The following is a 250,473-nucleotide window of genomic DNA, read 5'->3' as shown; positions in this document are numbered from 1 at the left end:
ATGAAAGAGTTTCGTCTCATGTTAAGTTCGCTTTGTTAAAAATATGTATAGCGTTTTTTCTCATTATTCCGGATGTAACGAAGTCGATATAGGGAACAGTCGAATGGGCCCAACCAATTCTAATCCTCCAGAAGTGACACTGAAGTGAATAACGAACTTCGGATTCAAAGAAATATTCTTGAGCAGCCTATCGTTTGTTTGCGAGAGTTTGTGTGCATGATAAAAGAAAGACCGCCTTTTAGGGATCATGCATCACATGTACAATTGATTCAGGGATATCAATGTGAGGGAATCACAAGCATGTTGTGACGAGATGAACAAGGTGGTTTCAGTTCACAGGGAATCAAATCGAACGTCACAGGAACGTTTTCTTGAAAAAAGAGTTTGTTGGCACAAAAAAGAAACGTTTCAGAGATGGATAAATAATTTGATCACGTGGACCAAAGATTCGGTTTTCATTGGAGAAATGTTCAAGGACGACAAAATTTGCAACGCCAATATCATCGACATTCATGTTTGTTCAGAAACTGCTAATGACAGGAATGGGACGTGTGTGTCATCAGTACAACACTGCAATCAACCAGACATAGCTGGCATGACCTGATTTACTCTCGAAACACATGTGGCAGTACCAATAGTTATTGCAGTACTGAATGCAACTTTAGGATGATGCCTCCAGCCTCACCATGTGAACATATTTCTGTTAGTCATTACCATGACATCAGACAAATACCAAAGTTGATATGATTGCCCAGTATAATTAGTGCTATTAATACGATGACTATGTGTTGGTTAATACGTGTTATTTATGCCAGACACACAGTCTATTGTCCTTAATCAAGTTGTAATTCCCTTCTTATATTACTAATCCGACATATTCAGTTCTCATACATGTTTGTCTGACTTGGTCGAGCTTGAGATCCAATTGTACTGTGTAATAATGTCTTTCAAATACACTCAGTGCTGTATTCACATTTTAATAATAACTGATCATGACTATCTATTATCTCTGTTAAGTGTTACTTTAATCTTGAAATATATATGGATTATTGGTTATCCAATATTGATGTTTCGTTAGCATTAGTAGAAATCAGTACATCTACGTGTTGATTTGAAACATTTAAACTAACTTTGTATCAAACTCTACATATGATGTCACCACACTACGTTTTATATTTACATGGATTATTATTATCATTATTATTATTATTATTATTATTATTATTACTATTATTTACAGATTAAAATAAATTAATGCAGCAAAAGGGTTTGGGTTATATCTTGGTACAGTCAGGCTGGTTAGGCTCATCATCAGCTCAGGGCCTTGCCCCCTCTACATGCAGCCAAGACAGCGAATGGGACTTCTCCCAGAAAGCGCTGCTTAGTCGAACCCACCCAGAACTTCTCGGAGAATGGGAAGACTCCCTAACACTGCAGCCTTCTGCATTACCCAGATTGTCAGAAGGGCTGTAATCCTGGCTGCAAATCTAAGTACCCTCCCAATGTCAGTCAACAGATTGGAAGGTACCAAACCTAAGGCACCGATCTCGAGAACAAATGGGAGTCGGACAACTTGGTACTTGGGATGCAAGAGTGACATTTCTGAACTTTGTCAATCACATTAGTGTAAAAAGGGACAGAAAATTCAATAATATAAATTATTTCATTGGATTTATCAAAAAGGACAAGATCAGGTTTGTTGACTTGGATACGTCTGAGGCAGTATACGGGCCTATTCCCCCCAAATTTGTATTGACTATTTTCCATGACGCCCTCTACATATTCTGTGTCGCACCATTGACGAACCTCAAAACCACAAGCATGATTATGACGGTAATATCGAGCCACGCCATCATGTAAATGTAAGCAATTGAGAGGGTGATTGGATTTATTGTCAGACATGATTCTTCGTGTAAGGTTGTCCTTACGCCCTGAATTTCTTGTTTTGTCCAATCAACAACACCATTATTAGTATTCGTATTATGAGTCGTCCGACTCCCCATTGTTTTCGGTGCCCTAGGTTTGGTACCTCCCAATCTGTTGACTGACATTTGGAGAGGTACCCGGGTTTGCTACCAGGATTACAGCCCTTTTGACAATCTGGGCAACGCAGAAGGCTGCAGTGTTGGGGAGTCTTCACCTGGTTGCAACTTATAACCGCTGAACAGGACTAGACAGGGTAGACAAGGCACTCTATATCAGCGTGAGCGTCTCGTTACCATGCAGTTCTACTGCGTCCAATGTGGGAAACGCCTGGCTACTCTCTAAGCAGCTGCAGCTGTGTCATTGTCCTGAATGGTGTTCCAACATGTTTAAAACTGTGCTTAACGATCGACTCAATTCACCGGGTGGCCACACTGGTTTTACACATGTTGTGCGCTGTGTATATCAGTAGAGTGTCATATGTAACACGCTGTGTATATCAGTAGAGTGTCAAATGTAACACGCTGTGTATATCAGTAGAGCGTCAAACGTAACACGCTGTGTATATCAGTAGAGTGTCAAATGTAACACGCTGTGTATAGCAGTAGAGAGTCAAATGTAACACGCTGTGTATATCAGTAGAGTGTCAAATGTAACACGCTTTGTATATCAGTAGAGTGTCAAATGTAACACGCTTTGTATATCAGTAGAGTGTCATATGTAACACGCTGTGTATATCAGTAGAGTGTCAAATGTAACACGCTGTGTATATCAGTAGAGTGTCAAACGTAACACGCTGTGTATATCAGTAGAGTGTCAAACGTAACACGCTGTGTATATCAGTAGAGTGTCAAATGTAACACGCTGTGTATAGCAGTAGAGTGTCAAATGTAACACGCTGTGTATAGCTGTAGAGTGTCAAACGTAACACGCTGTGTATAGCAGTAGAGTGTCAAATGTAACACGCTGTGTATAGCAGTAGAGTGTCAAATGTAACACGCTGTGTATATCAGTAGAGTGTCAAATGTAACACGCTGTGTATAGCAGTAGAGTGTCAAATGTAACACGCTGTGTATAGCAGTAGAGTGTCAAATGCAACAGAATCAGAAACCAGCCCAAACAAATTAATGACACCAGGTGTTCTCGAAACGAATTTGCGTTCACCAAAGTTATTACCATTTTAATTTTCGTCAACGTTCACCAGATGCTCCAATGTGAGTTTCACTATTCGAGATTCAAAATGGAGCCTCCGTCGCCATGTTAAAATTCTCTTCAGTGAGTCGTCAGTAGTCAGTCTTTCCCTGGATCTTTCCGATTGATTCAGGGTTGTAGCTGTGATGGCTGCCTGATGTTGAGTTAATAATGCTGCATCTTTCCAGTAAAGTATACAATATATAAATACACTCTTAAAGTTATCTTTATGGACCTCTCTGATAAAGTCAATCTCCTTATAATCAGATGTTAATGCACACTACCGCGACACATTGGTCTGAGGAAATCCCATTTCAGGTCACATCAGAAAGACCTTTCGTCCGACCAATTAGAGCGTCGCTTAAAGTGCTTAAAGTGAGCGTTGCAAAAGTGACAGTCGGAATGTGTTTCCCTATCGTGCATCCTCGAAAAGGTTAACACGAGGCAATCCGAACGGCAGTTACACGACTGATTGCTTCAAATTCATTGACTATCTCTCGCTTGAGTGGAATGGCAGGACTATCCCTATGAGGGGATATGTAGTATCTGTGTTTCCCTTGTGTGATGACCATGTGTTAATCACAAGGAGTATATATCAGTGCTGGAAGAGTGTTGACCTAAGGAAATGTTGTTTGCATTTGAAGGCAATGTTGTAACTGTGTATTCAAACAAGACAAGGACCTGGCGTTGTTACGAAACAAACGTTTTCTATTTGAATTATACAAGAATGTTTCCGTAGCAATATGGATTCGTGTTAAATGGTCCACATTATGATTAACACTACTTTACATATTTAGCATATCGTTTGTATGTAATATTAACTTTTGTAATATACACTGTTTAATATTCTGACGTGCAATATGTCTTGTATATGTTCCTACTGACATTCTCTCACTCTCACTCTCACTCACCCTCACACCTACACTCTCACTCTCACTGTCACACACTCACACCCATACTCTCACTCACACTCTCACTCACCCTCACACCCACACTCTCACTGTCACTGTCACACACTCACACCCATACTCTCACTCTCACCCACACTCACCCTCACACCCACACTCTCACACACTCACACCCACACTCTCACTGTCACTCACCCTCACACCTACACTCTCACTCTCACTGTCACACACTCACACCCATACTCTCACTCTCACCCACACTCACACCCACACTCTCACACCCACACTCTCACACCCACACTCTCACTCACCCTCACACCTACACTCTCACTCACACTCTCACTCTCCCCCACACTCACACCCACACTCTCACACCCACACTCTCACTCACCCTCACACCTACACTCTCACTCTCACTGTCACACACTCACACCCATACTCTCACTCACACTCTCACTGTCACACACTCACACCCACACTCTCACTCTCACTCTCACTGTCACACACTCACACCCATACTCTCACTCTCACTGTCACACCCACACTCTCACTCTCACTGTCACACCCTCACACCCACACTCTCATTCTCACTGTCACACCCTCACACCCACACTCTCACTCTCACTGTCACACACTCACACCCATACTCTCACTCACCCTCACACCCACACTCTCACTCACCCACCCTCACGCTGTCACTCACAATGTCACTCACACTCTCACTCTCCCTCACACTCTCCCTCTCACTCTCACTCACACTCTGACTCTGACTCTGACTCTCGCTCACTCTATCACTTTCTCTAATTAACGTAATTCGCCAAAGCTGTTGTCGGATTCCTGTGTCAATAAACATTGTTTACCACGATCGCACATGCTGCAGTTTTGTTCATACATGTATCACAGCCAACATTTGGAGATAGAAGACATCTGTTTGATTGTTTTCCATCATGTTGTTACCACAACAGTCGTTTCGTTACACTATGTCATGTTAGTATTGCCATGGTAAACTGTGTAAACGATGTTTGGCTCGACACAAACTACAGCTGTGATATTTTGCTGCAGAAAATATCCACGGTGAATGGCATGTATACCATCTGATGACTGTTGGCATCACTAATTGGAGCTCACCTGTACAAATACATGTACTTGCACACACATGTGGGTGATATTACCTTTGTGGTTGATTAATCCTCTTGGCTAATTGGAGCTTGTAAACAAATTGAATTCCAGATCGAAGGGTTTTGTGTAAATGTTATAGGATGATATATAGGAATGTATATTTGTAAAAAAAATCATTTCCACTGTTCAAACTACTACTCGTCCCATCGTGTCGGTAATTGTTTCGTGTCTTGTTAATATTCCCAAGACAATATTTTCCTTTCCATCATAATTGATCACAAGCTTTACATACAATTATCAACTGGTTTATATTACTCACCAATAAAAGAAACGCGAATACAATACACGTTGGTTGATATATGAAGAATTACACATTTTCAAGAGATATTAGATTAGTTCGATGCACAAACGAAGATGCTGTTATGTTGCGTGAACCGGCCTCGTGAACGCATCATATATGACGTCATAGATCCATGACTCGAGATGCACTATTTGTCTCGTGTAAGATTAGCGTGTAAACTTTGGAAATCACGTGCAGCATATTGTGATAAGAATAAGGACACTGGTAACATTTGGCTGAATGTTAGTTGTGTCATTAAGTGGTTCACATAGGAACATAGGTACTCGTCTTCTTAACGTACATACTTCTCTAGGTTTCTGTGGTTTGTGTTTCTTTTGACGGTGAGTATATTTCCAATAATTTGATGCGTCATGTCAAATTCCCAACACTCCTCTAATGTTTATTCGCAAATAGCTAGTCTTATTCCAGTTAAGGTCCAACACAAAAGTATTGCTTATTAGCGCATATTTGGATGTCAGAAGCAAAACCGCATTCATATTCTCCCAGGCCTGGCAAAGATGCCTTTCTGCTCCAATGCGCATGTAACTAGAGTATCGGTACCAAGCAATGTCAGTATAAGGTGAAGTGAAATGGGGTTTAATGTCGCGTTCAATATTTTTCTACTTTTCCAGCAACGTGCATGCACGTGTATGTTTGAGAATGTGATGGCTTGTCCGGATTGATGCCGGTTTTACAGTGCCAGTCCACCGAGACAGGAGCCTATCACTCCTTGCTTTAGCCCCTTTAATAAGCCGAGCGCCAGGCGCTCCACTAGACCACGAATGTGGTCTGATAAGTGTAACGTTCCTAATTTTTTTCATCATAACCATAAACGGCCAACGGAGATGGTGGATCCATGCAACAAACAATTCCTTTGTTATGACCTTACTTGAATCTTCCCAGCTTCCCAGGCGTTCCTGTATCATCTCGAGGTCAGTGCGAGCTGTGCGTTGAGTTGTTGATACAGTGATATGTCAAATAGCCAGTAATGGTAGTGACTGTATTAATCAGGCAGTTTTAACAGGCGTCTCGTTTTTCTTAATGTTCTGCTCAAAGTGGATCTGTTAAAATGCCAGGTTCTATAGCCGGGAGCGTCTCGTGTTAAGTGTCAGTTCGTTTAATAAACTACTGTCGTTATTGCATTGAATGTATTTATGTGTGTGACAATGAACGTAAGGCACCGTTCAATGTTGGTCAATAGTATTTATGTTAATAAAATGTGTAAACAGTACTGCATCATGTGATTGTGTTTTTCTTTCACAAAAATACTAAAAAATACATAATCTTATCTCACAACGATGGCGGCACAAAGAACGACGTGTGTGTCTCAAAACAACGTGTACTACAACCACTACGTCTTCTACTGTTGTACGACTTCTTCTGCTCCAGTTGCTGCTACTATTACTATTTTTGTTTCTACTATGATTACAACAAGAGGTTACTCCTACAACTGCATGTACTACTACTCATATAACTGTAACTTCTACTATTAAAATACTGATGCTACTATTAATAACGCTTGTGCCACACGTCTGCTACTACTACTCTCCAGCCATCACCGCTACTACTACTGGTACTACTTTTGTTGCTACTACAGCGATAGACACTAACAGTTTTAGTCAACTAGTCCTTGTAATGATAACATACAGAAAAACCCTTGAAAAGGACAAATTTCTGATAGTCCTTTGGATACCTTAACTATTGGGAAGTTTAGTAAGGACTACAGGACTAGTGCTACTACTTCTGTCGTTGCTACTACTACAACAACTACCACTACTAATATTACAACTACTACCATTAACGCCACCATTACTGCTGCTACTACTTCTGTTGTTGCTACTACTACAACAACTACCACTACTAATATTACAACTACTACCATTAGAGCCACCATTACTGCTGCTACTACTTCTGTTGTTGCTACTACTACAACAACTACCACTACTAATATTACAACTACTACCATTAGAGCCACCATTACTGCTGCTACTACTTCTGTTGTTGCTACTACTACAACAACTACCAATACTAATATTACAACTACTACCATTAGAGCCACCATTACTGCTGCTACTACTTCTGTTGTTGCTACTACTACAACAACTACCACTACTAATATTACAACTACTACCATTAGAGCCACCATTACTGCTGCTACTACTTCTGTTGTTGCTACTACTACAACAACTACCGATACTAATATTACAACTACTACCATTAGAGCCACCATTACTGCTGCTACTACTTCTGTTGTTGCTACTACTACAACAACTACCACTACTAATATTACAACTACTACCATTAACGCCACCATTACTGCTGCTACTACTTCTGTTGTTGCTACTACTACAACAACTACCAATACTAATATTACAACTACTACCATTAGAGCCACCATTACTACTGCTACTACTTCTGTTGTTGCTACTACTACAACAACTACCACTACTGATATTACAACTACTACCATTAGAGCCACCATTACTACTGCTACTACTTCTGTTGTTGCTACTACTACAACAACTACCACTACTGATATTACAACTACTACCATTAGAGCCACCATTACTACTGCTACTACTTCTGTTGTTGCTACTACTACAACAACTACCACTACTAATATTACAACTACTACCATTAACGCCACCATTACTACTGCTACTACTTCTGTTGTTGCTACTACTACAACAACTACCACTACTGATATTACAACTACTACCATTAGAGCCACCATTACTACTGCTACTACTTCTGTTGTTGCTACTACTACAACAACTACCACTACTAATATTACAACTACTACCATTAACGCCACCATTACTACTGCTACTGCTTCTGTTGTTGCTACTACTACAACAACTACCACTACTGATATTACAACTACTACCATTAGAGCCACCATTACTACTGCTACTACTTCTGTTGTTGCTACTACTACAACAACTACCACTACTAATATTACAACTACTACCATTAACGCCACCATTACTACTGCTACTACTTCTGTTGTTGCTACTACTACAACAACTACCACTACTGATATTACAACTACTACCATTAGAGCCACCATTACTACTGCTACTACTTCTGTTGTTGCTACTACTACAACAACTACAACAACTGATATTACAACTACTACCATTAGTGAGTGAGTGAGTGAGTGAGTATGGTGTTACGCCGCTTTTAGCAATATTCCAGCAATATCACGGCGGGGGACACCAGAAATGGGCTTCACACATTGTACCCATGTCGGGAATCGAACCCGGATCTTCGGCGTGACGAGCGAACGCTTTAACCACTAGGCTACCCGACCGCCCCACTACTACCATTAGAGCCACCATTAATTCTGCAACTACTTCTGTTGTTGCTACTACTACAACAACTACCAATACTAATATCACAACTACTACCACCAGAGCCACCATTACTGCTGCTACTACTTCTGTTGTTGCTACTACTACAACAACTACCACTACTAATATTACAACTACTACCATTAGAGCCACCATTACTGCTGCTACTACTTCTGTTGTTGCTACTACTACAACAACTACCACTACTGATATTACAACTACTACCATTAGTGAGTGAGTGGGTGAGTGGGTGAGTATGGTGTTACGCCGCTTTTAGCAATATTCCAGCAATATCACGGCGGGGGACACCAGAAATGGGCTTCACACATTGTACCCATGTCGGGAATCGAACCCGGATCTTCGGCGTGACGAGCGAACGCTTTAACCACTAGGCTACCCGACCGCCCCACTACTACCATTAGAGCCACCATTACTGCTGCTACTACTTCTGTTGTTGCTACTACTACAACAACTACCACTACTAATATCACAACTACTACCACCAGAGCAACTATTGGTGCTGCTACTACTGCCGCCGTGGCTATACTGAAGAACTACAAAGCGGAGTCAAAACACCACGTTTACAGCCTTGCCAACACTGAGTAAGTTTGTTTTTATGTCAGTTTTAGAAATGTTCTAGTAATATGACGACGGAGAAGACCAGAAAAAGGCTTCACACACTATACGCATTTGGGAATCGATCCCGGCCAAAATAGCGAACGCTTTTCATACCAGGCTACCCCACAGCCCCACAACCACTTTAAGAATCCAAACGACTTTTACATGAAGGCTCTACATTCTTTCTTGCAAAAACATAAATTTATCATATAGTAGTAACATGTTTTTGAATTCATCCTTTAAACAGCTGCTGATTTTAGGAACTTGTCTCAACTTTATCCCATACCTAACAGTGTTCCCGCATCACACCGGGGATCTAGTTTCGACCCCCTCGCAGGTACTACGTTTAGCACAGCTCGTAAACATATTTATACCTCCCCGTGAAAGGGCTGCTATTACGTCAAAGAGACGGCACTCACATATAAATAAACAGCAACAATAACTATCATAAGAGATTACTTGTGGAGAGAACATGAACTCTCACTTGCAGACCGAGAACGAGCGAAGACGCGAGATTGGAACTGTACAATATGTGTCAGTACATTACGTCTGTTCATCAAGTATGGGTGAGGTGAGGTGAGGTGAAATTGGGTTTAACGTCGCGTCCAAGATTATTGCACTTATATGGCGACGTGCATGCACGTGTGTATGTGTGGCTGATTGTACTAGTCCGGATTGATGCCGATTTATAGTGCAAGCCCACTGAGATACAATGACGCAGTTTAACATGAATACCCCACTCAGACACAGTATACTGACTCCGAGCCGACCAGTCCTTGATTTAACCCCCTAATGCCGAGCGCCAGACAGGGTAACAACAAGTACCATCTTTTAACGTCTTTTGGTATGACGCGGCCCGGGATCGAACCCCGGACCTTCCGCTCTCCGGGCGGACGCTCTACCATAAGACCACGGAGGCGGTCTCATCAAGTATGGGATGTCTACATACACGACATATGTTTTTCAATGATAATGCATCCTTGGTTATGGCCTTGCAGGAACAGGAGGGGCTTATTCTCAAGACAAGGGACATCTCATAAATGTTACTTTCTCACAAAAAAAAAACCCACGAGCCTTGGCAGGCAATATGTGACAAACGTTCAAAGTGAGTGAGCGTCGTGTCAGTCTGATGTGGGAGGAAAGCCCGAAATGATGCAGGTCTTACACATTTACCACCTTGGTGAAACCCACGAATACGGGTATGATGCTAACAAACCTAGAAACATAGGTTTTGGCAAGGTATTCTCAATCCATCATAGACCTCGATTTCTTCACTATCATGTATTAAACTGATATTGTCCCTGAACAAGAACAAAACACAAACATAATGGTCTAACACTGAATTTCAATATTGACGTCATGGTGAAAATTGACCAAATTGGCTATTTATTGTATTGAAACAGTTCTGTGAGTGAGTGAGTGAGTTTTAACAGTATTCCAGTTGAATCATGGCGTGACAGCTTGATGTGGGAGGAAAGCCACAGTGACGCTGATCTTACATATTTACCGCTTTGGTGAAACCCATGAGTACGGGTATGGTGCTGACAAACCTTAAAAAATAATCAGGGCGAATCTGGGATTCGAACCTGCGATCATTGGTTTCTGGCATGATTCTGCTTTGCGAATCGTGGCACCTGAGACGATATTTTTAGACGGTGCGACTGGGTCCTGAGTTGTTGGTGATTCAATCACTCTGGCTGCTTCTACTTAACATAACATCCCTGGCTCCTCATGGTTCTAGTGATTTGGCAGATCATAGAGCTTCCTCAGAACATCAGTGAGGAATCCGCAGCAGCTCTTACCCTGGTTATGAGATGAACGGAATAAACTGCAAACGTGTCATGGATGCCCCCTGTCGTGTTGAGAGATTCGATAAAGACAGGAACGGCTGCATTGGAACCAGCATACCCTTTTCAGAGAACTGCATTGTTAAAGGAATATTCCACCCCAAAACGAACTTTTCATCGTCTATTCTTAAGTAATAACACATCATATGTTTTACAATATTTAAAAAAATATTAATTCTAATTTAAGAGAAAGAAATCACTAAATATGCCAGTCTGACATTATCGGTTATCCCATGGAAGCGGACATGTTTTCGGAATATCACTTTTAGAATCCATTCCTTACTTTGAGACAAAAGATCATTGGGGTGTATGTAAACATTGAACATACGTAGGTCCCGATTGAAAAAAATGATCCGATAGAATGGAGATGAAATGTCTGCCTGGCACTATCCCCACTTTTTTGGATTTTTGTAAAATTAACTGCTTTTGAAGATATAGAGGACGCATTTAGTTGTGCTGCGTCTACAAATCCAAACTTTCGCTGATTCACAATTCGACTTGATTTTAGGAAAATGACCAAAACTCAGTCCCCAAGTATTAACAGGCACCAGGCAGCGGACAGTAAGTGGACAGATTAGGACATCCTACAGTGACGATGCCGCAACAGGAATGGTAACACTATGGCGACCAAAGCATCCATAACAGGCAATATGGTTGGTTGATTTGTTGTTTAACGCCGCACTCACCAACATTCCAGCTATATGACGGCGGCCTGTAAATAATCGAGTCTGGACCAGACAATCCAGTGATTGATATCATGAGCATCGATCCACGTAATTGGGATCGATTATGCAACAACCAAGTCAGCAAGCCTGACCACCTTATCCCGTTAGTCGCCTCTTACGACAAGTACAGTCGCCTTTTACGGCAAGCATGGGTTGCTGAAGACCAATTCTACCCCGGATCTCATTGCATAATGAGCGGATTTACAACCAAGCACATGTTATCATTTATAGCCTTGAAAAAGGTGAAATTACATACATATAAGTACATACATATAAGTATATATCTACTCGTATCAAGTAAAATTGGTTCGTGTGAGCTGCTTTTCAGCCAAGTAGCATTGTAAGGGAGTTAAGTCGTTGATGATTGACGAGAGAGACACACCAAACGGAAATTAATATAACAAACACAATCGTGTTCCGTTCTTTATTGTTAATTGAACCAAAAGAGAGAGAAAAATAATAATATTTCATGTTACGTTATCCGTAACTTTTTGCTGAGAAACTATGGTTTTCACGAGATAGGTACGACACATCAATTGATAATAGCAGCAGTTATATTCAAGTATTTATTGTTGATGCATTGAAATACAAAGAAACTGTTTAAGTGAAGCTTTAAAAACTTTCGAAAGATTTTATGTGGAGGACATTTCCAAATGTGACGCATCAGTGACCAAACTGATGGAATAATCTGCTGTGACTTGTCCCATATATTCACGTGTTTGTTCAGGTGACTACTTGACTTGCATTTGCATGTGTTTGTGACGGGTGTCACTGGTGGGCAGGATACGCCAAAATTTTCACGAAAACTTGGGATCATCACTATTTTATAGTAATTCACCAACACGTGCTCATGATGCAGTCGTACTCGTACAATGATGTCTGCTTTCACCAGAGATTTCTTATGATTGTGGAAAGGGTTTCGTCGCTTTTATTCAAAGGTGCTGACTATTCGTCATTATGTCAGCAAAACACGAGACACTCAGTTAAAACTGTAAACGTTGATTTAAAGTATTGTTATGTACGGGTCGGTGTGTTGGTAGCACTGGTGTACGACATACAGACACGCGAAGTTAATGACTGTGATTGATCGGGCACTGAAGCCTTCAAGGTTTTTTTTCTACTTGCTTGTAGTTTGGTAAACACTGGCACCCAAATACTCACAGGTCGTAAAGGGAAGGTTCTGTGCTTAAATCTATAACAAGAGAACGTCCAGATCGTGCTATGTTCAGTATTTACAGTTGAAGAACTCAGGTGTCTTTAAGATGTGTTCCCAGAACTTTTTGCACACTGATCATTGGCAAGGTGTTTTCAAACCGTCTTGCACGTTTTTCTTCACTATCAAAATTTCCATTTAAACTGATATTGTCCAGATTACACTCAGCGAAATGGAAAAAAACCCTTTTGTCCATAATCATTCTATGATAGTTATTTCAGTTCTTGAAAACCTTGAAAAACAGTGAATTTCAATAAAACGTCATGATGAAAATTGACCAAATCGGCTACTCAGTATATTGAAAAAGCTCTGAGTGAGTTATATCACGGCGTGACAGCTTATTGTGTGAGGAAAGCCCGAAGTGATGCAGGTCTCAGACGTTTACCACTTCATTGAAACCAACGAGCACGGGAATAGTGCTGACAAACCTAGAAACATAATCGGGGCGAACCGGGATTCGAACCCACAATCATATGATTCTGGCGTGCCAAAAGGAAGCAAATCTGCACAGCGAATCGCGGCGCCTTAGACGTCTGGGCCACCCGTGCCCCCGACACTGATGACGATATGTGACTGCAATTCTAATCTATTCAGAACTCAATCTCATGTATTCGAATATTAAGTACCTTAAATCAATCTACGATCAAGCAATCGCATGGATGAGAAAAAGGCAATGAGAAGCAGCTCAGTGCCAGAACCTGCAATTTCATCAATATCTGAGATTACCAAAAGAACCATTTGTGTAGAAATAGACTTAATAGGATGGTTCTGACTCATAAAGCTCCCTAACTGTAACGAAGGAGCGTTAAAAGCTGCATTCGACGGCATACATGACTTTCTGTGGCACATTACCACGAGTTAGAAACTACAAAATTGTGCAAGGTAAGTGTAATAACAATAATACACAGCACACACGAACTTTTATTTTATCCGCCCAATAGAACTTAACGTAGTACATACAAGTATATCAGTTAAAGACGTTATGTATAAGTTAGACCACGAGGACCCATTGTCTAATCATTGAAATGGTTAATTACCATGAGGTTTATTCAACTATTTCGACGATTAGACAATAGGGTCCGAGTGGTCTAACATACTCAAACCATGTCCAACATTTATAGCATCTGAAATGCTTAAAAACATTGTTTTGTTAAAAGTATTTTGAAAGATTTTCAGGAACTTTATGCTCAACGCTGTGAGAGACGGCCCTGCGTGGAGCACGTGAAATCTGTCCCCGGAGCCTTTCGCACGTGCACCTCGCTCTTATCCGATTTGCGTTATGAAATACATGTCCCGGAGCAAGTATACCATTCATTTTTGAACAACTCGAGAACATTTATCAATCACCTAAATAGTACTTGCCCTTGTTGATGGGCCTGTTATGAGCTAGCATAGCCCTGATCAAGATAATAGTAATTTCATTTCGTTGAACGAAAAGCTACCAAATCACAAGAACTGTACCAATACCAGAATGCATAGAGTAACATACTGTATAACAAAATGCATAAAACATATTTCGCAGTTCATAAACGGATAAGCAATAAGTTCTGATGTAACTAAATATTTAGTTGTTAATTTCACACATTTTTTCCAATGTCACCGTGGCAGAAGACTACATTCGTTAACCTTCCGGGCGGACTTCGCGGGTTCGAATCCCGCTGGCGACAAACGTTGACTGTCATCAATACCCTTGTGTGTACATAACAGGCTTCTCTACTCCAGTATAACTATATCTACTCTACTGTATAAACATTGCCTACTACTTGGATAATTACTTGCCAACCACACTCTGTAAATCACTTGCTTGATAACGGTGTTAGAACCTACACCGATACGTCGTCCTTCATTGTAATAAAGAAGTTGTTCATCCATAAATTCTTATCCTTACTGTGTACTCCAACTTCTATGAGCCTATCAAAGAAGTTTTTCATGTAATCGTTCTACCATCAAGATAAATGATAGGGGAAAAAAGAAGTTCCGTCACTGCCAAGTGGTGTTTAACTAACAATTCAGTTAACGGACAAAGGAATCATGGTTTAACTGTGATATAAATGGTGACGTCACATGCTTTAATGTTTCATGTCAAGTAGCCGATGTTACCTTCATGACGTGACTTTCAATATGAAATTCTCAGTCCACGTCTTCACCACAGAGTATACACGTGGAGATAATCAAGATTGTGTCACTTTTGGAACCGTACATTTAGAAATCCGGGAGGGGTGTGGGTTGTGCAGGGATTTTTGCTTGAGTACAAAATATTTGTTCTCAATTAGTGCTTCAAAACATACACTTATGTTTCTGAAAAGAGACGCCAAACAATTATTTTTCCCACAGCACGTTACTTTTCAGGGCATTTTCAGAAACAGGTCTTATAACCATCCTCGTCACCCGACCCCTCCACAGAATATCATCTGGTCGGCCCTATAGTGTGTGCATACTTCTAATTTTCATTCCATGACAGATTAACTATAGCAATATGAAAGCATCGGGTGTTCTTCAACTTCTTTTGAGTAGTATATTTAACTCATGTGAAACTCCCTCTTGAACACAATTCTATGCGAGAGAACGTGACTTGGCATTATATGACATCAGTGACCTATACCGTTGTCATCTAATGGTAACATGAGCATGCTCTGGCATTATTGTCACGAAACACTGTCATTCAAATGCTTTTTCAATTAAGTCCGACACTGTATTATGCCAGGAAGGCTGAAACCAAAGTCGTCGAATGCAGACTTGCGTTACGCCTGCCCTGCTTTCCCAGTTTCAACAGTCTAGAAATGACAAAGAATAATATACTGAACAACAAAAGTTCCTGTGACATTGAATAAGATTTAATGGAAAGTTATTTTTTTTACCAAATCTGAAACAATTTCGGTTTGCAACAGATAAAAGACTCCTGTAAGCGTTCAAATGGTTTAATTTGCCATACTGACTTCAGAAAATGCGTGATTTCATAAAAAACAAACAAGAACATGCCAAAATTTACAAATAAATAGCGTGTGTGTCCACCTATGGTTGCGATGCAAGCAACACATCTAAGTCTCATGGAATGGACCAGGTCCTATGGGATATCTGTCCATATCTGCCGGAGCATGTTTCGAAGTTCCTGGAGTGTCTGTGGAACACGTGGTTGACGTCGAAGGCGCCGATCCATCTCATCCCACATGTGCTCGATTGGTGAGAGATTAGAGGAGCAAGCCGGCCAGGGGATGGCATTCACGTTGTTTTGTTGAAGAGAATCCTGAACAAGTCGAGCAATATGAGGCCGTGCGTTGTCGTGTTGAAAGGTAATGCCTGGGCCATGACGACGCAAAAAACGGTAGAACAGGGCTGATGATCTCGTCGCGGTAGCGCTGTCCATTGAGATTTCACTCTACCACTATCAAACGGGTCCTCTGTCTTGCTGTAATCCCACCCCATACAATAACGCTACCGCCCCAAACCGATCTTCTTCCATGGCACAATGATTGACGTAACGTTCACCTCGACGTCGGTACACTCGAATCCGTCAATCGCTGTGGCTGAGGTGAAAACAAGACTCGTCAGTGAATAGAACTTGTCCCCACTGCATGGCCGTCCAGCGTAGACGCTGTCTGCACCACTGTAGACGTGCTTGGCGGTGGTTTCCTTTCAAAATGGGACGTCTGGCGGGTCTTCTGGCGACAATCCCTGCACATCTGAGGCGACAACGTACGGTTTGTGAAGATATTCATCGAAGACCAGGGATGCTTCTTGCAGTCACTGTTGATGGCTGGAATCGATTTCGTAGGTGTGTTGTTCGAATCCAGTTGTCTCGTCGATTATTGGTTACGCGTGGCCTGCCACACCGAGGATGGTCTCTGACTGCATTCGTCTTTTGCCAACGTTGCCATAAACACCAAATGGTGTTTCTGTGGACGTTAAATTGTCTTGCAACATCACGTTCACTTGATCCTGCTTCAAGCACACCAATGGCTCGCAGACTCTCATTTTCGGACAGGCCTGGCATTTCGTAATGTTGAATAATTGCGTAATTTTGTTGTTTTTCTGAGTGGTTGTTGTCAGCACGATGCTAAACAATGCAAATGGAATTCCGTGTTGCACAAGTTTTTATACCCATTCTTGGGTATTGAAACACATGTGGCTTGCATAAAAGTCAACTTTTGCATGGAATGCAAGCTTTTCTGTAGCAGTTGCGTTTTTGTGACTTGATTCCATACATGTAGTACAATATTGAAAACCAAACTTAACTTGTTTGAAAAATACACTAAAATATTGGTGTCACGGAACTTTTGTTGTTGAGTATATATGTACAGTGTTACAAAAAGTAACGAAAGAAAGATCGATGTTAATAAAACACCGCGTTTTGGTAACAGAAGGCTTGACGCGTGTAACAGAAGAATCAATTTCTACACAACAGGGAACCGAGCAAGGGGGTGAAGTGGTGCACGTGGTTTTAATGATCTACGTGTATTCGTGGTGTACGTGGATTCTATACTCCACGAATACACGTAGAGCATGGAATACACGAGAAACATGAACACAGTTGCACCACGAATACACATAGAGCATGGAACACACGTGCAACACAAATCTCATAAGGCATGGAATAAACGTGCAACACGAATCTCATAAGGCATGGAATAAACGTGCAACACGAACACACGTGCACCATGAATACACATAGAGCATGGGATACACGAGCAACACGAACACACGTGCAACACGAATCTCATAAAGCATGGAATACACGTGCAACACGAATACACATAGAGCATGGAATACACGTGCAACACGAATACACATAGAGCATGGAATACACGTGCAACACGAACATACGTGCACTACGAATACACATAAAGCATGGAACACACGTGCAACACGAACATACGTGCACTACAAATACACATAGAGCATGGAATACATGTGCACCTTGAATACACATAGCGCATGGATTCCACGCTTAGAATATCAAGAATTTACCAATTTGATTAAAGACAAGGATATCATAGGATTTCAAGAAACCAAAACTGATTCTCTAGATGATCTTCAATTACCAGGCTATAAACTGTACTTTCAGCAATTAGACGTTCAGGTGGCTTGGGGGGAGCAATAAGATGTGATTTGGAAAATTACATATCAGTTATAACAGAAGACGAATGTGAATACGTACTGTGGATAAAAATATCAAAGACACTGTAACACCAAACAAGATCTGTTTTTAGGAACAGTATATATACCTCCGGAAAATTCAAATTACTTTACAAGTGAGACATTCAATGAATTTGAAAAGAATTTACTTTATTTTCTCTCTTTGAGTGAGTATGTTATCTTGATGGGTGACTTCAATGCAAGAACTAAACAGCTATGTGATTATACCATATTCAATAAGCGAGTACTCAAAGAATTTGATATTGATATAAATGATATGGGTAATGAACTTGAGCCTGATAAAGTATTAGATAAACCACAGTTCAGGGCTAATCAAGATAATGCAAGGGTTAATAATTCAGGAAATAAAATAATAGAGATATGTAAAAATCTTAACTTATTCATCTGTAATGGTAGACTGGGACAGGATAAAAATGTAGGTAAAACAACATAATAATGATGTTAGTGTAGTTGACTATGTTATAGCCTCCCCCTTGTGCTTACCTCTGTTTACTGACTTAGCCATTTTAGACTTCTCACCCCTGTATTCAGATGTGCACTGCCCAGTGTCCTTTTCTTTAGCCACCACTGTACTCCAAGAACAAACTGTAGGTATCCAGTTCGAAGTAAATACAGTACACAATACTCATCCCAGACCAAAACGTTATAATATAGATAGAACTAACAGGTTTCTACAACATTTAAATGCTGAAAAGGTAAACATTCTCACTCGGAAAGCACATGTGGCTAGACAAGGCCAAGCTGACCCACATCTGATCAATGACATAACTGAAGAGGCCGGGCACGTGCTGATAGACGCTGCACGCGCTGCCTTCGGGACCCGGTGTCGGGCAGGGTGTCGGTAAGAAATATAATATGAACAAACCATGGTTTGGAAAGGAATGCTAGAAAAAGTTATTACAAAACAAAACGCCGCTTGAAAAGATTTAATTCTATTTATGACAAACGCCTGTTAAAATATGAATCTAAGGCTTATAAGAAATGTATCGATAAGCATATAAAACAATATAAAGATAACTTAGGTAAAATGTTAAGAGAAAAACACAAACACTCTCCAAAAGAGTTTTGGAAAATGTTAAAAGGAGATAAAAAAGATGACAATATTTGTCCTGAAATTGAAGAATTTTACCATTTTTTTAAGTCACTCAATGAGACAACTTCTGAAGACCCGGAAATGAAGGAATGTACTATGGATACACAATATGACTGTGAAACTTTAAATGGAGATATCACACCTGATGAAGTTATGATAACAGTAAGAGAGCTAAAGAGAAATAAAGCATCCGGTATTGATTTTATAGAAAATGATTATTTTATTGATAGTATTGATTTATTAACCGCTTTGTTAGTTGAACTATTTAACCTGATATTTGAAAAGGGTATACTTCCAGAATCTTGGTTAGTGGGTATGATTAAACCGATTTACAAGAAAAAAGGTGACTCACTTGATCCTAACTCGTATAGGCCAATCACTATCCTTAGTTGCTTTGGAAAACTATTCACCAGAATTTTAAACAACCGTTTAACTAAATTCTTAGATAAAAATAATATTCTAACACCTGCCCAAGCAGGATTCAGGAAATCTTTCTCCACTGCTGACAATATATTTGTAATTTATATGCTTATGCAAATTTTAAGAAATAATAAAGAAAAATTATACTGCGCTTTCATAGACTTTATTAAAGCTTTTGACACTGTTTGGCGAGGGGGGTTGTGGAGGAAAATGCAGACTATTGGCATCAAAGGTAGATTTCTTACTTTAGTTCAAAATATGTATAAAAATATTAAATCGTTGATACAGTGTGATGATAAAATGTCAGGTTACTTTCCTCGTAATATAGGTGTCAGACAGGGAAATAACCTATCCCCTCTATTATTCTCAATTTTCATAAATGATTCTGATAAAACTCTAGATATTGTCGACACTTATACGTATTTAGGAATTGTACTTCACAGGAATAGAAAACTAGTATCAAGTCTTAAGTCCCTCAGTGATAATGCATTGAAAGCAATGTTTTGCCTGATAAAAAAATCAAGAAATTTAAATTTACCTTTGGACTGTGTATTATCAGCTTTTGATACGATGGTATTACCAATATTAACTTATGGTTCAGAAATCAGGGGCTTTGAAAATTTGGAAATTATAGAAAGAATACACCTCAAATTCCTCAGACTTATCACAGGATTAAGAAATTCAACTCCTCGTTATATGATATACGGCGAATTAGGTAGGCTACCATTAAGAATAATAATTTGTAAGCGAATGATATCTTTCTGGAACAAATTAACATATCAAACTGGTGTGTATAAACTTTCACAGCTGTTATATCAATATCTGTCAATTAACGGGAACAAGACTATTGCATCAACAAATCCCTGGATGTGTTATGGATATATTAGAAAGTATTGGATTATCTTATGTATTTAACAATCAGTCAATCTGCACAACAAAGTGGCTAGTGTCAGAAGTAGAGCAAATACTTAAAGATCACTTTTTTTCAGAAATGGAGAAGTGACGTTAATTCTAGTTCTAAAGGCTTATACTATAAACATTTAAAGGACATTCCGGTTCTCAATAAATATCTTCTATTGCCAAAACAAATAGCAATTCCAATACTACGATTTCGAACCTGTAATCATAATTTACCTAATAAGACTGGCCGATGGAAAAATATTCCAAAGGAAAATAGAACTTGTAAATTATGTAATTCACCATCTATTGCTGATGAATTTCACTACTTATTCAGATGTAATTATTTTAAAAGAGAGAGGCGAACATTTCTCTCACCATATTATACTGAATGGCCAAATATTATAAAATTTGTAAAACTCTTATCAACAACAAACACACAGGATCTAAAACAATTATCGAGATTTATTGTAAAAATGTCCTTTAGTATTAAAAATGCTAGGTAATCACATGTTGTTATTAATTGCCATCTTGTCTGCTTTTTGTACATATGCATAATTATTTATTGTAATATGCTCTTGTACCACCTTTTGTGGTTTCTGAGAATAAACTGATTCTGATTCTTGTATGTTGTTGTTATCGACTGAACGTATCATGCAGATCGTGAGTTCTTTTAGCAGTAGATATTATGTTCTGTAAGATTTAATTATACTGACATAAGCAACACAACTTGGATAAACTGTCCATACCACACGCTCCATAACACAGGTAACGTTAAGCCTCTGTATGCAACTACCATGGGACCCGTGAAGATTCGAATAACGGGCTCGGGTTATCAGGCACGCTGACTTGGTCGTTGCATGTCATCGATCCCACTTGCGTAGATCGATGCTCATGATATCAATCACTGGATTGTCTGGTCCAGACTCGATTATTAAGAGACCACCGTCATATATGTGGAATATTGGAGTGCGGCGTTAAACAAACAAACAAACAAACACTACCATTGAGAAAAGTGCACAGCTGAAAGGCTTTCATCGTGCAAAGATCATGCTCTATGCGGATCCAAACTGATGACACATAAGATATGTATGAAGTGACGAGGTGATAAATTAAATGTCAATTCTTCTGGCGATTGATTTTCTACACATAATTCCACGCCGCACCATTCCGTCCGTAATGAAGCATTGTGAAGATTGTTAAGAATGCTATCAGTTCCTCAGTCGTGTGACAAGGTGTACAGATAGCGTAGATGCGTCATGGTGTAAGTGTTCCATGTTCGCATACAGACTGTTACAGATTATGCTATTGATTTGACCTGGTGTCATCATTATTTGACAGTGATTCACAAACGCATGCTTATGATACAGTCGGGATCGTACAATGAACACTTATGATTATGGAAATGGTTTTGTAGCTTATATTGTTCGTTGTTTAAAGCCGGACTCTATACAGTTCTACACCAGCTGTATGGCGGCGGCCAAACAAACAAACAAGCCATTGATTGGCATTGTGAGCAACGCCCAAAGGGGTACGAGTAACCACCTCACAAAGCCTTGTCACTCGATCTATTTAGTTGCCTATTGCCACAAGCATAGGTTTCTGGGGAGCTATTCTAACTCAGAACCCTCACGAGACGTGGTCGATTTAACCTTTCGTAACCTTTTGAATACAACTACATAATTATGAATTTCGGGTCTTCAGACAGGTTTGCTTTATTAAAATAATTCAACACTAAAACGATGTACGTATAACCTTTCAGCGTAATTGTTCCCGACAACTACGTATGAAGAGTGCTAATGGCTAGCTATCTCCATTTCTCGGTAGCTGTGTTAGACGAGTCAACAGCAACTCCGCGTTCTAATAATATTCACCAACTATCGCCTTTCCCGAACTACATAATACGGCATGTTTAACTGAAATGTGTAACCATAGCTTGTATCTCGGACAGCCCATGCAATGTTCATATTTGGGCTCCCAACGAGCTCCCAACAGCGCCATCATAGGACTCGCCGCTGTTTGGTCAGCGGTGTTTGTGAGCTCTTGACTATTATTGACGTTAAGCCATGGGCATTAATCTGATTACAATGTGGCCGCATCACATTGTCGTTCAATCTATCAACGTTATCTATGTACAGTAGGGTCACGATTCGGCAGTTATTTGTATCCTGTCGCCGAGATTGCAGCAATAATTGGACAGGATTTGCACAGGGTTTGTATAAGTAACGGGGTGAAGGTCACCTTCTCTAGACTGGTCCTGAGGTCGACCATGTGGAAGTTCGGGAAGGAAATGCAATTTCGCAAGCCTGTGATGCTTTTGAATGATAACGTATCAGGTAATTAATAAACAGATTATTCGTGGTCAGTGCATGTCAGTATGCGTGTGTGCGCTTGTATTAATAAACTTCCAAAGCTATGGTCTCTAATCAAAATTATACCTAATTAATCCTAAGTTAACATGTATAATCAGTATTTCTATTTATGAATTTAACCTTTCTCTCGCTTCTAAGCGTGTTACTCTAACATGATCAACAATCGACAGTTTACTTCAACCAGGGAGCGTAAATCTTTGTGTAGTCTCCCTGCTTCAACGAAGTGGGCGTAACTAGCTGATGTAATTAGAGTAGCTATATTCGAGTTTTGAGATTTCGCACACGAACAGTTCAGAACATTTTCGAATACTTCCCCTGTCAGATTAGTTGACTGTTGAGTGGAAGTTCACGATACAGTGTCCATTTGGAGGAAAGCGATAAGAAGGTATATGTTATGCGTTAACCTCATGTCTGAACGTAAACATGATAAACTGATACCAAACACGCTCACTGCAACTTGCACTATCAGTTCTTACAGATATGGACGTATCCGGGAAATGATTTCACAGGCAATTGCCGAAACAAGCACTTCTCGCTTGTCAAAACGTACAGTTCAGTGCTGACGTACAGATCTGAACTGTTTGCCCAAAGAACATGCTGAGGATGTTTTACCTCATTAGTGAGCCATTATTTTCCAATAACTTCAGGTGTGCTGATCGTAACACCATGTAAACGGTTGAAGTATATTCAAAGGTAATTTGTGGGATTTGTTATCTGCAGGTTCAGGTATATAGAGGTTATCACTCGAGTATGTGTTGGAATGGTAAATATCCTGTCATGTGGATAAATATTACGATATGAATAAATACTGTTTATTTCAAGTATTAATACAGGATATTTACTATGCAAAAACACAGAACTGTGATAACCTCTTGATCTTATGATGTCATTTTTCAATTCTGTGGTCGAAAAACCTATTCACATCTCTCACTAACGACACCTAAACATTGCAAGTTTTCCTTTAAAGTGTGCATTAATATATATTACGGACAGTGGCAATATGTGATATTGTCCCAACTGAAACAAGGGCTGTGGGGTAGCCTTGTGGTTAAAGTGTTGGCTCGCCACGCCGAAGACCCGGGTTCGATTCCCCACATGGGTACAATGTATGAAGCCCATTTCTGGTGTCCCCCGCCGTGATATTGCTGGAATATTCCTAAAAGCGGCGTAAAACCATACCTACTCACTCAATCACTCACAAAAGCATATGACTGAACGCTCTTGAGCAGGGGCTCTCTGGATAAGATGTGATACATAAATCATTAATTTCTTCATGTTGTCTATAACATAAAATTCAGGTACATCCTTAAATTCAGCTTCATGAGTCCAGGGTGACTCACGTCGTGTCATGTGGGAAGAAGATCCACAGTGACTACCTCAGTATAATCAACGAATATATGCATAATGCTAACAACCAAGGGTCATAATCGGGAAGAATCCATGATAATCGGATCCTGGTAGGACTAAGGAATGAAACTGCAAATTGCGTCGCCTTAAGCAAGTGAAACACCCGTGCCCCAGTTTAGCTTAAGGAAGGCTGTAAAGTGCATAAAAACCTTCGATTCATGAACATGATATTTCCCTCGCAAGATTTCAGGCATCATCAATGTCACTGAGCCTGACCACTCGATCCCGTTAGTCGCCTCTTACGACAAGCATAGTCGCCTTTTACAGCAAGCATGGGTTATTAAAGACCTATTCTAACCCGGATCTTCACGGGTCGTTTTTGTAGTATTGCCAGTAGTGCCAATTACAATTTTAACTGAACACTGAGTCAAAGATGTCCGAGCCTCGTTCTGTACGTTCCTTATGAACAATTCTGGTTTTTTCCAAACAGCATATTATCACCCGTGAAGAATCGGGATGGAAGTGTTTACATATCAACGAACCTCAGCAGAGTCGTACACTGGTATCAACGACTGTGTCGCCTGGCACATGCAATTTACTTACAGGCCGCGGTTAGATAACTTGAATATTACCGATGCAGCGTACAGAATAACACTAAACAAATGAAACCGTGTTATTTCGATAGTTCGAAGATTCTACATTTGAATCAAGACATGCAGACCCTGTGCGCCGGGAAATCCCCATTAGTCTCAGGTTACTGGAATGTAACTGTCTACATCCTGAAGATGGTGTATTACCCCAGAGCATGTGTGTCATATTATTAAAATAAGATCGGATGTTGGTTCACTGGCTTGACGGCCATATGCGTGACGTAATAACGATTCGAGATACTGTGGAGGATTAGTTAAGTTTATGTTTAATACTAGTAGTTGGGCGTCAATTATTTTCCCGCACATGTTATAAAATAAATGTCTTTGGCCTTGTGGAAGGTACGTCAGTGCAACGGATTACACATCTTTGCTATGGGTTTTTAGGATCAGTTTTATTTGTTTAAGAACAGGTGCGTTTCCTTTCTTACTAACGAGCAGGCGGTAATAAAACCAGCAGTGTGTGTGCGATTGTGTGATTAAGTGAATTAAGTGAGTGGATGGATAGAGGGTGGAGTGAGTGATTGGTTGTGTGGGTGACTAAAAGACTAATCGAGTGACTAAAAGCTCAAAGTGGTGTTGATGTATTTCACTTCAAGGAAAGCCGTGAGTACAAGACTGGTGTTAACAGATCAAGGATCATAATCAGGTAGACACTAGGATTCGAACCCATGGTCAATGAGTCCTAACGCGGCTATTTAAAGGGGACGACGAGTTGTGGCGACTTAGATCATTGAGCGTCGCGTGCCGCCTGCAAGGATGGGGGAGGACAGTATACCAGCTATATCACCGTGTGTCAGCTTCACGTGGAGGTGAAAGGCCAAAGTGATGCAGGTCTTATAGACGTTTACCACTTCGAGGAAACCCACGTGTACGGGTATAGTGCTGAGAAACCTAGAAACGTAATAAGTTAGTGAGTTAGTGAGTTAAAATTTAACGTCGCATCGGCATTATTTCAGCCATATAGCGACTAAACTAATAAGAGCAAACCTCGGATTCGAACCCTCGATCATAGGTTTCTTGCAAGCCTAAAAGACATGGGACGTAACACCGCCAAGTAAATTGCAACTGAACAACAGCGTGCTTATAACAACCCTTTTGATTCAATGGCATTAATCTTAGGCCACAACAATGTAGTTGCGGCCATTGTCACATAATGTAAAGCCTGACGAAGACGAAGATATAAGAAATTAGTTGTCGCATAACCGATGACAATGTAAGAATTGTTATTATCATCCAAAACTGGCTCCCAAAGGAGATATCGCTTGGATGAGATCAAGCGATATCTACACTGTAGATGTTTTGTGTTGATTATCTTTGACGAACATTATGATTTGCAATCAACGTTCCAAGCCAGATGGGGTCATTTACAGATTCGTCAGAAGTAACAGGGCTTGACTCAGCCGACGGGTTCTGTTCGCAGCTCAGTGGATGTTGGAAAATCTTGATTCTCGCTACATGTATAGATAACCCCTCACTGTAAGGGCGTTGCTGCAACCGTCAATTTCCTACATGCACTGACTAGCTGTGTGGAATGAGGACGACATCAACACCAAATGTATCCTCTTCTGAATGGTTTTACATGTCTTGTTTTTACAGATGAGGTGACGGAATGTAGTGGAAGATAGCAGGTACTGCAACGTCACGGCATGCAAGCCATGTCAGGGAGACTTGAGTCAAGGTGACTAATCTGCAGGGAGACGCTATATTGAGCATAGGGGCGGCCCGGGCTATATGTACATGTCAGTATATCGGGGGCATGTGTATACCCCTGTGTGCGGTATGCCGGCAGGCTGTATGTTAAGCATCAGGGGCGGGGCAACATGTACAATACATCGGGGGCACTATGTGTGTGGTATGCCGGGAGGCTTTATGTTAAGCATCAGGGGCGGGGCAACATGTACAATACATCGGGGGCACTATGTGTGTGGTATGCCGGGAGGTTGTATGTAAAGCATCAGGGGCAGGGCAACATGTACAATACATCGGGGGCACTATGTGTGTGGTATGCCGGGAGGCTTTATGTTAAGCATCAGGGGCGGGGCAACATGTACAATATATCGGGGGCACTATGTGTGTGGTATGCCGGGAGGCTGTATGTAAAGCATCAGGGGCGGGGCAACATGTACAATATATCGGGGGCACTATGTGTGTGGTATGCCGGGAGGTTGTATATAAAGCATCAGGGGCAGGGCAACATGTACAATACATCGGGGGCACTATGTGTGTGGTATGCCGGGAGGTTGTATATAAAGCATCAGGGGCGGGGCAACATGTACAATACATCGGGGGCACTATGTGTGTGGTATGCCGGGAGGCTGTATGTAAAGCATCAGGGGCAGGGCAATATGAACAATATATCGGGGGCACTATGTGTGTGGTATGCCGGGAGGCTGTATGTAAAGCATCAGGGGCAGGGCAATATGAACAATATATCGGGGGCACTATGTGTGTGGTATGCCGGGAGGCTGTATATAAAGCATCAGGGGCAGGGCAATATGTACAATATATCGGGGGCACTATGTGTGTGGTATGCCGGGAGGCTGTATGTAAAGCATCAGGACCGGGGCAACATGTACAATACATCGGGGGCACTATGTGTGTGGTATGCCGGGAGGCTGTATGTAAAGCATCAGGGGCGGGGCAACATGTACAATACATCGGGGGCACTATGTGTGTGGTATGCCGGGAGGCTGTATATATAGCATCAGGGGCAGGGCAACATGTACAATACATCGGGGGCACTATGTGTGTGGTATGCCGGGAGGCTGTATGTAAAGCATCAGGGGCAGGGCAATATGAACAATATATCGGGGGCACTATGTGTGTGGTATGCCGGGAGGCTGTATATAAAGCATCAGGGGCAGGGCAATATGTACAATATATCGGGGGCACTATGTGTGTGGTATGCCGGGAGGCTGTATATAAAGCATCAGGACCGGGGCAATATGTACAATACATCGGGGGCACTATGTGTGTGGTATGCCGGGAGGCTGTATGTAAAGCATCAGGGGCGGGGCAACATGTACAATACATCGGGGGCACTATGTGTGTGGTATGCCGGGAGGCTGTATGTAAAGCATCAGGGGCGGGGCAACATGTACAATACATCGGGGGCACTATGTGTCTGGTATGCCGGGAGGCTGTATGTAAAGCATCAGGGGCGGGGCAACATGTACAATACATCGGGGGCACTATGTGTGTGGTATGCCGGGAGGCTGTATGTAAAGCATCAGGGGCGGGGTAATATGTACAATATATCTGGGGCACTATGTGTTTGGTATGCCGGGAGGTTGTATGTAAAGAATCAGGGGTAGAGCAATATGTACAATATATCGGGGGCACTATGTGTGTGGTATGCCGGGAGGTTGTATGTAAAGCATCAGGGGCGGGGCAATATGTACAATATATCGGGGGCACTATGTGTGTGGTATGCCGGGAGGCTGTATGTAAAGCATCAGGGGCAGGGCAATATGTACAATATATCGGGGGCACTATGTGTGCAGTGTGCCGGGAGGCTGTATGTAAAGCATCAGGGGCAGGGCAACATGTACAATATATCGGGGGCACTATGTGTGTGGTATGCCGGGAGGCTGTATATAAAGCATCAGGGGCGGGGCAATATGTACAATATATCGGGGGCACTATGTGTGCAGTGTGCCGGGAGGCTGTATGTAAAGCATCAGGGGCAGGGCAACATGTACAATATATCGGGGGCACTATGTGTGTGGTATGCCGGGAGGCTGTATGTAAAGCATCAGGGGCAGGGCAATATGTACAATACATCGGGGGCACTATGTGTGTGGTATGCCGGGAGGCTGTATGTAAAGCATCAGGGGCAGGGCAACATGTACAATATATCGGGGGCACTATGTGTGTGGTATGCCGGGAGGTTGTATATAAAGCATCAGGGGCAGGGCAACATGTACAATACATCGGGGGCACTATGTGTTTGGTATGCCGGGAGGCTGTATGTAAAGCATCAGGGGCGGGGCAATATGTACAATATATCGGGGTCACTATGTGTGCAGTGTGCCGGGATGTTGTATATAAAGCATCAGTACAATATCAGTACATCAGGGTAATATGGACAATATATAAAGTATGTTGTAGAGACTATTGATAGTATCTTTAGGGAAGCATTTGTATGTCAGGGGCACCTATGTATACCAATTTCAGGGCACTGTGTCACTTCTCTTCCAGGGCACCATATATAGGTGACAGGGGTAGGTAGGGGGCAGCTTGCACAGTAAGCTGGAGGCTGTAGAAATGATTCTCTTTTTCGGTGTGGTATGCTGGACATCTGGCGTTTATTTCGTATCAAATTATATTATCAATACTTTCATGTGTTCTTCATTTACTGGAACACGACAGTAACAACCCTTCTTATCTAAATAGTAAAAGCATTAAGAGGTCAAGTTGATTCTATAAGAACCGAAACGATATGCATCTTTAACCAAAACTCGATTCCAGAATGGTCTCCAGAGCAGATGAAACAGCTTCCACCGGCCTCCACTCAACACCAACACTCGGTATCCAGTTCCAGATAAGATAAACCTCCACAGCAATGCGGTCCATTATATCAGGGCGCATTACGCGGCTGTTGTCTGTACTAGAAGTGGGGAGACCAGGATGGGGAACATTCTCTGAACCGGATGGGCGTAATGGAGGCGCCCTGGCTTCATTGGTTTAGATAATGGTAATATAGACATTTTATCAGTTCTTCACGACTCCACTGGAACCTGATGTCATAACACACCATACTTTGATTATTTGCAGGTGCTTCACAGTGGACCACGTGTCGGAGTGGATGTTTTGGAATGGTGTTTAACATCCTTTTTCCTTTTAAACCACACAATAAAAAACAAATTAAACGTCAATGTTTTAATAAAGTGCTGCATTACGAACAGGGTAGGTGGTATCTTAAAGGGTCATTTTAAAAACTGAAGACAGGGTTGACTTAATATTTCGATTTCTTTTTACACTGTTTACATGAGTGAGTGAGTGAGTGAGCAAGCGAGTTTTACACCGTTTTACACCGTTTTACCTATATTCCAGCAATATCACAGCGGGGAAATGGGCTTAACATATTGTACTCATGCTTGGACTCGAACCCGGGCCTGGGCACGACGAGCGAACGCTTTAACCACTTGGCTACCCGATCGCCCTTTTGTTTATAAGTAATCTTAGCTACATAAGCCCTACCCTGTTGTTGATGACTTGGAACGTCGCATTGAAAGAATAATGTTGTTGAACGCCTGTCCCCAGGGTTAATGGCATCAGGTTCTTGTAGGTTTTATCGACTGCAGTTTGCAAGGGACGCTTTATTTGTATCGGTAGGCAACTGGTGCAGGTATTTGTTAACAAGCTATTGGTCATCCTTCGTTGAGCGGGACTGCCATTGCGGTAATGTTACATAGGTATGTAGTGTGGCTGGCGTCAGTGTGTTCTCTGCCTTAACGAGACATTGTGTATTATGCAGGGCAGGGGACTTGTGAAAAGTGGTAAAGGCTTAAAACTTTGAAATAAACTTATCGAGAGGATATTGGACTGTACTCCTCTATGCACCTAACAATTATTTTTAACGAAACAAGTTTTCAGAACACCTTTCACGTTCAGGGAAGAATTTGTGTGTGTGTGTGTGTGTGTGTGTGTGTGTGTGTGTGTGTGTGTGTGTAAACACCGAGGCTAAATCATTGTTTCTCACATCTTTCATTTCATCCGAGATATCCTTATTGTGAACATATTGTGTGTCATCCGATAAAAATATCTCTGTACATATGACAGGACTTTCTACAAAATAAGACTATTTGACAAAACGATATATTCGGGTTAAGATCCTTAAATATATCCTAATTTTGATACACAATAAAGAAGACTATCGCTGTTGATTGGTAGACCTTTGTCAACAAGGGACATATTTCACGTGGCCACGTGTATATAAAAGACTCAGTATATTCGTGTGATAAAAGCGTTTCAAAACAATCACTCGACGTTGTTTATTATAGTTCCTTGTTAAATCAGCCCCATTTCAAGAACCCCCCCTATTTGTATAAGGTAAAATAACATCTTCACAAGGTCATGTTAGTGTGTTGCAAATTTGTTCATACGTGAACACAAACGTGAACACAAACGTGAACACTAACGTGAACACAAACGTGAACACAAACATTACCCAGGATTTGCCAGGGTAAGCCGTGAAGAAGAGGACCAAGAGCTTTATCTGGGTGGAGTATGAAAATGATACCTATATTATTTGATTTCTTGGTACAGGGTATATTTATTTCGTTAACAATTCTTTTCTTTTTCGCTTGGTACACAAATAACGAGAATTTACATTGTAAGCTTGTGATACATGAAATCTTTCTCTATACATGGCAGATTGATTACAAACCATCGATTTGCTCACACACCCCGACACATATGTCAAACAGGTGCATCACAGTATGTCATCGACCAATAAATTGAACTCATATAGCTGGAATATTGCGGCACACGTTTCATGCATACTCGTTGTCCTGTTACAGAAAGACTCCGTGGTCCATTTACAGATCATCTATCATTTAATTTTGTTTTAGGGGAAGTTTAACTTGATTTCCATACGCTGCCTCATGAGAATCCCTAACACAATCCCCACCCGAAAAGGTTATGTTGAAATAATTATTCGCATGTTTTGTCAAGTCGATATCGCACACTATCGCCAAACAGATTTTGTCGATTCATGGATTATATTTTACGGACGCTTCTGAATTAATCAATAAATCCCCTAACAGATTCCTATGTCTGACGTTGTACATTATACAAGAGGCGTTTTCGGATGTTGATAATGACGTTTAATGTATTAATATTTGTTTTATAAGGCGGTTTGTAAATAATAATCTGGACCAGTCTATGCATCATGAGCATCGATCTGCGCAATTGGGATACGATGACATGCGTTAAGTCAGCGAGCCTGACCACCGGATCGCGTGAGTCGTCTCTTAAGACAAGCATAGTCGCCTCTTAATAAAAGCCTTGGTTGCTGGAAACCCGGATCTTTCATGTATAAATGACTCACATGTTTCTATTGTGCTGTGTATATCATCAAACCTTTCCTTAAGTAACCCCGTTGGGAGAAGGGTTAGAATATTAAGTGAGTGTGTTGGGTTTAACGCCGCTTTTAACAGTATTCCAGTTATATCACGGTGTCAGCTTAATGTAGGAGGAAAGCCAGAAGTGATGCAGGTCTCAGACGTTAACCACTTCGGTGAAATCCACGAGCACGGGTATGGTGCTGACAAACCTAGAAACATAATGGAGGCGAATCGGGATTCGAACCCACAATCATAGGTTTCTGGCGTGCCCAATGGACGCAACTCTTCACAGCGAATCGCGGCGCCTTAGACGACTTGGCCACATGTGCCCCCCTAGAATATTAAGCATTGGTTCTCAGTAATCTGTAGAAGACGACTGAAGTGGATCGGGTGGTCGCGCTTGGTCACTTGGTTGATTGAGTATCATCGTTTCTAGACGGCGTGGTGCGGCGTTCGTACAATCAACCACTGGTTTGGCTCGGCCAGATTCGACTGTTTACATCACGTCGCTATTGACCTCGAATGTCGTCAAGTGCGGCCTAAAATAACACACAAACAAACCATGAAATGTATTCTCAAAGTAGCAGAGTAAACTGTACATCAACATGTCATCGAGAGCAGTTGCCATCCACCCAACTGTCTCCAACAGAACCTAAACACAAGAACCAAACTAGCTATAACCAAATACAGACCACAGCTACAAGTACAGGAGGTGAACAACTCATAAATAGTGTAATGTGAGTAATGTTTTCAAGTTTTCAATGCCTCAAAAAGAATTCTAACGATCGTTTGTATGCAAGTTAAACTCCGTTATAAGTAAACATTTAATAACATACATCACAGCTCCAAAGCATCAACCGGGGTGATGCCGGTGCGACCGCCGCAAAGTCTCGTTTTATACACAAAACTTGGGAAAAGTCAGCGTGAACTCCGCGTTTTGGGAATGTTGGCGCTCAGTGCTCAATGGAAGAATTCCTATCCTTTAATGAGTACAGCTGTGAGTGTTGGCAGCGTCTCACGTCCATTGAGCAGCCCCCCTCTGCTGTTGTTATCGACTGCACGGATTATGCAAAGGGATTCAGGGTTCACTTGTCAGGTTGTCCGGTTGCTGTTTAGCAGTGTCACCATTTTAGTTTCATCCTCCCGAGGCAAGGGAGTTAACTGACTGTAAAAGTCCAGTTTCCACTCTTGTCGAACTAGGCTGTTATTATCGAGTTATAATTTAACGAGGATTAACGAGTCTATACATAGTCCAACTGAAGTCCATTGAAGCAAATGCAAGTGATATGAGAGGTGGAATCTGATTGGTCAATAGGAGTCCCGACAGGAGTTTGCTTTGATAAAACCAGAAAGAACTTTCATTATAAGGGGACAAATACCATTTCCTGATAGAACAGAAAGTGGTAAACATTCACACTTCCGTGAATGTGTGTAGTAAAATTGACTTTTGGGGATTTATTCATTGGTTTAAAGATGATTTTGTGTTTCTGTTTTTGCAGTTCAGACATTACGTTTGAGTAATGCTGGTTGTTTGTTTGTTGTTTTACGCAGCACTCAGCAATATCCGAGCTATATGACGGCGGTCTGTAAATAATCGAGTCTGGACCAAACAATCCAGTGATTGATATCATGAGCATCGATCCACGCAATTGAGATAGTTTCGCGATAGTGCCATGAAAGTAAAATGGCGCGATAATACCGCGAAAGTGGCGCGTAAATGGCGCGATAGTGGCGCAAAAGTGGCGCGATATTGCCGCATTAGTGCCGTGAAAGTGTGTAATAGTGCCGCAAAAGTTGCGCCATGTCGATACGCTGCATTTCAGAAATAGCGCCGTGTGTTACTTCCCCATGTGTAAGATACATGTATGTTCAGTCTAACCTGTGCAAAACAGTTTGTTTGTGCTCCTCATGTTATGTTCAGAAAGGTGTAGCCGGTTACATCCAGTGACAGTGCAAGGCTGTGCATGGACGTTATAACACTAAATAAGACCCGTGAAGATCCGGGTTAGAATACATTGTAGGTCTTCAGCCACCCATGTTTGTCGTAATAGGCGACTGCTTGTCGTAAGAGGCGACTTACGGGATTGGGTGTACAGGCTCGCTGACTTGGTTGATGGATGTCATCGTATCCCAATTGCGTGGATCGATGCTTATGATGTCAATCACTGGATTGTCTGGTCCAGACTCGATTATTTACATACCGCCGTCATATAGCGGGAATATTGCTGAGTGCGGCGTTAAACAACAAACCAAGAAAGAAACAAAATAAACAGTACCTCTCACTAAGAATCTAACCTGCAGAAACGGATGAGCACATTAAACATCGTTTTGTATCCTTTATCGGTACTCAAGGATTATCGTGGAAAATAGCCTTTAATCGAGAACGCAGTTGCCTTGCATGACAGTTTCGTGTTTTGTCTATGGAATGGCTCCAGTGATCTCAGAATGAGTCCCCTAATTACTGATGCAATCGTGTCCCTTCTGATATTTAAGAACCAGTACGACCGCCTCCGTGGTCTAGTGGTAGAGCGTTCGCCCGGAGAGCGGAAGGTCCGGGGTTCGATCCCCAATACCATACCAAAAGACGTTAAAAGATGGTACTTGTTGTTACCCTGTCTGGCGCTCGGGATTAAGGGATTAAAGCCAGGACTGGTCGGCTCGGAGTCAGTATACTGTGTCTGAGTGGGGTATTCATGTTAAACTACGGCATGGTATCTCAGTCGGCATCGGTCCGGTCTAGTACAAGCAGCCACACACACACACACACGTGCATGCACGTCGCTTTAAATGCAATAATCTTGGACCCGACGTTAAACCCAATTTCACCTCACCTAATAACAAGTACAGAGTCAGCTATACATATCGCGTGAGCACAGTTTCTATCAAACTTCCAACCCCTGGTAAGACTGTCTCGACGTAGATTATACTGCATTAGAGGGCGTGTTCAAAGTATTACTCACAGAGTAGGTTCATGTTCACGTTGAGCAAAATGTTTTGTGCGATATTTGTTTTTTCGCGTCGCAGTTCGACCACTCATATCCAAAAGACACAAACAAACAGAACCCTGAAAGATCCAATAGATGTGGAAGTTATAAACAGGCAGTTACAAATATCTTATAAACTGTTAAGCCTTTAGAACGATGATCAATGATCAAATGCATAGTTTAGTCTCTAGTCATTACAAACACCTGATCGGGTTAGAATAGGTCTTCAGCAACCTATGATTGCCATAAGAGGCGACTAACTCTGGTGGTAAGGCTTGCTGACCTGTTTGGTCAAGACTCGATTATTTACAGACCGCCGTCATATAGCTGGAATATTGCGGCGTTAAACAACAAGGAAACAAAAAAAACTTCTGATCAAGAGCACGTACTCTTCTCTGACTGACGTGACCGCAGCGATCCTGCTCCGATCAAGTATTCAATTGTCCACACTGAATCCAAATAATTAAATTTCAAACCAAATGCATTATATTCAGTTGTACACCTTTGTTGTCTCAACCAATGCAAGGTATTCAACTCAACTATTTATCAGATCTTCCCTTCCTTGGAGATCTGAATACCAATATCATTAAAATCAGATCTTAGTTCTCGCTCTCACTAAACAAAGATCTGAGGACATCCCAGTAGGGGTGACCGAAGGACACTGTCCAAACACGTTTGGCTACAACAGTAGTACAACTCTATCACGGCATGTCAGATTGATGAGGTTGGAAAATTAGAAGTGATGCAAGTTTACCACCTTGGTGACACCCACGTGTACGGTATGGTGCTGACAAGCCAAGAAACATATTCAGATCGCGGCGGGAATCGACCCCACGATCAGAAGTTTATGTCACACTCAAGGGCCATAACTCTGCATAGGGTACTGCGGCGACCCATTCATCAACACTCGACCCTTTCCGTAACATGCAAGAAGACTCGTCCCCCCTTTCGAATAAATTGAGAACATATGTCAAATATCGACCGGCGGGGAAGTCAATTTCGCATGTGCTACAACGTGCAACTTTCATATGACAACAACGAGTGCGTTCGTATTCCTTTAAAAACATATAGAAAACAATCGGTATCTTTATAAACTCAGTCAGTTGCGACTGAACATTTCAGAAGGTGATCAAAAGCAAACTATTAACTCATTCTTTTACAAATTCCAAAAAGTAATTTCTAATATTTGTTAATCGTGAGTGACACACCAGAGAATAAACACATATTAAATCGGATATCAGGTTATAAATATGTTTGCAAATAACTCATCAGAGGCGACGCGCATTGGTCGATGGACCAATGCTAGTCATAACATTTTACGGACGCCTCTCTTTGTGAAGGCATAAAATCTTGTGTTATTAATTTGATAGCCCTGCTCCATAACTCTCCATTTAATTTCAAAACTAATCTAGATACCAAAATTAAGCAAGTCTAGATTTTAGAAGATAGAAGAAATATATTGTGTAATAAAAGAGCCCATAGTCAATATGTCAATCTAATATATTGATTGAATGTTTTGTGTGTGTTGTATCATGCCAGTCAGCAATATTACAGTTATATCATGGGTTATATACACCAGTGGTTCGTATGAGTAACGGGATACGATGGCAAATACGTACCTATGTACTACAAGGAAAGTGTGGATACGTCTGCATTGCTGGGTGTCAAGTGTGTACAGAAATATACCAGGCTGTTAGATAATGCAAAATAATGACATCAAATCACGATATGTCGAAATTCATGACGACATTTTAAATGATTCTATCTTAAATATGTGCCTATCCGACCGCCTCTGTATTGATTATGAGTGAGTGAGTATAAATTTACGCCACTTTTGGCAATATTCCATCAATATCATGGCGGGGGACACCAGAAATGGGCTTCACACATTGTACCCATGTCGGGAATCGAACCCGGGTCTTCGGCGTGACAAGCGAACGCTTTAACCACCAGTCTACCCGACCGCCTCTGTATTGATTATGAGATTCAAGTAGTGAACTAAATGCTATGTGTGCAGTGGTAGGTACATCATTAGACAAGGGCACCTCGACTCCAGGCAAATAACAAGAACTTATTTCATTTTAGACATCTTGACAAAATGGCCATGAAGATCTGGCATTAACATAGCCATACGCTCGATTTTCAATTTCCAGTTCATCGACGTATCTTCGCTCACACGTCTACCTGATTTTGATTTCAAATTGTTCAATTTAAATCTACATCCCGACCAGACACCGTATCCATTTCATCACCTCCATGGTGTAACACTACACTGGTTTAATGCTTGTGAATTCCCTCAACCTAGCCCCATCCCAATCTCCACTTGACGGGCAACACATCCTGTGGATAGAGTGTCAAGTACAAGGACTTCCATTCCAGATCTAGACTTTGTATACTGGTATTCTATGTGAAATGGATATATTGTCTGTTTGATATTAGGATGATCGACTATTGGTTGACTGAAATAGACCGTAAGCCTGAGTTAGCAGACGTGTAGAATGTTCTATGAATGACCTTGTTCGATGAATAACCCTGTTGACAGTCGCAAGGGAGCTGTACCAGTTCAGAATCGGTAAGCCTCCAAACCAAATCCTTCGGCCTAGCAGTCCCCACTATCATATATTTTCATAACTATCCTATATGACGCCCACTTGCCATGGTGTTTACTACCATCAGTGAGTTGATTTTCTGCTATTTTCAACAATATTCCAGACATAACGACAAGAGGCACCAAGACTGAGCGTCCAACATCACGACCTAACTCTTTGACCACAAGGCTATCCAAGTGCAGAAAATTATATATAACGATTGCTGTTCCTGCAGGTGAAAAATCACTCTCATCTGAAATACTAGTAAAGTCAGTAATATCAATTTTTCCGAGGGCATAGAAGAAGTAAAATGTCTTACCTCTGTCATCTGATCTTTTGTAATCCTGCAATCATCACATAAAAATGATCGAACATTTTCTATATTTATAAATGACACTGTCTCTATGACACCGAGATCGTTCTGACACGGTAATATTCTTTCAGACCTTAAAATGTTAATATGTTCATCTCAAGTCGAGACAGTTTTAAAAGACAATTGATACACATTCCGCCTGGACCGACATCCAATGTGACCACATGGAATATTGGTTTTAACACAGTTCCGGTTCGGTTCAGGTTATTCCATAGTATCATGTGTGAGCATGTTCCAGGCCATAATGGCAGGGTCAATACTGTGAACAATGTCCAGTCATGCCCAGAGCCATATCATTACAGACACCGCTTGAACAAAAATATCAATGAGGTTGATGCTTTGGAAACACACATAAGTACTACGAAATATTGAGCAGCATGACCAAGCGGTATTCCCTGAGTATAGGACATGTTCAGGTTGAGTGAGCGAGTGAGATGGGTTTAACGCAGCTTTTAACAGTATTCCAGTTATATCACAGTAAGTGAGCTTAATGTGGGAGGAAAGCCCGAAGTGATGCAGGTCTCAGACGTTTACCACTTCGGTGAAACCCACGAGCACGGGTATGGTGCTGACAAACCTAGAAACATAATCGGGGCGAACCGGAAATCGAACCCACAATCAGGTTTCTGGCGTGTCCAAGGGACGCAACTCTGCACGAATCGCGGCGCCTTAGACGACTGGGCCACCCGCGACCCCATGTTCAGGTTGACCATGTATTCAATATCCTTAGGGCAGCCGGGAGTTACAACAAATAGACTTGGAATTAGGGCCGTATCGGAAGTACCCAGATGAATCCCTTGAAATAGGTCAAAGTACCAGTTTTTGTTTTAAAGTCAAAGAGGTAATACCCTAAGGACCTCAAACATTGACAAATTTGGGAAACGTTCTTAAATGTATGCACGTGGACTTCATTTTTTTCTAATTTGCTTTACTCTATGTCCAGTCCCCCTCTCGACCTTTCTTCGTCTGTATTGAGATTACTGCCCAGGGTCTGCTCTGTCTCCAGATACCATACTGTTTGGGGGTTTCCACATTGGTCTTGAAGTATAAGGGTTTACTGAGAGAATTTTGATTTTGTTTTCATAACTTAAAACGGCTATGAAGTCTTTATTTTGGTTTTTGTATTCATCATAGTGCTGTCGAATGCACATTTCCAAGAGCTTTCCATATATCGGTAACATATGGAATAGTTTCTAAAATAGATCACATGGCCAGCACCTAATGCATTTTGGTCGGAAATTACGTTTAAACCCTGTTTGGACGTGCGGAGGATATGTACCTCAATGGTCGCTAAATGTCTTTGCGATATATATTGGGATAAACCATTCATGGTTCTTCGGTCACTACGTGCGATAACAGTCATGTTTACCAATACCATCCTAGCAATTCACACATCAATGGCACAGTTGCATTTCTTGGTAGCCAAGAACTGCTGGCGGAACGTCAAAAGATGTTGCTTATTGTATTGTCTTCGTGACAACTGACAATGATTACTAACACATTGGTGATGAGGTCCCAAGTTGACACTCGAACCCTGAAAAGAAAGATAATTATCGAGGGAGCTGGAGACCAATTTGGCTGCAGAAGAAAATTACAGCAGCAAACTCGGAAGTCAACGCAATTTTTTTTTATCTGCTCAACAACTATCATCTGTCATGGGACATTCACCAGACTTTTCTGTGTCCTCTTCTACGTTGTTCCCGACGCGAGGTTGTGGACAGCTATAGTGAGTGACTGTATCACGCTATTTCTGTCAACGTCAACGTCGATGACACTCTGTCCTTGTCTCTGTTACCATCCCTGTCCCTTGTCACCATCCCTGTCTCTTGTCACCATCCTTGTCTCTTGTCACCATCCCTGTCTCTTTTCACCACCCCTGTCTCTTGTCACCATCCTTGTCTCTGTCACCGTCTTTTTTTCTGCCACCATTCCTGTCTCAGGTCACCATTTTTGTGTCTGTCACCATCCTTGTGTCTGTCACCATCCTTGTCTCTGTCATCGTCCTTTTATCTGTCACAATTCCTGTCTCTTGTCATTATCCTTGTCTCTTGTCACAATCCTTGTCTCTGTCACCATCCCTGTCCCTTGTCACCATTCCTGTCTCTCGTCACAATCCTTGTCTCTGTCACCGTCTTTTTGTCTGTCACTCATCCCTATCTCTTGTCACCACCCCTGTCTCTTGTCACCATGCCCGTCTCTTTTCACCACCCCTGTCTCTTGTCACTATCCTTGTCTCTGTCACCGTCTTTTGTCTGTCACCATCCTTGTCTCTGTCACCGTCTTTTTGTCTGCCACCATCCCTGTCCCTTGTCACCATCCCTGTCCCTTGTCACCATTCCTGTCTCTTGTCATTATCCTTGTCTCTTGTCACAATCCTTGTCTCTGTCACCATCCCTGTCCCTTGTCACCATTCCTGTCTCTTGTCACAATCCTTGTCTTTGTCACCGTCTTTTTGTCTGCCACCATTCCTGTCTCAGGTCATCATTTTTGTGTCTGTCACCATCCTTGTGTCTGTCACCATCCTTGTCTCTGTCATCATCCTTTTATCTGTCACCACCCCTGTCTCTTGTCACCACCCTTGTCTCTTTTCACCGTCTTTTGGTCTGTCACCATCCCTGTTTCATGTCACCATCCCTGTCTCTTGTCACAATCCCTGTCTCTTGCCACCAACCATATCTCGTGTTACCATCCCAGCTGTCTCTTATCACCATCCCTGTCTCTTTTTACCATCCCTGTCTCTTTTTTACCATCCCTGTCTCTTGTCATCATCCCTGTCTCTTGTCATCATCCCTGTCTCTTGTCACCATCCCTGTCTCTTTTTACCACCCATGTGTCATGTTGCCATCCCTGTCTCTTGTCACCATCCCTGTCTCTGTCACCAATCCCTGTCTCTGTCACCATCCCTGTCTCTGTCACCATTCCTGTCTCTTGTCACCATCCCTGTCTCTGTCACCATCCCTGTCTCTGTCACAATTCCTGTCTCTGTCACCACTCCAGTCTCTGTCACCACCCCTGTCTCTGTCACCATTCCTGTCTCTTTCACCATCCCTGTCTCTGTTACCATTCCTGTCTCAGGTCACCATTCCTGTATCTGTCACCATCCCTGTCTCTGTCACCATCCCTGTCTCTGTCACCATTCCTGTCTCTGTCACCATCCCTGTCTCTGTCACCATCCCTGTCTCTGTCACAATTCCTGTCTCTGTCAACACTCCAGTCTCTGTCACCACCCCTGTCTCTGTCACCATTCCTGTCTCTTTCACCATCCCTGTCTCTGTTACCATTCCTGTCTCAGGTCACCATTCCTGTATCTGTCACCATCCCTGTCTCTGTCACCATCCCTGTCTCTGTCACCATTCCTGTCTCTTGTCACCATCCCTGTCTCTGTCACCATCCCTGTCTCTGTCACCATTCCTGTCGCTTGTCACCATCCCTGTCTCTGCCACCATTCCTGTCTCTGTCACCATCCCTGTCTCTTGTCACCATCCTTGTCTCTGTCACCATTCTTCTCTCTGTCACCATCCCTGTCTCTGTCACCATTCCTGTCTCTGTCACCATCCCTGTCTCTGTCACCATCCCTGTCTCTGTCACCATTCCTGTCTCTGTTACCATCCCTGTCTCTGTCACCATCCCTGTCTCGTGTTACCATCCCAGCTGTCTCTTATCACCATCCCTGTCTCTTGTCACCATCACCTGTCTCTTGTCACCATCCCTGTCTCTTTTTACCATCCCTGTCTCTTGTCACCATCCTTGCGCCTGTCACCATTCCCGTCTCTTGTCACCATCCTTGTATCTTTCACCATTCCTGTGTCTGGTGTTTGTTTGTTTGTTGTTTAACGCCACATTTAGAAAGATTTCAGGTCTGTAAATAATCGAGTCTGGACCAAACAATCCAGTGATTGACATCATGAGCATCGATGATTACTCACGCCTTGACACAAGTTAGCTATGCACAAGTAATAATACCCCCTTTTCATCCGCTGGTTTAATATATAGTTAATATTATATTACTTGCCATCTATTATCCGAATGAACAGGATGTGTAAGGTGACTGTCTATGATGTCACGTGACAAAGCGGCGCGCTGTTCATTGGCACAAGTGTTCTTTCTACATTGAGTGATACTTTTTTTTTCTTTTTTTTTTACGTCGCAGTGAATATTCCACCCCTATGATGGCGGTCTGTAAATGATCGAGTCTGAACCAAGCAATCCAGTGATTGACATCATGAACATTGATCTAAGCAATTGGGATACGATGACATGCATCGCCTCTTGGGCTGCTAACGCGTAGGTTAATACCAAAGTAAGGTTATTCCAATTATGTCTCGATGGTTCTTTTTGTACTGCCTGACCTCCAACATTCAGCTGTCACGTTGTCATTATATTCAAAAAAACTGTTAAACCAGCGTTAATTCAACGCGATCCCCGACTGATTCACGTTCTGTCAAATGATCAAGTTCATATTTGTTCATTGTTGGCCTGTAGTGAAAGTTGGTTTATATCCAGGTATTGAGACTTACAGGCAGGGCTTTTGTATTGTTTTATTTGTTCTTTGACGCCGGTCACAGCAATAGTCCACTTTTCACATCAGTCTGTAGATAATCGAGCCAGGGACAGGAAAACCAGTGGCTGACAGCATGAAGCCGTCGAGGTACGTACTCCACAATCAGCCAAGTACCCTGATCACTATTTCAGCTCCAAGACAATATTTTGTCTATGAATGCCCAGTATTGGTTCGGGAAGTTGGGTTGCTGCATTTAGTGGAATAGGCAGTAAGTTCGTATTTGGAAAGAAGGTATGAATATTCTTTCCAGCGTTAACCTCACTCTCTCACTCACTCATTCATTCACTCACGCACTCACTCACGCACTCTGATGCGCATAAGGTTGTGACCAAACCTCCTCCCATCCTTCAGACCAGACTCGTTTGCAGTCTTGTGCTCAGACTGAATACTGGACTCCCACATCGACCATATTACCATGGCTTATAACCCGCGACGTCCTCATCCGGTATTATTGAGGAATTTAATCTGCCTACCTCGGGAGACTTGGCGTTTGTCAGGATAATACCTCAGCTGGCATTACTGATTTATTCATTATGCAAATCTGTCACCGTGAATGACGGGTGTTGCTTGCTCCTAAAACTACATTAATACTGAAATTATCAAATGAATTCTGTCATTCCCGTCATACAGCCTACTAATCTTAATTACCTTGACACCATAGAACCAGTTTGAAATATCCAACCCTTTTTTTCAAACATAATTACATACTCGAAGCCAGAGAGATTACAGTTTCATTTACTCATTGTCAAGATTTGCTTGGGACATGGTATATTGTTAAAAGTGACGACGCACCGCACACACTCGCTCACTTTGATATGTGCCTTTCAATGTAGCCTTATTTAATCGTGATTAAATCCATTCCTGTACCGTGTACACGTGCCCACCACCGCCATATTCCTGCAATACTACAAAAGTGGCAAACATCTCACCCTCGCTAGCTCCCACTCTCTCCTTTTAATTATATACAGTGAGTGAGATAGTTTGGTCTAAAGCCGCTTATAACAGTAGTTCAGATGTTTCACAGTGTTTTAACTTGATGTGGCAGCCTGAAGAATTTAGAAGGTTACCAACTTGGCGGAACTGATCGAGCAAGGCAAGGTGTGGAGAAAGACAAGCAAATTATCAGGGCGAAACTTGGATTTGAACCCACAACCATAGGGACACAAGTGTTCCAGACAATTGCGGTGCCTTAGAGTGAGTGAGTGAGTAGTTTAAGGCCGCGTTCAACATCACTCCAGTAATATCACGGCGTGTCAGCTTAATGTGGGAGGAAAGCCCAAAGTGATGCAGGTCTCAGACGTTTACTACTTTGGTGAAACCAACGAGCACGGGTATGGTGCTTACAAACCTAGAAACATAATCGGGACGAACCAGAATTTGAACCCACAATCATAGGTTTCTTGCGTGCCCAAGGGACGCAACTCCGAACAACGAATATCGGCGCCTTAGACGACTGGGCCACCTGGGCTGCCTTAAGTATATTCCCAGCAGTGATCGTCCGAAAGCTGAGGTTTCCGGATTAAGTGGATCCGGGTTTAACATATTTTCGTTGCTCACAACATATGTTTGCAAACCCCTCGTTGTAATATGTGATATTGTTATGCTTTTGATTTGCTGTTAGGTGTTGTGATCATGAAGGAACAGTAGAGGCGTGACGGTGGTCAGTGCTGACCCCATGGACCAGCAGATAGCCACAGGACACCAACGAGCGGAGGTTAGTACTTACTTCAAATCAATACCACATGCAATGGCTGTTCATAAAAAAACTGATTGCAAATCGGGCAGGATATAATCTAACATTCTTTCACAACAGTCAATACTCTCTCAGAGGATCGCCAAACTTTCACAAGCGACCTCCTCCGAGAAAGACGCCGATTATCCCATTGGTGACGTCACGGCTCCATTAACGACGGGGTCTTAACTCCAGGTGGAAGACAGTTTGGAAGAGTGCTTGAAAAACAGCGAGACGTTAACATATCAATTATATGGCTGGGGTGATTCGATCTTTTCACACGCGACCATGAAATCACAACCCTCGAAATAGAGGTCCTTTCATAATCTGTCTCCTTAGTCTGCCCTGTATCTGTTACAACGTCATCGAGCGCTCAGCACTAGCTGGGATCCACTTATAGATGACTAACAAGCAATACTGAGATCAGAACTGCCCACTTTCAGAAGGTTCAGATTGCATATTTTGCTGTTGTTACTATACCTTAAATTTGTTAGTTAAGTGAATGTTGATTAATGCCGCAGTCAATAATATTCCAGCTATATCACGTCGGCTGGCAATCCAGTGCATAACTGAACGACCAACGATCCACACCATTGGGCACCATGACACGTAATCAGGAAAAAGACGCGACAAAACCATTCCCATATCCTTAAGTCAGTGAGAGAGTTGGGTTTAACAGTATTCCAGTTATATCACGGCGTGTCAGCTTAATGTGGGAGGAAAGCCCGAGTGATTCAGGTCTCAGACGTTTACCACTTCGGTGAAACCCACGAGCACGGGTATGGTGCTTACAAACCTAGAAACATAATCGGGGCGAACCGGGATTGGAACCCACAATCATAGGTTTCTTGCGTGCCCAAGGGAAGCAACTCTGCACAGCGAATATCGGCGCCTTAGACGACTAGGCCACCCGTGCCCCCGTCAGCTTAATGTGGGGGGAAAGCCCGAAGTGATGCAGGTCTTAGACGTTTACCACTTCAGTGAAACCACCAGAAATGGTTCAGGGGCATGACGCACAATGTCATATACTATAGAACCATACATCCAGATGGCAATTTTGCATATGACAATTGAATAGTCCTAAGAATGTTAAAGAGCTGTACAATAAATCTTAATATTTTTTATGTCGAAAGAAGATCATAAATGTTTGAAGGTTAGGACAATAAGAGTATATTCCATGTATAATAACTTCTCAAGATACACATTATGACCCGACTCTTGTACAAAAACTAGTTAATATTTGTTTCGGAAGCAAACTATGCATTTCAAGATTCGGACTTTTTTCAATTCTGATGATATCCATTCGAGTTTGAAAAAAAGTTATTTCTCCTTTTTTAAATACATTTGTCGTAGTATGTCTATTCATTATTAATTACTGATGAACAGAGTTCACCTGGATGATCCATTCCGTGAAATCCGGACATGAACATACGACACCAGTCAAAGTTTGATGTGTACGAAAATACGACACGAGTCAAAGTTGGATGTGTACGAACATACGACACGAGTCAAAGTTGGATGTGTACGAACATACGACACGAGTCAAAGTTGGATGTGTACGAACATACGACACGAGTCAAAGTTGGATGTGTACGAACATACGAAACGAGTCAAAGTTGGATGTGTACGAACATACGACACGATTCAAAGTTGGATGTGTACGAGCATACGACACGAGTCAAAGTTGGATGTGTACGAACATACGACACGAGTCAAAGTTGGATGTGTACGAACATACGACACGAGTCAAAGTTGGATGTGTACGAACATACGACACGAGTCAAAGTTGGATGTGTACGAACATACGACACCAGTCAAAGTTGGATGTATTATGGCATCGCCAACTTGTCACGTGGTCACACTGTCAGGTTATAACGCGTAAACATAGTCCTGAAACAACTTGTGCTGCAATATAAGCACACTACGACTCCGAGGTTAAGTTGAGATCGTAGAACTCGAATGTAGCAGGGATTGGGTCCGATCATCCGAACATGGTTTGTAAAGACCAACATCGTGAAGATCCGGGCTACAATTGATCTTCAGCAGCCTAATAGTATGCTTGTCGTAAGAGGCGACTAACGGGATCAGGTGGTCAGGCTGGCTGACTATATATGTTGATGTATGTCATCGTATCCCAATTGCGTAGATCAATGCTCACGGTGTTAATCACTGCTTTGTCTGGTCAAGAATCGTTTATTTAAAGACCACCTTCATATAGCTGGAATACTGCTGAGTGCGGCGTTAAACAACAAACTCACAAACTGTAAAGACTCACCAGAGTTGAGCAGATTATTGTAATGTGCGTAAATATTTAAGCGGATGTCTGGTTTAACAAAAAATAACGTTTGTAAAAAACCTACTTTAGGTAATAAAGCTTTCAAAACATTCACGAAAGGTGAAAAGCACAGTTGAATCCCCAAGATGTGTCATTCTACGACTATAAAAAACCGTGGGAATCAATAGATGACGTCACATGATGTGGTTTCTAACCCATTGTCAATAGGGATAATTAGAGTACACATTTAATCCCACATTAAGCTGTCACGCCGTATTACAACTGATGGCGTTCCAGTTAACCCTCCAGCTTACTCACGCACGGCAACACGAAAGACGTGGGTACGATCTAAACAGGTTTATGCTAGACATTTATGCTACAAAGAGGGAGTCAGTGAGCCCAGGCATCCCAAAGATTTACCAACATGTATCGAATGCATATGTGTTCATATTGTCTTGTGATAAATATTAAACATAACCAACATATAAACCAACGTATATGAAATACATAATTTATATGACTACATGCACAATAGGCAGATAATCAGTTTCTTCATTACGGACCACCCATTGTGCTGTCCTGAAGCTTCTAAGTACGTCTTTCAGATTACTAGTACCCTGCTGGTCTCATTGTCTCATTCTTTTGTTCTCGCCAGCCTAACCGTATAGTGGTCCAGCATATATCCCGTTCTCTGTTCGCACACCAGCAGACCGTCATTGGACGTTGGCCCATGGCAGTCCTCCACGACGTGGAATATACAGAGAGAACGTTAATAAGTGCCACACGTCGGCAGACACAGAATCAATTCTTACATCCTCGGGTGGACTGGTGTGTGCATGCCGCCCGGAATGTGAGTGTCTTTAATTTTGTAAGTACCAAAACACGTGAAGCTGGTGTATCCTGTAAACATTGATCTTACGAGAGCAGTAGAATTAACTTCATCTTGCAACACGAGCGCACACAATCACGTGGGACTAGTCTGTGTTTACCATGCTCCCTTCAGAGTATGGGTATGTTTGTCCAAGTGGCTCCCTAACGATTTATCGATAAAGATAATATTAAACCTCATGAATGTCCTCACACAGCGGACGTGGCTTAGTTTTGCAAGGATATTGACAACATCTGTGACGTAACTGCTTATATCTGAGTGTTCTCCAAAGACATTGGATTTACGTCTAAAACGGTAATATACATTGACCCCATGCTATCAAAAGAGCACAAGATTCCTGTGTATTGTATTGGTCTGGCAGGATGGAGAAAGGCAATCTACTTTGCTAAACAAAGAGAATTGATGTTTCTGTTTTTAATTTGGTGAAAGTGAACATGGCTTGAACGTGATTTGTTCAAGTTGGTTGAAATGTGGCAGAGGGGTGAAGTGAATTTATGCCTCAACAGTCGACTCCTCATAACACGCGTGTCCACTGCGTCCTTCTGAATGGTCAATACGTAAACGGGTTGTAAGGAGCCATTGTCCCCTTGAAGCACATACCAACGATAGAAATTTCGACCATATACTAAACTTAATTACGATAATTTTGGAACATATGAATAATATGGTTTTTTTCTGTATCTGAGTGTGACGCTTATGTCAGAAAAGAAAGATTAATGATTTGTGTAATTTTTGTACCAAGTCAGTGTTATATAAAAGAATCGTTTGTATATTGACGATTCCATGTACATTGTATAATCGAAATCCATTCACACTTTAATTTGTACCGGCGGAACACATTAATTGAACAAATATCGTGTTACCCTGCTTTTAGCCTCAGGGAGCAACCATTTCCAGGGGTATGAGATTGGGAGATTTGGGTTTGAGATCAGCATTTTTTTTGTATTGCTATGGAGCTCAATTTATTTATTTTGAAATAAATTGACTTGAATAACGAACCATATTCTTTGTACAGTTGTCTGTAAGAAAGGGACACGTTACTATTTTCTCCACAAAGCGAGGCATATGTAAAACACGGGTATTATTATTTGTTTTAGAAAAATCCCGCCTACACACACCGATACAGCACATTCCCTTATTTGGCCAAACGAGTCTAAGGCATGACATGCTAATGCTTCAGTCACTGACATAAACAGCTTCCCAACGAAATTCTGAGTTAAAACCAGTTATCGTTTTAATCTTTCTTGCCTCCACAACACAGCACATATCACCGTTTACTTCGATAATAATTTAGATAAAAGCGACAAAACCATTTCATAAGAAAGAGTCGTTTGAACGATTCCGACGATATCATGTTCCAGTGTTTATGATCACTAGCAAATATTAAACCTTACCTTTCAGTAATGATTAATCGCTTATCTGTCTTAATGACCCAAGGTACAGTACTTGTGCCCACCTTCTGATCGTCTCTGTCTCTGAGTATCGATGTAGTTCAAAGACGAGTGGCTTAGCTATACCTTTCATGAAAAGCGTCAATGAATGGGGATATAAATATTCGTATCATATTTACATTTGAGTCCAAACAAACTGTCAACATCGATCGGTCCGGTCTGAACGATTGTCTTGCTGCGATCCGTATTATTCTGTGAGCGGATCAGGCCTGGAGTTGGAGCATATTGGCCTGGCGTCTGATCGTTGAGGGGAGTGTGGGGTAGCCTAGTGGTTAAAGTAAACGTTAACCATCCTCATTCCCTCTAATCGTTGAAATGGTAAGTTATGTCCCAGGCGCTAACTAAAAATGTCCACGATTAGACACAAGGGCCTATTAATACGCAAGCAAACATTCAAAGTACCCCAGCATCTAAAATATTTTTTAAAAAACGTTGTTCTGTTGAGACAAAAGTATACTGAACAACAAAAGTTCCTGTGACATTGAATAAGATTTAATGCAAAGGTTTTTTTTAACCAAATCTGAGACAATTTCGGTTTGCAACAGATAAAAGACTCCTGTAAGTGTTCAAATGGTTTAATTTGCCATACTGACTTCAGAAAATGCGTAATTTCATTATAAAAAAAACATGAACATGCCAAAATGTCAATTTACAAATCAATAGCGTGTGTGTGCACCTCACAGAAACACATCTTCGTCTCATGGAATGGACCAAGCGTCGCACAAAGTCCTGTGGGATATCTGTCCATATCTGCTGGAGCATGTTTCGAAGTTCCTGGAGTGACTGTGGAACACGTGGTTGACGTCGAAGGCGCCGATCCATCTCATCCCACATGTGCTCGATTGGTGAAAGATCAGGGGAGCGAGCCGGCCAGGGGATGACATTCACGTTGTTTTGTTGAAGGGAATCCTGAACAAGTCGAGCAATATGAGGCCGTGCTTTGTCATGTTGAAAGGTAATGCCTGGGCCACGACGACGCAAAAACGGTAGAACAACAGGGCCGATGATCTCGTCGCGGTAGCGCTGTCCATTGAGATTTCCCTCTACAACTATCAAACGGGTCCTGTCTTGCTGTAATCCCACCCCATACCATAACGCTGCCGCCCCCGAACCGATCTTCTTCCATGGCACAATAATTGACGTAACGTTCACCTCGACGTCGGTACACTCAAACCCGTCCATTGCTGAGTCGTCAGTGAATAGAACTTGTCCCCACTGCATGGCTGTCCAGCGTAGACGCTGTCTGCAGACGTGCTTGACGGTGGTTTCCTGTCAAAATGGGACGTCTGGCGGGTCTTCTGGCGACAAGCCCTGCACATCTGGGGCGACCACGTACGGCTTGGGAAGATATTCGTCGAAGGCCAGGGATGCTTCTAGCAGTCAATGTTGCTGGCTGGAATCGATTTCGTAGGTGTGTTGTTCGAATCCAGTTGTCTCGTCGATTATTGGTTACGCGTGGCCTGCCACACCGAGGATGGTCTCTGACTGCATTCGTCTTTTGCCAACGTTGCCATAAACACCAAATGGTGTTTCTGTGGACGTTAAATTGTCTTGCAACATCACGTTCACTTGATCCTGCTTCAAGCACACCAATGGCTCGCAGACTCTCATTTTCGGACAGGCCTGGCATTTCGTAATGTTGAATAATTGTGTATTTTTTTTTTCTTTTGAATGGTTGTTGTCAGCACGATGCTAAACAATGCATATGGAATCCCGTTAACGCACATGTTTTTATACCCATTCTTGCATAAAAGTCAACTTTTTCATGGAATGCATGCTTTTCTGTAGCAGTTGCGTTTTTGTGACTTGATTCCATATACGTACTACAATATTGAAAAACAAACTTTACTTGTTTGAAAAAATATTGTTGTCACAGGAACTTTTGTTGTTGAGTATATTAAAGAAAAATGTGTGCGGTTCCCCTTTAGGGTGCACGTGATATACGTTCCCTAAGTCTTTCGCACGTGCACTCCGCTTACTCGGGTCATAAAGTGCATGTCCCGAGGAAAGTATGCAAGTCATATTGGACCAGCTGGCGCCGCATCTGCCAATCCCCCGAATATTACGTGCATTCAAGGTATATAATAACACACCGAACACGACACAATTATTCTCATTCATAAACGGATCAACTGTGAGTGTTGATGTAAGTCAATATTTGATCGTTAATTCATCATGATTTCTTCAATGTCGCTCCCAAAAGACCTCATTCGTTAGCCTTCGATAAGATTTCGTGCGTTTATAGTCAACACAAGAATGGGTGTTTAACTAACAATTCGGTTAATTAATAACTGTTCAAAGCCAAAGAATTTATGGTTTAGTTGAGGTGAGGTGAAATGGGGTTTAACGTCCGTCGCGTTCAAGACTATTGCGACGTGTGTGTGTGGCTGCTTGTACTAGTCCGGACTAATATATGATGCCGATTTTATAGTGCTAGCCCGGTGAGATACCATGTCGCAGGTAAACATGAATACTACAATAAGACAATATATATCGACTTCGAGCCGACCAATCCTTGTTTTAGCCCCTTAGTCCCGAGCGTCAGTCAGGGTAACAACAAGTACCATCTTTTAACGTCTTTTGGTATGACGCGGCAGAGGATCAAAACCCCGACCTTCCGCTCTCCGGGCGGACGCTCTATCACTAGACCACGGAGGCAATCGAGCTATGGTTTAAGAAGGTAGATAGTCCGCTGGGGATTCCGGAGTTACACAGTTTCCAATTAACCGCTACAATTAACCACTCGTTTGGACCCGTGAAGATCAAGGGTAGAAAAGGTCTTCAGCGACCCATGCTTGCCTTAAAAGGCGACTATGCTTGTCGTAAGAAGCGACTAACAGGATCGGGTGGTCAGGATCGCTGACTTTGTTGATGCATGTATCCCCATTGCGTGGATCGATGCTCATGTTTTCAATCACTGGATTGTCTGGTCCAGACTCGATTTATTTACAGACCGCCGTCATACAGCTGAAATATTACTTAGTGCGGCGTTAAACATCAAACAAATAACAAACAACCACTCGTTTGTGAGGTCGAGAGATTATTTGTCATATAGCTTTTATACTGATGCGTCACGTACCTGTGATTAATTCAAAACCTCAGTAACGCAATAATATTGCGTGATACGAATAAACACTTTTGGCCCACCATGTTTGTGTGTTATCTGGAGACGCATTTAAAGTTTCAATTTAAGCATGAATAATTACTTAACGGCAATCCTTTTAGTCGCTGCCAGTTGACGGTGCTCCTATGTCTTCCGTAATTAAAGCTTGTCTCGAGCGCGTTTAAGAACAATCTTACGGGACTAGCAATGACTTTGATGGTGATAATGGTTCACTCTAATCGAATTACTGTCTTTTTGAGATCGTAGTAAGATCATTACAAGGTCCGGTGATGTTTAGGGATTTTATTGATTTCCGAAACCTGAGCATTTCTCATTTCTTCTTGATAGTCGTACGAAGTGTATAAAGGACATTGTGCTCTGTCTGACATTTGGAAATGTATTAACATTTCCGTGTTCAGAGGAACACGAGATGGAGTGTTATAAGGAATTTCAAATTCCATAGACAAATGGCATGTATCTCTACTTCGTAAGTCACTCCTGAGAATCAAGTCGTTACAATCAACAAGCTTCAAGATTCTCGGGTGAGGTTTATAATTACAAGTCGGTGACGAGGATGTGATGATATTTTGATATGTCGCGTGAATCGCTTGTCTGGGGATAGTAGTTCTCATCTGTGAATGGATTAACATTTCTCGGAAGTCATTATTTGCTTGATCCTCAGCTATCCAGAGTATTATATCCCTCTTTTGTCTTGGAGATAAGTTTGTTTGATTGTTTGTTGTTTAACGCCGCTCTCAGCAATATTCCTGCTATATGACGGCGGTCTGTAACTTAACGAGTATGAACCAGACAATCAAGTGACTGACATCATGAAAGTCGATGCACGCAATTGGGATACGATGGCATGCATCAACCAAGTCAGCGAGCCGGGCCACCCGATTCCGTTAGTCGCCTCTTACGGCAAGCATGGGTTGCTGAAGCTCTATTCTCTACCCTGATCTGCAGGGGTCCTTGGAGATAAGAATCATGTAGATAAAAATCACGAGAACGATTTAGTCACATCTTAGTAAATAAAGTAAATGGCAGAGCCCCATTGGATATCCCGAGTAACTTCACGTTTGTGTCACATACAAGATGCAGTACTGTAGATTATTTCATAGTTTCCAGTGATCTTTTCCCAAATGTCATTGATATGTCAGTTATCCAGCGTATAGATTCAGGACATATGCCCGTCAAGGGTACAAAATAAAAAGAGTAATGGAATCCCCAGAAACCACAGATGGTATAGTGGAGACTGTTCCTAGATATATTCTACCAGTTGAAAACTTTGGGTCATATTTACAATGTCTTCGGAATACTACAAGTCAGATTATGTATGAACAATTTTCAGTGATATTAGATGAAAACATTAACAAAGCCGTTGACAAATTATCTGAAATTATGGTTCATAGTGCTCTAAATGGAGGAGCTTATGATACGGCATCTAAGCAAACTAGAAGATCACAACCTCCTTGGTTTGATGATGACTGTGTCCAATTCAAATCTGAGAAATATAGACTACTGAACAAGTTCCGAAAATAGACTGAACCAAATTAAAAACTTCACAATCCTAAAATTTTAACATTTTGACCAGTTATCATTGTGGGCCCTTATTGTGTATTTCAACAGTAATGGCCACGTATTGTCTTCAGATAACACCTGTTTTTGTGCAGGTGAATCGATCAAAATCATGTGCACAGCACTACAGTGGCAAAAGTGTTTTTTCACGTGCAACTGGTCACATGGCCATAATACCGCACGTGTTTTCAGCCATTCTTGTTAGCAGTCATTAACAAAAAAAGAAAACCACAAGAAAACAAAAGTCTTTACGGTCATTTGTCATGCCATTCCTTTCAAATGTGCAACGTGAACGTGCCATCGGCATGTTGCGGACGGGAACGTCCGTAGCTGAAGTCGCAAGGACGATGGGTTGTAGTCGACGGACTGTTTATGATTTACAGACGCGTCTACAGCGATGGTGTGGAGGCGCCGTCATGAACGTTACGCCCAGTGTTGTGTACAGGAAGTTGACAGATTTAGAGGCGGAAGTGTCATGGTATGGGATGCTTTCTGTGGCAATGCACGTTCCAGGCTTCTTGTCATCCGTGGCAACCTCAACGCTGCTGCCTACCGCGACCAGGTACTGGCACCAGAACGTCTGCCTTTTATGGCAGCACATGGACCCGGTTTGATCTTCCAACACGACAATGTCAGACCCCAAACAGCAATTTTGACAAGGAATTTCCTTCAGAATGCGAGGGTCAACGTCATGGACTGGCCGTCAAGGTCTCCCGACCTCAATCCCATCGAACACGTCTGGAGTGCTCTTGGCAGAAGTCTGCGCACTCTCCAGAACCAACCACAGAATTTGCAAGATCTTGGCACCATTTTGCAGCAACAATGGCGTCGTCTTCCCAATCATGTGTTCACAAGCATCACAAGGTCCATGCGGAGGCGTTGTGTGGCAGTTGTCAGCGCACATGGTGGCCATACACGCTGTTGAACTCGTGTGCCATCAGATTCTCGTGCTTGGGACTTATGATTTAAACTGTTGATGTTATTACCGAATTCTGTGCTTGGTGCTTGGAACAAATTATGGTTACAACCGTTAATTAAAATCCTTCTTTGGACATTAGTGATTAAAAATTACCTTCTCTGATACATTTGTCCGATGTATATTATATTTTTGATTACTTTTAAAAATGTGAAGTTTTTAATTTGACTCAGTATAAATTTGCAAAAATACATTGAAGCAAAGGCCGATTTTAAAATGTGCTGTAAAAGAAGAACATATATAATATGAAACTGGGTGATGAGATAAATGCAGCAGTAAAGGACATAGACTGTAAGAGATACTGGGATACACTTAAATGTGCCCAACAAAACAAGAACACTAGTAAAACAATATCACCTGACGTTTGGGCATCCTATTTTAAAAACTTATTGAACCCTGCAACTACATAAGATTGTTCTGAATTTGATCATTCGGTTTCCCAATTCCTTGATAACCATTCTTGTGAAAATTGTAGTGTATATTTTAGTAATGATTGATGAGACGAAATCACCGCATACAAGATAGAAAACATTTCCAATTTGAAACTCGGCAAAGCATCTGGAGAGGACAGATTACCTCCAGATTTTTTTAAGTGTGAGGGACCGTTTCTTATTCCCTTTTTGAAATTACTATGTAACAAAGTATTAGATACTGGTATTTTCCCTTCTTCGTGGAACTAAGGTATGATTATCCCGTTATACCAATCTGAAAAAAAGGCGGACCCAAATAATTACAGAGGTATTTCTCTTTTAAATGTTACTGGCAAATTATTCACCTTTGTGTTGGAAAAAAAGTTGAGAACATGGATGGAAATCAATTATTTTATATTGGAATCTCAAGCTGGTTTTCGCTCTAACTATTCTACCATAGATAATATGTACATTTTACAGTCATTGTGCTCGAAATATATATGCAAATCGAAGGGCCGTTTTTGCTGTATTGACATGTAATCAAGGGTTGTCATGGGAAAATGTTCTGCAAAGTATGTGTTTAGCAGTAAAAGCATGTATAATGACTGACAATGGTAAAACAGACTGTTTGTCAACGTCCAGAGGTGTAAGACAGGGGTGTCTTTTGAGTCCTGTTTTGTTCATTTTCTTTATCAATGAACCCGTTATATAATTTTATAAACAATGTAATTATGGTATATTTGTCCAAGATATTGTTGATATTATGATGCTATTGCTTGATGATGACATTGTAATGTTTTCATTTGCAGTAACCGTTTTACAAAAACAATTAAATGTATTAGAATCACTTTGTTTGAAATGTGGATTGGAGGTAAACTTAAATAAATCAAACATAATTGTCTTTAATATTGGTGGTATAGTTGCCAAAAGGGAAAAGTGGACTTATGGAAATGCTTCGGTCAAGGCTGAAACTTACTATTAATATTTGGGTATCATGTTTACATCTAAATTAATGTGGTCAATAGCATATAATTAAAGTTTCGCTGTGTTCATTGAAATTCCTGCATTCTGATTAGCTGAACTGGTCACGTGTTATTGCATTCATTTCCCAATGAATGTAAAAAATTAAGCCACGCCCACCGAGGCGCACTACTTTTATTGCTGCGGAATGTCGGGGAATCCCAATATTACAGTCGAGGGAATTCCCTTTCTGCTTATGTGTATCGTCATGTATCGTCCGGTTCGTTGCAGTCTGGCTTAATTGGCTACTGACTGTGTAGGCGTGTCAAGTTATGTGCATAAATAAACGATCACCTGATTCATGTCACGCCACAGTATGTATTCCTGCACCTGCAATGTTTATCAATCTACGCGGATTCATTGGTATTGGTAAATATGCCAAGTAAGAGTAGATAAATACTGGATAAAGTTACTTAGAATGGAAGAATGTATTCCAAGTTAAGATCTACATATCTCCCCTTCTTGAATATGACTATAACTATTATTATCAACTCACAAAATATATATATACTGAACAACAAAATGAAATGTATTGCCTGGGCTCGACGTCGGTAAACTCGATTCCGTCCATCGCTGTGGCTGAGGTGAAAACGAGACTTGTTAGTGAATAGAACTTGTCCCCACTGCATGGCTGTCCAGCGTAGAAGTGCTTGACGGTGGTTTCCTGTCAAAATATGACGTCTGGCGGGTCTTCTGGCGACAATTCCTGCACATCTGAGGTTTGTGAAGACCAGGGATGCTTCTTGCAGTCACTGTTGCTGGCTGGAATCGATTTCGTAGGTGTGTTGTTCGAATCCACTTGTCTTGTCGATTATTGGTTACGCGTGCCTGCCACTCCGAGGATGGTCTCTGACTGCATTCGTCTATTGCCAACGTTTCCATAGACAACAAATGGTGTTTCTGTGGACGTTAAATTGTCTTGCAACATCACGTTAACTCGATCCTGCTTCAAGCATACCAATGGCTCACAGACGCTCATTTTCGATCAGGCGTGGCATTTCGTAATGTTGAATAATTGCGTAATTTTGTTGTTTTTCTGAGTGCTTGTTGTCAGTAAGATGCTAAACAATGCATATGAAATCCCGTTAACGCACATGTTTTATACCCATTCTTGGGTAGTGAAATGCATGGGGCTTGCATAAAAGTCAACTTTTGCCTGGAATGCATGCTTTTCTGTAGCAGTTGCGTTTTCGTGACTTGATTCCATCCATGTACTGCAATATTGAAAACCAAACTTTACTTGTTTGAAAAATACACTAAAATATTGGTGTCACGGGAACTTTTGTTGTTGAGTATATGTTATCTTTTCAGTGGCTACTTCTATAAAGTATGTTTTTACTATCAGATTCAAGAAGATGTAATTTCTGTATATGCAAGTGACAACATATTATGAGTTAGCATCAATTGTACTTTAAGCCATATGGTCATAATACTGAATAAACCTGTCTGTCTGTATTTTATCGAGATCACTACGACCAATCAGATCTCGTCATTCTGATATGAAGGTATGATAAATAGTTTTATCCCACGGCATAATCTGTAGACTTGGTATGAAAGCCCCAGAGCTTCTGAAGTTCAGTGATACACCCCATCTAAACTAATAAATGGTTTACCTCTATCTCTCGCAGGTGTAAACTACTACAGACTCATGTCGTGTACCATGGCTATGACCGCTACACAACGTGTAATACAACATGCATCATGACAAAACAAATGCAGATTCCATCTACAATTTTCTCCAATTGACTTTTTGTGTGGATTAGATGTCTTATGAAGACGACTTTATTATTATTATAACGGAGTCGGCTGCGCATATTTCTATAGTTCGTTTCATACTGTCCTCATTGGACTTGGAATAAATCGTTCGTTCGAATTTTTCTCCTGTAAACTTGTCGATAGGACTCCTTGTGACTGAAATACTTCAACCCACGGGTAGGTAGATCGGTACTTATTCGATATTTCAACAGCAAGAGTCTGTGAAACATTCTATCTTGGTTTATCGGGCATATCCGACAATACTTTGACAGTATGTTCGCATGCCATGGCAATTGCTGTGACCTTTTCTTGACAAGGACACTTAATATAATCACATGAAGAATGAAAGTAGTCAATGACGTCATGTGGAGAAACTCGGCTCATTTTGCCACTTCCAAGGAGCTCTCTGCATCAGCTAACATTTGTGTTGTATCTTCAATCAGATACATGTACTACTCTCTGCCTTTCCCTGTCAAGATCAGACAATCCTGCTTTAGGGGCTCACGCCAGGTGAACCCAGGTCGAACTTTCACCACCAATACAAATGCAGGATGCATCGGGTTTAGGCCCAATCAGATGTCAGCTTTCTGAAACCATTCTTCCTCGCTGCATTCAAAGTTTTAAGGCGATCTGATTCTATTTCTGCTGGGAAGCTGATTCGGAAATTTCGGTCTGAACAGCCTATGAAGTCCAGAAAAGAAAAAATGTAAAAATATCGACAACATGGCGCAATTATTGTTATTCTCCATTTAAAACTACATCATTATGAACCCGCGGAGATTCCGGGGTAGAACAGGTCTTCAGCAACCCAAGCTTGCCGTAAAAGGTGACTATGCTTGTCGTAAAAGGCGACTAACGGGATCGGGTGGTCAGGCTCGCTGACTTGGTTGATGCATGTCATCGATCCAAATTGCGTGGGTCGATGCTCATGATATCAATCAGTGTATTGTCTGGTCCAGACTCGATTATTTACAGACCGCTGTCATATAGCTGGAATATTGCTGAGTGCGGTGTTAAACAACAAACCAACCAACCAACCAACATGATTATGATATGCTGCTCCTCGTGCGCTCGCTTGTACCGGAAATTTAATAGCCTCCACAACGATTGGCTGATTAGAAAGTCCATCTGTCATGACCTCCTATGGAGGTAAGGATAAGATATATGAAAGAACAACTTCTTTATTACTATGGAGGGTTTATCATTCCTGTTGAGGGTTTGTTAGATGGTGACAGAGAAAAGTATCGGAACTGGTGTAAATATAGGTGTAAGACAGCTTCAAGAATATCTACGATTTGTTTTCACTGACAGAAATAGTGTTCTTTACTAACTTCGTTAACATGTTAGTATACTTTACTAACCAGTTAGTAAATAATTGCTATAAGATTATTAGGTGGCTTATCGTAGATTAGTACAATATACTAATCAGTTAGTAGAGATTACTATCCTCTTTTAAAGTACTGTTTTAATAAGTGATATTTACTTGTGTTCTCCTCACAATTTGCCAACTGCAATTATAGTATATTTACGAAGCCTGTAGCTTGTAAGCTTGTTTTACTACACTTTATGCGATCCCTGTTGACAGCTGATGAATACAATTTGCTAAAACATGTAAAGAACAAATAACATAAAGAATACAGGCGAAATATACCATATAGTGATTTTCAATGACATTTTATGTTTATTTACATAATACTCTAAAAGGTAATTGACTTGTAAATAAAATAAACAAACGTTATTTTACACTGGTACAGGCAAACTTAACAAACCCTCCTTCTTTATTGAGTACGTGCTATGAAGGTTTATATTTTGTCAGTCATGAAAACATTACATTAACACGATTACAAGGCCAATTTATACATAACACTCTGACTCATAGCTGTAATATTGCTGAGTGCGGCGTTTAACAACAAACAAACAAGCATAATCATCTTCCTGTTTGCCTCTGACCATGGTGGAATGAGCAATGTCACGTGGCCTTGGTGCCGCGTGCAATCTACCAGACAGGATGGTAAATTCGCTGGTTACTAACCTTCTGACCGCAGTTACTACTTAAATAGTCCTTAGATTCACTGGGCCTTTTTCTCAGTGCTGGGACCGACCTTTTATTCTAGGGTTTTACTTGTAGTGTTCGCTTGACATGCTGTCCTGAAATATGTGTTGTGAAAGAAAAAATATATTGTTCCCCTTTCATGGCGAAAACATGTTTGATTGCGTCATCGTACCCTGACGGCGGAAATCGTGCTGCCAGCGATTTGCCCTGTCCGTTATTGCTCGATTGTATACAGTCCACCTTCAAATAGATGTATTAGGTATGAATGTTGCGTAGACATCGTTTTATGCTCTTTCATGCCTTCACATTCCAGATGTTCGGCACCTATATTCCGAACATTTCTGAACCCGCGCAGATCTGGGCTAGAATAGGCCTTGAGCAACCCATGCTTGCCGTAAAAGACGCCTATGCTTGTCGTAAATATTTTCACCGAAACTGGTTTTGTAAATTCATCAAAATGCCATCATGGACAGTTGCTGTAATCAGACAGTAGCCTGGCCTCATGATAGTGCAAAGATCTGTCTTAAAGTATTGTTTTAGTTGGAATTGGATTTCTATAATCTACTTTTACCTTGTGAAGAGCATGCTTTCATATCGATGGATGTAGCCGCCTTCTTGGATTAGCACCCCTACTCCTTGCTTAGTAATTGCTCCAACCATTTACTGTGAAAGATATGAACACGTCGCGTCTTGTGTCAACCATGAACACTTTACAACCTCAAGGATTATCTCATGAACTTGGTCTCGATACGTGATGGGATTGAAAGCGACGCCTGGTTGGAGTGTTAACGTTGTGAGGAGCTAATGCGTTGTAAGGAAAGCCGGTAAGTGGCAAGTGACCGGATGTTAAGATGGCTAGTTTCAGCGTAAGCCGCTCCGGCTGAGAACTTCCAAATCCTATCTGACCTCATGTCCATACGAACATTACGTTGGCTGACAGTAGCTTGTTGCCTGAAGACAACTGTTAGATTTGGATCAGTGCGAATTTTATGTGGGTCATTGTGGTTTGTTTATTTTTCCAGCAATGCTTGTTTTGTTTTGCATGTGAGGTGTATTTGCATGGTGCTTCATCGTCGTTTCAAGTATCTGTTACACTTTATGTCAATTTCCATATGATAATTCATATTTACATAACCCCTGTGTTACAAGACATACTGTATTTTATGTTTCTCGTGCAGAGTGATACGACGTTTGTCTAAATGTTTGATCAGGGTTACAGCGATCAATGCATCAGTAAAGCTTTAAATGTGGTTGTGGTAGACATGTTAAGATCAGTTTAACATATCATTTATCAAAGACCAAAATAATGTCCGATGCAATTCCCTCTTTTGACATGTTCCATATGTTCTTGTGTTTCTTCGTTGGACACTTGACTTGCCTTTGCGTGTGTTTATGACGAATGCCAACGGTGGGGCCGGACAGTTTCACCTGTTCGTGAACACCTGGTATCACTACTTGATAGTGATTCAGAAGCAAATGCATACGACAGTCGGGATCGTACTGTTGTGTTTGCAGATCTTTTTATTGAATAACTTACTGAAGTATATTTCTGGTGGGTCTGAAACTGAATCACTGAGTATAAACAACGCTTGGTCCCTATTAACCAGTGTTTGTCGTATGAGGTGACTACTGAGGATTGAGTGGTTGTCATGGTGATTGTGTCTCATCGAGCCCCGGCAGAGCCAACCAGAGATTCATTTTCAAGCCGCCGTGAATGCAGATTGAGTATGGTTGACTAGGGTGTAAAATTACCCGAACTCACTTATTCACTGAATGCGAGTCTGTCGGAACCGACATCGATTTGGACTAGAAATACATGTCGGATTAGGAAACGTTCAGTTTGGACAGAGGTTCTCTGACTTTTTTGTCTGTTTTTTTTTGTTCAAACTATGACAATTGTTTACCCTGTTAAGTTTCTTAATTACAAAATAACGTTTATAGTCTCCATATCTACAGAGTTCGTGATTATGTTATTGACTGTCTACCCATGAAGATCCGGGTGAGAATAGGTCTTCACCAACCCATGCTTGTCGTAACAGGCGACTAACGGGATGGGGCGGTTAGATTCGCTGACTTGGTTGATGCATGTCATCGTATCCCAAATGCATAGATCGATGCTCATGATCTCAGTAAATGGATTGTCTAGTCCAGACTCGATTATATACAGACCGTCGTCATATGGCTGGGATATTGCTGAGTGCGGCGATAAACAACAAACAAACAAACAGTTAACTGTCAAAAGTATCTGAACACAACAGTTGAACGCACGATCACGTCCGGTGCGGATGACCCCGGACATGGCAAAGTGAAACAACTTCGGATTTATTCGAGTTTAAATGTCATTTTATTAAGATCTAGTCCAGTCATCCAAGAAAGGATTACCGTACCATACCCTAATTACACAGAAGGAATGTCGCAGTTTCCCACAAGGAACGAAATAGTCCAGATATACATACACTGGCCATGAATAGCAGACACAATTTAAGAGCATTTAACGTCGCTCTGTATTTACATTTCAGCTGTATGCGACGTTTCAGCTTAATGCAGATCGCACAAGTCCACCACCACACATTAGTCATAACGATGCGTTCATATTGTTTAGGTTAAAATTGACTGCGGCTGTCCTTGTGGGTATGTAAAACACTCGTTATGTCTACGTAGCCGTCCTGGTTGTGTTCTTTAAATAGATATCCCGAGGGGACTGGTTTATTAACCAGTGGAAGGAATCAGTTCTTGTAAAGAATATGTCCTTAGTTTTTAATTAAATCTGATCTCTTGTTACGAATACAGACAGCTACATTGGCTCGGGGCAATTAATATCGGTGTCGACTTTGTGGCCGTGGTAAAACGAAAATACTAATTTATCACACTGAAACACAGTAGCTCCTTCACATAGGGATAAGGTGTATGCAAGTACGAGTGAATCTTGTTTTGCGGTACAGTGATGATTTGTTCAGCGATATCACCTACACCTGTACATAGTCAATACGCCCGGAAAGATCATGGTTAGACTAAGTCTTCCACAACCCATGCTTGTTATAAGAGTCGACTATGCTTGTCGTAAGAGGCGACTAACGGGATCGGATGGTCAGGCTCCCTGACTTGGGTGATGCAAGTCATCGTCCCAATTGCGTGGACGAAGCTCATGATATCAACCATTGGATTGTCTGGTACAGACTCGATTTTGTCTACAGACCGCCGTCATAATGCTGGACTATTGCTGAGTGCGGCGTTAAACAACAAACAGACCTTGTTAGAGGCAGATAAGACCCGTTGTAGCGTCATAGATAAATCACAAAACAATATTTTGATACAGCTTTCAATAAAGCATTATGCATGTATGCAAAACAAGATGAAAAGCCGCTGAACATGGAACAGCTATATTATAGTTATTATATGTATTTTATTATATTATGTAAATCATGAGGAGAACGATGAAGTTCTTTTATCGGCTGACTCCGACACCCCGATATTCCGGGCGACTTCGAAGTGCCTGTGTTTGCCGTTCCATTACATAACACATTGTATAGGTTATGTGTCTATTTGAACCGCTGACAATCAATACACTCTGTGGCGTCAGAGAACATCGACAGATATTGGCGGACATTCCATCAACATGAGGACAGCGCCATTGATTACGCTCTAGCTGAGCCCCCATTACAGTGATTCAGGGGCTACCTCCTCTGTCATGTAGGACACCTCCTCTGTTACCTAGGACACCTACTCTGTTACCTAGGACACCTCCTCTGTTACCTAGGACACCTACTCTGTTACCTAGGATACCAATCTTAACATTGATGTAAGTATTATCAGTGACTACACTGTATTTTATCTGATATTTGAGATACAATTGAGATACAGTCCATGTTTGAAACTACCATATATTGTATTTGTTAGTGTTTTTGTTTGCCGTTTAACGCCGCACTCAGCAATATTCCAGCTATATGAAGGCGGTCTGTAAATAAGGGAGTCTGGACCAGAAAATGCAGTGATTGACATAATGAGCATCGATCCACGCAATTGGGATCGATGACCTGCAAGTCATTGAGCCCGACCACCTGATCCCGTTAGTCACCGCTTGCTACAAGCATAGCCTTTTACAGCAAGTATGGGTTGCCGAAGACCTTTTCTACCCCTGAATCATCACGTGACCCATATATTGTACAGCAACGACCACCAACAACCAACTATTCTTTCATTTCATTACGTTTTAAATGTTTAAAGTAGCCGACTTGGGACGGAGTTTTAGCCGTGCGGTTTCGTGATCACGACATTATTATCAAACAGAAATAATATCCTCCAAGTTAAACGATTATAAATGGAGAATATCTGAAAAAGAATTAGAAATTTGTTTATAAACATATGGTCCATATCATCTAATCAAGTTAGAATGGGTTTTCAGCAACCCATGCTTGCCGTAAGAGGCGACTAACGGGATCGCGTGGTGAGGCCCGCTGTCTTGGTTGATGCATATCGTATCCCAACTGCGTAGATCGATGATCATGACATCAATCACTTGATTGTCTGGTGCAGAATAGATTATGTATAGGACAACCGTCATATAGCAGGAATATGGCTGGGTGCGGCGTTAAACAACAAATACATGTGACAAGAACGAACACCCGGTGTTTGTGTCCGTTTCGTTCCTGCAAACGTTCAGTTCTCTTCCTCATGTACCCACCACCACCCATCAAATGTGTGTCTTGTTACATCAGGCCCGGGCGCACTATTCCCTGAAGAGATGCGTCCCTCAGGCTTGCAAGGAACCTATGATCGTGGGTTCGAATCCCGGTTCGTTCTGATTAAAATATATTTCTAGATAGAAGAACCATACCCTTGCAAGTAGCGTCTCTAAAGTGGTAAACGTCTAAGACCTGCATTATATCGTGTTTATCTCTCACATCAACCTAACATGCCATGATATAACTGAAATACTGTTCAAAGCGGCGTTAAACCAAACTCACTCACTCACTCGCTAACTGACACGAACCAGTGGATAAGTGAGGTAACTATCCAGCTGACCAGACATGTATACGCAAGCACAATATCAACAGGGACTGCTCACAGGCAACTGACCAATATGACGACTAGCCGCTCTCACATCAATTCTTTCACAAACCTGTCATCATTTATCTCTACGTAACCGTGACAACGACACGGTCGCACCTATCAAGCGTGACTTTATCTGCCTGCCATTCAAGCTGTATCGGTAAATTTCTTTACTCAGTGACAATTTAATTCCATATAATTTAGAACCGACACCTTTTTCCCAATTATTGAAATTTTCCGAGGCGGGTGTCACGTGCTCGTCAAACTGACATTTTCCATGTTTGTTTCAATATTGCTCATCCCCGCGTACACAACACAGCCGCCCTGGTGGGCCACAATCGATGGCTTAGCCCTGTCTGTGATGACACTGCACACTGTTCTGGGCAATTTGTGGCAATTAGGACAAGCCAACCGGCATGTTGATGAGAATGTTGTGTTGGATCGCGTTTTCCCTGTTTATTATATCGCCTCGGCGAGGAATGAGACTGGTACAAAAGAATTTACCTCCACAATTAATTTTCCCTGGACATAGTTGATGCCCTGAAAAATATTCAATTGTTCACAGAGGAAAAATATAGAATGACTATTTAAAATATAAAATCCCAGGCCCTCAAACCCTTGAATATTTATTTCAGAATCTTCAAACAATTTGGATTTTGAATCACCAAGTTTTATTTTCCATTTGACGAAACTAACAGTATTATGTGATTGATCTATCAAGTGGTCTTCAGCAACCCATGCTTGTCGTAAGAGGCCATTTTGTTTGTGGCGACTAACGGGATCGGTTGGTCAGGCTAACTGACTTGGTTGATGCATGTTATCGTATTCGAAAGGCGTAGATCGATTCTCTTGATGTCAATCAGTGGATTTTCTGGTCCAGAATCGATTATTTACAGGACGCCATCAAACAGCTGGAATATAGCTGAGCGCGGCGTAAACAACAAACAAAAATATTGTCTTTGTAGAGATTATCATAAACGTTTGGGTTATACGCTGCTTTGACTAGTATATCAGTTTATCTCGTGGTGTGTCAGAATAAATAAAAGAGGAAATCCCAAATTGTTCGTAGATGTTTACTGCTTTCATGAACCCAACAAGTCCCCTAAATGCCAGAGTGCCAGGCAGGGTAACAGCAAGTGCCATCTTTTAACGTCTTTTGGTATGACGCGGCCACTGAATCGAACCACCGAATTTCCGCACTGTCCACAAGACCATGGAGATTGTCATCGCAAGAGGGCCACGCATGGTCTAATGGGTCCAATAGGACAACGGAATTGAGGAAAGAAATCCAAATCCAATATTTATGTTTAGAATAGATCTGGAACATTAATTCGTTGGTTAATGCGGGAATAATGTTAATAATGTTAAGTTACAATTATGCTTTAAACTAGAGTTCATGGCTGGAATTTGACCCTGAGTCTGTGTCTCTGTGCACTGCCCCTCCGTATGTACAGTACATACAAATACGTTAATAATATATAGGATGTCTTACTGATGTCTTACTGATGTCTTACTTTCCAATCATCGTCTTATGGTTGAAACAGGCAGATATCATAATATACCAAGACATGAACGTTTCTGTCCCCTCTGTGTTGTAAGTGCTATCGAAGATGAGTTCCACTTTAGTATGGTGTGTCCGTTCTATCTTGATCTGCGGTCTAATCTCATACCCAATTATTATCACATGTTTCCAAGTCGTGAGAAAATGTTCTTATTATTCAGCTCTACTAATCAAAGTATTTGCAACAATTTAGCAAAATATGTATTTCTTGCTGGTAAGAAACGTAATTCCATTTTCAAGGGAATACCTGTGTCATATAATGAACTCCAATATTAACAGTATGAACACTGCATTGTAAATCTTATAATTCAGCGCTCTGTCACATTTGTATGCCATCATGCTCTGCACGTGTATAATGGGCCGGTGGCCTCATTACCTGAATAAAAGCATCAACTGGTGGCTACAGAAATACTAACAGTTAAACACCTAATAACCGACCAGTAAGCAAACACAATTTACATCCACCACATGCTTAGTTGCTCCCCAGCAATCTATGCTTGTCGTAAGAGGCGATCAGATGAATCGGGTGGTCAGAGTCGGTTGATTGCGTGTCATCGTGCCCCGACATATGCATCGTTGCTCATAATATCACTCACTGGATTGTGGTCTAGACTCGATTACTTCACACCGCCATCACAGCTGGAATATTGCTGAGTGCAGCGTTAACATGGAGCGGATTGGATGCGGGGTTTCAACAACTCAGAAAAGTTTGATACGCAGAAGTATTGTTTATAGACAAGTGTCTAGGGAGGCGCGATGCTTACACATCAGAGACATTCGGGCTTTCCTTGTAGCTTGTAATCCCTATAGTGTGTTTACCATTCACGTAAATCCGACCTTTTATTCGGGGAATATTAAAACACGTTTCATCTCTAATGGAATAGTTCCGCTGTTTTCTATAATTTCGTTACGTGCCAAAAACCTAACTGACAGTGAAAGGAGACCGCATTAGATTATACATCTGAAAAAAGCAACATTTTTTGCTAAAATCTAAACTGAACACTGCATTCGGTGAAATCAAATGAAATCCCAAGACTGTGTATTTTGACGAGACTTCCAAGAAGCACATTTGGATTAAGGACGATCAGCTGACAAAGATGATTATCTTCGCGTTTCCTCATGTTCGAAAGAGCCATTAATGGCATCTATTACCATTGACGTTACCACAGGGGAGCAATGCCAGCAGATAGACCAGTAGCGTCGATTTACCTGTTTCAAAAGATTGGTTGTCGTAATATCCCGGTGTCGCCAGACTCGGAGATAACATATTTTCCTTTCCCCCCGGTCAAGTTGTGTCGGCGCGGTATTTCCATGTTTTATTCATAGCACTATTACTTAGAGATATCGGGGAATTTACATTGAACTGTTGCAACTATTCTGAACCTTTGAATGCATGAAGGACAAAGAGATGACGAATTATTCTGGAGATGTTACCGGGTGTGGCGTTGAATCCACTATGTGCTGACTGACTTCCAGCGATAATCACTTGTCACCCCCTACCGGTTTCGCCCGAGCTTCATTAATTAGCACACAGCTTCAGGCGGGATGTGGGCTAAGGGTGAGTCGTGACGTCATCATGCCTATGTGACCAGCGCGTGTCTCGGGTAACACCTCGAGGTTTGGAGTCTGACTTGTACTGAGGGCATAAGTGTCCCTACTCCCCCTCCCAAGCGTTGTGATTCCCCATTTCCACCGCAAGACCTCCCTTGGTCGAGGTACGTGTTGATCTGCTGATCGATATATCCCGGCGTCTCGCAGCTTGACTGTCATTAAATACATCTTGCAGCTCTTCCGTGTCAACTCTGAAGCGTCGAGCGTCGTGCTGTCGGATCACCTTTGTCACTGGTCATTTGGCGCCACCCATTCCTTCATCCATCCATTCTGCGTCTGGAGACCGTCGCTGTAAAGACGGGGCAGTGTTCCAGTACCCAGGTAAGTGAAGCATACTTCATTAATTCCCACTTGGACACTAAAAGCATATTGCAGGCAGTCCATTTCCTACAAACTCCGATAAATAATCATAAAATACCCCCAATCAATCCGCAGCATCGGTATCTGTGTATGAATATTGATCCTAATGTATATCAATCACAACCAATTACAATCGAAGTCGATAGACGTGTCATATAATCCCTGCTCGGACTCAGTAATGCAATGTTCGTCTTTCACCGGGGTTAGTCTGTCAGTGTGACTATACCTTTTGTCCACACATGTGAGCAGTGAGATTTAACGAGGTTTTTTTACCGTGTTCGATTGACAGTTGGCTTACATATTTCAGATACAGCGGAGGCTGTCGGCATCTTTCGCAGAAATGTTGTCGTCAGGTCGACCCTCCACTGGGCAGCTGTGTCCACGGGGTGGTCATCGTCTCCCGAAAAGCAGGGCCCACTACCGTATCGTCGTCATGGGGGCGGCGGCCGTCGGGAAAAGTGCGATCATCTCTCAGTTTCTGTACGATAGATTCGTGAAGGAGTACAAGGCCACGGTTGAGGACCTCCATCGAGGGGAGTACGACGTCAACGGCATGCACCTCATCCTCGACATCCTCGATACGTCGGGGACGCATTCATTCCCGGCTATGAGGAAACTAGCTATAGCCACCGGGGACGCGTTTGTGCTGGTGTATTCTGTGGACGATGATTCCTCTTTCTCAGCTGTGAAACAACTCCGTGACGAGATCATAGAAGAGAAGAACAGCGAAGACGTCCCCATCGTCATCGCCGCCAACAAGACGGACGTTACCGAAGAGCGGAGGGTTATCGGGCGTGAGACGGCCGAGACGCTTGTATGTATTGAATGGGGGAACGGTTATATTGAAGCCTCAGCCAAAGACAATATCAACATTGTTGGCATTTTCAAAGAAATTTTACGACAGTCCAATATTCAATATGCCCTAAGCCCAGCCGTTCGTCGTCGACGTCGGTCCATGCCGGCAGTGTTGGTACAGCGACGACAGCTCGATCCTCCTAAAAGACATAGTTGTTCGTTAAACTGATGGAACCTCACAAAGGGTATGTACGGTATTCTACAGTTGCCATGCCATCCGTACGGACATCCGTGTTTCCGAAAAATCCTACGGAACTATTTGTCTCATCCAATCCTTATGCAAGAAAAGTGTTGCAAAGATATTCTCATCGGTGTTCCAGGAGACGCCGTGACCTTCACCTTGACGTTGAGAACAGTCCGCGTGGCGTTTTTACACGCTGAACGTTGATACAGCGACGACGGTGGGTTACAAACCGATACCCCTATCATTTGACTCGTTGACCTTTTAGTAAAATATTCCTGCCTAAAATTGTATCCATGTATTGGAAGAAGAGTTTTTCGTGGAAGGCAGTAGAGTTGTCTCAATTACGTCGCAGAAACTTTTTCAAATTGCACTGACTGGTTCTACAACGAAAGTCATTCATACACCACGAACTGAAAGTAGCAGTTCTTGTAAAATAGACTGGGAGTCCTTAATTCCTGACTTTCTGTGCCTGTGCATGTGTTGTGACGTGTTGTATGATAGTTAATATAATATTGATCATATAAGTGTCGATATCGTAATGATAATATATACTACTCGACTTTTCATAGGGACACAATTATACCAAAATATCCCTATCAACAGGTGAAGACTATATGTTGATAAAATCATGATATGTTGATAAAATGATGTGATATGTTGGTATATCATGTACATACTTCTCGATCAGTAAACGGCGTGAACAAATTAATGATTTGTTGCTTTATCGGAACATTATGGAATCGAGTTATTATGCAAACATTGGCTTGTCATGTCAAATAACCATGTCGGATTCTGTCAATAACTACACATCATCACAACTGGGCAGTGTTCTGAGTAATAACTGCTTTCAGTGCATATATCCCGGGTTCGTTTGCCAGTCTTAACTCTAAGGCTCACATCGATGGCTGTGTTCGATGGCGATGTTCGAAAGTCATCTTCCTGACATATTTTCCGAGTCGTCGTTCTACCATTTGGGATTGTAATGTTAAAATGTTATGTAAATGTCTGTGTGTTTTAGGAAAGGGGCCATACAAAATTATACATGTATTTGGGACGGGACGAGGGCACGACATAATGTTATATACAATAGGGGGTTGGGAGGTATCAGCAAAATATGATACAGCCCTAAGAACAACCCCACCGACCAACCCCTCCTCCCCCCTATAATAAATGACCGGTCCCTTATATCAAATGAAATGGCAACAGGTCCTTAGGGTGTATTAAATCTAAAACATATCTGATGGCTAATTGTCAGGTTACGCACTCACCAACAATACTCTTATAAGGCGTTGCGTGCAGATTAACGAAACAGGAAACCGTTATCTCATGCGATGGCTTTCATTTCCCACAAGATATGTTATTCAAAAGCTTTCAATTTCCTGTTATAAGCTCCTCTGTAGCAAATAGAATCGGATGGTCGCGCCGATATCGTCCCACGTGTTGTCGGGAAGGTGGCCCATGGGAACTACCAGACTATGAAGCTGAGCAGTCTATTCAGACGCTACATGGCTGCAGATTAGCGGAGGATGTTCTAAACGTCATGTGTTTTGAGTAATGTCAACTGCCTGTTAGAAACGGGGCCTTGTCATTGAATTCTCTTGTACATCAATTCTTATGTTTGCATGTTCACTGGTAGCTCTAGAGAAAGAGCCCTATTTCGAAAGCGGACACTCCCATGCATTATTTTCCAAAAAAAGGAACGAAAAAAGATTCCCTTGAATTCTATCGGGTGATAAAGCACACGGACAGTATGCAGTACTGTAGAGTTCGGGATATAGTATTAATCGATACGGTAACGTCTCTTAAGCTGAACTAATGGTGTTTGTTTGTTGTTTAAAGCCGCATTCAGAGATATTTCAGCTGTATGACAGCGGTTTGTAAATACTAAAGTATGGACCAGACAATCCACTGATTGGCATCATAAGCATCGATCTAGGCAATAGGGATACGATGACATGCATCAACCAAGTCAGTGATCCTGACCACCCGATTTCGTCAGTCGCCTCTTACGACAAGCATAATCGCCTTTAACGACAAGCATGGGTTGCTGAAGACCAATTCTTCCTCGAATCTTACATGTATAAATGTATGTTTCAATTTTGCTATGTGTAGTCATCAAACCTTCCTTAAGTAACCCCTCAGGGAGCCGGGTGAGAGTAGTAAGTCTTGGTTCTCAGTAAACTAATGTGTACTTACGTGTTAACTGATGTCATTTAACACTGCCGTCATATAGCTGGAATATTGTTGAGTGCGGCAATAAACAACAAACAAACAAACATTTAACGCTGCTATATTGTGCCAACTTGTGAAAATCGAATCTGGACCGGACAAACCAGTGATTAATTTTCTGACCAACGGCCCACGAAGACATGCAATCAACCAAGTCACCTAGCCAGGTCAGTTGTGTCGCTTCTTACGGCAAGCATATGCTGCTGGGGACATGTTCTAGCACGAATGTCAATGGGTGGTTGTCTGTTTGTCTGTTTGTTGTTTAACGCCGCACTCAGCAATATTCCAGCTACATGACAGTGGTCTGTAAATAATCGAGTCTGGACCAGACAATCCAGTGATTGACAACATGAGCATCGATCCAATATAATTGGGATCGATGACATGCATCAACCAAGTCAGCGAGCCTGACCGTCCGATCCCGTTAAACGCCTCCTACGACAAGCACAGTCGCCTTTTATGGCAAGCATTAGTTGCTGAAGACCTAGTTTTCCCGGATCTTCACCGGTCCCATGGTAATCAAGAAGACATACTCATACGAAATACCTATTTGATCGGGACTATCAAAGGGTCATAGGTTCAATATGAAATGTCCTGGATTTGTACCGTTGTAGAGAATAAGGGCGAGAATAAGTTTAGGTTGGTTGTAGTAGAGGTGCAGTAATAGTCAGAGGATAGGATAGATTAATTAGGTGAATTCCGAAGCCTCTGATTATTTCTTTTAGAGATACAGAAATCAGATATTCTTGTCCGAATGTCTCGCTCACTCTTGCCGAGATGTCAGAAGCCTCGACGATGATGGATGATAAGAAAGTTCACCTGACCCAACCTCCCATAGAGGTGTCCTCTAATCTTCACACAAAAAGGTGTCGGCGCAAAAGATCTGGTTTTAATGATGTTTGTTTGTTGATTAACGCCGCACTCAGCAATATTCCAGCTATATGACTGCGGTCTGTAAATAATTGAGTCTGGACCAGACGATCCAGTGACTGACATCATGAACATCGATCCAATGCAATTGGGATCGATGACATGCATCAAACCAAGTCAACGAGCCTGACCACCCGATCCCGTTAGTCGCCTCTTATGACAAGCATAGGTTGCTAAAGACTTATTCTAACCCAGATCGTCACGGGGCCCGATTTTAATTAGATTAGGGTTGACTATCATGGCTAGAAATAAGTGGGCGTTTGCAAGATTGTATACGGATAGCTAACAATCACAAGTACAAAAGCAAAGTATTTCATATATTAGGATGCGATTGATTGGTGATAGAGACATTTTAAAATGGTGAGTGGGGGTTGGTTATGCCGTCATAATAGTCAAGTTATCTTGAATTTGGGCATGGCAAACATTTAGTAGGAAGACCAATGGTCCACTCCATCGGGAATGGCGACACACAATCAACCAGATCGCTTATACCATCCGATCTTCAATAGTCAGCTGATGGAATGAGCCGAGTGAAATAGGGATCGGGTGGTCCGGTGATATCGATGGGGTGGACCGTTGCTTATACTTTCAGTCACTGGTTCAGACTTTAAAAAAAACAAGAACAGGAAGAATTGTATTGTTGCAAGGTGTTTTTCTTTTAAAAAACCATGCTCATAGTTTTAAATAAAAAAATATATCTGGTTTTGTAGCTGAAGCTGAAAAATATCTGATCTGTATTCTGACATATGATATATACATGGGATTGACCCTTTTGTGTAATGTTATGGCCACTCTGTTTCTAGGAAACAGCAGTCCGCTAGTTGGTGTGGCCGATGTTTATGGTAGCATAAACGCAATATTAATAGCCAATCTAATGATGTGGAATCACTTGCAATGTATTTACACAGAGTTGATGGTTTGAACGAGACTTAATTGTGTGGGGATACTCCTGTTGGAAATGTTTTATATATTTTAATGGCTGTGCAAATATATTATCATTTAATAAAGTGCGTGCTTTAAAAATATTTCCGGTGCCAACCTTGGATACAAAAACGAGATAGTGTTAATAATATATAGATTACACGTTGATTGTCGTACCCATTTGCAGACCTACACTTTTAAGTCTTGCCATGGTCTGTCATGATGTACGGCGCATTTGTCAGGTCAATTATACGACATCGTTAGACTTCATGATGAAAGCTTACCATCTCTAATCACGAAGATGAGGATTAAGATGTAAAGCCAGAACTGAAGACTCTAACTCCCAGTGACAGAACGTGATGTGCCAGTTTATTATGGGTGAAAGTTACCAGGACGGTGGAATATTTGTACTAATCAAAGGATCAAGATCCGGAATAAAATCCCAACCTAAGTGCTGACTGTTTGGTGCCTTTCACGAAGGTGTAGACTGATTGGGTTCAGCAGAAGGTGAGACCTTCCATTAAGCTCTGTCGGGAACTCTTTTCAAATCAGCAGCGATATGATGACTGCGGCCGAAATATGGTGACCCGCAAAGTAAGGAATGGTTTCGTGACGGATAAAAGGTTTATCTGACTTGAGAGTTGAACTAATGAGAGCATTCTACACGTTTTGAAGTTCTATTTCATGAGGGCGTCATTAACATTGAATTTCACAAAGGAGAACAATATTGGAATGCCAAGCATACTGATAAACTATCAAATATAAAAACTTCTGCAAGTCTCAAGTCTGTGAAGGAATCAAAACGAATGATTCTGGTCAAGGTGTAACTGAGGATAGCCTTCGCGAAAAGTAACATCCCTCGAAACTGACTTATTAAAATTAATTAACATTTTCTAAATAAAAGGCAGGTTTTAGAACCTGAAATATTCTATCCAAGATTAATAGCTGAAAATGAAACATGTATTGACGGCATAGAATGAATTTTGAATAATGAACCTGGCAAATCTGTTCAAATGTCATAATGCTGAATCTTTGAAAAATCTATTCACACATCGTAAAGCTGACTCTTAAATAATCGATTCAAACATCATAATATCTGGGCCTTAAAAATATATTCAAACAACGTAAAACTGAACCTTGAATAATTGATGTAAACATCGCAAAAGCTGAATCTTGAATAATCTATTCCAACGTGGCAAAGCTGATGATGGAACTCCACATGTAATCAACATTCACAGGACGCAGCAGCATTGATCTCGGCTATCCTCTTGGCATGGCGTTGTACGTTTAGGTTTGCGAAACTATGTCATAGCATGAAACCATTCCAGGGTTGCTCAACGCAGTGAGATAAGAATAATATCTTCCTGTGCTGTCGTGGCGTTCTATGGTGTGGCAATGTAGAAGACGGATTTAATAGTAAAAGTTCGTTATTCCGGAATTTTGTTGATGCGGAAACCCTAACAGTCGTGCGATTATTGTTATGAACGCTTACATGGTCCCAAAATGACAGTTGACCTTGAACATGATTTCATAATGCGAATATTTTGTTAAACCGGACATTTGATAATCCAAAGACTCATGTACGGACTGACTATTTTCTATTGTACGATGAGACTGGGATGTTTGTTAGAGACAGTATAATATCATTGTTTCGGCCACAACTTCCAGCTGCGGGCAGACAAATGTTTCCTTGAAAGAAGAAATCTACAAAATTCTTTTGACACATTATTTTTCAGGTCGTCCAGGTTTTCCAGCAAAACAGTTATTTATTTTGGTTAAACCTGATGCAAAGTTATTTTTCGAGTTCTTTCGGGAACATAATACTTTTTTCGAAATAATCGCCGGGTTTTCGGCGACACACTGCCCAGCCTCTCGTCAATAAGTGCATAAATAACTAACGGGATATGACAACTGTGAAACCAATAGATGAAGGAATATGTATTATACAATCTCTAAATGTGTCTGAGATCCCAGTTTAACTAACAAGACGAGCAAGACTGAAATGTCAGTATGTTCTAGTCTGAGGATCTACATACGGTATTGATTGACCAGCAATTACACGGAACACTGTTATTTCACAGCACAGACTGTCTTTAACGACAATAAAGTCTCAAGTACCTGTGTAAAAAGTGTCTAACTTCGAAACATAAACTTTCAGTGTTGAACCTAGCTCATATCAGTTAATTACTCTAGCCACAGTTGTCTCCCCTCAGGCATTTGGCATTCTGTTGTTTTATGCTAGTTTTTTACATACCTCGATTTAACGTTGATTTATCAACGTTGCTGAATAATTCATTATGTTAAATGTATTTATTTCTTAAAACAGCCTAATTTCATTGTTTGGTTTCCCAATTTTCACTTGAATCATTTTTGCTAATAGACACACTTCATCATTCTAAATTTTAATTCGCCCCGATTACGTTTCTAGGTTTGTCAGCACCATACCCGTGCTCGTGGGCTTCACCGAAGTGGTAAACGTCTGAGACCTGCATCACCTCGGGCTTTCCTCCCACATTAAGCTGACACGCCGTGATATAACTGGAATACTGTTAAAAGCGGAGTTAAACCCAACTCACTCACACACTCTAAATTTAAAGGGTCCCCCAATACGGACCATTAACATTATTTCATTTCTATCTCACGGCTGATAATAAATGTTTCCCATTTTACATGATCAAGCAAATTTACAATAATAACCTTATAAATAAATACTTAGAAGCAGTAGATCTTAATATATACAGCCCCAATGTGTATATGCATAACCTGCTCGCACTGCTATTCCTGTTACTTTTGCAGGCGTCCGTGACATTAGTCATCGTGACACATCATTAGGACGTCTGATATAATATAAGGGGGCAATAGGGTAGTCAAGTAGTAATAGCGTTTGCTCGTCACGCCGAGGGCCCTGGTTCGAATCCCAAATTAGGTGTAATGTGCGAAGTCCATTTATGGTGTCCCCTCACCCTGTGTTGAGCTTCATACCCATCTTCACACAGAGAGGTGAAATAATATCATAGAATATTTGTAGTGTCGTGATATTTAATTACAGACACAAAATCAGTTGTGACAGTTAGGGTGTACTGAGGTCAAATAGAACATTATTGTGTTTCGGGTAGCAAGGACCCAACGGATGTGGGTTGGTGGGTTATTTTTGTTTAATATATTTTTGGATAAAGTTTAACACAGATGCTTTATTTAGAACTGATGAGGCATCATTAAGATATGCGTGTAACAACGATTGTTTGTGGCATTTAACTTAACATTATGACATTTATAGCCTCAATCAATTGTTCCCTGGGTCGCTTTGGTAGCCACTCATCACACCCATAAGACATTGTGTTTTCTCCTGTCCTTTGTTGTCTACATCGTTATACATGTTTACGTGTATACTGTTAGCTGCTTGCCATAAAAGGCGACTATGCTTGTCGTAAGAGACGACTAACGGGATCGGGTGGTCAGGCTCGCTGACTTGGTTGATGCATGTCATTGTATCCCAATGGAGTGGACTCATGATGTCAATCACTGGATTGTCTGGGTCAGGCTCGATTATTAACAGACAGCCATTAAACAACAAACAATCTCTCAATGTTAGTTGCTATAGATCTGGTATTTCAACTGAACCTGTCGCGAGTAGTATAAAAACCCAAGGAAGCTGAAAATAGCACGATAATAATTATACGTCTCTGTTTTGGATGATGAAGCAGAGCTTAGTATGCAATACTTTATTTTGCCTTGTGCCACGCTTGTGTTCCCATGTTTTTCCAATTGAACAATTATTATCATTATCTCGAAGACTCCATTTAACCGGAACACAAAATTCTATTGAGTTGTGCCCACGTGTTCCCTCGTCGCGTGTCCTGTGTCCTGGAGCCTTGACATTACGGGATTATTGCTAAACTAGGCGTCAAACTCAAATCACTCACCCACTCATCTGAACAATCGTCTATGTGTTTAAGTGATCACGTTGTTCCCAGACACTGTTCCCAGGTGTTTGACTACAAGGCGGTCTGATCGGTATAAAAGAAGCCAGAGGTATCGTCAGAGAATGTTACGTATCATAAGAGCCCACTTAAACCATATGCCACACTGAAGTATGACAAGTGGACGACAAAGAAGTGTAAAAACGTGACGATGCCACCGATACCAAAACACCTCATGGTCGAGGTTTTGACCTATTTCCTTATATGTGTGTCACTGGACTGAACAATTTCCTCGCCTCTCTATCACTTCGAGTGACATTGTCGCTGGCAGTTTTGCCATCTGTAATCATTCTGACTGGAAAGTTCCAACTTAATTAAAATCAATTAGTTTGCACAGGCATAGTGATAATGGTGATAAACGGACAGCTAACGCAGAACTTTGATTAAAACAGGCGGCGGAGGTTTGTTCGCCCTGGAGAAGAGGGATTTATCATGGAGACCAACAGATGAATGCCTGGATACTTCAGAGAAACTTAAGATTTGGGACTGATAAAAACGAAAATAGATCTTGGTATTCTTGTGATATGGATTCGAGAAAATATTCATTTGCTTTTCCTTTTAACGGACAGTCTTGCAATATATGTGTAATCATTATTCACCCGTTACGAGATCACCCATTTAGTAATTATATACCGTTCTTAATAACATCACGCGCGGACGGGACTATCTTTTGGCATCAATTTTGGCTGACCGAATGGAGGCGAGTTGAGGTGAAATTGGGTTTAACGTCGCGTCCAGGATTATTGCATTTATATAGCGACGTGCATGCACTTGTGTGTGTGTGTGTGGCTGCTTGTACTAGTCCGGACTGATGCTAGTGCTAGCACACTGAGATACCATGCCGCAGTTTAACATGAATACACCACTCAGACACAGTTTACTGACTCCGAGCCGGCCAGTCCTTGTTTTAGTCCCTTAATGCCGAGCGCCAGACAGGGGAACATCATGTACCATCTTTTAACGTATTTTGGTAGCACGCGTCCGAGGATCGAACCCCGGACCTTCCGCTCTCCGGGCGGACGCTCTACCACTAGACCACGGAGGCGATCCTGACTGAATGGAGACCTCGGTAGCATCTGGACTCTGTAACGTCTACTCTACTCCTAGCGACACTAATATTTTCTTACAAACACTTGATATGCATAGGCACACTACTCATGCCTCTCAAGATTGTATCATTGATATATTTTACTTGAATATGCCAAGTGCGTTAGTTTTGGCAGTTGCCTATACAAATACGATTGAAATAGAGACAGAAAACAGACTTTCACTTTGTATTCCAGTAGTGCAAGCATCGTGGCATTATAAATGTTTTGAGGATCACTAAAAACAAAACATAATACCCCAAGATCACAACATTCATCCCCGCACCAAGCGCCCCTTGGACCAAGTGGACAGTCTTTAGAGTGAGTGAGTGAGTATGGTTTTACGCTGCAATATTCCAGCGGGGGACACCAGACATGGGCTTCACACATTGTAACCATGTCAGGAATCGACAGTCTTTAGAAACGTCCTGAAGTCAACCGGTGCAATCTCGTTTCGTGAATCTTTCGTGCTCCTAAATTGAACAGATGGTGTAGATTAACGGTAATTATAACCATTTTCATAATGGAAAAAAAGGCTTCTGCTGACTCGTATGAAATCACAAACGTAACATGACGTGACGCTAGGAGTGGTGTATTCTTTTGTCTTATTTCTGTATGTCTTTTTTTCAACTTTGAGGTTACATACTGTGCTAAGTGTAAGTAAGTAATACATGGATTACTACAGTCGCCCCCGTTAGATAACGTTTTGAAATACAGTCGCATGAATTTCGGTATCTAGCGAGTAGTTGTCAGTGATCTATATATTACCCCATTATGTTAGGGTTATGCTATCTCAGTTAAGTTATGATAATTATGTGTGGAAACTGTTTATTCCAATAATTAAACATAACGGAACTGCATGGTGGCACAGCGAGGTATATAGGTCGGTGGTTAGCCTTATGGTTAAGGCGTCCGCTCGTCATGCCGTAGGCCCGTTCGATTCCCCAATTGAGTAAAATGTGTGGATCCCGCTGGGACCCCCGTCGTTATATTGCTAAAAGCGGCGTACACAATCCCCCCTGGCTTACTTCATTCTTTCAGTGAGGTAGAAATCCGCGGGTTAGATATGACAGCCGGTGTCCTTGGTTGTTGAGCAAATTGGCCCAATTCGGAAACTATTAGTTGCTTATGGTGTGGCATATCTTCCATAAACACGTTGATTGGTATTTAGAAGTTGAAAGAAAAGGAAACTTTAAATGCCAACTGTATTATTTCTCAACGAATGCTCTGTTAGACATAACCTGATGAATAACGTAACTGCGATATTGGTTTGTAGCTACCGGGACTGCACGTTTTAGCCTCCTCGTTATTTAGCTCATGGGCTTAAAAACGGAAAGGTTAAACGCTTAAATTATATGGGAAAATTGGTTTAACTCCTATGCCGGATGGCCAATTTGCAGCTTAAGGCTGTAAAAGATTTCCAGGTTACAAGACACATTGGATCCCAAACGTTTGTGACATTCTGGCTACTCAATGCGGCATTTATAAAGGTATAAGACACACTCGCGTAACTGCGATATTGGTTTGTTGTTACCTTTTTTACAGCTGTCATTTGAATTTTGAACGTGTTATTGACTCACAATTTTCTTGTTGAAAAAGGAAAATCATGTCTTATAGTAATTGTAAAGTGTAATCATTCCATTTGTGAGTATTGTTTCATTACACTTGGGATTGTCATGCTCCCTATCCTGTTTTTGTCCTTCTTCGTTTTCATGCCCTGAGCATAAATTCGGATAAAATGTGACATGTGTTGCGTAAGATGTTTCTGAAGAGCAGGTTCTGCATCCATACGCTCATGTCACCTCTCTTTTTGGGGAACCATTTTATTCCGCGATATACCTGGTTGTTGTTTGGCTGTCAGTGTAAACATGAAGTCACACGTACTAAATAATAAAATTGTGTTTAGATCTTGGCCTACATCCTTTGAGGTAAGAAATTGTGATAAAGCTCCGACGTTCATACCGTTTGGCCCTCAAACTATGAAGGTTCATACTCCAATGCACTCACACAAAGTGAAGGTCAATTCTTAAATCACCTCACCGAAAAAAGAACGGCGTTAAAATACTCGTGAATTCGGATGTTGAACAAACAAACTTCCCTGGTCAAAGTATGATTGTTGCCGAGTAATGTTTGTATGTTTGTATGGATTAATTTTCCTGATAAAGATAGTTCCGGACTAATCTCATTAAATAAGATCTTTGACTCCGATACGAACTTTGACTGCTCACTCAAAATGAAGGATGGGTTGGTTCTTGGGCCAATCAAAAGTCAGTTCGTATTCGTATCGGAGTAAAAGATGTGATTTTATTTAGATTTGCAGCACAGACTTGCATCTCCAAGGCATCTCAAGGGTCGCCCGTCGTGCATTCGAATCCAATTTCAGCTCGGGTCATGATTCCATCAACACCAACACACTGTGCTCGTGGGTTTCACCAAAGTGGAAATTTCTAACGACCTGCTTCGCGCTTTCCCCCAACTGACATGCATTTGTATTATTCAAAGCAACGTTTAACAAACTCACGCATATTTATGCCAAACAAATCCTTCTTTTCCAAACAATTTGACAGTACATGATAAATTACTTTATCTGCTTTTCGAAAAGTATCTTTTTAATGACGAACCTTTCGATTGTTTTGTTAACAAAAACTAAAGTCATATCTGTATGTCTCGAAACACCAATCCGCAAGAACACGGAGGAAACAAAAACATGGTAAGTGGTGTGGGCAGCAGGACATCCTCATCCCTCAGGGGAGGATGTGGTGAGTTCAAGGTAGGACCAATACTTCTAGACTTAATCCGTTTGAAGAGTATGAGCTTCGCTTCATATAAATCATTACAAGGCCACACGGGGGCTAAACAGTCAGCTGTCACGTTCCTGCAATCTCCATTTAGTCACATGTACATGTATAGCGACGTTCTGAAGACGGTCTTTCAAAGAACTTCAAAATCGATATAACTGTTGTGTCAGAACATCTCAGGCCTCATTAGCAAAGACGACACGATGGATGCCGCTGGACCTACAGGTCAGTGTTCCCCCTTGGCGTTCCTTATACTTCGGTTAACGTTCCTCAATTTTGCTTCCTCATCTGCACATGTCACTCCTAAGTCACCGCAAGGGCAATCAGTCGTTGGTCTCGTTGTGCTTGGAAGAAATTGTGTGAAAATAAACAATAAAGTATTTCACCAATTCTCTGGAATCGGTAACGTCTGGATTATTGAGATTCAATGAGGTAATGGAAGCTACCTACACGGCGTGAAATCAAGGCAGTTAGTATTCACAATCATTGAATAACGGAATGTTCTTCGACGCCGAAGTCATCGGTACTCTGGCTTTGTAAGGAGGTCTGTTCCTTCTGTAGTCTGCCTGTAAACAACCGAGTCTGGACCAGACAAACGAGTGGTTCATATCATGAACAACGTCCAACGCAGTCGGGGCACGATGACATGCAGTCAATCAAGTAATGGAGCCTGACTATCTCATCCAGTCTGTTCGCCTCGTGACAAGAAATAGAGTACTGGGGATCTAACCTGTGTCGGCATATTGCGCATCTACCTACACCGACAGCGTGGATTGCAATCTCGGGGCTAAAGAATGGCGGAGCCTGAGACGACAACCTCATCTCTGTCCCGTAGCTACCGGGACTGCACGTTTTAGCCCCCTCGTTATTTAGCCCATGGGCTTAAAAACGGAAAGGTTAAACGCTTAAATTAAATGGAAAAAATCGGTTTAACTCCGATTTAAAATGCCGCATTGAGTAGCCAGAATGTCACAAACGTTTGGGATCCAATGTGTCTTGTAACCTGGAAATCTTTTACAGCCTTAAGCTGCAAATTGGCCATCCGGAGTTAGCTACTTGCCATAAAAGGCGACTATGCTTGTCGTAAGAGGCGACTAACGGGATCGGGTGGTCAGGCTCGCTGACTTGGTTGATGCATGTCATTGTATCCCAATGGAGTGGATCGATGCTCATGATGTCAATCACTGGATTGTCTGGGTCAGACTCGATTATTAACAGACCGCCGTTAAACAACAAACAATCTCTCAATGTTAGTTGCTATAGATCTGGTATTTCAACTGAACCTGTCGCGAGTAGTATAAAAACCCAAGGAAGCTGAAAATAGCACGATAATAATTATACGTCTCTGTTTTGGATGATGAAGCAGAGCTTAGTATGCAATACTTCATTTTGCCTTGTGCCACGCTTGAGTTCCCATGTTTTTCCAATTGAACAATTATTATCATTATCTCGAAGACTCCATTTAACCGGAACACAAAACTCTATTGAGCTGTGCCCACGTGTTCACTCGTCGCGTGTCCTGTGTCCTCGAGCCTTGACATTACGGGATTATTGCTAAACTGGGCGTCAAACTCAAATCACTCACCCACTCATCTGAACAATCGTCTATGTGTTTAAGTGATCACGTTGTTCCCAGACACTGTTCCCAGGTGTTTGACTACAAGGCGATCTGATCGGTATAAAAGAAGCCAGAGGTATCGTCAGAGAATGTTACGTATCATAAGAGCCCACTTAAACCATATGCCACACTGAAGTATGACAAGTGGACGACAAAGAAGTGTAAAAACGTGACGATGCCACCGATACCAAAACACCTCATGGTCGAGGTTTTGACCTATTTCCTTATATGTGTGTCACTGGACTGAACAATTTCCTCGCCTCTCTATCACTTCGAGTGACATTGTCGCTGGCAGTTTTGCCATCTGTAATCATTCTGACTGGAAAGTTCCAACTTAATTAAAATCAATTAGTTTGCACAGGCATAGCGATAATGGTGATAAACGGACAGCTAACGCAGAACTTTGATTAAAACAGACGGCGGAGGTTTGTTCGCCCTGGAGAAGAGGGATTTATCATGGAGACCAACAGATGAACGCCTGGATACTTCAGAGAAACTTAAGATTTGGGACTGATAAAAACGAAAATAGATCTTGGTATTCTTGTGATATGGATTCGAGAAAATATTCATTTGCTTTTCCTTTTAACGGACAGTCTGTAATATATGTGTAATTATTATTCACCCGTTACGAGATCACCTATTTAGTAATTATATACCGTTCTTAATAACATCACGCGCGGACGGGACTATCTTTTGGCAAAAATTTTGGCTGACCGAATGGAGGCGAGTTGAGGTGAAATTGGGTTTAACGTCGCGTCCAGGATTATTGCATTTATATAGCGACGTGCATGCACTTGTGTGTGTGTGTGTGTGTGGCTGCTTGTACTAGTCCGGACTGATGCTAGTGCTAGCACACTAAGATACCATGCCTCAGTTTAACATGAATACACCACTCAGACACAGTTTACTGACTCCGAGCCGACCAGTCCTTGTTTTAGTCCCTTAATGCCGAACGCCAGACAGGGGAACATCATGTACCATCTTTTAACGTATTTTGGTAGCACGCGTCCGAGGATCGAACCCCGGACCTTCCGCTCTCCGGGCGGACGCTCTACCACTAGACCACGGAGGCGATCCTGACTGAATGGAGACCTCGGTAGCATCTGGACTCTGTACGTCTACTCTACTCCTAGCGAAACTAATTTGTTCTTACAAACACTTGATATGCATAGGCACACTACTCATGCCTCTCAAGATTGTATCATTGATATATTTTACTTGAATATGCCAAGTGCGTTAGTTTTGGCAGTTGCCTATACAAATACGATTGAAATAGAGACAGAATACAGACTTTCACTTTGTATTCCAGTAGTGCAAGCATCGTGGCATTATAAATGTTTTGAGGATCACTAAAAACAAAACATAATACCCCAAGATCACAACATTCATCCCCGCACCAAGCGCCCCTTGGACCAAGTGGACAGTCTTTAGAGTGAGTGAGTGAGTATGGTTTTACGCTGCTTTTACGCTGCAATATTCCAGCAATATCACGGCGGGGGACACCAGAAATGGGCTTCACACATTGTAACCATGTCAGGAATCGAACCCGGGTCTTCGGTGGACAGTCTTCAGAAACGTCCTGAAGTCAACCGGTGCAATCTCGTTTCGTGAATCTTTCGTGCTCCTAAATTGAACAGATGGTGTAGATTAACGGTAATTATAACCATTTTCATAATGAAAAAAAATGCTTCTGCTGAAGACAAGACACATTGGATCCCAAACGTTTGTGACATTCTGGCTACTCAATGCGGCATTTATAAAGGTATAAGACACACTCGCGTAACTGCGATATTGGTTTGTTGTTACCTTTTCTACAGCTGTCATTTGAATTTTGAACGTGTTATTGACTCACAATTTTCTTGTTGAAAAAGGAAAATCATGTCTTATAGTAATTGTAAAGTGTAATCATTCCATTTGTGAGTATTTTTTCATTACACTTGGGATTGTCATGCTCCCTATCCTGTTTTGTCCTTCTTCGTTTTTATGCCCTGAGCTTAAATTCGGATAAAATGTGACTCAATCAAATTAGGCAATATCCGTAATTAAACCAAGGGCTTAACAAAAGTTCAGTCCAGGTAGTAAGATTAAATAAATTATTTAGAAACAAAACAGATATATGTATCAATAAATAGTTAATTGGTCGGTCGCTGAGGAGCCAGCAACGGCCTTCAGATTGTGATATTTAGGATTTCAAACACTTAACAACGTGTACTTCTTTCCATTCAAAGAGATGGTGCTATTTAGAGAGACGTATTGATCGTATACGTGCAGCAACCTGCGTGTTACATGCCACCAGATCCTTCCTCCTTTTCAAGACGGGTCAAAAACTTCCTTCCTGGTGATGACCTTCGTGAAGATGTAATGGGAAATAGTAATGAGTTCGGTATCATTGATTCAATTTGGCCAGTAAATCGTTTAAAGTCCTCAATGTGTTTGCTGTTAAACAAACCAACACGAGTGATTATTTGCAGATGGAAAAGAAACCGTCAAACAGTTTTGACATAAAGAAGGGTATTATGGATTTGGAGACACGGGAGAACGCAATAAAGATTGATTTGAAGCTTTCAAATACACCTCACATTGTTCCTGTATATTCCTACCAAAGAAGGGCTCGAAACCACAATATGATTTGTAATAATCACAACTGCTGTTCTCTACCCTATCGAAAACCGCAACAAGAGACCGCTTCCGTGGTCTAGTGGTAGAGCGTTTGCCCGGAGATCGGAAGGTCGAGGGTTCGATCCCGGCCGTTTCATACCAAAAGACCTGTCTTGCGCTCGGCTTTAGGGGGGTAAAACAAGGACTAATCGGCTCGGGGTCAGTTTGCTGTGCCTGAGTGGTATGGTATCTCAGTGGACTAGTACAAGCAGTCACACACACACACACACACACACACACACACACTTACACACACACGTGCATGCACGTCGCTATATCCTAAAGGCGGTGTTGAACCCTATATCACCTCACCGCAAAAAGAACGGCGTTAAAATACTCGTGAATTCGGATGTTACCGTTTCCACAGAAAAAAATCGAATAAACAAACTTCCCTGTTCAAAATATGATTGTTGCCGAGTTATGTTCTGTTGTTATGTATCAAAAAGTGTAATGATAATTTTCCTGATAAAGATAGTTCCGGACTAATCTCATTAAAATAAGATCTTTGACTCCGATACGAACTTTGACTGCTCACTCAAAATGAAGGATGGGTTGGTTCTTGGGCCAATCAAAAGTCTGTTCGTATTCGTATCGGAGTAAAAGATGTGATTTTATTTAGATTTGCAGCACAGACTTGCATCTCCAAGGCATCTCAAGGGTCGCCCGTCGTGCATTCGAATCCAATTTCAGCTCGGGTCATGATTCCATCAACACCAACACGCTGTGCTCGTGGGTTTCACCAAAGTGGAAATTTCTAACGACCTGCTTCGCACTTTCCCCCAACTGACATGCATTTGTATTATTCAAAGCAACGTTTAACAAACTCACGCATATTTATGCCAAACAAATCCTTCTTTTCCAAACAATTTGACAGTACATGATAAATTACTTTATCTGCTTTTCGAAAAGTATCTTTTTAATGACGAACCCTTTCGATTGTTTTGTTAACAAAAACTAAAGTCATATCTGTATGTCTCGAAACACCAATCCGCAAGAACACGGAGGAAACAAAAACATGGTAAGTGGTGTGGGCAGCAGGACATCCTCATCCCTCAGGGGAGGATGTGGTGAGTTCAAGGTAGGACCAATACTTCTAGACTTAATCCGTTTGAAGAGTATGAGCTTCGCTTCATATAAATCATTACAAGGCCACACGGGGGCTAAACAGTCAGCTGTCACGTTCCTGCAATCTCCATTTAGTCACATTTACATGTATAGTGACGTTCTGAAGACGGTCTTTCAAAGAACTTCAAAATCGATATAACTGTTGTGTCAGAACATCTCAGGCCTCATTAGCAAAGACGACACGATGGATGCCGCTGGACCTACAGGTCAGTGTTCCCCCCTTGGCGTTCCCTTCTACTTCGGTTTACGTTCCTCAATTTTGCTTCCTCATCTGCACATGTCACTTCTAAGTCACCGCAAGGGCAATCAGTCGTTGGTCTCGTTGTGCTTGGAAGAAATTATGTGAAAATAAACAATAAAGTGTTTCACCAATTCTTTGGAATCGGTAACGTCTGGATTATTGAGATTCAATGAGGTAATGGAAGCTACCTACACGGCGTGAAATCAAGGCACTTAGTATTCACAATCATTGAATTACGGAATGTTGTGTGACGCCGAAGTCATCGGTACTCCGGCTCTGTAAGGAGGTCTGTACCTTCTGTAGTCTGCCTGTAAACGGCCCCTGTAACCAGGGCACGGTGCACAATCATCACAATCTGATTTAGGAAACGACCAATTGATATTTTTGGGGTCTGGGATTTTTTAGAACAAACACATCTGATCCTGAAAATTCCCGAAAATAAAGTAATTTGACCTCAGGTTTCACCCCCAAAAGTACATCAATCACAGGACGTTCTGGATATTGTCGAACACAATGTTTGGCTCCTTGAAAACCAAGGCATGTATTGAAGCACCTATTGCAAAAATATTCTGTGACAAAAATACCAACACACAGCTTTTTCATTGTTTCATTAAATATTGCGAACTCGATTATCCAGTGAATTATATATATATATTCTTTCTCTTATGACAGATACCCATGTAGATGTTGATGTCACTTTCGAGACGAAGCTGTGGTTGCGATTGAGTCTATTGTGACGCACTAGATGGTCGAGGATGGGGAAATTGCAGAGAGCGGCGATTTCGCTATAAATTGTGAGACTAAATTCATTTTCTTGTCAGCGAAAAAGACCATGAATTAGCACTACTTGTTTGTATACTACGTCAGAACTCTCAAGCACAAAGTAATCTTAGCGCTAAAACTAGTGTAAGTATATGTTAAATTATAAGGTTCACAGTGGGCTAAAAGATCACTTTATGTACGAGAGTCCAATCACGTGCTTCAGTCATGACCTAATCGGATTGTTGATGGATCAGGTTTTGAAGAATTCTGTATTTTTAAAATAGGATGCCAATAGTTTGAAATACATTCCTCTCCCAACTGATACGGGTGACGAGGTGGCCTAGTGGTTGTACTCTCGCTCCTCACGCCAAGGGCCCGGGTTCGATTCATAACATTGATACAACGTGTGAAGTACATGTATATTTCTGGTGTTCCCCGCCGTCACATCACTGGGATATTGCTAATAAAAAAATAAAACCTTTATTACTCGCTCACCCCAAATGACACATTAAAGCATAATTTTACTCTATCCAACAGCACTTCTTAAATCCGGAAGGCCATTAGTCTTAACAATGTCCATAGAACATGAAACTGCCTGGATTAACAAGGTTCTACCAAAGACGTCAGGAGAATGAAAGCGATGGATTTTTCTGAAGAGTTTAAATTGTCAATTTTCCTTAATAACGAACACCGGGAGATTTATTACTCATTGGAGGGTATGAAACTGACCCATTTCCTCGGTAATTGGAACTATTTCTCCCATGAAAAACACGGTCTCCATCCTCCGGTTTAAAGGTTTAGTCGGAGCGCCGGAAGTGCGGAACAGCTTGTACTTGAGGGGTTGTCAGAGAGATTATCGACCTGTGATAACGAACCCGTTCAAAGTCAATCTGTAGCTCTTTATGCCAAGCGCCATATCTAACGATCTCATCTGGAGACGGCCAGCGAGTTCAAAGTCACGCGGATGTTTTAGGGTGCTGTGACGTCCATGGTAGGCTGGCTAAACTTGTACGCCTCAACGAGTAGATTGTGCAAGGCCGTGCTTAGTGCAGGAGTGACTAGGGATTTAACGCATCCTCGTTTCTCCAGTGTATTACATGATATATTCTATTATTATTAATACTCTAGACCTATTTTCCACATAGCTTCGTTCTGGAAGTGACGTCACCTGCTGCAGTTCGCATATGACTAACTGAGCACGGAATCTCAACAACCAATCAAAATGGCTCTTCAGCATAGGTCTACATTCAAAATAACGGCATCATCCGAGCCAATCTCATTAAAATCAGATCAGTTACTCCAAAACGATACCCCCGAGGACATCGCGTCATAGTGAACTTTCTAATCAGCGAATCAGTGTCGAGGCTTTAAAAGTCACGGTGCGAGTGAGCCAAATGTGTCTGATTTCTTTACCTTCAAAACGAATATAATTTTAGGAATCTGAAAGCAAAGAACATAATTATAAAGCTGCGCTATTATACTGTATATAATTTATACACGCTGTCGTTTCTGAGCGCCATGGCGTCTACACTCACAAGGGTGTGCTATCGATGGTATTGCTGTATTCTGGGGTGTTTTCCTTTCATAAAGATCGAATTTGCCGAATCGATGGGGCCAAAAATGAAACGGAATTTTGGGAAAGAAAGCTTGCATCTGGTTGTGTCAAGAATCCCGGCAGATTTCATTTAGATTGGCCGCTCAAAGTTCACGGTTCACAGTCTAAAGAGATGTCAGATCTTCACACAGAGAGGTGTCGTATCGGAGTGAAATATATGGATGAGACTGCATCCGAAGAGCCCTCTATGTATTTAAGTCAATCACAAGACTGTTGAAAATATTGTTTCAGCCCAAAAAAACAGATTCTTTTCCTCTAAACTATGATGGAAGTCGCTGTGTCTCAAGGCGTATTTGTGTATTGTTTTTTATGTGACGTCGAGAAATGTCGAGACGAGTACTGGTGAGATGTCTGCTTGTTTAAATCATTGACGAAGAATGTCAGTTGACTGGGCGTCGATTAATAGCGTCGTGTCATTCAAACAAGCCTCAAAACGAAGCTGAGATTGCGAATGTGTATAGATATATATCATATATGTGAGGGGAAAGGCGCTTAACGCCGCGTTCAAGATTATTGCACTAACATAGCAATTTGCGTGCGTGCGTGCGTGCGTGGGTGCGTGCGTGCGTGCGTGTGTCTGTGTGTGCATGGCTGCGTGTCTGTGTCAGGACTAACGTCGGTTTTACCGTGTTACCCCACTGAGATACCATGCTGCAGTTTAACATGGATGCCCCTCTCAGACACAGTGTACAGACCCCGAGGCGACTAGTCCATATTTATCCCCTAAATGCCAAGCGCCATGCAGGATAACACGAAGAACCATCTTAAAACGTATTTTGGTATGACGCGCCAAGGGGGACCAACCACCGATTTTCCTCTCCCCGGTCAGACGCTCGATCTGTCAGACCACGCAGGTAGGATATACTGGATAATCGAGGTTGGATTTACCGCTGCAAATGCAAACGAAAACAACATGTATGCTTGATTTATTGAAACCAATAATATTTTAGCCATCGTAAGCTGCATGCATATAAATATCTGTCTGTGTCCGGTTCACCTCACTCAATGACGTTTAGGAAAGGAAATTCACATCCCCAGGATGCATAAGGTTGGTTGGGATAACCGTTGAACCTGGGACGCACGTTGTCACGTCTTGTTCCCAACATCGTCCCCAGGTCTGATTGATATTTAATAGAAAGATGTAAACAATGATGTAAAGATGTAAACAATGCAGGTTAGATTCCAAGCTTGACTTTTGACACTTGGACTCGAAGGAGGAGCAACAACACTGGCAGAAGTATATTCTAAAATGTAGATGGTATAGCAACAACACCGGCAGAAGTATATTCTAAAATGTGGATGGTATAGCAACAACACCGGCAGAAGTATATTCTAAAATGTGGATGGTATAGCAACAACACTGGCAGAAGTATATTCTACAATTTGGATGGTATAGCAACAACACCGGCAGAAGTATATTCTAAAATGTGGACGGTATAGCAACAACACTGGCAGAAGTATATTCTAAAATGCGGATGGTATAGCATCAACACCATGAACTTGTTGTTGACAGTGCAATATATTATTTCAAAGCATTTCTCACACAAGCCCGACCGATAGACGATTTCAAATAACTATAAATTAAAATGCAGCGTTTAAATTTAATTTGCAAGATGGGTAACAGCAAGTGATTCACTTCTTGATATTCTTACCCTCAGCTTCAGGATCGCTTTAAACCATTGGATCTGTTTTGCCACTCGGGCCTGCACGTATATCATGTCATTTATGAAAGGATGGAATTGGTGGGCTGAAGTGGTTGGGGGCTAACCCCTGCAGCAAAGATACAGACTGTTGAAACAAACAACACTGCCCATACACGATATCATGTTTTCTCATTACGTAGCAAGGATGCATCAGATAAAAATACATCTTTGATAATCATTCATACGATCCGAGGTCTTTATTCCCTGCAGTTTTATCTTTTTTCCAAAAGCGATTGTATCATGACAACAAACATTGATCCCTTCAATACGGATAAAGGGCTGTCGTTCACACCACCAGCATCGTGTGTCTGAGGCCGGTGTTCCATCAATCACCTTGTCGATGAATTGCGTATCTCCCAGCTTAGCTCGAGCGGTGTTTCTGAGGTAAACCAGATCAGCATCTGTCGCTTTGAGTTTGGTAATAGCTACAGGCGAGAGATATGGCTCATAAATTCACCCAGCTAAGCTGAGGCTAAATTTGATTGAACAAATTGATTTTGATTCGGTATCATGTGTGATGGGTGAAACATTAAGCGATAATATCCCCTCCATATCCAACTTACCAGCGCTTTGGGAGATGAAATCATGCTCAAATTACCGGCCCTATCAGCGCGTGGGGATCTGGACATGACCTAGTATGAAAAACGTAAATCAACAGATTATTAATAGCGGGAATCGATGCCAAAGTGCCAAGGGATTCTATTCATATTGGTAGCATCACACCTATTTCGGAGCAAACATATCTTCTTGAAATGCAACGAATAGCTGCAAGGTTGTTAAATCGTTAATCCATTTTCACTCATTGACTCACTTGCTGCTTGTAACTCGCGGTACCCTACAATTTGAACTTCAGTGAGGAGGTCGTCCTCATGGAAATACCGTTAAGGTTAGTACCCCAGTGCCCCCTGTCTGTCGTCAAGAGTCTGGTGTGAACAACCTGTAACCGACGCACTGTATCATCGTACCATGACGTCATTGATCGGTGCTGATACTATCAACCACTGGTTTACCTAGACCAGGTTGCGTTGCTTAGTGTAGCATAAAACAAGATTCACTATAGTTACCCAAGTGGATACAGGCATGCATTATAGAGGCTGGGATTTTTTTTTAATTGTCCCAGAAAATGCTCCAACACACACACGCACACAGATTATCAAATGGTTGTTCCCTCAGCGCTACGACCACTTTGTTGAGCGGGGAACGGGTCTTCAACAGCTTGATAAAATGGAAATGTCACATTAAATACTGCGCCAGTCGTCATTGCCAATAAAAGAAAATCAAATCAAGTTCCCCGCGTTATTTAAAGCGATGACATGCTGGACAGCTGACACTGTATTTCAGAGACGAGTGCAATGTGTACCCAACTGTGTTTGATATATCAAATGTTCCTCACTACAAATTTTTAGAAAAATAACGGGCCTCAGAAACATTTAATTTCTTTGCAGCCTGACACATTAATGAAAATGAATGAACTTTTAGTTTACAATTAACGTAGGCTTTTGCAAAAAAAGGAGCCTGTCATTTCGGCCTTCAGTCGATATGCTGTTGAGATAAAGAAACGTTAAATATTTATTCCAGTTCAGGTATCGGCAGAATTAAGATCGGGGCTTCGTATGTCTCGACATACGAATACAAGTCAACGTATTATCGCTGGTCTTCCAGGCTTCGAGTTATCAAGATTTCTTCGTATTCATTTTTTCTCAACTGAACGGTGCAACTCAACTTTGTCACCAATGCGATTCCATTTTGACTCCTAATAGTACATACTTCCTCAAAATATTATTTCTTATGACCTCTTGTAATAATGTCCACCAGATAATCCATCTTTTATAATGTACCTGACATTCAAGTTAATCCAACTGCAATAACTGACAAAATTACATCTTGATGTAAAAACAAGGATCTACCTTTCTACGTATCATTCTCATTTCAGTCTTCAGCACAAACACATGATATGTTTGATGGTTAATTTGTAGTGCTGGTTATAGTTTATAATCATGAAGACGGATGTGACTATGTCTAGAAGGAAGGTGTCTCTGTCTACCAAATTGACGTCAAGATGCCATGGTTCTAGCTCCTGGCACTGGCCACCTGGGTGTAGGCTCTCCAGTTGTGTTATACCCTATTCCCTCGTGGCCAGGTCTGACATTATTTTCAAACTTGACACTTAGCTCGGAGGCTTCCGTGTGTGGTGTAAATACAACATGTTTTTGTTGTTGTGATAGAGCACAAAGCATTTTGTGTGAGCGTTGAACATGTGAGTGACTACTAGGGACCTATTCAAACCCGGAATCCCCACGGGGTGTCTGCGTGCGTACGTACGTACGTGCGTGCGTGCGTGCGTGCGTGCGTGCGTGCGTGTTTGCTTGTTCTTCTGTGTACGTACATGTTGTGTACGTATAATATATGTAATCTCGATTCAATAATCTGCACAATCTGAAAAAGAGCAGACAGAATTCCCAGCCAGCAGTCCTCAAAAGTCTGGCTGCTCTACATGAACATCTTCCCGAGGCAAGAAAGTTAACTAACTGTAAAAGTCCAGTTTCCACCCTTGCTGAACTAGGGCGTAATTATGGAGTTATATTTTGGCTGGACCAACGAGTCTATGCATAGTCCAATCAAATTCCCGTAAAGAAATCGAACTCCCGTTTCATAAATAACCTTGCAGCCGCCGTGCCGAATTCATTTGATCGGTAGGATTTGCAGAGCATGTGTACCGTCAACTTGGCATCGACAGATATTTTTCAAATCTTTTCATGTTTTTAATCACGGTGCTCAAGTGATTTCATGCACTTCGCGAGGTAAAAGCTGTTTTGTTACAATTAAGATCTTCATTATCGATGAAATCGTCTTGACTGTGCGCCGCCATTTTGTTTGAAGCAAGTGCCAAGAGATATGGGAGGTGGAATCTGATTGGTCAGTAGTGGGAACATAGAAGGGACATAAGTCGTAATAGTCACTGGTGGCGCTACAATCGAGCCAAGACATTCCAGACCAGTTCGGCAAGCTGGATGTCCTCATCGGCCACACACACACTCACTCACTCACACACTCACACACATACACGCAATATAAGGGCAAAATTCTTAACGCGACGTTTAACCCCATTACACCTCACTTCACCTCACTTCACCTCACTTCACCTCACCTCACCTCACCTCACCTCACCCATGGGCGACAGTTGCGCTTCCCATTTTTGCTGATATCTTTCTTTATGCACATGAATCGAAACAGATGATGCAACATGGGAGGATTCTTGATACTATCCATGTAGCAGTTGATATATAGACCAGATCATTAGTCATTTAGGCTGTTGATCTGTCAAGAACATCAAGACAAATATATTCTGAGTCCTTTACTTGTTCAAGAATCTGAGAAGAGCAGTTGAAACACAACCCTAAGTGTTAAGAGATGGTTCCCCTTTGGCGTGAAGTACACAGCATACCAATCTAATACCAATCAACAATCTATCTAATATTGTGAACACCAAATTGATACGAGTTCCCCTTCTCCCAAATTGTGTACCATCATCACCTTTAAAATAATTCACAGAATACGTTTTGTTGATAAAATTTTGGTGTAGATCCGTAAAGACTCTCAAAACTCAAAAGTGCTTCAACGTACTTGGAGAATACAAGAATACACTATCAACATACTCACGTGTGTACCCTTGCTGGGAATCATCAACAGTCTACTGAACATATCTGCTCATTTCCGAATACCATGACTTTAGATATTGGGTCGATCTGCTGACTAGGATGTCACGTCAGAACGTCCTTTCAGTGGTCATATGCTCCCAATGAAGCCGCATGTAATCTTTTGAGCTCAGTTTCCCTCAATGTTGATTAAATACAGTATTTCCACATGTTAAATGAATAAAATGATGACAACGGGTATCAACAGTAAGTCAAGTTTTATTTTATTCTTTTATATTTTAACAATTCTCACCCATCACATTTAGTTCATGCTTAACATTTGAAGGCATGACACAGCAGTTTTCCTGCGTAACTGAAGATGCCTGGTCACTTATAAGAGAAATTAATATCCAGTCCTCTGTAATTTGTAACAATCAGCACTCTCTATCACTCCCATCACTGACCATCATCATCCTCTGGCATTATGCGGTTCTCGCATTCAGGGCATCAAATGCCTGTCATTTAACATGAACTTTTGACAGAGTTACAAGAGCTCTTGGTGCATCTACAGTTGCTCTGGAAGATAGTGTCGGGTGCAGTTGACATGGCATTCTTTGTAATGTTTAGTCCTGCATCTGTCTTACCCTGACCTTATGAAGATGGTATAAACATAGTTAGCTGTACACAGCTGTACGGAAGGTCCTTGTTTGGTAATGTGTCTCTTAGAATGTGTAGGTTCATAACTATTATTGTTCTGTGGCATTGTAAGGTCACCCCCATTGCCACACTCACACAGTTTTCAACAACCGCCTTATAGATAAAGACTTGTAGCTATGTATCTACCACAACGACAATCATTCTTGCCTTGCATTTCCTTCCTAAGGATACAAGCTGCTGTTCAGTAGTAGAATCTTTGATAAAGACAGCCTAGCTTTCTCGAACTTAAGTGGAAGAATTGACCTCCTTGGCTAGGCGTCTTCATTTCTTGGTGGCTAGGTGTCTAGGCCAGAGAGGGTAACAACAAGTACCATGTTTTAATGTCTGTTGGCCCTTTCGCTCTCCGGGCGGACGCTCTACCACTAGACCAGGGAAGCGGTAAGGTCTTCAGGAACCCATGCTTGCCGTAACGGCATCGTGTGGTCAGGCTCGCTGACTTGGTTGATGCATATCATTGTATCCCCGTTGAGGAGCTCAATGCTCATGATGTCAATCACTGCGGAGTGCGGCATTAAACAACACACAAAACAAACATATTGAATAATATGCACGTACGTGGTTTACAAAAGAAATCAATTGTAAATTAAAGAGATGAAGGGTGATAATTGTTACAAACGAAGATTACCATTCGCCAACGTATCTCACCCCAATAGAGAAACTTCCAAAATTGCCAAACTTTTATGATAGGTAAACACAATGTGAAACATATTGTCCAAATGAGTTCAATATCTGTTGTAGCTTTGCAGAACCAGTCAAATGTTTTGTCATTCCCAAAGCGAGATGTTTTGGCATTAATGCCTGCCCTTGGGTGGCAAGACTTATCAGATCTTGTGCAATAGAAAGGAGCCTTCTTTGGTTGTCAGTTCCATTTATATCAACTGCCTGATGGCATAAATAATCTGTCTGGGCACAACACCATGCCAGACAATGGAACAGGACAGGTGGAACAACTTTCAGACAATCATAGGTTGACAAGTTACCTGCATTTGGTGACCATATAGGCACACAGTGTGATGCACCGATAACAGTTCCAACAATGATGGCAGCTCTGTAGAGTTGAGCGAATTCCTCTTTTGCTGCCACTAATGGATGAATCATGAGCTGGTCACTTGATTGAGATGCAAGGTCACTGCCTGCAGAGTCTCCAGACACTCACTCACTGGGAGAAATATTGATGATGGTATTTACATCATTGCTTTAGTACAACACAATCACAAGTTGTTGATGTAGGCTCCACAAATTGCAGCTACGGATATCTATTGATCAGGAGATTCTTCAACTGAAACTTAAGAAAGTTGTTAATATTAACCCCATCAATCTTACTAACAGTTATGATGTAAAGTTCAGTTAAGGTAATGCTTCTAAGGGGAAAGTAGTGTTCCGTCTTCAATCACGTCTTCAGCAACCCATGCTTGCCATAAAAAAGGCTACTGTACTTGTCCTGAGAGGCGACTACGGGATCGGGTGGTCAGGCTTGGTTGATGCATGTCTTCGTATCCCAATTACGTGGATCGATGCTCGTGATGTCAATCACTAGATTCTCTGGTCCAGACTCGATTATTTACAGATCACTGTCATTTAGCTGGAATATTGCTGAGTGCGGCGTTAAACAACAAACAAAATATTAGATGTTTGTCTCCTGAGCTCGACCCACAGGTATGCCTATGGATTTAAACAGCGATATAAACAATTGACAGTTATCACCTTGTCTAACCCTTCATCACCTTTGCCTTGTCACAATGGAATAATCCACGTTCTTCTCAGCATTAAAATGTGCCATGCTTCTTCGCACAAGTCAACAGATATTGTATTACGAATTATGGTTAATCATTGAATCAGGGACTTGGTGGTTGATTTGCTTGACCCAGGAATATCTCTCTCCTTTTACTGATCTTTATGTGCAAAAGAGGAAGGGACATGTCTTCAGGTTTAAGAGTCAAGCCAAAGGTTGATAGTACCGATGCATGGTTTGGGCAGATTTCTTCCTCAGTTAACATACTGGCCTTACTGGTATTATGCGATCTGTATACATAGTTCTTTCATCAAACAATTAATGTAGAAATGCTTACATATAATGATTATGTTATTTCACGACTTGAAGGGGGGAACATAAAGTGACTCGTCCATGACAGAGAAACACTTCCTTTTTTAGCCTTATTTATCGTTATTTTCTCATAACTCATTTCTCATATTCAACTTCCAAAAACGTAACGTCTATGATCCAGATCTTATAACCACAAACATGTGCTCAAATACGTTTTAAAGGGATATGCTGCTTCAACTAATTCTAAGAAGCACAATAGTTATTGTTTCTGATATATCCCAAACCAATGTAATCGATGACGTCAGGTGAATTGGGGTTTGACGTCGCGTTCAAGATTATTGCACTAACGCGAGTGTGACTGCTTGTACTGGTCCAGACACGGGCCATCATATTGAGTCTGGCGCGGGCAAGGGCACCGGACCACCGATCTTCCGCTCTCAGTATATTAGAAATGGAAGGGCATAACTGATATGCTTGTTTAGCATAGTACCAGAGCAACCCTCCCCAGTTGATGTGTCAGTAATGGGACCCAATTGAGGGATGGAACTTTTAATAACGCGGGGATGTCGAGATGTCAGTGAACCCGATGAGTGGGCAGACGAGGGTGGGGCGTGGCGGAGTAGTGACCTGAGAGTGGGGCAAGTTGGTGATAATGGCTGTCTATCCATGAGATGTCGACCTAAAGGAGCAAGACACTACTTCACCAGGACATCAAGTTACACCATTCTGACGAGTTGAAGGTTGTGGGAGTCTGGGGTACGCGAGCTGTTATATAATTATAAATTGTTTCGACGATTCATAAGACGTATGTAACCTATGTCAGTGTATGCCGCAGTCAACACCATTCCAGGTATAACACGTCGGCCTGCAAACAACCGAGTGCAAACAATTGAGTACCCCGAAGTAATGTCAAACACTGGATTGTCTGGTCCAGACTCGATTAATTACAGACCGCCGTCATATAGCTGGAATATTGCGGAGTGTGGTGTTAAACATCAAACAAACAAACAAACAATTGTCGGTGTACACAACACATTCCAAAACATAATTCCCCGCCTTCACATCGCAAACCATGTTCTCCTCATGCTACTGTCGAGTGAGTGAGTGAGTGAGTTGGGTTTAACGCCGCTTTTAACAGTACTCCAGTTATATCACGGCGTGTCAGCTTAATGTGGGAGGAAAGCCCGAAGTGATGCAGGTATCAGACGTTTACCACTTCGGTGAAACCCACGAGCACGGGTATGGTGCTGACAAACCTAGAAACATAATCGGGGTGAACCGGGATTCGAACCCACAATCATAGGTTTCTGGCGTGCCCAAGGGACGCAACTCTGCACAGCGAATCGCGGCGCCTTAGACGACTGGGCCACCCGTGCCCCTGTTACTGTCGAGTGAACTCGCACTTCCAAACCCTGGGTAGATCACCTATGGTACACGACCATTCACAGAGTCTGGTGTATGTAAATGATTCCCTGGAACTAACTAATCATCAATCAAAATACATTGAAACTTCGTTTACACCCACTCCATGTACTCCATGCATAGTTCAAGATGATGTGACTTTATTATAAGCGGTCCTGTTCTACAAAGTGAACCTAGCACCATGGGATACATGGAATCGTCTTAGCGCTAACATCGCTTTGTAGAACGGGGCCCTGGTGGAATTCTTATATATGTTGGTATATTTTACATCGGCGTGCTTGTATCGAACTGCGGAAAAATCGACATATTTTCCATTATCCTCAGGACTTCGAGGTCGTCAGCGTTCACTTACTGCCAATAGATTTATCAATACAGTGACATCCAACACATGCCGATGTTGTGAGTAGCGGAATACTGCATAAGACATCAGTTTCCCATATCCTTTGCCTGTCTGTTAGAATTATAAAGTTTCGTCGAGGTACTCATTCTACAACACGTTCGAATAAGTTTGAGATGAAATATGCTCCGGGCGTTATTTCTTTCGTACCAATCTGGGCGTTTTGGGGATGTTTAACGGAACTTAAACCCGGATATTAGTCTCAGAATATAACATGGAGTATTGAGAATAGTGGTCCTTAATGGTGAAAACACATGATAGGAAAACACGATTAAATCTTACATTTTGTCCAAATGGATACAATTCTAAAAACTGTAATCCAGAACAAAAAACACATTAGAACAACTCCATCACAGCAACTCGTACTTAGGGCGGTCGGGGCGTTTCTGTGCAGGACAATATGCACGACCACTTCTTTTATAATCCCTATGATCACAAAAAAAATTGATCTGGTATTTAAGGTCATATTGGAACCCAAATAACATCCTGCATTTACGACTCGCTGTGACATAAAAGGAATTGCCCTTTAACCATAACCGGATTAAGATTTGCTAGTATAACACATAGGACTAATACTCCAGATCTGCGGTTCATTGGGGACAATTATACCCGTAGAGAATTTAAGTCAGAGATTCCTTATTGACAATTTCAGTAAATGAATTTCAACTTTTTATAGCTCACGGTCAACAGCCGCAATGCTTATGGCGAACAACTGCTACGATATCTGCTCATCAAACCTCTCCTTTCGGTGCTGACTCTGTGGTGGTCATTGAGTTGGCTTCTGACATGGAATTGTTTGGGTTGTCCGTTTGAATTTTAACGCCGCATTCAGCAATATTTTCATTCTGATATGAATCTGTAAATAATCTAGTCTGGACCAAACTAATGCTTAGTGGTATTGGATCTAAATGGGGAGTAGGGAACACAAAATTATTCCTCGATATTCCTCTAGCGGAGCATGTGAAGGGCGAAGAAAACTCAGCATCGGACACTATTAGAACGTTAGGAAGGCGTGCACCAAGCTGTTTATTACAAGATGTCACGTAGTAAAAGCGGAGCAGTACTTTGCCGAGACATAGCTAATGATATCTGACAGACCTATTCAGTATGTGTGGTACGTCGTTTCACCAAGGGCACATCTCTCAGGAGAGCTCAGACACCATTCACACAGGGTAATTGTGCTGTGCCTAATTCAATTGGTCATTGAAACCGAAGATGTGTATTTTGGTTGCTCTCCGGAAATATTTGTTTTATTAGGCGCTGGAATTTGCTGATTGTCAACAGATGAGGAGATCTGTGACAAAAGAGAAACCTCCTGGTTTCAGTGCAATTGGGGAGAGTGTTGTGCGGTCGATGAATAACGATGTCACACCATCACAAGCTGATACAGACTCAAAGATGTGACCGCTGACATCTGCAAAACGTGATTCAGAGTTGGAGATTACATAGTATCTGGCTGAGATTGTAAATTGAGGAAGTAAGAGCTAATGTCATCAGACTCACAACGACCGAAACACGACCCCTGTGGGGATCCAGGGTAGGATAAGTCCACAGCAACCTATGTCTGTCATAAGAGGCGACTTAATGGATCCGGTGGCCAGGATTAGTGACTTTGTTGATTGCGTGTTATCACGACAGCTTAGGGAGTTGCTCATAATATCAATCACCGGTTTGTCTGTCTCGGACACGATTGTATGCAGGTTGCCGTTATGAGCTTGGAATGTTACTGATCGCGGCGTGTTAAACAAAGAAACACGTGCATATATATGCACGAAAACTGCAAGGACAAACCTACTGATCTTACGTTAATCCCACTTTCATAATGAAATTTCTGAAATTTACGTTGAGCATTGAATACACGCCATTCCTTTCTCAAATTTGATTGAGTTTGTATTTGGGAACAACCTGATCAGGAACACCTTCCTACACAGTTCGCCTTAATCCATCAAGCAGCTCTGAAAAACAAGTTGAAGATGTGTTTGCAAGAACGCCTAGAACGGCAGCAGTACAATGGCGTCAATGACTCATCGTAACAACCCGACACTATTTGGTGTATTTACACAACGTTTCAGCTTCTGGAAAATGCAGATTCTGAAAGTAGGTTCTAACAATTTCCAATTTAAAAAAAATGAACAAAACAAAATATACTCTTTGAATGCTTCAAACTAATGATAGGGGTTTTACTATTATGTTTTGATCGGTCATTGTACAATGTTTACTAATATGCTGACAAGTCCGACAGCAATTGGGAAAATTGGAAAACGAAAGCGCACTTGCATCCAGTTACCTGTATTTCACAAAACTGACATCCTATCGCGACATTTATAGAAAAGGTACTCCTGTCAATACGGCCTGAAGGGATAAACACTGTGGATCATATAGTTCGGTATTGACAGTTGCATAGCATCATGCCTTCCTGCACAGTTCCAGCACGGCAAATTCTATAAATTGCACCAAGGCATTATTGCCCTCCAATGACAAGAGGAACTGATACATTTTTAACGGGGTACATCATTAAATGTGAGCTGTAGATGGAATGTAAGGGCATGTTGAGCAATTGAGCAAGAAAAGCGTGACTGTGTAATGTGGTATATGGTGGAGCTGTGGCCTCTGGGTAATATTTCGTTTAACAATACATATTCGGTCTATTTTAAGAACTTCGCAATGGTAAGAAAGATTCATATAAAGAAGCACGACCTTTGATAATACAGTGGTGGTGGTGGGAGAGGTGTGTGGTGGGTGGTTGTTATGGAGACTAGATATTTTTCAGTTACAGCTGCAAATGCAGGTCTTTTTTAATTGATACAATAAGCCTTGATATTTTTTTAAAAAGAATAACACACATCTTGCATCAGTGTTTTTTTTTGTGGCTGACAATTACTTCTTTTCAAAAAGTCTGAAGCATAGTTCATTTTTTCAAGCATTTTCGAGCACAATATAATTTTACGATAAATTCGTATTACTGTTTTAGATCCCCAGACCTTTGTTAGGTTTATCAAAGAAAGGTTCTTCAGTATTTTTTTCACATTTTAAGTATCCCTTTTTGAAAAACACGCAAATACCATTGCTAGACATCCACTTCAAGTTGCAGTCTGATCCCTTCAACCGTGTTTGAGCAAAAATGTCGAAAGTTGAGCACTGCCAACCTCACTCCGAAGAGTTAAGGGATATATTTTACAGCGGCTTCAATCACCAAACTAGGATAAAAGTGCGTATTCAAGTACAAAAATTGTTTTCAAGGAAAACGTTAACACAATTTTGCGTTACATATTAATATGTACCAGCCCCTGGTGTCGCACGTCCGTACAGATCTCATTTGATAAAATATTATAATTATCAATGCTAAAGGAATTTTACAGCACTATTGACTCGATTGCATCAAAATGGGCATCAAATTTATTGCAGTTTATGAAGGTTTAACTAAATATGAGCAATGTAAATACTATCCAGTTTGATAGGCTCACACAAGAACGATACATATGAAAAGGGTCGTAAAGTGCTGAAGGCTACTGATTCAAGCCCCAGGGTTTCACAAGACTATACAGATCCGTGAAGATCCGGGTTAGAATATGTCTTCAGCAACACATGCTTGCCGTAAAAGGCGACTATGCTTGTCGTAAAAGGCGACTATGCTTGTCGTAAAAGGCGACTATGCTTGTAGTAAGAGTGGTAAGGGTCGGTGACGTGGTTGATGCATGTCATCGTATCCACATTGCGTAAATCGATGCTGATGATGTCAATCACTGGATTGTCTGGTCAAGATTCGATTATAAAAAGGATCGCCGTCATATAGCTGGAATATTGCTAAGTGCGGCGTTAGACTTCAAACAAACAGATATGATAGAGACAATAGGAAAGGGCAAGGTGGCCCATCTGTCAGAGGAAATAACCCCCTCTACTTGGGACAGTGACATCTGAGCAAGAGGATCAGTTCCAACTGATGATCCGGATAAGCACCCAGAACCAAACAGGGACACGACCTCCACGATAGTCACCAGGAACGGGCTGACGTTGCTTCAGTGCTTTGTTGGAACGTTGATGGACTGTTATTAAGGATACCATTTCATTTCACTACATCCTGTCAAATAATGAAGCAGTCAATATCAACTGCATTTGTTTCCATATCTATAATTTCAAACAAACCCCTTCATAATCAACCGTTGACTTTTTATGTATAAAAATATCATCAAATATGTAATATTGATTATTTGTTTTTTTGTATGTGTCTACAGGAATGTAAATTATGTATGTCTGTATATATGAATATATGAATCAAAATGTCTTGTCTTTTAAAATTGCATCTGTCCCGTAATGGAACGTTTCTGCAATAAATATTATCTTATCTTATCTATCCCACTGAAGGAGGTTGTGTGCGTCAGTGACACTCTTCTGCCCAGTAGAGTAAATGAGGATGATATTGTGAAAACTTACAGTCAGCGGTTGTACACAGTTACCCACAATATTGTTAATGGAGGATTGTCTGATGGATCGGGTGATTTATCTTATATGGGATCGAACGGTTTTGGTACTCCGGATCATATGTGTGCTTCGCCGACCTTGTTTGAATATATAGAGAACTTCAAGATTGAATCGCGTAAAGAGTCAGACCATTTTCCACTTGTTTTACATTAGCACCGAAGCATCAACAATACCAGATAATGAAAATGCTGAGTTAAAATGACGGTTAAAAAAATATAATCCCAACAGTTTATATAGAATCACAACCAATATTGACTTTATTACTGTGTTTAAAGGATGAAGTAATTGATTTCCAAAATAAAACAAACAACCAGCTTTGGCATAAAAGGGTTACAACAAGGACTGGTCGGCTCGGAATTAGGATCCGCGTATATAGCATCTGAGATGAGTGTTTATGTTAACCTACGGCATGGTATCTCAGTGGTCCAGCACAATAAGGCCGGCATTAGTCTGGACTGGAACAACCACGTACAAACACACATGCACGCACGCACGCACGCACTTCGCTATATCAGTACAATGATCTCGAACGCGACGTTAAACCATTTTACCTCAACTCAACTCACCACCATAACTCAAAAGCAATTGAACAAGTAAAGGGACATAACTCGGTTGATACTAGCGCTAATAGACCTTTTAGTGGTGCTTTGTACGTTCCACTACCACAACTACTGTACTACTACTACTACTACTACTGCTGCTGTTGCTGCTACTACAACTACTACTAACACTACCATTACTACTATTACTACTACCGCTTACTACTACTACAACTACTGCCACTTCTACTACTATTACTACTACTACTGATACTACTACTGATACTACTACTTCTACTACTATCACTACTATTACTACTACCGCTTACAACTACAACTACTTCTACTACTACTACGTTACAATATGTTTTAAACCCTGCCTGGCGTTTGGCACTAAGGGAACATAACAAGGACTGGTTTGCACGGAGTCTGTATTCTGCGTCTGAGTGGGGCATCGTATGGCACGGTGTCCTAGTGGGCTAGCACTGTAAAACCGGCATTAGTACGTCTGGTACAAACGTTGAAGCCCATTTCACATCATGTCAGTATTGCCGGGGGTCGTGCAAAGGGACAAAACAGCGGAGTCACCGGCGTGTGTGTATGTATGTTGTTAAATGTGGGAACATTTTCTCAAAAGGCGTAATTATGATTGCCGAAAGAGTTTGGTCCAGATGTAATTATGTGGTGGGGTTCGCTGTACATGCCTCACCTGTAGTCTTTCAGTTTCACCAGGCCAAGCTGCCGTGCACCTTTGTACTGTGTGACCTTGTGCTCCGTCCATTAACGTTGAAAGTAATAGTTGCTTTATCCTTATACTAACATGCATGCATCATTCGTCTATCGACCAGTAACCAATTTAACATTCATAATACCCATTCAGTCATCATTGACCCATAGGTCTTCAAAAATCCATGCTTGTCGTTAGAGGTGACTAACGGGATCGGGTGGTCAGGCTCGCTGACTTGGTTTGATGCAGATCATCGTATCCTAATTGCGCGTGTCGATGCCCATAACATCAATCACTGGATTGTCTGGTCCAGACTCGATTATTTTTCAGACCATCATATAGCTGGAATATTGCTGAGTGCGGCGTTAAACAACAAACAAACAAACAAATCCTCATTAATCATCTCTGATTACAAGCATTTGGTTCCTGCAAGCATCGTAATCCCCATGGACCGTGTGTATTTAAAGAGCCACTCGTTACGAGTTATGTGTGAGGCGAGTTGGAATTAATTTCACGTTTCTCGTTGCCAGCCCGCTTCTACAATTGCCCCCACCCAGAGCATTGTTTCAATTTTAAGTATTGTGGAGAAACGAGTTTTTCATCTCATTTTTCGTTACCGAGTGTTTGTACATCGAGCCGCAAGGTGAAGCCATGAGGACACGTGGTACATTAGAATCAAGTTTACTTTATAGGTGTGTAGCCTTCTAAAGAAATGTAAAACATATATTTAAATCGTATTGCACTGACCATTAACTTCTGAAAAAATTCTTTGAATATGTTTGGAACTGGTCTACCCATGGGAACTAGATTTCCCATGTTGGACATCTGCACAAAAAACATAATTCGGGATTTCAATTTATTCTCAATGAGAAGCAAACCAATATCAAAACAGTTCATCGTTTAATGTCTCAGACAATTATGGACATAATACAAAGAAATATATTGAACTGTATAACGATGAACACTCGTGGTAGGGTATCTTCCCCATGTAAAGACAGCTAAAGTCCCGTGTTGAACACTGATGGATATAACCGTCTAGTTGGAGCATACACATCATAACTATAACATAAAACAATCAACATACATATACATCTAAAATGTGCACAAAACAATCTAACACGCAGTACCGGTATCAGCGATGGACACACACAAACAATTCATTAAACAAGAGTTGTGTCATACAGCCGCGCCAGGGGTCCGCTGATCGTTAAGGCTCAGATTTGCCTCGATTTTGATCCTAGGTATTTCGCCGTCGAAGCCGTATTGGTTATTGGTTATCTCCAAAGTGGTAAACGTCAGTTTTGGCTTTCCCCACACAATATATAGCGTCACACGTCGTGATATTATTTGATTACAGTTCGTAACGACGCTGAGCCTCACTCATTGACCACTATCAAAAACAACATCACATGACACATCTATAAACATATTAAATACATTAGAGGCAAATAAAGTTCCTTTGTAAATTCTGTTTTAAAGCATTCAACATTATTCTACACACACATCTCAAACCATAAATATCAAATATTTAATGGATTTCAGAAAAATGTAAACAGTCAAAGATATGAATGTGGTCAATGAATTCCTGTAAATTCATTATGAGAGTGAAAGATATCCACGGGGTTCATACAATATTAGGAATGATGTGAATCACCAGTTCAGTTTCCGTCCTGTTTCCGTGTTTTCGCTTCATGACTACAGAGTATTTACGTAAAAACTTGCAGTTTCATACTGAGTCAAACCGGATACAACATTGCTGTACACGTTCTGCCGGCAGTGTGCAGTCCCAGTGAGGATAGTCTCCCCAATGTATGACGGTTACAAGTCTATATACATGTCATCGGGCCCAGTTGCACACGGCAGTCGTAATGCGCACAAACTGCAAAAGCTTGTCGAACATCTGCTGTGCTGTTGTGACTGATGTCCAGTGACCCATTCATATCATTTCAAACAGCTGTTTTGCCTTTTGCGCCCATTGGAATCTGTTTTAATATTTACAATAGTCGCAGCGCTGAGATCGCTTTATGCTTCAGTTCAAGGGTCCCGTTTCCCAAAACGATGGTAAGGCTACGACTGTCGTAAGTTCAGCAATATCCCTGCTATATGACGGCGGTCTGTAAATAATCAAGTCTGGACCAGACAATCCAGTGACTGACATCATGAGCATCGACTCACATAAATGGGATACGTGGACATGCATCAACCAAGTCAGCGAGTCTGACCACCCGATCCCGTTAGTCGCCTCTTACGACAAGCAAAGTCGCCTTTTACAGCAAGCATGGGTTGCCGAAGGTGTACGATTGTCGTAGCAATTAAAATCGCTTTATGTAACTAGGATTTTATGTGTTCAAGAATATTTCAATTATCACACGGTACAACATCATCTTATAGACAAGGAATAGCCATTCAGCATCAATACACGGGCTGCAAAAGTGCTTGCATCTTCTGAACATCCGGGTCTCTTTCTACAAAGCAATCTCAGTGTAACGACTGCCCCATACGCCCACTCTCTTACCTCCAATAACCTAACATAGACTTACTATAATCATAGCGCTGAGATCGCTTTGTGGAACAGGGCCCCTTTGTCGATATCACGAGGTCTACAGTGTGTACTTATATGTACAATGCAATACAATATAGCAGGAGATAAATAATTACACACCTATGTTGTAGGTACTGCCAATGGCTAGGCGCAACCATACTGGTGATTGTGACAATGACGAGAAGTAAAAGTACTGATTATAACTGACCAAACATTTAATAGAATTCCAGAAACAAAAACTGAAAGAATGCCTGTCCTCAGGTGTTACCCACAAAAACAGATTGTACCCTGAACAGGCTGCATGTTCTGAAAAACATGTGACGTGCTATAAAACAATGGTTCACCCACTTTTACAGAAAGAAATGCATATGTTTTTTTAACTTAAGACCGAAAATATACCCTGTCTCTGACGAACATCCCAGCCAACAACAAATACCCCACCCACCGCCTCCTCCTCCACCCCACCCCACCCTCCCCAGAATATTTATTGTGATACCCAACGTCACTGGCATATATGGACAATTGAGGCTGATATCACGTGTCCGTATGTCCTTTCGAATGACTAGGTAACAGTTTACAGCATGTGTACAAAATATTACAATAAGATATCGCATAATATAACTGGTAATAAAAGCGACAAAATCCTTTCCATAATCATAAGAAATATCTGCTAAAGGCAGAATCAATGGTACGAATCCGACTATATCATAAACATGTGTTTATGAATCACCATCAAATAGTGACGATATATAGCAGGTGATTAAAGGTGACTGTATCCTGCCCCACTAGTGGCACGCACACGCACACGCACACGCACACACGTGAACAAACACAAGAACATATGGTACAAGTCAAAGTTCGGCAAAATAGGGAACGAATTACATATCTGACAAGAATGTGATGATACGGAATGCATCGTCCCATGTCTTCGTTGAGCTACCATCTTGATTCTTTATAAAGTGACGGGCGCAAGAAACTATACACTTGAAAATTGGATTTGCCACAAAATGACAAACGTTATCAAAACGGCAAAGTCACAACTATGGTACCCGTCTCAAATACATCACCATCGATTAACCATTTCTTGTTTGTTTCATGTTTTAAAGCTATAAAACATGTGTGTATACTTTCCTTTGCCCCATACTGTAAAATGGTATTAGAGCAGCAGCACACAGTATTCAGTAAACCAATAGTACAATTGTACTGTATATTCACCAATACACTCAGCATACTATATTATGCTTCTGGTAAAGCGGATGCAGAATGGTCACATGATTTATACGAAATTCAAATATACAAAAGTTCAATAACTTATATACATAATAGCGATTCCATGTTAGCGTAAAATAATTTCACTCTTACAGGGATGGAAAACGATGCTGTACATTCTTCGTCTATAATATTTCATAATTCTTGTCAGACGATGTACATGCTAACTTACCCGCACAGTTGTAATTCCTTCCCTCTTTAAGCGAGTGAATATAGTTTTATATCGTTTTTCAAACAGTATCAAGACCGGGGACACCAGCAATGGGTTTCACACATTATACCCATGTGGGGAATCGAACCCGGGTCTCTGGCGTGATGAGCGAAAGCTTTAACCAGTTGGCTTGTTAATCTATGGCTCGCTAATTTTTCTGTGAAAAAAATATTGGTTCCAAGTAGACTGGAGTAAGAAATGAATTTGCAAACACTTTGACCCCTACCATGTTCGAAACATATAGTTGTGCCGGAAAAGTGCAAATTGATTGGATGATAAGATGTCAAAGATACTCATCAGCACCTAAAGTTATAAATCTAATTATATTTATAAAACCATGCAGCAGTATTCTTTGAGTGATGACTAAGTGCCAGTGAGTTCATTGTTTAAATATAAAATCGATATTTTCAACTGAAAATGAAACATGTGATACAAAGTCTACTGAAAGGTATAGTTTCTTTTTCCCCTCAGCTTACCATAAAGGTCCTGTCATTATATTGAGGAATTATGTACAAGGAAACAGTAGTTTCTGTAAACATTTCCATATATTAATTGTTAAAACATTGTTAATGAAATAGAAATAATAGAAACTCACTCACAGATGCTAAATATAGTGATCTCCCCTTAGTGCGACAGAGGGGCCCAATAGACCACAAATGAAAAATGTTGTGAGATAATATATAACACCTTTTTAGGAAAGAGTATGTCGTGGAATCGAGAAAGTAAAGTGGAACGAGAGAGTAAGTCTTTGAAATGAGACAAGATAAGTATGTCATAGGAAGAAAACATTAAGTCGTGAGGACGTTTTAATTTATATTTAGGATCTTATCAACTCGCATCAATATATGTTGTTATATTATTATTCAGCCAAATATTTTTTGTAAAAATAAAGAAAGTATCAAAACTATCAAATTAAAAGAAAACCGACTCACACCATTATTTTCTTTAAGTGAAGTCACAACTTGGTCAACTGTTCCCTTCTCATTCTCCACCACTGTACAGTTGTTTTGGAGGAATGTCTTAAACTCATAGTCCTTCAAGTCTTTGGACTCGGCGTTCAGAAGACACTGTCCCTCCAACGTCCACGGTTCAGACATCCGCATGGCTTCAAACACAGAACAATCGCAGTTCAAATCTATACCTTCCAGCCAAATCTGTTGGAATGTTTTCTCCTTGTACTGTAAAACGAAACGTACATCGGTCATGTTGGTTCGTTTCAAAGCCAACGAAATACCTCGTCCCTTTCCATCGAAAACATTGTTTTCTATCTTACTGAGGCAATTATCAGAAAAATCGTAGGAATTTGCTCGGATTCCTTTCAAAGAATCAGTTTTCAAAACACATATTTGGTTCTTGTTAAGAGAAACGTGATGAATCTTGGTCAAATTGGACAAGAAGTCTCTAGGTACTTCTGTCAAACCCTTGTCGTTAATAAATATTGAAACCAGGCAGGTTTTCTGTGGTTCAAGTATGGATGCTTGTAGAGGCACCAGTGTCTTGCTAATATCCAGGGATTCGAGACAGTAAGATCCTTCTAGAGATGTAGATGACATGTCAACAAGCGGGTTGTATCCTACGTTCAAGGTTTTCAGGGCTGTGAGACTCTGCAGTCCTGCTGTGGGCACATCATCTAGTTGACATGTCCTCATTGACAGAGACACAAGGCTCTTCTGAAGCCCATTGAAAGATCCCTCCTCAATTGTCAAGCCACCATTATCACTGAGATCAAGCTCACGTAAAGTCGACATTCCCAGAAAGCTATTGCTAGATATTGATTTAATGTTGTTCAATCTTAGGGTAAGCTTCTTGAGATTATACAGATCCTTGATGGCAGAAGGAACCTCTTTCAACCAGTTAAACGTCAGATCTAACTCCTCCAGACTCTCAATACCAACAAAAGCTTTATCAGCAACACCTGCGATATGACAGTTGTACATGGACACATCCTTCAGGGCGGTCAAACCAAGACCTTTGAAGATGTTTGGTGCGATGACACCATCATTTTTCTGGCTGTTGTAGTTAAGGATCAACTTCTCCAGCTTGTTCAGCCCTCTAAGGAAGGTAAAGGGAGCAGTGAATTGCAGCCGGATGCTTTGTAACCCCAGGAACTGTAGGGACCCAGCAAGGTTTTTCAGCGCGCTATCCTGTAATTTCACGTTGTCATTAGCTTCGAGAAACAGCATGGCGATGTTCAGATTGCTGGGGAAGTCGTTCTGGGATATGGACATGAGCATGTTTCTTGAAAAATCCAAACGTTTTGGGAGAGCATTTTGACTTAAAGATGAAAGATCTGGGACTTTTATGAATGCTCTGCCCTTACAATTTACGAAGTAGGTATTGCCAAGCTTTGGTACTCGTCGAGTCCTGCACACACATCTCGCAGGGCAACTCACATCAGATGTATGCACAGAGGAAAATGTGTAGAAAACTAAAGTTGCGTAAATTATAACGTGTACCATCTTGTCCCGAGGATCCTTAGCTTGGGTACTCCAATTTGGTGTTATAGTCATGTATGATTTTCTTCAGATTGTAAGACGTGTGGTACACTCAAGTGGTCATATGGTATCATGAAGAACCTGAAAAGATATTTGACATGTGTATTAGATGAAACACATGAAAGACGGCGTAAAACACAACTCACTTACTCATCACTCACAAGTGGTAAAGTTTATTACCAAAGACCGGTTCACAAGGTACAACTAGATGGTACAACAAATTGTATACGATAAGTTGTTACGTGTGAATGTTCCTTAATGGAAAACAAGTCTCAGAACAAAAGCAGTCGGGTAAGTTAGCTCAAGGAAATGGATATTGTTTCGGTCATTCCTTCTTAACATACAATTTATTAGTATAATCCTGAAAGGAAGGGAAAAGCCGATTTTATCTTTTGTTCGCGGCATATTTTCTTTCAGGACAACGAGCATGTTCAGCGAACAATTTCGTTTTTACGTAAAACCTAAGGCAAACATAGGACACGTCCTCTTTAAAAATAGAATCGCAAAAATTAAAAACACAAGTTCAAACCACATCGTCAAAACACAACAATGCTCTATGCACAAAGTAATACACGTCCACGGCACGGTGTTTACTATGTACAAATTGCGAAATAGTGAAAAACACGTGCCGTTTGGGCAGCCGAGACATGTTCAATGAGGGTATATAGGTGATACGGACGGCATGTCAGACACGCCACGACTGACACCCGAACAACAAGAGCGGGCCCTTGGTATGATACAGATGATACCAATTGTGGGAGAGAAGACCACCTGTCGTCGTTAACGGAATTTGACAGCTCAGCGTCACATGGATGACATGCTTCGGCCGATTGTCCTACCATTTCTACAATAGCTGCCACGTGACGTTGAGAGTGGTGTCCTTTATCAGCATGTCAACGCCAGACCCCATACAGCTAGAATCACAGAACTTCCTAGCAACCAACAACGTCAACGTGTTGCCATGGCCTTCACGCTACCCAGATATGTCCCCCATAGAACATCTCTGGGATGTCATGGATCGTGTTCGACAGCGACCACAACCTCCAACAACCTAAAAAACTAATCCAGGCCCTCCAAGAAGAATGGCTACGTATCGCACGTGACATCATCAGACGATTGACTTTTCTGTGCGCCGGAGAGTTTTTGCGTGTCTTGGGGGTGGTCAGACACGCTACCCGCGACGTGTCATTGAACTTGAGCGATTTTAGATGTGTGTGGCCTTTATCAATCACGTTTAAAGCTCGTTTTTTGCTAACCCACCTTAATTCGGACAACTGTTATGCCAATATCGGATGTTGTATGACTGTCAATTTAAATGTTTATTTAGTTGAGATTCTGATCTTTTCAATACATTTTACTACATGCATCTATCTCTGTGGTTTTTAAATAAGATTTATATAAAACTATGGTAAAATATCTGCTGATAATGCCTCAGTCACACATCCACTGATGTCGGGAAAGATTAGTTTACGATGCCCGAAAAGGCTGAAAATCGGCAAAATTGAGAGATACTCTGTGAGTGATATCTGTGTGTGATATCTGTGAGCATTTGCCGTGTTTTTGACATCGGGAAGACCCCTGTGGACACATCGGAAGAAAAGAGTTATTTTCTTGCGGCGACCGGTGGTCCACACCCCCATCGGTAATGGATCTGTGACACACATTTAAAAAATCAACTGAAATGTGATACAGCAGCTGCAGCAATTTCGACGGCGAACACGAACAATGATCAGCCGGGCACAGAGCGGGCTCCTTTTATACGAGCAGAAACGGGCCGTGTTCACCACGATTTGGTATGGGGAGACTACCGGCCGATTCCCGCATAAGATGGCCAGTCAGTCACTGGACGGTATAAGGCTACCATTTGTTTCCAAAACCCTTCGGAGACCCTAAAAAAAGTGGGGCACGCCGGGACATCGGTGAACCCCAATAACACAACACCCCCCCCACCCCCCCCCCCCCCCCCCCCACCCCCACCCCCCACTCACTCACTCACTCACTCACTCACACACACACACACACACACACACACACACACACACACACATCGATCACGGAAATGTATTTTAGCAAGGTTATATAAGAGTATTATACAATACATAGAGTATATTTGGCTTTTCTCGTTAGATAACATGCTTATCTCATTAATGACCTTGGAAAATGTATATTATCATGAGTGGGACGGTCACGAGTGAAGATGTCAACATTGTCAGTCACGATCGCACATGTCAGTAGCCCATAGTAAGAATGAGGCATAGTGAAACGTAGCATACAGTGTGGTTTTTTTTATCTCGCGGGAAACACACATGACTCAAGTGAAATAGCGATTTTTTTTAGTATTAACTAAATGCATAATAAACCGTCTTACCTCCCCGACTCCAGAGGACTGACATATGAGAGGAAATTAAAATTACCATACATCATTATTATATCAATACATCCTGGTTTGTATTCCGGCTAACTGTCAAGTACTTGGTTCATGTACATAACCTCATTTCCTACATTTTCACTCGCAAAAACAACAACGTCTCAGTACGTCAATAGTACAGCTCTGAGCGACCGGTAATTTATTAACGGGAGTGAGATTCAAAGATTTTTCAAAAGTTTTATTAAAAATTAGTCAAAGAACAAATTATGATCACTTTTTCGTTCACCAACTCCTGCCATCATCACTACTCGATAGTGATTCATAAACACATGATTTTTTATACAGTCGGAATCGTACAATCGACTCTACTTTTAGCAGAGATTTCTCGTGGCTACGGAAAGGGTTTTGTGGCTTTCAGTGCCAACTAGATGATACCCTGTGTATGCCGTACTGTAACGTTACAGGGAGTTTCAACACCTCCTTACTCACCGGCACTTACTCTGTCAGGCCTGGAGGGGGCACGGGTGGCCCAGTCGTCTAAGGCGCCGCGATTCGCTGTGCAGAGTTGCGTCCCTTGAGCACGCCAGAAACCTATGATATGAGTTCGAATCCCGGTTCGCCACGATTATGTTTCTAGGTTTGTCAGCACCATACCCGTGCTCGTGCATCACTTCGGGCTTTCCTCAGACATTAAGCTGACACGGCGTGATATAACTGGAATACTGTTAAAAGCGGCTTTAAACCCAACTCACTCACTCACTCACTCTTCTTTTCAAAAAGACTGAAGCATAGTTCATTTTTTCAAGCATTTTCGAGCACAATATATTTTTTTTACGATAGATTCGTATTTCTGTTTTAGATCCGCAGACCTTTGTCAGGTGTATCAAAGAAAGGGTCTTGAGGATTTCTTCACATTTTCCTCCCACATTAAGCTGACACGCCACGATATAACAGGAATACTGTTAAAAGCGGCGTTAAACACAACTCACTCACACCGTCAGGCCTGGTGACTTGGCTGACAGCGTGGTATTGTACCCCGAGGTCGTGGATCATTGCTAATGATACTGGTCACTGGACTGTCTAGTCCAGATTCGACTGTTTACAGGCTGTTGTAGTATGGCTTGAGTATTGCTGGATGCAGCGTTAAGCAACAAACACTTTTGTTTTTAGAAAACATATGTGAGTGGCGGGTGCGACCGAAAGCTCACCTTTACGCGAACACCTGGTTTCTACACTGATTTTCAGTGATCTATTCATATAATCTTCGTCACTATCTGCGCCAAAATTCTGCTCCGGCGAATAATCGAGGATGGTTATTCACTGGCCTTTACGTGTGAATTTAGAGAGTGTTGATGTGGCTTGGTTTATGTATGACATCCAATGACTCGTGTTCCAGTGAATATCGTAAGCCAGCATAGGATTCCACAAAGAAGAACACACACCCCTCCCCTAGAGTTATACAAACGTCCATCAATGTAATCTGTCTGACAACAAACTCTTTTTCGTCCATATTTCATACATACCAATCGGTGTCGTCCAAAGTTCTCTCTGACTCTAGCCAGTGAGATGAGACTACTTCAGGGAGACCAACACATAGAAATGTTTACTATCAATGTTGCTGTCACCAATTTGATAAAACGTCAATATCTTTTAGTTTTAAAAAATGTCCCGGTAGCACACGTACAGGCAGTGAGTGATAGATTGCAAACTAGGTTACTCAGCATATCGGAAATGTAGCAGATATCTGTAGCGGGCCAACAGAAAGACAATACGGGGTTTCTATTGTGAAAGATGTGTCACGTTTTGTTACATCTCGTGGGAAATTTAACCATCACCAACGTGGACATTGGGTTACCATTAACGTGAAGACGATTCTGGTACATGTCTAGTCAAAGATCTGAAAATAATTTCGAATAAGCATTTATTTTTTCATAAGGTAAATACTAACTGGGAAAAGAATACTCCTCGTCAGATAATTACCATTGCCCGTTTTCGCTTATTGGGTTCCTACAACTATTTAGGACCATATTTGCCTTCTGGGGGATACGTTTGTATTCATACCAATAATTAACCATTAAGATATTATTTAATAATAATAATAATAATAATAATAATAATAATAATAGCTGCAAAGCAGCAATGGCGGGCTCCAAGTAACACTGTGTACAAACGTCCATGTCTGAATCCTCAAAGGGTTTCCTTGTACCAAATCCGTCAACATGTAGGCACAGCTTGCAGGGTATCGCCGCTACGAAATTGGCGTGTGCTAAGTCTGTTCTAAACCAATTTCCGACCTTCAAGTCTTTCGACTCGGAGCTCTAATAATAATAATAATAATAATAATAATAATAATAATAATAATAATAAAAAATGCATACCTTCTTGCCCACATGATAGAAAACAATTACACGTAGTTTGTGTAGCAATAATACACATAGTACGCCTTTCATATACGTTAAGCATACGTCACAATATTGTGTGTCTCTTAAAAAGACTGATCTCCTTTCGAATAATGTGCATTTCATCAATATAAAGTAAAACATCACAAACTCAGCATACAACATTGCGGACACTTGAAACCATCAACAAACCAATCATATTCAGCAAGATTACGTGTCCACAAACAAAATTGGCTTCTGCAGAGCATTTATCTGACAAATATTCTGGAAGGCTGGCATTGCGAAGATCCATCTTGATGTCCATGGCATTACAAGACCCTGACAACGACACTCCCTCATCGATCAGAAAAGCGAGCGTGCAGTCACATTGTAAAGACAGGCCCCTAACGTTTAGAGAATCAAATGTCCCCGGACTGTAGTCAAGGGCGAAGTTTAAATCTTCCAGGCGAGTGTTGGGGAGTTCGACGTATAACGGGTAGGTGAGGTTGTCAAACGCCCCTTTTTCTATCCTGGCCAGAGGGTTTTCTGACAACACAAGGAGGTTGGCTTTAATGCCTGTAAGAGAGTCGGTGCGCAGGACTTGAATTTTATTTTCATCCAGAAAAAGACGATGAAGTTTCTTCAGAGATCTCAGCGGTTCTACGGGTATATTCTCTATGCCCATGTTTCTCATGAATAAGTGTTTAATGCATTTTTCTTGGCCTTCAAACGAGTCGTGAGTCAGTGTGATACTAGTTTGGCTGATGTGAAGATCCTTCAAACAGAAAGATCCAGACATTGAACCTCCAGGAATTGTTGTCAAGGGATTCGATGTCAACTCAAACACCTTCAAAGCAGTTAACTGTTTAATAGCGTCGGTGGGGAATTCGGATAATTTAGAATAAGCTATGTGTAGATTTTCCAAAGATTTTTCGAGACCAAAAAGTGCGTCGGCGTCAATCGTAGTAACTCTGGTATACAACATTTTCAACGTCATCAATTTTTTATTGTGCATGAAACGCTTCTTTTTTAAGGTTGCGAAGCGGGAGTGACTTAAATCCAAAAATGTCAAGTCACTGAGAGGAGCAATTCCGTCGGGTACACTAGAGAGAGAGTTCCGCGCGAGGTCCAACTCTTCCAGTGTTTCAATACCTAGGAATACATCTGACCCAATAGATTGGATTCCACATTTGTTCATCTTCAGTTTTATCAAAGACGACATGCCCAAGCCATAGAAAAGACGACTGACAATCTTCGAGTCTCCAAATTGATAGCGGTACTTGTTGTTGAAACTCAGATCGAGATACTTAAGCTTTCCAAGTCCTCTCAGGAATGTTAGAGAATTGTTAAAGAATATCTTTGTTAATTCAAGGTCGAGGTATTCCAGAGAATCGTGTAGGTTGCTAAATGCGTCATCTTCAAGATTCATTTCCCTGTTGCCGGCAAGGATAAGACGTGTTATTCCGATTCCCTCGGGAAAGTCCGCCGGTGTGACTCGAGTGATGGCTTTGCGGGATAACCTCAGGAGTTTAGGTTGTGGGTTCGAAGTTAGTCCGGAAAGATCCGGAATTCTGGACATGTTTTCAGAGTCGCTTGAGATGATGTAGCCTTTTACTCCGGTTGTAATGATTCCGGTGTGGCAGATGCATTCTGGGGGACAGAAAAGTTCGCGAGGAGAAACACTACAAACAAAACATGCTGCGTAGATGATTAGGAGCCGCATTATCGTCACTTAGAACCTGCAACGAGAAGTGTTCTTACATTAATTGAAGATTCCTCTTAATCAAATTTAACACGTGATTATCTCGCTATTGCTTTACTTTAATATACATTATGTATCAAAAGTGGGACATGATCTGGCATGGTGTAATGTAATCATGATGTAATAAAGATGCTAAAAATTAAAAACTAAAATGTGGACTCCTTCATTATTTGTACTACCAACTATTACCCTGAGATGGAGATGGTAAGGTCAGGTCATGAAACCGTCGAATGCGTTAGATTTACATTCATTCTGCTCATATCGTATTCGACCGTCTGTCCCGTCTGCCCGTCCGTCTGGCTGTATGGTGTGGGTTATCAAAAGTAGTGAACTTTCTGGAGAAATTGACATGTCTGCTAAGATTTAAAGACGTTAGTCTCGTTCTCATACTTTGGTCCTATAATACATGGTGACTAGCTCCATCAAGATAAATCTCACGTTTGGCTGAATAGCATTTGCCTACAGCCTCGTGCAGCCTCTACGTCTCCTGTTATACTTCCTCATCTGTCTATCATCGACGCAAAGATAATCAGTCTTACTGATTATCAAAAAAGACGTTATTTCAAAATGTACCCAATATACACACTATCTTCTTAGCGGAAAATCTCGTTTTCTTTTAATATCAAAAACAGATGGTTAACATTTAGCACTGCAGTGTGAGAGAAGCGACTACCAGAAGCAATCCCTAACCAAGGGGGATAAGTCAACTTGGTTGTCCGTTTTCGTTCAGATATAGTCTCCATTTATAACGTCACTTTGATTTTAGTAAACTTTGTTACTTTTTCAATGACCTACAGTTGTCTATAACTAAAATCTTTACAACACAGAAATACTAAGAGTAAAAGACAGAGAAATCACATCACGTTAAGGTGGAGTCGTACATCTCAACGCCATTGTAAGCGTGAGTAGGTTGGGTTTAACGCCGCTTTAAACTGTATTTCAGTTATATCACATCGTGTCAGCTTGACGTGGGAGGAAAGCTTAGGGTGTAGGCCCTACAGACATTGACAGCTTTGGTGAAACCCACGAGCACAGGTATGGTGCTGATAAACCTAGACACCTTGGATCCACTACCATAGGCACACTTAAGAGAAGCCCATCGCGGCGCCCTAGACGACTGGACAACTTGGTACTTGTGTAGTAACCACAATAGCTATATGGAATCGGCACGTTTCAGTTCCTATAATAAAAGTAGTGTTGACATACAAGACTTTCATACAGTTAGCCGTCAGAACAGTTGTAATTTCATACCGTTAACCGTCATGACAGTTGTTATTTCATACCGTTAACCGTCATTACAGTTGTGATTTCATACCGTTAACCGTCATAACAGTTGTGATTTCATACAGTTAACCGTCATGACAGTTGTGATTTCATACCGTTAACTGTCATGACAGTTGTGATTTCATACCGTTAACCGTCATAAGAGTTGTGATTTCATACCGTTAACCGTCATAACAGTTGTGATTTCATACCGTTAACCGTCATAACAGTTGTGATTTCATACCGTTAACCGTCATAACAGTTGTGATTTCATACAGTTAACCGTCATTACAGTTGTGATTTCATACCGTTAACCGTCATAACAGTTGTGATTTCATACCGTTAACCGTCATAACAGTTGTGATTTCATACCGTTAACCGTCATAACAGTTGTGATTTCATACCGTTAACCGTCATAACAGTTGTGACTTCATACAGTTAACCGTCATGACAGTTGTGATTTCATACCGTTAACCGTCATAACAGTTGTGATTTCATACAGTTAACCGTCATGACAGTTGTGATTTCATACCGTTAACCGTCATAACAGTTGTGATTTCATACAGTTAACCGTCATGACAGTTGTGATTTCATACCGTTAACCGTCATAACAGTTGTGATTTCATACAGTTAGCCGTCAGAACAGTTGTGTTTTCATACCGTTAACCGTCATAAGAGTTGTGATTTCATACCGTTAACCGTCATGACAGTTGTGACTTCATACCGTTAGCCGTCATAATAGTTGTGATTTCATACCGTTAACCGTCATGACAGTTGTGACTTCATACCGTTAACCGTTATAACAGTTGTGATTTCATACCGTTAACCGTTATAACAGGGGTCATGACATAGATCAAATGTAATACCCGCTGTGAATACAAGGGAATTACTGTGAAACACTGTTGTAGCGGTGTTTGATGTAGCCACTGCTGTAACAGTAGCATCTCACCACATCGTAAACATCAATGCTTAATTGGGATAATTGCTTATTTAGTAGTAGCATCCGTCTTACGACTTTGTAATATTCATAACATGAAAGCGCCAATACCTAAATATCCAAACGAGTTCGCCACACTCGTTTTATATACAACGATGAAGAATTGCGGGGAGAGATAAAGCTCGATAGATGCACAGAAAATGTAAAGGGATGACTGGAGATCAAGTCCCGTTCCATAAAGCGGTCTTAGCGTTACGGCTGTCTTAAGTCTATATTAAAGAATGGTAGTTACGATCATCTTAGCGCAAAGACCGCTTTGCAGGATTCCCATATGTCCATACATTGAATTGATTTAGCATTGCATTATAAACTACCGGGGGAAAATATACACCCAGTCTGAAGACCCAGTAAGATGAAACAAACAAGAAATGGTTATTCGAAGGTGATGCATTTGATACCAGTATCATAGTTGTGTTTTAACCTTAAGTTTGCTGTGTTTCGGCGACTGTTTACAGCGTTTTGATAACATTTGTAACGTTTTGCTCAAACCAAACTTTCAAGTGAATACATTCTTTTGCACAGCAGTTCATAATGACAAATATAACTGTAACAATTAATTAAGGGTACAGTAAGGTTAATATATGAGCATGATTATGTACATATCCAAAGATTAAATGCTGTACTACTTACGCGGGTGTTCTACGTCCAATGGGAACTATGACAAAGCAGCAATTGTCGACCATATTCATCATTAGGAAATCACGTTGAACGTCAGAGTCCTTCAAACTAGGGTAATAGTCTCTATGACATTTGTGCGCCTGTCAAATGGGAACGCCAAAGAGAAGCCATTAGGTTGTTAGTATATGGGAACGAATGGCTGTACTTAAAGGGTAAAGTGTGCATATGTAGATAATCTACTAACAGTTAGAGTACAACTTGTATCCATGACACTGTGATACAAACTATTGAAACAGTTGATAGTCCACGTTATATGCAACATCCCATAAACCATTTGTCAAAATAATGAAATGTTATGTTTTTATAATCGAAATTCTAGCAAGTTTTCTGTTCATTAAGAGGTGCAAACATAAAGCAGAAAGTGCAAAATTCGTCATAGTAGCTTTATGTGTAAGAATTAAAGTGCATATACATGGGCACTTACTGACCTTTTTCAAACTTTCTTTTTCCAAAATGTTTGCAGTTGTCGATGGAAGATATTTATCTGTTAGATGTATGCAGCAGATGTATGCAGAAACTTCCGTTTTTGTGATTAATATATAAGCGGCATCAACATAACACACAACATATTTGTCAAATGAGTTGGTGAAGACAACCTCGGCAACCGACCCCAAAAACTGATCTCGATTGAAGCAAACTGCTACTCCACCTCATGTAATTATTTCGAAGGTGTTTGATGCAGAGTAATTAAACCCACCGGGTCATTGAACCACGTTAAAGCAATAGAAGATGGGGCGTGCATAACGTGGTAATTGGCTTTGATGTAATATAGTGATTAAAGAACGCGTTCGTCACGCCGGAGACCCGTGTTCGAATCCCGACTTGTGTGAAGCCAAGTATGAGTATACCCCGAGGTGATATTGATGGTATAGCGCACCTCGAGACATAAAACTATGCACAGTCATACATAAATAAATAGCCAGTATATTATGAGCATATTATTATACATATATGTAGCTTTACCTCGTCGTGAAACGTCTCTCATCATGGGGCAGGATGAACCTTCAGAGCGAAACGTTATTAAAGTCGAATCGCGCCAGCATTGCCCTGGGGATCATCTTTGTTTTTAAACCATAGCTCCATGCTTCCGATACATTTCGCTGCCTTGTATCTCCAGTGATGCATATATTTTGTAATTTAAACCTCTTCACAGATGTTTACGCGACCCACGTGAAGTCTTCGCCTCAACGGTAATAGGCTACTGACGTAATGTTGTCTTCCCATGAGTTTTGTTTACGAATGTTTTTCCACATACCTGTCATAACATAGCTATCGGAATCGATCTTACATCAATTACCCTAAAAGATTGGATATTTTAAGCTCTCTCCACTTAGTCGTATTGGTATGTACTGTTGTGTGTAGCGATCGTGCCACACCGGCACCTCAATCACATTTCCACTGTAGGCAGCCCTTCTACAGTAACAGTCCTGACATTCAAACCACATAACCGGGTGTATCTATGTGGCTGGGACTTCATGGGGGGTATTATTCAAGAGTTCTAGGAACATTCAAAGGATGTTCTTTTGTTTTTATCATTCGACACAAGAATTTGCTTGTTCAGCTATTCTTAAAGAACACTTGAAGATGCGTAGGGATGATTGTTTCGACAGCTGACTGTAACAACCTCGAATTCTGTTGTTACGAAGTAGTGTGTGCTTACATTGAACCGAACTCGTGGTCCCAGCCTCCAGATGTATCCATGTGTCCCACGGCCTAGCTCTAATACACAGAGGATATGGTTTGTCCTTGTCAAATAATGTGACATTTTTTTTTATCCCGTCGAGTGGTCTGATATTTCAAAAGCGGTGCATTAACATTGTATTATCACGAGCTCTGATGTATACAGTTTATAAATGGGAAGACTGGATGATATGTTCAGATGCATGATGGGAAGGTGGAATGTAAGCCCGATGCAACAGTGCGTGACTTTTAGGATCGGAAGATATGTCCACGACTACAGTGAAAGAGGGGAAATAGGGTGGGTGGGTATATATTGAAAGAGGGGAAATAGGGTGGTTAGGTATATAGTGAAGGGGGAGAAATGGGGTGGGTGGGTACATAGTGAAAGAGGGGAAATAGGGTGGATATATAGTGAAAGAGGGGAAATAGGGTAGGGGGGTATATAGTGAAAGCGGGGAAATAGTGTGGGCGGGTATATAGTGAATGAGGTAGGTGGGTGGGTATATAGTGAAAGAGGTAGGTGGGTGGGTATATAGTGAAAGAGGTGGGTGGGTGGGTATATAGTGAAAGAGGTGGGTGGGTGGGTATATAGTGAAAGAGGTAGGTGGGTGGGTATATAGTGAATGAGGTAGGTGGGTGGGTATATAGTGAAAGAGGTGGGTGGGTGGGTATATAGTGAAAGAGGTGGGTGGGTGGGTATATAGTGAAAGAGGTGGGTGGGTGGGTATATAGTGAAAGAGGTGGGTGGGTGGGTATATAGTGAAAGAGGTGGGTGGGTGGGTATATAGGGAAAGAGGCAGGTTGGTGGGTATATAGTGAAAGAGGTAGGTGGGTGGGTATATAGTGAAAGAGGTGGGTGGGTGGGTATATAGTGAATGAGGTAGGTGGGTGGGTATATAGTGAAAGAGGTGGGTGGGTGGGTATATAGTGAATGAGGTAGATGGGTGGGTATATAGTGAAAGAGGTGGGTGGGTGGGTATATAGTGAAAGAGGTGGGTGGGTGGGTATATAGTGAAAGAGGGGAAGGTGGGTGGGTGGTGTTGTAAAACATGTATAACCCGATGATGAACAAGAGAGATGAACATTTCTATGTATATACATCGTCTTTATTACAATGAATGCGACGTTTCCGTGTACATACTAACACCGTTATCAAGCAAGTGATGTACAGACATGTGAAGAAGGACGGTTATATACATGTGGATAACTGATGTTTATACAAGGTTGAGTGATGATAAACTGTTGTTTACACAAGGGATAAGGTTGAAGTATAAAACAGGATTGATGTACATATTAGAAATAAATAGGATAAACAAGGCATGATTGAATAAAACAATGCAGAGATGCATATCTTGAAGTTGCTTGGAAGTCAGTATTAAGATGAGAAAGATTAAGATGGATATATAATGGGTAATGGACATGAGATTAAGCAGAGACCATATACCGGTATATGGTCTCTGGATTAAGGTTGTTTTGGCGATGAGTTCATGGTGACCGCTGTGACGTAATGACCTGATCTCTGTTGATGGCTGGTTGGCGTCTTTTGGTGTGGATGGCTTTAAGGAGGTTCCTGATCTTGTAGTTGGCATGTTTTTTTATGAGTACGTTGAAGTTGTTCCAATAGATGTTGTGGTCTGGGTGGACATGGAAATGGTCAGAGGTGGCAGATTTGGAGTCTTTCTTCGCTTAGGTTTGATGTTCCTGAATTCTTACTGGGAGAGGCCTTGATGTTTTTCCAACATACGAGTCACCACACTCACATACACGTGGTAAACCGTACCGGGGGGACCATCTGGTATTGCGGGAGGTCTGCCATTGGCTTTGAGAATGTTCTGAGGTGTTTTTGTTTTTCTCTCTGGAACACTACATCAATGTTGGCTTGGTGTTAAGAAGTCATCCAGACCACAACATCCATTGATTACGCTTGGGGAGTTTTTCCTTCAGTAAAACACGTCATGCACAACCAGATGACTTGGCGGATAACTTGTTACACTTGGTGGTATCCCACTTCGGTGAAACATGTCATGCATAAAACGATGACTTATGTCACACTTGGTAGTGATTCTTCTGCTTGTAAAACATTTCATGCACAACTAGATGACTTATGTAACACTTGGTGCTGATTCTACTTCCGAAAAAAACATGTCATGCATAACCAGATGACTCACTTTATGTCTATTTACCTGGTACGCATAAACTACCCCTAATCTATATGTTCTTTACGCCAAATTCACTGACGCACACACACACGCAAACGCACACAGACACACGCCAGAAATATTCTGATGAATAAAATCCTGATATCCAGATGACGAATGTCCAGTCCATGGTGTGTCTAAGAGACTCAACTGAATCTCCGGGTTGTTATCATACATCACCATCTAAATATTTCATCGCCACGATGATAAGATGACGAATACACTCATTTATCATATAATGGGTAGGTTTCTCGGCAGAATAAAGCCAACGGATAAAAACGATATCCGTTGGGGTCATATGCGGATAGAGATGCAAATATCAAAGGTCAAGTAGGGACTACTTTCAGTGTTTACAAACAAACATGGCGTCGCCCTTGTCATTCGGCGATCGAGTCAGAATTAACCATCGTGAATCTGGATAAACTACAGGGATAATTGCTATCATTATCAAAAGCACAGTCTAATATACTGAAAATCAGTGCCTAACTGTGATGTAGCGAAGGCATTTTATAACTTTTGGCAACTTTTGAGATATAAATTTCGAAACAATTTTGCGAGGGCACTAGGCCCAGCCAAGCGGGATCAGTTGCCATATCTGTGCTTGTCGACCTCTGCGACTTGAAACCTTTTCCACAAATTAAAATAGTTGGATTTGGCCGAAATATGTTTGAATTGTTACCTTGTTTCGTTTTGTCGCTCTGTGTGCATCTGACTGTACTTGACGTTATGACAGGACAGACAGACTGTCAACAACGTCTGAACGTGGCCGTGACGTCTCATAGACTAGGGTTAGAGTAGCTTCCCTTTGGCAAAGGTCAGTTACCATGGCGGACAGACCGATGGATTGCCGCGAAATGCAAGTAAAAACAATTGTTGTTTTGCGTATATGTTGCTCCGCCACTGTATAAGAAACAGATTTTAGTTGGAGCTATATTGGCTACTGTCACAGTCCGACTGACACACCACTTACCCTGTGACGAAATAAATATTAATGCGCGCATTCCAGGAAAACTCGCAATGTTTCGGTAATGTTTGTGAGAGAGGGAGAGCTATTTTCAAGCACATTATTAAAGAATGACATTATATGATAAAGAGGTTATCACGCTTGTGTGTTTGGGGATGGCAAATATCCTGTATTAGGAATAAACACAATGTATTTAGCTCGCCAAGGCTCGCTAAATACAATGTTTATTCCTAATGCAGGATATTTACCATCCCCAAACAATAACCTCTATACATACGTATTCTGAGATACAATACAGGGGCCTCTTCCACAAAAGATCTTAGTGTTACGACTATAATTTACGTCTATGTTAAACTGGGGGATGTACGAAGGTCGTAGAGCTGAGATCGCCTAGAAAATGATTGATCATGACACAAATATGGATGGTATAAATTAATCTTACCTTAATCGGTATCAGCTGAAGCCTGAGCCCATTTTCTTTCACACAACAATCGGTAGAGCTGAAGAAAATGAAATTAGAAGATACTTGGAGGGAGCTGAAATGTGTGAAAGTAGAACCTGCACATATCTGCCCATGCCCGGGCCTACTTTGTGAAGAACGATAAGGGATATGACACGCAGAAGGACGGAATGTATATGAACTCGTCTGACAGCTGTATAGGTTATTCCCCTAACAACTGTACCTCAGTGTGCTGCGGTTAATAATTCGTTTATTCAATCTTCTATTTTGATACACGGCAGCTGCTACATTTTATACAGCACTCGTGAAGATCCGGGTTAGAAACTGTCTTCTATGCTCGTCGACAGAGGCAACTAACGTGATCGAGTGGTCAGGCTCGCTGACTTGGTTGATGATGCATGTCATCGTACTCCATTTGCATAGATCGATGCTCACGATGTCGATCACTGGATTATCTGGTCCAGACTCGATTACGTACAGACCGCCGTCATATAGCTGGAATATTGCACATTCGGGTCAAATCGGTATAACAATTGTTACATACGTAATACTAGCCTGCTGTGGGACTGCGGTGAGCTGGGGCTATCCAGTACGCCACCACCTCCCCCCTTGCATACCCTATTACGTACAAACCGCCATCATAGAGCTGGAATATTGCTGAGTGCGGCGTTAAACAAGAAACGCCATCTTAACAGAAACAGTTACGTGTTACTTCGAATTCCTGTTCACTGCTCGACATACCAAAAAAAGAAGTTACATCTATAACCGAAAAAAAACTTTATTGGTGGTATCTTTCAATCTAAGCAAACTTTGACAAGTTAAAATAATTATGTTCAAGACGTCAAACAAATTTATCAACTGAATCATGGAATACATCGCATGTCAGGTTCTACATCCATCGTATCATAACTCTCAGAGAGTATTGATTCATGCCTGTATATACGAAATCCTCCTAATTCATAGCATCTCAACACGCAATACGTTTTATCCGACACTGATGGAGCGCCGCGCCGCGCCTCGCCTAACTGCAGATCACCGAATGGACAACCCCAGACACAGTTAACGGCAGGCTGAAGTCGGAATATTGCTCAAACATGAGTAAAGCCAGAGGAATATGTACGTTACTTATAATTGACATGATGCAGTAAATCACACTCACGCAGCACTTAATGGGTTAAATCAGTAAAACTACGTCATATTTAAATGAAGAGCCAAACCATATACAAGAAAGTAATGTTCGGCATATGTTCCGGGCTCCTCTGAATCCTGTACCAGAGCCACATTGCAGCGTCCTGCGCTCACACGTATTCTGGTAAACTGTGGGTGCTTTGAACCTGTGTACGACTCCATGAAACTGTCTATTTACAACACTGATATACGCCTATAACTGCTTCAAGTATACACCTGGAGAAAAATGTTAAACACCGTTTAGTATATATTTTCAAAGAAAAGTCATTTTAAATTCGAATCTTATTTGTAATTTTATGACAAACTACATTTATTATGTTTTACAAACTGACAAACATTGAACTACAGAAACGGAAATAGATTATTTAATGACACGTTTTTTAACTTCACCATACCACTAGTTATTTGCCTACCATTTCAATTGACTCCTCTGATTGTTCGTATCATATGTTGTGACTCAATCTTTGCAGGGGGTACATGTGGCCCAGTCGCCTGAGACGCCACAATTCGCTTTGCAGAGTTGCGTCCCTTGTGTACACCAGAAACATATGCTCGGGGGTTCGAATCCCTGTTCGCCCCGATTATATTTCTAGGTTTGGCAGCACCATACCCGTGCTCGTGGGTTTCACTGAAGTGACAAACGTTTGAGACTTGCATCACTTCGGGCTTTTCCCCCACATTAAGCTGACACCCCGTGATATACCTGGAGTCCTGTTCAAAGTGGCGTTAAACCCACCTTAGTCAGTCTTTGCAATCACCTGAGGAACATAGTGTACCTCCTGTACCAGCTATCCCAGGTATCATTGGTATGTTGGGCACTTATCAAAATGAACCCAGCTCACATATTTCCGAAAGATACATAGAAGTTCAGCATACAGTAAACTACGTTTATAACAAAAACGCTTATAACGAATTGATGGATATAACGAACTATTTTTGGTCCTTTCCATTTGCTGTATATATACTTATAAAGAACTACGGTTATAACGAACTAAAAACAGTGATCCCTTTGAGTTCGGTATAACCGTAGTTTGCAGTGTAAAAAAGAGGTGGTGGTGCTTAACTTTGTCCGAGTGTATAATCTGTATGTAATAGTAGAACCCTCCTGACAGTATTTTCCCACTGATATAGTCCGGATTAAAATAAATCAGGATGAGTTAACTATGTGTACGCACAACTATGTCCCCAGCAACCTCTCCTGCTACTACGAAGCGTTTAAATGGATCGGGTGGTCAGACTCGGTAACTTGGTTTATCACGCCTTATCGTACTCCGACGGCGTCGGACGATGCTTTCACTAGACACTGCATGTGTGGTCCAGACTCGATTGTTCACATATGGCGGTACTGTAGCTGGATTAGTACTGTCTGTGGTATTAAACAACAAACAAACAATAGAAAGATAAATATAGACGTTCCAACAGTAACCGTCCGCTTGCCGGGTGTCCGGTTTGCCACCTCTGTGTTGCTGTCGTTCTGTACAACTTAGAGCAGCCGATCCAATTGTTCCAGCTCACCTGTGACACGGTAATGGCAGTAAAGCAGGACGACCTATACGTGCATGTTAACACTGCGACTTTGATTGATGTTCTTGTCTGTGCTAAATTATCAGTTATACCAGTCTGTGTAACAGTTTTCCGTGTGAGGGAATATCAAGTTTAGCAATTAGAGTAACGCCTAACCGTCATATGTTTTACCAAGATATTTGCCAGGATCCTTAGCTGATTCAAATAAGGGTCGAATATAGTTTTACGCCACAACTTTATAATGGTGACTTGGAAGTAAACTGGATCCGCCAAACAATGGTTGACAGCATGAGCAAATAGTACATTAATACCATGGTGGAATTCAGACGTAGAAAGAAAACGGTGTTATGTAGAAAAAATCTTTAAAAATAAGTCTTAGAAAAGCCGCGCTCTCTGAGAGTTGGGGGAACTCTTTGAAGACCAAATGAGCATTCATCACTACGCGACAAGACCTACAAGAAGACATTGTTATCACAGCTGGAGCTAGTGAGTGGGTGAGTGAGTGAATTGGGCTTAATGCCACTTTGAGTTTTATTCCAGTTATATCACGGTGGGTCAGCTTAATGTGGGAGCAAAGTCCAAAGTGATGCAGGTCTTAGAGTTAATCCAGGCGAATCTGAGATTCAAACCCTTGAAGAAAGGCTAAGGGACGCAACTCTGCACAACCAATAGCAGCGCCTGAGGCGACCGGACAACCCGCTCCCCCTATTAGCGAGTAAGTGGGTTACAACATTGGTATGTTACTGACTTCATAATGGAGACGAATATAGCATTCAAACCCGCAACCAGCAGATTCTGACAGGGCTAAAAGAGGCAACAGCGAACAACGAATTGCAGCGCCTTAGACCACTGTGCCCCGTTTGATGATTATATGCTAAAATATTACGATACCACATGAAGCCTTACATTGAAATATACACTGACTTTAGGAGTATATTTAAATATATATATGAAGTAAAAAGTTGTAAATAAGTAATAAAAATTACTTTCTTACAAAACTCCTCAACAGCATAACGAAGAAAACATTCGTTTATTAACAATGTATATATACTCTCTGAAAGACTTTGAATTCCCAATCCTATCGGAGATATTGCTGAATGCCAATAACGCAGTTAACAGCTTAAGTATTGAGAAGTGTGTCCACATGAGCAACGTGAAGCAGTCTTATATACATACCTACACCTAACTACATACAATACGTATGCTTGAAGTATAACGCAAGAAGACCATATACAATACAGTATTTCACAGCAATAATTGAACATTAGAAAAGATTATATATTAAATTCTATGAGTATTAATCCCATCAGCAATAATATAAACACACAGCAATAATTATTTTGAACGATATTCGACAAACACACGGGCGCAAACAATTCCACTGAACATTTTTCTGACAAGTAGTTTCTAAATTCATCATTACGCAAGTTCATAACCGAAATATTATGTTCTCTAGAGCAGGATCCAATTAGTGCACACCCAAGTTCTCTTAAAGGTTTTAAAAGATCACAGTCACAAATAATAGACCCTTCTATTTCTAGTGTTTGGAATGTTCCAGGCTTGTATCCGAGCACGAAGTCCAGACTCGTGAGAGACGTTCCAACAATGGTCACGTTGACTGGTACATTCAAACCACTGAACGCACCAGGTTCGATCTCCGAAAGAGGCAAATAGGACAGGTCTATTGATTTGGCGTTAATCCCAGATAAACTATTGTTTTTTAAAATATCAATATCAGCGCCATGGAATTCCAACCGTCTCAACTTGCTCAACGATGCCAGGATCCCTCGAGGAATATACGTTAGTTTCGTCTTGTACAAACTGAGTTCATGAAGGCAATCCTTTTGGCTGTCAAACATATTAGCATGAAACTCGACCTGTGTGTAATGTATATCTAACCTATGTAAACAGTACTCTCCACTGAAGGAATCCGCTAACATTGACGTGAATGGGTTTTCACTGATGTTAAGATTCTTCAGCATCTTCAACCGACGAAGAGCGCGTGTGGGAATAACCTTCTGGCCTGTTAATTGCAGATCCAGTGTTAAAAGACTGTTCTCAAGGCCACTGAAAGTATCGGGAACAAGTTCTCCAAATTCGTTTCCAACCAGGAGCAGGGAGTGTAATTTGTTTAGTTTACTGAAGGCGCCACTTTTGAGAGATTTTATATGATTAAAGCTAAGGTCCAGCTTCTGGAGATGTGTCAGACTGCTCAAAGCCCAGGGAACATTGCTGAGCCGGTTACCAGATAAATCCAATGACGTGATGCTTTCAACTCCACGAAATACATCCACTGACATTTTATAAATGAAGCACGCTGACATGTCTAGGTGTTGTAGTTCGTACAAGCCAAGGTCATGAAACAAGCTTACTACATGGGACCCCGTGCTCCTGGTCCAATATTGTTTGTTGTTTCGTAATTCTAGTTGAACCAAACCGGACAATCCTCTTAAGAATGTCAATGTTGTATTGAATTTCACCTCATTCCCAACTCTCAGCGAAACAAGCGAATCGTCAAGACGGACAAAAGCTGCGTCCTGCAGTGTCATCTTTGGTCCTCCTCTGATAACAAGTCTCTTAATTTTCAGCCCAGACTGGAAAACGTTTTTCCGGATGTCAAGAGTGTTGTCGTGCCTGTATGCGTCCAGGGTCAACTCCTTGGGATGTGGGTCCAATTTTAATGGGGACAGATCTGGGACTACACCGGTAGAGCATCTGATAACGGTGACAGTTTTATTGTCTGGTCCTCTCTTCTTGCCACAGTGACATGACAGGGGACACGTGTCCTGAGCCAGCATCACAGTTGACAGTTGTACTAGTAGTTGTATCAGAACTATGACAGACACCATCCTATAAAGAAGTGAATAAAACTAATAATATGACAGAAATATTTCCAATATATATTTGCATCACCTTATTTAATATATTTTACCTCCATGCTAATTTTGGACCCACCAGACACCACACAGATAATCATTAGATTTTAAGTTAGTTAAAACCATGAAACCTTAAGTAGACCCTTACATCCCAGGGAGCCACATTGCTGTTTAAATATAGAACCATAATTATGAATAAACCATGGAAGCTGACAGACTCCGAGCAGCATCGCCTATCAAGATTCAAGAATATATAATATCAAATATAAACAAACCAAATCTTGCTCTTAACAAAACGAAACGAACAAAACGTGAACTACCTACCTGTTTACGTAGGTGGGAGAAACTGATAAAGCTCCACTGCCGAACGTACTCCTCTATATTTATCGTTCATGTAATTCACACTATTTACATTGCAGCAGCCATCCCTCAGAGCCCCACCGCACGGAACACAAGTGTTGCTACTGGCACGGAGGTTGTAGTGAACCTGTTGCGTAACGCTCACATATCTCGCCAGTTCTCACAGTCACGTGATTAGCTTCGTTATCCAAGATGAATTGCTCTCGCTATCCCATCCTCCAGCTTAGACAGATAGTCGATTGTTTTTATGAGCTCAACTTAATTCATGACTGGCCTGTTCCGTTGCATATTCAACAGGTTTGTTTATTCTTCTGTGTATTGTAACTACTTGTTACATACGGTAGCACGAAGACATCAATTTCTTCTGAACTGAAGCCATATGTTTGTTTGTTGTTTAACGCCGTACTCAGCAATATTCCAGCAGCTATTTGAGTCTGGACCAGACAATCCAGTGATTGACATCATGAGCATCGATCCACGCAATTGGGATACGATGACATGCATCAACCAAGTCAGCGAGCCTGACCACCCGATCCCGTTAGTCGCCTCTTACGACAAGCATAGTCGCCTTCTACGGCATGTGTTGCTAAAGATCTCTTCTACCCCGGATCTTCACGGGCCTGAAGCCATAAGAGCAAGGTTCAGTACAGCTTCCCGAGGCAAGAGAGTTAGCTGACTTTAAAAGTGCAGTTTCCACCCTTGCCGAACTAGGCTGGAATTCCTGGGCTCGGTCGTAGCGCCACCAGTGGCTATTACGAGTAATGTCCTTTCTATGCCTCTCCTATTGACCAATCAGATTCCACCTCTCGTATCACTTGCATTTGCTTCAAACAAAACGGTGGCGCCCAGTCAAGACGATCTGATCGATAATCAAGATCTATATTGTGATCAAACGAATCTTACATCGCGAAGTGCATCAAATCACGTGAGCACCTTGATTAAAAACATGAAAAGATATAGAAAATATCTGTTGACAACGAGTTAGCGGTTCACATGCTTTGCAAATCCTGTAGTCGACCGAAATCTGCGATTTTGGTGCGCGATTTTGATTGGACTATGCATAGACTCGTTAGTCCAGCCAAAATGTAACTCCATAATACCAGCCTAGTTCGGCCAGGGTGGAAACTGGACTTTTATAGTCAGTTAACTCACTTGCCTCGGGAAGATGGGTTCAGTATTGAGTTGTGTTCTATATTTTCGCCTTTATGCCTTCATTTTATAGGTCAGAAGCCATAATTGTGATAAACAGCGGCCATTATCTGTTGTTAGCATAGTCTAGTGTATCAACGTCTAGTTACTAAATCGTTCGACTGCGACAATGAGGATATTACACCCTAAATGTTGGCTAGGTGATAATTGTTTTTGTAACGCGCCTTACACGACTGGGCCACCCGTGCCCCTAAAAATATAATAATAACTACAGTGTATCTTTGAATTTCGTACAACAATGGCGTTTCCATAAAATACACAAATGTAAATAAAAAACGAGATACGGTTGAAATGTTCCGAGTGAATTAATTGTGTAAGTTCCGAGCTTTGTGACTATCAACATTTTGTCACGAGGGACATGTCCTCTGTAATTCGAGTTGTGAGTAGGTTGTTCTTTATTTTCCTCACAGTCATTTTATTTTAGTAAAAAGTAGAAGAATATGGGTCAATCTAGTGTTGGAACGACGTCACGTAAAAACGACAGTGACGTTATCTTCAATTATATGAGTTGGTATCATGACACGTTGCTATGAGCAGCATCGAAACCAATGAAAACAAGGCATCAATTGCCTTGAACTAGCCTTACATCATGAAGCAAAACTTATAATTATCAGTGAGAATTACTGAAATTATTTTGGAAGATCCCTTGCCCCAATAGGCAACATATTCCTGACCTTTCATCCATAGCAATGGTGTTGAGCAGTGAATGTAGTTTGTCAATTAGACCTCCATATACGGACTGTCAATCCGGACTGTCCCGTAATTAATTACATTTTTCGGATTACCACATCAAGGTGACACGCCGTGATATGACTTGAATACTGTTCAAAGCGGCGTTAAACCCAACTCATCACTCATTCGGATTACCAAATTCTGGATTAACGAATGGCTATGGAGACTCCAACAGCACCCGCCCCAGTAACGCTTGAATTCTTACCATAAACGCTAAATTTCGATAAATACGTTCCCCTTTCCTCCTACATTTATCTCATGACTTGATTAATTGTTAACGTTGACCTTTTACTGATATGCGTTCCTTTCCATAAGTCTCCCGGTGCTTAAATGATCACGAAATGCATCCTGTAAACAATAGTTACGTTGCGTAACGGAATGATCTTAACATACATGCGATGACGTGTATGTTAACAATCACAGCATTGTGTACAGGCGAAGGTTGATAGAACGGAACTACCAGCGTGCCAGCGCTCCCAAGACTTCATTCCAGTAAGCGTTTGGTTTACAACCGCAAGCCATTTTTATCTTAAGTTGAGCAACTGCCAATTCTTGCAACATTCGTACAATTATCAGTGCTTTCTTTTTGACAAAAAGATATTATCACGTACTTCTTCGTTCTCAAAACTGTTGGCTACACATGAGTACAAGTCTCTGTAATCCTAAGAACTGGTTTCTTCTTGTCGTGATGTGAATATACCAGGTCCCAGTGTTCTGCCGTCGTCATTTCTCCTATTTGTTATTGATGCTTTGCTTGGCTAAGTTTTTATTGTTGTTTATTTTTCTTCCTTCTCTTCAAGTGTTATACCACACAGTTATGTGGTAAGTCATGTTAGTTTCTAAAGATTGCTGTGTCGTCATATTTGAAGGTTACCTTGTTCCAAATTAAAATACCTTTCTATGTTTAGCAAGAAGGTTTCAGTCGATTCCTCCTGCTAAGTAGGGTGTGCGCCTGAACATACAACATGCATCTATAAGGAGGGGATAGGCCCGTGGTAAATTGGCAATACTAGCTTTATTGGTTTGTTTGTTTGTTTAACGCCACAACTATTTTATTACATTGTGTAATATGTCGACAGTCTGTAAAAAGACAGTGACTGATATTATGAGCAACGTCTTATGACGTCGGGGTACGATGACATGCTATGAACCAGGTCACCGAGCTTGTAAACGTTTCCTATGGTAAGCATGGGTTGATGGGATGAAGTTTCGCACGGAATCCCCCGGGGTCAGTTTCATTCAAATAATTCTAAACCCACTAAAATGACATCAAGCTAGCAACAAATGATGACCCTAACTACACGGAGACATTGTCTCACACAAGACCTCAATTCACACTGTGCCTGAAATAGACAGGACAGTATAGTTCTTCTCCAAATGCAATACACGGGGAAGCAACAGACTGCAATATCGTCACAAAGTCATCACATAATGATTGGAGAATAATGATAAAAACAACAATATAGCACCATGTCATTGTAGCTCACTTAGTTACATATCCAACATACTGGTATTTTATCTCGAATAGAGGCTCTGTAACAAGATACCTTATTTCAGATTCTGAAATGATGGTTCTCTTTGCTGTGTCTTTATCTTGAGCATCTCCAATCAATGAAGAGGCATCGCTAGTGACAACATGCATTGGTTTCATTGACAGTTTGAGAGAAGAGTGAGTAAATTGAACTTTACGCCGCTTTTAGCAATATCAAGGCGGGAAACATCAGAAATGGGCTTCACACATAGTACTCATGTGGGGAATCGAACCCGGGGCTTAAGTGTGACGAGAGAAGGTTTTATCCACAAGGCTACCCCACCCCCGTTTCAGAAAAGAGTTTATTGGCTCAGAAGCATTTCCATAAAACTTTGGTGTCCTTTTGCCGGACACGTGTATGCTAACGTTCAGTGTCTCTGATAGTTCTTAAGAATGTAGACGACAAGGAACGACAGCCAAACAGGGCTTGTTGTTATCCGTCTGGCTGTTCCCGGTGAGCTAAATACAACATAACAACACCCTTGGCAAAAAATACAAGACCTTTGATATGTTGACTTACTGTTTTACACATAACTATTTCTCGGCATCTTACACACACACAAAAACAAAACCGTTCAACGTGTATACCGTTACGTAAGAAACGATGCATGTCATAGCTATTGTGCAAGAAACCCATTTTTACCGTCACAGGAGAAAACCATAGCTGTATCTTCAAAACACAGACGGTTCTCTGTTTACACAACTCTTTCTTCATCGCCATAATCCGACCTTGGAAATATTTAGAGTGTATATCGAGAGTTACCAGACGTCTCACGTAAACCTGCGGGCCTTCTGTCATCATGTTTCGCCGTTGATGACAGCGTTGGGAATATTTCAAAATAAAAACAGAATAAAAAAAAAATTAAGATATACGACATAATTGATGGAACAGAAATGTAAAACAATCTGAGGGGTGTAACAAAGTGTTCCAAACAGCTGTCATTTGTTGTCATGTCATTCTAACACAGTAACACATTTACACATTCCAGCCATTTAATCGCTCTAAAAGACGTTGAATAGAGTAATTTAAATTTATGACAATTACCTGGTTGATTTCGCTTGGGGCGGGGCTTGCAGTAATCTAAGCTGCCAGAAGGACAAAAATGCTCCCCTTAGTCAGTGCCAGGATTAGCTGGTCGTGGGTGAAATCTAAGATTGTGCTCCGACCCTGGCTCGGCCAGTACCATGACCGGGTTCTAAATGCTAATGGGCTGGCTGGGGCGGTCGGGTTCGCTCGTCACGCCGAAGACCCGGGTTCGATTCCCGACATGGGTACAATGTGTGAAGTCCATTTCTGGTGTTCCCCGTCGGGATATTGCTCGAATATTGCTAAAAGTGGTGTAAAACCATACTCACTCACTCACTCACTCACTCACTCACTCATGGCCTGGCTCTCATAGGGCGTTTCTCTTGCAGTCCAATCACTCATCGTCGGAGAGAGATTTTGTCACCGTCAATGAATTTAAAAGCGCTTGAATGATGGGCCTCTAGTTGAGTAAAAGAGAATTAGTGCGAGCAAATAAATCTCTCCAGCCCCCTGACTATCTGAGCGTGTCATGGACGGCACGGGCCGACCGGTCGTCTAAGGGGCCTTAAGTCTATGTGTAGAGTTACGTCTATTATGCTTGCTGGAATCTCATTATCATGGGTTTAAATCTCAGGTCACTCTATTTTGATTTCTGTTTTTCCAGCATGATACCCTCGTCTGTTCACAGTCCCTGAACCATATTATTTTCCCTTCCGTCCAGTCCCTTCTGTAATGCAAAAGTCCTAATTGAAGCAAGTCTAGATTTTCCTCAGGTTTGTTTCTATCAAAAGAATAAATTTTCATAAGCTTTTCTTATTGTATATCGTTTAATGCCGCACTCAGCAATATTCCAGCTATATGACGGCGGTCTGTAAATAATCGAGTCTGGACCAGACAATCCAGTGATTGACATCATGGGCATTGATCTGCGCTATTGGGATACGATGCCATGCATCAACCAAGTCAGCTAGCCTGACCACCCGATCCTGTTAGTCGCCTCTTAAGACAAGCATAGTCGCCTTTTACGGCAAGAATGGGTTGCTGAAGAGCTATTCTAACCCGGATCTTCACGAGCCTTACAGAAACTAAGCATCAGTCGACATATCCGTGCTCGTGGATTTCACAAAATGTGTAAACGCCTTAGACCCGCATCACTTTGGGCTGATAAGCTCACTTATGTCAGTAGAGCAGAAGTGTGTTTGGAAGTAGGGAACGTGTTGAAAGTCGATTGTTTTCATATTTAAAAAATGGGCTTCCGTTCACCCGTGTAAGATAAATTCCAGAAAGAATTTATACTTCAAACTTCAAACATTTTACCCATGTTGGAAATCGAACCGGTTTCATTTAACGTAAGGGAAACCGCCCACCACCCACCCACTCCCTTTACCCACAGAATACTTTGAGGCTATGAGACTAGTAACACGTCTCCCCACTCCCCATATACTTAGAGTATATGTAACTCAACAAAATTGAATCTGATCAAAACATTGCAATCAGTTAACACAGCGCACGTGTATGGTATACACTGACATGAAGCGACACCTTGAGAGGGTTAAACATTATCAAATTCAAAACAAAAAAGAACTTCTCCACGATGATTCAAGACGACTTGCGTTGTGCATCATACATGAATATGCGCTGGTTGGCTTTGAAGTGAAGGGTGCCGTGAGCACGCGAGTTATACACGTAATTACTCTAACAGTGCAGCCATCACAAGCATTCGCCGTGCCTCTTTCTCACAGGGGTGGGGAGCAGGATGGCGTGTAGATAACAGGAAACCTCATCAATGCATTCAGCTGTTTACACAGATGAAATACAAATTTAAGATCAGTCATCCGTGACCATAATGACTTAAAGAGGGACAAGCAAGTTCAGTCATCCATCACTATGTGTTAATGAGGGACTAGCAAGTTCAGTCATCCATCACTATAATGAGTTAAAGAGGGACTAGCAAGATCAGTCATCCGTCACTATAATGAGTTAAAGAGGGATCAGCAAGTTCAGTCATCCATCACTGTGTGTTAATGAGGGACTAGCAAGTTCAGTCATCCATCACTATAATGAGTTAAAGAGGGACTAGCAAGATCAGTCATCCGTCACTATAATGAGTTAAAGAGGGATCAGCAAGTTCAGTCATCCGTGACCATAATGAGTTAAAGAGGCACCAGCAAGTTCAGTCGTCCATCACTATAATGAGTTAAAGAGGGACTAGCAAGTTCAGTCATCCATCACTATGTGTTAATGAGGAACTAGCAAGTTCAGTCATCCATCACTATAATGAGTTAAAGAGGGACTAGCAAGTTCAGTCATCCGTGACCATAATGAGTTAAAGAGGCCCCAGCAAGTTCAGTCGTCCATCACTATAATGAGTTAAAGAGGGACTAGCAAGTTCAGTCATCCATGACTTTAATGAGTTAAAGAGGGACTAGCAAGATCAGTCATCCATCACTATAATGAGTTAAAGAGGGTAGCAAGTTCAGTCATCCATCACTATAATGAGTAAAAGAGGGTAGCAACTTCAGTCATCCATCAGTATAATAAGTTTTTAGAGGGACTTGCAAGTTCAGTCATCCGTGACTATAATGAGTTGAAGAGGGACCAGCAAGTTCAGTCATCCATCACTATAATGAGTTAAAGAGGGTAGCAACTTCAGTCATCCATCACTATAATGAGGAGTTGAAGAGGGACCAGAAAGTTCAGTCATCCATCACTATAATGAGTTGAAGATGGACTAGCAAGTTCCGTCATCCATCACTATAATGAGTTTTTAGAGGGACTAGCAAGTTTAGTAACTTTATATTGACAGTATTTAGTTACATCACTGATATAAGCAGAAGGCAACAGGAAAAGACAAAGTGACTCTGGTCGGAGACCTTTTCAACTTTGTTCACACCGAATTTGATATGCGCTATTTAAAAACTCCCACTAGAATTGATTGGGTGCTGACAGACCAAGGATCATAGTCGGAGCAATTTTTGGATTCGAACCCACGACCAGCGAACCTTTGCATACAGTATGACATCAAAGTGTAGTGATTAATTGCTTCAAATCATGACACCCTGACACATCACAGGCAGGCCAGATAGCAATGTGAATGGGCAGTGTTTTACGCCGTGTTTTGTAATGTTTCTTTCGGTCTAAATAGCAAACTGTTGAAATCATGGCACGCCTAAGAGATGCACAGCAAATTGCGACGTGATCCCTTCACGTGTTTAAGCTTGTCAAACGAGCCAGAATTAACATACCACATATTACCTATTACCATGAAATTGTGTAATAATGTTGTAAGTATAAGTTATTTGCATAGTTTCGTGGTGTAATGCGATAAGCTGAAGTCACCGATCATCTGCCTGAGGTAGTAAGAGAGGTATGGTACAGCAGCTGGTGTTTTCCGGGTCGTGGCTTGTTATGTGATGCTAACTGCATCCAGGTACTTTGTTCCTTTGATGTACACCGCGAGTATAAAGTTGGAGGAACACACATACAGAGCTTCCGTAAACAAAGGGAGACAACTGATCGTGGATTCACTCATTGAGTGATCCCAGCTTGCCCTGAATTTCATCTTCTACAATACTACTTCTACTACTAATAATAATAATAATACCAGTACTACTACCTGTGAAGATCCGGGGTAGAATAGGTCTTCAGCAACCCATGCCTGCCGTAAAAGGTGGTTATGCACGTCGTAAAAGGCGACTAACGGGATCGGGTGGTCAGGCTCGTTGACTTGGTTGATGTATGTCATCGTATCCCAATTGAGTGGATCGATGCTCCTTATGTCAATCACTGGGTTGTCTGGTCCAGACTGGATTATTTACAGAGGCCGTCATATAGCTGGAATATTGCTGAGTTCGGCGTTAAATAACTAACAAACAAAAACTACCACCGCCACTACTTCTACCACAACCACTACTACCAGACCAAAATACACCAGACATGCGGCAGATTAACATTGATACCCCGCTCAGACACAGCATAATGACTCCGAGTCGGTCACTCCTTGTTTGAGCCCCTTTATCCCGAGCTCCAGGCAGGGTACAGCTATAAGTACAATCGTTTAAACGTCTTTTTGTATGACGTGGTCAGGGGATGGAACCACCGACCTTCCGTTCCACGGGCAGGGCGTTCCTGAACCAGGGAAGTGAGTGACTGTGCAATAAGCAGACGAGCACATCGCTGGAACAAGTTCTACCTGTTAGCCCACGACCCAGTTACTTAAAGCATCGATCAGCGACTGCAGCCGGTACCGCTCCCTGCGTGATGCACTAACCGCCTGATCATTTCATTGGTGCGTTGTTTGCGTGACAAACGGGGACAAAACACAGTTACAAAAGGTCATCAGGTCAAACTATGTTTTCTAGTCTTATGGATGAACCTGTCCAATATTTTGAAACAATACAATATTCCGTTAATGTAGGTATATTTGAAAACCAAAAAATTGTGAACGAACTTTTATCATAAAAGCGACAAATATCTTTCCATATTCATAAGTAATCGAAGCCAATTGAACGATTCCGACTATATATCATGAGCATGTGTTTTTGAATCACTATCGAAAAGTAATGATACCAGGTGTTTGCAATAAGGTGAGCGTATCCTGCCCCACCGGGGGCACCCGTCAAATGAGGGAATTGCATCGGACATCATTTTGTCATTGCTGTGTCCAGTTTGGAAATGTCCCCCACATATCTACCATAAAAAAGTTTGAAAGCTTTACTGAGGCCTTGAATGTTGTAACCTTGATCAAACAACTTCTGAGCAAGAGTTGTATGACGCTCTTTGAAATCTTGGTAAAAAGAGCATGCTCTATTGAACCTCAAAAGTTGTGAAATGTAGACAACAAGGGCTGAAGCTGCTGGAACACTGGTCGACATAAAAGGAAAGTTGCCTGAAGAAAGTTGAAGTCATCCCTTTTGTTATGCGGTCTTGTGGAGAGTGTTTTGTTACGCTTAATGCACAGATCTAAATATGAAACAGATGAGGTGGTCTTATTGGTCTCCTTTATTTCTAGTTCAGGTGGGTATATGCGTGGAAGGGAATTGGCTATTTGATGGTTATTGAACGATATACATCGATATACCCGAAGCTTAAGTTGAACTTCTTGGCCAAATTACCTTCTTTTGACTTTGCCAATCCTAGTGAAATTCCGATTCATTTCCATGAAGAAACAGATCCGCCAAAAGGGGAGCACATTTGGTGACCATAGGGATGCCTACTTCTTTCGTAAAGGTCTTACCTTAAAATTTTACACAAATGTTGACGAAGTCCAGCATTTCAAATATTGTTTTCTCGGTAAACTGCAGATGGCATTTGTTTTCATTTTAGACAAACTGCCCTCGACCTCTGAAGATAGATGTATAACTATATCTGAGGTCACCACGTTTTTAAATAAAAGCCCCATGGATCAAGGAATGAAGTTTTTCCTTTAATTTGTCATTTAGAATATTGGTGTACAAAGTTTAAAAATCAAATGTTTTGATGGAATTGAACTTGGTTCTGTTCTAAGATAGTAAACAAAATCAAGCAAATCTTTTGAGTTTTTGAGAATCCACATAGTATTATTTCCATTTGTCTCAAATACTGTCGGTGAATATAAAGTCCGTTCTTGATTGTATTGAGGATTACGGGTAAACTTGGAGTCAGGGATTTGGTGGTTCGTGTGCTGGACCCAGGAATATATCACTCTTTGTGCGGGTATTATGGAGTTTTGGGTTCCAACATAGGAATGAACATGTCTTCCGGTTTTAGAGTCAAGCCAAAAGTTAATAGTCCTGTTGAATAGTTTTGCCAGATTTCTTCTCAGTTAACAAACTGGCTTTATATGTGGCATTATTTTAAATACCACCTTTACCAAGTTCTTTGATTAAACAATTAATGTAGTGATGCTTACACATGTTATTTGAGACCAAACTGTGGATGACTGGGACAGAATGGATGTATTCCAATTCCCCTTTTTGCATCCTACCAATTCATTATACATTCTTCTTTCAACCCTGTCCTATTAGTTGTGTCTGACGATAGCCTGTAGTCCCGTTCATCCATCTTATTGTATTTCCATGTATTAGAGAATGGAGATATGATACACTGGGTAATCGTGTGTGAAGCGCCTGGGAAATTGATAAAACCGTCATGCCTCAATTTTTCAATGAAAAAAAAACAACCCCAGAAAATCAGGAAAATCGTTCTGAATAAGAAAAAGCTGAACCTTTGGAATTGTTTTTGTATGATGGAGTTAGATGTATTGACAAACATGCAAACAGACAATTACAGTGACGACAAAAACTGCCTGTCACTATCACTCGTGTAGCGCACTGCGAGCACTGATTGACACAGGGGAGATGGAGAGCAAAATGGCATCCTCCAGGAGAACCCCTGGGGCCTCCTTGGGCCAAATTGGTATATAAGGCGTTGATGGGAGGGGTAATTGGCAGGGGGAACCACTATGAGACGAGACCTGAATATATCCCACTCAGCAGACCTCGGGGGATTCCGTCAAGTCGGACTGAGAATTACGACTCGGTTAGTTCCATAATGTTAGTGACATCGGTTATAAGAACAAGTTGTTTGTGTGCCTGCTGTGGAACGATCGAAGTCAAGGCACTTGAGTTGCCAATCGAAACTGCGTTCTAGGAGATGCAATATAACATATTATGGTGGGTAGTTATGTTTTGGTGAATATATTACAGTGAAAGCGGTTCAAAGTGGGTCCTGAGCTAAATCCTACAAACGAATAGAATGTCCAGAAATACGATGACCGGACATTACAATATGTCATTGCAGTTCATATGAGACATTTATAATTATACACAAAATGTGGTTTTGTTGGAAGCCGTAAATCACAATTTCAATTCCATTATTGAGGATATGTTAAATCAATGTTATAACACGCCATGTTTTTTTATAAGGTGCTCTGCGACTATGGAACAAACCTAATGGATTGATTGTTCTAAATATGGTCAGACGGTTTATGAGGCTTGGTGCCTATAAATATCTCAGCTGTCAAGAATTGCTAAACAGTTCGTCGATAACAATCAGCGACCGTTTACATGTTGTGCGACGTGAAGTCACGTGATAGTACATTATACCCGATGACAAAGAAATGTCAACGATGTAATCTTATACAGACGTTGAAATTTGGTCTGGTTGCAAATGTAGCACACAAATATAAACCCAACATATTTGAAACTTTTTCTTAAATACTTGTATAAATCCGAGAAAATGAGAAATCTGTTCACTTAAGTCTATATGACCATCTCTATATGACTGACCAAAAAGGCATGTTGACCTAGAGTAATGCATCACTGAAGGAACCGATCTAGATATGTACAATATACAATGTATAATGTATAGCACGTAAAGTTAAAACACGTCGAGCAGCCGATTTCTTCTTTAATACAATACATAATCAGAGCGTGAGTGAGTGAGTATGGTTTGGCGCCGCTTTTAACAGTATTCCAGTTATATCACGGCGTGTCAGCTTAATGTGGGAGGAAAGCCCGAAGTAATGCAGGTCCCAGACGTTTACAACTTCGGTGAAACCCACGAGCACGGGTATGGTGCTTACAAACCTAGAAACATTATCGGGGCGAACCGGGATTCGAGCCCACAATCATAGGTTTCTGGCGTGCCCAAGGGACGCAACTCTGCACAGCGAATCGTGGCGCCTTATACAACCTGTTCTGTGGAACTCCCTCCCCTTGGTCCTCGGAAACCTAGACAATCTGGAGTCATTCAAGACAAAACTCAAAACCTATCTGTTTGCATAAGCCTATGTCGAAAAGCACGTTTGGAAAGGGCGCTATATAAATATCTAACTTATTGTTACTCATTACGCCTATCAAGCTCATAATTATCTATATTCGTGCCTCGGAAATCACGCATAAACTTTATCATTTATATATGAAAGCAGTGTTCTTGCATTGGTAAACAGCTTTGGCATGATCCTCTTTACAACAACCTCAGTCCTAATGTCAGAGTCGCCCGTGTACTCTCTCCTTAATATCTACCTACAGTTAAACCCCGTTAATACGAACGTTACCGTTTAATCGTCCAGATAAACACATGTCCATGTTGGCGATAGAATGGAATGCGGACCAGCGTTTCACTTTTATCTCTCTAGCAGAGACGTATGAGGAACGACGTTATCTGCTTGACATTCTGCTGCAGGGTGCAGCGTGGTTCCATTCAGGAACCAGTGTCGGTGACGCGAAACATGGCGTGAACCTTACCCGGAGCAAGCAAGATGTTGATTCTGTTCCTATGATATTTAACGCCAGAGTATATATTTAGAAAGACTAATACCACGAGCAGACTCGAAACTTAACATATGCTGAACAAGCTAACACCCGCACCCAGGAGCTCCCAACCACGCCTATAAGGTGGGATCCTGTCAGCTCTTTCCAGAGTATATGAGTTATAGGATTGAATCTCATCTGAACCCATACTGAGACTCGAACCTCTCCGTATGTGAATCCAACACTCATAACACATATCCTACCCACCTATCTCTTGAAACTAGTTGATTATGTGGATTCGCCCATCCCCTTCTTGGGGTCTTGGTAAATTCATAACACCGAGTCAGTAGATCAGTGTGCCACTGCAAGCATGACGCATTAGTCAAAAACGATCAATGTTCTATTCTAGAACACACATCACTATCTACTGCAACACCTATTGTTTTAGTATAGACCATCATCACACACATCCATACACAACAGATGTCAGCGTGGCACATGTATTATGTATACGTGTCTATACCATAGTCTGGTAAACATAAACCTGGTATGCAGTGTTACACCACACCAACGACTGAAAAACAACAGTAAAATGACCATTATGTCGGTCGCGAGGCGTGATGTCAGCATAGCCATTATTGATCAAAAATACAATCGGACGGCGAAATGCCGATGCGCTCGGTGGATGCGGAAGCTGTTTCAGCTACAGACTATATTTTGTCGCGGAGGGATAAAAACAATGCGAGTGGTATGGACAGTCAACTCCAACTTACCTTCTTGTGTAGGGATCTGCTAGCACCCTCCGCTGTGTGGACACGATACCACCAACCTGTTTCCACAGACTCCATCCGCCTTCAACGGCCTTCAACTTTGACTGAATTGATTAGCATACATCAATAATTTTATCTGATGCAGTGCTGAGGCAAGCAGGTTTTATGGCGGGCTAGAGAGTATTTGTACCGAATGGGCCGGTACCAATGATGCTGACATGGCTGCTGGTCGTGCATGGCTAAATATTTATATCACTTCAACCACACAGTGTTGTGGGTGTGTAGTCAAGCTCTAGGCAACGTGGTTTCGGGTCTGCACCAGTTTATTCGAAGTGAAGGTTGGCGAAACATAGTCATCTGATCATATACAAAGGTATAGGTTCTAGGGCTGGGACTTGTCCAAATTTACTACCCGGGTGTCCACACCCCTATTATCCGACCCTACCCGGGTATCCGCTGTTGGTGTCAAGGGACAGTAGTTTGACAGTAGCCCTGGCAAAATGTATTTAGAGACACGTATACAACGACTTAGTCATGCATACACTGAAGTTGACTGAAGTTTCAGCTTTGTTCAAACATACATAAGTCAGAAGGAACGTGTTCATAGTCATGAAGAAATGCGAACATCGTGTAACCCTGTAGTTATATAGTGAATTTTTGTCATGAAACAATATATCACGTGACTAACCACGGGTCCGGGTAGTCCTGTGGGTACCCGGGGCCTACTCAGTACCCACCCGACCCGAGTACCCAAGTTACCCGACCCAGCCCTAATAAGTTCATACGTGTATATTCTCAATGATGTATTAAATTGTATATTCTTAACAGGTAAGTGGTTAGGATCGAGTGATCAAGTATAGTTTTACGCCACTGTTAGCTATATTCAGCAATACCAAGGCGGGGACATCAGTGTATATATTCTTAACAGATAAGTGGTTAGGATCGAGTGATCAAGTATAGTTTTACGCCACTGTTAGCTATATTCAGCAATACCAAGGCGGGGACATCAGTGTATATATTCTTAACAGATAAGTGGTTAGGATCGAGTGATCAAGTATAGTTTTACGCCACTGTTAGCCATATTCAGCAATACCAAGGCGGGGACATCAGTGTATATATTCTTAACAGATAAGTGGTTAGGATCGAGTGATCAAGTATAGTTTTACGCCACTGTTAGCCATATTCAGCAATACCAAGGCGGGGACATCAGTGTATATATTCTTAACAGATAAGTGGTTAGGATCGAGTGATCAAGTATAGTTTTACGCCACTGTTAGCTATATTCAGCAATACCAAGGCGGGGACATCAGAAATGCGTTACACATTGTACTCATGTGAAAAGTCGAACCCAGGCCTTCGGCTTGTTGACCGAACGCTTTAACCACTAGGATACCCCACCTCCCTAAATTAGGATGAGGTCCAAGGAATTCTAAAGATGCCGTAAACCACGATAAGCCTCCAACATTCGAGGAATTTGTAACGCCACCCATGGAAGGGGTGAGTGCTAAAACTGTTTAACAAAGCTAGCAGTCAGTAGAAAGAAAACTGAAATACTTAATATCATCAGTGTATAATATACACCCTATTTTCAGTCAGACGACCGGACTTGCAACTTTGCAAAGTGACCAGACCAGATAGAGTGTTGCCAGTCCAGAATGCTTCAGGCTAACGAACTAACGAATGTAACAAAAGGGTAAACATAAGAATAGAACTGTTTAATGTCAGTTCTCAGAAAAATAACAATAAACAGGTGGACTATCATTTTAGTAACTTTAACTGATTGAAATTTTATTCATCACTAATGTGTTAAACGTTTACAGTTAACTAAACTCTTGCATTGGATTAAAACTAGAATGCTTAGAAAATTTAGGGATTACAATAATAGCCCGATCATCGGGCGTGCAACTTTTCAAAATTGACCATCCGTCAGCAAAATAGACCGTCTCGGACTGTCGGGCAGGCGGGTATTTTAAACACTGCCGTATGCTATTAATAGGCTTGTTGTTTGACGTGGTAAATGTTTATTCTCTAAAAGATATCAACAGCCAATTTCAATATATTCGTGGTTAGGAATATCCGTTTGTTTTAGCACTCTAAGTCTCCTTAAATAACCACAGAGGTTTAACACTAACAGACATATCACCAACATTCTAGCCATGCAGGCACAATTCAGAGAGTTATGTAATCCTGGCCTGTCACAAATAGGACAGATATCGGACATTGGGGAGAGCATTCAGATAACAGTTTCCATCTTGATTTTCTCTTCACTGGTCACGTGCTATTTTCGAAAGGGTCATTGTTCGTCCATGACTTCCGGTGTAGATGGCGTCAATGAGACAGCATGAATGGCTAATGGTGAGTTAGATCGATACATGCGTGGGTCAGTTGTGATTTGGGGGGAATCATCTGCGTCACGTGACACAGAGCCGCCCTCAATCGAGCCGCCCTTACAATCAGACACCGCCATTGAACAGCCTTATCTTGCACTGTCCTAGATTGATTTTCCCGGATCACAATCCAGATGCCGGTCGTTGTCGAGCCAGCACAGGACCTCATGGACGGGACATTAGCAGGACAGGGCCCGGTATCACAACGCTGAGCTTGTAGTATCTAAGTCCTGTCTCATGTACTTTGCCATGGGACTCAGGGCTGAGCTTGTTTGTAAAAACCGGCCAGGACCGGCCACAGAACCAGCGCAGAGGGACGTCGTTGTGAGACGTCACTGTGAGACGTCCAACTGTCACTACAGACGCTGTTAGAAGTTCACGTCAGGAATGGGTCACGAAAAGATACGTTCTACATGTTACAAACTTGTCACAGTGCAGAGTGAACCGAAGACTGTTCAATATAGAGATGGTAAGGGCGGGAAGTATCCTCCAAAATATTCTACATGCCACACCTGTACAGACTAAAATACAATGGGTGAGTGAGTATGGTTTTACACCTCTTTTGGCAATATTCCAGCAATATCACGGCGGGGGACACCAGAAATGGGCTTCACACATCGTACCCATGTGGGGAATCGAACCCGGGTCTTCGGAGTGACGAGCGAACGCTTTAACCACTAGGCTTCCCCACCTCCCCGACTAAAAAACAAACTGCATGGTATCGTACACACCTAATTTGCATGCAACACCAATAAATGAGTTTTGAGCAAAGGAAAATGGACCACATGGTTTTAAATTTGAGATTTCGAAAAGAAAATTCACTTCTCCTTCCTTTGTATCTACGAGTACCAATGAAAACATCAATGCCTTTGACAGCGGTCGCGGCGCAGACAGTTTCTGGATAAATGGGTTTACAGAGTGAAGTTTGGGTTTGGTTTGGTTTGTTTGTTGTTTTACGCCGCACTCAGCAATATGACAACTATATGACGGCGGTCTGTAAACAATCGAGTCTGGACCAGACAGTCCAGTGACTGACATCATGAGCATCGATCCACGCAATTGGGATCGATGACATGCTTCAACCAAGTCAGCGAGCCTCCCCACCCGATCCCGTTAGTCGCATCTAACGACAAGCATAGTCCACTTTTACGGCAAGCATGGGTTGCTGAAGACCTATTTGAAGTAATTGCAAGGGTAGTCAAACACCTACTGTCACTGATATGGAACATTTGCAAAACACGTCAGAACATGATCGATTTTGAATTGTTTCAATATGAATATGTCACTTTGTAAACAAAAGCAAAGTGTTTTGTCACCAAACCAGACCGGACGATCCTGTATTTAGTTGCCTCTAGCGACATTGTCAGGCCAAGGGATGCTGGTTACCTCATTCTACACGGGCTGACACTGTGCCACTAGTCCTCTAGTCCTTGCCTCATTCTACACGGGCTGACACTGTGCCACTAGTCCTCTAGTCCTTGCCTCATTCTACACGGGCTGACACTGTGCCACTAGTCCTCTAGTCCTTGCCTCATTCTACACGGGCTGACACTGTGCCACTAGTCCTCTAGTCCTTGCCTCATTCTACACGGGCTGACACTGTGACACTAGTCCTCTAGTCCTTGCCTCATTCTACACGGGCTGACACTGTGACACTAGTCCTCTAGTCCTTGCCTCATTCTACACGGGGTGACACTGTGACACTAGTCCTCTAGTCCTTGCCTCATTCTACACGGGGTGACACTGTGACACTAGTCATCTAGTCCTTGCCTCATTCTACACGGGGTGACACTGTGCCACTAGTCCTCTAGTCCTTGCCTCATTCTACACGGGGTGACACTGTGACAATAGTCCTGTAGTCCTTGCCTCATTCTACACGGGCTGACACTGTGACACTAGTCCTCTAGTCCTTGCCTCATTCTACACGGGTGACACTGTGACACTAGTCCTGTAGTCCTTGCCTCATTCTACACGGGGTGACACTGTGACACTAGTCCTGTAGTCTTTGCCTCATTCTACACGGGTGACACTGTGACACTAGTCCTGTAGTCTTTGCCTCATTCTACACGGGGTGACACTGTGACACTAGTCCTGTAGTCCTTGCCTCATTCTACACGGGGTGACACTGTGACACTAGTCCTGTAGTCCTTGCCTCATTCTACACGGGGTGACACTGTGACACTAGTCCTATAGTCCTTGCCAAACTGCCCAATAGTTAAGGTATGATAAGGACTAGTAGAAATTTAAGGATAAGAATTTATTGATGAACAACTTCTTTATTACAATTAAGAGCGACGTTTCGGTGTAGGTTCTAAAACCGTCATCCACTTGCTTGATCTATAAAATCTTTTCCTTACTTAGTACTTTAACTTCTACATGCCTATCAAAAAAGTTAGTAGAAATTTGCTATTTTTAAGGGTTTTGCTATATGTCATCATTATAAGGACTAGTGGACTGAAACTGTTAGTTTCTACCACTGGAATAATGTCACTGAAATTGTGTTCAACCAAAGCTGAACTCACTCATTCGGAACCCGTGAGGATATAGGGTCCCAGTAACCGATGTTTTTTCTGTAAGAGGCGACTAAATGGATCGGGTGGTCATGCCCGGTGACTTGGTTGATTCCATGTCATCTGATATTATTGCGTGGCTGGTCCTGGCTCTCCCATAATGAGATGTCCCCCGATGTTTTAAACATATTTATTTCACAAAATGTGTGAAGCTGGGTTGGTAAACAACCCAGACTTATATCAGTACCGCTCCAGTTATAAGTTATATATCAATTATATGTACAGTCAACCGTAAGTAATAAGGTAATTATTTTGCTTAAACACACAGCTGTCGACTCTGAACATGCTGAAGTCAAACGCTGTAAGCTAAATTCAGATACTTCAGAAATTAAACGATAGTTTGCACTTAGACAAAGTCTGGAAATCTACCAGAGGCTGATATGAAATTATGAACAGATTTTAGTATTTCTTAAGCAATCTTTGCTGTAACATTTGCATTTCCATAATGATAGAGACCATACCCTTCAGAGTAAAAATATATGTTTTCTTCTTATGTCTGTGTAGTTGGTACAGGTAAAGAAATAGTGAAGTGCATCTTCATGGTGGTAGCCTGAAGAACAAATTGGATTTTAAATCTGTCAGCATTGAGGTCACTACAGCCAAGTCTCAGGAGACAGCACACAAACTGGTTGCACCAAAAGCCACAATTTGAATTAAATTTGTTGCCATGCATTTCTTCACCTTTTATCATTTTTTAAAAATGTGTTTCGGTATATATTTTTTGCAGTGACTGGTACCACGAACCGCCCCACATACTGTCCTAGGCGCATCTAGGTTTAGTTGTTCAAGCATCAGTGACTGCTCCATTGAACAGTTATCCCAGATATGAGACCAGTAGTCAAAGTTTGGTAGTGTTACAGACGAGAACATAGTTTCTTTGGTGTTCCTATTTAAAACTTCTTGCAGACACTTTATCATAGGACTAACTCTTTTAACTATTTCACTGATATGCTCAACCGGGACCAATCGTGGTAGAGAATAATTCCTAAATGTTTGTGGGATTAAACTTTCTCGCTGATATTGTCACTAATTTTTAGTTTTAGTTTGGGGTTATGCGTTACTTTACGTGTGAACTGAATAGATTCGGTCTTTTTTGGATTAAATTTAACTTGCCAGTTGTCAGCCCAAGTAGAAAGTCTACTTGTCATTATTTAGGTAGTTTGCAGCAATATTCGGATCTTCCACAAATACATATAGTGACGTGTCAACTGCAAAATGGCTGATATTACTGTCAATACCTTCCACAATAGCATTTATATGAAAATGGAATAATAAAGGCCCCAATACTTATCCTTGTGTCACACCAGCCTTACATTGGAGCTGCAACCGTGAAGAGTTACATTCTGAACTCCATTTTCTAAATAACTCTTGAACCATTTTTATAATTTCCCCTTGGTGTCTCGTGAGTTAGTCTGAGTGTGATACCCTCGTGCCTAACGTTATCGAAAGCTTTACTGGTATCACAAAATAACAGCTTGAATTTTCTTGCCATTATCTACAGCATGTGCTATGAAGTTGTACAAAACGGTTAATTGTTTTGAAGTAGAATTACCATGCATAAAGCCAGATTGTAATTTTGCCAACATTTCATTATCTCCAAAGTAAATGTATACATATTCAAATATACCTTTTTTTAAAATATCTTGGTCATGGAGCTTGTACGTGCTACAAATCTTTAATTAGAAAAGTCCCATTCAATACCTATCTTATGGATAGGAATAACTGATACCTCTCTCCAAACAACCATCTTACCGAGGCAAGAGAGTTAACTGACTTTAAAAGTCCTGTTTCCACCCTTGTCGAACTAGGCTGGAATTCCTGGCCTCGATCGTAGCGGCACCAGTGGCTATTACGAGTTATGTCCCTTCTAAGCCTCTCCTATGGACCAATCAGATTCCACCTCTCGTATCACTTGCATTTGCTTCAAACAAAATGGCGGAGCCCAGTCAGGACTATCGGATCGATAATCAAGATCTATATTGTGATAAAACGGGTCCCACATCGCGAAATGCATCAAATCACGTGAGCACCTTGATTGAAAACATGAACAGATTTGGAAAATATTTGTTGACAACGATTTGACGGTGCACATGCTTCGCAAATCGTGCAGTCGACCGAAATCTGCACGACAGTTTACGAACCGGATTTCGATTTGGTTGCACGATTGTGATTGCGCTATGCATAGACTCGTAAGTCCTACCTTGTTCGGCAAGGGTGGAAACTGGACTTTTATAGTTAGTTAACTCCCTTGCCTCGGGAAGATGCCAAATAACAGGAAAGGTTGAATTCTGGGGTGACATATTGAACAGTTTTTACCAGTATTGGTGCTAATATTGTGGCAGTTTTATTTAGTAATCTGTGGCCTATCTCATCGGGCCATGTTGTTTTAGTCGTGTTAACTGAAAGCAGAATATCCACAACTTATCTACAACTAGAGGTAATGTTACATACGTGGCTATAGATATTTTAATCAATATCGATAGTTTTTTTTTATCAGATCTTTGTTTAGCGGTAGCAAAAACTAAGATCTGATTTTAATGAGATTGAGAAATGTATGGAAAGATTTATTTGTATAGATATATGAACACGCCCAGATTCCCCCGATTGTTTCTAGATCTGTCAGCACCATATGTCCGTGTTCGTGAGTTCCCCAAAGTGGTAAACATCTAAAACCTGCATCACTTCAGGCTTTCCTCCCGATAGCTGACACGACATGACATGACTGGAATACTGTTCAAAGAGGCCTTAAAACCATTTTACTCACACATTACGCAAGCAAAACAACATACAAATATCATAACATTTTATGGATGCTTTAATCATCTCTTTATAGTCATTCGAAAAACCGGTACATTATTACTTACGTTGAAATAAACACCGATTACTAGGTATATCACGTAGTACATATTTAATGGCAATATATAACTGATTAGCATATGCCATGGTGAAAAGACCCTGTTGAAATAAATACACAATACACACAGTTAAGATATGCAACATACCTACACATACCAAGGAAACATTACAATTATAACTTATCAACAAATATCAGAAACTTATAGGTTCGCATAGTTAATATGATCAATATTAATTAACTAGATGCTATAAAATATGCATGAAAACGCCTTTTGACATGATCCCATTATCAAATGACACATACCATACACAAAGGTATTGTCATAATGTATACAGACACAATAACATAATTACATTGATCCACAGCACACTACTTGAGTGCAAAGCAAGATGAGCGAGTTGGGTTTAACGCCACTTTTAACAGTATAACAGTTATATCACGGCGTGTCATGTGGGAGGAAAGCCCGAAGTGATGCAGGTCTCAGACGTTTACCACTTCGGTGAAACCCACGAGCACGGGTATGGTGCTGACAAACCAAGAAACATAATCGGGGCGAACCGGGATTCGAACCCACAATCATAGGTTTCTGGCGTGCCCAAGGGACACAACTCTGCACAGCGAATCGCGGCGCCTTAGACGACTGGGCCACCCGTGCCCCCGCATAGCAAGATGAATATATACGACAAAATTAAACCCTTATGATACAACAACTCTAAACAAGAACACACAAGTATACAATTCACACATAAACTGACCTGTGATAAGTGGAACACATCCAGTAATGGTCAACTCAAATTGAACCCAAGAGACACTCGGTGAAAGTGTGAAGGTAAGCTGACGAATCCCATGAGGCATCATGTCAATGAACTGAGGAGCTGGGGCGAGACAATAGAGACCCAGAGAAACAATAGAAAGGCAAGCGCAATGGTGACTGTGCTATTGTGATAGTGATGCAGTTTAGATTGAGTGGTTGAGCGAGAATTTAATCTTTGAAATTGAAATTAAGATACACTTGATAATATATGCATAATTACATACACACTGCTATTCTGATGGAGCATATATGTTGAGATTTAAACGAACGATTCAGGTGTTGTTTAACTCGTGTAAGCTGAAATGGGGTTCAGCTACGCGTCCAAGATTATTTCTTGTACTAGTCAGGACTGATGCCGATTATATAGTGCTAGCTCACTGAAATACCATGCCGCAGTTTTAACATGGAACGCTCAGACACAGTACACTGACTCCGAACCGACCAGTCCTTGTTTTAGCTCCTTAATGCTGAGCGCCATACAGGCTAACAACAAGTACCATCTTTTAACGTCTTTTATCGAACCCCGGACCTTCTGCTCTTCGGGAGAACGCTCTACCACGGACGCGGTCGCTTAGCTCATGTTAAGATACCTATTCATATCAAATAGTGTGTGTGACCATGCTCTGTGATATTTGGATAAAACGAGGACTGCACGGCTTATGCCCTAGGCTTAATTACAGATTTTGTCTGTTTTGATTGACTAACATTTTATCCAATTTTCAGCCCAGGGCTTAAAAACAAAAAGAGACAATGACAAGATAGGAAGAATAAATATCCAAGTTTAATGAACCAATTCTCACAACTGGAGCGAGATAGCAACACTTTAACATAAGACGTTTTTTTTTCTTTTTCAACTTAAGGAAAATGAGTCAAGAAAACGTTCAAAATTGAAATAACAAGAAAAGCAATAACAATCCAATATCGCCATTATGCCTGTCAGCATATGCGTTTCAAATGCCCTACTGAGTATCCAGAATATCACCAACGTTATAGCCGGGGTCCCTAATCCTGTACATGTGGAAACCACTAACAGCACTTACGTGCAAATTGGCAATATAGAAGCGTGGAGATCAATAATTTTTCTACTGAATTTAAGCCCATGGGCTTCATGGAGTTTTATTGTTCCGTTTTTAAGCCAATGAGCTAAATGACGAAGGGGCTTATAAACGTGTAGTTCAGGTAGTATGGCTACAACGTGAGTATAACAAGTAAAGCTGGCGTAAAATCTGTTCTGCTAGCCTTCACAGCATGCTCTGTACGTATCATTCTCTACATGGGCTGAGCACTGGCAGATCCGGGGGTAGGAGTTTGGGTTATTAAGTTATTCTCGCCCCTCTTTGGATGTGACCGTTCGGCCATCGCGTTTATGGGGAACAACTTCCCTCTAAAAAATGACGTCGTCCAATATACGACGTCATCAATTGCGAGCGCATGTTCGAAACTCTCTTCATGGTTTATTCTCCCTGTCGTGTTTTATTGTACGATAAACAACGACCACGAGTCTTTAATTCTTAAATATAAGATAGCTACGCGATAAATCGCAAAGAACAATGAAGAACGCAACGTGGTTATTGTTATATCATACGTCATTTCTGGAGATTGGCATATGCGCTCGCAACTTGTGACGTTTTAAATTGGACGACGTTATTTTTTAGAGGGAAGTGTCTAGTATAAGTTGCTTCCCATAGATGCAGCTGGGCTATGCAGATAAACGCAGTGGCCGAACGATATGACAATAGGTATTAGGAGAAAAGGTACACATAATCAATATGAGGATTGTGAGAATATGCGGGATATACCAAACTTAACCCACCTGTTCGTAACATGGTCGGATTCTATTCAGGTAGTCAGCATTATTAAAAGTTTGGTAAATATTTGTAAAACTTGTACATTTTATCAACATCCTTAAAGAGGCTGTAAAAATGTTGATATCTCATATAAGAAATATACGACTCGTGGTCGTTTATCGTACAATAAAACATTGCAAGGAGAATAAACCACTCGGGTCTGCGCCCCTCATGGTTTCACATTTGTTATGTGTCAATGCAACTTCCATGATTATTTCATCACTGAATTACCATTCATCTACCATGAATACTACCACTACAGGTGATGCAATAAAAAGGAGGTGTGTCTGGTTTAACCAATCAGCGTAGAGCATGTGTTGCTCCGTCAACAAGTCTCGTGTATAGTGCGCTCCTTTAAAACTAGCACAGCGATAACATTATTCTGATTCTGTACACCACCTCGTGTTTCATATCACACAGCCCCAGGTCTGAGTGTCAACCATTATAACTATATTCTGAGGGACATTGTACTGATTCACGAAGGATAGAAGTACTTCAGCAATTACGATATCGCAGTAGTTTGACTTATTTGGAACTACCCATAACCGGAAGTTGTTATTATTGAGAAGATGGCGGACAAGCGAGACACGTCTATCATTTGTATATTTGATGTCGATGGCACTGTCACGATGCCTCGACTTGTAAGTATGAATTGTCACAACATTTCTTGTCATGTATTGACATTATCAACTATGAAACAAAGAATTGTTTTGTTCCTGCTGTCATAGCTAGGTTTATTCGATGATGACAGGTGCCCGTTCAGAGACATGCCGGTCAAACTTCTTACAGAGAATAGGGCTCGGATGTGATGCAATGGTCCTTGTCTCGGCACTGTGTCCGAGTTCAATCTCACTCATTCTTAAAACTGCAAAATTCTCAATATTAACGACATTTTCCTCATGAAGTATTGACACAGATAACTACGCTACGTTAGATGATTTTGGTTGGTAGACATGGTAGAAGAAAGAATTTCTTGTATTAACGTAAAGGGATGTCACGATTCACAAGTGCATTTTGCCAGTTAGATCTGACAATACATTACACATTACATCTACCTATTAGAATAACGCTTTTATAGTCTGTAGAAATATTATGGGGCGGTTGGGTAGCCTAGTGGTTAAAGCATTTGCTCGTCACGCCGAAGGCCCGGGTTCGATTCCCTACATAGGCATTATGTGTGAAGCCCATCTATGGTGTCCCACGCTGTGATATTGTTGGAATATTGCTAAAAGTGGCGTAAAACCAATTCTCACTCACTCTGTAGAAATATATAATTTTCACAGAAACAAGTAACTACATTTGAAATGAAAAGAGTCCCAATGAGATATGGGTGTTTCTGAACCTGTGGAAAATCTAGACTTGCTTCATTTAGAGCTATTGTATTACCATGATATTACAGTAAGGGCTGGGTGGGAGGGAAAATAATATGGTTCAGGGGCTGTAGGAATGACTCACCTACCTATGTATCAATTTCAATTTTCAATCAGAAATATTTACGAAGCATTGCAATGACCATGCAGGCCTTCTACATACCTGTGTTGGCATTACTATACTCCCTATCATGGTACAAAATAGTTAAATGTTATTGATTTAAGCATATATGTTGTTGTCAGAAGACTTGGTTACTTGTTTTGTGCTGAGATGCCTGGATGCCAGTGCATGGTTTGTCAGGCCCTATTTCCAGCACACCATTATATAGCTGGAATATTGCTGTGGTAAATGAGACTTACTCAAATATTTCAAAGTAATGTTCATTGTTTTGTGCAAATTTCACTTTCTGAAGTTGGACAGCTGTTTTCATTACCATGATTGCAAGTACAAGCTAGGATTTACCTGGGCCTATATCTATTGTTTAGTCCAGGGGACAGTCAGAAACCTTTAGTCTTTTATAGAGTGGGACTTCAATGTTAGAGTGAAGAAAATCAACCATTGTTACTCTGAACTCAGGTGTATTTTTTACCAGAATAGACATGATAGAAATGTCAGTTATAACATGAAATTGTAATTAGTTCTATTTGACTCAATCTGCCAAAGTTTTTTATGACACCCAGGAGATGTAAGTGTAAATTGTTTGGACCCATTGACAATTTGTATGTGTATAAGGCTTTCTGTCTGCTTAAGCTAAATGATTATTTCTCTAAATATTGCAGAAAATCACAGAAGAAATGGATGCTTTTATGGAGAATTTGAAATCCAAGGTTGTTGTTGGCCTTGTGGGAGGGTCTGACTTGTCCAAGATAACAGAACAGATGGGGGGCTCTGCTGATGGTGAGTGTGGCATGGTGGCTGTCACAGTCTCAGTGTAATGCCCACATCCAGGTCTCCACACTGTATCAGTGCATAACCTGAATATATCACAAAATCTGTAGTATAGCATGTGTAGATTGAATTTGGGGAATATCAGTTTACTTCCATTGGCAGACAACAAATTGATAAAAGAATTTCTTATTGATTGTAATGAATAAAATATTTGAATGTGCTACCAGAGGTAATAAACAGAGTAATTTGTATACCTGTAGAGGTGCACGTGATCACATGGCAGATGCTGTTTAGATGATGGCGGCAACTGGTACAGTTAGTTGAGGGGAAAGTCCTATTTGATTCCCTCTCATTGCATTAAAACACAAATGTACTCACACTTTTTCTACGGACAGTAATAATCTCATTTGCTCAAAGTTGCACAAAATAAAAAAATTAAGTTATTGGTACAGTCATCGTTAGACAGAATATTTCAGAAATAAAACATAAAAAAAGCAATAACTGGTCGGTGGCCAGTATGGCTGTAATGATTCACCGATACCTACTTAAGTACTCACTATACTTGAATCATCAGTTTGTGAGATCGCGATACGCTATAAATAGAACAAAATAATAGTGTTACCCCCAATATTGGCAGAAGTAGCACAGCGCCACCTGTAAGCATGGCAGAACAGAAAGACAAAGTGGTAGTCGGCGCTAGTGGCCATTACCTGTATCACTTTCAGTCCACCATCACATTTTTATTACTGAAATGTGAATACTTATAATCATGATAATCAACATAGTCATGGGAGTTTGCCACCTTGCAGTTTCTCTTGCCTCCATGTTCTGGTAATGTCACTTTTGAAAATATGGAATGAAATCTTGCATTCTGTGGTCATAATGAAGTTGAGTAATACATCTGCTTGACTGAGTAGGGCTGACCAGAACTTGAATTATATTGTGTCTGCCTAATGATTGAGGAAAGCCCAAACTGACACAGAGCTCAGATATGGTGCTGATATACTACTGATCCTAACCAGCAGATCCTGCTGAGGGGCACCACTTCCACACTGCATGTTGGCGCCAGTAGTGTAACCATGGTAACCACATCTGGGTCATTTAGTGTGTCCTCATGCCCACATTTTCTCACCTTAGACATCACTGATCTGTCAGCTCGGGAGACATGAGCCTTTGTAATTATGTTTATGTGAATGTGTTTCAGTGATCAAGAAGTTTGACTACCTCTTTGCAGAAAATGGTTTAGTTGCCTTTAAGAATGGAGAACAGATTGGGCAAGAGGTAAAGTAATATTATTTTGGGGTTTTCAAGAAAAGATGAACTATTATCTGATAAAATGTTTCAGCCTCTTAAAGGTTTATAAAGAAAATGTTGACATATTCAGGTAACTGTATAATCTTTTATATAACCAAATCAATTATTAATGTGATAATCTCTAAATTTCAGCCTGATTAATTAGCAGAATGTTCAATGTATTGCAGACCTGTTTATATTGTCTTCAGAGATCAGTGAGAATTCAAACTATGTGTGGTAATAAACATGTGGATGTCAATATCAGTGTGTGTCACTGTGTGTCTGATCTTAACTATTCTCTTTCAGAACATTCAAAAAGCAATTGGAGATGAAACGTTGCAGAAACTCATTAACTTCGCTCTGCGATACATGTCCGATCTGGTATTGCCATGTAAGAGGTAAATGATAATGTGTTTTCTTAGCCTTAATTGATACCCTTAGCCTTGACATGATCTGCTTATTGTGGTTTGAATGATCTGCTTAGTCTGAGTTTGAATCTGGTGTTCCCCATATTAACCTTGTTCTGTTGGCATGTACCCTTGCTGATGGGTTTCACGGAAGAGGTTGATGTCCATGATCTGTGACCCTTGAGACCATCTCATTAAAATCATATCTTAGTTCTTGCTATCGCTAAACAAAGATCTGAGGACATCCCATTACGGGCCATGTCAGAACGACCTTTCATCCGACCAATCAGAGCGTCGCTTACCAGATCATGAAAGTGAAAGTCGGAATGTGTTTTCCAATCATGCAACCTCGAAAACGTTAACTCGGGGTATTCCAAATGACAGTTCTGTCCAAATTATCGTCTATCCCTCACTTCCGTGGGATAAACATTTGAACGGAAGAGGCGTTGCACAGTACATGGAAAGCACTGTCATACAATCTCAACCATATATTAGACATTCCGGAATTCCAGAATGTTTGTTTTCAGTTTTCGAAATTTTAATCGAGAACTGTGTCAACATATTATTCAAGCCTAGTCTAAAAGGAAAGTCGACAGGTGGAAACGAGTGCCGTAAAGATAGAGAAAAGCTTTCCTATTGGCTGATGTCGACTTCTTGTTTGTCACTTCAGTGATCGGTCAAATTTCTCTAAAGGTCGTTCTGACGTGACCTGTAGTAGGATGTCCTCAGATCTTTGTTTAGCAGCAGCGAGAACTCAGATCTTATTTGAATGAGATTGCCCTTGAGAGTTGAGACGTTGGCTCCTGGGTTTCACCAAAGTGGTAAAGCCTTTGACCTGCATCACAACAGGCTTTCCTCCCATGCTAAGCTGCCATGTCTTAATATAAATGAAAGACTGTTCAAAGCAGTGTTAAACCAACCTCACCTACTCGCTCATAAGATCACCGTGGGAAATCCAGGGTAGGATTGGTTCGAAGTAACCTATGTTTGTTGTAAGAGGTGGTTGACTGCGGGGATGTGGTTACCTGGGTCTCCTCACAGCCCAATTGGAGGGGACGTGGTCATAATATCAGTCACTGGTTTGATTGGATTATTTACAATTGTTTGGAATATTACTGACAGTGGTAGTAAGAAACAAACACCCCTTCTCAGCTGACTTGCAGAAAAAATTGCAAAAATTGGTGTTAAACCAAAAACTCTCACTCAAAATATTTGAAAAAAGCCTCTTAATAGAAAGCATGTGGCCACTATAACATCTGTCCTGTGAAGATTCCGGGTTAGAATTGGTCCTCAGCAACCCATGCGTGTCGTAAGAGGCAACTAATGGGATCTATTGATGTATGTCATTATCCCAATTGCGTAAAACTATGCCCATGATGTCAGTCACTGGATTGTCTGGCCAAGACTTGATTATTTACAGACAGCAGTCATATGCAACGTTATGCAACAAACAAACAAATAGTCTGTGTCGAAATAAATATGAAATAACTTTCACCGTGAATGTTAATATGTATGTACAGTATGTAGGCAGCATTGCAACACTGAGATTCTTGTTGGGGCCATGATTGTTAGTCTCTTCAGTTTCCCCTATTGATAAGGTGAGCTGGTAGTAGTGTATATGTGTGGTGCAGGGTATTCCATGTAGCTAGTGCAGATTGAGAGCAGTGAGGTAGCCTGCCTAGTGGTTAAATCGTTTTCTCTCCACGTCAAAGGCCCGAGTTTCCATTCCCCAGGTGGGTACTGTGTTTGAAGCCCTTTTCTGGTGTACCCATCGTGATTTTGCTGGAGTATTGTTTAAAGGGATGTAAAACCATACTCACTCACTGGTGCAGGTTGGGTGCTCCCATCTATTACATGGTCAGATTTTAAATATAATTTTGTATTCATGACTCAATTGTCAATGCATCAACTTTTTCTCGTTGCTATATTGCTGAAATATTGCCAAGATGACGTTAAATTTTAACTCACTCACTCACACAGTCAGAATACTTTTAGAATCAGTATGAAACTTGAGCTCACTCTCCCTTGAGTTGTCTCCCTTCAATGCCTGGATCCGCTGATCATAAGATCAAGCCCTACATTTATCTTCATCCTTCACTTGTCTGCACCATATTGTGCTTGTGTATTTCAGCCAAATGATTAATGTCTAAGATCTGCATTGATGTTTTTTTCCTCTCATTCACTCACTGGCACTGTACTCTGTGCCATGAGTGATCACCCAGTATGGTTCTGGTGTCCCCTGCCATGATATTGCTGGAATATTGCTGAAAGTGACGTAAAACCATACTCACTCACTCATCCAGTACTGCCCCATCCACCTGGTGCATAGATCAGTGGTGGATGGTCGACATTTATATATATTTTGACTTGTACCATATGTTCTCGTCTTATTTCCCGTGAATAATTACCTTGCCTTTGCATGTGTTTGTGATGGATGCCACCAATGGGATTTACCTTTCGCGAACACCTAGTATCATCACTATTTGATAGTGATTCATAAACACATGTTCATGTTATAGACCATCTTACAAAAGATTCTGCTTTGCGACGGTATTTCTTAGGAATACGGAAAGAGTTTTGTTACTTATATTTATATAATCCATCAGCTTCAAATTTCATTTAATTACTGCTTCTCTGCTGCGAAGATGTTCATCTCAACCCCCGGCCCTTAATATACCGGTACTCAGCTTAACACAACCTTAGCTATGGCATACATGAAAAAGATGAATGCACAATCATTACGTTGTGTCTTTGATGATTGTAAAGGCATAATGAGATAATTTCTACATACAACTCTTTATGTACTGAATCCTTGGACCTGTGAAAATAAGAGTTAGAATAAGGTTTCAGCAACCCATGCTTGTCATAAGAGGCGACTACCGGTATGCTTGTCGTAAGTGGTGACTAACAGGATCGGGTGGACAGGCTCTGCTGTTCACAAAGGCTTATTCAAATACTGCATCTGTGCCACGTTAAAGTTCATTTTCAAATGGACAAAATGAGGCCTTTAAACCCCTGGGGAATCGTGTTAGAACAGGTTTCGAGTAGTCTATGCTGGTTAGGCTCCCTGATATGGTTATTGTCATCATATCCCAATTGCGTCAATCGATGCTCATGATATCAATCACTGGATTGTCTGGTCCAGACTTAATTATTTACAGACTGCCGTCATATAGGTGGAATAATGCTAAGTGTGGCAGGAAACAACAATTTAAAAAACCTGAATCTTTGTATGGATTAGATGAGAACGGATACTGGTAGGGTGTAGATGACCGTCGTCAAGGTGACCGCTGCTGTGAGTGGTGGAGGGAGATATATGGAGCGTTTACCTATGGCAGCAGCTGTCCTGCTGGATGTGTACAGCACAGAATTAGTGATCTTTTTAGTCATGGTCTACAATGAGGCAGATGTTTTGTCTAAATGTGTTTAGCTGATAGTTTATCGGTTATTCCAGACCAGCAAGGCCACACTGTTTTGTTTGATGGATTTATGGATTCCAACTCCCAAGTTAGTTTTGTAGGTCACAGTATAAACAATCAGTTATGTAAGAATTTATTGATGCTGATTTTGCTTGGTAAAAGATGTTACAACTGTTTGATTGTAGGGCTATGCTGTCTACTATCAATATGATCCGTACAGGCATACACATCTGGCAGGGAAATGGTGTTTGGTTGTGCAGATCATTATAAAAAACATTTAATTGCTAACTATTTCATTTGTTTCATTAATCATAAAAATTAACAAAGGCAATAAAAGAAATAAGAATTGTAAATCATATATATGTATATTCTTTATTTTTATCTTTCCATAATACACAAAAAAAATTCTCCTATGTCAAGTGTATAGTAGAAGAGAATGACATATCTCATTTCCCTATCAAAAGTTGAGTAGTGTGGTTATTCTGTCATATCGTTGACATGATTGATGCTCGTTATCCCCCGCAGCGTGTTTTGTGGGGGGTATTAAAATGGACACCATCCATCTGTCCATCCGTCTGTGATAGATGTTGATTCAGGAGCAGATCTTGAACAACATACTTTGTTTTCACCAAACTTGGCACATAGATAGGTCTAGTGGTGAACTGATGCTTTATTATTGTTTGTGATTTTTCAACAAATAAGTTTTCGAGTTTCCATTGAAACAAGTTCCATATATTTATTCACGACATGTATTTACTATTGTGGGGGATATTGACTCTGTCCTTTTTTTAAATTGATGATGATTTCATCATTATTATTATAATTATGTTAAACAGTTGAAAGAAGTCTGCTTCTCATCTGTAGGAGATCTATGTACATAGGATATACTAATATTGTCCCTCACAGAAACAATGATGTTACTTTTGACTGCAGTGACATCCTTACATACCGTATATCGCCGCCTATTAAGCGACCCCACGTATAAGGTACCCCTCTGTACAACCCTTCAAAATTGATGCTAATTTATATACCCCGTCCATAAAGCGAATCAGAATGAAGCACATCACCAGCACATACACAATCCAATAAAAACGTGTTTGTCTTCCACAGAAAAAAATAACATCATATACCTTCAGCAAATTCAGGGAAACTAACAGATCATAACAAATTAGACTTGGTCAATACAAATTGAAAATTTGAGATAAAACATCACTAGACATGATATTTACCAATTAAATTGTATTTCCTGTTCTACTTGGCATTTTGTTATATGCAGACATTAAGATTTTTGTGTGCATTGTCTCGTAAACTAAGCGGGAAGCAGCCATCAGCTGTTCACACATTATGACAGTGCACAGACCTACATAACCAGGTTAACTCAAGTTAGTTAAATCAGGACCTGAGTGTATCAAGAACAATGAATACTGGATACATAGAGAATCTCACTCGAGTGTCTTTTGATATCAAATATATCAACAAGAGTTGATAGAGTGGAAAAACCGTCAGGCATGGTAACCAATGACGTCACAATAGTCTGCAAAGCATTGTGATGCTGCAGCAATATCTACAATGATCTCACCCAAGCCATATCTCCTGTGGGAGACAGTTTTGGATGATAAATATTCTACTGTCACTTAAGTAATAAGGATGCACATCCTACTGTGACTGTCCTACCTTGCTGTGACAGATATGACTTGTACTTTCAGAGGAACATTTGTGGAGTTCCGCAGTAGCATGATCAACCTGTGTCCGGTGGGCAGGAGCTGTTCTCAGGCGGAACGCCAACAGTTTGCGGAGTTCGACAAGGTGAGTAACCCAGCTCACAGACTGTAGGGATCCTACATTAATCGAGGGGACATATGGGGCATTTTGACCATTGCAGTTGAACACTGCCAGGTATTACCTGGTCCATCTGTTATCGAGTCCAGTCCAAATTCATGTGTGTAAAGGACGTAATATTTTGTGTGCCTTGACTCCTTTGTGTCTTGCAAATGTCATGTGTTGCATCAGTTATTGGGATAAAGATGAGATATTTAAAGAATCATGAGCTATGAGAATTGCTGGATTTTGTTGAGAGTGGTTTAATTCTTAAATTACTGTGCTTTGATGAAGGACTTGGTATATTTATTCAAACTACTAGTTGTTTGTTTTTTGTTTATCATCAGATTAATTGCAAGTAATTCATTATGTTTGAGATAATGGTCTCAGATGGACATCTTGGACCTGTCAACCAAGGCGCAACAGTTCACTGTGCAGAGTTGTGTCCTTTAGGCATACCAGAAATATGAGTGTGTTTGAATCAGTTCCAATCGATCATGGTTATTAAAGCTGACATGCCGTGATGTATAGGAAATACTTACAAGGTGGTCGGTAACAAACAAACTAACTCACTCACCCCATTCTTTATACTACCATTTGTAAACCCAATACTTTGCTTCGACAGCAAAACAATGTCCGGCAGAAGTTTGTGGACGCTCTGCGTGAAGAGTTCAAGGACGCAGGCCTGGTGTTTGCGATCGGTGGCCAGATTAGCATTGATGTGTTTCCGCAGGGCTGGGACAAGAGGTTCTGTCTGCAGTTTCTGGAGAAGGATAACTTTAAAGAAATACACTTCTTCGGGGACAAGACAATGAAGGTACATATGTAATCAGACAGGTTTATCTTCTTTCAGTGTAATATAACAGAGACATTACATTCTAACAGCCCATAGGATTCCGAGTTAGAATAGGTCCCCAGCAACCTTTGATTCTTCACGGAAACTTCACGGATCAGTGGTCAAGCTCGGTGACTTGGCTTTTGTGTGTCATCGTAACCAAATGGTGTGGATGGCTGTTCACAATATCAATCTCTGGATTGTCTGGTCCAGATTTGACTATTTACATGCCTCCATCATTTGGCTGATATATTGCTGAGTGTGACTTTAAACAGAAAGCCAAGAGGGCTACTCTCTGATGATAATGATGGTAGAAGAGTGAAGTTATTCTTACTGTCTTGCCGACTAACAAGATGTGAGTAACACACATGAGGAATACATAGCGTACAGCCAGAGTGTTCTGTATATCATACTCCGGGTCGTCTGTTTAAGGCAAGGTCCTAAACAACTTTCATTGTATTGATGTATTTCAACTCAAGGATTTCTTTAAAAAATGTGGAGCCTTTAGGCTCTTATCATTTTGACCAAGACAATCAATGAAACAAGAAATGTATTTGGTCTGATCATGTGAGGTTTCTGAATGTACACAGTAGAGGTGTAAACAGTTTCATGTAAGGGAGCTCACTCTGTTCATCACAAATTAAGAGTGAATGAGAGTGGTGTATTATTCTTCATAAACATTCAAAACAGGAATTTCATCTTCTTTCACCATACGTTCTTGTTCAACAGCAGCCAGGTTGTGCCGTCATTTGTTTCTACCAAGTTGCACAGATATATTTATCTTGTGATTGTTTTTTATGTAAAAAATATCATGACTTTTGTTTTGTATTTTCAAGGGAGGTAATGACCATGAAATCTTCGCAGACTCGAGAACAATCGGCCATACCGTCACAAGCCCTGAAGACACGAGGAAGCAAGTCACAGAACTTATATATAAGTGATGTATAGGTAATATGTCTATCATGTCTCATGACGTCATGTAAATAATGTCATGTCATGTAGAAGTCCGGTGGGATGAGGACATAGCTTTAGCACTGGGTTTGAAGTTTACATGTGGGGAATGCACCTAGATGGTAAAAGGTCTAATTAATAATATGTTAACACCCTCAAAGTTAAGTTGTCATATATTGTCAAAGTCCAATTTGAAGGAAGTTGACACATGTGATCATACGGCATCATGTGACAAAATGTTTCCACTATGTGAATATGTATGGATGTTTTTTGTTGAAATATTTAATGCTAAATAGCCCCCAAGCTATGGAACTCTTTTAAGAAAAAAAATCAAGAGTGCTACAAAGTCATTCACTATAACTGATAAGAAATTATTTGTCTGTCGGTTAACTCGTGGTATTATATATATTATATATATTATATATATTATATACATATTGATATATCTAAGATAAAGACTGTTTGAAGTACAAAAAACAGAAGTAACTGTCAAAACCAAAGTTCCATCTAACGAACATCAGTGAAGTGTGTTATTGACAGATTGATGTGAATTGTTTCAAAAATTATTCACCAAATGTTATGAAAGGTCTGTGTAGATGCCTGCAATTGATCCACAGCAAGATCAGTGCATGTCTTGTACGGGGTGGAGTTTCGTCCTCATCACTGTTGAAACATATTTGTCCTTGTTATATTTTGTTATGTTGTCTGTACAGACATGCCATGTGGGAAATAAACTGGTTGTTTTATAAACCTTTTTCAGTCATTTCCATTGAGAAAATTACCAAACTTGATTCTGTTGGTTTAAGAAATAAATCTGCTGAGAAGTGGCCAGATTTAGTTGCCATATGCAGCTGGGAACTGGTCTCTTGTTAGTATATGTTGGTGGCCATATGCAGCTGGGAACTGGTCTCTTGTTGGTATATGTTGGTGGACTTGGTGGCCATATGCAGCTGGGAACTGGTCTCTTGTTGGTATATGTTGGTGGACGTGGTGGCCATATGCAGCTGGGAACTGGTCTCTTGTTGGTATATGTTGGTGGACTTGGTGGCCATATGCAGCTGGGAACTGGTCTCTTGTTGGGGGACTTGGTTGCCATATGCAGCTGGGAACTGGTCTCTTGTTGGTATATGTTGGTGGACTTGGTGGCCATATGCAGCTGGGAACTGGTCTCTTGTTGGTGGACTTGGTGGCCATATGCAGCTGGGAACTGGTCTCTTGTTGGTGGACTTGGTGGCCATATGCAGCTGGGAACTGGTCTCTTGTTGGTATATGTTGGTGGACTTGGTGGCCATATGCAGCTGGGAACTGGTCTCTTGTTGGTATATGTTGGTGGACTTGGTGGCCATATGCAGCTGGGAACTGGTCTCTTGTTGGGGGACTTGGATGCCATATGCAGCTGGGAACTGGTCTCTTGTTGGTGGACTTGGTGGCCATATGCAGCTGGGAACTGGTCTCTTGTTGGGGGACTTGGATGCCATATGCAGCTGGGAACTGGTCTCTTGTTGGTGGACTTGGTGGCCAATTCCAGCAATATCAAGCTGGAAGAACCCAGAAATGGGCATATACCCATTTGGGAGAATGGAACATGAGCCTTTTGTCTTGTGCACGATTGCTGTTACCACTGAGCATGACTTCATGACAATGCATAATTATAATTTAATCTCTCCAGGAATCCCCAAAAAACCTAATCAAGCTGATAAAGCAAAATGAAACCAATGAGAATGGGAAGAAAGAATTTATTGCACCTAGAGTCTACACCAGTAAGAGAAAGTGTAGCCTGTCTAACGGAGTGTATATACAGATCATTACACAGCAACATAAAATGTACTAACTAGCATTTAACAGGTGAGAATTGAACAGTCACAGTCACCAATGACTTCACCAATATGGTGTTAATGACCCATTTTTAGGTAGCCATATTTCAGAGCAAAGTGTGAACACTCACTCTTCATCTACAAGAATGAATTCAACATCAAATTCAGAAGAATGAGCAAAGATTCTGTAGATAAATAGATTTATTATAATAGGAATTTCTGAAAGTACATGGAGTTATATTTTACAGCAACAAAACAGCACTTTTAGATATACAAATAATCTACCATAAATACTGAAACACTTTGAAAATGCATATTCAACTTTTTGTAATGTTTGGCGAAATGGCCACTAACAGCAAATTAAGTTGTTCTGGGTATCTTTTCTGATTTTTTAGTTAAAAGTTGATTATGTGTTTCCATTGTGTGTCAGTTTACATGAATCTGTTTAGCCATTCCCCACCCATCATTTAATTGATCAATACTGACTGAATATGTGGGCTTCTGTTAACAGTATAAGATAACAAATTATCTTAACTGCACTTCTCAGCAAACCAAAGACTTCACAAACACAAATGTTTTAACTGGTTCTTCTTTCCCACACGCCAAGAGTGATGAAATTGTATACTGTAAACTATACTGAACATGCTCAAAGGTAAGTCAATGATAGCATAAATTCACTGATAGACTGAAAAAAACCACTATAATTATGATTATATTTTCACCATATTGATCAATCTTCTGTCTATACAACAAACAACAGACCACTGGTTAAGACGGACCAGGGTAGCTCATGCTATTAGGTAAAAAGATTTTGTTTAAATTCTTACCTTTCAAACAACTTTACCCTTCTACATCTGTAACAGGGATTGGAAACAAACCGGTGGGTTTACAATAACATGATCAGAACGGTCACAGTTGCCTTGAGCATGTGAAATACACAGTATTTTATTACATCTGAAAACCTAGGCAGAATGTATGCACAAAGCCCTACACCAAGGGGAACAAGAATGGCTTCGCAACTGTTTTGTCTTCAAAATGAGATCTTTTACTCTGATATGGTACCTCTCTACGTCAAGATCTGATAACACCTCCATAATAGGTTGCATCAGGTGAATGTCAGTACTAGCAAGCCAAGCATTCACCAGTATATGTGATTTCTATGCCTCAAAAACGAACAAAACTAGCAAAAATTCAAAAAATAATTAAGGTTTGCTTTTTTATGTTCGGGATATTTGTACACCATCATTTCACCATGGCATGAACACCCAAAAGGGGAAAAAATTCTGTGTGTTTTTGTTATGGAAAGGCAGTGGTAAAGAAATTAAGCTGCCATCTGATTGGCTCAAGAACCAATGCATCTGTCAAAGTGCTCAGTCACCGTTCACTTCGGGTTAACCTGAAACAACCTCTCGAGATTCTGTCAGATATTCACACAGAGATGTATCGTTTTAAAGTAAAAGATCTGATTTTAAGGAGATTGGTGTCTGTGTGGACGATCATTACTCTGCCTCGGACAGGACAGAAAGTATATTTCTTCAGTGAACAACAGAACACACGGCATGTCACCAAGGACTAAAACAGTAAATGCAACGATACACGAAACACTGGGGGGTAGAGCACTTTACCAAGCTCACTTTTGCAGATTTCAATTAATGCCACATGGAGGATTGAACTCACATTGAAAGCTTGAAGCTAAGCTTTGCTGACGAGTTAATCTAATTAGCCAACACCCTACCACTGGACCATGGGCACTATCACAATAATTAGTTCTTGTTTATCGCGTCATGAGCACCTGATTGTTTCCAGCGCAGTAACCATTTTCAAAGCGAAACTCAACTTGATAAAACTTGTAAAGAGTTTCCTCACATTACATTGGATCACTTCATTAAAAGAGATAGCTAACCCATACCCTACCTCACTAACCCTTGGGATCATTAAGGGGTGTTTGATTGGCAAGTTGTGCCCAACCCTAAGGATCGTGAAGCAATGTCTGATCGGAAAGGGGTACCTAACCCTAATGATCGTAAAGAATAAGGTGAGTGAGAGAGTGAGTCGGGTTTAACGACACTTTTAACAGTATTCCAGTTATATTACGGCGTGTCAGCTTAATGTGGGAGGAAAGCCTGAAGTGATGCAGGAATTGGACGTTTACCACTTCGGTGAAATCCACGAGCACGGGTCTGGTGCTGACAAACCTAGAAACATAATTGGGGCGAACTGATGACTGGGCCACACGTACCCCCAATAGAGTTGGGAGTAACCTACCTTACCTCTGCACAACTAACTCTAAGGATTGAAGAGGCACTGTGATCTGAGATGTGAGAGCCACAGTCGGCAACCTGAGTCTATCAGCGCTATAGTATCCTTCGCCCAGTAAACAGTAAAATGTTACCAAACTTTGCTTCAAAAGTATCTAATAACTCAATAACCAAATGGTACAGATGTCAGGAATTTACAGACATAAACATGCAGTAGCCCATTATTATTACCAAAGACTGGAAAAGGGAGAACAGACCAAATAAGCGTATCGCACAATAAACTGCATTGAGTAAGTGAAAAAAAATAACACAAGATTTAGTTTTGTGTGATTTACTAAGCTAGGAAAGCTATTGGGCTACATTCCACCAGCCCTCTGAGAATAGTGTTCATCTCTAACTCTAAAGAAAAAAAAAAAATGTAAGAGACATGGTGTTTTCTGACATGGAATAATGCACTGGGGTGAAAAACCAACAGTCGATTCAAATTACGCTATTTACAGAATAACTACCAAACACAATCATCATACATTACATGCAGTATAAATCTCCAACCATGTACAATGAAGTTGTAGTCTGAGAATTACCCTAACTGCTGCCATTGAGTGACTACAAGATAAGATTGTAAGACTGTCTTGGTTAGAATGCTAAATGCATCCATGGCTGTGTTGATCACAGACAAAGGTTGACAACACAACTAAGTGCCTGTTACCATGGTTACATACAGACTGTCATCATAGGGGGAATTTCTTAATTACTTGGTTCACAGATCTGAAGACACAAAATTCCACAAATCAGAATTTTTAGGACTGTCAATATTTCTTCCCGACAAATTGGTTAACTAATTTAGGTCTTGAAATGATTTCACTGTAGGTCGAAACAGGAAACGAGGTAACAATTTCACTTGACAACCTTTTTCATTTTCAATTTATTTCAACTGACCAATTCTTTTCATCCTTTACTTTAACAAAGACTGACTACTACAAAGAGTATTAGAGATCGAATATGGTATATGACACTTTTAACAATAAACTATGTTTATAACGAACATGCTTATAACGCAATAACGGATATATCGAACTCACTTTGTGATCCCGTGTGTACTCTGTCAATGACAATGTTTACATTTATAAAGAACTGTTAATCTCGGAGCTGCTCACGTGTCACCAATCAGCCTATCAAAATTCCTGAGGCCATGCACGGCTGTTCAAAGCGGCAATACACAATTGAAGGCAAGTGATTAACTGGATTAAGTACTGACACCTTGTCCTTAATTCACACCCTCAATTAACAATAGTAACACAGTGCTTAGCCTAAAGCCTTTGAAGTGGATATATTTCGTATGTAAAATGCAATGACTACAGTGCACACTTTCGTTATCTATCAAGTAATGGGATGTGGTCACGTGCCTTGATTGAAGATGTCTGACAGTCAAAATGCTTATAACCAACTGAGGTCATAACAAACTAAAATAAGTGGTCCCTTTGAGTTCGTTATAACCGTAGTTTACTGTACTACAACATTATCATGGCACCAAGAATGGCTTCAACGTTGTATCAGGGGATTAATTCGGTCAGTGTCTATGATCAAAATATACAACCAACCTGTCAGTCTGCGTTTATGGTCAAAGTGTGAGATTAATTTCTTTCCACATGTTCCAGTGTCAAAAAATCCCTGTATGGTCACATGCTTTTGATCATGTGTGAAGTTTAACACGAGACTAAACCTGTCAAAAACTACAAATAACAAAAAGAGCATTCAGGTAATTCTCAAAGATTATGTATGTGTATAAAGGTACAAATAAAGGCTCACAGTTGATGTTGAAATGTCACAGATACTGAAGAACATGAGCGACAATACTGAACGACATGGTAGGAAGTAGGTATTTTCTTACATTATAGGAAATGTGTGATCCGTTAGCAATGTCAAAGGACCCTGGCCTAGCTACAGGTCAAGCAGTTTGGCATCTTGGATTCAAATCAGATTTCTTTCAACTGATACCCTTTGAAGTTTTTCATAATCCCAAGTCAAAATAAGATGAAACATTGCAATGTTCAGGTAAACTTAACTATAGCTGTAGGTCACATGTTTTTTCTGCCATCTTGGATCATAGATATTTACTGTGCAGGTTATAATGTCCATATCATGAAGTAAAACAGCATTGGAGTTTAAGGTCAATGACTGGACAATAGGCATGGTGACATTGGAAGCGACATTGTCATGAGCTAGAGCCATAGGGCTTACCAATTGCACTGCACACAGAAATACACCAGACAAATATCAACTGTCCAAAAGGAATGGAGACTATTGTCCATGTTGAAAAACAAACAATTAACCTTTAACTGATGTACAGAGAATCAACAGGTCATCACGACGCAGTGTTCTTCAGTCAGAACCGTCATGGATTTCATGGAGAAACATATAATACAAGCACGGAAACAGCTTCTTGGAAAAGCAGGTGCACTTAACATATACAATAATGAATGGAAATAATTCAGGAAACAGTTTATTAGCCAATAAACTAGTCCATTAATTGTTATTTTTGTTAAAATGTGTCACTAAAGGAATTAGTTATATGTTTTTTATACATCAACATGATTGCTATGGGTCAAAACGGGTGTGCGGACACAATCTCGATCCATGTATGTTAATCACACTTTTTCCTGCTGATAACATCACTTTGACCTGTGGGATTGATATAACTGTAATGATTCATCGAAGTAAAGGTACATCCCAATACTACTGTAACTTATAAAAAAGTATGAGTTGTGGGGTAATATCATTACACGTCCAAATACACAAGGAGGGCATGTTACAGGGTAGGAAAATTCAATACTACTACTTTTGCATTGGATACCTCTTGCCGAGGCACTAAATATGTCTTGGTTGTGTTTAAAGTCATGGGGTCCTTGACATAACCCTAATGTTAAACTGTTTGAAGGTCCATAGATTCAAATAATAAATCCCATTAAGACCTCATCGACCTCAAGACCTCACTTTCAAACACTGAAGTGATGGAAATTAACCGGAAAGTCTGAATTGTGGTAACACATAGGGACGCCCCTTAACAGTCTGAACTTCTACCAGCCCTCAGGACACCTTTAACATTAGACTGCCTCGGACTAGCGGGCAAATGCCAAATACTATCCCTGTAGTTATGATGGTGGTGAATCCTGATTCCCAAGGTCTTGAGTTACCTGTATCGTGCAATGTATCAACATACAGGCTGCTGAGTGCCAAGTGTATCGTCTCATTCATAGGAATGGAGGATCAACTAAATGGAGCCCTGGTTCTATCTGGTTCCATCCCAATCAACATAATTTATAAACAAAAATACTTCTTGTGTCCAAATGCCCATTATCTTCTTATAATCAATTACATTCATATTTTCTTTCTTCGGAAAATATATCCATAGATTCAAATGTTAATGCATAAGATACATTCAGGTCAATAATCTGACTGTTCTTACTGAAAGATGTATTTATCATTTGAAACAAAATTGAAATATGAATACATTGGTCAATTTTCAGTGCAACAAATTTCTAATAATGTCATCATCCTTTAGCATTCTTCTCTGGCATATACCATACAATAATATCAGTTGTTAACTGTGAATCAGTTTCTAGGAAAGTAAGTTTCCTTCTCATTTCTTTGGTTACTGTGGTATGTCTCTCAGACAACACAGGCAACTGCAACACATACAGACTGACAAGCCAGCAATGTGCAGACGCTTACTGAGGAGGCGAGTCCCATTTTTCATGAGAGACTCCTGGTTTGAGGTGAGTGATCTTCACATGCACGGCTTGAATCTTCTCATTCCGGGGAGGAATTAGAACGGTCTTGTAGGTCACCTCATCACCCTCTTTTGGAACGTATTCACCATCAATGCTGAAACAGACAATGTAGGCAATGTGAATCTGAGTGAGTGCACTCAGCATTATTCAAGTCATTTGCCATTCCATCATGACATTTTAGAATCCTTCTTTCAAATCCATGAAAGAAAATTATTTGGAAGCTCATGTTTCACAACCTGCTCATTAGGCAAATTTCAAATACTGATCTTATTTCATGTGTTTGGTTCCCACATAATTCACAGCAAGTGTGGCAACAGATTTCAGGTGGAGAATTTGGTGATCAAATAATTAGAGAGTATATTGTAAATTCAGTAACATCACCACGGCTTGACTGTTGTTGTTCTATCACATACTGGACGTCATTTCTACCATGTCACAATGCTTTGACTTCAAATCTGCAGAGCATATGACGTCACAATAGTGGTGAATACTTTTTAACACATTACAAATGTCACTTCAATTTTTCTAGGGATGTCAGTTTTAATCATGCTTACAGCACATCTGCAAATATCATTGTACTATGTGTCATTAAAATTGTTTCATTATTATGGTGATAATTATTGTTTGGGTACATCAAGCAAAGATATATACCGGAATGTAGATTAGAACTTGTCTTCACCAATCCTTGAATTTGCCCTTTAAACCTACTGAAAATATTAGGTTCAACCCCTGCCACATCACTAATCATTAACCATAGAGTTCATGTTTTTTTGTAACTGTCACATCTAACAATGTACATGCAGAAATAGCTGACTATTGAACAAGCACATACAAAACTAGACAGTATGATAAAAACATGATCATTGTTGACACATTACAGACACAATCTAGACTTTCATCATATTGTTGCATCATATTACCATGATTACCAACTTTATGTTGATAACTGAAATTGAGACTGCAACCACGGTACAGAATGGCATCCATTCTGATTGAAAACAATCAGGGATAAAATGTTACATACTCTGATATGTGTACAAATAAGGTGTCCGATCCATCCTGGGGCTGAATAAACCCATGGCCTATCTGTCGACAAAAATTCTTCACCGTTCCATGAAATAATGGCCCTTTCTCTGCCCGCTCAGAACTGAAACATAAAATATATCGAGACGTAAAAACCATGAACAGCTCTACAATTAAAAGTCCTCTATTCTTCATTTCCAGCATAAGTATTTAGCTTCATGAAATACATGGAGCTTCTATCATGTCTAAGCTATAGATTTTCATAACTCCAAGAATGAAACAGCTGCCTGAAGCATACAGATATCATGAAGTAGATTGCCCCCAATCTCATTCAAATCAGATCTCAGTTCTTGCTACCACTAAACAAAGATCTGAGGACATCCCATTACGGGTCACATCAGAGCAACATTTCATCCAACCAATCAGAGCGTCACTTACCAGATCAGAACATGACAGTCGGAATGTGCTTTCTCATCATGCAACCTCAAAAAGGTATTCCAAACGACAGTTACGACCTGTATGTCTTAATCCGTCAAATCATCATCTATCTCTCGCTTTAATCGGATAAACATTTGAACAGAAGAGACTTTGCACAGCTCGTGGGACGTACTGCCATACAATTTCAGCAATGTAGATTAGATATTCAAGCATGTTCTTTTGTTCAGTTTTCGGAAGTTGCCAGTTTGAAACAAGTGCCGTGCCAAGCTGCTTTCTGATTGGTCAATGTTGACTGAATGTTGGTCATTTCATTGGTTGGTCAAAGTTTGTGAAAGGTCGTTCTGACGTGACCTGTAATAGGATGTTCTCAGATCTTTGTTTAGTGGTAGCAAGAACTAAGATCTGATTTTAATGAGATTGGAATGCTCCAGGTCAAAGTGTTTGATCCATCCCCAAGCGTATCATAATTTATTATGTTGGTTGATTGGTTGGTTTGTTGTTTTACGCTGCACTCAGCAATATTCCAGCTATATGACGGCGGTCTGTAAATAATCGAGTGTGGACCAGACAATCCAGTGATTAATGTCATGAGCATCGAACCACGCAATTGGGATCGATGACATGCATCAACCAAGTCAGCGAGTCTGATCACCCGATCCCGTTTGTTGCCCTTTACGACAAGCCTGGTCGCCTTTTACGGCAAGCATGGGTTGCTCAGAAGACCTATTCCCCCCCGGATCTTCACGGGTCAATTTATTATGTATGTACCCTGGACCCATTCACCATAATAAATGATACAGCTTCCTCTTGAGACATGACACAATTCTCATTACACAGCTCTTTCCCAATTACCCGGTAAAGCAAACTGCTATAAATAACACCAGTAAACCCATGGTACACAAATCACCTTATAGCATGCCACCTACAATATGTCTACAGCTCAAGAAACTCTTTTCCCCTATTTTAATACTCAGGAAAATCATGTTTTCCTACTAAAAGAGTATTCATAATAACAGAATGGAGACATTATACACTGAATAATCGAGGATGTGTCTGATCAAGGTAATAGTCTTACTGTGTAAACATAATCTGGTCTGAGCGGCTCATTATAGAGCACTAATCCACCAACAAGGTGACTGATGACACAGAGGCAGCTGCAGCTCAGATTTGTTATTCTCCCTGCCAACAGCTATTCAGAGACCACATATCGGTATATGGTCTCTGAGCTAATTCACTTCATCATGGTAATCACATTGACACATGCAGGAGCTACCGGTAGAGAGATGAACTTGCATGTGTCAGTAGTGTTCCTTAGGAGATAAATAGAGTTACTGGTAAGTTTCTGAAGTTTTCTTTTTGTGTGAAATAAAGGTGAGGTGAAATAGGGTTTAACGTCGCGTCCAAGATTATTGCACGTATATAGCGTCGTGTGTGTGTGTGTGTGTGTGTGTGTGTGTGTGTGTGTGTGTGTGTGTGTGTGTGTGTGTGTGTGTGTGTGTGTGTGTGTGTGTGTGTGTGTGTGTGCTAGTCTGGACTGATGCCGATTTATAGTGCTAGCTCACTGAGATACCATGCCGCAGTTTAACATGAATACCCCACTCATATACAGTATGCTGACTCCGAGCCCACCAGTCCTTGTTTTAGACCCTTAATGCTGAGCGCCAGACAGGGTAACAACAAGTACCATCTTTTAACGTCTTTTGGTATGACGCGGCCGGGGATCGAAACCCGTACCTTCCGCTCTCCGGGCGGACGTTTTAGGGAGGCAGCTGTGTGAAATGAAACAGCTATGAGATATATATGGCATCACTCTGAAATGCTAATGTCAAAAAATCCCCAAACAAAATTAATTACAGTTTAAGCGAAAAGCCTCATTTTTTCTCTTCAATTTGCGACATGATACCTTTCATTTCAAGTATTAATATGCAGTGAATATGCATATGGCTGGAATGAGAAGGTGTCTTAAATGAAATGTATTCAACAACAGACACTGAGTCAATCTTAAACCCTCAGGTGATACTTCAATGTATGACACAGTGCAATTTTCAGTTGAAGATGAGTCAGGAAACTAACCAAAGACCTGAGGACATCCCATTACAGATCACGTCAGAACAACCATTCTTAAAAAATTGAGCGACCAATGAAAAGACTAACAAAAAATTGACATGAGCCATTTGAAAGCAGCTTTGTCGAGCTATATATGTCACTAGTGTCACTAGTAACTCAGGAAACAAGTGACTAAGCTACATTCCACATCACTGGGGTACGATGCCCACAAAATCACCCAGACTGACCAGTGACAAACCCATATACCCCGGACCTAATCCTCGATCATCAAGTGTATCAAATCTCCAAATGCACTGGAACCATTTGCTACCATAGCTTTTGGGGCAGTGACATCCCCATCTATACCTCTTCCCAAAGAAACTCTCTCACACATGATTTTGTCAGCAAATGGGTCCAGGGTATTTATCATGATAAATGGACATGTAATACTTTGGATAATCAAGGACATGGGGACCTACTCTTCCCTGGAATTCATATGTACTGCATCTAATTTGTAGTCAGATTGTCACAACATGCCTTTTACCAACTGGTCACCATCACATATTCCCGATTAGCATTGTTCACCAGTCTTTTGCAGTCACAACCACAACATTCAAAGCTAGTTATGTTTTAGATGAATTCATGACTTAAACTTATGGTTGCTATTTGATTGTATACATGTTAACAATGCAATTATTAATCATGTTAATCATATGAGTCCATAATCGATTGTCAGGTGAAAACATTTCAAACTTCATTTAATCTATGAATAATTATAAGAAAACACTCAGCACTTAGACACCATGCAATCAGGGGCCATTTTTATATTTTACAACCACATTTTTCAACTTGAATTATGCTGAAATTAATCTTTACAAAAGGAGAATGAACATAATTATTTCTGTAAAACACTGGCTGATAACCAGCAACAGTCACTTCACACCTCTAACCATGGCCACACCTCTAAGCTCTCACCATGGTAACATACAATACTGCTAAAGAACAGTGCTCCAGGTACTTTTTTAACCCTAACAAATCATTCTCATTTGGTATTTGAACTATGCCAGTCATAAGAGGTGACTAATGGGATCTGCCAGTCAGACTCGTTGACTTGGTTGATGCATGTCATTGTATCCTAATTGCATGTATCAATGCTCATGATGCCAATTACAGGATTGTATGGCCAAGACTTGATTATTTACAGATCACCAGAATATTGCTGTGTGCAGTGTTAAACAAACAAACTTGTATTCATCACTCTGAGCAGGTTACTTAAAGCTCTCAATGCTACTGTCGAACCAGTTCGACAGAGTTTGTCACTACCAGTGTTGCTACTGTCGAACCAGTTCGACAGGCGAATAGCATAAGGACATCCACAAACAAAACTCGCCATATCTATTTACCAAGAAGGCTTTGCGTTACATTTAAATTACGTATGGCATGCATAAATGCTCAGCTTGCTCAATATCACAACTTTCAGTAGTGTATTTACCTCAAAAAGAAAATATCGCGAGTTTAAAAAGTTTTAGCCAAACTTCGCGGCACACAACTACCACAAACGGCCATTGTTAACTTTTGGCACTTCACGCTGATCGGCATGCAGTCCGATATTTTCTTTATAATGTTATCATTTTTCACGATCGATCATAATTTATTGTTTGACGACGAAAGGAACACACTCAAGTTCCTTAATTTCTAAAAATTAGCAATTTTCGAAGTAATTAATTATAAACAAAAACAATCTGAATCGTAACATCATCGATTGGATGAATCTTGTGCGATCATGGCAACGGCGGTAAACAAACAACTCCACATGCATAGTGATCCCGTAAGACTATTATAATAATTTTGTTACATCTAACTTCATTTTCTAGAATTATTGACACGAATGTATAAATCTGTGTAAAAAATATCATTTTTATAGAGTTTTCAAATGATTTCGTTTGATAAACTTTCGGACACATCAACAAGCCGACAAACGTCGGTGATACGTTTGGGCGTGGCCTAACTCGCGATTTGTGTAGTTGAATAAAGTCAACAAACACTACAAATAATGACAAATATTGGATGATACGCAAAATCTGAACTGTTATACATTCTAGGTAAATCATGCAATAGCAATATAATGCAGTTTACGGAAAATAATCGAAATACTTGCATTTTTACCTATCATTTCTGAAACCGGAAGCACGTACCGCATGACACATCGAAGCAAAATATGCAAAAGTTGGTAAGCGATCATAAAACAAATTCCGAAATAGATTCAAATTCAAAAGAAAATACATAGTTTACTTTTTTTCGACATTTGTTTACTATTTATTGATCTGGATAGCAGTCTTCACTCCAATTTGTTTCATATTTATACGTGATTGCCTCCGATGCGTAACATCAAATTTGTAAGTCTAAATCCGAAACCGTAAAGGATTCCGCGCTCGATGATTTTAAAATTATTTTCTGAAAACGACGACAGCGGAGAGCGATTTAACATATTCATATGCCATAATAATAACAACAGAATATTGTTATTGGTCTGTCATTGCAAGAAGGACAATTTAGAATATTAAGGATTGTTTTTAGAACGTTTACTCCCCCTCCCCAATCTTCAGAACGGATGGAAGTAGGTACTCACGTCGACTGGATAAATGTAGGGCCTATGCGATTTTGTACCCATAACAAAATTGTACCCAAAGCACTTGATGATTTTGTACCCAAAAAAACTAAACTAAATCTTTTTGATCATATTTATTTTTTCAAACAATGAGCTGAACATTATTGTAAAACATTTCATCAAGTTCATAATATGACTAACCTAAATGTACGTGGTCCTTGAGTGTAGTCAGTCCACATTGGCACAACTCAAATTGACTGATTGTGATAGGAAAGTAATAAATTCTTGTCACTAGAGAAGAGGCCAGTAAATTGGTAAACCGTAAGGTAATTGTAGATCTAGCGTTTTGACAGAAAAGTGATAATAAATTAACTTTTTTCATACAAAAAGCAATGTGTAAGTTTGAAACTACAAAACTGTAATACAAAAATATTCTGGGCACAAAAGCACATACCTGTTTGGGCACAAGCTCTCAAGACATTTTACGTACAAAAAAGCACATTTCAAATGGATTTCATAGAACAATTAGATAAAAAAAAAAGATATCTAATCAGTGGAATTCCATTTCACATTTTAAACAAGTATTTGTTTACGTAACCAAGCTCAGGTAGACGGCTCATGTTTTGTCCTAAAAGTAGAAAAAAAATATGGACACCTCAGAAATGAGGGCTTTTAAAGTAATAATTGAGTCTAACTTGTCAGATGGTTTGTTATTGGTCCATCCAAGAAAAATCCTTATGAAATTTAATAATTAATTGATGACACAAAAAATTTGAAGTACTAATCCTAAGATTATTCAAGAAAGGACAAATGTGGGTTTTTTGTTATTGCAAATGCTTTTGTTTTTGGCATTTCTTGTTTCATGATGGCAAGGGCACTTTTACACACACCAACTGAGGAACTAGTGACACACCAGCTGATTAAGTTTGATACTGTGATTGCATATACAAGGGAAAAACAGGTTTGCAGCAGTACATGTATGCGAAAATTAACCACATAAGGTGACATAAAGTCAGGGGGTGTGGCTGACAGGACAAAATACATCTGACAAAAGTAATCATGTATACAGGGACATTTCTTTTCATTCCACCCAGAAGGCTGAGAGACACAAAGAACATAAGGACCTATACTGACTGTATATTCAGAAACCCATCAAAATGATTAAGGATGTCAGATCCAAAGCTGGTGATGATCTGCATTTATTTAGAATTTTTGTACATTATATTGACTGAAGACGAAACCTGTTGATCACATTTCACAATGGTTCATGTTCCTTCAGGGGACATGCATGAGTGTCACTGTCAAGCACACGAGAGCATACTGCAACAAACCTGGAAAGTCCTGCCACACTAATTACACATTATTTCATTGGTGAGAACCCTGAAAAAATACATAAGGTAGGATATTTCCATGTACATTTCTCCAACCGAACAGAACTGCAAGAATTGTCAATGTATGTATATGTGCCCTATTCCTTTTTCAAAAGATAACATTCTCTTATAAATATATGGCTAACTCACCAGCTAAGTGCCACCCTGGTTCTTGTGATTAAACAAACAAAAATATCATGTTCTGTTACAAGAAATTAATGTATCGTATTCATATTACAATTATATTTAAGAATTAGTTTTTTGGAAACAAACAACTTCATACACAAGATTAATGTCCATATGAGTTGTGTATGTATAGGTTCATATAAGGATCTTATCTATTTCTATATTATTTTATGAAATACTAAACTTAAATAATGACATCAAATAGTTACTTATGCACATAATTTATGTTCAGGTGAAAGATGACAATTGTTGAATAAAATATGTTTAAACTAAAGATAATAATTAAAGTCTGATCAGTTACACTGTGCTGATGCATTGACCTGTTGACCAATATTTAGTATCCATACACATAATCAGTGTGGAAAAAATAGATACTAAATATAACTTAATATTTTAGAAGCTGTGAACAGATTATATAATTAAACATTAACAAATCTATCATCAATACGCAATCATGGCGGTCTCTATATTGATGGAATAAATTTTAAGATTATCCATGAATTGTTGTAAAATCATGCTAGATCTAGAATTGATAAATGTATTAAATTATAAAAGGAAAAAATATTTAAATATCCCACATTTAATTAGAAACTAACACTGGTAATATGTATATCGTATTTTTAATATATATATTTACATCAACCACCTGCGTATATCCTACCATATTCGGCATCGCATGAATGCTATTTTGAAATACGTTTTGTAACGCCTATTTTCGCGCACCTGTTGTGGGATGTGATCGTTGCCGATCGACGATTTCTATGGACTTATTGCTTCAAACACATAATTATTATAGTGAAAACAAAGTCATCAACATGTACATCGCAGATACATGAATCATATCACTTTATATTCAACGTAACATGGAATGGTGATCCTTATGTATCAACAAAAGTTCAAATAAAAGATACCGAGAAACTCGCATGTGGCGTGTTGATTCATCGTCTCCCGTTTCCGGGTCACGGGAGCATGCAAGGTCCAACGGATTAAAAAATACGTCAATTATATCGTGAAAATCACTTTGTAATTTCATGTTAGTGGTGATTACTGATAGTATGTAGTGATTTGTGTTTATTCTTTATAATACAGGCGAAATATTTCAAAATTGACTGTAATTGTTTTGTTTCGAAAGATTATCAGCAGACTACCCCTGTCTGTGACATCACATCCGGTGACCTTTGCGCAAACTGAAATATTGCTCTCAGAATTTACGATCTTTATTTTCATTTTTCTCTCGTCATATTAAACGGAAAATGACAAATGAAACAATCTTCTATTTAGAAGATCGTCAACTTTCGCCAAGTTATAAACATGAAGACAGTGTAAACTTTGTTGATAGTAAAATAGCAATAAGTTACGCCGAGGTCGAGCGAAGCGCGCCATGTTTGATGTTCGAACGTCTGCTAGCATCATGACATGGTATTTGTATTTTCGTATATCGTAAATATTCAACCAAAACACTTGAAATAAGGATTGGTGAATATTCATGAGTCATTTATTGTTTCCTGCAAATTTGATAACGTGACATGTTAGATTAACTCGAATGTTCGTATTTCTGCAACTGACATGGTGACCTCGAAAATTTAGTTTTTTTTCTGTTTAACGTTTTGATAATAAATTTACAGAAATGGTTCATAATTTACCACCGCGCTGATACTTACCAATAAAAAACATCGACTTTAGACTCAGTTAAAATTAAGATATCGGTGATCTGATTATTGAAATCAATTTGCACAAATTTAACGATTTAGAAAGGTTCCTAACATGAAACGTAAACCACCTTCAATATCGTAATTCAGGCAAGATTACGAAAATTTACAAATTTTGTGTTCGTTTTGGTCTTGACCTTGGTATGATTGAAAACATCAGGATTTTTTTACATAGTAATGTGTATTTTTCTGTCAGGAATAAATGTGCAAAATATTTCTTCAATTGGCCTTTGTATAATGAAGCACCAGCTGTTTGAAATCACCCACCCTCTTTACATCGCCTTATGCTAAAATTAATCCAGCAGGCAGGGCCAAGAAGTCTGAAAACAATTCAGCAGGCTAAAGGTTAAGGAACCTGATTCCCCAAACTTGTGTTTCAAGATATCCTAGCAGAAGCTCTTTTTGTTAAAAATACTGACATAATGACACACACACACGACATAAGCATGATAATCTGATCCATCAATTTCAGTTTAGTTTTTCTGTCAAATATTCTTTTTCTAATTTGTAATACCCTCCACCAACTGTCAGATCAAGTTCACAGAGACTCGCACTGAAACATAAGGATAATCTAATTTGTGTAAAAGTGTGGCATATAATTGAACAGAATAAGGCTGTCCTTCTGCTTAAGCTCTGGGATGACAATTCCTTGATGATTGACTCAACTTGTATAGAAGGACAAAGTCCCTGGAGCCCTGTTACTGCCTCTTGTGTTCTAATTGAACCTTCTCTCCTGGATTTACACATTTGCCCAAAGACATGACAGATAGGTTTGTACTGGGGTCGACCAAAGACATCTCAAAGTGAGGCAGCTAACAGCTCACAGTAACAATGCCACCTTGACGGCTAACAACAGGCCTAAATTACACACTTTACACCCTCACTTGGAGATCGTCAAGGTTACCACAAGCGCCAATAATCTGGAATCAATATCAAACTCACGAATCAGCACCAGAAAACTGCTCAGGGAAAACTTTCTTGTTGACCCTATAATTATATCCAAGAAATTGGTATTTTCTGTGGAATTTGTTTTGCTCTCTTTGTCTATGCTCAATTGTTTACCGAAACATCTCTCAGCACATCATCAGCATGATCAGCACAATCAATTCTTAAAATGATCGGGCACAATAATATTTATTGAACTGAACCACTGGGACATAACAGAATACAACACTTTGGCAAACATGGCAGCATGAAATGTAATAAATAATAATACATGTAAAATGGAAAGTTGGACATCTACATTGTGTACTTTGGCAAAGTAAACAGGATGGCAAAGGTGGCGTCGGATGCTAATGCAAGGCAATACAAACACTTGGCACACTTGGCAGAACATGACATATCGCAACTTGATAATACTTGAAAAACTCCCCATAGAGCAAACATGGAATGCATGGCATGTACATGGTGTATCAAACCAAATTAAGATGAGGTAAACACGGCATCAGATGCTGACATAAACACATAGACATATACAGTAATAGACACATAGTTAAAAGGTCAGCATTGAACAAGACAAATCAATACTCTTAATAAGACAGCCAATACTGCTCTTTTTATAACTTTATCGCCCAGTGACCTGGGCAGGCATTTTTAACACATTATATGTGATAGCTACAAGATAAATCGCAAAGAACAATGAAGAACTAAGCACGGTTTATTTCATGATAAAACATTGTTCTATCAGGACATTATTTCTGGAGATTTGAATATGCACTCACAACTAGATGGCGTCATATATTGGACGACGTTATTTTTGAGAGGGAAGTGTCTAGTATAAGTTGTTTCCTATAGATATAGCTGGTTCCCGCAGATAAATGCAATGGCCGAACCATATGTCAATCAGTATTAGGAGAAAAGGTACAGATGATCGATGTGAGGATTGTAAAAATATGCGAGAAACACCAAACTAAATCCACCTGTTCGCAAAATGGACTTGTCCGACATTTCCAACGTCAGTTTCTATTCAGTTAGTCATCATTATTAAAATTTGGGTAAATATTTTTAAAACTTGATCATTTATCAACATCCTTCAAGAGGCTCTACATAATGTTAATATCTCAAATCAGAAATCAACAACTCGTGGCCATTGTTTATCGTACAATAAAACACAGGAGGGAGAATAAACCACTCTGCGCTGCGCCCCTCATGGTTTATTCTCCCTCCAGTGTTTTATTGTATGATGAATAATTCCCATTCTTCATATATTTCTTATACATATATGGTACAAGTAATAAGTTATTTCTATTTCTTTTACTTCTGAGTTTATTAATCTAGTTACTGCATACCAATAAAAAAAGTAATCGAAAAGTACAAGGTTTGTCTTCCCTTTTTTTAATTGTAAAAAAAACCATGTGTTTTAAAAACATTCTTCAATAAAACAGTGTTTAGTTGTTTTCCCCGCTTACACATTCTGTGTGGCGCACGAAGCAATGTTATGTGTTATATAGATAGAATCCAAATATAACCTTAAAATATACCCTACGGAAAGAAGGAGTGAAATAGAACAGAAAACACACCAGGATGGTATCATTAAACAACTGAATTCAAACAAAGAACCATCATCAATGCAAATGTCTGTCTAAATACAGATCCGAAATAATCCATGTTGAATATGATTGGTGGGGGGGAGACATTGGAAGGACATAACTCGTAATTGTCACTGGTGGGGCCACGGTCAAGTCTAGAAATTCCAGCCTAGTACAGCAAGGGTGGCAACTGGAACTTTCAGTCAGTTAACTCCACTGTATCAGGAAGCTGAACGATGGTTGGTTGTAGAAAACATACAAGAATAATAAAAACCTCTATATTCATATTTTGTGTGGGTTGTTAATGGCTTGACACCAGTTTCAGAAGATTCTCTCATCTCATACACCCACAAACATTTGCAACAAATGTGGGGTTAATACCAAACGGATATCGACCTTGGTTTTCATTATTGAACTTTAAAATACTAACAAGAGTCCGGAGTTTGTAATGGAATTAACTTTGTCCTCCCATCAGCAGTAATGATCATACTTTATGACAATGCTCAATAATGATATTTCTCAAACAAAGTCAAACCCTGTAAAGATTTGTCAAATATCATCTTAGTATATTTTTCTAACTTCAATTGTTTGTAAACCAATAAATTTGTTCTTAGATATTAAGTAACTTGCATAACTTACATTCTATGTTCAGTTAGGCTTATCAGCATTCATGTGCATTCATTCATTTCTTAGATGTATTATTTTCATGAGATTGTGCTCGTAAGATTGGATTTATTTACTAGATTATTGGCAATCAAAAACATTAATGTATCAAACATCACCATCAGGTTTCTGACAAATGATCTACCACCTCTATAGCCTATCTGCGTACCTAGTAGGATGATACCGCAAAGAAATATTATGACCACAATGAAAGTATACACACAGTAACCGGTTATCTTGCTCATGTTTGAAGCATGAAAACATATCACGTACCGGACAATTCAATTTGCAAGGAGAGAACAACATTGAAGATTCACTTCATGATCTTACTTATTCATATACAGGCAATACCGTAAGAATAGTAAGAGATAAGGTATTAATATCGGCTCCATTATAAAATCTTATTTCCTCTGTTATCACGTCCATACTGCAATGAACATCAAGCTCAAGGAGCAGGTGTAATATGATAACATGACAATCTTAGAAATGTAGAATTAAATCTAAAGTGACAATCTTCTGGACATCCTCACTGAGATAGGATGAACAAGAACTAATCGCACACTGCCACGAGATACACAACTCTCAGGTTACAATGACACACCACATGGTGGAAAAATCACAACCAATTTAACAACAGAACTTTATCAAGTGAAGCAACAGCTAAAGGGAGATGTGCTGCTGAGGATTGAAAAAAAATGACAACTCAGGTACTCATCTGAAGCTGACAAACACACAATGCATCTTCTAAGTTATAAAGTTAATACCGCAGTATTTCATACTTGCAGAGGGTAACCAAATTATCCCACTTGCCCAGCACTTTATATTCACGGGTCGGGCAAGTTGGGCATACTACCGGTTATTGAACACCCATGCCACCCACCCACACCTGAGACTTGAGGGCACATAATACTTCATCATTCTTTTATTGAATCATTGTAACTTAACTATCACCAACTTATGGGTTATGACCTTGACCTTCAAGCTTAGTTTCCAACACCGTGGCAGTCTGTGCCAAAACTTTTTGAGTCTACTCGCTTGAAGTTGGTTCTCAGCATTATTGAACTTACTGGATGTAAAAGAATTTTACTAGACTTGGGTTGGACTAGTAGCTAAAGTCAGACTGCTGATGAGCATGTGTGAAATGGAATGAAAATGAATTATAAAATAATTTTATCTCATGGTAATACAGGTATGCATATATTACAACACATACAAGAGTTATCAAAAACTGTTATTAAAGCAGACATGTCGACCTGTTGTAATATGCTGTTTCTTTATGGGTCATTTTTCATAACCAACATTACATTTCAATCAGAGCTATGTTTTTACAATATCCCCTTTAGGGTTCTCCGTGGCCCCAGGATGAGCAATGATGAGTATTGCTATGTCAGACTATATTGGCATATATTGCACGATTACATATCAATCCATATTGTAAATATGGCTGTGCAGATTGGTCAAATTTGTAAAAGAAATTGTATTGCCATGTTTGTATCATATTGTAATAGATAATTCTGCATTCTACAAGATTAATGGCACAAGTTTACATGAATCAGGGTTCCCGCTGGCTTTTGAAACTTACAGTTCTAGTGGACTGACAACTCTAATAATTACCAGTTCCCCCTAATTTTTGCCAGTCCCAACTTTCAACAAATAAAAAAATGTATGAAAATTACCTGGTTTTAATTCTTTCAACATCATGTTCAGTGCAAAGATGTCATCTCTGAAGTAACTTAATAGGATCTATACATCATTCAGTCACAATTTTCTCCTTTTTTTTAATATTTCGAGACAAAGTCATTACAAATGGATATTTAACTTCGAGGCAAAGCAAAATGTTATTTCCTTGCAATAAAAATAGACAAGGGGAAACCCTGATGGTAACAGGCAAGCTGACTTCATTCGAAAAACATACTTTTATGAATATCGCCAATGCTTTGTTCAACAACAAAGGTTTATATGGTACAGAGGGACTGGCAGTCACCTGAATTAGCGCTCCAAGCCTAATTTTACTTGGACTTACTTTTACTGGAACACTGATGAATACACTGGCTCCAACATCATGCCTATATACTGACAGTGGATCAAAGATGTCATGAGCTGGAGAGTTCATTGGGAATGCTAAAGAGATCATTGTCTGAGGTAACATGTCAAACACACCAACAGGAATACAGTCACCACTGTTTGGTTAATATTTTATCAAAATAAACGCTTTTTAAGGTTATGACATGTATGATCATAAAAAGAAATATCAAAAACTGGGTCATCATGTTTGTATTTACAATGATCTATACACATATAGAAAACCCAAGGGGACATGCATAGAGGCCAAACTATTCCAATAATTCTCATGGAGCATCATAATTTTGATTCATATCTAGTTTGCATCAGTTGTTCATTGTTCTCATGTTTGTGAAGAGGCCCATAGTAATGTGACACATGAACGCCTCAGTGCATACTGAGGATGACATCTGCCATTGTTCACGAAGTCACACACAATCTTATGTTACATCCTTCCACATATAGAAAAACTGAGCTATGTCTTTATTTAAAATCAGAAAATCCCCATCTTTCACATACATCAACAAAAAAAGACAACAGGTTTTATAAAGAATAACCAACTCAGAGCTTACGGATTATCTGTCTCTCTTGAATTAATGTTGAAAGTTACTTGTCAAAGTTTAATTCACTTGTTACTCATAATTCCTTGCAGTTTGAGGGTAAGTATTGCATGTGTACAACACTGCATCCTTCAGAACAGTGTGGCCAAATAGTACACCCCGACTCATCCCACTGATCTAAGTGTACAAGGTGTACTCACGCTGAGAAGGTCCTGGACCTGCGGGTAGGTATCGGACTGGGAATCAGGAACCGGTGGCCATGGGAAGCAGATCCCGAAATGATATCATTGTTCATAGCCTGGGCTTGAGGGGCGTTGGTTGGAGATGACATGGCTGTCCTACTGCTCTGAATGAAAAATACAAAATATAATACAGTAAATATGATAAAAGAACATTCAAACAAGACATGCACGAATGTGATGAAACAACTGGATGAGCGCAGTGTAACGAAATCGACATCCGTTTCGTAAACTGCCGTGCAGATTTCGGTTGATTACAGGATTTGCAAAAAATGTATATTGCCAACTCGGCATCAACAGATATTTTGCAAATCTTTTCATGATTTTAATCAAGGTGTTCACATGATTTGATGAATTTCACGAGGAAGGACCCATTTTATAACTATAGATTTTGATCATCGAACAGATCGTCTTGACTGGGCACCGCCACTTTGTTTGAAGCAAATGCAAGTGATATGAAAGGTGGAATCTGATTGGTCAAATTCAGGAGAGACATAGAATGGACATAACTCATAATAGCCACTGGCGGCGCTACAATCGAGCTCAGAAATTACAGCCCAGTTTGGCAAGGGTGGAAACTGCCCTTTTACAGTCATTTAACTCCCTTGCCTCAGGAAGATGAGAAAAAACAAAATGCCATGACAATCTGTGATGAACTGAGGAAAATGTCAAAACATGTAACATAATCTTGACAATAAATGATAACCAGATTCAAAAACATTCACAAAAACAGAGGACAAACAATATACCATGACCTTGACATTCAACATGTTTATGACTTCACTCAACTCAAAGAGATTAAAGAAACCTTTTTCCAATAGAAAGCATTCAAACCCACACATCTCACCTGACCAGCAGAAAATACCTGAAGTCCCTATGTGCAAGCTGGCCTATTAAAATGACCTCCTGGCAGTAGCTTCATTAATGTAAACTGTCTACTGGGACTGGACGCCCACTGATTCGAAGACTGAGACTATATTGTCTGTTTGCCTTGAATGCTTGCATGTATCTGGCAACAAGCCTCCCTCCCACATAAACAGCTTAGCCATGGACATAGTGAACTCTCCTCCGTGTCCTAGTCCTAATAACAGCATCATGTTGATGCCAGATCAATACATCACAACATGCCAGCTTAATGTCTCAAACCTTATTTGACAATAATCTTTTCATAAAGAAAATGACACATTCAATTGATTGACTAATGACAGGACATATATCTCATCGATCACTTTCAAGCAAAAGAAATATATACGTGTGTTTCAGGTTACCCAGATAACCCATTGTTTCAATTACAACTATAATGTTTTTATCACAGCTGGAAACAGTTGTCAAGAAACCCATATATAACAGTTGCAAAAAAGCTACATGTTCCACATACCATATTGATGTAGCTATCTTGACCTACAAATTCAGGAACACTCCAACTAAAATCAGTTCTCAACACAATGGTGGCAGTAGGGTAGCCTAGCTGTTAAAGCGCTCGTTCGTCACGCCGAAAACCCGGGTTCGATTCCTGACATGGGTACAATATGTGAAGACCATTCCTGGTGTCCCCTGCCATGATAATGCTGGAATATTGCTAAAAACGGCGTAAAACCATACTCACTCTCAACACAATGAAACAAGCCATCTGTTAAACTATAAAACAATATATATAACAAACAAAAAACCTATCAATCTCCCCAAGTGTTGGGTTGATGTTACTTGAAACACAAGTACATTTTTGTTTGGCATTAGAACTTATTAAATTTTATGTTCTGTTTATTAAGAGTGTTGTGATATTTGTTTTAACATGATTTTTTTCAGAATGTAGCATAATTGTAAGCCATGATATCCTGGTTGTTACGTTTTGTCCTATGATCTTGGCTCAACAATAACTGCAGATACACCTATAGCCACTGAGGCATGACAGGGCATGGAGCAGTTTTGTAAACAACAGGTGTACTGTCAATTCTGCATGTGCCAACTTGAAGGATGCAATCATGACCTTTGCCTGCTCAATGAAAACCATGCTTCAGGTTGCAAGACCTACATTATTGTCTCAAATTCCTATAGAATCAAACAATGAGTGAAGCATTACTTAAATAAGCTTTTGCTAGAAATACCAGACGGTTAAGTTAAGAGGCGGTGGGGTAGTCTAGTGGTTAAGCCAAAGACCCGGGTTTGATTCCTCACATAGGTACAATGTGTGAAGACCCTATTCCTATTGCTGGAATATTGCTAAAAGTGGCGTGACACATACTCACTCACTCACTCCAGACATTTTATGTGTAGTCCTCTTGTCTGACTGAGAGCTGATCCCACAGGGTCTCTCTTATTGCCTGCTTCTGTAGAATATGAATGTTTTCAAGACTGCAAGGTTTCTGGGAGGCATTATGGAGACATCCCCTACTGAAAGGACAATAACCACACAGTAGCAACTCCTTAGATATATAACATACGACCTGTTCTCATGTTGAGACGGTCCATCGCAAGTGGATTACTCCAGATGCCTGTAAACCCGAGGATGCTGTAGTCATCAAGTCACAAGACAGTTGCACATGACAACTCACTGGAAAGCACTGAAGACCTTGAAGGTGCTGCAGCAGATGGCTGTAGAAACTGCTGCAGCATGCTATAGCGATGAAGTTGTTGTAGGTGCTGCAGCACTTTGAAGCAATGAAGTGGCTGTAGACGTGAGTGAGTGAGAATTGTTTTACGCAGCTTTTAACAATATTCCAGCAATATCAAGGCGGGGGACACCAGAAATGGGCTTCACACATTGTACGAATGTCTGGAATCGAACCCGGGTCTTCGGCATGACGAGCGAACGCTTTAACCACTAGGCTACCCGACCGTCCCTAAGTGGCCGTAGGTGCTGCAGCACTCTGAAGCAATGAAGTGGCTGTAGGTGCTGCAACGCTCTGAAGCAATGAAGTGGCTGTTGGTGCTGCAACGCTCTGAAGCAATGAAGTGGCAGAGTAGGTGCTGCAGCGCACTGAAGCAATGAAGTGGCTGTTGGTGCTGCAGCGCTCTGAAGCAATGAAGTGGCTGTTGGTGCTGCAACTCTCTGAAGCAATGAAGTGGCTGTAGGTGCTGCAGCGCTTTGAAGCAATGAAGTGGCTGTTGGTGCTGCAGCGCTCTGAAGCAATGAAGTGGCTGTAGGTGCTGCAATGCTCTGAAACAATGAAGTGGCTGTAGGTGCTGCAATGCTCTGAAACAATGAAGTGGCGGTAGGTGCTGCAGCGCTCTGAAGCAATGAAGTGGCTGTAGGTGCTGCAATGCTCTGAAACAATGAAGTGGCTGTAGGTGCTGCAATGCTCTGAAGCAATGAAGTGGCTGGAGGCGCTGCAGCGCTCTGAAGCAATGAAGTGGCTGTAGGCGCTGCAGCACTCTGAAGCAATGAAGTGGCTGTAGGCGCTGCAGCGCTCTGAAACAATGAAGTGGCGGTAGGCGCTGCAGCGCTCTGAAGCAATGAAGTGGCGTTAGGCGCTGCAGCACACTGAAGCAATGAAGTGGCTGTAGGCGCTGCAACGCTCTGAAACAATGAAGTGGCGGTAGGCGCTGCAACGCTCTGAAGCAATGAAGTGGATGTAGGTGCTGCAGCACCCTGAAGCAATGAAGTGGCTGTTGGTGCTGCAGCACTCTGAAACAATGAAGTGGCGGTAGGCGCTGCAACGCTCTGAAACAATGAAGTGGCTGTAGGTGCTGCAGCACTCTGAAGCAATGAAGTGGCTGTTGGTGCTGCAGCACACTGAAGCAATGAAGTGGCGGTAGGTGCTGCAACGCTCTGAAGCAATGAAGTGGCTGTAGGTGCTGCAGCGCTCTGAAGCAATGAAGTGGCTGTAGGTGCTGCAACTCTCTGAAGCAATGAAGTGGCAGAGTAGGTGCTGCAGCGCTCTGAAGCAATGAAGTGGCTGTAGGTGCTGCAACTCTCTGAAGCAATGAAGTGGCTGTAGGTGCTGCAACTCTCTGAAGCAATGAAGTGGCTGTAGGTGCTGCAACTCTCTGAAGCAATGGAATGGCTGTAGGTGCTGCAGCGCTCTGAAACAATGAAGTGGCTGTAGGTGCTGCAGCACTCTGAAGCAATGAAGTGGCTGTAGGTGCTGCAGCGCTCTGAAGCAATGAAGTGGCTGTAGGTGCTGCAACTCTCTGAAGCAATGAAGTGGCTGTAGGTGCTGCAGCGCTCTGAAGCAATGAAGTGGCTGTAGGTGCTGCAACTCTCTGAAGCAATGAAGTGGCTGTAGGTGCTGCAACTCTCTGAAGCAATGAAGTGGCTGTAGGTGCTGCAACTCTCTGAAGCAATGGAATGGCTGTAGGTGCTGCAGCGCTCTGAAGCAATGAAGTGGCGGTAGGCGCTGCAACTCTCTGAAACAATGAAGTGGCTGTAGGTGCTGCAGCGCTCTGAAGCAATGAAGTGGCGGTAGGCGCTGCAACGCTCTGAAACAATGAAGTGGCTGTAGGTGCTGCAACTCTCTGAAGCAATGAAGTGGCGGTAGGCGCTGCAACTCTCTGAAGCAATGAAGTGGCTGTAGGTGCTGCAACTCTCTGAAGCAATGGAATGGCTGTAGGTGCTGCAGCGCTCTGAAGCAATGAAGTGGCGGTGGGCGCTGCAACTCTCTGAAACAATGAAGTGGCTGTAGGTGCTGCAGCGTTCTGAAGCAATGAAGTGGCGGTAGGCGCTGCAACGCTCTGAAACAATGAAGTGGCTGTAGGTGCTGCAGCACTCTGAAGCAATGAAGTGGCTGTAGGAGCTGCAACTCTCTGAAGCAATGGAATGGCTGTAGGTGCTGCAACGCTCTGAAGCAATGAAGTGGCTGGAGGTGCTGCAGCACTCTGAAGCAATGAAGTGGCTGTAGGTGCTGCAACGCTCTGAAGCAATGAAGTGGCTGGAGGTGCTGAGACTCCAATCTCATTAAAATCAGATCTTAGTTTTTGCTACCGCTAAACAAAGATCTTAGGACATCCCATTAGTGGTCACGTCAGAACGACCTATCATCCGACCAATCAGAGTGTCGCTTACCAGATCATGCCTCGAAAACTTTAAAACGGGATATTCCGAACGATAGTTAGGGGCTTCACAACTGAATCTATACAATATAGACCATCTATTAGCAATTCAAGAATGTTCTTTTGTTCAGGTTTCAAATTTTTAAGCGAGAATTAGTCAAAATATGTTTCGAAGCGTAGTCGCCAATTTGAAATTCCATTGGTCATAGTTCGCGAAAGGTCGGTCTGACGTAAACCGTAATGGGATGTCCTCAGATCTTTGTATAGCGGCAGATCTGATTTTAATTTGTATGTTTGTTGTTTAGTGTTGAACTCCAGCAATATGACGACGGTCTGTGAATAATCGAGTCTGGACCAGACAACCCAGTGACTGACATCATGGGCATCGATCTAGCACAATTGGGATAAGAACGAATGCATCAACCAAGTCAGTGAGCATGAACACCCAACCCGGTTAGTTGCCTCTTATAACAAGCACAGTTGCCTCTTACGACAAGCATGGGTTGCTGAAGACAAATTCTAATGCGAATCTCAATGGTAGCAGCACTCAGAAGCAACAAAGCCACTGTAGAGTGAGTGAGTGAGTATGGTTTTACGCCTTTAGAAATATTCCAGCAATATCACTGTGGGGGACACCAGAAATGGGCTTAACACATTGTACCCATGTCAGGAATCGAACCCGGGTCTTCGGCATGACTAGCATAAACTTTAACCACTAGGCTACCCTACCGCCCCCATTGTGTTGAGAACTGATTTTAGTTGGAGTGTTTCCTGAATTTGTAGGTCCAGATAGCTACATCAATATGATATGTGGAACATGTAGCTTTTTCGCAAATGTTATATATGGGTTTCTTGACAACTTTTTCCAGCTGTGATAAAAACATTAACATGGGTTATCCGGGTTACCTGAAACACAAGTGTATGTATGTATGTATGTATGTATGTATGTATGTATGTATGTATGTATGTATGTAAGTATGTATCTATGTATGTATGTATGTATGTCTTTTGCCTAAAGTAGGCTACCCGACCTCCCCAAGCCATTGTAGAAGATGTCTTGACCATTATCAAATATACCAGTTGCCAAGATGGTCGCATAGCAACGATGCAAATGCAGCAGGCCCCACAGCGCTCTGAAGCAACAAAGTGACGTAGAGGGTGTTAACTATCCTGCCGCCTCCATCTACCTAGTCTGCTGTCATTTCTGTTGCAAAACTACAACTTTAAACCTTTATTGACGTCTCCCTATTGTTTTTACAGGGCCTTTATTTTCTTGACAAACCTAAAAGGTAATCAAGATGCTGGAAGTCCCAGGCATTCCATCAGAATGCACGGGGTTATTCTGACAAAATGCCTGGATTTCCCAAACCTTGTCTGCCTTTAAAGTTTATCAACATTTTGATTGATGTTACATTACGAAAGAGTTCCCTGCAACATATCCAAATCACCCAGCCATGACACTTGCTCCCCTCAGTGTCCACCTGGCAGAGGGGTCTTCTCAGCCTGCTGGGGCATCATGTCCATAACGCTCATGGCCTTTGTATGGCCTTTGTCCAGCATGGACTGCTGGTCTTTTAGTAGTTCCTTCTATAGATTCAGGGAAAGTTGTGGTAATGCACCTGTCTCGGGTGGAGAAAATCATCCTGCATCTAGAATCCTTTCTCCAATATTAGATCAACATAATCCTGAAATACCTCAAAAGGGACATTTTGGGAAAATGCCAAGAACATAAGCAAATATGTGGTAAACTTCCATTATACTACCATTATATCCACATCCAATCTTATTGACTGAACTAAGCGTAGTGGAGACTACCTGGCTGTGCATGTGCAGAGGTTCGAGGAGAGAGACACCACTAGTATGGTTATGGATAGTTGACAGTGTAGAGGACTTTTGTTGAAAATCTAAAATGTTTTACTTTTAGTATGATGACAGCTGAAATACAGGATTTCTGGCACTGATGTAATGGAGGTATTCAAAGTTACACAAACAACCAGCAGTGTCACTCCTACAACTGACACTCCCACCACACTCACCTATCAGATAACTGTCACTGTCACACATCATACAACCAACAGTGTCACTCCTACAACTGACACTCCCACCATACTCACCTATCACATAACTGTCACTGTCACTGTCACACATCATACAACCAACAGTGTCACTCCTACAACTGACACTCCCACCATACTCACCTATCACATAACTGTCCCTGTCACTGTCACTGTCATACATCATACAACCAACAGTGTCACTCCTACAACTGACACTCCCACCATACTCACCTATCACATAACTGTCCCTGTCACTGTCACACATCATACAACCAACAGTGTCACTCCTACAACTGACGCTCCCACCATACTCACCTATCAGATAACTGTCCCTGTCACTGTCACACATCATACAACCAACAGTGTCACTCCTACAACTGACACTCCCACCATACTCACCTATCAGATAACTGTCCCTGTCACTGTCACACATCATACAACCAACAGTGTCACTCCTACAACTGACACTCCCACCATACTCGACTATCAGATAACTGTCCCTGTCACTGTCACACATCATACAACCAACAGTGTCACTCCTACAACTGACGCTCCCACCATACTCACCTATCAGATAACTGTCACTGTCACACATCATACAACCAACAGTGTCACTCCTACAACTGACACTCCCACCATACTCACCTATCAGATAACTGTCCCTGTCACTGTCACACATCATACAACCAACAGTGTCACTCCTACAACTGACACTCCCACCATACTCATCTATCAGATAACTGTCCCTGTCACTGTCACACATCATACAACCAACAGTGTCACTCCTACAACTGACACTCCCACCATACTTACCTATCAGATAACTGTCACTGTCACACATCATACAACCAACAGTGTCACTCCTACAACTGACGCTCCCACCATACTCACCTATCAGATAACTGTCACTGTCACACATCATACAACCAACAGTGTCACTCCTACAGCTGACACTCCCACCATACTCACCTATCAGATAACTGTCCCTGTCACTGTCACACATCATACAACCAACAGTGTCACTCCTACAGCTGACACTCCCACCATACTCACCGATCAGATAACTGTCCCTGTCACTGTCACTGTCATACATCATACAACCAACAGTGTCACTCCTACAACTGACACTCCCACCATACTCACCTATCAGATAACTGTCCCTGTCACTTTCACTGTCACACATCATACAACCAACAGTGTCACTCCTACAGCTGACACTCCCACCATACTCACCTATCAGATAACTGTCACACATCATACAACCAACAGTGTCACTCCTACAACTGACACTCCCACCATACTCATCTATCAGATAACTGTCACTTTCACTGTCACACATCATACAACCAACGGTGTCACTCCTACAGCTGACGCTCCCACCATACTCACCTATCAGATAACTGTCACTGTCACTGTCACACATCATACAACCAACAGTGTCACTCCTACAACTGACACTCCCACCATACTCACCTATCAGATAACTGTCACTGTCACTGTCACTGTCACACATCATACAACCAACAGTGTCACTCCTACAGCTGACGCTCCCACCATACTCACCTATCAGATAACTGTCACTGTCACTGTCACACATCATACAACCAACAGTGTCACTCCTACAACTGACACTCCCACCATACTCGACTATCAGATAACTGTCCCTGTCACTGTCACACATCATACAACCAACAGTGTCACTCCTACAGCTGACACTCCCACCATACTCACCTATCAGATAACTGTCACTGTCACACATCATACAACCAACAGTGTCACTCCTACAACTGACACTCCCACCATACTCACCTATCAGATAACTATAACTGTCACTGTCACTCATCATACAACCAACAGTGTCACTCCTACAACTGACACTCCCACCATACTCATCTATCAGATAACTGTCCCTGTCACTGTCACACATCATACAACCAACAGTGTCACTCCTACAACTGACACTCCCACCATACTTACCTATCAGATAACTGTCACTGTCACACATCATACAACCAACAGTGTCACTCCTACAACTGACACTCCCACCATACTCACCTATCAGATAACTGTCACTGTCACACATCATACAACCAACAGTGTCACTCCTACAGCTGACGCTCCCACCATACTCACCTATCAGATAACTGTCCCTGTCACTGTCACACATCATACAACCAACAGTGTCACTCCTACAGCTGACACTCCCACCATACTCACCGATCAGATAACTGTCCCTGTCACTGTCATACATCATACAACCAACAGTGTCACTCCTACAACTGACACTCCCACCATACTCACCTATCAGATAACTGTCACTGTCACTGTCACACATCATACAACCAACAGTGTCACTCCTACAGCTGACACTCCCACCATACTCACCTATCAGATAACTGTCACTGTCACTTTCACTGTCACACATCATACAACCAACAGTGTCACTCCTACAGCTGACACTCCCACCATACTCACCTATCAGATAACTGTCACACATCATACAACCAACAGTGTCACTCCTACAACTGACACTCCCACCATACTCATCTATCAGATAACTGTCACTTTCACTGTCACACATCATACAACCAACAGTGTCACTCCTACAGCTGACGCTCCCACCATACTCACCTATCGGATAACTGTCACTGTCACTGTCACACATCATACAACCAACAGTGTCACTCCTACAGCTGACGCTCCCACCATACTCACCTATCAGATAACTGTCACTGTCACTGTCACACATCATACAACCAACAGTGTCACTCCTACAGCTGACACTCCCACCATACTCACCTATCAGATAACTGTCACTGTCACTGTCACACATCATACAACCAACAGTGTCACTCCTACAACTGACACTCCCACCATACTCACCTATCAGATAACTGTCACTGTCACACATCATACAACCAACAGTGTCACTCCTACAGCTGACACTCCCACCATACTCACCTATCAGATAACAGTCACTGTCACTGTCACACATCATACAACCAACAGTGTCACTCCTACAGCTGACGCTCCCACCATACTCACCTATCAGATAACTGTCCCTGTCACTGTCACTGTCACACATCATACAACCAACAGTGTCACTCCTACAACTGACACTCCCACCATACTCACCTATCAGATAACTGTCACTGTCACACATCATACAACCAACAGTGTCACTCCTACAGCTGACACTCCCACCATACTCACCTATCAGATAACAGTCACTGTCACTGTCACACATCATACAACCAACAGTGTCACTCCTACAGCTGACGCTCCCACCATACTCACCTATCAGATAACTGTCACTGTCACTGTCACACATCATACAACCAACAGTGTCACTCCTACAGCTGACACTCCCACCATACTCACCTATCAGATAACTGTCACTGTCACTGTCACACATCATACAACCAACAGTGTCACTCCTACAACTGATACTCTCTGATGCAATGAATATGCTTAACATGCTAAAATTTTTATTTATATAGCTACATGTGAAGTCATTCATTATGACAACATTAAAGCTATCAGAATCAGTACAAGGCCATCAGAGCATGTCACAATGCCTTAATGCCTTAATGCTATCCAAGGTCAAGTCAACATGAGAAGCAGAAGTATTATTGTAGGCCAATTTCAGTTACTATGACAACAAACAAAGTAATTATATTTCAGAACAACATGACTCTGAGAGCCAACAAAGTTTACATTAACCTGGTTGATCATGTTAATGGCAAAAATCAATAATTTTAGTCTCCGTAGGCTATTGTTAAAACACCAAAGAAGATCAAGTTTTCCTTTGGCAGAAATCTCTTTCACCTTTATCATATTTATAGTTCATAACAGGGCCATATATAACCTATAACATTGCTAGTATTAATGAGTCATAAATACATCCCATCATTAAAAGATCTTTAACACATGTACCATGCTTTTGTTGCTTCTGGCAATGACTAGGCAATGAAAATCCCCTCTTCACAGGTGCGTTCTACGTGTTCTAGCTGTATAAATTGTATCATTACCAATATCACTGACCATGTTGACAAACATCTGACAATGTAGACTGAGAATATGAAAATGACCATGTTGATAGACATCTGACAATGTAGACTGAGAATATGAAAATGACCATGTTGACAGACATCTGACAATATAGACTGAGAATATGAAAATGACCATGTTGACAGACATCTGACAATGTAGACTGAGAATATAAAAATGACCATCTTGACAGACATCCGACAATGTAGACATGATGAAATTGATAAAAATGTAAATACACAGGACAAGCAGGAACAAACAAATAACCTTTCAACGGATATGTACATTTGAGTCTTATGTCTTAACGTTTTAAGCTAACTGACAGTTTCATACTCCTTTTTAGAAATTATTTTGCTTTCCCTGAACTTATACATTTGTTAGTTTTAGTTTGTTACTAGATTCATATTAAAATGGTTTTCCCTAATCCTAAATTATTTTTTTTTTAAATAATCAAGATTGGAAAATAGAATTTGTACACCTTGATAATAAATATTTCATATCTTAAAAGAAACCTACTTTATCCTTTTCAAACATTCAAACCCTAGAATTCATGAAAAACATCTAGGGAGAGAACCTATCAACTCATCGAGGGGTACCAACGACTCCTGTGAAAATACAGTGTACCTTGTCAACAAGAACTTTGTTTGTCCAAGACTGGCCTCCACAGGAGATATCGCTTGGATGAGATCAAGACATCACTGCAATTAAATTGCATCACAATGCTTTACAGACCCATGTGACATCACAATCAAATGACATAGCTAATCTCCCTGTCACTGAAGCTGTTCAGTTGTACTTTTGACACACAAGACACTGCTCATTACTGGTTACACAGAGTAAATGTTAGAAGAAAACTTTTTCAATGATAAACAGAAGCTGACCCTAGTGTCTTTTGATATCAAATTTAAGTGTAAGAGAATAAGAGTTGATCGAGTCACCTGAAGTGTGAGTTGGATATAGAAGTTATCTCTCTGCATTGTAATAAGGTCCACCAATGCAAAATAGCACAGCGCAACCTAACTATGTAATTTGTACACACTCTAAAAATATATAGCCACACAAGTTACACACAAGACAAAATCCCCATAAAGTGTACATTGTTAGGATAAAACCTGCCACAAAACACCCCAAATCACGCAAACCGCAACAGGCCGAGTATGCATGCTAGAGGAATTGTGATGTGGGGAAGAACGGGTGGGCATTTAGTGTGTGAGATAGGGTAAGCATGGTAACTGGTAAGTACAATTTATTTGTAAAATTTACCAAAAAATGTATTATCCTATCTCACACTATGCATTTATCCCATAGTTGGATGGTGGGACGCAAATCCCTAGCAAATCCAAAGCTGGTGCCAAACAGTAATACAGAACAATATTAAGTAACACTGTCTTGTGTCATAAGACAAAGCTCGTGGATAGGTAAGAAACACCCCAAATAACTGTTGTGACCCTGATACGTGAACAAATGAAATACATAAAATCAGGCACAATATGTGTTTATACATAAAGGCTCATAATTGTGAAGCCCCATGATACAATGTATGACTCATAATCCATTCGGAGATGGACTCCAGCCAATCAATGCTACAAGACGGGTATCACTATCTCCCAAGGGTGATAGCCCAAGCCAGCTTGGCATCTCTTTTAACGTGTTGTCAAAGCCATCAATCATGGGATAGAAACAGGAGGTTAAGATGAGAAGAGAAACGATCGACCATATCCACAAAAGTATTGTCCAACCAATACCCAACAACCCATGCAGAAGGCAGAGGTGAGTGGAATAGAGGATTGGGACACCGGAATCCGGCTGGACCTGACAGCAACTTCCAGATGAGTGAGTGAATATGGTTTTACGCCGCTTTTAGCAATATTCCAGCAATATTATGGCGGGGGACACCAGAAATGGGCTTCACACATTATACCCATGTCGAGAATCGAACCCGGATCTTCGGCGTGACGAGCAAACACTTTAACCACTAGGCTACCCGACCGCCCCAATTTCCAGATGAAGACCAAAGTCTCTACAGACTCCAATCGGATAATCAGTATTGGAGAACCCCAAAAAGTATAAAAGGTTGAAAGAATAATGCCAAGGTTTATTGTATATATATATAGAGAGAAGGTGTAGTGGACACTGGAACTGGAACTGGATCGGGTACACACCTCACTCTATCTGCGCACATGGGTCCTGGAGATTTGCTGTGTGAGAACCAATGAGCCAAGCTGATGCAGACCTTGGACATCAGTCACAAAGATATCTCGAAGGTAGTGGGATGCGAAAACCGCATCAGATTTCCCTAAACATCCTTCCATGATTGTGGCCAAAGTGCAATAACTGTATAAAGCTATATTAGCTATATCAGTGCGAGTTTCATGAGGGTTGGAAGCGACCGGAGCAGATAGACAGTAAAAGCCCGGCAAATAACCGATCACCTGTCTTAGGCTGATAAAATTTCAATTTGGCCGATGGTTTGTTTAAGCATTGTTTAGAAATGCTAAACAAGGGGTCACACGTGTCATAACTTCATGATTAAAAAGTAAATAGTAAGGATTATTCCCACTTACAGTATTGATTTTAATGACCAATGAAATGATCTCATAAAGCTTTGTGTCAATCGAGAGAATGTAGAGTACACATATTGTCCTGTTTTCGATCAGAGCTTTCAGCATCATATATGCCTTTATTATTATTCATGACACAATATACAGGTGTAATGATACGGGAGGTTCGCAATACAATACGTATCACGATACAGCGTTTACTGGTACAAGCTAAGCCAAGTTGATTTATTTCTGCTCTCTAAAAGTTGTCACAAGTACAGTTGAAGAAGATATAAGGTGTTTATTTACTGTTATAGCAAATTGTCAGCAATACAGTAAGTTCTACTGAAACAACAAACTGGCATTGAAACTGTTAAACGTATTTCATGTTTAAAAGTACCTTATTTTCTTGAGTATAGTGCACACTGCACACCCATGTATAATGCGCACCCCCTTCTAGCAGGTTCAATATTTTGGAAAAAAAGAAATTTGAATATTATACGCAGAAAAAAAAATTACACTGTACCCCTTCAGCGAAGTCCAGCAAACGAACGAGTGATGAGAAACTTTGTCTGTACAAATTCGAAAATTGGGATAAAAAATCACCAGACATGTTGATTTACTGTTTAAATTGTATTTTTTGTTCAGCTAGGCATTGTTTTATATCCAGGGATTAAGATTACCTTGTGTATTTTCTTGAAACTAAGCCGTACACAGCAATCAGCTGTACACATGTTTTCTTGGAATCTACCGATGATTCGGTCAAGATACACCCAATGATATAACTTTACAGGATTTTAATGCAAGGATCGGCAAAAGTTGTATCTGAAACTATTTTTTTATCAGGAATAATATATTCCAATATCTTGTTAATTTAGATGCAGCTTTTACTAAACATATTTAAAATAATAATAACCCTAACCAAAGCAGATGATCGCTATTGCCGGGCGTTATTTTTTACATGGAACCAGTCTGACCAGTCACAGTCAAGGCTCCCGTGCACGTGATCGCGAGAAGACATAGAATCATCCAACAAATATGACTTTTAACGAATCAAAGTATGGCATTTATTATATATGTGTCCATTCTCTGTCAACTAAAGTTCGTTTCAAGGCGTCAATAGCAGTAATCTGACAGTGGTTGCTGTTAATAACGGTGAGTTGTGCGATCTTCCGATCGCTTCACACTTGATTTCGCCGAAATTAATTAATACAATATTAAAAGGAATTTTGAATAAAATTAATGAAATAAGTTACAAACATAAGTCCAGATATACAAAGAATACTTTTTATAGCCAGACAGTGTACATGGTGTAATTACATGAATAATTTACGAACTTCAGTATGGATTTGTTGACATGTTATTTCCAGTGTTACGTGCTCACGGTAATGTCTTTCCATGGGGGAAAAAACATCAAAACTCATTCATTCGTGTATAATGCGCACCCCCTTCTACACAGCCGTTTTTGGAAGAAAAGTGTGCACTATACTCAAGAAAATACGTAAGTAAAACTGTGTTATGAAAATATTGTATGTATCGTGATACATGCTTTCCAAATCGATGCATTGTATCGTGGGTTGTGCATCGGGATACAATACTGTATCTCCGTATCGTTACACCACTAACACAATACAATTATGTTTGGATCACAGGTCTTCGGACATCATATGTTTTTTTATCACAAGGGTTGTGGCGTCACACAGAAATCGTAAATCAGATGATGGCATGTTGTAAGGTAAAGTTGTCCTTTATAAGGGAATGAGATGTTTTTCAGTTGTTCATGTGATTAGCGAGAAAACTATGAATGTTTCTTCAGCCTTCGAAAACCCATAACACGCGGATATATGTTGTATTAATGTTTTATCAGTGTTTATGTTGTTTTGTTTTTTTCAACAAAAGGTAAGTAAGTACAAGGTAAGAATTTTTTCAATATGCTTCAACATTTCATTTTTGTGATGGGGATGGGGTGTGAAGTTTATGGCAGACCTGGCTAGTAGCAGGGTGTGCGGAAGCTACGCCTGATTTTTTAAAAGTACTGATTTAACTTAATTTTTTTACTGCATCCGCCATCTTTATTTATTTGACTTTTGCCATTGACTTATTACATTCCAAAGGTCCGAGTCATTGACCTGTATACAGCCTTTTCTGTCAAATCACTGTGATTAAATGGACAAAACATGTTTTCAACTAAGACTTTGTTTGTTTTGTTTTCTTGTAACAACACAAGTAGTCCAATCACCGACTGTGTAAACTTCTTGTTACACCGGCCACCTTCCAAGAACTTAGCAGTTTAAATATCAAAACAACAATATGCCGCCACGGCCAATTGAGTTAACTCAAATAAATTAATCCTAGTGTTACTAGTATATCAAAGTGGTTAGTTGGTTGGTTTGTTGGTTGTTTAACGCTAGCTATATGACGACGGTCTGTAAGTAATGGAGTCTGAACCAGACAATCCAGTGAATGATATCATGAGCATCAATCTACGCTTTTAGCAATATTCCAGCAATATTACAGCAATATTACAGAAGGGTGACATCAGAAATCAGCTTCACATATCATTGCAATGAACGTGCTGGTCAGAATATATAAGTGAGTGAGTTGGGTTTTTAACACCGCTTTGAACAATATTCCAGTTATATCGCGGTGTGTAAGCTTAATGTGGGAGGAAAGCCCGAAGTGATGTAGGCCTCAGACGTTTTCGAGCTTGAGTATGGTGCTGACAAACCTATAAAAAATAAACGCACAGGGATTCGAACCAACAATCATAGGTTTCTGGCGTGCCCAGTGGACGCAACTCTGCACAGCGAATCACGGTTCCTTAGATGACTGGGCCACCTGTGCCCCCCCTCAGAATATATGAAGATTTAGTGCTGGTTAAATGATTAGGAACATAGTTTTTGTTGTTTTTAGGTCTTTACTGGTTAAAGCCATCCGGTTTTGGACGTCTTGCTTTAAGAAATTATTGGGTGTGAGTCATCCAATTTTGGGTACAGATTCTCCAAATTTGAGTGAGTCAACCGAATAAAGTAATGGCATTAATGCTCCAAAACAGAAGGTGACAAGAATTTTCGGTATGGGTTAGCCATTACCGTTGGGTACGAGTCTCTGAGGGTATGGATCATCTAGTTTCCAACTTGTCAATGGTATGGTTATGTCACTCTAAGATTGAATATTAAGAATGATTTATTGCTTATCTCCATGAAGTAGGGCTCGCCAAAAGGATCGATAATCAGAATTATCGTCGATGAGATTATTAATATTAACGATTATTGATACAAAATTGTTGTCATCGATTATAACTTACATCAACTATAGTGATGAAATAAAGTTTAGATTTACCAAAACAGACTTGTTATTGTCAATAATGTCAATTGTTGAAGGAGAAAAGCATCTCAAATGTCCACAAAGTAATCTGTCTATAAATGTGTCACTGCTCGCCAGTGGCGTGAAATATGTTGATTTCTTTCAAAGACTTTCTTGCATTTTTGGTCAAAATTACTTCTCCGGTATTTATCTATAATTGATTTACCCATATTTAGTTATTTATTATCGATCTCTATATTCTATATTCGTAGCCATCCCTACTATAAAGTATGGACTAATTTAGACGGTATTTGTGATCCGTGAAATCGTGGTCTGAATTACATATGAAGAGTTATTGGGCATAGGTACTCCCTAACCTCACTACGGGAAGAACTAACAAAAACCTCGAGGATCACTTCTGTGACGTTTTTTCATTACACTGGATAATTGCTGAGCTGTACTTTCAAAGTTTTGTTTCTCTGGTAGTAGTAGACAAAGCAGACAAATGTATAACGCTAAATGTCATGTTTGCTTAAGTGTGCATTAAAAAACACTGGACGCGTTGCTGCTTAATCCGTATACTTGATATTCTCCTGACGAATGTCGAGGACTTTCAACATCGTCAAAAACAAAAACATGCTGAAATTTGTTATGTTTACATTTCAACTCACAAATTCTCGGAATACGACCAATGACAAACTGTACAGAACAAGCAGATGAAAGATCGTGCAGCGTGCAAGCAAATTCTCACCTGTATAAGCCTTTCTGACAAAAGACAAAACAATGAAACTTGATTCAACTTTGTCAAACGTTTATGCCTGAAGCTGAAATCCGCGAATGGCGCTGTGGCGGTGTCTCATTAACTGGTTCCACTGTAGATTCGCGCAACTGGCTATGCGCTTGTACACATATCGGTAGACGGGAGCCCGGTCAATGTGAATGAGGTACTCTAGAATCTAAACATAGCCCCTATGATAAGAACACGAGACCAATACGTTATATCATCCTTAATCTGGGATCAAAATGTATCTTTAAAACACCACAAACAGATGCTGACAAGTTTTAATTTTACATATACGCTTAATATCCTGTGTATAGATATGGTTTGAGATTATAAGGTGGAACCGGAAAAGAGCTCTTAAAGCTCCAAACAGTGTATATAAGATGCGCTCATAGAGTATTTGTCGTTCACTAAATGTAATGTGAATCAGAGGTTTAATCACAACACACCAACACGTGGTTAAGGTGTACATATTTTCTCGAGATGTCAGCAGAACTTGTGAGAAAGAGTTTAGAATTATTTGAGGACACAAATTTTGAGAAAAAAGGTAGATCTAATATAAGTCACTATCTTTAATGTAATCTAAATCTATATATTGAAACGGTACTGTAAAGATAATTTGATGAATATTTTTACCATAGTTTTACTTTTAGATCTTCACTGCTGTATTGGAAGAAACTTTTATGTTTTCAGATGCAAAGGGAAAGGCAAAGAAACAGTGTAATACAAACAAACAGGGTGTTCAGAAGCAGCATCAACAGCATGCAAGTAAAAAGAAGAAAAAGAAAGCTTTCAGATCTGCAATAGGTATAACTCCAAATTCACCATGCAGCTATAGAGGATCTGTTGGGATCCTGGAACAAAATAGCTTCAAAAACTCCATCATCACGCATATACATGTTTCGCATAATATTGCTGATTTGTCATATGGCTCATAACAAAGAAACATCTCAGATATTAATGTGATGACTTTCCCAGGGGTGTCACAATATGCCTTCGTCACATTAATGATATATATTTGTAATGATTGAGGTGAGATGCAGTACATATTGGGACAGTCACTTTGCACTGTTTTGCGTGGAATCCCCATTGCTCTGGCCCAGCTAACACAAGGACGTGCTAGCAACCAGTTTGTGGCCAACCCACTGGGCTCAGTCAAGGCTCAAAATTAGCATTTTGGTGAGAGAGCAGTGAAAATGTTATATATGTCACCCTGTAGGAATTACGGACTAGAAGTGGTCCACAGCAACCAGGCTGGTCATAATCAGGTTTTGCATGGTGGCTTGGTTCATAAACATGATAAGCATAGGCCTACATGTCATCATAGCCAAATATGTGTTGCATTGAAGAACAAACACGTACATCAATCACGTGTCAGTGGCTACATCCATCAGACTGCCTTGCATATCACTTGGGGCACATATGTTGGCTAAACATGACTTGTGATACATTGATGATGAAACTTCTGTATTTGTTTTGATGAACTGAATACGCAACTTCATACATGGTGAAATCATGATGGACGAATATCTGTTCATGACTGTGTGAGACCAGGTTTTTAATGTTCAAAACAAAGATAGAGTTGTACATTTTCTTAAAGATGCCTTGGACAGAGAGGGATGTCATGATTCATGAAATGATGCATTAATAATTGACACCTGACATCAAGATACACAACATGTCTGCCTATGCATTGATTCAGTTATATTTCTTCTTTGATTTTCAAAAGTAGGTTGTTTTTTTCAAGTCTTGTTATAACATGGCCTGATGACGACATAGATTAGTGTTACAGGTCAGTTGGGAAACCATGAACAGACATTTTAAAAGGCATTAAGAAGTGATACACATAAGGAAGAGAATATATGAATGTCAACTTCTTTATTATGAGGAACACAACGTTTCAGACTATAAGCTCACTCTTTCATCAGGTGAAGACATATTTTAGTTTTGGCCTTAGCCAAGCCATATGGAACATGGAGAATTTTCACACAAAATGGCCGAAATTTAGCATTGTATCATGATATGTAGTGATATAAGGTAGGCACATCATGACACCCCTACTGAGTAGATTGTTGTCTGCCCAAGTGAACTGAGTGATCAGCTTATGGTTTGTTTCCTGCAGAGAAGCATCAGGCTGAATCACGCAAGGATCACACAGCTGACAACATCCACCTTCTCCAACAACTCACAGATGTTGCCAAAACAGATGAAACTTTCACAAAAAAGGTCAGTCAGAACTCAACAGATGTTGAACCAATTCCTAAATGTCAGATGTTTTATCACGTGATGGATAGTGTTATTGATGTAATAAACCAGTCCACATTGGTATCAGATCCAATAAATATGCAAATGAGGTAACCAGCAGGAAGTACTTTCAGTAAGCACCATTCAATGATACGTTGCTGCCTCGCGTGGAAAACTGTTGCATTATTTTCCAAAACATGTTTAGATGGAGGTTTATTCAATGTGTGATTGAGTGCTTATGTAAACAAACATGGCTTCAAATAATTTGGCACTATTTATTAATGGAGTGGTTCACTCAAGCATTGTATTTCTACACCATTTCTAAAGTCACTTCTTTTTTATATATATGTACTTGCATGTGCTTCTTCTCCCCTCTCACTCTAAAGCAGTGTGTGGGGCGGCTGGGTAGACTAGGCGTTAAAGCATTCGCTCGTCACGCCGAAGACCGGGGTTCGATTCCCAACATGGGTACAATGTGTGTCCCCTGCCGTGATATTGCCGGAATATTGCTAAAAGCAGCGTAAAACTATACTCACTCACTCACTCATTAAAGCAGTGTGTAAATCAGCTTTCCTGCCAGTCCAGTTAAAATTACCTTTATTATTCTAGTGATAGTGTAGTGAGTTTGTATGTTTCATGTAACAAAGGTAAACATGGAGGCTACGTTTTAATATCATTGTGTGCTCTATTAAATGGAATGTAGATGTGTGATCAATTGTTGCCTAATAACTGTGGTAGTGAGACACAACTTGTGACGAATGGCAGGTGTTGTGTAAGTTTGGATGGTTAAAGACAGTGAAATTCTGTTGTACTTATTGTGTTGTTTATTTGGAGTTAGAGGATTGCAAGTGTGCCCATAATGCCTGGCTGTGGTGCTGCATTCTCATCGTGACTTGAATTCATGTCAAGTTTACACTGCCATTAGCTGCTGCTGCAGTTGAGGGGATGGAGAATAGGGATATATTCCTGGATGGGTGACAAGCCTGGGAATGATCACTTCTCTGTTTTGACATCTTGGCAACAATGCAGTTTACTGGACACAGCTTCGCCCGCTACCAACAGCTCAATTGCCGCGCTATAGCGCCACTGGAGTCTTGCTTTACCGTTGGCATGGTTCACGCTCAAATGCCTTGGCGATCCAACACCCCTTTTCGATCTTAGGGAGATGACATGCCTTTCTGACCCAACACCCCTTTTTGATTCTAAGGGTTAGGCTAGGGTTAGCCATAAATTCTTACCTTTTCACAGTGTTTCCAATAAGGGTAATCCTATTAGAGCATAGTCCGTTCTAACATGTTTCGTTGCTTGATTGGTTACTCATTTTGATTGACAATGACAGGCATGCCCCCTCAAAAAGATGAAAGGAGAGGATGTGATGTCAGCATGGACAGTGATGTGCCTGCGCAATTCTTTGTTTACGTTATTGCGCATGCGTGTTAATAAGGTGATAATGACCCGTTAAATGAGCACTAATTACATGTGATGTCACTCTTGGTCTAGTGGTAGAGCGTTGGCTAATTAAGTACTAATTAGCCAAGTCTGTTGAAGCCCTCACAGCACTAATTGGATCTGAAAAAGTGCGAACGGTATTTGTATATGATGTTGGCATAGGGTGATGCTGTATACTTGGTTTACCTGCGCCAGACAGAATTTCACATGTCTGACGAAGTCAAGTGATTGTAGTGTGTAGCATAAATCAACCTTCACTCCTCTAAATTCTTCCAACATTAAGACATGCCATGACAGAACTGAAATACTGTTCAAAGTGGCATTAAACCTACCTCGCTAACTGACAGGCCATGCCATAGGTGACACTCTAAGCAGCAGTGTGACAAGGATGAAGGTAATGGCCATCTATGTACGAGGTCATGTTGACACTGCAGTGTATGCTCTATCACAGAGCCAGAATATGCTGAATGTGATGACTGTATGAGACAACTGAACTAATTAATATTTCATTGTGACCTTTTGTGGCAGGTATTTGGTTATACAGAGACCAATACATCGCATGAACCTAAAGAAGAGGAGTCAACCGTGTTCACAGAAGCAGACTTTGAGAAGTTTGAGAAAGAATACAACTTCAACTGACATTTCAATATGTGCAAGTGTGCTGATTTACGGATCACGTAGATGACAGTTTGTTAAATTCTTTTAAAAACATGTATTCAGACGGAAGTCGAACTTTTGTATAGTTAAAAATGTGCAGATGTGTTGCAAGTACTGTTCTCTCAGCAGAACATATTCTCCATATAAGTCACACTATATTTGGACATTACTTGTTGCACAGCCGAGTATGTACATTATTGTTCCGTCACTTACCTCAGGGCTTCATTGTAAGGATTACCCAAATTGTCTGATGAAAAGGACCAATCACAGCAAGTTTGATTCAAGACATTCAAACATCACTTCATATGACTGTACAGTAGACATAAACTGGAGCACAGTCTGTCTTTGCCAAGTGGAGCGATGCAGAAGGGTAGAACCACCTAATGACTTTTGACCTTGCTGGGGTGAGCCAGTTGAGTTTTGTGTCACTTTCAGCAGTATGCCAGCCCTGTCAAACAGGGCACACCATGAATGGGCTTCACACATTGTACCATGTCGGGAATCAAACCTGGGTCTCGCTGTGATGAGCCAACACTTTCACCACAAGGCTAACCCACCACCTCCATAAAGGTGATGAGTGGATTCAGGAGGAAGAAGAAGTAATATTTATTTCACAGTTCTTTGAAATAAAATTCATAAAAACATTTTCAAGATTCTGTTAATCTTTTATTTGCATGTTATGAAAACGCATACAAACGTTGCAACAAATTACCATATAAGCATGTTTTCATGTGATTTTTTGCAGACTTCTTGTACATGAAAGATTTTGAGACACACATTCATCGTCTGCTATGCAGTGAATTTGCTGCGTAAAGTATAGAAACTCCTACCAAAGATGTAAAGAACATACCGGGTATATACATAGCATTCTCCAAATTATATCACATTGAACTGGTCATCATATGATCAAGAAATAACAAAAGTGAAACATTTTTCAGATGATTAGATCCTGCAAGCATGGACAACTTGTTCTTGTCTGAGGTGTATGGCAGCAATCCAGTATTCTTTAATCACAATTACAATGTTTCTTGCATCTTTAGAGTGTTAGCTTATTTCAAAGACAAGAAACTTATTTAGGTCTTGGGCTTCCAGTACATTATTTATGGAACTACTATTATTCCCTGACTTTTCACTTCATGAGCTCAAAATGAATACATATGTACATAAACAAGTCTTTGGCCTAACAACTGTAGCACTTTTAAGACAGACCAACAGGCAGCAATGACAACATCAATAGCCTTGACCTTTGCTGGTGGAGGAACCGGGAATATCATCATCGTGGCTACCAGAACTCTGAAAAAGATACTAAATGTTAGATGTGGAATTTTAACACATAAGTTATGGCGTTTGAGAATCGCAAGATGATTATCAAAAACTCAACAACAGTCTTTGCCAGTTAATTTTTCTCTTTAGGCTTACATGTGGATCCCTACATTGTATGAACACCAGTGTTGACACTTGCTAGCCTGCTAGTACAACAGCTCAAACTGCTATTCCATCAGGGTAGTACAACAGCTCAAACTGCTATTCCAGCAGGGTAGTACAACAGCTCAAACTGCTATTCCATCAGGCTAGTACAACAGCTCAAACTGCTATTCCAGCAGGGTAGTACAACGGCTCAAACTGCTATTCCATCAGGCTAGTACAACAGCTCAAACTGCTATTCCAGCAGGGTAGTACAACAGTTCAAACTGCTATTCCAGCAGGGTAGTACAACAGTTCAAACTGCTATTCCAGCAGCCAGTACAACAGCTCAAACTGCTATTCCATCAGGATAGTACAACAGCTCAAACTGTTATTCCAGCAGCCAGTACAACAGCTCAAACTGTTATTCCAGCAGCCAGTACAACAGCTCAAACTGTTATTCCAGCAGCCAGTACAACAGCTCAAACTGTTATTCCAGCAGGGTAGTACAACAGCTCAAACTGCTATTCCAGCAGCTAGTACAACAGCTCAAACTGCTATTCCATCAGGGTAGTACAACGGCTCAAACTGTTATTCCAGCAGCCAGTACAACAGCTCAAACTGTTATTCCAGCAGCCAGTACAACAGCTCAAACTGTTATTCCAGCAGCCAGTACAACAGCTCAAACTGCTATTCCAGCAAGGTAGTACAATAGCTCAAACTGCTATTCCACCAGGGTAGTACAACAGCTCAAACTGCTATTCCAGCAGGCAAGTACAACAGCTCAAACTGCTATTCCATCAGGGTAGTACAACAGCTCAAACTGCTATTCCATCAGGGTAGTACAACAGCTCAAACTGTTATTCCAGCAGGCAAGTACAACAGCTCAAACTGCTATTCCATCAGGGTAGTACAACAGCTCACACTGCTATTCCATCAGGGTAGTACAACAGCTCAAACTGCTATTCCATCAGGGTAGTACAACAGCTCAAACTGCTATTCCATCAGGGTAGTACAACAGCTCAAACTGTTATTCCAGCAGCCAGTACAACAGCTCAAACTGTTATTCCAGCAGGGTAGTACAACAGCTCAAACTGCTATTCCATCAGGCTAGTACAACAGCTCAAACTGTTATTCCAGCAGGCAAGTACAACAGCTCAAACTGCTATTCCATCAGGGTAGTACAACAGCTCACACTGCTATTCCATCAGGGTAGTACAACAGCTCAAACTGCTATTCCATCAGGGTAGTACAACAGCTCAAACTGCTATTCCATCAGGCTAGTACAACAGCTCAAACTGTTATTCCAGCAGCCAGTACAACAGCTCAAACTGTTATTCCAGCAGGGTAGTACAACAGCTCAAACTGCTATTCCATCAGGGTAGTACAACAGCTCAAACTGCTATTCCATCAGGGTAGTACAACGGCTCAAACTGCTATTCCATCAGGGTAGTACAACAGCTACAGTTCTAGCAGCTACCTAGACTCCACTAATTAATGGAGGACAGTTCTGGCTATACTGTACCTTGACGCCACTAATTAATGGAGGCCAATACTGGCTATACTGTACCTTGATGCCACTAGTTAATGGAGGACAGTACTGGCTATACTTTATTAATACACCACTAATTAATGGAGGCCAGTACTGACTATACTGTATTTAGAAATCAGTAATTAATGGAGGCCAGTACTGACTATACTGTATCTATACACCACTAATCAATGGAGGTCAGTACTGACTATACTGTATTTATACACCACTAATTAATGGAGGCCAGTACTGGTTATACTGTTTCTAGAAACTACTAATTAATGGAGGTTACTACTGATTAAACTGTACTTATGTACCACTAATTAATGGAGGCCAGTACTGGCTATACTTTATGTATACACCACTAATTAATGGAGGCCAGTCCTGGCTATACTGTAACTAGACACCACTAATTAATGGAGGCCAGTACTGGCTATATAGTGTATCTAGAAGCCACTAATTAGTGGAGGTTAGTACTGATTATACTGTACTTATACACTACTAATTAAAGGAGGACAGTACTGGCAATACTGTTTTTATACACCACTAATTAATAGATGCCAGTATTGGCTATATTGTACTTAGACACCACTAATTAATGTAGGACAGTACTGGCTATACTGTATATAGACACCACTAATTAATGGAGGCCAGTACTGGCTATACTGTACGTAGACACCACTAATTAATGTAGGACAGTACTTGCTATACTGTACATAGACATCGCTAATTAATGGAGGTCAGTACTGACTAAACTGTATTTATATACCACTAAGCAATGTGGGGCAGTACTGACTATACTGTATTTATACACCACTAACTAATGGAGGTCAGTACTGACTATACTGTATTTATACACCACTAATTAATGGAGGCCAGTACTGACTATACTATATTAATACACCACTAATTAATGGAGACCAGTACTGACTATACTGTATTTATACACCACTAATTAATGGAGGCCAGTACTGACTATACTGTATTTAGACATCAGTAATTAATGGAGGTCAGTGCTGACTATACTGTATTTATACACCTCTAATTAATGGAGGCCAGTACTGACTATACTGTATTTATACACCACTTATCAATGGAGGTCAGTACTGACTATACTGTATTTATACACCACTAATTAATGGAGGCCAGTACTGACTATACTGTAAACAAGCCAGGCAGTGACATTCCAATTAATACACAGATATATATGGCCAGGTACAGTACGCAGGTTACAGAGGACCATGTTTCACTTGACACAACATTGGATACCAAGCAGAATGCAGTGCTCTGTGCAGACTGTTAGAAGCAAAACAATGCTACTGAACTCAATAAAACTCTCAATGCAGTGCTAAACTGGGTATCCTGTGGTAGCTGCCTACAACATGACTATCTCTTATCTACATCATCAAGTGAATACATGGTCCTACCAAGAAACAGCATAGGGCAAATTTATAAATGTTGCTCAATTGTTTTTAACCTGTACACACACTATACACACAAACTTCTCTTGTCATTCATGGTTGGAAATAACAGACTTGAAACTTGGGCTCAATTTTGTATTCTTGTTGGAATCCTGTTAGGGCTGGGAGGGGTAACTCAGGTACCCCAGTCAGGTGGGTACTGAGTTGGATCCGGGCACCCACAGGACTAACGGGACCCGTGGTTAGTCACGTGATATATTGTTTAATGACAAAAATTATCTAGAACTCTATGGTTACACAACAAGTCACTAATGTTCCCATTTCTTTCTGACTATCCACCCATTCCTTCTGATTTTTCATATGGTTGAATAAAGATACAACTTAATTCAACTTCAGTGTATGAATGACCAGATTGTTTAATACATGTATCTGAATACTTTTTACCAAGGCTATGCTAAAAATGTTCCCAATCTGACATTTTGAGACATATCCCAAGACCTACAGTGGATACCCGGGTAGGGTTGGGTAATTGGGGGGTGGGTACCCGGTAGTAAATTTGGACTCGTCCCAGCCCTGAATCCTGTTCTATTCTGTTGATTTCAGTGTTGATATATTGGAGTGAGATACCAACTCTGATCAGTTTTAGTAGATGTAACTTTGCACTGAAATAGTCAACATTTTCTAGCATTGTGTAGTAACCGTGGTAACGGTGGACTTCCTCCAACAGACGACTATGATGAGAATGATTCACACCCATTACATTCATCACCTGCTACATCACTACAGAGCTTAAACATACCCAACTGATTACTTCAAAACAACAGAAAGCAGAGCAAGGGCTACTGAAATGCTGTGAAATGATCCCTAATTATGCTTGTTCACATGTGAAGAACACCATTGCTGACAACATCAAACAGCAAATGATCCAAGCTAACAGTGGGAGGAACACAGTGCCAGTTGAGATGCTTAGATGACAATGATTCAAGCCAACAACATTCATACTGAGATATCGGACTTAGTTCTAGGTGAGAGCTACCCCACTTGTCTGGTCAAGCCCAAAGCGTAATGCTGTTAGATTCATCATGTCGATACGTCTCGACCGACTGCTGCAAAATAAATCATGAACAAACATGAATTGCTGGTCTGTAGTCATCACTGCCGATTTGTTATCCTACTGAGTGATTGGTTATCGATTATCCAGTGTATAATACTTCCATTCTATTATGATATATACCCAGGACCCATTTGCCTTCATGGCTTCGTTTGGACTCTTGTTCCGACTGACACTAATACAAGTTAAGGACACTACAAAATAATCATCCAATCAAGTTACATAACTTTCAAGATTAAAATAAGCAGCAATCTCACAAGTACCCAACCATCTCATATACAACTGTGAATAGCTGATAACACAAGGACCTTCCTCCCACGATGGAAAACTATTTTGACAGGAAAACAATATTTCCAGACAAATGTTCATTTATAACAGTCTTCTGCCTAGAATTACTGCAACATGTATGAGGACACAATTTTGAAAGTATATTTTAGCCGAACTTTCTTTACGAAGAGACTGTTTGATTGGTGATTTCAAACTTGTGAGCAAGAGAAATTCTGTGATAATTTAGTGACAAAAGAAATGAGGATAATGATAATTTTTTGCATTGAATGGATCCATGGTACTTATCATACTGGATTGGCGATATAATACACCAGGTAATCGAGGATGGACTCATACAAACATATAGTACCTTGAGAATTGAGAGATGTATTATAAATTACTTGTGCATCTAAATTGTAAGCAGTGTTGGCAGTGGTTAGCATGGTTGGTGTTCAGATGTGGCAGACAATGTCTCCTTGAGGGTCAGGGAGAGAGTGAATACCGACTTTCTGGCTAGATCAGCAGCCTGGCCATAATCAGGGCAAACTAGTGGCAGACGTGTGCAATGATCTCAGGACAATAGCAAGGTTAAACATTGTAACCACACAATCTTCACTAGCGGACAAGCATGGGTACTGGGGACCTATTCTGTCACAAGAATCCCCTAAAGGGTATGAGGATTACAAATGGGGATACTGAAACACTAATAAATTTACCATTTGAAACCTCCAAATTCATTTAGCGTGGTTAAATCTACAGGTATTAACCTAGCTCACAGTATGTTTATCTTCTAATCATGCTAATTAACTGCCTTGTCCGCAGTGGTTTAGCTATCAGTATCCTTGGTAAGATATCCAAACTTTCATAATTCATCCACCCACCCATGCTTTAGTTTATCAAAGGGAAAGGGAAACGTTCACAAATAACCTATGAGCAAAGCTACAAGAGACAATGTGTCTAAGGGTGACGCTGCATACCTAACGGATGGATCCATACATATACATGGAAACAAGTTGAGAACCATCTCTTAAACAGTGTCATACATTCCGAGCTGACATACTTCTTTTGCAAATATCTACATACGACATTCATCTCATTTCGATGAATGTGTGAGAAACCACCGATACCTGGTCCAACATTTGTACAAGAACACTGTGTGTTCCTCCAGACTTCCTCAACAACTAAATCTTATCACAGGATACAAAAGCAGATGGAGCAAATAAAAGGGTAGTCAAAAAACTATTGCCATGGAACCATTAAAAACATGTCAACAGCATAAATTTTGGTTTCTGTGCAATTTGTTGTAATAGTTAATATATAGTAAGTGGTGCTCCTTATAAGTATATGTATCAAAACTTCAGTCCACCCGTGAAGCTTCTCCAGGGTAGAATGGGTGTTCAGCAACCCATGCTTGCTGAAAAAGGTAATTATGATTGTCGCAAGAGGTGACTAACGCGATCGGGTGGTCAGGCTCACCAAACCTTATTTTTCAGAGATGTGTGTGTGAGATGTGTGTGTGTGTGTGTGTGTGTGTGTGTGCGTGTGCGTGTACGTGTGCGTGTGCGTGTGCGTTCGCTTAATTTGCATTGTTTTCACATCATCAGGTTCATGTTTAATTCTCATGACAGGTTGATATGGTCTCATTCTGTTAGTACTATGCACTCAGATTCAGCATTTTGTGTTGTTTGTTTGTTTGTTGTTTAACGCCACACTCAGCAGTCTTTCAGCTATATGATGGCGGTCTGTAATTAATCAAATTTGGACCAGACAATCCAGTGATTGACATCATGAGCATTGATCTACACAAATGGGATACAATGACATACATCAACCAACTCAGCAAACCTGCCCACCCGATCTCCTTAATCACCCCTTACGACAAGCATAGTCACCTTTTCCGGCAAGCATGGGTTTTTGAAGACACTTTCTCTACCTGGATCTTTATGGGGATATCCTGATTTGTGACAAGGGACAAGTGACAAGGTAACATCAGCTTGAGTAGTTATCAGGCTGGGTTATTGCACACCTTAATAAAATTACTTTTTAAAAATCAATACAGAATTAAAATCTGAATCTCCACTTGGGTTGGCATCCTTTAGTCAGGTGTAAATTTGCAATGCATCAGTGACTAGCTACAACCCTAACTGCGACACTCCCATCTTGCAAAACATCAACACTGATCCAAGCTGATTGTTATAGTGGCATTGACAGATATATGCAAGTACATGTCAATAAACTTGCAGTATTTATACACAAACCTTTTGAACATATTGTGGGTTAACTGTGATTTCTCGATCCATTGTCTTCAACTTTTCATCAAGCTCTATACATTTCTGCATCTGGAAACAAGTAATTCTGATATAGTATACCAGCCATAACACCTAACAACACAGACAACCTTAGATATGTGTAGATATGCCTCTAGACACCTTAATAACAAAGTTATTTAATAACATCAGTTTCTGTCTGTGAAAACACATACCCAACGCAGTGCATTGAAACAGACATGCCATGCCTCTAGACACCTTAATAACAAAGTTATTTAATAACATCAGTTTCTGTCTGTGAAAACACATACCCAATGCAGTGCATTGAAACAGACATGCCATGCCTCTAGACGCCTTAATAACAAAGTTATGAGCACTTCCAGTTTAATAGTATGGAGAAACAAATGGCCAATGAAGTACAACTTTGAAACAGAAACACTTCTGATTTAATGACCATGACCTTCAATCTCAGCTATGAACTGCATAACGACCATGTAGGTAAAGTTTTGTCAAATTTTATTCATAAATGCTCAAGATATTGTGTAAATACAAGCTTTTGGGGACATCTACTTTTAATGAATTGACCTAGGCCTTCAGCATCAAACTATCACTTGCGAGAACATTGCATATGGCAAACTTTGGTGGTGTTACAAATAAGAAGTCTCCATTCAATAATAACAATACTTCCTGAAAGAAACTATTTACAAGTCATTTCAAGCCTTGAAAAGTGACCTTGCTACGGTATTTCACAATCATAACATATGACAGTGTTGTAAGTTACTATAAAGTCATCTAAACTGCTTGCAAAAAGTTTTGATTGTTCATGAAAAAGGAAATTTCATTTAATTTGAACCATTTTCCATAATTTGACCTCTAGTGACCTTGACTATATTTGTACATCAACCAAACTTTGATGTGATTGAGAACCTGCCTCAGAGAAGATGTATCCTAAGTTCCATCAAATTAAATTCACAAATACACAAGTTATCGTGTACACAAGCTTCTTTGACACCCAATTCATGTTGTCTGATCTTGACCTTCAAGGTCGTCCACTCGTGTCTGTAAAATTTCTCAGGGGTATATAGGAGGTATAACATGGATGAAGTCTTTAACATCTGTCATAGGCATGTGGATGAGAAGACTTATTGTGGTGGCAGAGCTGTTACGCTATAACATGTCCTCCTCATCCATTTGATGTGTTCTATTGATACAATAGGGATATGCTAGTACAAAGTATTTAAATCCATCACTATTGGGTGAATCCCTCAGCCCTGGATGGGTGTGTCCTGTTGCAGTGCAGCCTACCTCCTGATCCACCTGGAGGAGCATGGTTGCATTGTTGTACTTCTCCGGGCTGTCCTGGAACCGGACCATCCCATCTTTCTGGTTGATGGTTGCATAGATCTCACCATCCTCTATCTACGGACAACAAGGATGTGGTTTGATAATATACCAAGCTAACATGTATGTGATAGAGAGGCAATAATGACTGAGTGATTTGTTTGTTTGGTTTCATTTCTATATTTGTTATTTTATGCATGATGTCAGCCCTATTTCATCATTAACTCAACAGCCTGTGAATAACTGAGCAAGATCACCCATTTTAAGACAATTATACTTTACTGGGGTCAATTCTAAACTGAAATCCCCAGAGGACAATGACTGAGTGATGTGATGTACAGAAATCAATCTGTGACAAGCATCAGTGACAGAGCCAAAACAACTGCTACAAACAGATCATGAAGATTAGCATCTGCAGAGATGTTGACAGCACAAAGTGCTGGTGGTAGTAGGACTATTGTAAATCAATGTTAAAATAGGACAGTTACAATAATCACTGCAATTTGAAGTCTTTGTGTCAATAAATGGCTGGCTGAGTGAGGTGGCAGTTTAGCAGTGTTTCAATCATAGTGAGAGAATACAGGGAAGTTAAAAAAGCCATGTCAGCAATATCACAGCTGTATGGTGGCTAGAAAACATAAAGTTAACCACTTTAGTGAAGAGTCTTCACAAATAATTCTGGTCCACTCGCCTGAGATCCAATAATGGCAGTCCTCAATGACTAGTAACATTTGAGGGCTGTATCGCCTTTACCCAGTCAACTTGATTTGATTTTACTTCTAATTAGTCAAGCAGTACCAGTTACAAACTCAGAGGAAAAGTGAAATATGTTTTTGACTAGTCTTAAAAAACAAAATTCTAGGGCTGTGAGTCCCATATGCCCTGGTAGGGTATTGACAGATCAAGAATCAACAGTATCATAATGAATATTTACACCCATGTCCAGTGGATGCTTGCACAGTAAAGTGATGCACAGTAAATTTGACAGAACAGGGCTTCTCTCTGTTGGCTGATAATGATTGTACATACCATGTGCAGGACATATTTCTCCGCCTCCTTGGCGCCAGACAGGTGGACTCTGTTGGCCATGTCGGTCAGTGAAAGGGTCTGGAAAGTCTGCAGAGCAAGCAACATTCAAACTGGGAATTCAGTCAATTCTTATACCTTTATTGGTTTATTATGTTTGTTGCTTGTTTAACGTCACACGCAGCAATGTTCCAGCTATATAATGGTGGCCTGTAAATAGTCTTACAAACCAGTGATTGATATCATGTGCACCAATCGATGCCATCTGGATACAATGACACACAATAAACCAAGTCACAGATCGTGACCACCCCATCATTAAGTCGCGTCGTACAACAGGTTGCTGGGGTCCAGCTCTAACCCAGAATCCCCACAGCATTGCTACATTATGAATATATGATGAATCTATATTAATAACCTATTTTTAGTTTTAGTATGACTGAATCACATGTTCTAGTTTATAGCACATCGGCTACTGAAGTTCAGACTCCATACATTCAGTGGATTAATTGATCTTATAGCTAAAATGGATAGAATTATCATTAAACCACCCACATGTTATCAGAAATGAGCGGGCCACTGTTACTTGATAATGCCCTCATATTGCTTGACAATGGGCCATTATCACGCTCGTTGTTAGGTGACGTCACAGGGATAGGAAAGGTGACGTCACGTTCAATAGTGACGTCATCTGGTTTGTTCTATGACGTTTCCAAATTTGTAAAAGTGGGTCAGTGAAATTCGTGTTGATTGCACTAAATGTTTCATAACTGATATTGTTTATATTTATTTGATTACAAATTCTATTCATTTTAGCTAATGGCAGACCTCGGGGTTCTGCAAATGATAATGCCCTGAAATATATAGCGTTACCATTATATCAAAGTCAAGTTAAGTCAACATAGCAACTTGCAGATTTTAATACTTTAGGGGATACAAAATGTTTGACCAAAAATAAACTTGAAAAGGGAAATATAAAGAGACAAGGGGCAACTTGGTTCCCCAAACGAAACTACTGGGGTTAAAATGGGTTACTGGTGTAATTACAACGATCAGGCCAGTGCCCAGTGTGCCTGGTGGTTTATTGGGAGTCTTCCTTGTTGTCCAGTACCTTCAGTACAAATTCACGTGAGCATTGTTATCAGTAAGACAATAGGGGATTACAGGGGGCGTATCACATATACCGGGGGCGTCTCACATATACAAGGGGTGTCTCACATATACAGGGGGAGTCTCACATATACCGGGGGCATCTCACATATACAGGGGGCGTCTCACATATACAGGGGGAGTCTCACATATACCGGGGACATCTCAAATATACAGGGGGCGTCTCACATATACAGGGGGCGTCTCACATATACAGGGGGCGTCTCACATATACAGGGGGCATCTCACATATACAGTGGGCGTCTCACATCTACAGGGGACGTCTCACATATACCGGGGGCATCTCACATATACCGGGGGCATCTCAAATATACAGGGGGAGTCTCACATATACAGGGGGCATCTCACATATACAGGGGGCGTCTCACATATACAGGGGGAGTCTCACATATACAGGGGGCATCTCACATATACAGGGGGAGTCTCACATATACCGGGGACGTCTCACATATACAGGGGGCGTCTCACATATACCGGGGGCGTCTCACATATACAGGGGGAGTCTCACATATACAGGGGGCATCTCACATATACAGGGGGCGTCTCACATATACAGGGGGCATCTCGCATATACAGGGGGCATCTCACATATACCGGGGGTGTCTCACATATACAGGGGGCATCTCACATATACAGGGGACGTCTCACATATACAGGGGGCGTCTCACATATACCGGGGGCATCTCACATATACAGGGGGAGTCTCACATATACAGGGGGCGTCTCACATCTACAGGGGACGTCTCACATATACCGGGGGCATCTCACATATACCGGGGGCATCTCACATATACAGGGGGCGTCTCACATATACCGGGGGCATCTCACATATACCGGGGGCATCTCACATATACAGGGGGCATTTCACATATACAAGGGGTGTCTCACATATACAGGGGGAGTCTCACATATACAGGGGGCATCTCACATATACAAGGGGAGTCTCACATATACCGGGGGCATCTCACATATACAGGGGGAGTCTCACATATACAGGGGGAGTCTCACATATACAGGGGGCGTCTCACATATACAGGGGGCATCTCACATATACAGGGGGCATCTCACATATACAGGGGGCATCTCACATATACAGGGTGCGTCTCACATATACAGGGGGCATCTCACATATACAGGGGGCGTCTCACATATACAGGGGGAGTCTCACATATACAGGGGACGTCTCACATATACAGGGGGAGTCTCACATATACAGGGGGAGTCTCACATATACAGGGGACGTCTCACATATACAGGGGACGTCTCACATATACAGGGGGAGTCTCACATATACAGGGGGAGTCTCACATATACAGGGGGCGTCTCACATATACCGGGGGTGTCTCACATATACAGGGGGAGTCTCAAATATACAGGGGGCATCTCACATATACAGGGGGCATCTCACATATACAGGGGGCATCTCACATATACAGGGGGCATCTCACATATACCGGGGGTGTCTCACATATACAGGGGGCATCTCACATATACAGGGGACGTCTCACATATACAGGGGGCGTCTCACATATACCGGGGGCATCTCACATATACAGGGGGAGTCTCACATATACAGGGGGCGTCTCACATCTACAGGGGACGTCTCACATGTACCGGGGGCATCTCACATATACCGGGGGCATCTCACATATACAGGGGGCGTCTCACATATACCGGGGGCATCTCACATATACTGGGGGCATCTCACATATACAGGGGGCATCTCACATATACAGGGGGAGTCTCACATATACAGGGGGCATCTCACATATACAGGGGGTGTCTCACATATACAGGGGATGTCTCACATATACAGGGGGAGTCTCACATATACAGGGGGCGTCTCACATATACAGGGGACGTCTCACATATACAGGGGGAGTCTCACATATACAGGGGGAGTCTCACATATACACGGGGCGTCTCACATATACAGGGGGCGTCTCACATATACAGGGGGCATCTCACATATACAGGGGGCATCTCACATATACAGGGGTATGCACGGGTAAGGTACTTGAGGTTCATAACTAGTATTTCAAGCCAATTTATTCACAGTAACATATGCAATGTAAGAACTGTAGATGTTAACATGGGTGGGTGGTTATAAAAGTTTTTGGAGCAGGTGCCTTAATCATGCTTATGGTAGTTAAACATCAAATACAGTACACATTCAAATTTTCTAACATATCTCACAAACTGAAAATGTCAACTAAACAAAGAACTGATAGGTGTATGTCCAAAAGTGCCAAGCATGAGTGATGTATGCACTAAGACAAGGTATCATTAAAAAGTAAAAAGACCTTTAACTGAACTAGGATTGGAAGATTGATAAGAATAATTGCATCGATAAAAAACTATTCTAAACACATTACATTCAAAGGCCACCAGACGCCTACCTTTGTAAGTCTTTGTATATTCTTCTTGTACAATGATGTGATGCACTGCTTCACCAGGCCAATGTTGTTGTCCTGGAAACAGTCATGGGATCAAACTTCCAGATGGTACAAATAATGTATCAAAGAACCTTACTACCGTCGCATCTCGTAGAAAAAAACACATGAATAAATATAATTGTAGGGTACTGATGGTGCATTACAGATATTAGAAAATGGATAACTAGAATCATTTAAGTTCAACAAAACGCGTAAGGAGAACATCTCCTTTGTCCCCCTCCCCAACCACCCAAGTCATTCATACTGGCAAATAGGTGGTGATTTTGTGAGAAAGGAAATTGCTATTTTAACACTCTGATGGTGGATGCTAGTTCATATCTTATCCAAATCTCTACAAAATGTGTGGGAGTTCAAGCAGATGTCTCTGATCTTTTTGCATTCATTTACTCACGTCTGATTCTATTAATCTGATTTGTGTTTTTAACTTGGGTGTATTGCCATCAGGACAATGCATGGATAGTTAAAATCCCCACGATCTTCATCTTGCATCATGTACCAGATAAAGAAGTTGGACCCCACATTCCCCTACCGCTTGCGTGTGTACAATGTACAAGTTCAACCACACTGTTTGACAGTGTTCCAGTAGAGTTCAGCATAATATGGACTTGAATCAAACAAGGATATCTCCGCCAACCAGACTAACAGACTAGTAACTAGCCACCATCCACCACCAGCACCATCATACATACCCTTGTGAAGGTTTCTGTGTGCTTCGTAACAGTTGTTCGAAGTTCATCTGGGTTGTTTGTTGCATAAGAATGAGCAAGATCATGATATGCTTGACAAAGAGGCTACAAGAGAAACAAACATTTCAGTTAGAACTTAGATCAGATTTGAGGGAAAACAGCAAATAGTGTCAGATTCAAACAGCTCATTGTTAGTGGCACATCAAATCTTTTATCTTCTAAGTGTATATGAAATTAGAAATTATACAATAAATTACACATTTATATACCTATCCTATCTCACACTATGCATTTCTCTTTTTCTTTTGATTCTGAGTGGAAACGTGTCTGAAATAAAAGTTTCCAGCTTCTAACGTTAATTAACCCTGTCATACCTCACATCGCCACGGTCACCTCCCAGATCTGGGTCATGCGCGCTATGCATGCTGGTTGACCTTCTTGCACTGATCACGTGTCTATCCCAGTCAACTCATGCTCTTTCAAGAGCGTATGGACTAAGGAATTGCAATGTGGGGATGGAAGGGTGGGCACATAACGTGTTCTAAGCCAGACTAACTTTCAACTATGGGCCATAACAAAGTGAACTAGCTAATGTAGTACATTGTTTGAATAGTTCACTGCAAGTGTATTTGGTCTGTTTGTAAATTAGTGCCAGCAAGTTGAACCTGATAGATTCAATAAAGGAGAGAAAAACTTATACTGTCAGATAGACGTATTACCATTGCTGAAATTGAGGAAGACACATGTCTAAGCCATGGATCCATTGGAACTATTATTCATGAACAATTACAGATGAATAAGACAATTTATAAATTCTGATTTTAAGGGGAAAAAAATGACATTGCCAGTAAAACTTTAGAGCTAACTGAGGAAGATTTTGTCAAATTCAAAAAGAGATCAGTAAAAGGTGATGAAACATGGATCTACCACTATGATCCCAAGTCAAAACATTAATCCACGGAATGGCACCATTCCACTTCTCCGGCACCAAAGAAAATCAAGTCTTCAAGATAAGTGAAGAAAGTTATGGCCACTGTTACTGTATTCTGGGATGTAAAGGATCCTTGTGGATTACTTAGAAAGTCAAAAGACGATTATTGGTGCCTACTATGCTGATTTGCTTCATTGCCTGAGAAATTCTATCAAAGAAAAGCGGCGAGGAGTACTGACTGCTGGATTTCTACTCATGACAATGCCTCTTCTCACACATCTCGACTTGCAAAGGCTGCTGTGCGACAATGTAGGTTGTGTAGAGAATGTATGAGAAGTGTATTGATAAGCAGGGAGATTATGTTGAAAAATAAAATTAACAACACTTTCACATTTTTGGTTTTGTTTGTTAGGCTTAGAACTTTTTGACCAGCCCTCGTATCCATGGTTGGATGGTGGGGTGCAATTTCCAGTTTATAAAGGCAACAACTGTAGGATATTTATGAGAAGCTATAGCAAAACCATGGTACAATACAGATTACAAAGTTAAGTGTCATGAGACAAAAACTCATAGATAGAAATAAAACACTCTCAAAGAATGTTATGATCCTGGTACATGAACAGAGGAAAAACACATAAAGTCAGGTACAATATGCCATGGAAGAAATGAATCCCTATAACGTGGGTAATGTTCCCATTCATGTGCGTAAGGATAATACTGACATTGGTGAAAATCATCGGAGTTGGGGTAATCTCATGGTGGAAAGTCTGGAGGACAAAGAAGACTGTGTCACGTCAGGCGAATGACCAAGAGCTTCATTGTAGCGTTCCTCCTCCAAACCCAAGCACGAAGAATGCGAATAGTCTCATAATTATTATATAGTAACCAGAATCAGTGGTAATACAACACAAACATCATTTTATTTTTCTTTCAGCATCATCTAAGTCAAAAATGCACCAAGACACTGGACCGTTTTCTTTCTTCCATGTCTGCAACATGCGTGTTAGAGAAGTTAAGATGTGGGTTATCTACCATGATCGGGTACTCGAGTCCACATATACTCAGCCACTGCCGGAGTACACAAGTAGCCATCAGATCCCTAATCATGATGATGAAGATTTGATGAACCTACCTTTATGTACCTTGCTACCACCTGGGATGTGTACTTTGGCAGGTTAGGAATCTGAAACACACATCAGTAGACCACTCATTACAAGGATGGGGACAGTGGGGTAGCCTAGTGGTCAAATTGTTCGGTCATCACACCGAATGCACGGGTTTGATTCCTCACATGGGTACAATGTGTAAAGCCCATTTCTGGTGTCCCCCACCATGATATTGCTGGAATATTGCTAAAAGCGGCGTAAAACCATAATCACTCATTCACTCATTACAAGGATGGAACCCATTATTTTTAGGTCTATGTATAGGTCAGAATAAAATAAAATCTATTTCAAAATTCTACAGTAGACACATTCATAAATGTTTATTCATACCTATGTGGAGAATCGAACCTGAATCTCCAGTGTCATGAACAAAGACTTCAACCACAAGGCTACCCCACCATGTTCTCACTGCTCAAGAAAACAGGATCTGAAAGGCTTGGAGAGAGCAGTCTCTTTACCTTGTTCACTGAATACTGGAATATATACAGCATTTTTAATCACCACATCCATTAACATGGTTAAAATTCATATGTCACATCAGTTATGATCTTATAAATGATGACACGAAACATTCAGATCCTCTTTGACAGGTCCTTTCATTCCATTTTTGGCAAGTATTTGCAGATGTGTTTTCTGTGTTAAACACAGGCAACACCCTTCAGACACAAACCTTTCCATGTACAATGAGTGCCACCAAAATGAACTTCTTGTAGGATTCCATCATGATATGGCTGACAGCCATGCTCGGAGTCGTCACAGCCTGAAACAATCAGTGAGACGGTCACAATTTTATGCTGAAGGCCAAACAGGATCATTGATGCTTTTATTAGCCAACAAAATTGTAAATATTACAAAAAATATCATAATAAAACATCCTATGTACATCCTATTGTTGAGTCATGGAGCACCTGCGTTGCATTAGCAACCCATTAGAACTGTGTGGGGTCTCCTGGACATGCACTGTTACAAGCCAGGATGGTGGACCCAGTCTACTTACAACTTCAAAACAGTAGAGTGCCCTGTTGTAGTTCTTCAATGCTGTGTAGATCATTCCTCCATAGTAGTAGTACAGCAGGAAGTCCCGTGCATCAAACTGACCACCCTGCAATGACATACATAACATTAGCTCTCACTTAGTGGCTGTAAAAAGTGCTGGCTGTCTTGTTTGTTGTTTAAACCACATTCAGCAATATTCCAGCCATATGACAGTGGTCTGTAAGAAATGAGACCAATTCGAGTCATTGATCTTTTGAGCAATATCCACAGCCGTCCGGGTACGACAACACACCGTGAACCGAGCCTTGTCATCCGATCCATTAAGTCACTCCTTACGGGGGAGTGAAATGGGGTTAAACATCACGCTCAAGATTATTGCACTTATATAGCAACGTGCATGTGTGTGTGTGTTGCTGCTTGTACTAGTCCGGACTAATACCGATTTTAAAGTTCTAGCCCACTGAGATACCATGCCACGTTTTAACATGAATACCCCACTCAGACAGTACACTGGCTCCAAGGCAACCAGTTCTTGTTTTTGGTCCATTAATGCTGAGCACTAGTAGGGTAATTCAAACATGACTCTTTGGAAAGAATCATGTCAAATATCCATTCTAAACAAACCATGTCCAACAGCCTTTTGTCAGCAGAAGGGCAAAATGTTTTATAACACAACTCAATTCCACACAGCCTATCTGCAAACTGAACATCATGTTTTGAGGCTATTTTCCTCCATGTTCACAGTAGACATTGACTATGGAGCCAATTCATGTCATTGCTTTAAAGCGGACTTCTTTTCTCTCTCAGTGCATTAAAGTGAATATATACAATATTCCCCCACATCCAACATCTGTACTTAGGTTTGTGAACACTACATCATCATCTGTGAATACAGTGTAGTAGTGACATGTGTCTATTTTCAGTCTGGTAATGAAAAGAGGCTGTGTATAAATCACGGAAGACAAATGTGCATGATGTTTGGGCGAACACTTCTGTTGTCTGACATTAAAACAATGTGTAGAGTGCACATGTTGCACAAGAAATACTGCCTATGTAGCCATTGGCCAGAGGATGTTGGATCCCCTTTCAATGGAACCACACCCGTGAAGATCTGGGTTAGAATTGGTCTTCAGGGACCTATTGTCATAAGAGGCAACTAACAGGATCAGGTGGTCAGACTCTTGGGTTTGCTTGATGCATGCCATTGTATCCCAAGCGTGTGGATTGATGCTCATGATGTCAAGCACTGGATTGTCTGGTCCAGTCACGATTATTTACAGACCACCGTCATAGAACTGGAATATTGCTCAGTGCAGCGTTAAACAACAAACAATAAAACAAAATCACTGGAACCAGACTGGATTTGTTGGTATGCATTCCCGGGTGATGGAGGAGTGTGTGAGTTTGGCTTTACGCCGCTTTAAACAATATTCCAGCAATATCACGACGGGGGACACCAGAAATGGGCTTCACACATTGTACCCATGTCGGGAATCGAACCCGGGTCTTCGGCGTGACGAGCGAATGCTTTAGCCACTAGGCTACCCAACCGGCCCGGGTGATGGACGATGGAGCAGTACACAGACCAATGAAGTATTGATGATACCCTGATACCCTACATAATGCCATGTACAGTCCATCACCCCCATGTAGGGCCGTCATTAGTATGTGGTAGTAGGCTACAACTGCTGGGTGAACCACTGCCTACCTCTCTGCTGATGTCTGTGATGTCATGTTGGAGGAAGGGGAGGGCTGGCTTCATGTTCTTGGAAAGTAAACACAGCTGAAGAAAAAGACAGACAATTTCTAAATGACTAAGGCTTAACAAAATAAAAGAATTGGTTCTCAGGCAATGGCTTTTGAAAATATAGTGTGAGCGGGTGGTGTTTTTTGTTGTTGTTTAAACTATTATGTAACCACATAAACAGGTATGTACAATCAACCTTAGAAAGAGCCTCCCTACATAAATATATTCCTTGTTGAGTAAAATACCGGAATACAATATTTGACTACTGTTGGACTACCAGTAAGTGCATAATACACGCATACAATGAGCTTTGATTTCATTTCAGTTGATACTGGCCATGACATTAAGTACTAACTAAATCACCCACAGATTGGGGAGAAAATGTGTGAACAGCTGATTGCTATTTCCAGCTTATTTTAAGAGGCAAATACACATGTGATCCGAATCATCATGTCAAGTGATGTTTTATTGTAAATTTCAGGTTTTCATTGACCAAATTTGCAGACAACAAAACAAGCACACAAACTCCTATTGTTGCCATGACCATAACACACGATGCGCAGTAAAGCAGTGCGCATGTAAAGGGAAGTAACTGTATGCTATACTGGATCACACTGTTTTAAGTATTGTAGCATTTCACTGCCGGATCGCGGAATATTTAAGGATTTTTTTTCTAAAATGGAAATAAAAACAAAACGTGCAGCAAACTTTATGAAAATGCGGCAGGTGCCTGATAATCAAGACAATTATTCATTTTAGCCTAATATTATGATTACATTCATTGTGAAATGGAGTTTAACATCACACTCAAAATTATATCATGTATATATAGCAACATTCACACGTTTGTGACTGTTTGTACTGGATTTATGTTAGTTAATAGTGCTAGCCAAATGAGATACTATGCTGTAGTTTAACATAGATACTCCATTCAAATACATCATACTGACTCCAAGCCGACCTGTCCTTGTTTAATCCCCTTAATGCCAAGCGCCAGGCAGGGTAACCAGCAGCATCTTTTAACATCTTTTGGCATGACAGAAATTGAACCACCAACCTTCCCCTCTCTGGGCTCACATTCTATCCATCAAGACATAAATCCATATGTTAAGAAAATAATATTTTCATGCTAACTACTAAATAATTCATATGAATTATAGATGAATGTCCCGACTGCTTACTACACCCTGTGAATGTTACAAATGCTCTTTAAGTTATGTCTAGTTTACCTGACAGAGATCAGCATGGATTGACGTCAGTTGTTCTGGAAATAGTTGAATCTTCTGAATGGCTGTTGTCAACACCTTGATACCTCGGACAGGCTGCATGCAACAAACAAGTTATTACCCATCAGCAAACATGAGTTATCTACTTGCAGCATTCCTTACAGCAAGCATATCTAAAATATGAGTTATTTCTTTGTTGTTTTACAACAGAATTTGAATGATGTTTTTCAGGATATTTAAGCAGTCCAGGTTCAAAATGTAAGGCATAATTGAGGTGGTCTTGTCAGTGTTAATCATCAAACACATATGCCACACGCTAGCAGTTGTTTGTTGCCACAGCTTGTATCTGGTAGGTTACATGTCATGAGTATTGAATCCTCTCACTGCTTTTACCATGTTGTTTGTTTGTTTGTTGTTTAACACCGCACTCAGCAATATTCCAGCCATATGACGGCAGTCTGTAAATAATTGAGTCTGAACCAGACAATTCAGTGATTGACATCATGAGCAATGATCCACACATTTGGGATCGATGGCATGCATCAACCAAGTCAGCGAGCCTGACCAGCCAATCCCATTAGTTGCCTTTTACGACAAGCATAGCCTCCTTTTATGGCAAGCATGGGTTGCTGAAGACCTATTCTACGCTTTTCCCATGATTACTATCAGACTCCCCTATGTGGTTACCTCTTTCTTCTCTACTAACTTGTGTGTAAACTTGTGGCATAGGTCCGCAACTGAAGACAAGAAGAAACGCAAGTACAGTGATAGAGGTCAGCATGTATTAACAAGTTGGAGCCAGGTAGTTGGACGGCTAGACTGCAGTACACCAGATACCTTCTACCATGTTGGTCAGATTTGTTCTACACAATGTGCAATTTAATTTCTCAGTATAATAGTAACCATGGTTACGGTTTCTGAATCTTATAGCTACAAGTATCAGCTTACTCAGTAGGACAATTTCAGTCTGCTACCTTATCTTTCAGACTGAGTGCATACATCATACAAGTTTGTGTTTCCATGCCTTAAAACTTTCAACAATTTAATCATATCAACATGATCAATATTCCAGCCATATTATATAAACCTGAAAATAAATCTCGGTGTCTATAACTAGAATATCTCAAACTCGTAACTCCATACATATTTTATCATTTATGGTCTCCAGGACTTTAGAGTTAGCAAGGTTTCACTGTATGTCATCATGCAGGTTTTACCTTAACCTACAAAACTAGGGGTCCAGAGGACCCCCAAATTACTCATTTTAAGGGTCCTTACAGGAAATATGAGGGTCCTGTAAAGTTTTGTTCGTTGTTTAACGCTGCATTCAGCAATATTCCAGTTATAAGACCACAGTCAGTAAATAATCGAGTCTGGACCAGACAATCCAGTGATGGACATCATGAACACTGATCTACACAATTTGGATACAATGACATGCATCAATGAAGTCAGCGAAGCTGACCATCTGATCATGTTAGTCGCCACTTACAGCAAGCATGGGTGGTCCTGCAAAGTAATGTAAGTAAAGTAAATAATAAAGTAGTGGTGAAGTGCACTGTACTGTAAGATTTAACAATTACATTAAATACTGGAACTGTATATCTATAAATCATGAAATTAATGCGTCTCCAAAAGAATGTGACCGCTGGTCCATAGCCAAATATGCGACTCAATATGAATGCAACACCACCCTCCTCTCAAGCATCAGTGGATTTATATCTAAGGAAAATGTCCTCTGTCAGGTTTACAGGAAAATTCGCAACCTAACATTAATCTAATCACACATCAAAGAGCACCGGTTAATTGCACTAAGTAGAGTTCTTCTGCTAAACCAATACATGCACGCTGACTTGCGTCAGCCTTTGACGCAGTCACAAAGAACAAAGACACTGTGTTGCGCGGATGGCGTCTGTCTGGACTTGAGTAGAACTCTTGCCTTGACCCCAGCAGTGACAATTCACAGGATGTGATTAGTGTTTGAATGACATTGTTTATATGCTTGTTACAAGTGCTGCTAAATGAACATTGATGTGGAATACATTGTTGTTTGTTTTGGGCGTATGTCTGAGTTGGTATTTCTGCTATCCAAATTGTCTTATTGTTGATATAAATGCGATGTTTAATAATGTGAGCGAAGACCACTCGCATTTTTTGCTTTTAAATCACGCTCGCGTTAATTCCAAGATTTACAGTTTTTCATGTCAAGAATTTGATTCAATTGTTCAATGAATATTATTGTGCATCCCTTGGGACGCAATATACACTGTATACATTTCCTGATTAAGTTCATTATCATCCTGTTCATGATGTATGTATGTGAAAGATAGACAGCTACTCACAACTGTCAGTGGCATATCGGACTTGCTCTCCATTGCATGTTGTGATGAATTCTTGAGTCAGTCCATAAAGGGCCTCAAAGTCAGGGATATTTGGAAGATTGTATTTGACACATCTATAAAAATATAATGCCATGAAAATCATATCAATAAACATGATAAGGATGTATTGAGTTTCTATGAGATCAATAAATAATATACCATTTGTTTTGTGATGCACATAACAGGCTATGTAATTGTATCTTGGGTGAGCATGGTGAGGGAGGAAGTTGGATTAATACTGCCTTCATTTTAACAGTCTTTCAATTAAATCATGGCATACCTGCTTAATGTCGGAGGAAAGTCCAAACTTAATCAGGTCTTGGATGTTTACCATAACTCATGAACAATGATAAAGAGCATGGACATGAGGGATATGGCGCTAACAAACCAAGAGTCAGGATCGGGGTGTAAATGGAATTCAACCCCATGAACTGATTAATGGCATGATCATAGGATAATGGCTCATGTCACATTGACGAAGGGGTGCAACACAGCCAATTGCAGCTCCTTAAAAGACTGGTCAAAGTGTTGTTATGTTGAATTATACTTTACTTTATTTGTGTATTATAATATTATCAAGTGAATAAAGCAGAAATAATTCAAAGATATTTCAGCTAGGTTAATAGTTGGGCGGGGCCAAGATATATGGCAGCATACCACCAAGACTCCACTCCCCGTTTAATTCAAATACTGTTTTCATTTCTATTTCAACCACTAACCTTACCATGCCTATGTTTGCTCAAAAATATATAAAGTAGACAGCCAAACACACAGAAAAAGCATAAAAAACACTTACAAAATTCCAAGTATTCCTAGAGAATGCTGCTGCACATCAAGTGTGGCTAAAACAGTATCCAGATGGGCTGCATTCTTGGCCAGAATGTCTGCACTTTTGCTGATGAACTCACAAAGCTGTGTAAAGTTACCTACAAATAAATATGTCACACCGAATGATCAGGTTGTAACTGGTACTGAAAATGAGCAGAGCTCCAATAGTAATAGATTATATGGTGAACGCAATATCACACTGTAACTAATGTAATGGTACCCAGAATTAAACATTACGACAGACTTGATGTATGTCGCTTTGAAAATAGTTACTATCATCCGCATTTGCATGTTCAGTAGCATATGATCGAAAACCGGACACAAACATTTAAACAACGAAAAATGCATTAATAAAGGCATTATATACGATCAAACCATAACCAATCTTCAAAAAAAAATTTCAAGTGTAATGTTGCACATCTGAAACCATTATTATTGAATACCTTGTGAAGATAGAGTCTGAACAGTATTCACGTAATTCTCGAGTGCCGACGCCATTTTGGAAATGTCCGCCCCCCACATCACGGACAAACAGCAATTTGTCCGGAACAATCACAAAACGGCACATATTCTTGCACGTCATGTTTACTCTAACAACCTTGGACAGAATATAAAATTGAGACATCATCAAATTGGATTTAATCATTTATGGGTTTTGTCTCCGTTTTAGGTGACACAGCAGACAATGTCTGGATCTGGACATTGTGTGCTACATGTCACCTAAAGACGGTGAAACTTAAAATCATAAACCTCCCTGGTAACGTCACACTACACAGTAACAGAAGGCTGTTGAAAGTGTTGGTAAACCTCCAAGGCAGGCAATACATGAACAATGCCAAGGACGTGATGAATACATTTCAGTTATAATACCTAGGTTTTGCAATTAATGTTTCATTAACTTGTCTCTTGATGATTGATGATTGGTTAAAAGTCACACTTTTTTAACATGAAAATTCCATGACGTGAATCGAACGTGTTAAGTTTTGTAACCCACTATTTTTTTGCTAACGGGGCAGGTGATGAGAGGTTATTCAGTTTATCATGTCATGACTCCAGCTAGTCCATACTGCACTTGTTTTTTCTCTCGCACGCTTTTAGCGAACTCTTTTTATTCCACGAAACACTGTATTGTGTCACTGTAAGGTTTGTCGATGATTTCTTATTTTTTCTCGTATTTCTTGCATTTAGACGGTTCATAAGTTGGATAAAACACGCCTCCGAGGTTTTGGTTGAAAAGGTTTTACATTTTCAGCCCAAACCTCGAGGACCAGAGGTCTTTTTCCGTGCTCAAGGTTTTACATTTTCAACCAAAACCTCGGAGGCGCGTTTATCCTATACATATAGGCCTAGAACATTATTTATTTACGAATTGCGTAGATCTAGCCTTGGAACTGGGGACACAAATAATTTCGTCTTAAATGATTGAAAACACAACTATTGAACTATTTCCCCTCGGACAAAAGATTGAAAGGTGAATGCCAATCGGAGAGTCTTTTCCAAAAGACCTAGCACTGTCTTTCTTGAAATAGCATTTTGCCCATGCACCTATAGAAAAATTAAAGAATATTCGCCAGTTCTTCCCAGCAAACCCCCAAACGGAACACCCAAATAAGTATCACACACACGTGTTATTATCACCTCCCTGACACACAAAATGATATTGATATCATACTTTCTGCTCCTCATATGAGATTCCCTGCAAAAGTGTCGACATGCTTATTTAAGACTATCAACATCGTGCCGAGTGCGCATGTTGTTTTTCAAGAGCCTCGGTGAGGTTAGTGACTGTGCCATCTTCATGTGAGAGACTGAGACTGACGTGACGTGAGTGACTGTGCCATATCGTGCATAGCTGCCCATGCTGTCAGTCAAAGGAAAGTATTTTACAAACGCCTCGAGTGCAGCGAAGAGATATCAACAATTTTCCACCGAACCGCTCATAAAATCTTGTACCTTAGCCAGGAAGGACATTCTGCAAATTATCAGCCTGGTGTTTTAGTTTGTTTATTTGTTTGTTGTTAAACACCACATTCAGCATTATTCCAGCTCTCATGACGACTGCCTGTAAGTAATCGAGACTGGATAAACCATACAGTGATAGATATTTACGAGTAACGTCCCACGCCGCGGGGTACTACGATGAACTCATGAAGCCTCACTACCCAATCTATTTTGTCGCCTCTAAGAACAAGCATCGTTAGCTGAGGACCTATTCTAACCTCGACTCCAGACAGCCCACCAACGAGAGATTTGTACGAACGTTATACCTATATTCAGTGTAACCTCAAATGCCGCTCTCCCTCTCATGTATATGTTTCAAATAGTTTTGGGGGGCACGGGTGGCCCAGTCGTCTAAGGCGCCGCGATTCGCTGTGCAGAGTTGCGTCCCTTGGGCACGCCAGAAACCTATGATTGTGGGTTCGAATTCCGGTTCGCCCCGGTTATGTTTTTAGGTTTGTCAGCACCATACCCGTTCTCGTGGGTTTCACCGAAGTGGTAAACGTCTGAGACCTGCATCACTTCGGGCTTTCCTCCCACATTAAGCTGACACGAGCGTGACATAATTGGAATACTGTTAAAAGCGGCGTTGGAAGAAACTCATTCACTCAAAGAGTTTAGGATTCCTCCAACAATTACAATGTGGTTACTCTCTTGGGAAATGCATGGGTCATGTTTTTTAACAGGAAACAATACGGCCTATGGTGAATAAGTGGGTGAGTGAAATGTAATTGCGAAAAGTATGTCAGTTATATCACGGCGTGTCTGGTGGATGTGAGAGGAGTAATGATGCAGGTCTTAGATGCAGGTATCAGTATAAAATTGGTTGAAACCCACGAGCATAATCATGGCGAACTCGAATTCGAACCCACGATCGTGGGTTTAAGTCTGGAATGCCAAAGGGACGCAACTCCAGACCACAGTGACTTGCGACGCCACAGGCGACGTGTATACGCTGCGAGACACACGAAGACTGATGTGTGTTTGAACAGGTTTTATGTGCGGTTACAGTTGTGTACAATACTCAATTTAGCAATGTGATTATGTGTTTGTGGGGGATATTTATTTTGTTGTATTTCTATCAGTCCCAAAGTGTAACGCTGGTAGTGGTGTTAGAGTAGTATTAGTTCATACAGAATGTGTTTATAGAATAACACCAAAGCCAGAAATGTTCCAGCTATTATCTCACAGCGACCTGAAGATATTTGGATCTGAAACTTGTAGGTAATTATGTCCAGGATCACGGTGCATGATCTACGACGAGCGGGTGAGTATGGTTTTACGCCACTTTTAGCAATATTCCAGCAATATCACGGCGGGGGACACCAGAAATGGGCTTCGCACATTCGGGAATAGAACCCGAGTCTTCGGCGTGACGAGCTAACGCTTTAACTACTAGGCTACCCGACCGCCCATTCTACGATATGTAGTAGTAGTAGTAGTAGTGGGACTCTCGGCGACTTGGTTGATGCATGTCATCGTATCCCAATTGTTTGTTTGTTGTTTAACGCCAATTGCTCATGATGTCAGTCGCTGGATTGTTTGGTCCAGTCTCGATTATTTACTCGAAAACTGCCGAGTGTGGCGTTAAACGACAACAAACTTACATACAAATTTAAAGTAACTTTAAGCAGACAAGGCGTGTAGGTGGTGGCATATATCCGCAGAGTTGTTTCCCTTGGTATACAGTGCGTCTGAGGAAAGTTTCTGTCTCATTTGGTTTTTAGGACGGTCTGCCACCACACTGTTGACCAGGGCCATACTGATGCCACTCATGATGCTGCTGCTGATGATGAAAACGCTTGTTGCAATTAAGGTACTCTAAATGAAATGCCATCAATACATTATCAACTGTATAAAAAACGTTTTCTGTAATTGTACCAATACTGTATCCCACTATTTTGAAAAATATGTGTAGATGTGTGTTCATACAGTACAGCCATATGTACCTCTTAAAACAAACCAGTTATCTGGAATATAATCGGTTAATGTGTATGCTTCAGCAATACTCTAGCAAGTCTGCGTTAAGGGGGCTACATCAGAAACGCTTCTTTCATAAGTGACATAATGCTCATGGTGACACACCACAAAGCACACGGCGTGCACAGGTTATAAGACTCTAAATTCACTTTGCTGCAACGTTTATTCGTGATAAAATTGCTCCGAGTCATGTGGATATCCATTGTCACCAGCCCCATGCATCACACGGTGCGCGTGCATTATCGTCAGGCTGTGTAAGGCACACAGCACACGTGATCTACATACCGAATATGCTTGATAAAGCGCCGCTGAGCGAATACAGTACTCGACGGACCAAGAATAAGCGCCGGGCTTATATACTTCCGGGGGTTTAATCGAGGAATAAGCATTTTTACATGAATTTGTTTAAACTATTATTTAAAAATGACTATATGATATTAGTTATGTAATTGTAATATACATTACACAATAATGACACATACACTATACAATAATCAAATTTGCATTATACAGTAATAACACATGCAATATTCTACAATTAAATTGACATTTTACAATAATAACATACAATAAAAATTAGTTACTATCAAGATATTTTCTACAAAAAAATAAGTAGGCGACATGAAACGTCTGTTAAGATGTTCGAATCAAAGCAACGCCTACCTGTACACTAACAGATGGAACCATTTCCAACTGGGTGCATCGTGCATGTTCTGAGAGCAATCCATGACGTCATCGAAGACACAAGGGATTAATTCGGATACACCCATACCCACCACATGTACCTCGCAAACACCGAATTAAATCGTAGGGTCACAATTGCAAGATGTATGTAGTCTAAGTATGTAAGGTGATGCAACGACTTGATTCTGTGTTTGCGAAGTGCGTATGGTAATGATAGTGGTAAAGGGTCTGTTAGAAATCCCCCTTGAAAAAATCGACTGAGTTGTCTCTCCGGACAACTCTCCACTTCCGGCGCGTATAGTCGAAACATGACAGGTGATGACTACGTGACTCTTGTTAATGAATAACAACCACTTTATTTTTACATCGATTTTTTCAGGGTCCCTTCAATAGATGACCGGTATTGAGTTACTATATATACTCACACGCAAAAGAAACGCAAGTGGTTTTAACCAAATAGGTAACAAATACGGAACCATAAATTGATTCAAGTTTTAGCATGTAGTGACGCCTGATGGTGTTATCAATATTTTTGGTTGCATTTTGGAAGCCCCGAGTAAAAACGCAACATAAAAAACGAATATGTGGGTATCATGCACCCATTTCTCGCGAAATCGAAAATGCACGAACTGTCACGAACTGTAGTGGGTATAAAACTGTGGCCGATTCTTGGACCTAACCACCCCTTGGTCAACAATGCCACGCCTAACTCAAATACAGAGAAACCAGGCCATCGGATGTTTGGAAGCTGGAGAGTCTGTCCAAGATGTTGACCGTCATTTCAACGTTAACATAACCACAATTTACCATCTCCTGCATCGATACAATGCTACACAGACCACAGATGACCTTCCTCAGAGAGGTCGTCCGACTGTCACCACACCTCGACAAGATCGGCAGATTACCCGTCAACACCATCGACATCCGTTCCTAACTGCAAGTGAAAGTGCTCGACAGACCATAGGAACACATAATCGACACATTAGCCGGGACATTGTGATCCGACGTCTCCGTTCCAACATCCTCAGATGTCGCCGACCAGCACGTCGTCCTGTTCTCCAACCACGGCATCGACAAGCACGACTTCAGTGGGCACAGGGTCATCACAATTGGCGTCATCGTGAGCGGAGGCGTGTCATCTTCTTTGATGAAAGTCGCTTTTGTGTCTCCCATGCAGACGGAAGAGTCAGAATTTGGCGGCGTCGAGGTGATCGTTTCGCTGACAGAAACGTTGTGGAAAGGGATCCATGGGGTGTACCTAGTGTCATGATATGGGCAGGGATTGGACTTAATGCGAGACCCATGTGCTTTCTGAATGTTGGTCAAGGTCGGGGACACGGCGTCACTGCTCAGCGGTATATCGACCAAGTGATCAGACCTCACGTTGTTCCATTTTTTGCACAACACCAACAACACATTTTCCAGCAGGACAACCCTCGTCCCCATGTTGCCAGAGCTACCATGGCCTTTCTGCAACAACACAACATCCGTGTTCTACCATCAGCCCTGATCTGAACCCCATCGTACATTTGTGGGATGAGGTTCAAAGGCGTCTGCACAATGTGCGCCCAGTCCCTACAACTGCCGATGAACTACGCACAGCTGCTCTTGAGCTCTGTGTGCAGGAGGATCCCTAGGGCCTTCACAAATCGTCTGATCCACTCAATGTACAGGATATGTGTGGCAGTGATCAATGCTAATGGTGGTCACACCAGGTATTGACTGACATTTTGGGTATTGACCCGAATCTGTGTAAGCCCTTAACATTTGGAGAAAAAACAATTATGTCATCTGCCTTTTAATCCATTACACTGTCTTCAGTCAAATTTTTGTCAATCTTGCCCTATTAGTATTTTTTGTCTTTACTGTTGAAAATAAATAACATGTATACTGCATACTCGACTTGCGTTTCTTTGCGTGTGAGTATATATGCTCGAATGTTTACAAAAGTTTTTAAAACTTGAACTGAAGTAAAAACAACAAAAAATATTATGACCATCTTATTACGTTATTTGCTAGCAACAAACCAAAATTCTCCATACCAACATCAATCACTGGAAAAAAGGAAACTAGGAAGCAAGAAACTTCTGAAATATAAAGGAAGAAGCCAGCGATTCACAGAAAGAAATGCCAACTTAAAATTAAAAATCAAAATGTCATTTCTATGTCATTTGAAATGATATTAAGAAAATCATTCTTATGGTGCCCACGAGAGATACACAAACAAAAACCACTGGAGTTTAGTGCTACATTTAGTTTTCTTAATAGATCAAATTCATTGTGCATAATTTCCATCGTAAAGGTGAAGTTTGCTTTGCTAAATATGTTTTTAAATATTATGGTAAAGAATGTAGTGAAGAATTTGGTGGGATACGCTAAAACTATCAGGGAAATACATTTGTCTATTTTATTAGGCTACCCACCGTGGCTAATGGAATAAACATTTCTTATGACATACGGGGCGCAGATCAACAATAAACTGTAAACATGAGTGAGGTAGTTGTGTTTAACGCCGCTTTTAACAGTATTCCAGTTTTATCACGGCGTGTCAGCTTAATGTGGGAGGAAAACCGGAAGTGATGCAGGTCTCAGACGTGTACTACTTCGGTGAAACCCAAGAACACGGGTATGGTGCAGGATGTCTTTAGGATTTTAAACAGTTTCACTTTGGGAAGTCACTCAACCACTTCATACATTCTACGTCAAAGACGACCAGACATGGCTGAATTCCGTCTTTATCTGTGACAAGTTCCAGCTGGTGACATTTTAGTGAACTTCACAAGTGACAATAGATATTAATATTCATAGTATTATAGTTTGTCAAATTTGCCATATAAACTGAAAAATAAATTATTCATATATTCAAAGTAAGGAAACGTATTACGAAAAGACTTAATGTGTTTACACGTCAACATCAATCCTAACATTCATAAAGCTTTAATAAAATGTTAATAAAACGTTAATAAAACAAATTCCCTCTCTGAACTTGGTGATTTCAAACTCATGTGTCTGTCTCCTTTTGTGATGGGAGGTGCTCGCAAACTGCACAAATAACAACATAATTAATAGACTACCTTGTTACCGTAAATGCAGTGTTTATTCATTCAGTATCACTTTATGAGAATTGCTTGCAAATTGGACAAGTAACAACAATAGAATACCTTGTTACTGTAAAATCAGTCTTCATTCATCCAGTCCTACATTGGGACGTGAGGTGGTTGGTTGTAAACAAACGTTAAGTACTTTGTCAGCTTGTAACACAACCGTACTGTTTGCCACCCGTGACACACCCAAAGGGTATTTTGCATCAGTGGACCCCTACACAACAGTCCAAGAGGAGGAATAAGAAGAGAAGCGGCGGAAACTCACATATTAAATTACAGGTACATGTGATCAAACAGGTGTATTTCTTTGAGAGTCATCTAGAAGTTGGAACAGTAATGTGTGTATGTGTATCTATTATCTAGTAAAAACAAAACATGATTAAGATAAGAAAAAAATCATCAAACGGTTAAATTCTTTGAGTAGAAGTGGCATAGGATTAGTTGTGAGCTGGACTATTTTGTTGTTCTAAGCTGTATTTTTGGCAGACAAACAGACAGAAAGATTTAGTCTAACCTTCGGTACAACTATAATATAACAGGTTAACACATATACAAATGTACCCAGCCAGAGACTAGTATACATACTATATGAAACAATACCTTTCTTCACATCAACGTTAAAGATATCTGGCATCTGAATGTGGACGTATAAAACTCACCAAATCCATAAGGCACTAGATATACATTTCCATCAACAATACATTAATAGCATATGGTAGATGGCCATTGCAACGATGAAACCAGAAACCGTATACCGTATACATGGTCTCTGTTGAAACACGTTTCATCATGTTCATTTGACGTTATATATCTGTTTATTTGTACATTAGTAAAAAGATAGTATTTGAATAACACGTTATATATTCATGATTAGAAGGTGGCATGTAGAAACCTCGATGAACGATAACAATGCTCGACTTAACACCCGTGTCTGTGCTATTCCAACAGTGACAGAAACCAATGTTGTTGCAAGAGACTGGAGCGTCATCTTCCCGAGGCAAAGGAGTTAACTGACTATAAGGGTCCAGTTTCCACAATAGGACTTTTAAAATCAGTTAACGCCCTTGCCTCGGGAGATGCTGGAGCGTGTTCACACCGGAAGTTATAATCGCCTAAAAGTCGAATCTCCTGCCCAGGGTTCCATGCGGCCAACATAGCACCTCTGTCACAGGCCAGCGTCATGTGACTACTCGTCACATGTTACACAGTCCATTCAAAATACACGTATTGCACATGTGTTTCATCTGTTTTATTTTTTACGAGTCTACACATCTAGATATACATATGTCATAGAATGGTTAACTTTCATTGAGCAAATATACTTGAAATTGAACCACCAACCTTCCTCTCTCTGGGCTCACATTCTATCCATCAAGACATAAATCCATATGTTAAGAAAATAATATTTTCATGCCAACTGCTAAATAATTTACATTAATTATAGATGAATGTCCCGACTGCTTACTACATCCTGTGAATGTTACAAATGCTCTTTAAGTTATGTCTAGTTTACCTGACAGAGATCAGCATGGATTGACGTCAGTTGTTCTGGAAATAGCTGAATCTTCTGAATGGCTGTTGTCAACACCTTGATACCTCGGACAGGCTGCATGCAACAAACCAGTTATTACCCATCAGCAAACATGAGTACGTGCAGCATTCCTTACAGCAAGCATATCTAAAATATGAGTTATTTCTTTGTTGTTTTACAACAGAATTTGAATGATGTTTTTCAGGATATTTAAGCAGTCCAGGTTCAAAATGTAAGGCATAATTGAGGTGGTCTTGACAGTGTTAATCATCAAACACATATGCCACACCTTGGCAGTTGTATGTTTCCACAGCTTGTATCTGGTAGGTTACATGTCATGAGTATTGAATCCTCTCACTGCTTTTACCATGTTGTTTGTTTGTTTGTTGTTTACCGCCGCACTCAGCAATATTCAAGCTATATGGCGGCGGTCTGTAAATAATCGAGTCTGGACCAGACAATCCAGTGAATGAGATCATGAGCATCGATCCACGTAATTGGGATGCGATGAACTGCATCAACCAAGTCAGCGAGCCTGACCACCCAATCCTGTTAGTCGCCACTTACGACAAGCCCAGTCGCTTTTTACGGCAAGCATGGGTTGTTGAAGACCAATTCTATCCCGAATCTTCACGGGTCTTTTGGTCACCATTGCGACAGAGTGTGCTAAAAATTAGCGCATGCGAATCAACGACAGATAAGTATGTTTCTAATAGCCCTGGAGGTGTAATGCCGATCTCGTGTCAGAATGAATCCCGAAAATCAAAATCAACTTTAATACGAACTTAAGAAGACAATGCAACCCACTAAACACAAATATTTGAAAACAAACACCTGAAAACGTGACTGGTGACCTTCCACATGAACACATTAATTCGGGATGACACACCAGACATTCATGTTTTGTCACTCTTCCCTGATTTTCTCCATCCTCCATATACCTCTTGCATCCATCTCGAATACAATCGACTTATGTGTACGATTCAGCCATACTCTAGCAAGTCCGCGTCACGTAGCTACTACAAACGTGCTCCTTTCATAACCACGATATAACGAAAGAGTACATCTATAAAACACGCGTTGTGAAACACGAGACACAAGACGTGAGCAGGTTATAAGACTCTAAATTCACTTTCCCGCAACGCATGTTCATGATTAAATTGTTCCGTGTTTAATTTGTATGTCCATTGTCACCAGCCTCATATATCACACGGCGCACGTGTTTTTCGTACACGTGCATAGTCGTCAGAATATGTAAGGCATACAGCGCATATTATCTAGCATGTATGTGCACAGTCCACAAGATGGCCATCATCGTTATATGTTGACTGAGTTACAGATTTAATAATATACATTACATGTGCATATCATATTAACTTCGGGGTTTTAAAGAATACGCTGTTCATAAAATCAATGCTTGTTTGTTTGTGTGTATTATGTAGTTCGTTTCTCTAACAAAAACCGTTACTGAACAATAGAAAATGAACTATATTATTATTCAGTTTACAACAAGTGCGTTGTTATACTAGCTTGCTCTATGCAATTCAATACTAACGTCGACCCGTGAAGATTCCGGGGTAGAATAGGTCTCCCGCAACCCATACTTGCTGTAAAAGGCGACTAGGCTTGTCGTAAAAGGCGACTAACGGGATTGTGTGGTCAGGCTCGCTGACTTGGTTCATGAATGTCATCGATCCCAATTGTGTGGATCGATGCTCATGATGTCAGTCGCTGGATTGTCTGGTCCAGACTCGATTATTAACAGACCGCCGTCATATAGCTTGAATATTGCTGAGTGCGGCGTTAAACAACATACAAACAAACAACAATACTAACGTCGGCGGCAGTATCATGGTGAACATGGAACACGTAATGAAGGTGGAGAAGGAGAGTTGTCCGTAATACGCCATGCTGACTGGGTTATTTGACAACCGATTATCTAACCAAGAGGATATCCCAATTGAAACGCACCAAAATTCCCTTTGTAATTGTTTGAAAAGCGGAATGAATTTGACGAAGCTGTCTCCTGCCCAGCACAAACACGCGCCGGGATGAATGCACGCGCCGGGTCATTTCATGCGTCAGGTGCAATGATACCAGAGCTGGATAGTGCTTTCTGATGGATTTCCAAAACTGACACATCCGTTTGTGTGTCTGGATGGATATGTGGAATAGATAAAGACGTTGACTATATAGCCAACAGTTTCTAATGGTGTTTTCATGTGTTAGATCATGGCTACGATAACACGGTGACGCTGAGGCACAGTGCCATGTTACAACCCTTAATGTAAAAAATACTCTTAATGTAAACATTTTTACATTAAGGGTTACGCGTTAACTCTTAATGTAAAAAAAATTGCATTAAGAGTAACAACCCGCAACACTTAATGTAAAATTATTTTGTTTACATTAAGGGTTAATATCGTACATATCGCCCCTTAATGTAATATATTCTTATAAACAAAGTTTGATTGGAAATATAGGATACTTTTTGCTATTTTCACGATTTTTATTGTTTTTGCTCGGTTACTTGCAATTATTCGTTATAAGCGACAGCGTGAGAAACAAGATCTGAGAACAAGAGGGGCTATTATAAGAATGGCAGGCTCGTCATTGAGGACATGCCAGCTTCTACTCTGCAAGGTGATGAGCATCAGCTGTCGCGATCGGCTCCATTCGCAGATCGCGACTCAAGTGGAACATCGTCAACTGTGGATCAGGAGCGGGTGCTCCCGTCAAGGTCAAGGTTATGCAAAAGCATATCTTATATTGCAAGGAATATAGAATATTTAACCAACAAACTGTCCGACATTGGCTTTGTTACTTTTGTATCTGAAAATTGTTGCTTTATATGAAACATAGTCAATAGAAAATTACTTTAGCGGTATTTTACAGAATATAAACTTCTTTGTTTACCAGCCACAAAGGTCCATGTTCGGAAGGTATTCGGGAGGAATACTTTTGATAAAAATATTCACTGGTAAGATATGTCATTGATGTTCGATACAGAGAACATGTTTTTACTATTCTGTTGGATAAAAGTATGTTTGGTTTCAGTAGAGCTACATTATGCTTTGTTTACATATATCCAGCCGGGGAGATCGACCTGGTATGATAACAAAGTTAGACAAAATGGGATAGAGATTTTGCTGGGTTTTTAATTGAGTGCACTGGAAGAGTACCCAGCTGTTTGTTTGTTTGTTTGTTTGTTGTCTGTTGCACTCAGCAATATTCCAGCTATATGACGGCGGTCTGTAAATAATCGAGTCTGGACCAGACAATCCAGTGGTCGACACCATTTGGGATATGATGACATGCATCAACCAAGTCAGCGAGTCTGACCACCCGATCCCGTTAGTTGCATCTTACGACAAGCATAGTCGCCCTTTAAGGCAAGAATGGGTTACTGAAGACCTATTCTACCCCGGATCTTCACGGGTCCATTGTACATGAACAGTAGAACCGGTGTGACGCGGGACTATGTGGAGAACGATGTTATTCACCATGTTGAAAGTAATAATTACTTAGTATATTTTTTTACACAATTTGAGATGGGAAGATATTCATGTGAAAAATTTCTAAATAACTTCGGGAAAAGCTCTTTTGGAAATGTGTTCAATTCTGAACATACATATTGTGAATGGAAGATTTGGAACTGACTATCAAAGCCGTGACTGTCCATTTAGTGAGCTTTTAGTGAGTAAGTGAGTGAGTTGGTTTTAACGCCGCTTTTAACAGTATTCGGTAACACCCACGAGCACGGGTATTGTGCTGACAAACCTAACTACAAAATCGGGGCGAATCAGGATTCGAACCCACAATCATAGGTTTGCTGGCGTGCCCAAGGGACGCAACTCTGCACAGCGAATCGCGGCGCCTGAGACGAGTGGGCCACCCGTGCCGCTTATTGGCCATTTAGGGACTATTTCTCGTCTCTGAATTCTGAACCAGTGTGTATTCAGGATAATCTTGGTGAGGTGGATGACATAGTGACATGTCAAGGTTATGTGACAATTGACATATTAGAATCCCCAATCACCAGATCAGAACTTTTTGAAAGCATCAGTGCCAAGAAACATAAGAAATCAGCTGGCCTTGACGACATCTACGGAAGCCATTGTACACACATGGTTTGAGTGCTAAAATGGATAAAATGTTATAATCCATGTACAGTAATGAAAAGGCTTCTGTTCGTTCAAACAACAGAGTATCTGGTATATTTATTGCTTCATGGGTGTGAGTCAAGGGTGTATTCTTTGTCCCTTTTTGTCTTCAGTTTTTTTATAAACGAATTGGTTACTGAAATGGAACAAAATTGTCGTTTTAGTGTTAAGTTACATCCGGAATTTATTTATATTTTTTCTACTTCTATTTGCAGAAGACCTTATTGTGTTTGGCAATACTGTCAACAACGTACAGATGAAGTTGAATAGCTTGCATGATGACTG

General features: G+C 40.8%; 9 protein-coding genes across 9 annotated transcripts; 3 read left to right on the top strand and 6 right to left on the bottom strand.

Annotated features, from left to right (window-relative positions):
- Positions 1–68,909: 68,909 nt before the first annotated feature.
- LOC139469242 (ras-related protein Rap-1b-like) lies at positions 68,910–70,271 on the top strand. The gene has a single exon (XM_071251380.1). It carries the CDS (start codon positions 68,910–68,912, stop codon positions 69,591–69,593), a length of 684 nt encoding a protein of 227 aa, XP_071107481.1. The 3' UTR covers positions 69,594–70,271.
- Positions 70,272–108,255: 37,984 nt separating this feature from the next.
- LOC139468214 (insulin-like growth factor-binding protein complex acid labile subunit) lies at positions 108,256–146,042 on the bottom strand. Its single transcript, XM_071250035.1, has 3 exons — positions 145,953–146,042; positions 126,481–126,538; positions 108,256–111,831 (listed from the first exon to the last, which is right to left on the bottom strand). Exon 3 carries the CDS (start codon positions 111,763–111,765, stop codon positions 110,119–110,121), a length of 1,647 nt encoding a protein of 548 aa, XP_071106136.1. The 5' UTR covers positions 111,766–111,831; positions 126,481–126,538; positions 145,953–146,042; the 3' UTR covers positions 108,256–110,118.
- On the bottom strand, positions 115,191–122,287 carry LOC139468217 (insulin-like growth factor-binding protein complex acid labile subunit). Its single transcript, XM_071250037.1, has 3 exons — positions 122,160–122,287; positions 121,149–121,276; positions 115,191–118,235 (listed from the first exon to the last, which is right to left on the bottom strand). Exon 3 carries the CDS (start codon positions 118,217–118,219, stop codon positions 116,669–116,671), a length of 1,551 nt encoding a protein of 516 aa, XP_071106138.1. The 5' UTR covers positions 118,220–118,235; positions 121,149–121,276; positions 122,160–122,287; the 3' UTR covers positions 115,191–116,668.
- Positions 130,226–132,572, bottom strand: LOC139468216 (leucine-rich repeat and immunoglobulin-like domain containing-NOGO receptor-interacting protein 4). The gene is made up of 2 exons (XM_071250036.1): positions 132,411–132,572; positions 130,226–132,060 (listed from the first exon to the last, which is right to left on the bottom strand). The coding sequence occupies exon 2, from the start codon at positions 132,057–132,059 to the stop codon at positions 130,485–130,487; it is 1,575 nt and encodes a 524-aa protein (XP_071106137.1). The 5' UTR covers position 132,060; positions 132,411–132,572; the 3' UTR covers positions 130,226–130,484.
- A 10,714-nt stretch (positions 146,043–156,756) lies between the features above and the next one.
- LOC139468213 (phosphomannomutase 2-like) lies at positions 156,757–168,156 on the top strand. Its single transcript, XM_071250034.1, has 7 exons — positions 156,757–157,065; positions 158,575–158,692; positions 159,888–159,964; positions 160,283–160,374; positions 165,509–165,608; positions 166,246–166,437; positions 167,292–168,156. The coding sequence occupies exons 1-7, from the start codon at positions 156,994–156,996 to the stop codon at positions 167,394–167,396; spliced, it is 756 nt and encodes a 251-aa protein (XP_071106135.1). The 5' UTR covers positions 156,757–156,993; the 3' UTR covers positions 167,397–168,156.
- A 972-nt stretch (positions 168,157–169,128) lies between these two features.
- Positions 169,129–208,494, bottom strand: LOC139468212 (calcium-regulated heat-stable protein 1-like). The gene is made up of 4 exons (XM_071250033.1): positions 208,394–208,494; positions 190,662–190,807; positions 176,294–176,416; positions 169,129–175,363 (listed from the first exon to the last, which is right to left on the bottom strand). The coding sequence occupies exons 2-4, from the start codon at positions 190,790–190,792 to the stop codon at positions 175,207–175,209; spliced, it is 411 nt and encodes a 136-aa protein (XP_071106134.1). The 5' UTR covers positions 190,793–190,807; positions 208,394–208,494; the 3' UTR covers positions 169,129–175,206.
- Positions 193,541–197,213, bottom strand: LOC139467665 (streptococcal hemagglutinin-like). Its single transcript, XM_071249183.1, has 3 exons — positions 197,171–197,213; positions 194,289–195,551; positions 193,541–194,145 (listed from the first exon to the last, which is right to left on the bottom strand). Exons 1-3 carry the CDS (start codon positions 197,211–197,213, stop codon positions 193,541–193,543), a joined length of 1,911 nt encoding a protein of 636 aa, XP_071105284.1.
- Positions 208,495–208,802: 308 nt separating the features above from the next.
- On the top strand, positions 208,803–213,364 carry LOC139469241 (active regulator of SIRT1-like). The gene is made up of 4 exons (XM_071251379.1): positions 208,803–208,970; positions 209,117–209,230; positions 210,546–210,649; positions 212,645–213,364. The coding sequence occupies exons 1-4, from the start codon at positions 208,907–208,909 to the stop codon at positions 212,753–212,755; spliced, it is 393 nt and encodes a 130-aa protein (XP_071107480.1). The 5' UTR covers positions 208,803–208,906; the 3' UTR covers positions 212,756–213,364.
- A 72-nt stretch (positions 213,365–213,436) lies between these two features.
- LOC139469240 (COP9 signalosome complex subunit 3-like) lies at positions 213,437–237,250 on the bottom strand. The gene is made up of 15 exons (XM_071251378.1): positions 237,172–237,250; positions 236,697–236,826; positions 235,862–235,974; positions 234,207–234,256; positions 233,523–233,615; positions 232,255–232,329; positions 230,548–230,652; positions 230,221–230,310; positions 229,517–229,567; positions 227,457–227,558; positions 226,711–226,782; positions 223,145–223,231; positions 222,080–222,193; positions 220,766–220,846; positions 213,437–214,066 (listed from the first exon to the last, which is right to left on the bottom strand). Exons 1-15 carry the CDS (start codon positions 237,248–237,250, stop codon positions 214,004–214,006), a joined length of 1,305 nt encoding a protein of 434 aa, XP_071107479.1. The 3' UTR covers positions 213,437–214,003.
- Between the last annotated feature and the right edge of the window lie 13,223 nt (positions 237,251–250,473).

Source organism: Haliotis cracherodii, unplaced genomic scaffold (genome assembly GCF_022045235.1).
Source record: "Haliotis cracherodii isolate W230 unplaced genomic scaffold, xgHalCrac1.p SCAF_2, whole genome shotgun sequence".
Classification (NCBI taxonomy): Eukaryota; Metazoa; Mollusca; class Gastropoda; order Lepetellida; family Haliotidae; genus Haliotis; species Haliotis cracherodii.
The sequence above is the reverse complement of the archived record's forward strand: the minus strand, read 5'-3'. Positions and strand labels throughout refer to the sequence as shown.

Bases quoted from the DNA above. Each gene is read 5' to 3' on its own strand.
- LOC139468212 (XM_071250033.1), bottom strand. From the start codon at position 190,792: ATGTCATCTCCAACCAACGCCCCTCAAGCCCAGGCTATGAACAATGAT. The intron at 176,417-190,661 runs GTGAGTACACCT...TTTATGTTTCAG, and splicing joins AGGTCCAGGACCTTCTCAGC to TTCTGAGCGGGCAGAGAAAG. The intron at 175,364-176,293 runs GTATGTAACATT...TGTCTGTTTCAG, and splicing joins TTATTTGTACACATATCAGA to CATTGATGGTGAATACGTTC.
- LOC139468216 (XM_071250036.1), bottom strand. From the start codon at position 132,059: ATGGTGTCTGTCATAGTTCTGATACAACTACTAGTACAACTGTCAACT.
- LOC139468214 (XM_071250035.1), bottom strand. From the start codon at position 111,765: ATGACTATAACACCAAATTGGAGTACCCAAGCTAAGGATCCTCGGGAC.
- LOC139469241 (XM_071251379.1), top strand. From the start codon at position 208,907: ATGTCAGCAGAACTTGTGAGAAAGAGTTTAGAATTATTTGAGGACACA. The intron at 208,971-209,116 runs GTAGATCTAATA...TTATGTTTTCAG, and splicing joins CACAAATTTTGAGAAAAAAG to ATGCAAAGGGAAAGGCAAAG. The intron at 210,650-212,644 runs GTCAGTCAGAAC...CTTTTGTGGCAG, and splicing joins ATGAAACTTTCACAAAAAAG to GTATTTGGTTATACAGAGAC.
- LOC139469240 (XM_071251378.1), bottom strand. From the start codon at position 237,250: ATGTGGGGGGCGGACATTTCCAAAATGGCGTCGGCACTCGAGAATTAC. The intron at 236,827-237,171 runs GTATTCAATAAT...ATTTATTTGTAG, and splicing joins TCAGACTCTATCTTCACAAG to GTAACTTTACACAGCTTTGT. The intron at 230,311-230,547 runs GTAAGTAGACTG...TGATTGTTTCAG, and splicing joins CACTCTACTGTTTTGAAGTT to GCTGTGACGACTCCGAGCAT.
- LOC139468213 (XM_071250034.1), top strand. From the start codon at position 156,994: ATGGCGGACAAGCGAGACACGTCTATCATTTGTATATTTGATGTCGAT. The intron at 157,066-158,574 runs GTAAGTATGAAT...TAAATATTGCAG, and splicing joins CTGTCACGATGCCTCGACTT to AAAATCACAGAAGAAATGGA. The intron at 166,438-167,291 runs GTACATATGTAA...TGTATTTTCAAG, and splicing joins TCGGGGACAAGACAATGAAG to GGAGGTAATGACCATGAAAT.
- LOC139469242 (XM_071251380.1), top strand. From the start codon at position 68,910: ATGTTGTCGTCAGGTCGACCCTCCACTGGGCAGCTGTGTCCACGGGGT.
- LOC139467665 (XM_071249183.1), bottom strand. From the start codon at position 197,213: ATGGACATGATGCCCCAGCAGGCTGAGAAGACCCCTCTGCCAG. The intron at 195,552-197,170 runs GTGGACACTGAG...TCATTGCTTCAG, and splicing joins TGAGAAGACCCCTCTGCCAG to AGCGTTGCAGCACCTACAGC. The intron at 194,146-194,288 runs GTGCTGCAGCAC...TCATTGCTTCAG, and splicing joins AGCCACTTCATTGCTTCAGG to AGCGCTGCAGCGCCTACCGC.
- LOC139468217 (XM_071250037.1), bottom strand. From the start codon at position 118,219: ATGCGGCTCCTAATCATCTACGCAGCATGTTTTGTTTGTAGTGTTTCT.